Consider the following 288358-nt stretch of genomic DNA (forward strand, 5'->3'; position numbering starts at 1 on the left):
GCCCTTGTGAAAATTAAAAATTTGAGGCTAAAGTAGCAGTTTTGTGTTAAAAATGTGTTTTTTTATTTTCACACTTCAACATTATAAAATTCTGTGAAGCCCCTGGGGGTTCAAGGTGCTCACCACACATCTAGATAAGTTCCTTTAGGGGTCTAGTTTCCAAAATTGGGTCACTTGTTGGGGGTTTCCTCTGTTTAGACACCTCTGGGTCTCTCCAAATGCAACATGGCGTCCGCTATCCATTCCAGTCAAATTTCCATTCCAAAAGTCAAATGGCGCTCCTTACCTTCCAAGCCATGCCGTGCACCCAAACAGTGGCTTTGCACCACATATGGGATATCAGCGTGCTCAGGAGAAATTACACAACACATTTTGGGGTCCATTTTTTCTGGCTGCCCTTGTGAAAATTAAAAATTTGAGGTTAAAGTAGCAGTTTTGTGAAAAAAAGTTAAATGTTCATTGTTTTCTTCCACATTCCAAAAATTCCTGTGAAGCACCTGAAGGGTTAATAAACTTCTTGAATGTGGTTTTGAGCACGTTGAGGGGTGCAGTTTTTAGAATGGTATCACTTTTGGGTATTTTCTGTCATAAAGGCTCCTCAAAGTCACTTCAAATAAGATGTGGTCCCTAAAAAAAATGTTTTTGTAAATTTTGTTGTAAAAATGAGAAATCGCTGGTCAACTTTTAACCCTTATAACTTCCTAACAAAAAAAAATTTTGGTTCCAAAATTGTGCTGATGTGAAGTAGACATGTGGGCAATGTTATTTATTAACTATTTTGTGTGATATATCTCTCTGATTAAAGGGCATGAAAATTCAAAGTTTGAAAATTGCAAAATTTTCAAAATTTTCGCCAAATTTCCGATTTTTTCACAATCAAACGCAAGTGATATCAAAGAAATTTTACCACTATCATGAAGTACAATATGTCACAAAAAAACAATCTCAGAATCAGGGGAATCTGTTGAAGCGTTCCAGAGTAATTACCTCATAAACTGACAGTGGTCAGAATTGAAAAAATTGGCCCGGTCACGAAGGCAAAAACAGGCTCTGGCGCGAAGTGGTTAAGAGTGTTAGATTACATAAGTCTTTAAATGGTGGAATCAATTCTTGTGCTGCATGCATTTTTTTTTCTCAAAGATATTTTTTTTTTTTTTTTTTTCTCAAAGATATATATATATATTTTTTTAATGGGACTACATATACTAACTATATTTATACTCTAATGGTGTTTAAACAGTCATGCTCACCAGACATAAAGGATGCTTAGTGATTACTATGATCATTATTATGTATTTTACTGCTCCACGGCATAAAAGATCTTTTTGTTTTTGTTTCTGCATGTACAGTGCTGGCCAAAAGTATTGGCACCCCTGCAATTCTGTCAGATAATACTCAGTTTCTTCCTGAAAATGATTGCAATCACAAATTCTTTGGTATTATTCTCTTCATTTAATTTGTCTTCAATGAAAAAAACACAAAAAGAATTGTCCTAAAGCCAAATTGGATATAATTCCACACCAAACCTAAAAAAGGGGGTGGACAAAAGTATTGGCACCCTTTGAAAAATCATGTGATGCTTCTCTAATTCGTGTAATTAACAGCACCTGTAACTTACCTGTGGCACCTAACAGGTGTTGGCAATAACTAAATCACACTTGCAGCCAGTTAACATGGATTAAAGTTGACTCAACCTCAGTCCTGTGTCCTTGTGTGTACCACATTGAGCATGGAGAAAAGAAAGAAGACCAAAGAACTGTCTGAGGACTTGAGATACCAAATTGTGAGGAAGCATGAGCAATCTCAAGGCTACAAGTCCATCTCCAAAGACTGAATGTTCCTGTGTCTTCCGTGCGCAGTGTCATCAAGAAGTTTAAAGCCCATGGCACTGTGGCTAACCTCCCTAGATGTGGACGGAAAAGAAAAATTGACGAGAGATTTCAACGCAAGATTGTGCGGATGGTGGATAAAGAACCTTGACTAACATCCAAACAAGTTCAAGCTGCCCTGCAGTCCGAGTGAACAACAGTGTCAACCCGTACTATCCGTCGACGTCTGAATGAAAAGGGACTGTATGGTAGGATACCCAGGAAGACCCCACTTCTTACCCCGAGACATAAAAAAGCCAGGCTGGAGTTTGCCAAAACTTACCTGAGAAAGCCTAAAACGTTTTGGAAGAATGTTCTCTGGTCAGATGAGACAAAAGTAGAGCTTTTTGGGAAAAAGCATCAACATAGAGTGTACAGGAAAAAAAAGAGGCATTCAAAGAAAAGAACACGGTCCCTACAGTCAAACATGGCTGAGGTTCCCTGATGTTTTGGGGTTGCTTTGCTGCCTCTGGCACTGGACTGCTTGACCGTGTGCATGGCATTATGAAGCCTGAAGACTACCAACAAATTTTGCAGCATAATGTAGGGCCCAGTGTGAGAAAGCTGGGTCTCCCTCAGAGGTCATGGGTCTTCCAGCAGGACAATGACCCAAAACACACTTCCAAAAGCACTATAAAATGGTTTTAGAGAAAGCACAGGAAACTTTTAAGGTGGCCAGCAATGAGTCCACACCTAAATCCCATAGAACACCTGTGGAGAGATTTCAAAATGGCAGTTTGGAGAAGGCACCCTTCAAATATCAGGGACCTGGAGCATTTTGCCAAAGAAGAATGGTCTACAATTCCAGCAGAGCATTGTAAGAAACTCATTGATGGTTACCGGAAGCGGTTGTTCGCAGTTATTTTGGCTAAAGATTGTGCAACCAAGTATTAGGCTGAGGGTGCCAATACTTTTGTCCGGCCCTTTTTTGGAGTTTTGTGTGAAATGATCAATGATTTGATTTTTGCTTCATTCTCTTTTGTGTTTTTTCCTTGCAAGCAAATTAAATGAAGAGAATAAAACCAAAGAATTTGTGATTGCAATCATTTTCAGGAAGAAACTGAGTATTATCTGACAGAATTGCAGGGTGCCAATACTTTTGGCCAGCACTGTATCTCTCACTCATTTTGTATTTCCACTAATTTTGTATTCCATTCTATCTCATGTCCAATTTTATGTAGTTTTTGTGCTTTTTTGCTGTAGTTAATTTTAGCTGCCAATAATGGGTTAATTCTCCTCTGGGCTGTGGTCCAACACCTGAAGCAATCACCAAGAAGTGTTTTTTATTTAACTTCAGCTAGTAGGCTTAGTTCTCACATTATTCCATGAATAAGGTTTAGCCGAAACGCGTTGGAATGTGCTGTACCTAAGAGCCGCTATATTGCTCATTCTGTAACTCATCCTTGGCTTTTATAATTTGAAATTAAAAGTGAAGTTTTAACAAGATATATACAATCCTGGTCCTGCTGGAGACATCTTTGCTTGCTTTCTCATTACTTGAACTTTGGTAGCCCGTGACCTGGGCGTCTCCGCTGCAAGACTTCGTTGGGACTGGATGAGTCTGGCTATTACATGGTGAGCTGACATACGTTTTCCCTTTCCCTTTCCCCTTGTTTTTTCATTTATCCCTTTGTTGGGACCTGAAACCTAACATCATGCCTCTCGTAGGCTAAAAGTCTACAATTATGTTTCCAAGGGTTATCGTTTCTCCTTGCGGAGAGTAACATGTTAAGCATGTCAAGGTGAGGAGACTTTTAAGCCACAATGCTCCTCTGAGAAATATGCAAATTGTCTCTTCAGAGAGGAAGAGAACTAGAACAGCAAGGGCGTTAAAAGGAAGTAGCAATCCTAAAGTCAATATCAACTCATAAAGGAGCCTTATCACATGACTTAGGATAATAGTCAAACCAAAATCTCAATTTGCAAATTGAGATTTTGGTTTTTGGCTATTATTTTAAGTCATGTGATAAGGCTCCTTGAAGAGTTGATATTTACTTTTAGGATTGCTACTTCCTATAGGTGGCCCTAGAGTTCTACTTCTCTTCCACTCTGAAGAGACTATTTACAATTATATAGGCAGGTAGGATCAAGTTCTATTAAAAAATGCCTTAGGCTGATGGGAGGAGTGCTAAGTCAGAGGGTGTATACTACAAATATCAAAAATCTGACCAGCACTTTGAAACAAAAAAAGACAAGTGTGAATGTTAGACGTCGGGCGTTTTCAGGATTCAAAATGGGTCCAGAACCTTCTGTGGCCTCCCATTCTGGTCCAGTCAGGGCTGATGCTGCTCAGCATCGTCGTCATTCCCAACGACTAGCTGGTCCACGAGATGCACAGGCTGTCTCTTGGGTATCTGTGCCTAGCAACATGAAGCATGGGTTGCGGAGGGAGACAGGGCTGCTTAAGCCTAAGTCCAGGATTCTCTGTACTGAGCATTCCCGTGACATGGCGGACCGTGATTAGTGGTTTGGGAGTCAGCTGATCCGGTGACCTGGCACCGTCTGATTGGTCGCGGGTGACATCACCAATGGTGTGACCATGGGCAGGGCTTTATCTTTAAAAAGCCCGCCCACAAACATGGCGGCGCGCTCTGATCATTGAGCAGTGATGGTGTTGTGTGGACGCTTGGTCTCTTGGCTCCACGTGTGCTTTAGTTTCTGCAGGCAGGTTTAGTGGAAAAAGGCAGGCTAGATGTAATAGGCAGGTAGCTTCATCTGACAGCCTGGCTCTGACAAAGGGGTCACCTGACACCCCGAGCATTCTGCAGACACCCTATTCCCGGCACTTCTTGTAAGCCACGTGGAGAGATACTCCTCAGTCCGGTAGCACGCCGGCTGAGGGCACGTATTCGCCGGCGTGAGTCACACACGCATCCAAGCGTCTACAGTGTAGTCCCTGTGCCGCAACAGGACTTCAGATAAATTATTTATCGCACATCTCTCGTGAAGTTAACGGAGATAGCTCGAATCCCTATTCCTGTTCCGGTGTGCTGTAACACGGAGGGGATTGCGATTTAAGTTGGTTGTTTCCTTCTTACCTGGAAGGTGTTCGGCCGCAGTCCACCATGCTGCATCGCGGACCCCGGATTCGGTTGCGTTCCATTATAATAAAGTTGTTTGCAACCGTCCCCTTAACAGTGAACAGGTGCAAACTAAGAGAGCCACTCTATGTAAGAAAGAAATTAAAGCTGCAGTCTTAAACTCTATAATAGTCCTGCACTGTGATAGTCCTTTTTGATGTGATAGCTGCAAGGCATTATGGTGAAGCCTACGATGTTGCACCTGATGTCGATTCAGATTTTGGCGACTGTTGCAGTCTTCTGAAATGATGGAGGGCATTTTTTTTGTTGATTAGAATTACAAATTGTTCATGAAATTCAATTTGAATTTGATTTGAATCGATTTGATCATGTCTCGAATAGAGATGAGCAATGTTCGACTTGAACTGTTCGCCAATCTCAAATTCAAGCTGTTTTGGGCGGTGTTCGAGCCATTCGACGAACCCGAACGATTTGCAAAAAATTTGGCTGCTCGAGGTTATGTTCGATAACTGTTCGTGCACCAAAAACGTAACTGGATTTTTTCACAGTAATACTGTTAATCAATGTTAATAGACAGTTTCAGAGTAGAGTGGGCTGGGGAGGGGCATGGGATGGATCTCTGCAGAAATAATGCCGATCTCCATTTTGTTTTTCTTTCCCGCATTTACAGTGGGGCGGTGCAGTCTGTCAACCTATCAGCAGTGCACCAACGCAGCGAAGTGCTTTTTTTCACACAAGCAAGGGCATGTCTCATTGGCTGTGTATGTCACATGTCCTTGCCCTATAAGACCCAGCCATTTTCCCCGTCGCCACCATTTTCTCACTGCTACAGCTGAGTGTTAGACGGCACCGCTGCTGCTGTGGGTGCTATACAGTATAACTGTGTGAATTGCGAGCGAATTTGCAGCTAAATAGAGAGATAGGTTTAGGGAGTAGGGACTAGTTGTAATTGCAGCCCTTTTGAGGGCTAGGTTACAGCAGTTCATAGCACTTTTTGCCAGGCAGGTCTGTGCCAGTGCTGTGCAAGTTTTTTTCACAGCATTTGGCTAAATGTAGCTAAGCCAATCCTTTTGGGCCTGTAGCAGTGTCTGGTAGTCAGTGGAGTAGCCCATCTGAACCAAGCTACACCACCTGTGTATCAAATAACAATTTTTTACTGCATCTATCCCAGTAAATCCTTTTGGGCATAGTAGTGACTCGCCCAGGGGGATGGGGACGACTCGGTACCCGGGCCTTTGCCTGGCCTTTGGGGATGTCGCGGTGGTCGGCTCCCGGGCCCGTACCCTGGGGTCAGCTTTTAAAAGGGGATTATTTGTTAACTCTATGAACGTTCGTGACGCCACCTGTGATTTCTGGTGTGAATCACCAGCGCTGCAGCAGTCCATTGAGGCCGGTGATAAGGCAGCTCGATGGTATAGCTCCCCACAGGTGGAGCTAGGCCTCAGGGCAGCGTACGGAGAGGGGGATGCAGGACAGGCGAGACCCAGCCGGGTCATAACAAGAACAGGGATGGACAAGGTAGTCACTTCAGTACGTGTTACTGGTTGTATTTCAGTCACATCCCGGAGCACTGTAGGGTGAAGGGTGCATATCAGCATCCTCCCCAATGAGCGGGTGTAGGGCCTCCTGCTTCTTGCCTCTGCGTAGTAAGTTTCTGACCTGCCTGAAGCTAGGCCTAACTTTATCTCTGTCCTGCACCGGCTAATGTTGTGGTAGGGCCTTCTCTTGGAGTGCACGCTCCCAGCTTACGGGGCCTATGTGTCTCCTGGCTCTGTTACCTATCAGCTCTCTGGTGATCCTGGGACCTGTAGTTCTCCAGGGATTCCGGTTATGCCTTACTGGGTCATAGAGATCCCAGTAAGCTCGGACCCAGTGTCCGGTATATATTTCGGGGTGAGCTGGGTAAGCTCCGCTAGCCCCCACTGCTACTCACTTTCCACTCGCCTTCGGCCACGCTCGGGCCCTCACTAGGCTACTCTCACTAAAGGCAGCTTGCAACTCTTCACCGATCTTACAGGCGTCGGCACACCTTGGGCTCACTTACTTGAGCTCCTGAGTCTAAACTGGGCTTCAGGACCACAGGAGGCCTAGCTTTCCTACGCAGCAACCCTCGTGCTTCACCGCACACACAGCTTTTCACTCTCTGTGCACTCCAGACTAAATGGAGCTCGACTCTGTATTCAGGTCTGTACTTGCTGAACTCTCCAGAGGAACTCCTGACTAAACGAAACTGTCTAGCCCCACCTTCCCTATTTATATCCCTAACAGGCTCCCTCTGTTGGTCTGAGGTGGAAGGTGGAGATGTGTGAATGTTTATGGGGGCCTGATGTGGAGGATTCCAGTAATACACCCTTCTAGGATCTGTGGCTCCAAACACAGCTGGGCGCCACATTCCCCCCTAGCAAAGCTCAGCACTCCCGGGCTGAAGTACATTTTAAAACACCAATAGTAAACATTAACAATGCAATAAATCTTTCCTTTATGGGAGGCACATTTCTTAAACGTTGCATAATAACATAAACAGGTACAAAGCGTCCTCAGAATTCAAGTCTCTTATGGAGAGGTTCCCAGACAGGATGTCCATCTCACAGGGTGGAGTACTTGGTGGTTTGAGGGACCTGTCCCAAACCCTCAACGTAGGCCCTGGGGTGGCTGCAGGGCATGAAGATCCCGAGTTGGACCTCCAGTAGAGCCACTCCAGACAGGTTTTACTTCTGAGGTCACCTAAAAGGGGCACTCCAGGGAGAGCAATTATATACAATAAATAGTTTTTGGGCTGCACACAGTCCTCAGCCACGGAGTTCTTAGATAAATAAGGAAGTCATTAGGCAAAGTGTCCATATAACTTGAACTGTTCAGTAATAAAGCAAAGCACAAAATAATATACATATGCATGAAAACTCACAATATAATTCAATTTAATTCAATGCTATATAATACCCCAGGGGTAACTATCTACATTTGTCAAAGTTTAGCTATCTTACACAGTATATCTGACAGGGGGTTAACCTTTAGTACTACGCATGGACCTGCGAGGTACTGGAATGCGTGAGGCACTAATAGGTGCTCTACCTCCCAATGTGTCAGTAGTAGGTGTGGAGGAGCTACAAGGCTGCATTGACCTCTTTACAGGACTGACAAGTTCACCATTGGCTGGGCCTTCTTGCTCTTCTCCTACCGGGGTATCCTTCATCCAGGGATTCTTCTTGAGCTGGCTCCTCTTCAGCACTTACAGGCTCTTCTTGCTTTGGGTAGAAGGTGATTACAGGGATGACTACTGCTCCTCCTAGTTGGGGCCCATCTGCCGGGAAATCTCCTAAGTCAGTGTGTATTACTGCTTCTTTAGGCTCCTTCAGGAAAACGAGAGGCACTTCCTCTTGGGGTTTTAGCAGATCTGGACACAACTTTAGGTGATCCCTGGATACTGTTGCAGTCATCCTTCCTCAGTCTCTACTAATTATACAGGTCTTCTTATTATCAAATCTTGAATTCAACACAGTGTAGGGTTTCCTCTCCCACTGGTCATCAAGTTTGTGGTTTCTTCTTTTCCTTTTTAATACTTCTTCACCAGGTGTGAAGGGTTCTGCTTGGGCACCTCTGTTGTATTGAGCTTCCTGCTTGTCCCTCACCCGAGTGAGACTATCTTCAACACAGGCTTGTACTCTTCTGTACTGCTCCTGTCTGGTCGTGTCCCAGTCCTCAGTGGTCACATCCACTTCTGGTTCTACAACACCAAGCTCCAGGTCCATGGGCAGCTTTCCTGCCCTTGCTCGCATGAGATATGCCGGAGTACAGTTGGTGGAACTTACTGGTATGTGATTGTACAGATCTACTCGGTCAGGTAGTAGGTCTGGCCACTGATTTCTATCCTCAAGTGGAATGGTCTTTAGCAGGTCGATGATGATGTTATTCATCTTCTCACAGAGACCATTGGTTTGTGGGTGGTACGGTGTAGTTTTTATCTTCTTACACCCGTATAGATGGCAGAACTCCTTGAACAACTCAGCCTCAAAGGCCGGGCCTTGGTCCGTCAGCACCTGCTCAGGATAACCATGGGGTCTACAGAAATACACTTGGAATGTCTTTGCTGCTGTCTCTGCTGTCAGGTCTTTGACGGGGGCGACCACCAGGAAACGTGAGTAGTGATCGACCATGGTCAGAGCATAAGAGTACCCTGACCTGCTGGGGGACAGCTTGACATGGTCCAGGGCCACGATCTCCAGGAGTCGGGTCGTCTTGATGGGTTGCAGGGGTGCCTTCTGGCTGCTGTAGTCTTTCCTTCTGAGGCCACAGGGTCCACAGTCCGGGCACCACCACTCAATGGAGCCACGCTTTCCTACCCAGTAGAAACGACACTTCAGCAAGGTCTCTAGCTTTTTCCAGCCAAAGTGCCCCGCCTGATCGTGGTAGGCCTCCAACACCATTTGGATGTCTGTCTTGGGGACCACTATCTGCCTTACCATCTCATGGGTTTTTGGATTGACTTACCTCCGGCACAGCTTCTCACAGTAGATAAACAGCCGGCTTCTCTCGTTCCACAGCTGCTTTGCTTGCAGAGACGCTTCTTTTTCCAGGGAGGAACCTTCTTGGGTTATCAGCTCCGTAATGCAGCTGACAACCGGGTCACTGTCCTGGGTCTCTTTCCAGCTGTGGTGAGGCAGGGGGTTTAACGTCTTTCCATGCTGCCTCCTGGAGGCTCGTTGCTCGTGAATCATCCCATTCCGGTGAAAGGCAGGTAGCTCAATCTCTTCCAGGTCATCCACTTCTTCTTCTGTGTCTGACTGGTGAGGCATCCTGGACAGGGCATCGGCGTTGGCGTTCTTGCGGCACGCCCGGTATTTAATTGTGAATTGATAATTTGACAACCGAGCCATCCATCGTTGTTCCAGTGCTCCTAACTTAGCTGTTTCAAGATGGGTCAAGGGGTTGTTATCAGTGAAGGCAGTGAACTTACTGGAGGCTAGGTAGTGCTTGAACCTTTCAGTGATGGCCCAGACCAAAGCCAGGAACTCCAACTTAAAGCTGCTATAGTTCTCTGGGTTTCTCTCGGTCGGGCGGAGCTTCCTGCTTGCGTATGCGATCACTTTCTCTTGGCCATTCTGCTTCTGACTTAAGACAGCTCCCAGTTCTTTGTTGCTGGCATCAGTATACAGCAGGAATGGTTGGCTGTAGTCAGGGTAGGCTTTGATTTCATCGCCTGTTAGGATCTCCTTCATCTCCAGAAATGACTCGGCTTGCTCCTTACCCCAGTGGAATAGGGGACTTCTGCCTTTGGGGGACAGCCCTACCAGAAGGTCTTGCAGAGGAGCTGCTTTCTTAGTGTAGTCCTTTACAAACCACCGGTAGTACCCCACTAGTCCCAGAAACTGACGCACCTCTTTGAGGTTCTTCGGCTCCGGCAACTTCTGGATGGCAGTGACCTTCTCCGGGTCTGGTGCTACCACGTCTGGACTGACAATGTGCCCCAGGTACTGTACCTTTCTCTTGTGCAGGTGGCACTTTGAGGGCTTCAACTTCTTCCCGTACCGGGACAGTGACTCAAATACCTCTGCCAGGTGCTTCAAATGGTCCTCATACGTTTTGGAGTACACTATCACGTCATCCAGGTATAGTAACACAGTCTCGAAGTTGCGTTGTCCCAGGCAGCACTCCATCAATCTCTGGAACGTTCCAGGGGCATTGCACAGTCTAAACAGCATACTGTTGAACTCGCAGAGTCCCTTCGGGGTAGTGAAGGCCATCTTCTCCCGATCCTCCTCCGCCACAGGTACTTGCCAGTACCCACTAGTGAGGTCAAGGGTGGAAAAGTAATTTGCAGACTTTAAGGCAGCTAGGGACTCCTCTATGCGTGGTAAAGGGTATGCATCTTTATGTGTAATGTGATTTACTTGTCGGTAATCTACACACATTCTCATGCTCCCGTCCTTTTTCCTAACTAGCACTAGGGGAGCTGCCCAGGGACTACAACTATCCCTTACTACCCCTGCCTTTCTCATGTCATGCAACATTTCCTTAGCCTTTTGGTAGTGTGCTGGTGGTATAGGCCTGTAACGTTCTTTGATGGGTGGATGGTCACCTGTGGGGATATGATGTTGAACCCCTTAATCCTCCCGAAGTCAAGTGGATGTTTACTGAACATATGCGCGTATTCTTAAACCACCCGGTGTACACCCTGATTCTCATGGGCTGGAGTGGTATCTGTCCCAACATGGAGCTGTTGACACCAATCCTCCACCTGGGTTGCAGGGTCATCATCCTCCACTTCGTCTGGTGAGGTTAAGGACTCCGCCTTGTAAATGCAGTTGTTATTTACAGCATGTAATTTGGCAACAGTGGCATAACGTGGCAATCTGACCTCATATTCCCTACAGTTGAGAAGACGGAAGGGCACCCTCCCATTGCGTACATCTACCACTCCTCTGGCGGTTAAGAGCTTGGGTCTGTGTGCTCGGAGCAAAGGGGTTCTACTACCGCCTGGCAGCTCTGTCCTCTAAGACCTATGGTGGCTCTACACCAGATAAGCATTTCACTCATTGGGGGGATCACAATGGGTATGGGGTCTGTCACCCGCACATTACCAATTTCACCATCTGTAATCGCCATCAGGACTCGGATCTCCTTCTGCAGCGCCCTCCTCTGTCCTGGTCTGGCAGTGTCAGCTATCTGTTGGAGCTAGAACACAACTTCTCCCAAACAGTTACCAACAATGTTAGTGCCTAGTACCATATACGGATTGGTATCATCAGGATTAATTTCTACTACAATTAGTCCCTGGTCCTTCAGCTCCACTCTCCCCACCTTTACTGTCACATTCTTAACCCCGATTAGGTTAAGGGAGAGTCCATTTGAGGCATAAACAGAAAGATTTGAAGCAGGCGGACTTAGGTCGTCCATGGACCAGAATCTCTTGTAGAGGACATCAGGCATTATGGTTACCTGAGATCCTGTGTCCAGCAGAGCGTGCATCGGGATGCCGTTCAGGACAATGGACAGGAAATGTCTTCCTCCGACGAACCTGTTCTACCAGTCTGAGGGGCCTGGGGAATTTACTCCTTGGTGTCGGCCCTCGGCCCCAGGGTTTTCTCGTTTAAAGGGCAATTCTGGGCGGTGTGTCCGGTCTTGCGGCAGCGGTAGCAGGTAGGGTCCTTCTGTGGATGGCGCTGGTCACTGATCCTCATAGAGGGTGGGGTTGTCCTCCTCCTCCTTCGCATCCAGGGGACATCCTCAGGGCTTTCGGCTAACAGGATTTTCCCTCCTTCCTCCGGCTCCGTCCGCAGTTGCAGAGCACTCAGCACAGTGGTCAGGGTTTTATTCAACTGGCGCACTTCAGAGCGCAGACTGTCCAGCTCTCTAGGGGACGTTGCTGGTAGGTGGGTGTAGCAGGCACTGGGATAGTCCCACCCTGGTAACATTGGATGGCATTTGTTTCCAGGGGCTGCAGTCCTTTTATAGCCATGTCCTTAAGATTGTCAAAGGTGGCATCTGGATGATCCAAGGACCACCAACGTAAAGTCCTGCTCTCCTCTGGAGACCTCAGTCCCCGGACAAACTGTTCCTTTAGCATTTTGCTTTCATTTTCGATGCTGGTTGGTCTAACCAGTTTCAGAGGCAACAGGGCCCCTTGTAGACGCCAGGCATAGTCCCGAAAATTGTCCTCCGGCTGTTGGGAACAGTTGTAGAACCTCATCCGGAGGTCCGCCTCAGTATGATCCTCAAAAACAGTCTGTAGATTTTTAAAGATTGCGGACACTGACTCCTGGTCTGCGGCCGACCATGTTTCCACTTCCCGTTCGGCAGCACCAGTCAGTTGTCCTAATACAACAGCGGCCCTCTGCTTGCCTGTCATAGAATACATGTCCAAGATGCCGCATATCTTCCGTTTGAATCCAGACAGGGTATCTGGTATGCCGTTGTACTGGGGAAGCCACTTTGCTCCAGGAATGTACGGTAGAGTTATGGGGATGACAGGAGTTACAGGCGCTGCTGGTGGAGCGGCCGCCTCGGCCTGACCGGCGTCGGGCATGGGTTTAACATCAGGGCCGTTAACCTGTATTCCGGCGTCGTGCTGTTCCTCGGACAATCTGGCGCCCCCCTAGCGAACCGTGGCCTACCTTCTCTTTCTTTTCTTCCGGTAGGCCGCAGCTCCATAGGTGATGGTCTCTTCAGGACCTTGCGTCACTTGCGTCCTGCGTCAGAGCGTTCAGCGACACTCCTTCCAGGACCTGGCACTTCCTGGTTTGACGTCGTTGCGTGGGGCGTGTCCGGGGCTTTGCGCGCTTTTGCAGGTACGCCCCTCAGTTTCCCGCGGTTACGCCCTTCTTCTCGCTCGGCGGCAAAGCAATGGCGGAAATCTTCACTACTGCTTAAAGTACACAGTTTTTAATTCAAGGTGCCCAGTACCCGGTGGCAACGGGCATAACACTCCGTCATTGCAGCGGGCACGCGATCCTGTTCGTGACGCCAGGAAAGATGACTCGCCCAGGGGAATGGGGACGACTCGGTACCCGGGCCTTTGCCTGGCCTGTGGGGATGTCGCGGTGGTCGACTCCCGGGCCCGTACCCTGGGGTCAGCTTTTAAAAGGGGATTATTTGTTAACTCTATGAACGTTCGTGACGCCACCTGTGGTTTCTGGTGAGAATCACCAGTGATGCGGCAGTCCACTGAGGTCGGTGATAAGGCAGCTCGATAGTATAGCTCCACACAGGTGGAGCTAGGCCTCAGGGCAGCGTACGGAGAGGAGGATGCAGGACAGGCGAGACCCTGCCGGGTCAGAACAAGAATGGGGAAGGACACGGTAGTCACTTCAGTACCTTTTACTGGTGGTAGTTCAGGCACATCCCGGAGCACTGTAGGGTGAAGGGTGCATATCAGGATCCTCCCCAATGAGCGGGTGTAGGGCCTCCTGCTTCTTGCCTCTGCGTAGTAAGTTTCTGACCTGCCTGAACCTAGGCCTAACTTTATCTCTGTCCTGCACCAGCTGACGTTGTGGTAGGGCCTTCTCTTGGAGTGCACGCTCCCAGCTTACGGGGCCTATGTGTCTCCTGGCTCTGTTACGTATCAGCTCTCTGGTGAACCTGGGACCTGTAGTTCTCCAGGGAATCCGGTTATGCCTTACTGGGTCGTAGAGATCCCGGTAATCTCGGACCCGGTGTCCGGTATATGTTTCAGGATGAGCTGGGTAAGCTCCTCTGCCCCCACTGCAACTCACTTTCCACTCGCCTTCGGCCACGCTCGGGCCCTCACTAGGCTACTCTCACTAACGGCAGCTTGCCGCGCTTCACCGATCTTACAGGCGTCGGCAGACCTTGGGCTCACTAACTTGAGCTTCTGAGTCTAGACTGGGCTTCAGGACCACTGGAGGCCCAGCTTGCCTACGCAGCAACCCTCATGCTTCTCCGCACACACAGCTTTTCACTCTCTGTGCACTCCAGACTAAACTGAGCTCGACTCTGTATTCAGTAGAGATGAGCGTTGTTCTACTCGAACTGTTCGCCAATCTCAAATTCGAGCTGTTTTGGGCGGTGTTCGAGCCGGTCGGCGAACACGAACAATTTGAGAAAAATTCGGCTGTTCGAGGTTATGTTCGATAACTGTTCGTGCACCAAAATCATAACTGGATTTTTTCTCAGTAATGATGAAAATTAATGTTAATACGCAGTTTGAGTGTACAGCGGGGCGGGGGGAGGGGCAGGGGATGGATCTCTGCAGGAACAATGAAGATCTCCATTTTTTTTTCTCTTTCCCGCATTTGCAGTGGGGAGGTGCAATCTGTCAGCCTATCAGCAGCGCACACACGGAGCGAAGTGCTTTTTTTCACACAAGCAAGGGCATGTGTGATTGGCAGTGTATGTCACATGTCCTTGCCCTATAAGACCAAGCCATTTTCCCCGTCGCCACCATTTTCTCACTGCTGCAGCTGCGTGTTAGACGGCACCGCTGTTGCTGTGTGCGCTATACCTTGTTAATTTCAAGCCAATTTTCGCACAAATATACAGATAGCTTGGGAGTAGGGAATAGTTGTGATTGCAGTCCTTTTAAGGACTAGGTTACAGCATTTCCTACGACTTTTATCAGGCAGGTCTGTGCTCTTAAATAGATAGATTGTGGGAGTAAAGACTAATTGTAATTGGAGTCCTTTTCAGGACTAGGTTACATCAGTTCCTATCAGTTTTTGCCAGGCAGGTCTGTGCCAGTGCTGTGCAAGTTTTTTTCACAGCATTTGGCTGAATCTAGCAAAGCTAATCCTTTTTGGCCTATTGCAGAGTGTGTTAGTCAGTGGAGTAGCCTATCTGTGTTGCAAGATATACCACCTGTGTATAGAATACCAATTTTTTTACTGCACCTAGTGAAGTAAAATCTTTTGGGCATAGCATCATTCTATTAGTCCATCTATACTGACCTCCATCAGGTTGCAAACTGAATATAATTTTTTTCTGCATCTAGCTCTGAAAAAATATTTGGGCTTCTAGCAGTGTGTGGGACTTGGTCTATTAGTCCATCTATACTGACCTCCATCAGGTTGCAAATTAAAAATAATTTTTTTCTTCATTTAGCTCTGAAAAAATATTTGGGCTTCTAGCAGTGTGTGGGACTTGTTCTATTAGTCCTTCTATACTGACCTCCAGCAGGTTGCAAATTGAATATAATTTTTTTCTGCATCTAGCTCTGAAAAAATATTTGGGCTTCTAGCGGTGTGTGGGACTTGGTCTATTAGTCCATCTATACTGACCTCCATCAGGTTGCAAATTAAAAATAATTTTTTTCTGCATCTAGCTCTGAAAAAATATTTGGGCTTCTAGCGGTGTGTGGGACTTGGTCTATTAGTCCATCTCTACTGACCTCCATCAGGTTGCAAATTAAAAATAATTTTTTTCTGCATCTAGCTCTGAAAAAATATTTGGGCTTCTAGCGGTGTGTGGGACTTGGTCTATTAGTCCATCTATACTGACCTCCATCAGGTTGCAAATTGAATAAAAAAATTTTCTGCATCTAGCTCTGAAAAAATATTTGGGCTTCTAGCGGTGTGTGGGACTTGGTCTATTAGTCCATCTATACTGACCTCCATCAGGTTGCAAATTAAAAATAATTTTTTTCTGCATCAAACCCAGCCAATAGTTTTGGCCTAATACCACAGTTTGGCCACTCAGCTCTGCTCGGTTACCATCCATTGTTTTTTTGTGCAAACAACTCCAGAGTTGTGAATTAGTTAACCACCAAAATGAGTGGAAAAAGGCCTGCTGCTGGTGGAAAGGGGAATAGGCGTGTTGGGAAGGGGAAAAAAGGTTGTGTCCGTGGGGTAGGTGCAGAAGAAAGACCATCTTCCAGCCAAACTAAAATGTCTACTTCTTTTAGCGGACAATGTGATAAGATCCCTTTCTTACGGCCACGCCAATCGCTACAAATTCCAGATGAGGCACAAAAACAGCAGGTGCTTCAACGGATATCAAGTGCTCCTTTAAGTGGGCTCTCCTCCACATCAACTTCAACATCACAAATACTCCAGTCCTCAAAGGTGTCACCTAAATCGCACTTGCTTCCTCACAGCTCCCAAATCTCCAGCTGCCCGTCTGAGTATGAGGTAGAACAGATGGTTGAGTCTGCAGAGCTGTTTACTCATACTATAGCCTGGGAATCAGAGGTCGACTCCAGCGCTTCTGTGAATCCAGAGGAGGAAATGATCTGCACTGATGCCCAGAATCTTTATGAGTCGGATCCAGGACCAGACGCAGAAGGTTCTGACCATAATGTAGACCCTCATTCCCAAACTGTAACTCCTGTTGGTGGAGACAATGAGGAAGACGATGATAAGACTCAAATACCTGATTGGAGCGACAACTTTAGTTTTTTGTCAGGGCAGGAACAGGTTGGCTCTGAGGACGACGGGTGTGATAACGCACAGGGTGATGATGATGAGGTCGGAGATCCCACTTACTGTCAACCCACAGTCAGCCAAGAGATGAGGTCAGCAGAGGAGGTGGAGGAAGATGCTAGTGACGACGAGGTCAGGTTGCGCCTTCCTGGACAGAGACGTAGTACTGGAAGCACGTCAACAACTGCATCCTCAAACACAACTCTGCCTCTCACCACAAGTCGTGGTGGCTCTTCAGGTCGCATGGGTGCTAAGACTTGCATAGCCTGGGCATTTTTTCAGATCGATAAAGATGACCCAACTCGTGTTATCTGTAACATTTGTCAGCAAAAGCTAAGTAGAGGCCAAAAAATACATAGTTTGAGTACTTCATGCATGAACCGGCACATGGACATGAAGCATAAGTTGCAGTGGGAAGCTCAGTGTGCTACAATGCGGTCTAGCCGGCCGGGCCAACCACCGTCTGCCATATCTTGTGCATCCGCGGCCTCTTCATCCTCTGTGACTGGGGGGACAGCAGTCACACCTGTTTTGGGGCGCAGACCTGCCACCTCTTTACCCGCAACAGCCAGCGTGATTGGCAGGTCATCATTTTCTTTGGAGGTGGTAACACCAGCTGGTCTTGAGCGCTGTCCGACATCGATAGCACCACCTTTGGATCAAGGCAACCTAACATGTCCGCCTGCATCTTCCTCACAGACCGGCAGTTTGCCGGGGACACCCTTATCAACCCCGTCTAAGCACAATAGCCAGCCCTCGGTCCCTCAGATGTGGACAAGTAAAAGACCATTTCCTCCTAGCCATGAGAAAGCTAAGAGGTTGAATTTCACCATCTGCAAGCTCTTGGCTACAGAAATGCTGCCTTTCCGCCTGGTGGACACAGAGGATTTTCGAGACCTTATGTCCGTCGCAGTGCCCCAGTACCAGATGCCCAGTCGGCACTACTTCTCAAAGAAAGGTGTGCCTGCGCTCCACCAGCATGTCGCACACAACATCACCGCTTCTTTGAGAAACTCTGTGTGTGACAGGGTGCATTTCACCACAGACACTTGGACGAGTAGGCATGGACAGGGGCGTTACATGTCGCTGACTGGGCACTGGGTAACTATGGTGACAGCAGGACAAGGGGCTGCTGTCCAAGTCTTGCCGTCCCCACGAGTTGTGCGTCAATCCTCTTTATGTCATTTTTCCTCCACTGCTTCTGCCTCTTCAACCTCCTCTCGGTCTTCCACCTGCACCCAAAGCCTGTCTGGTCATGCCACAAGCTTTCTAACTGCGCAGAAGGGATCCTGCACACCTCCTTACTATGCTGGCAGTAGGGCTCAACGTCATCAGGCAGTTTTTACATTGAAATGTCTGGGAAATGTGAGTCACACAGCTGAGGAGTTGTGGTCAGCTCTGGAGAACCAATTTCATGAATGGTTGTCTCCACTGGACCTGAAACCAGGGAAGGCCGTGTGCGACAATGCTGCAAACCTGGGTGCGGCCCTTCGCCGGGGCAATGTCACACACGTGCCTTGTATGGCTCACGTGTTGAACCTGGTTGTCCAGCAATTTTTAGCCCACTATCCCAGACTAGATGGCCTTCTGCAGAGGGCACAGTCGCTGTGTGCTCACTTCCGCCGTTCGCATCCCGCAGCTCAGCGACTTACATCTCTACAGAAGTCGTTGGGCCTGCCACTTCACCGGCTAAAATGTGATGTGCCTACCCGGTGGAATTCAACTCTGCACATGTTGCAGCGACTGTGGCAGCACCGACAAGCCCTGGTGCAATACGTTCTGACGTATAGCCTGGGCCAACGAGATTCAGAGGTGGGGCAAATCACGCTGGAGGAGTGGTCTCAGATCAGGGACCTATGCACCCTTCTGCACAGTTTTGAAATGGCGACGAAGATGTTTAGTGCTGACGATGCCATTATCAGCATGACTATTCCAGTGATTTACATGCTGGAGCACATGTTAAACAGAATTCGGAGTCAGGTGGTGGCACAAGAGGAGGTGGAGGAAGTAGAGGAGGAGGAGTTGTATGCGGAAGGGCTAACATCTGCAAGGTCCAGACGGTCGGCAGCACCAGGGCGGCAGGCATGTGAGGGTGGGGGAGATGATTTTACCAGGGCGCATGGTAGCAGCCAAACTAGTGAGGAAGGTGCAGGAGCCCAGGAAGAAGTGGAGGACGAACTGATGGAAGACTCATCAGATGAGGGAGACCTTGATCACATTTCTGTTGTGCGAGGTTGGGGGGAGAGGACAGAGGAAGGAAGCATGATTGTTACCTCGCCACCAACACAACAGGGACTTGGTGCTCCTGGATGCGCAACACACATGAGTGCCTTCTTGCTGCACTACCTGCAACATGACCCTCGAATTGTGAGAATTAGAAATAATCCTGACTACTGGGTTGCCACACTGTTAGATCCCCGGTACAAAAGTAAATTTGCAGAAATTATTCCTGCCATAGAAAGGGATGCACGCATGCAGGAGTATCAGCAGAGACTGTTGCAGAATCTTACATGTGCTTTTCCACAAAATACCAGTGGTGCACGTAGTGAATCTCACAGTTCCAACTTGCCAACCGTGGGACCGTCAAGTGTTCAGCACTCAAACCGTAACAGAACCACAGTATCTGCTGGTAACATCAATTTTGCGGAATCATTTCACCACTTTTTTAGCCCATCCTTTGCAAGGCCACAGGAGACAAGAAGTCTGACACATAGTCAACGCCTAGAGACGATGGTACAGGAGTATCTCCAAGTAAACATTGAAGCCACGACTGTGTCACTGGACCCTTGCTCTTTTTGGGCTTCCAATCTGGATAAATGGCCGGAGCTAGCCACTTACGCCTTGGAGATCTTGTCATGCCCCGCAGCCAGCGTTCTGTCTGAACGTGTGTTCAGCGCTGCTGGTGGTGTGCTGACAGATAAGCGCACGCGGCTCTCCACTGATAATGTAGACAGACTCACGTTCATAAAGATGAACAAATCATGGATCCGAAACGACTTTTCTACCCCTGTGTCATCCTGGGGAGAGTAAAAGCTTGATGATTGGTTAAAATCACCCTACCAACCGTTTTAAGCTTTCAAATTACTAATCATGTTTATCTGTATCTTGACTGGAAAATAATTTGGGCTTTGTAGCAGTGTGCAGCACTGATCCTATTAGGCCATCTATAATAAGCTTCACTAGATTTAAAATTAAAAATAATTTTTAGCTGCATCTAGCCCGGAAAATAATTTTGGGGCTCCGAGATGCGCAAGACACATAAGTGCCTTCTTGCTGCACTACCTGCAGCATGACCCTCATATTGTCAGAATTCGAAGTAATCATGACTACTGGGTTGCCACACTCTTAGATCCCCCAAACTTTTCGATCAACCTTTTCATTTTAATAAAGACCAAAAAAATGGTCATTTTTGAAATTATAAGCATTAGCAGGTTGTTAGAAACTGAAATCAAACAGTTTTCAACTCAAAACTTTATTCTAGGTGATGTTACATTTTCACATAGGACCCCTTGTTCGAAAGGAGCTTCTGAACTCTCTCGTCCATTGAATTTGTCAGGTTTTGGATGGTTTCTGCTTCAATTGTTTTGCATGAGGACAGAATACCCTCCCAGAGCTGTTGCTTAGATGTGAACTGCCTCCCGCCATCATAGACACTCCTTTTAATGATGCTCCAAAGGTTCTGAATGGGGTAGAGGTCAGGGGAGCATGGGGGTCACACCATAAGTTTGTCCCCTTTTATGCCCATATCAGCCAGAGATGCAGATGTTTTATGTGCAGCATGAGATGGTGCATTATCATGCAGAAAAATGATCTTGCTGTGAAATACACGGTTCTTCTTCTTGAACCATGGCAGGAAGTGCTGTTTGAGAAAATCCACATACATTATGGAGTTCATCTTTAGCGCCTTCAGGGATCCTAAAGGGGCCGACAATCTCTCTCCCCATGATTCCAGCCCAAAACATTACTCCACCTCCTCCTTGTTGGCGCTGTAGCCGTGTTTGCGTGGGGTGTCCATCAACCAGCCATCCTCCACTCCATTCATCTGGACCATCGAGCGCTGCACGGCACTCATCCGTGAACAAAACAGTTTTAAAATCAGTCTTCATGTAATGTTTGGCCCACTGGAGCCGTTTCTGCTTGTGTGAAGTGGATAGAGGAGGTCGACAGGATGGCGTATGCACAGCTGCAAACCTCTGAAGCACCCTGCATCTTGTTGTTCGTGGGACGTTGGAGGCACAAGCAGCTTCAAAAACTTGTCTGCTGCTATGACAAGGCTTTTTTGCCGCTGCTCTTTCAACCTGACGTAATTGCCTGTAGGAAAGAGTCCTCAATTTGCCCTTATCAGCACGCACACGTGTGTACTGTGAATCAGCTACATACTTCTTGATTGCCAAGACACTTCATCCTGATCATCGCACAATGTTGATTGTAGTCATGCCTTGACCTAAACACTCCACAATTTGTTGCTTCTCAGCAGCCGACACATCCTTTTTCTTTCCCATTTTGGCAGAAAATGTAGGCTGCTTAATAATGTGAGAGAGCCTTCTTAAGCAGTCTTGCCTTTCATTGGACACACCTGCCAAACTAATTAGCACAGGTGTCTGCAATTGCTTACAGTGATATAAAGAGCCCTGACACACATCACCATCAATGAGTTTAACTGACAAACAAACAAATTCTTCCCTTATCACTCCTAAACACTTTTTGCATAATAATTTGGAACGCGGTGTACATGTGCTTTTCCACAAAACACCAGTGGTTCACGTAGTGAATCTTACAGTTCTAACTTGCCAACCGTGGTCTGTATGGAATTCTTCAATAAAGGGCCCAAAATTAAGATAACATAGATGGGAGAGGTCTCTATGAATAGGAATTCCTAAGTATTTGATACCCTGTGAGGGCCAGGCAAAGGGAAAGTTGGACTGGATGGAATCCTATATGGATTTAGGGAGGGAGACATCGAGGGCCTCAGACTTCGCTGCATTGATTTTAAAATTTTACCATGTAACAAAGTGATCTATTTCAGCCATAACAGCAGGGATGGATATATGTGATTGAGTGATATATACTAGGACATCATCAGCAAATAGAGAGCACTTGTACTCGGTGCCTCCCACCTCAATCCACCTAATATTGGGGTTATGGCGAATTGATGAGAGCAGGTGCTCCGTCACTAGGATGTATAAGAGAGGGTACAGAGGACATCCCTGCCTTGTCCCATTGGTGATTGTGAAAGGTGATGAAAATGTTCTGACGCACCCCCTGGGCCTTGGGACACCCGGAGCCGGACCCTTTTTGGTGGATGCTGGTGGTTGTAGTCTTCGTGGCGGCGATCCGGTTCCGTGGCTCAGGGCGGTCAAACCAGTGGCGGAACTATTTATGTGGTTTTGATGTTTAAATGTCCGACTACGCCACCCGTGGGTTGCGGTCAGAGTGAACCGCCGCTACAGGGCAGACCGCTAAGGCTGGTGTTGTGGGTGCAGCAGAGCGTAGCATAACTCCCCACGGGAGGAGTATAGCCTCAGGGCAGTGTATGCGGAGGATGGGGGTGATGGTGCAGGGCAGCAGCAGTAACGACACGGAGTCAGTGATGCAGTTCAGGGCCTTTACTCACAGTTCTTATTATCCAGACCACGTCTGCAGGTAACGGCTGCCCACGTCATACTGTGCTCACCAGGTGAGGGGCTCAGACAACTCCCAGATAACTTTGGAGCGCTTCACAGGACCCCCTTTGTGTGTCCTTTGTCTGGCCTTTCTTACCAACACTTCTGTCCGGCTGCCTCGGGCCTCCTCTTGGTAAACTTGGCGCCAGTTTCCCTGACCCTATGTGGTGCCTTCCTAGCGGGTGGAGCAAGGGGCTGCGCCACATAAAATGTCAGAGCCTCCGGTTTCTAGCTGAGGGTCGTTTCCTGCCTCCACTAGTTCGGGGACCGGTCTCCCCCTTTGGCCTGACCCCTCCACGCAGGTGGATTCGGGCGTGCGGTGGCGACTCGCCCGTCCGCACCCCTGGGATCCCTTCATTCCTCGTTCCTGGAGCCTTCTCCGCTCCTCTTCCTTCCTTCTCCCTCTTGCAGGCCTGGGCCTCTGTTACTAGGCCCGCCTCCGGAGCAGAGCTCATGCAGAGCCCCTGCTCCCTGCCACTTCTGCTCAGACTTCTCTGCACTGAACTAAGATGGTGCCCACCTTTTATACTCCCTTCTCAATGCACCCAGGAACTGCTTCCTCCCTGCTCCTGCACTGCAGGGTTCCCCTTCCTCAGTGTTCCCTCCCCCCACTCCAGCCAGGGACAGGGACTGTCGTGCCCATCTCAGGGGCATATTGGTCGCCCTGCCCCACGGCAATGTGGTGTAATGCATGCAGGTGTCGGGTCCTGATCCACACTCCATCCTTATCTGAGAGTGAGATATCACACCTCTGGGTGAGGTGCAATACGTCTGTAGCAACCGAGCCCTCGGTGCTACAGTTCCATTTATCTTCAGCCTAGGTGACGTATTGTGATACAGGGCCGTGATTTTGGCTATAAAAGGGTCCCCTAGACCCCTACCCCAAGCTTTTTAAGAGAATCATATATGGCGTGCCAGGAGACTCTATGGAATGCTTTCTCAGCATCCAACGAGAGTATCTACTTACAAATTTTTAACTGCATCTAGCCCAGGAAATACTTTGTGCCTAGTAGCAGTGTCTGCTAGTCAGCGGATTATCCCGGCTGTTAAGCAAGCTACACCACCTGTAGTTTGGACACTTAATTTTTTCAAAGGAAATGCTTCGGGACCACGGGATACTTAGTGAAGAGCATCAGGAGGCACCCCAAGGCATAGGGGCTGGGACTGGCACTAGGATGCCTTGCGGTGGACAGCCGAGCTCGATCCTTATAAAAGCTTTTTAACTGCAGCAGCTTTAGTGGACGCTACTGGAGCTGGAATTACGTGGCTGCTGGCATGAGACTTGCCCTCCAATAGATCCTTGTAAATGGATTTAAAGTGTATTCATTCAAATTAGAGGGACAATTTAAATTAAAAAGCTTAGAGCTGCCTCCACCACAGGGGGGCTCTCTCGACCCACCAGCGGACAGGCACCAGTATTGGGAGAGGGGGGCTGGCCGTCAGGGTTCACCGCGGCTCTGGCACAAACCCGGCGACACGTAGGTGGCACGGGCAGGAGCGGACTGGCCGTCTCGGCTTCTCACTTTTTGGATTTTAGAAGGGCATGACATGCCTATATCTGTGTCTCCCCCTCCTTTTACTCCTCCACCTCTTTTATTTTCGCATGACTATATGTACTTGTCACTTTTCCATGTGTTAGTTGTGTCTTCTGAGCAGTTTGTCAGCTTTTGGACACCTTTGAAGGTGTTTTCTATGTGTTTCTATGTGTTTTTGTTTGCCTGCCATTGGTTTTAACGGTGTTCGAAGGTGTTCGACGAACAGTTCGACGAACAGTTCGGCGAACACACGGGTGTTCGACGAACCGAACCGAACTCGAACACTACGTGGGTGGCTCAACACTAGTATTCAGGTCTGTACTTGCTGAACTCTCCAGAGGAACTCCAGACTAAAATAAACTGCCTAGCCCCACCTTTCCTATTTGTATCCCTAACGGGCTCCCTCTGCTGGTCTGAGGTGGAAGGTGGAGATGTGTGAATGTTTATGGGGGCCTCTTGTGGAGGATTCCAGTAATATACCCTTCTAGGATCTGTGGCTCCAAGCACAGCGGGGCGCCACTGTAGCAGTGTCTGGTAGTCAGTGGAGTAGCCCATCAGAACCAAGCTACACCACCTGTGTATCTAATAACATTTTTTTACTGCATCTAGCCCAGTAAATCCTTTTTGGCCTGTAGCAGTGTCTGGCAGTCAGTGGAGTAGCCCATCTGAACCAAGCTACACCACCTGTGTATCTAATAACAATTTTTTACTGCATCTAGCCCAGTAAATCCTTATTGGCCTGTAGCAGTGTCTGGTAGTCAGTGGAGTAGCCCATTTGAACCAAGCTACACCACCTGTGCATCTAATAACAATTTTTTACTGCATCTAGCCCAGTAAATCCTTTTTGGCCTGTAGCAGTGTCTGGTAGTCTGTGGAGTAGCCCATCTGAACCAAGCTATAACACCTGTGTATCTAATATCAATTTCTTACTGCATCTAGCCCAGTAAATTCTTTTGGGCCTGTAGCAGTGTCTGGTAGTCAGTGGAGTAGCCCATCTGAACCAAGCTACACCAGCTGTGTATCTAATAACAATTTTTTACTGCATCTAGCCCAATAAATCCATTTGGGCCGGTAGCAGTGTTTAGTAGTCAGCGGAGTAGACAATCTGAACCAAGCTACACCACCTGTGTATCTAATAACAATTTTTTACTGCATCTAGCCCAGTAAATCCTTTTGGGCCTGTAGCAGTGTCTGGTAGTCAGTGGAGTAGCCCATCTGAACCAAGCTACACCACCTGTGTATCTAATAACAATTTTTTACTGCATCTAGTCCAGTAAATCCTTTTGGGCCTGTAGCAGTGTCTGGTAGTCAGTGGAGTAGCCCATCTTAACCAAGCTATACCAAGCTATACCACCTGTGTGTCTAATAACAATTTTTAACTGCATCTAGCCCAGTAAATCATTTTGGGCATAGTAGCAGTGTCTGGTAGTCAGCGGAGTAGCCCACCTGTGAAGTCCATTTCTGTTGTGCGAGGTTGGGGGGAAAGGGCAGAGGAAGGAAGCATGATTCTTACCACGGCACCAACACAACAAGGACTTGGTCCTCCTGGATGCTCAAGACACGAGTGCCTTGAATTGCCTTCTTGCTGCACTACCTGCAACATGACCCTCGGAATGTCAAAATTCGAAGTAATCCCGAATACTGGGTTGCCACACTCTTAGATCCCCGGTACAAAAGTAAATTTGACAAAATAATTCCTGCCATAGAAAGGGATTCATGCATGCAGGAGTATCAGCAGAGGCTGTTACAAAATCTTACATGTGCTTTTCCACAAAACACCAGTGGTGCATGTAGTGAATCTCACAGTTCTAACTTGCCAACTGTGGGACTGTCGAGTCTTCATCACTCAAACCGTAAAAGTAACACCGTATCTGCTGGTAACAGCAATTTTGTGGAATCGTTTCACCAATTTTTTAGACAATTCTTTGAAAGGCCACAGGAGACAAGAAGTCTGACACATAGTCAATGCCTAGAGAGGATGGTACAGGAGTATCTCCAAGTGAACATCGAAGCCATGACTGTGTCACTGGACCCTTGCTCACTTTGGACTTCCAATCTGGAAAAATGGCCTGAGCTCGCCACTCACGCCTTGGAGATCTTGTCGTGCCCCGCAGCCAGCGTTCTCTCTGAACGTGTGTTCAGCACTGCTGGTGGTGTGCTGACAGATAAGCGCACGTGGCTGTCCACTGAGAATGTAAACTGACTCACGTTCATAAAGATGAACAAATTATGGATCCGCAAGGACTTTTCTACCCCTGTGTCATCCTGGGGAGACTAAAAGCTTGATGATTTTGTAAAATCACCTCACCAACCGTTTTAAGCAACTCTGGGGCAATTGATGCCACTTAAGTGGTGTCTGTGCCACAATTTTTGGAAAAAATGGAGACTCTTTTTGGAGTCCCCTTGCAGTGCTTTACGCGATGTTGGCATCGTCAATTCCAGGTGGGTTGGGTCGCTCCCCCCCCTTTTAACCGTAAGAAACTACATACACTATTGCTTGGGGTAACACAGATGGTTGAGTCTGAAGAGCTGTTTACTCAGAGGTCTGCTCCAAAGCTTCAGTGTCTGCTAGTCAGCGTAGTAGCCCTGCTCTGAAACAAGCTATACAACCTGTGTATCTAATAAGAATTTTTAACTGCATCTAGCCTAGGCAGACTGTGGGGACCCCCAACCAAACCCAGACGCTTAGCCCCCCTACCCCCCCCCCTTTCCTTGACAATACAATAATGTAACTCTTACAACTGGATGGGTGAGGATCCGTCACAGCTTAATTAACTCTTTATACTCATTCCATTAGAAAGGCATTTTATTTCTAAAATAATTCAGCTTGTTGCAGCATGCCCTGTGTCTCCACACCGGCAAGTTTGCCAACAAGTGTAACTCTCCAACATGTCCTTTCTATTTCCAGGCCACGAAGGATCCTGCGTACTCGTATGCAGGACTCTGACCCCCATCCATCACTCTTAACGCTTGTTCCACTCCGTCCTGGAGTCCTGACCGGAATATGTCCATTTTGGAAAATCACCTCACCAACCATTTTAAGCAACTCTGGGGCAATTGATGCCACTTAAGTGGTGTCTGTGCCACAATTTTTGGAAAAAATGGAGACTCTTTTTGGAGTCCCCTTGCTGTGTTTTACATGACGTTGGCATCGTCAATTCCAGGTGGGTCGGGTCTCCCCCCCCCTTCCTTTTAACCGTAAGAAACTAAATACACTATGGCTTGGGGTAACACAGATGGTTGAGTCTGAAGAGTTGTTTACTCATACTATAGCCTGGGAATCAGAGTTCTTCTCCAAAGCTTCAGTGTCTGCTAGTCAGCGTAGTAGCCCAGCTACCGTCTGTGTATCTAATAACAATTTTTTACTGCATCTAACCCAGCCAATCATTTTGGGCTAGTAGTAGTGTCACGTAGTCAGCGGAGTAGCCCATTTAAAGCAAGCTTCACCGCCTGTGTATCTAATAACAATTTTTTACTGCATCTAACCCAGCCTATCATTTTTGGCTAGTAGCAGTGTCTCATAGTCAGCGGAGTAGCCCATCTGAAGCAAGCTACACCAACTTTAATTTTTAACTGCATCTAGCCCAGGCAATACTTTGGGCCTAGTAACAGTGTCTGCTAGTCAGCGGAGTAGTCCAGCTGTTTTGCAAGCTACACCGCCTGTAGATCTAATTACAAATTTTTAACTGCATCTAGCCCAGGCAATACTTTTGGCCTAGTAGCAGTGTCTGCTAGTTAGCGGAGTAGCGCAGCTGTTTTGCAAGCTACACCGCCTGTAGATCTAATAACAAATTTTTAACTGCATCTAGCCCAGGCAATACTTTGGGCCAAGTAGCAGTGTCTGCTATTCAGTGGAGTAGCCTAGCTGTTAAGCAAGCTACACAACCTGTGGTTTGGACACTTAATTTTTTCAAAGGAAACGCTTCGGGCCCCCGGAACACTCAGTGAAGAGCATCGGGAAGGCGCCCCAAGGCAAAGGGACTGGGACTGGCGGAAGCACACCTTGTGGCGGACCGCGAAGCTCGATCCTAATAAAGGCTTTTTAACTGCAGCAGCTTTAGTGGACGCTACTGGAGCTGGAATTACCACTTCTGCTGGCACCAGACTTGCCCTCCAATAGATCCTTGTAAAAGGATTTAAAGTGTACTCATTGAAATTACAGAGCTTAGACTTTCCTCCACTGTGGGGGGTCTCGACCCACCAGCGGACAGGCACCAGTATTGGGAGAGGGGGGCTGGCCGTCTGGGTCCACCGCGGCTCTGGCACAAACCCGGCGATATGGAGGTCGCACGGGTCGTGTTGGCTTCGCACTCCAGCGTAGTCCCTCTGCCCGCTCGCTCCCGTAACCTCAGAGGGATGCGCAAGCGCCTTCTCTTCCCAGGGATGTTCTCCGCCCAGCAGGAACGTGGGGGAGCTCAGGTCGGCCTTCGACCGTACTCCCTTACCTCCCTCGCCCTCTTTCCTTCTTCCGTTCTCCATCTAACCCCTTGGCTCTGTGGTGTCCACTCTCCCTCCAGCTCTCTCCTTCTCCCAGATGGACTACCACATGTATTCACACTGTGGCAAATCTTTTGGGCCCAGGCATAAGGAGTCGTCGAGGTAATGGATAATATGTGCCCCCTTAGAAACGTTCATGACGACCCATTCGAGGAAGCAACTAAACGCCTCAAATAGTGAGCTGGATCTGGAGCACCCCATGGGCAAACAGCGATCTATATAGTATGCTCCTTCCCAGAAGCAGCCCAATAGGCGGACACTATTCGGAGGCACAGTTAGTAAGTAACCAGAATGCCCCCTCAATGTCTGTTTTGGCCATTAGGGTGCCCCTTCCCAACTTCTTGACCCGCCTGATTGCCTTGTCAAAGGATGCACAGTATATACTACTGTAGTTGGTTCCGCATCGATGTTGTCATTTACTGACCTACCCCTTGGATATGACAAATGGTGGAAAAGTCCGAATGTATTGGGTTCCGTTTTTGGCACGACTCCCAACGGGGATACCACTATGTCTTGTAAGGAAAGTGTTCTTAATGGAACCGCCATTCTACCTAAAGATATTTCTTTTTTTAATTTTCTTGTCAATACGTCTTGGTCTTGGTAGGCTGATTTTAAATTTTTACTCCAGCCTTTCTGGATTTTAGAAGGGCATGACATGCCTATATCTGTGTCTCCTCCTCCTTTTACTCCTCCACCTCTTTTCTTTTCGCATGACTATATGTACTTGTCACTTTTCCATGTGTTAGTTGTGTCTTCTGAGCAGTTTGTCAGCTTTTGGACACCTTTGAAGGTGTTTTCTATGTGTTTTCTATGTGTTTCTATGTGTTTTTGTTTGCCTGCCATTGGATTAACGGTGTTCGACGAACAGTTTGGCGAACATACCGGTGTTCGACGAACCGAACCCGAACACTATGGGGGTGGCTCAACACTAGTCTCTAAGTCGGAAAAATGATCCTGACAGTTTGCTATACACTTTCTGCATTGACATTCAGTCAGGAATATGATGTATTTTTTTTTAACAGCGTTATGCTACTTTTCAAAACTTTTGAGCTACCAGTAACGTGGAAATCAACCCCGCTATTTTCAATGGACAGTTTATTGAACTAGAAAAGGTTCTATTGTGGGATTAGTGGAAGATTTGCACTACTTTGGGCACCAAAACATTTTTTGATTGGTTTCAACCACTTCTCGACCTGTTGATTTACCAAATTTGCGCTTTTATTTTCCTCCATTTTATCCAATGGCCATTACTTTTTAATTTTTCCTTCTATATAAACAAATAAGGGCTTGTTGTTTGTGAGATGAGTTATAGCTTTGAAAGACACCATACATTTTACCATTTGCTGTACTGGAAAGCAGTTTCCATTTTTGGGTAAAAATGACTTGTGATTCTCTAGGTCAGTGCAATTACAGTGATACAAAACTTGTGTAGTTTTTTTTTTAGTGGTAAAAAAGAATTAAAATGTAATAAAAAAAATTGTTTTGTGTCATTATGTAGCATCGGCGTCTCTGCCCCGTACTAGGCAGAGACGCCGTCCCTCTCATATCCCCGCTCCTAGCGCGGCGTCCTCCGGCGCTTCTCTCCCCGCTGATTCCGGCACACACTCCTTCCCCGGCAGTGTGCTTAGGGCGCGCACGCGTTCCCCCTCTCTTAATGGGACCGCGCGCGCCATCCTAAGGAGTCCCCGACCAATTGCCGGAGGACCTCCCATATATAAGGCACCTCCTCCAAAACGGAGGTGCCCGAGCAATGTTGTAGCATAGTTCATCACTCTGCTTCAGCCCTCAGGTCCCGTTGCCAGTTACCTGCGAGTTTCCTGTCTGATACCTGCCTGACTCGTGTCTATCTTCTGTTATTCCTGCGGTCCGACAGTCTGCCTACCAGCCCTGCTGGTCTGTCTATGGATCCGTCTGCCCGCTCACCTGGGAGCGCTCACCTGCTACCTGCCTGCTAGCCTACCTGGAGGCTCTGCCGTCACGTGCTGTGACCACCTGCCCGTCCAGAGTATCTTACCCGCTCACCTGGGAGCGTCCACCTGTTACCTGTCTGTTAGCCTACCTGGAGGCTCTGCCGTCACTTGCTGTGACCACCCTCTTGTCCAGAGACTCTCGCCCGCTCACCTGGGAGCGTCCACCTGCTACCTGCCTGCTTGCCTACCTGGAGGCTCAGCCGTCACTTGCTGTGACCACCCGCTTGTCCAGAGACTCTCGCCCGCTCACCTGGGAGCGTCCACCTGCTATCTGCCTGCTAGCCTACCTGGAGGCTTAGCCATCACTTGCCGTGACCACCCGCCTGTCAAGAGACTGTCCCCGTCACTTGCCGTGACCTCCTGCCCTCTTACCCAGAGACTGTCCCCGTCACTAGCCGTGACTGCCTGCCCGCCTTCCCTGGGTGTCACCCGCTTCCTTACAAGGACTGCCCCTTTGTATAGTTGCTCTGTGGTTCCACCTCCCAGACCCGTTACACATTATTTTCCTAGACCTGTAACATTTTCATTTTTCACTCAATAGAGCTGTACAAGGGCTTGGGTTTTGAATGGTGAGCTTTTGTTTTCATTGATGCCATTTTGGCTTAGATAATACATTTTATTTGCTTACTATCTCATGTTTTCACAGATTTCAGGCAGCCAAAATATTTAATTCTGGTGTTTTGATTTTTTCCTCATTACACTGTTTACCAATCGGATTTAATAATTTTATAATTTGATAGATCAGACATTTACCACATATGTGTACTTTTTTTTTCTTTACATTTTAATGGGGGAGAACTGGGGGTGATTCAAACTTTAATATATATTTTTTAACATTTTAAGCAGATTTTCTTTTACTTTTTACTTTATGTATTTGACCCTCATGAAACTTTAACCTGCAATTATCTGATCACTTACCCTATACACTGCGATACTATAGTATTGCAGTATAAAGTGAAAATACCGGTTCTCTATAAATGTTTGAATGCTAGTCAAATAGTAATAGTATGTCATATGCCGAGAAGGGGCTACATTTATCCTGTGCTCTACTCTGAGCACTTATGTAAGAGTTAACTGTCTAAAACCTACTAAAGTCTGGTTGGGACAGATGTGCACGATAGGGCAAAACCACAAGAGAAATGAGAGAGGGTGAAAACAATGAAAGTGCTCACCTGAGGTGGTTATATATGGACACAACAACTATAAGAGCCTTAGAATCAGCAGCTGCAGCCCCATGGCTGGAGGAAAAATTCTAGCAATTCACTTTAGTGGAAAGTTCACAGTACCTGGATAACGTTTGCGAATATGAAGAATACTCGATGGTATAAAATCAAGGTTATTATTACATCAATGACTTTCGACGTCATTCTGGTGCCTTTTAAAAGTTAAAAATCCAAACTGGTTTTCATACACTGAAAAAGGCGCCAGTCTGTCTCGAAACACGTTAGCATAATAAAACCCTTCATCTTATAACATTGAGAATTCTTCATTTCCGTAAGCGCAGCCTAGGTCCGTGATCTCTCCACTAAAGTGAACCAACTAAAACCTAGAACAGAGGATTCAGAAGGAATTCATATTGGAACCATTCATAATAATGAATCAGATGGAGCCACTTTGGATTCCATATGGCCTCTGTTCCTGTGGTGTCCCATCATTTTTTTAACAAAATCACAAATCAAGGTCTATTACACTTTTGAGCATGTCTAAAAAGACAGATACAGACTGAAAAAGGGTCATATGTTGTCTAGGGTGACACTATTTACCTCATTATAGTGCATATTTCATTGAGGGTGCAGTTTGAAGCACGTATTTTGATGATTTAGATGGAAATCCTTATATAGGTGCTCATGATTAATGTGAACCGTGCCTTAATCCAATTTTAGGGAGAAAAAAGAATAAGTGCATAAATGGCATTTGAAGAATTTCTATTATTTTTTACACTATTCACAATGCGTTATAAGTAGAGATGAGCGGTGTTCGACTAGAACTGTTCGCCAATCTCAAATTCGAGCTGTTTTGGGCGGTGTTCGAGTTGTTCGACGAACCCGAACGATTTGCAAAAAATTTGGCTGTTCGAGGTTATGTTCGATAACTGTTCGTGCACCAAAAGCGGGTCCTGCATGTCTGGTGCTATTTAGAGCACCAATCATGCAGGGATTGTCTGCCACTCACTGTAATGCCACAGCCATGGTGGTTGTGGCATTACAGTGATTGCCCAAATCGATGGGAACAGTGCTCACAGTGAAACATGGAAAGCTGGCAATTCAGCAGCGGCATACACCTGTACCCAACAATTTAGAACAGAAACAATAGAGCTTCACACATAGATTAGATAGATAGAAACATGTCAGTCACATATATATGAAGTACAGTGACAGTGTTGGTTACTGTACTTGTCATTTAGTGTAAAGGATTTATTAAAAAAAATAATAGTGTTTTCATGCACCGTCTCTTTAAAAATCCCGGCCGGCATTTCAGCAGCGGTACCCGACAATTTAGAAAAGAAGGAATAGAGCATCACACATAGATTAGATAGATAGAAACAGGTCAGTCACATATATATGAAGTACAGTGACAGTGTTGATTACTGTACTTTTCATTTAGTGTTAAAATAAAGGATTTATTTAAAAAAAAATTGGTGTGGGGTTCCCCATAATTTTAATCTCTAGCAGAGGTTAAGCAGACGGCTGGGGCAGATGTTTGAAGCCAGGGAAGGGGGTAATACCCACAGAGCTTCCCAGGCTACTAATATCAGCCCCCAGATGAATACCTAGCCTTTACTAGCTACTAAAATGGGGGACCCCCCCAAAAAATGACGTGAAGTCCCCCCCTATTTTAATAGTTAGCAAAGGCTAGGCAGACAGCTGGGGGCTGATATTAACATCCCAGGAAGGGTGCCATGAATATTGGCCCCCTCCCAGGCTAGAAACACCAGCCTTCAGCCGCCTCAGAAATGGCGCATCCATAGCATGCGCCAATTCTGGCACTTAGCCTCGCTCTTCCCACTGCCCTGTAGCGGTGGCAGTGGGGTAATAGGCCTGGGGTTGATGTCAGCTTATAATGCCAGCTGACATCAAGCCCAGGTTAGTAATGGAGAGGCGTCTATAAGACACCCCCATTACTAACCCCATAGTCAAAGTTAAAAAACCCCACAAACACCAAGAATAAAGTCCTTTAATTGAAATAAAGACACAATTCTTTATTGTTCTAAATTAAACCATACTTACCATCACGCCCATTCCAGCTGAAGCCAACGATCTCCTGCAATAAAAGTAAAATAATAAAGCAACATCATCCTTACCTTTCCATGGTTCCCACGACGGCTTCAGCTCTGCTACATCGAGATGACAGGCTGGACCGCAGCAGAAAGCTGCCATCCAGCCTGTCATCCCGCAGACACTGAGAAGCACAGGCATGCTTGCGCTCCTCAGTGTTTCGCTGTGACGGCATCCAGATGAGCCGAGTTCATGTCCAATGAACTCTGCTCACCTCATGCACGTCACTGACAGCGTGGGAAAATTCTCCTGCACTCAGCGCTTCACCGTGAGAATTCTCCCACGCTGTCAGTGACGTGCATGAGGTGAACTGAGTTCATTGGACATGAGCTCACCTCATGCACGTCACTGACAGCCTGAGAAAATTCTCACGCTGAAGCGCTGAGTGCAGGAGAATTTTCCCACGCTGTCAGTGACGTGCATGAGGTGAGCTGAGTTCATTGGACATGACCTCGGCTCATCTGGATGACGTCACAGCCTGACACTGAGGAGTGAACCCGAACACTACGGGGGTGGCTCAACACTAGTTATAAGTTACTTAGTTATATAGTACTATAGGTAGAAAAAATACACACGTTCATCAAGTTAATCCTTTCTCCACCAAATATACATTTTCTATCACTAGATTATTTATAACCCAACTGCCATTTGTTATGAGAAAAGCATCCAGTCTATTTTTAAAATGCTGATATAGCATCTGCCATTAAGACTGGTGTTGAGCAAATTTGTTCGGCATTTCAAATTCAGATGTTATCTGTGTGACAGCGTGGCAAATCAGGGTTGTTCATGGGCGAAGCTGATTTTTTTGCGCGAACAAGCCGGAACCCTGAACCCGAATTTGAAATGCCAAACAAATTCGCTCAACACTAATTACTACAGCTTGCGTTCGGACATTCCACAGTCTACCTTCTCTGATTGGCTGCCATTCCTCCACCCATAATGAGTGCCCTCTGGTCCTTAGTATGGTCTTTGGAAGGAATAAGTCATGTGCCAGTAGTTTGTACTGACCACACGTATATTTATATATGTAAATGAGATTTCCTCTGAGGCGCCTTTTTATTTTTTTAAGATGAACAGGCCCACCCTTTTCAACCTCTCATCATAGGAGAGACCTTCCATTCCTTGTAATAATCTAGTTGTCCGCCTTTGAACTGACTCTAACTTATGAATATCCTTTTAAAAATGTGGAGCTTAAAACTGGATCCCATATTCTAGATGTGGCCTCACAAGTGATTTACGGAGGGGTAATCAAACATTGGGGGTCACAGAATGTTTTCTATCTTTTTATACACCCTAAAATCTTGTTTGCTTTTGCAGCTGCTTCCTGACATTAAGTACTGCTGCTCAGCTTACTTGTAACCAGAAGAACCAAGTCCTTCTCCTGTTCTGTAGTCCCAAGTATATATATCCATTTAAATCATATGGAAAAATGGTAGTTCCCTAAATGTATTGAGGGATGCTGCCTATACTTCTCTCTGCTTTCCGTCAAACACCTTGTAGAAGGTGTTTTTTTAAATCCTTTCACTTGGCGTAGAAGCTGTGTGGCAGCCTTTGTTACTGTTGTGCTGTGCTTGTGTGGTCATGAGACCTTGGGCCATGTTGGTTTTCCATGGCAGCATGAATGCTGTTGGGCAGCTGCGTCACTCCCCCTGCTAATACAATATCACTTTGGTGCTGTTCATCACATGCCGCTACTCCATTAGGGTCTAGGATGTTTGCCTTAATTTGGCAGTGGACTTCTTACAGTCTGATAAGAATGTTAAGTAAGAACCTTGTGCTCAATTCACAGGCTAAGCTTCAAAGGAGACTTAGATTTTCACTATATCCTGCAATAATGTGTTGTTCACTTATATAGTATAAGAGATCAGATGACCTCAGATTGAATTTTGCTAAGGGGACAAGACAATAAGGTAGAATAAAATATTTAAGAAGTATAAAATAATTTAATACATATATAAATTTAAATAACCTCCTTTTCTCCCATTAAAAATAAAAAAAACATAAAAATAAACACGTTTGTATCAAAGCATCCATAAACATCCAGTCTATGAAATTTAAAAAAAATTAACTCATATGATAAACACTATAAAGTTAAAAAATATCAAAAAGGCAGAATGACAGTTGTTCAGTCACCATTTCTGCCTAATAAAATGCAATAAAAAGTGATTAACATTTTGTATGTATCCCAAATTGGTATTAATAAAACTGTCAGTGTGTCTTGCAAAAAAAAATAAGTTATCACACATCTCAATTGATTTAAAAATAAAAATGTTACGGGTCTTGGAAAATAGCAGCAAAAAACGTAAAAAAAAAATTTCAAACTTCAGAATTTTTTTTCACAGCATAAATAAAAAAACATATGTATAAGTTTGGTATCGCCGTAATCATACTGACTTGGAAATTCATGATTCAGAGACATTTTTGCCACAAAATAGCTGCCATAAATGCAAAGCCAAAAACATGGGGGAATTTGCATTTTTTCACAATGTCCGCATACTTGGAATTTTTCTCCTGCTTTGTATGACACCGAATGTTCAAATGAATAGTGTCATTCAAGAGTACAGCTTACCATGCAAAAGAAACCAGCCTTCTTAAGACTATGTAGATGGAAAAATAAAAAAATGGCTCTTGGAAGATGGGAAGACAAAACCAAAAGCGCAAAAGTGAGAATAAGAAGCCCATTTCTAATGTATTTAACCGGTTCAGGACCGCCCACTGTACATAAACGTCGGCGCTGCCCGGGCTCTGTGCAGCGCCGATGTTTAAAAACGGTGGGTGGTCCCGCAGCGCTCAGGACCCCTAGGGTCCTGCTAGCGCTGCGGTAACGGTTCAGAGCGATAGCTCTGACATGTGGCATCATGGGGACCTGAATGGATCAGGTCCCCATGATGTTAACCTGTTCCTATCTTCTAGATGCCGCGATCCATAGCGATCGCGGCATTTAAAAGATAGTAACAGCTGGTGGTCGGCGATCGGGACCCCCCACATACCTCAGGAGCGGCGGGGATCCCGGTGCTGTGACCTCTGACATCATTGAGACCTGATTGGCTCAGGTCTCGATGATGTCAGCGTCACACCAGCCAATCAGAGAGATCACCAGGGAAGTTTGTTTTAGCAACAAACTTTCCCGGGCGATCTGCCTGATAAATACACTGTTTCTCCTCCGATCTCAGTGAGAGAGCAGAGGAGAAACAGTGTGACAAGAGCTGTGTCAGCCTTGCCACTGTGAAAGGAAAAAAAAAATAAATAAATAAAAAAGAAAGTAAGAGTTAGGGTTAGTGAGTCTGTCAGATCAGTCAGTCCTGTCAGATCCGTCCTGTCAGATCTGTCAGTCAGTCAGTCCTGTCAGATCTATCAGTCAGTCAGTCCTGTCAGATCAGTCAGTCAGTCCTGTCAGATCTGTCAGTCAGTCAGTCCTGTCAGATCTGTCAGTCAGTCAGTCCTGTCAGATCTGTCAGTCAGTCAGTCCTGTTAGATCTGTCAGTCAGTCAGATCTGTCAGTCAGTCAGTCCTGTCAGATCTGTCAGTCAGTCAGTCCTGTCAGATCTGTCAGTCCTGTCAGATCAGTCCAGTCAGTCAGTCCTGTCAGATCAGTCCAGTCAGTCAGTCCTGTCAGATCAGTCCAGTCAGTCAGTCCTGTCAGATCAGTCCAGTCAGTCAGTCCTGTCAGATCAGTCCAGTCAGTCAGTCCTGTCAGATCAGTCCAGTCAGTCAGTCCTGTCAGATCTGTCAGTCAGTCAGTCCTGTCAGATCAGTCAGTCAGTCCTGTCAGGTCAGTCAGTCCTGTCAGATCAGTTCCGTCCGTTCAGTCCGGTCCGTTCAGTCCAGTCAAAAAATCTAAAAATAAAATGGCCCGTCAGACTTATACCGCAGAGGAGGTGTATGCCCTGCTGTGTTCTGACACTGATGACAGCGCAATCTCAGATGGAGATGTGGATTTTGAGGGCTTTAGTAGCGGTGACACTGAGAGCTCAGAAATGAGCAGTGATTCTGGTCCATCCTCAAGCCCAAGGACCAGTACAACAATAGGGGCAAATAGCGCTACTGGAGAAACGTCTCCAAATCAGGGAACACTGCCCAGTACAAGCGCTGTCCCTGCTACTAGTGAATTGGCACACGCCAGTGTACAAGGGGCTTTGCCACATGATCTAGCATTTCCCAGATGGGAGGCTTCGGATTCGGCTGCTCCATTCAGCCCTGATTTCAACGCCACTCCTGGTATAAATGTGGAGGTGGAAGATTTTGGACCAATTAATTTTTTTAATTTGTTTTTTACAGACAGCTTGCTAGAGCATATTGTCGTGCAAACAAATTTATATGCATCCCAATTCATAAGCCAGAATCCCCGATCTTACTATGCTAGGGCAAATTTATGGACACCAACTAATGTCCCGGAAATAAAAAAATTTTTAGGACTTACATTTGCCATGGGGCTTGTTAAAAAAAACCGAGCATTCGATCCTACTGGTCCAACCACCCTGTTCAAGCCACCCCTATGTTTTCAGTCATTCTGCCTAGGACCCGTTATGAAATGCTCATGCGGTTTTGGCATTTTAACGACAATAGTCAATGCCTGCCCAGAAATGCCCCAGAACATGACAGGTTATATAAAATTAGACCCATCATTGAAAATTTGTCAGAAAAATTCTTAAGCCTCTACACCCCAACACAAAATATTTCTATAGATGAGTCCCTTGTAAAATTCAAAGGAAGACTGCACCTCAAGCAATTTATCCCATCTAAAAGGGCAAGGTTTGGAATAAAGATCTATAAAATGTGCGAAAGTTCAACCGGATACACATCCGCTTTCCGCATATATGAGGGGAAAGATAGCCAGCTAAACCCACCAGGATGTCCTACTTATCTGGGGACATCTGGAAAAATTGTTTGGGAGCTGATAAGTCCATTTTTTCAAAAAGGCTACAATCTATATGTGGACAATTATTACACCAGCATAACCCTATTTAAAAGTCTGGTTGAACACAACATCGGGGCTTGTGGGACCATCCGTAAAAACCGTCAGGGGTTTCCACAACCATTGGTCAACCAAAAGTTCCAAAAGGGGCAGTCAGGGGCTGTACGCAACGGAGAGCTGCTAGCCCTGAAATATAGGGATAAGAGGGATATTTTTGTCCTCAGCTCGATCCACACAGATGCCACAAGGGCCACTGTAGAACTAGGATCCACCACTCCGAAGCAAAAACCTGTGTCAGTCATTGACTACAACAAACACATGGGGGGTGTGGACCTTGCAGACCAGGTTCTACAGCCATACCAGGTATCAAAGTCCTATACCTGGTATAAAAAGTTGGTTATCTATTTGTTTCAGGTGGCCACATACAATTCTTTTGTGTTGTACAAAAAAGCAGGAAATTCAGATCCTTTTCTTGATTATCAAGAAAAGGTAATTGAAAATCTTGTCTTTCAAAGTGTTAGCCCCGCTCATCCATTAGAATCTGAGGATGTGAAAAGACTCACTGAGCGACATTTTATTGCACTTATTCCAGCAACGGAAACAAGAAGGAACCCCCAGAAAAGATGTCGTGTATGTACTAAGAGAGGAATGAGGCATGATACCCGCTACTATTGCCCACAATGCCCATCATTGCCAGCCTTATGCGTCACTGACTGCTTTAAAATCTACCACACAGAACCACGTTTTTAAACTGTAAAAATGTATCCCAATTTGTCATTCAAACATTTGGTTCATTTAGTGAATGACATATTCGAGTAGAGCTCACTTAATTTCCAGGGGTGGGTGGGGGGGTTCTCCAGAATCTAAACCTTCCATTGCGTGCTTGTTTCTGGAAATCATCCATCGAGTTAAAATGGTCACTAAACCCATAGATGAATTCCCAGAGGGGCGTCATTTCCAAAATGGGGTCACTTCAGGGGGGATTCTTTAGCTCTAGTACTCTGAAAAGTGCCAGAACAGCATAATCCCCCCTGAAGTGACCCCATTATGGAAATGACACCTCTGTGGGAATTCATCTATGGGTTTAGTGACCATTTACCTACTTATTTTCCCACCACTAGATTAATTTATACAGAGGAGTAGATTGTAAAATTCGGTCACTTGTTGTGGGTTTCCTCTGTTTAGGCACCTCAGGGGCTCTCCAAATGCAACATGGCGTCCGCTATCGATTCCAGTCAAATTTCCATTCCAAAAGTCAAATGGCGCTCCTTACCTTCCGAGCCATGCCGTGCGCCCAAACAGTGGCTTTAAACCACATATGGGGTATCAGCGTGCTCAGGAGAAATTGCACAACACATTTTGGGGTCCATTTTTTCTGGCTGCCCTTGTGAAAATTAAAAATTTGAGGCTAAAGTAGCAGTTTTGTGTTAAAAATGTGTTTTTTTATTTTCACCCTTCAACATTATAAAATTGTGTGAAGCCCCTGGGGGTTCAAGGTGCTCACCACACATCTAGATAAGTTCCTTGAGGGGTCTAGTTTCCAAAATGGGGTGACTTGTTGGGGGTTTCCTCTGTTTAGGCACCTCAGGGGCTCTCCAAATGCAACATGGCGTCCGCTATCGATTCCAGTCAAATTTCCATTCCAAAAGTCAAATGGCGCTCCTTACCTTCCGAGCCATGCCGTGCGCCCAAACAGTGGCTTTGCACCACATATGGGGTATCAGCGTGCTCAGGAGAAATTGCACAACACATTTTGGGGTCCATTTTTTCTGGCTGCCCTTGTGAAAATTAAAAATTTGAGGCTAAAGTAGCAGTTTTGTGATAAAAATGTGTTTTTTTATTTTCACCCTTCAACATTATAAAATTGTGTGAAGCCCCTGGGGGTTCAAGGTGCTCACCACACATCTAGATAAGTTCCTTGAGGGGTCTAGTTTCCAAAATGGGGTGATGTGTTGGGGGTTGTCTCTGTTTAGGCACCTCAGGGGCTCTCCAAATGCAACATGGCATCCGCTATCGATTCCAGTCAAATTTCCATTCCAAAAGTCAAATGGCGCTCCTTACCTTCCGAGCCATGCCGTGCGCCCAAACAGTGGCTTTGCACCACATATGGGGTATCAGCGTGCTCAGGAGAAATTGCACAACACATTTTGGGGTCCATTTTTTCTGGCTGCCCTTGTGAAAATTAAAAATTTGAGGCTAAAGTAGCAGTTTTGTGATAAAAATGTGTTTTTTTATTTTCACCCTTCAACATTATAAAATTGTGTGAAGCCCCTGGGGGTTCAAGGTGCTCACCACACATCTAGATAAGTTCCTTGAGGGGTCTAGTTTCCAAAATGGGGTGACTTGTTGGTGGTTTCCTCTGTTTAGGCATCTCAGGGGCTCTCCAAATGCAACATGGCGTCCGCTATCGATTCCAGTCAAATTTCCATTCCAAAAGTCAAATGGCGCTCCTTACCTTCCGAGCCATGCCGTGCGCCCAAACAGTGGCTTTGCACGACATATGGGGTATCAGCATGCTCAGGAGAAATTGCACAATACATTTTGGGGTCCATTTTTTCTGGCTGCCCTTGTGAAAATTAAAAATTTGAGGCTAAAGTAGCAGTTTTGTGAAAAAAAGTTAAATGTTCATTGTTTTCTTCCACATTCCAAAAATTCCTGTGAAGCACCTGAAGGGTTAATAAACTTCTTGAATGTGGTTTTGAGCACCTTGAGGGGTGCAGTTTTTAGAATGGTATCACTTTTGGGTATTTTCTGTCATAAAGGCTCCTCAAAGTCACTTCAAATAAGATGTGGTCCCTAAAAAAATGTTTTTGTAAATTTTGTTGTAAAAATGAGAAATCGCTGGTCAACTTTTAACCCTTATAGCTTCCTAACAGAAAAAAAATTTGATTCCAAAATTGTGCTGATGTGAAGTAGACATGTGGGAAATGTTATTCATTAACTATTTTGTGTGATATATCTCTCTGATTAAAGGGCATGAAAATTCAAAGTTTGAAAATTGCAAAATTTTCAAAATTTTTGCCAAATTTCCGATTTTTTCACAAATAAACGCAAGTGATATCGAAGAAATTTTACCACTATCATGAAGTACAATATGTCACAAAAAAACAATCTCAGAATCAGGGGGATCCGTTGAAGCATTCCAGAGTAATTACCTCATAAAGTGACAGTGGTCAGAATTGAATAAATTTTCCCGGTCACGAAGGCAAAAACAGGCTCTGGCGCGAAGTGGTTAATGACCACAGAAAAAAAAGGCGCTAAAGGGTTAAATCTTACATACTATGTTTCAAGGTTATCTTGACTGCAAAATCACATTTTACAAATGGATAGAATTCTGTACAATTTTCCTGTCCTTTGCTTGTCCTTACCACACATATCTAATAAATATAATTGTCTTATCCCGTCTGTCTGTCTGTTCTTCTGTCCAGGAAATCCCACGTCGCTGATAGGTCCGGCCGTGGCCAATCAGCGACGCGGGATTTCAGAAAAAAGATGGCAGCCGTTAGCGGCTCATCTGCCGCACGGAGGTCAGCGGCGATGCAGCCGCGAGATGACCAGTGCCAGCCGGTCATCTCCCGGGTGATAGCAGCAGAACTACCCCGACCGGCGGCGCCGCTGACCTCCATGCGGCTACCGCCGGGAGATCAGCGGCTAGGACCGCTGATTTTCCGACGGTAAGTGTGAAGGGAGGATCGGGGAGCGGCGCCGCCGGTCGGGATGCTTCTGCTGCGAGCAGCCGGTCATCTCCCAGCTGCTCACAGCGGAAGTACCCGCACAAGCAGCGCCGCTCCCGGGCCCACACTAATACGACGCTGATTGGTCGCAGCCGATGGTCGCGACCAATCAGCTATATCGGCGCCAAGTCTAAACACCGCTCTGCTGATTGGTCTTGGCCGCCGGCCGCGACCAATCAGCGATATTGGCGCCAAGTTTAAACACTGTTCTACTGAATGGTCACGGCCGCGACCAATCAGCTATATTGGCGCCAAATTTAAACACTGTTCTGCTGAATGGTCACGGCCGCGACCAATCAGCTATATTGGCGCCAAATTTAAACACCGTTGTGCTGATTGGTCAAGGCCGCCGGCCGCGACCAATCAGCGATATTGGCACCAACTTTAAACACCGCTCTTCACAGAGGTCAGCGGCGATGCAGCCGAAGTACCCCGATCAGCGGCGCCGCTGACCTCCATGCGGCTATCGTCGGGAGATCAGCAACTAGGGCCACTGATCTCCCGACAGCAAGTGTGAAGGGAGGACCGGGGAGCGGCGCCGCCGGTCGGGACACTTCTGCTGCGAGCAGCCGGTCATCTCCCGCAGCGCCGCTCCGCCGGCCGTGACCAATCAGCGATATTGTTGCCAAATTTAAACAGGCTCTCCGTCCCTCACTAACACCGCTCTGCTGATTGCACCCGGAGTACCGCATACATATTCTAGAATACCCGATGTGTTTGAATCGGGCCACCATCTAGCAATCTAAATATATACAGTACAGACCAAAAGTTTGGACACACTTTCTCATTTAAAGATTTTTCTGTATTTTCATGGCTATGAAAATTGTACATTCACACTGAAGGCATCAAAACTATGAATTAACACATGTGGAATTATATACTTAACAAAAATTTGTGAAACAGCTGAAAATATGTCTTATATTCTAGGTTCTTCAAAGTAGCCACCTTTTGCTTTGATGACTGCTTTGCACACTCTTGGCATTCTCTTGATGAGCTTCAAGAGGTAGTCACCGGAAATGGTTTTCACTTCACAGGTGTGCCCTGTCAGGTTTAATAAGTGGGATTTCTTGCCTCATAAATGGGGTTGGGATCATCAGTTGTGTTGTGCAGAAGTCTGGTGGATACACAGCTGATAGTCCTAATGAATAGACTGTTAGAATTTGTATTATGGCAAGAAAAAAGCAGCTAAGTAAAGAAACACGAGTGGCCATCATTAGTTTAAGAAATGAAGGTCAGTCAGTCCGAAAAATTGAGAAAACTTTGAAAGTGTCCCCAAATGCAGTTGCAAAAATGATCAAGCGCTACAAAGAAACTGGCTCACATGAGGGCGGCCCCAGGAAAGGAAGACCAAGAGTCACCTCTGCTTCTGAGGATAAGTTTATTCGAGTAACCAGCCGCAGAAATCACAGGTTAACAGCAGCTCAGATTAGAGACCAGGTCAATGCCACACAGAGTTCTAGCAGCAGACACATCTCTTCAACAACTGTTAAGAGGAGACTTTGTGCAGCAGGCCTTCATGGTAAAATAGCTGCTAGGAAACCACTGCTAAGGACAGGCAACAAGCAGAAGAGACTTGTTTGAGCTAAAGAACACAAGTAATGGACATTAGACCAGTGGAAATCTGTGCTTTGATCTGATGAGTCCAAATTTGAGATCTTTGGTTTCAACAACCGTGTCTTTGTCCGACGCAGAAAAGGTGAACGGATGGACTCTACATGCATGGTTCCCACCGTAAAGCAAGGCGGAGGAGGTGTGATGGTGTGGGGGTGTTTTGCTCGTAACACTATTGGGAATTTATTCAAAATTGAAGGCATACTGAACCAGCATGGCTACCACAGCATCTTGAAGTAGCATGCTATTCCATCCGGTTTGCGTTTAGTTGGACCATCATTTATTTTTCAACAGGACAATGACCACAAAAACACCTCCAAGCTGTGTAAGGGCTATTTGACCAAGAAGGAAAGAGATGGGGTGCTACGCCAGATGACCTGGCCTTCACAGTCACCAGACCTGAACCCAATCGAGATGGTTTGGGGTGAGCAGGACCGCAGAGTGAAGGCAAAAGGGCCAACAAACACTAAGCATCTCTGGAAACTCCTTCAAGATTGTTGGAAGACCATTTAAGGTGACTACCTCTTGAAGCTCATCAAGAGAATGCCAAGAGTACACAAAGTAGTCATCAAAGAAAAAGGTGGCTAATTTGAAGAACCTAGAATATAAGACATATTTTCAGTTATTTCACACTTTTTTGTTAAGTATATAATTCCACATGTGTTAATTCAGTTTTGATGCCTTCAGTGTGAATGTACAATTTTCATAGTCATGAAAATACCGAAAAATCTTTAAATGAGAAGGTGTGTCCAAACTTTTGGTCTGTGCAGTATATACAGTACAGACCAAAAGTTTGGACACACCTTCGCATATAAAGATTTTTCTGTATTTTCATGACTATGAAAATTGTACATTCACACTGAAGGCATCAAAACTATGAATTAACACATGGGGAATTATATACTTCATGTGGAATTATATACTAAACAAAAAACTGTGAAACAACTGAAAATATGTCTTATATTCTAGGTTCTTCAAAGTAGCCACCTTTTGCTTTGATGACTGCTTTGCACACTCTTGGCATTCTCTTGATTAGCTTCAATAGGTAGTCACCGGAAATGGTTTTCACTTCACAGGTGTGCCCTGTCATGTTTAATAAGTGGGATTTCTTGCCTTATAAATGGGGTTGGGACCATCAGTTGTGTTGTGCAGAAGTCTGGTGGATACACAGCTGATTGTCCTACTGAATAGACTGTTAGAATTTGTATTATGGCCAGAAAAAAGCAGCTAAGTAGTGGCCATCATTACTTTAAGAAATTAAGGTTAGTCAGTGCGAAAAATTTGGCAAACTTTGAAAGTGTCCCCAAGTGCAGTTGCAAAAACCATCAAGCGCTACAAAGAAACTGGCTCACATGAGGACGGCCCCAGGAAAGGAAGACCAAGAATCACCTCTGCTTCTGAGGATAAGTTTATTCGAGTAACCAGCCGCAGAAATCACAGGTTAACAGCAGCTCATATTAGAGACCAGGTCAATGCCACATAGAGTTCTAGCAGCAGACACATCTCTTCAACAACTGTTAAGAGGAGACTTTGTGCAGCAGGCCTTCATGGTAAAATAGCTGCTAGGAAACCACTGATAAGGACAGGCAACAAGCAGAAGAGACTTGTTTGGGCTAAAGAACACAAGGAATGGACATTAGACCAGTGGAAATCTGTGCTTTGGTCTGATGAGTCCAAACTTGAAATCTTTGGTTCCAACCACCGTGTCTTTGTGCGACGCAGAAAAGGTGAACGAATGGACTCTACATGCCTGGTTCAAATGTTGAAGCATGGAGGAAGAGTTGTGATGGTGTGGGGGTGCTTTGCTGGTGACACTGTTGGGGATTGTTTCAAATTGAAGGCATACTGAACCAGCATGGCTACCACAACATCTTGCAGCGGCATGCTATTCCATCCAGTTTGCGTTTAGTTGGACCATCATTTATTTTTCAATGGGACAATGACCCCAAACTCACCTACAGGCTGTGTAAGGGCTATTTGACCAAGAAGGAGAGTGATGGAGTGCTACGCCAGATGACCTGGCCTCCACAGTCACCAGACCTGAACCCAATCGAGATGGTTTGGGTTGAGCTGGAAAGCAGAGTGAAGGCAAAAGGGCCAACAAGTGCTAAGCATCTCTGGGAACTGCTTCAAGATTGATGGAAGACCATTTCCGGTGACTACCTCTTGAAGCTCATCAAGAGAATGTCAAGAGTGTGCAAAGCAGTCATCAAAGCAAAAGGTGGCTACTTTGAAGAACCTAGAATATGACACATTTTCAGTTGTTTCACACTTTTTTGTTAAGTATATAATTCCACATTTGTTAATTCATAGTTTTGATGCCTTCAGTGTGAATGTACAATTTTCATAGTCTTGAAAATACAGAAAAATCTTAAATGAGAAGGTGTGTGGGAGGAAACCAGAGAACCCCGAGGAAAGTCATTCAAAACATGGGGAGAACATACAAACTCCATACAGATGTTGTCCTTGGTGGAATTTGATACGATAGATAGATAGATAGATAGATAGATAGATAGATAGATAGATAGATAGATACAAATAGCAAAAGAAAGTACACAACTCTTTGGTTTGATCTTTCAACATTCTGGAAACAGGAAACAGTTAATGATTCTAGCAGCATCTAATAATTACAGAGATCATGTCAGTCCCAGAAATCAATTTTAGCTAATTAAAATTCTTAAAGGCATTTTCTTTGACGCTGAGAAATAACTGTAACTTTTCATGTAAATAGTCAATATTAATTAGCATCATCTCTGTTGTAAGCCATAAAGGATGGCTCTATATTCAGAAATGCTGATTGAATTCCCGCAAGTATTTTTGCCTTTTTGACTTATGTGGAATGAGGCCAATTTCCTGTTTGCCAAATATCTAACACTGATTCTCCTTAATAATATGGTTACTCTTACACATGAACAAGTTCTTTGTCATGCAGCTGATTCCAATCTGAAGAATTGTCATTGTTCCTGAAGATTAAATAAATGTAGGCAATAAATACTTATGCCTCTAAACTAGGACACGTTTGTTAACTCTGCTCAAATAAAAAAAAAAAAAAAAAAGCTGAAGACTACTTATTAACACAGAACTGTGGATTATGTTACCTGCAGGCCACAGATGGTCTAGAAAATGAGACATGGGTTATCAAATAATGCAATCATCATTGAGATGACATGTAGAGATTAAGCAAATCATAGCATATACCATAGTCAGTCAATTGTGGAATACCAGATGTTTCTTGAGTATGCTAGTTACTATAGTCCAACAAAAATCAGAATTTCTAAAAAAATAATATAGTGTGTATATATTAATATTTATATAATAGTAGCTAATTAAAGGGTTTTTTGGGGACTAATTTATTTATTTTTACTAAGGGACTAAGAACTAACAGGCAGGTAGTTGCAAACTACCAGCCTGGCGCCGGCTCAGAGCAGTCATGCACCGCTCCTGCCAACAATTCTGCTGCTTACATCAACAGAGCTGCTTTTCCTCTTCTAGGCTCCTCTAGGACATAACTTCCGGCATTATAGTGATTGACAGCTGGCTCCCCGCAGTTATGCAGGGGAGCATAACTGCAATAGAGGAGATATCGGATGTCACCCCTCATCAACAGAGCAGGCAAAAGAGAAGCAGCTGCCCTGTCGATGTGACATCATGGGAAGCTGCAGAATTGCTAGCAGGAGTGGTTTGTGACCGCTTTGACCGGCAGTGATCGGCGGCGGTTAGAGCAGGCAGGTAATTAGCAACTAACTGTCTGTAAGTTCTCAGGCCCATAGTAAAAAAATAAATTAGTCCCGAGAACCCTTTTAATAATATTTTAACTCTTTGATTAGGATGGAATACATATATTTGGTAAAATCAATAAGCAATGGGATCTACATATGCAGTGCTGATCCATCAAGACTTGCATTTCAACCAGAGACTGTTGGAGTAAGATATGCAAAATTGATTATAATACAACTGCCACTTAATTAATTTTTTACATTTTCAACTGCTATCTGCCAAAGATAGAAATGTAGTTATGGACTGGAGTACATTTCTGCGATAATTTATGCCACATTTATAATAAATAGAAAGAGAAACCAAACCAAGTTACTGTATAAAATCTCAGTAATTTATTTAAAAAATGCAGTAAACACTAAAAAGCTGTTCAAATTTAAAATGCTTCAAAATATAAATTTACACTGCTCAAAAAAATAAAGGGAACACTCCAATAACACATCCTAGAGCTGAATGAATGAAATATTCTCACTGAATACTTTGTTCTGTACAAAGTTGAATGTGCTGACAACAAAGTCACACAAAAATCATCAATGGAAATCAAATTTATTAACCAATGGAGGCCTGGATTTGGAGTCAACCCCAAAATTAAAGTGGAAAAACACACTACAGGCTGATCCAACTTTGATGTAATGTCCTTAAAACAAGTTAAAATGCGGCTCAGTATTGTGTGTGGCCTCCATGTTCCTGTATGACCTCCCTACAACACCTGGGCATGCTCCTGATGAGGTTGCGGATGGTCTTCTGTGGGATCTCCTCCTAGACCTGGAATAAAGCATCCGTCAACTCCTGGACAGTCTATGGTGCAAGCGATGGTGGATGGAGCGAGACATGATGTCCCAGATGTGCTCAATCGGATTCAGGTCTGGGGAACGGGCGGACCAGTCCATAGCTTCAATGCCTTCATCTTGCAGGAACTGCTGACACACTTCAGCCACATGAGGTCTGGCATTGTCCTGTATTAGGAGGAACCCAGGACCAACCGCACCATTACTGACCCACTGCTAAACCAGTCATGCTGAAGGATGTTGCAGGCAGCAGATTGCTCTCCACAGCGTCTCCAGACTCTGTCACATCTGTCACATGTGCTCAGTGTGAACCTGCTTTCATCTGTGAAGAGCACAGGGCGCCAGTGGAGACTTTGCTAATCCTGGTGTTCTGTGGCAAATGGCAAGCGTCCTGCATGGTGTTGGGCTGTGAGCACAACCCCCATCTGTGGACATCGGGCCCTCATACCACCCTCATGGAGTCGGTTTCTAACCATTTGTGCAGACACATGCACATTTGTGGCCTGCTGGAGGTAATTTTACAGGGTTCTGGCAGTGCTCCTCCTGTTCCTCCTTGCACAAAGGCGGAGGTAGCGGTCCTGCTGCTGGGTTGTTGACCTCCTACGGCCCCCTCTATGTTTCCTGGTGTACTGGCCTGTCTCCTGGTAGCGCCTCCAGCCTCTGGGCACTACGCTGACAGATACAGCAAACCTTCTTGCCACAGCACGCATTGATGTGTCATCCTGGATGAGCTGCACTACCTGTTAAGGGGACGGTTGCAAACAACTTTATTAAATAATGGAAAGCAACCGAACCCAGGGTCCGCGATGCAGCCTGGAGGACTGCGGCCGAACACCTTCCGGGTAAGAAGGTAATACAACCAACTTAAATAACAATCCCTTCCGTGTTACCGCACACCGGAACGGGAATAGGGATTCCAACTATCTCCGTTAATTGCACGAGAGATGTGCGATAAACAATGTATCTGTAGCCCTGTTTACAGCACAGGGACTACACAGCAGGTGCTAGGATGCGTGTGTGATACACGTCGGTGTATACGTCCTTCCAGCCAGCGGGATACCGGACTGAGGAATGTCTCTCCACGTGGCTTACAGGCGATGGCGGGAATAAGGCGTCTGCAGACTGCTCGGTGTGTATGGCGACCCCTTTGTTGGAGCCAGACTGTCAGACGAAGCTACCTGCCTCCCTCCATCTATGGCAGCCTATTCCCCGCTAAACCTGCCTAACAAAAGCTAAAGCACACGTGGAGCCCAAACGGCCAAGCGTCCACACAACAACACCATCATAGCTCAATGATCAGAGAACACTGCCATGTTTGTGGGCGGGCTTTTTAAAGATTAAGCCCTTCCCACCGTCGCACTATTGGTGACGTCACCCGTGACCAATCAGGCGGTGCCAGGTCACCGGATCAGCTGACTCCCAAACCATCAATCACGGTCCGCCATGTCACGGGCATGCTCAGTGCAGTGAATCCAGGACTTAGGCTGTAGCAGCCCTGTCTCCCTTCGCAACCTACGCTTCATGTTGCTAGGAACAAATACCCAAGAGACAACTTGTACATCTCATGCACCAGCTAGGCGTTGGGACTGATGACGATGCTGAGCAGCATCAGCCCCAGCTGGACTGGAATGGGAGACCACAGAATCTACTCATGGTTCTGAACCCATTTTGAATCCAGCAAACACCCGACGCCTAACATCATCCCCCTCCACTTGATGCTCATATTCCTCAACGAGCAGGGGAGCATGAATGTGGTCCACAGGTTCACAGTGATGATCCTCAGATCCATGGCCCCTCCAGTGTACTGGGTAACCTTTTTTTCCACAAACCATCTTAGACCCCATAATAGTCTGCACCTCGAGATTATCACCCCTGGTGTCTGTAGCAGTTTGGGGTTCAGCGAGTTTTGTCAGGTGAACGGGTTTAAGGAGCGACACATGAAAAGTGTCGTGACTCCTCAGTTGTCGTGGTAACTGTAAACGGTACATTACTGGGTTTATTTGGGCCAAAATTTTGAAAGGACCAATAAAGCGGGGGGGCAAACTTAGCAGATTCCCCGCTTACTTTAATATTGCGAGCCATGAGCCACACTCTGTCGCCCGGATAGAATACGGGAGCAGGATGACGAAGAGTGTCAGCCGACTCTCTCATTCGATTATTGGAGGCCAATATAGCATCCTGGGTATGGTCCCAAACCTCCCGCGCTTCCAGAGTGAAATCTCTGACCCCAGGTTCCATAGAGGGAACTGGCATAGGAACCGGAACGCGCGGATGTTGTCAATTATTCAGAAGAAGCAAAGTCAGATCTGTGGAATCCGCCTCGGGTAACGGGTGGAGAAGACCAGTCGGACTTTGACGGGATGATTTATCTCTCGTACAGGAGACACACACTAGAACATATTACTTAACGTCCTGGCGCCACCGGGGCCACCAATACACCTTTAAAGGAACTTTGTGGTACGTTTGACCCCAAAATGACCTCCGATCTTAGGGGCATGTGCCCAGGAGGGCACCTCATTTTGTAGATTAGGGGGAACGAACGTCCTGCCAGAAGGAAGAGTGAACCTGGACTCGTCATCGTCCTCAGCCGAATCCATGGACCGGGACAAAAGGTCTACCCGAGGATTCTTTTTTATATAATCTGACAAGACCTGGGTCTTGGGGACAGACAGAGGATCTGTGCCGGGGACCAAATCAATAGGACAGCCATACGGTCAGTGGCGAGGTAAAGTGTCTGCAGCCTTTTTGGGAAAGACATCCGCAAAGGTCTGATTTTGCACAGAGAGAGCGGCCAAGTCGGAAGAAGGCTCAGAGACTACCCTCCAGATGACTGTAACCATACACTGAGACACACAATTCTCACTCCAGGAAGAAATTCTCCCCGAATTCCAGTCAATGTGTGGAGTGTGACAACGTAACCACGGGAGACCCAATAGCACCTCATCTAACCCACCGGGAATAATAAGAAAGGAGATAACCTCCCGGTGACCCTGAGGAAATAACATGGTGAGGGGAATCGACTGGTGGGTGATTTGTGTGTCCATTATGGAACCGTTGACTACCCTAATGTTCATTGGTTTTGGCAGTAACTCCATAGGAATGGCATACTTCTGGGCAAACGTAGATGACAAAAAATTGCCATCGGCACCAGAATCCACCCACACCCTGGCAGTAACCGTGGTTGTTCCGAAGAACAATGTCACCTTATACAATAATTTGGGGGAAGGAGCCCCGGAATCTAACACACCTCCTCCACTGGTGGTTAGACACACTTGTTTTCCCGACTGCTTGGAACCCTTATTTATGGGGTACTCCAAGAGACGTGCAGGTCGGGAACGAGAGGGGCTAGACTCAGTCCGGGATATATCCATAGCCTCAGGCTCCGGGTCGGGAGTCGAGGGTTTGAAAATGGGTCTAGAGAATGATGGTGCCAACCGACACTGAGGTCTAGGGGCCTCCAGCTCTAACTTGTGTTCTGCATGACGCAAATCTATTTGGTTAGCAAGGGATATTAACTCCTCCGGGGAGGTTGGAATCTCTCTGGTAGATAGAGCATTTTTAATATGCCCAGCCAGACCCTTCCAAAACACCAGGATTAAAGACCGCTCAGACCAATCCAATTCAGCCGCTAAGGTTCTGAACTGGATGGCATAGTGGCTGGCGGTGACCGAACCCTGGACCAATGCATGAAGCTTAAAAGCCGTATCATGCGTGACCTGAGGACCCACTACCGGGTCACTCCGCACTCACAGGGGTGTAGCCAACTCCAAGGCCCTGTGAGAAAGTAGCGAAATGACAAAACCCACTTTGGCCTTTTCGGAGGGGAACCGTGCCTCCATCATCTTCAACTGAATGGAGCACAGATTAATAAAACCTCTGCAGGATTTGCTGTCACCAGAAAATTTTTCCGGGAGAGCAAAATGGGGTAATGGGGCGATTGCAGCTGCCGCAGCATTCACCGCAGCCGAGTTAGCCAGATTGGCTGCTTTAGAAGCTGCCTGGGTAGCTACTGCAGTGATATCAGCCACCGGGCAGCTTGTTCCAGAGTCCTAAGTCTGGCCTCAAGTTGCTGTATATAGCGCTGCAGTTGCTGGTTGTCAGCCATGTTCGGCAAGACCCTGGCGCTCTGATACTGTTAAGGGGACGGTTGCAAACAACTTTAATAAATAATGGAAAGCAACCGAACCCGGGGTCCGCAATGAAGCCAGAAGGACTGCAGCCGAACACTTTCCGGGTAAGAAGGTAAAACAACCAACTTAAATAACAATCAAGAGAATACCAAGAGTGTGCAAAGCAGTATTCAAAGCAGAAGGAGGCTACTTTGAAGAAACTAGAATATAAGACATATTTTCAGTTGTTTCACACTTTTTTGTTAAGTATATAATTCCACATGTGTTAATTCATAGTTTTGATGCCTTCAGTGTGAATGTACAATTTTCATAGTCATGAAAATACAGAAAAATCTTTAAATGAGAAGGTGTGTCCAAACTTTTGGTCTGTACTGTATATATATATATATATATATATATATATATATATATATGTGTGTTCAATTTAATTGTTATGCCACACCCCCTCTTACTAAGCTCTTTTAGCTTAAGACCCCGAAAAAATCATCACAAATCACAAAACTTTTCACAACCACAATTAACACAAACATTTCTCAACATTTGCAGCAATTTTATTCCAGTTCTCTGATGCAAACTGTTTAAAAAATCAAGTTCTATGTTTGGTAAGCATGCTTACGGGAAAAGTGAACATGTTTTCTTTCTCATTTTGAATTATTCTCACAACTAATATTGTCTTTTCTGTTTTCTAATTAAAGTTGTAATGGAAGTGGAAAGAAAAGAGAACAATTGAAGAATTGGAGAAAGCTTTATTAGTTAAGACCTTAAGTTTTATGCAGCTATTAGGGTACACCCACAAGGATCCAAAAATTTACATCAAATCTGCATATTCATTCACCACAGGGAAAATATATATTCTTGTACCGTGTTAGCCAGTAGATAGAAAAATATTTAGATTTGAGAGTCCTCAGGGGTTGATACCTTTTAATGACTAACTGAAAAGATGGTAACTAATTGCAAGCTTTTGAGACTACGCATATCTCTTCATCAGGCTAGTATACCACAAAATCTGAAGAGTCACATATTTATACACAATAAGACACACAAAAAATGCAATAGGTAAGATAGGTGATGAAAAGCAGAGTTATTATGGAAGCGATAAACAGTTCTGGCTATAAATATTTTAGCAGTTAATAGATAAGGAATGTGAAGGTTTTATTGTCCTGTGACTAGGTCCAGTGTTATTATGGCCTCACCAGTCTGAGGAGCACATTTCTTAGTTGATGTAGAATGACATAAATCCATGGGACACATTCATTCCTGCTCTGAAAGTGTTAAAGGTCACCATCAGTTTATATTCTGAGATTCTTCTTTCTCTTTGAGATTTGAAGTTACCTTTTAATACCAGTAATTTCATGTCTTTTATGCTGCGATCAGGGGAACAGAAATGCTTGGCTACAGGTAGGCCTATTCTTTTTTCTTTTATTGTGTGGCGATGGTGATTCATCCTTGTTCTAAGTTTTTGCCCTGTCTCCCCTACATAAAGACCCCCAGCTGGACATTTGGTACATATAATTAAGTACACTACATTAGATGTGATACAGCTGAACGTACCTGGGATCTTATAGTCCTGATGTGAATTGGGGATCTTTATCTTGTCTGTGGTCGTTATTAAAGGACAGGTTTTAAATTTTTTCTGGTTGCAGGGAAAGGTTCCTGTAGCTGATGGAGATGACAGGGAGCTTCTGACAATGATGCTTCTTAGATTTGGGGGCTGTCTCAAACACAGAAGGGGGGGTCTGGAAATATGGATTGTAATCGGGCATCTTTTTGTAGTAAGGGTTGTAGTTTCCATGCAGCTCTTCTTAGCGCCTCCAGATTTGGATTGTAGGTGACTACTAGAGGCACCCGGTTGTTTTCATGTTTGGTTTTGTAATGTAGGAGATGATTCCTTGATATTCTGGTGGCTCTTGTAATCTGGTTCTCAATTGTTCTTTGATGGTAGCACCATTTAAAAAAGGTCTTTCTGAGGCCACCAAGGTGTTTGTCTCTATCCATACGGTTGGAACATATCCGATTGTATCTGATGGCTTGGCTGTAAACAATAGAGTTTTTTATGTGTTTTGGATGGAAACTGTCCCATTTAAGGTATGTAGGATGGTCAATTGGTTTCCGGTACAAGGATGTCTCTATTTCATTGTTCTGTGCTTGATGATGGTGTCCAAAAAGTTAATTTTAGTAAAGGAGTAGTTGAGTGTTAGGTTGATGGTGGGATGAAATCGATTAAAGTGTTCATGGAGCGTCTTGAGCTGTTGCTCAGACCCCGTCCAGATGATTAAAATATCGTCAATGAAATGATAGTAGGCCAGAGGCCTGATGGGACATGAGGACAAAAATGTCACTTAAAAGCTTGGCCATGAAAACTTGTGAAGACTTGTGAGGCCATCATAACACTGGACCTAGTCACAGGACAATAAATCCTTCACACTCCTTATCTATTAACTGCTAAAATATTTATAGCCAGAACTGTTTATCACTTTCATAATAACTCTGCTTTTCATCACCTGTCTTACCTATTGCATTTTTTGTGTGTCTTATTGTGTATAAATATGTGACTCTTCAGATTTTGTGGTATACTAACCTGATGAAGAGACCTGCGTAGTCTCGAAAGCTTGCAATTTGTTACCATCTTTTCAGTTAGCCATTAAAAGGTATCAACCACTGAGGACTCTCAAATCTAAATATTTTTCAAATCATTCGCCACAAATCCATAGCAGACCTGCAGAAAAATCAACTTGTGTAAACTCTGTGTTCTGTGATATAGGACCTGGCACTGTTGTGTACTTACCTCCTTAAATCCCCCATAAACCTAAGGCAAAATTCAGCTAAGGGTATGTGCCCACAATGCAGATTTGAAGCACAAATTTCATGAGCATTTCTGCATCTCCTTGGCAGAAAAAACTCATGCAGGTTTTACATGCGTTTTTTCAATGTTTTTCAAGCGTTTTTACATGCGTTTTTTTTCAAGCGGTTTTCCAAGCGATTTTGAGCATCACTTGGAAAATGGCTTGACAAGTTGGTCACACAATATAAATCCATGCAACTGGCATGGATTTATATTGTGTGACCAACTTATGAGGAGATTTCTGCTTCAAATGGTGCATCTAGTGTAAATAAAAAGAATTAAAAAGTAAACAGAAAAAAAAACCTTATTCTCTCCTCTCCGGCAGCCCCCGGTCTCCTCCTGGTGTCGATTCTCTCTCCTCGGCCGGTGGTGTACTGGCAGGACCTGCGGTGATGTCATTTAGTCAGCTGATTGTTATGCGACCACTGACGTCAGCGGTCAGCTGATGGTCTCGTGACCATCAGCTGACTAAATGACGTCACCGCAGGTCCTGCCAGTACAACGCGAGCCGTGTTGTGGACACACAGCCTAAATCTTCTATTTTTTATGAGATAGGCTGACCATCTAATTTGTAAAGAGGCATCCTGACTGTACCATGAGAGATAATGTTAGGGAATTTAAGGACTGGGTGGTTGGAATTTAATCACCCATTCCTTTTGTTTGGGTTGGAGATAAAGCCATAGGTAGAGCGGAATGATTCTGTGTATGAGGGAGTTGGGAGAGATAACTGTCAGCAAAATGATAGTCAACTGGACCAAATTAATTACTCAGGAGTTTACCATGTAGTATAAGATAGAGGTGATCAGCAGCACCTACTTTATCTCAAATACACTAAAGTTCAGGAAGAAAAGAAATCATCTTATTGTCAAAAATCTGGGACAATGTCCTTACAAATAATTCAAAAAGAATACAAAAAAGGAAAAGGGACACTTTTATAAGCATCCTTAATGGGTCCTGTGTATTATATATATAATGTAGGAATAAAAGAGTAAGTAAAAGAAGAAAACTACTATAGCTAGTTTTAGCTGTAAGGGGCGTAATAAATAAAAGAATAAAGTTTTTAGAGAACTAAAGCAAATGGGTAGTGACAAGGTATTCAAAAATTAAAGAGAAAAATCAATTGTGTAAAAAACACAAAAAGAAATCAAGGCAGTAAACATTGAGATAGTCATGTTGGCTAAGAAAGTGAAAATAATCCAAAAAATATTCTAAAATTATATAAACATTTCAAAACTCAATAATGATAGTGTTGGCCCCTAAAAATAATCTGGGTGAAATGGTGGAAGAGGTTGAATGGAAGATCAGACTATTAAGTTCTTTTGCTCAGATATTTTTATCACCACATTAGCGGTTATTCTATGGACTGTCCAGGAATTTATGAATAGTTGGCAATCATGTCTGTCACTCTCATGACAGACTCATAACAATTTAAAGTTATATAATAGGTATAGGATTTATTTTTACCTTTGCACTAAAATAGTAATCTAAATGATTCATCACTTCTACTATTGCATCAAGTGTGCGAGAACTATTTTCAGTTATGAAATTCCAAGCTGTTTCCATAGCAACACTCTTGTTTTTCAATTATGAATAAAATAAAAAAAATCAAAGTTTAGGTGAGAAGCATCGAAGCTCTCCATATCACATTTCAGCTTTATTATCTTTTATTATTATTTTTGATTAATTTCATGTTTGGTTATTAACTGTTATGCATTTTGAGATAAAGATGAAATTTCATTACATCTCACTCTCAGGATAATATATTGCAAAATAAAGGCTGATTAATTCTGGCTCATGAGAGATCTGTGATAGATTTTCACTAAGCTTTTAATGAGAGCTCATGCACATGGCGATGCTGTGTGCACAGATCTTGTATGGAAGAACACAGAAGTTGTATGTTACAGATCCGTAGACACTTCACATGCTGCCATATGGTGCTTTTGCGGTTCAAAATACTCTCCCATGCAGTTAAGGGCAAATGCATTTATTCCATTTCATGGATATTATGAGAAAAAAATATATAACTCTGTGTCTTCCATGTAAAATTAGTCCAGTATACACTCATAGATGTCCATTGCCTGTGTGTAATGCACTGTAGGGCTCTATAAGTGATTGGTAAATGAAAATAACTGCAAACATTAAAAGGGTTCTTCAAATGACAAAAATAATCTGTCTAAAATCTCACTTTCTTGATGGATGGATGGATGGATGGATGGAGCTAAATACAGGGCAATCTTGGAAGAAAACCAGTTAAAGGTTTCAAAAGTTTTGAAACTGGGACGTAGGTTCCAGATCCAGCAGGACAACAACCCTAAACTTACTGCCAGAACTACAATAGGATGGCTTAGATCAAAGCATATTCATGGGTTTGAATGGCCCAGTCACAGTCCAGACCTAAATCCCAATGAGAATCTGCGGCAGGACTTGAAAATTGCTGTTCACAGATGCCTCCATCGAATCTCACTGAGCTGGAGCAAGTTTCCAAATAATAGGCAAAAATTTCAGCCTAGCTGACTTATGCAGTCTTAATTCAGAGAGACACTCATGTTATGTTCTGCTACCAAAGCTAAGGAAAGAGAGGAGATCTATCCCTACTATAGGACTCAGCTGAATCCCTACGATGTAACAGGGAACCTGATCCTGCGATCAGACCTGCTAAAGTCCTAATCTAGTCTGTACGGAGACCTATAGATGTGGGGAGGGAATCCCTACAAGTACTAAGGACTGGGAGGAATATGGGACACCTCCTAACAGAAATAGTAGCAGACAGACGAACAAACAAAATAGATAGAACATAGAGGTCCGTAGACCAAGCAAACTAACAGAGCTAGATACAGAGCACAGGCTAGCTAGAAAGTAGATATACAATGAAGTCCAGCAAAGCCAGAAGGGCGGAGCAGGATTAAATAGGCCAACAAGGTCATGTGACCAGCAAAGGAAAAAAAACCTAACAGCAAGGTTCTAACAACTCAAGCTTGTCTCTCTCCCAACTATAGCTCATATATTGGCTGATCACACACCAGCTACAACACACTGAACTCTGCTCAATATCTACCACCATATGAATCCATTTCCTAGTTGTTAGTCAAAGTTAGCCAGGTTCATCTAATTAAGACCTGCAGTGCTAGGATTTAACTCAGTCCTGCCTGGTTTTGCTAAAATATACAGTACAGACCAAAAGTTTGGACAGACCTTCTCATTTAAAGATTTTTCTGTATTTTCATGACTTTGAAAATTGTACATTCACACTGAAGACATCAAAACTATGAATTAACACATGTGGAATTATATACTTAACAAAAAAGTGTGAAACAACTGAAAATATGTCTTATATTCTAGGTTCTTCAAAGTAGCCACCTTTTGCTTTGTTGACTGCTTTGCACACTCTTGGCATTCTCTTGATGAGCTTCAAGAGGTAGTCACAGGAAATGGTCTTCCAACAATCTTGAAGGAGTTCCCAGAGATACTTAGCCACTTGTTGGCCCTTTTGCCTTCACTCTGAGGTCCAGCTCACCCCAAACCATCTCGATTGGGTTCAGGTCTGGTGACTGTGGAGGTCAGGTCATCTGGCGTAGCACCCCATCACTCTCCTGCTTGGTCAAATAGCCCTTACACAGCCTGGAGGTGTCTTTGGGGTCATTGTCCTGTTGAAAAATAAATGATGGTCCAACAAAACGCAAACCGGATGGAATAGCATGCCGCTGCAAGATGCTGTGGTAGCCATGCTGGTTCAGTATGCCTTCAATTTTGAATAAATCCCCAACAGTGTCACCAGCAAAGCACCCCCACACAATCACACCTCCTCCTCCATGCTTCACGGTGGGAACCAGGCATGAAGAGTCCATCCATTCACCTTTTCTGCGTCGCACAAAGACACGGTGGTTGGAACCAAAGATTTCAAATTTGGATTCATCAGACCAAAGCACAGACTTCCACTGGTCTAATGTCCATTCCTTGTGTTCTTTAGCCCAAACAAGTCTCTTCTGCTTGTTGCCTGTCCTTTGCAGTAGTTTCCTATGAGCTATTTTACCTTGAAGGCCTGCTGCACAAAGTCTCCTCTTAACAGTTGTTGTAGAGATGTGTCTGCTGCTAAAACTCTGTGTGGTATTGACCTGGTCTCTAATCTGAGCTGCTGTTAACCTGAAATTTCTGAGGCTGGTGACTCAGATAAACTTATCCTCAGAAGCAGAGGTGACTCTTGGTCTTCCATTCCTGGGGCGGTCCTCATGTGAGCCAGTTTCTTTTTAGCGCTTGATGGTTTTTGCAAATGCACCTGTGGACACTTTCAAAGTGTGCCCAATTTTTCGGACTGACTGACCTTCATTTCTTAAAGTAATGATGGCCATTCGTTTTTCTTGACTTAGCTGCTTTTTTCTTGCCAAAATACAAATTCTAGCTGTCTATTCAGTAGGACTATCAACTGTGTATCCACCTGACTTCTGCACAACACAACTGGTGGTCCCAACCCCATTTATAAGGCAAGAAATCCCACTTATTAAACCTGACAGGGCACACCTGTGAAGTGAAAACTATTTCCGGTGACTACCTCTTGAAGCTAATCAAGAGAATGCCAAGAGTATGCAAAGCAGTCATCAAAGCAAAAGGTGGCTACTTTGAAGAACCTAGAATATAAGACATATTTTCAGTTGTTTCACACTTTTTTTTTTAAGTATATAATTCCACATGTGTTAATTCATAGTTTTGATGCCTTCAGTGTGAATGTACAATTCTCAAAGTCAGGAAAATACAGAAAAATCTTTAAATGAGAAGTTGTGTCTAAACTTTTGATCTGTACTGTACACAGACAGCATAATACCATTTCTCTTTTCGTAAAATCTGCTTTATTCTCTATGTATGTCTAATGCACAGTGTCACTTCTCCTGTACTACATATTACTGTATTTATATATCATTAGGATCAGTATTATTCTGTTTATATGTACACTGCACAGTACCATTGCAGTGCACATGGTTTTTATTAAGTGGATTGGAAGATTTCTGGAAAAATTTTAGACCATCCATGAATTTTGGTCCAGTTGTTCACAAGAATTTGAAAAGTATGTTGGTAACCTACTGCTCTCCAGTTAAAAAAACACTCTCACTAAGTCTTTGTTCATTAAATGTGTGTATATATGCATGTAGTGTGAGTGCATTAATACACTCACCTACCGCTGCTCTCTATGGTGTCCAGCTTCTGAGTGATGTCATCACTCTGCAGACTGGTTGGGTAATGCTACGCTCTGGGTGACCCCGGAAGTGACGTTTGCAATGTAAGTCTTTGGAGCATCAAAACTAGGTTCAGAACCAAGCTCCATAGACTTACATTGTAATAGAGACTGCCGGCTCATACACAGAGCATAGAGTGAGTCAGCTAGTCGCATTTGTGGTGATGTCACTGAGAAGAGTTGGAGAACGGAGCTGGACACTGGAGAGAGCAGTGATAGATGAGTACATTAATAAACTCACGCTATATATTAGGTACATACACACATTTATTGGATAGAGGTGTGCTTCTTTAATGCTATTGTTGAGAGGTAACACACAATACATTTTTGTTGTTTTTTTGGTGGTTGGTATTAGACAACTTGTATAGTCAGAGAAGCTGATATCTATTTCGTGCTTAGCTGAGTGCTCTCGCACTAAGTTGAGTTTTGTGCCTAGTTACAAAACAACAAAGAAAAGAAAGATCTGGAGAAGCCCTGTTTTAACAAAGCTTTTGTGTCCCTGCCTCTGATTGCATTTGATTCATTTTGCTTAATGTTACATATCTAATATTCCACACATGGTACTATTTAGGCAGCACCATGCAGATTCTCATGTATTCCAGATTATTTTGGTGTGGTAGGGAAATTTGGAAATATAGCTTAAAGAGGTTGTCTGTAGGCATGAACGTACATTTCAATGTCCGGTTCGGAAAACTTTGCTGAACAAATTGATGTTTGCCGAATTTATTCGCCGAATGTTCATCGAACATTTCCGAATCCCATAGGAGTCAATGGGGGGACCAAAAAAATGCACAGACAACACCTAGAAATGGGACCAAAAGCTGCCAAAACACATCAGATTAGCTGTAGACACCAGGGAAGTGCCATCAATTGACCCATAGTAGATGTACTTTAATTTTTATTACTGTGACAGCGACATTAATTCAGTTGCGCTTTACATATCAAAAGTGATCACTGACTGGCACAACAGGAGAGCGGACCCTGCCTGGGAAGGCACACTGTCATGGATGTGGTTTGTGGAACCACTGTGCCACGGACCCCAGAGAGCCTGGAGGGGCGTGGCTAAGTGATCACCGGACTATTCACTAGAGCCTCTGATGGTGAAGTTAGACTTGGCTGCAGATGAATGCCAGGTGCCACTCCAGGACAGACCAACGGACGTGCAGCAGCTGGATAAAGTAGGACAGACTAGATGGTGCAGCAGACAGAGTCTGTATCAGAGTGCAGCAGGCAGAGTCTGTATCAGAGTGCAGCAGGCAGAGTCTGTATCAGAGTGCAGCAGGCAGAGTCTGTATCAGAGTGCAGCAGGCAGAGTCTGTATCAGGAGTGCAGCAGGCAGAGCCTGTATCAGAGTGCCGCAGGCAGAGCCTGTATCAGAGTGCAGCAGGCAGAGTCTGTATCAGGAGTGCAGCAGGCAGAATCTGTATCAGAGTGCAGCAGGCAGAGTCTGTATCAGAGTGCAGCAGGCAAAGTCTGTATCAGGAGTGCAGCAGGCAGAATCTGTATCAGAGTGCAGCAGGCAGAGTCTGTATCAGAGTGCAGCAGGCAAAGTCTGTATCAGAGTGCAGCAGGCAGAGTCTGTATCAGAGTGCAGCAGGCAGAGCCTGTATCAGAGTGGAGCAGGCAAAATCTGTATCAGGAGTGCAGCAGGCAGAATCTGTATCAGAGTGCAGCAGGCAGAGTCTGTTTCAGAGTGCAGCAGGCAAAGTCTGTATCAGGAGTGCAGCAGGTCGAGTCTGTATCAGGAGTGCAGCAAGGACTGGTACGCAACCTTACACAACTTAGACTGCAGAACAGGAAGGTTCCACTACAGCCAACCCAATAGAGGGAGACCCAATCAGGATTCCCCACATTTAAAAAAAATTGTGGCAGACACTAGAAATGTCTAATCAATTTCACTACAGTAGAAATAGTGTAAATAAGATCCACACTTCTTTCAGTACAGCCAACCCAGCAGATAGAGACCTAACCAGGAGTGTTCACATTGCCCTAAATGAGGGCCTAACACCACCGAAGTGGCATCAATGTCATCAGACTACAAGTAGTTTAACGCAGACCCATACCTGTCCCACTACAGCCAACCCAGGAGATGCAGACTCAAATGGAAGTGTATACATTTAAAAAAATAGGGCCTAAAACCACTATTTCCATGGCCAACAGATTGGAGATGGTGGAGTTCAACCTAATAGCTTTGTCATGTGTAGGATGAAACAACATTTTACATGACCACAACAGCGGGATTGAGGGCTGGCTGCAGTGGTGAGACAGGGCAGAGTACGTTGAAATGGACAAACTGATAGACCGTGAGTGAGATGCAGGCGGAGATGTTAAAGAGGATTGAGAAACATGTAGTGTGCTCAGAGAGACAAACACAGCAGGCATGTCCTCTTCACTTACAGCTGACGGCCTGTCACTCAGCCTAACTGCAGCGGGTATACAGCTGGTTCTGTCGGACACCTGCGTGACACAACTTGGCTTGGTAACAGAGGAGGAGGGAGAATCAGAAGAGGTGTTTGATGGGGCGGCTGATGGCTGTTTATTGAAAATCAATTTAGAGCTTATCACTTTTGCGTACCCATTTGGGGAGAACAATATCTGCACCAAATGATCAATTTCACTACAGTATAACTATAGAAATGCATGGAGACCAAAACCTCTTCCACTGCAGTCAACCCAATGGATGGAGACCCATTCAGAATTCCCCACATTTCCAAAAATTAGCGGCAGACGCCGGCAAAGTGTAATCAATTTCACTACAGTAGAATAGTGTAAATGAGATGCACATCTCTTCCAGTACAGACAACCCAAGAGATGGAGACTTAACCAGGAGTGCTAACATTGCTCTAAATGAGGGTCTAACACGACCAAAGTGGCATCAATTTCACTAGAGTATAAGTATTGCAAAGGAGGCCAAAACCAGTTCCTCTACAGCCAACCCAATAGATGAAGACCCAATCAGGGTTCTCCACATTTCAAAAAAATTAGTGGCAGACACTAGCAATGTCTAATAAATTTCACTATAGTATAAATAGTGTAAATAAGACCAACACCTATTCCAGTACAGCCAACCCAGGAGATGGAGACCTAACCAGGAGTGTTAACATTGCCCTAAATGAGGGCCTAACACCACTGAAGTGGCATCAATTTCACTAGAGTACAAGTATTGCAAAAGAGGCCAAAACCAGTTCCTCTACAGCAAACCCAATGGATGGAGACCCATTCAGGATTTTCCACATTTCAAAAAATTAGTTGCAGACACTAGCAATGTCTAATCAATGTCACTACAGTAGAAATAGTGTAAATAAAACCCACACCTTTTCCAGTACAGCTAACCCAGGAGATGGAGACCTAATCAAGAGTATTCACATTGCCCTAAATGAGGGCCTAACACCACCAAAGTGGCATCAATGTCATCAGACTACAAGTAGTTTAATGCAGACCCAAATCTGTCCCACTACAGCCAACCCTATGGATGGAGACACAATCAGAATTCTCCACATTTCCGAAAATTAGGGCCTAAAACCTGCAGCAGCAGCAGCAAGAACAGGCACAGAAGCCATATCACAGACTGCTATTTCAAGAGATCAATGCAGCACACTCAAAATGACAACATCGCTTACTCTGTATAGTCTGCAATTAGGGTGCAAAAGTCCTTGGAGATCCATAACTTGTTCAACTTGATGAAAGTTAGGCGGTCTACACTTTCAGGGGACAGCCAGGTACGCTTATCCATCAAGACACTACCAGCAGCGCTGAAGACACGTTCAGAGAGAACGCTGGCTGCCGAGCATTATAAAACCTTCAAGGCATCAAAGGCGAGCTCAGGCCTTTCATCCATTTTTGAAGACCAAAATGTAAAATTGTCAAAATCCTCCCTGATGGTATTCATACTAAGCTCTAGATACTCCTTCACCATCCTCTCCAGTCGTTCACCACGTGTCAGACTTGTATTCTGTTGTGCTGGTGCATGAGCTGGTGCAAAAAATGTGTGAAAGTACTCCCAGAAATTGCTTCTGCCACTTACTCTGCTGCTGCTGCTAATGTTTTGGCATTGACGAACTGATGTTCCGGAGGTTGAAAGACTACAGCTGTGATGCACACTGTGTGCCTCACTGTTATCTTGGGTAAAACCTCTATTAAGGTTGCTTAAAAGCTTGTTTCGATACTCCAAGATAAGCGGGTCCCTCTCCAGGGCGGGAAGCATCTGAAAAAATTGACTCTTATAACGTGGATCTAACAGAGTGGCAACCCAGTAGTCAGCATTAATTCGAATCCTAACTATATAAGGATCATGTGGCAGATAGTGCATCAAGAAGGCACTCATATGTTGGGCTGTTCCAGGAGGTCCAAAGCCAGGCTGTATTGTGGGCTGCATAACACTGATGCTTGTTTCCTCAGTCCCCTCCTGCCAACCCCGTTCAAATGAGAGGGGATGATTATCCTCTTCATCCTTTGACAGCTGCTCGCCCATCACCTCTTCCTCCTCCAATAGTTCCTCGGCTCTTGCAGCATCACTAACAGTTTGCCTGGTATCACCAAACCCCCTCGATCGCTGTAATCCACCATCACTTGGCATCCGCCTTTGTGACGACAGTCTGGAAATTTGAGACATTGGTATTCCTTCCTCATCCTCCTCTTCTTCTTGGGCCACCACCTCCTGCCGCAGGTTATTCAAAGTTTGCTCCAGCATGTATATGACCGGAATAGTGATGCTGATGACGGCATCGTCAGCGCTAACCAGTTTAGTAGCCATTTTAAAACCATGCAGAAGGGTGCAGAGGTCCTTAATCTGTTTCCACTCCACATACGTGATATGCCCCAAGTCCATACTGCATTGCCCCAAGCAATACATCATGACATACTGTGTCAGAGCTTGTTGCTGCTGGCACAGTCGCTGCAACATGTGCAGAGTGGAATTCCACTGCATCGGCACATCGCAGATCAACCTGTTAACTAGCAAAAGACCTCTGTATCGATGCAAGTTGATGACATGAGAGGTGCGAATGGTGGAAGTGAGCCCACAGCTTCTGTACTTTTCTGGGCCTTATCAAAAGGCATATCGCTGTGTGGCTGCCAAAGGAAGGGAGTGCAGTAGGCTGTCCGCTAACATAAGTTGTCAGTTGTCTTTGGAAAGGTATAACATGATGCCCATATGGTGTATCATAAGTAAAAAGATATAAATATCTACGATATAGCTGGACAGAATATCAGGCCCTATTAGGTCCAGCATAAGTAAGAATAATGAAGGTATTCAAGCTATGAAGTCCAAAAAGAGAACCCCACAGATACGCAAAAAAACAAGGTATATCTCACCAAATGCCCATATAGCAATATAGACGGTGATTATACCTATATCTGTGTATACCCATAGACAAAACCAGCCATTATTAAATGGTAAATAAGTATACAATCAAATAGAGCTATGAGGGGCCTTCTATTATCATCCAGGCACTCAATCCTCATAAAACATGGAAACATCTCACCCGGGGTCTTTTTATATATATCTGCTCCCCCTTTACATTCCAGGTGATGAGTTAATCCATGGAACATCCCAAGCCGAGGTATACCTCACCAAATACCCATATAGCAATATATACGGTGATCATACCTATATCTGCATATACCCATAGACATAACAAGCCATTATTAAATGGTAGGTATGTATACAGAAATAGAACTATGAGGAGCCTTCTATTACCATCCAGGCATTTAAATCCTCATAGAACATGGAAACATCTCACCCGGGGTCTTTTTATGTCTGATTAATATAGATATGATTAAGGAACCAATGCAGGAATGAGGAATGATATACCCTTAATGAAGAGGAACTATATACCCCTGATGAAGGATTGAAACGCGTCGGGATGTTCCGTGGACAAACTGATCACCTATAATGTAAAGGGGGAGCAGACATAAAAAGACCCCGGGTGAGATGTTTCCATGTTCTATGAGGATTTAAATGCCTGGATGGTAATAGAAGGCTCCTCATAGTTCTATTTCTGTATACATACCTACCATTTAATAATGGCTTGTTATGTCTATGGGTATATGCAGATATAGGTATGATCACCGTATATATTGCTATATGGGTATTTGGTGAGGTATACCTCGGCTTGGGATGTTCCATGGATTAACTCATCACCTGGAATGTAAAGGGGGAGCAGATATATATAAAAAGACCCCGGGTGAGATGTTTCCATGTTTTATGAGGATTGAGTGCCTGGATGATAATAGAAGGCCCCTCATAGCTCTATTTGATTGTATACTTATTTACCATTTAATAATGGCTGGTTTTGTCTATGGGTATACACAGATATAGGTATAATCACCGTCTATATTGCTATATGGGCATTTGGTGAGATATACCTTGTTTTTTTGCGTATCTGTGGGGTTCTCTTTTTGGACTTCATAGCTTGAATACCTTCATTATTCTTACTTATGCTGGACCTAATAGGGCCTGATATTCTGTCCAGCTATATCGTAGATATTTATATCTTTTTACTTATGATACACCATATGGGCATCATGTTATAAATTTCTTTTTAGACTTTTCATTAATAAAAGTTATATTTTATGTACTTATTTGCTATATCTAGTTGATATCTTCATAATAAGTCTTTTGGTCTCTGCTGGATTATATGTCTTTGGAAAGGACCTGTTTGTGTTGGTTCACTAGTGCTTTCACTAACATTACCACCTACCCCACGAACACCTTGAACACCAAGCCTATTCTTCCTTCCACCACGCCCTCTCTTTTTCCCACTCATGTTGGTCAAATACAGTGGTGGGAGCATGCAATTAACTAAAGAAAAATATGTTTTTTTCCTGTAAAATAGCTCAGCACACACATGAATTTCAGCGACACCGAATGACAAAGTAAGATATGGCCTGCCGTAAAACGTTACTAGCAGACAAAAAAAATTTGTTAGTGTGCATGAGGACGAAAAAACCTACAAGATATTCTCCAAACAATTTCAAACTGAGATGTCCCCTGCTGTATTACTTTAGGAACAGAAGCAATTTTTTTTTGAATGTGGATGAGGCCAGTATGACATAGAATATATGCTCCAAAATATTTCAAACTCAGATCTAGCCAGCTGTATCACTTTACTCAGAGCAAAAAATATTTTTGGGTTACTCTGCATAAGCAATGCGTCCTGCTGACTTTGACCGCCACTGACGTATTAGCTGGCTTATAGCACTGTATGACTTTTGGTACAGGAAAAAATATTTTTTGGACTGGGTCTAGTAAGAGAATTTTATTTTTTTACTGTGAAACCAGGTGAAGTTCAATGCCACTAAAATAGGATCTGTCTTTAAGCTGACTGGATCATCTTTGCCACAATAAAAAACCTTTGGTGGTCCCTGCCTGCCAACCAAAAGTATATATAGGTTTGACTGTGCGTACAAGCTGAATTTGACCGCCACTGACGTAGTAGCTGGCTTATAGCACTGTATGACTTTTGGCACAGGAAAAAATATTATTTGGACTGGGTGTGGCAAGAGAAAAAAATTATTTTTTTACTCTGAAACCACCTGAAGTTCAACTCCACTAAAATAGTATCTGACACTAAAAAAACATATTTTGTGCTCTGCAATAAGAAGTTCTGCAGACTGTGCAGAGCACAATTTCAACCCCACTAAATGAAAAGGTGCACTGTGCTTGCTTGATCACATTAGCAGGTGCAAAAAAAGATTCAAGGTATACTGAGACATGGAGCTCTATACGAGCGGAGCACAGCACTATTGTATGACAAGGGCCCTCTGTTTCTGTCAGAATCTCTGTACTTGCACAAGAACACCAAAAATGTGCTGCACCAGCGGTTGTGGAGGTACACAGGCCAGGAATTATCTACACTATCTGATTACCACACAAGCACCCATCTATCTAGCTAATATCTCTCATTACACAGGAGAACACTGAGCTGCGTCTGTCTCCAGCAGTGACATGGATATAATGGCGCTGCGGGAACATGGCCGCTTTTTATATTGAGAGGACGTGTGATTTTTGCAGCCAATAGCAGAAGCCCTTATGTCTGGACAGTGTAAATGCTTCCTGCGCTATGATTGGCTGGCCGCGCTTTCCTCAGTTAAAGTTACCGCCCACAGGAAAAAAAAAAAACAGTGCGCTGCTGATCTGACATGTTCTAAGCTCTCAACAGCCCCCACACTCACTGGGCACATGTCACTGCTCTTCATACACTTGCACTATGCTAACAAAACTGTTCAAAACGCCGCTGTTGCCCTGTATTCGTGGTTCCGCCCAAATTCTTCGAACTTTTCCGATTTTAAGAAAATTTGCTCGCCTTTGCGATCACGAATCCAAATGTGCCATATTCACGCCGAATTTGAAACTTTCGAATATTCGCCGAACAAATTCGCTCAACACTAGGTGTCTGGTCTTAATTTACAAGTCTGCAGTTACTCTGTTTGAATTCAGACTTGTGAATCCTCACATTGCATGCACTACGTTCTGTGAGGATTCTCCAGTTTCAGAATCGGGAACATCAATATGTATATTCCCAGCCATATTCTGACTAGACTGTTTCCAACCTTGCTCAATACACTGGCAATGATCAAAGCTGCGCCCATCTAGTCGGAATGTGGCCTTTATTAAACAAATTGCATAATTGCAGTCACATGACCACTGTTCCCACCACCGACACCGAAGAAATAATCAACAGCGTTCAGTATGCGTGATGTGGGGAGCTGGGCTGGCTGGAGCTGGAGCTGGGCTGGCAGTGACGTTGTAGTGATGAAGGATTGTAGTTCTAATGATGACTCATGTAGGAAAAAGAGACTTCCTGTTTCCACATAGAACTTAGAAGGATTCAGCTGGTTTGCATTTAATCATGCAATGTCATAGACCTAATGGATAAAAGAAGAATTAACTGGGTAGAAAGGCAAAATGGGCAATTGTAAGTACACAGTGCTATATAATATGATGACTGCAATACATTAAGAGGACGAAAACTTTGATGGGAGGAGGAGTGCTTCTTTAAATTTCTATTTTTTTAACCATCTAAAAATCCATAACCTTTCAGTACCATTGATGCTACTTTAAAGGCATATTAAAGTAGCAGTACTGCAGCATACGTGATGGGTGTATTTTTTAAGGTACAAACTTTCTTTCTTTTCTTTTTAATATTTTAAGCTTGAGAATTGTGATTATTAGTTACAAATCCTTCTGCCTTGTTTGCTATTTATCACAAGTAATTCTTTTTAATATTTCCCTCAAACCTCCTGCCTTTTATAGCATGTTTTACTTTGCATGATTTCTTCTTCACCGCTGTGTACTTAATGGCAGAAAACCCCTAGTCATAAATTACCAAGTAATAAACATTTGAATGATATTCCCATCCATGGTCACAGCACGGCAATATTGCTCAAATCAAAATTGGATAGAAATTTAACGCGCTCATCATTTGTATGTGTTTCAAGACATTGTTCAGCAGTCAATTCATTACATACTCATTGAGCAAAGCATAAAGTAACTAACTCAAAGAGACAAAAGCACTATGCCTTATTAAAACAGCATATGAAAAGAGACTTGGATGTGAAAAGCGGTAATTCACTATGTAATGCGATTTACAATTTAAAATAAATGTACAATAAAGTGTATCTTCTATTAAGGAGGTTTAAACCACTGTGACTTGTCGCTTCCCATGGTGCTCTACCATAAATTCTTGCTTCAGCTCAACAAAGTTATGTAAATGAAGAAAAGTATTTCTCCACTTTGCAAAGACATTTCCTTCCTGCACAGTACATTCTAGAATTTGTGTGGAAGTATATGAAAACAACACAATACACAATTACTTGTCTTCTCCAAGAAAGGTAACTGAAATACAGAACCCAACTGTGCTCTTGATTAGAATCAATAAAACTACATTTTTAAGTATCATTTTCTTTCCCAACGAAGCCATTTTCCTTTCACCGCTTGTACATTCCCCTCCTTTCCTTTCAGTTCTCCTTTTCACTTGAGGTAGGTGAAATTATAAATCAACAATAATATTTGATTCATTTGTACGACATTGTAAAAATGTAGATAAATGACGTGTTTGTCCTGTTATTTAAATCCTACAAGGCATGGATATGTATTCATTACTTTTCGAGATGGTATTTTATGTGACATTTCCCCGAGAATCATTTTTCTAGTTAATAGGAAACGTGGGAAATTATTATTAAAGGAACACTATGCTATGAATACAGTTTATCAATACACAATATTAAAACATGATTTAGTAAATTGATCTTATACAGAAAATCTCTTGCAAGGAAATAATGTTTCTCCGTAAGTCTCTCCTCATTTTAAAAGACAAAAATACTTGTCCATTTCTTGCCCCTTTGCTATGGACTGTCAGCAATCAGTTTCAGAGATCAGATGAGCTATTGCCATGAAATTAAAGGGAACCTGTTTGTTGATTCATATTGCCCAAACTACGGTTGTCATGAATCAGAGCCTTGCAGCACATTAGCAGCCAGGTATATTTTTCCTCTGAAACGATGCCGTGTTTGAGAGAAGATACAATTTTAAGAGCTTATAGTGAGCCAGACTATAGGAAGAAATGAGTCGAGGATGGTACTTCTCCTGGATGGCTTTAACCCACTCTACTCCAGGTGATTGACAGCTCTTTCCCTACTTAAACACACGGGACACACCTGTCAATCAAATATAGAAGTGCTGTATTTTCTCTGAAACACTGCAGCGCTTAAGAGAAAAATATACCTGGCTTCAATCATGCAGCCAGTCTCTGATTCCTGCTGCTGATGGTTTGAGCAGTGTGAATCTACTGACAGGTTCCCTTTAGGCAATGGCTACATGGTGACTTTGGCCATGATAGGTAATAGGAAAAACGATGATCCAGCTCCACAGACTCCAATAGTAAAAACAAATGTCTTTTATTTAGAATTTTTTAAAAATATCCAGATGGCGATAATGTAACTCCAGCTTGTAGAAGAACGATACTAGAAGGGAAACACAGGTAGCGCACCGCTCCTTGGTGCCCCTGTGTTTCCCTTCTAGTATCGTTCTTCTACCAGCTGGAGTTACATTATCGCCATCTGGATATTTTTAAAAAATTCTAAATAATAGACATTTGTTTTTACTATTGGAGTCTGTGGAGTTGGATCATAGTTTTTCCTATTACCTGTCTCCTGAGCTCAAGCAGCAGCGCTGATCATGGATCCTGGAGACACCCAGCTGGTTCATAGAGGTGAGCTGTTTTTTCTTTCCTATCCCTTTCCACTTTGGCCATGATACCTGTCTCACGAGCAAGGTTTTCTTAATGTTGCTACTAGCCACATTGCAACCCCGAGGGTACTGCGATGGCGGCAAGCAGGTCGCAAGTTGATCAACCTCGTGTGACCTCGGGGTCACAATGCAACTTTATTCACTTATATTGTGTTATCAGGTTGTGGTAAAGTACCACTAAAGAAAGCAGCACAGTGGCTAATTTTTGCTCACTGCTGCTTTGCTGCTCTGGGGTCCTGGGTTCAAATCCCACCAAAAACAATATTGGCCAGGAGTTTGTATGTTCTCCTCGTGTTTGTGTGGGTTTCCTCCGGGTTCTCCAGTTTCTTTCTACACTCCAAAGACATACTGATAGGGAATTTAGATTGTGAGCCCCAATGGAGACAGTGCTGATAATGTCTGTAAAGTGCTATGGAATATAATGGCACTATATAAATAATAATAATAATGAATTAGGAAGTTTATTTAGTGCATAAATCATTAGACATCAGTATATGACATTGAATATAGTGTCAGAAAATGTATATTGTTGTACACTCAATTACCTAGGAATAGACCTTCTATAAAATAAAATGTGTAATATTGTGTTTACTGTATTTAAAGGTTATCAGGCACAGTGATCATTGGAACTGTATACAGTCCATCAACTCAAGACAGTGTTCCAAGATCAGACCTTGAGCTACATTGGCCACGGCACTTAGCAGTGTCCAGAAACTCCTAGGTTTTCACCCTTAACCACTATACAGGGATTTGGCCTCTGTCCTTGTCTTGTGTCTATAAATTCAACAAACCAGATATGTACAAAAGAGATAGGATCAAGGAGAAATCAGATTCAAATAGTCAGAGGAAATACTAAGGGTATGTGCACACGATGCAGAAATGAAGCAGAAAATTTCTGCATCATTTCTGCATCTCCCTGGCAGAAAAAACGCATGCGGATTGTACATGCGTTTTTCCTGCGAACACATGCGGATTCACATGCGTTTCGGCATGCGGATTGACAAGCGCTTTCCAGGCGATTTTAGCATCACTTGGAAAGTGCTTGACAACTAGGTCACACTATATAAATCCATGCAACCGGCATGGATTTTTATAGTGTGACCGTATAAGAATGTTTAAAAATAAAAAAATAAAGCTATACTTACCCTCTGATGGCCCGGCGTGTGCTGCCGCGTTCATTCCTGGCTTGTTCCTGGCTGCAGGGATATCGCGAGACACTGCGCTGAAGGGCCTGCGGTCACATGACTGTGACGTCACCAAAGGTCCTTCAGTCTTGCACGCGAGCAGAGGGAAGGAGACCGGGGGCCATCATAAGGTGAATATATCTTTATTTTTTATTTTATTCTTGGGTGTGGAGGAGAGTCTCATCTTCTCCACACTCGGGTACCATCCGCACATTAGAACTCGCCAATAACGCAAGTACAAAGGCAGTCTTGCGGAATTGGCGCGTTCTAATGCAAGTCAATGGCGGCGAAAATGCCGCATTTACGCAAAATTAATTGACATGCTGCGGATTTTTGAGTGCAGCGTTTACGCTGCGGAAAAATCTGCATCATGGGCACAGCAAATGCGGATTTCAATTGGGGAACATTGCTGCCCTTCTACCATGCGTTTTTAATGCTTTTCCGCGGCGTTTATGCAGCTGCAAAAACGCCGCGGAAACACATTAAAAACGCATCGTGTGAACTCAGCCTAAAAAGTAATAGGCAGCGCAGGTGTCAGGCAGTCTTAGGGTCAAGTCAGGACATCTATGGATTAATTAAGAGAATTGTCAAGAACACAATTGAGTTGGAACACAGAACTTCATGGCAATTTTCAAAAAATACACTGCTCAAAAAAATAAAGGGAACACTTAAACAACAGAATATAACTCCAAGTAAATCAAACTTCTGTGAAATCAAACTGTCCACTTAGGAAGCAACACTGATTGACGATCAATTTCACATGCTGTTGTGCTAATGGAATAGACAATTTGCCACAGAACACCAGGATGGGCAAAGTCACCACTGGTGCCCTGTGCTCTTCACAGATGAAAGCAGGTTCACACTGAGCACATGTGACAGAAGACAGAGTCTGGAGACGCTGTTAAGAGCGATCTGCTGCTTGCAACATCCATCAGCATGACCAGTTTGGCAGTGGGTCAGTAAGGATGTGGGGTGGCATTTCTTTGGAGGGCTGCACAGCCCTCCATGTGCTCACCAGAGGTAGCCTGACTGCCATTAGGTACTGAGATGAGATCCTCAGACCCCTTGTGAGACCATATGCTGGTGCGGTTGGCCCTGGGTTCCTCCTAATGCAGGACAATGCCAGACCTCATGTGGCTGGAGTGTGTCAGCAGTTCCTGCAAGGTGAAGGCATTGAAGCTATGGACTGGTCCGCCCGTTCCCCAGACCTGAATCCGATTGAGCACATCTGGAGCATCATGTCTCTCTCTATCCACCAACGTCATGTTGCACCACAGACTGTTCAGGAGTTGGCGGATGCTTTAGTCCAGGTCTGGGAGGAGATCCCACAGGAGACCATCCGCAACCTCATCAGGAGCATGCCCAGGCATTGTAGGGACATCACACAGTCACGAGGAGGCCGCACACAATTCCTAAGCCTCATTTTTACTTGTTTTAAGGACATTACATCAATGTTGGATCAGCCTGTAGTGTGTTTTTCCACTTTAATTTTGGGGGTGACTCCAAATCCAGGCCTCCATTGGTTAATAAATTTGATTTCCATTGATGATTTTTGTGTGATTTGGTTGTCAGCATATTCAACTTTGTACAGAACAAAGTATTCAATGAGAATATTTCATTCATTCAGATCTAGGATGTGTTATTTGACTGTTCCCTTTATTTTTTGAGCAGTGTATATAATTGCTGACATAGGTGACCACCTAATTTTTCAAAACTCCTACCTGTCATGCTGCGTGTTGGCTGATAGAAAAGATCAATCCAAAAGCAGGGTTAAGAAAATGTATGACACAAATTTACTAATCTTCTGAATGAAGATGTACCATTACTTATTTCTTTCACTGTTTACTCAGTCATAATGCATGGCTTTTGGCTGTGTCTGGTACTGCAGCTTAATCTGATTTACTTAAATGTGAACTTTACTATCTATAAACTTTGCATAAACTCAATAATACAAGCGAATGTAATGAACTTTGTAATATATCTTAGTAGTGAATTCTACTTTTCTCCACTCATGAGACTTTTTCCCTACTCCTCCATAATTCCTGAACTTATAGTTTACTCTAAAAAAAATACTGATTTACATCCACCATTTCCACATGAATCCTTTATCTAGTTAATAGGAAATGTGGGAAATTATTATTAAAGGGACACTATGCTCTGAATACAGTTTATCAATACTATGACACCTGCACTCCATCTTGCTCACAAGACAGAAGGCAAGCACAGTGAGGTGTCAGTGGATATCTCCCATTATACAGTACTTTATGGAGGTATAACCTTAGTCTATATTTTACCTGACTCTATATTCTAATTTATGGAGAGGGGAGGGGGTAAGAGGAGTAAAGTGCAGAGTAAGAAAACAGGCAGAAGGAGACATAGAAAGATTCTTCTGAGCATTCTAACTAATCTCTTACCTAACCTAAATACAGAGCTGGATTTACATTTACACTACTGAGTACTGCTGTATAATTTCCTACATGCTACTCATGTATATTCTGTGTGCTAACTAAGCAATGAAGAGCAAAAATCCATCCCTGTGTGATGTACTGTGGATGGGAAACATCATAGCAGCTAGCCTCTTCCCACCAGCTCAAAGACAATTGCCAATTTCAAGATAAAGCCAACAAAGGGGTTAATTGCTGATAGATGCAGGATACAAAAACAGCTATTATCCATAAAGCACACATACAGGACATCTTATTCTGAAAAGTTACTTGAAAATTTAGTTACCCTTTAAAGGGACTCTGTCAGCAAAGGATGACTGTTCAAACTAAGTCCCACTTCTCAGTGCTTCATGGCAGGGCCAATAATTTAAATACGTCTTCACACCTGATTGTTTTCATTCAATCTCCACCTCACCTTCTTTGATTGACAGCTCTGGCTTCATAGAGCCAGAGAAGGATGAGTCAGCTGATTGGCAGGAGTAAAGTCCTTGAAAACCCCTTCAAGTTGTACTACGTAAACAATTGGAAATCTTACGGTTGCATGATGGGGCATAATATGGGTAAAGAAATAACAAAAGAACCTATTCTAACCTATGATATCCCCTGCCGATCCAGTCATTAAAACCAGTGATTGGCTGCAGTGGTCATCAGAAAGTGTATCATCGCTGCCTCCAAGTAAGCAAAGACTGGCAGAGAGTATAAGAACTGTGAGGAATTTAATGGGTAACTAAAGGGTGTTGCTCTGTCTGCTTTTACCAATTTTTTTAATGATTTCAGAATGAACCTTACAATATTACATATTTACGGCAAAATTAAAGTTGATTATAGGCTGGAAGGACAAAAGTGCGCAAGATAGGGTACTAACCAGAAAATAGACCTTTTTGTCTTTGGGTACCTGCTTATTTGGTAAAGTTGTGAGAAAACACAACTCTTGGAATAATTGAGAAACAAGGGTCCAGCTGTTGCTCCGCTGACTGTCAGATCCACCCTCTGCTGACGTCTCAGAGAATGAGAATGTCCAGAATGAGTTACTTTTGGTTCTCCTGATGAAGAAGTCAGTTGGACTTCGAAATATGTAGAGATCAAACTGCATTACTGTTTCTAAATCCCTTTCTGGACGTTTCCATAGATGGCAGTAGTAACCGCTTCTTCTCACCAATTAAATTTATAAAGTTGTCCTCTTTGCAATTGTTACATACAGAACAAGTGCTTCTCACAAAATTAGGATACCATCAAAAAGTTAAAGTTAAAAGTTTCAGTTCTTCAATTCAAAAAGTGAAACTTATATATTATATAGAGTCATTACAAACAGAGTGATCTATTTCAAGTGTTTATTTCTATTAATATTGAGGATTATGGCTTACAGCCAATTAAAACACGAAAGTCATTATCTCAGTAAATTGGAATAATTAACAAAAAACACCTGCAAAGGCTTCCGAAGCATTTAAAAAGGTCCCTTAGTCTGTTTCAGTAGGCTTCACAATCTTGGGGAAGACTGCTGACTTGACAGATGCCCAGAAGGCAGTCATTGACACACTCCACAAAGAGGGTAAGCCACAAAAGTTCATTGCGAAAGAAGCTGGCTGTTCACAGAGTGCTGTATCCAAGCATATTAATGGAAAGTTGAGTGGAAGGAAAAAATGTTGTAGAAAAAGGTGTAGAAGCAACCGGGATAATCGCAGCCTTGAAAGGATTGTTAAGAAGAGGTAATTCAAAAATTTTGGGGAAATTAACAAGGAGTGGACTGCTGCTGGAGTCATTGCTTCAAGAGCCACCACACACAGATATATCCAGGACATGGGCTTCAAGTGTCACATTCCTGTCAAGCCACTCATGACCAATAGACAACTCCAGAAGCGTCTTACCTGGGCCAAGGAGAAAAAGACCTGGACTGTTGCTCAGTGGTTCAAGGTGTTGTTTTCAGATGAAAGTAAGCTTTTCATTTCATCTGGAAATCAAGGTCCCGGAGTCTGGAGGAAGAGTGGAGAGGCCACAATCCAAGCTGCTGGAGGTCTAGTGTGAAGTTTCCAGAGTCAGTGATGGTTTAGGGAGCCATGTCACCTGCTGGTGTAGGTCCACTGTGTTTTGTCAAAATCAAATTCAGCACAGCCGTCTACCAGGAAATTTTAGAGCACTTCATGCTTCCCTCTGCCGACAAGCTTTTTGGAGATGGAAATTTCATTCTCCAGTAGGACTTGGCACCTGTCCACACTGCCAAAAGTACCAATACCTGGTTTAAAAACAGCAGTATCACTGTGCTTGATTGGCCAGCAACCTCGCCTGACCTTAATCCCATAGAGAATCCATAGGGTATTGTCAAGAGGAAGATGAGAGACACCAGACCCAACTATTCAGATGAGCTGAAGGCTGCTCTCAAAGCAACCTGGGCTTCCATAACACCTCAGCAGTGCCACAGGCTAATTGCCTCCATGCCACGCCGCATTGATGTAGTAATTGATGCAAAAGTTGCCTTGACCAAGTATTGAGTGCATTTACTGAACATACATTTCAGTAGGCCAACATTTCAGATATTAAAACTATTTTTAAAGCTGTTGTTATAAAGTATTCTAATTTACTGAGATAATGACTTTTATGTTTTCCTTTCCTGTAAGCCATAATCATAAACATTAACATGAATAAATACTTGAAATAGATCACTCTGTAATGACTCTATATAATATATGAGTTTCACTTTTTGGGTTGAAGAATTGAAATAAATTAACTTTTTAATGATATTCTAATTTTGTGAGAAGCACCTGTATACAGTATAGTAAAATTTTAATCTTATGCTTCCATTTTTATATTTCTATATCAACTTACTGTAAGTACTGTACTCTACTTCTACTGGTAACGTCACATGATAGTATTATAGGGTGAGTAAACTAAGAGGAAGCTCTTCTCCCCTTGTCTTCATGCTGTTGAGAGAAGGATAGGGACTAGTGATGAGCGAGTACCGTAAAATTCGTAATCACTACACTCGTAACGAGTACTTTGTAATAATCGCGTATTCGTTCCGAATAGTGAGTACAATGTAAGTCAATGGGAAATGTTCTGCTGAACCCTACAAAGCGTTCTTGGGGCCTGAGGGAAAGGCTGAAATGGATGGGAAAGTGATGAAACAGAATGGGAATAGCCTGGAGAATATGCCTGCATGCATTTCTGACTCACATATGGTTTCTGGGAATAAGTTTGACGCAGTATTATGCCACTTTTACAGACACACAAGAACAACTACCAAACCTAGCCTAAATTGCATTTAACGGGCCAAAAAGGTTAAGAAACAGTTTTTCCTGCACAATCACTTGTATATAAGGCTAAATAAACCAGAGAAACCAAAAAAATATCCCTTTAAGTGTTTGTTCACACATACTGTTGTGGCTTTTTTTCGCCTTTTACAATTGGGAGGGCCTTGACTTATATATTTTTTAGGTCCCTCTGTCATACATCATTTTAGTTCGCTATTCGCCAGCACTTTACAAGCACAGCTAGAATATACCAGTAGGTTTGTTGATCTTTGACCTGAGAGGCCTCAGGTTGCTCTGTAACATGCGTTTTGGAGGGACAGATGTTGCTTAGACATTTGGGCGGTCCCTCCATCATTGACACTCAGATAGTGGAATACATATTCAATAGAAGTTTAGAATGTGCCCATTGTAGCGTTGGGCTTGACCCTCCTCCACCACCATATGATACTGCGGCCATAAATTCAAATGTTCAGAGGCCCTGCAAGTAGGCAGGAAAGCTGAGTTTTGTGAGGGCCCTCATGTGGCCCTGTAACATACATTTTGAAGTGCCCTTCTCTAGAGATTTTGGAGGTCCCTCTTGTGTACAATACTTTTGAGAGGGTCCTCACTTATTCATATTATAGGACCCTCACTCTATTATTTAACTCATTTAAGGGTAGAGACTACAGAGAAAAAGGCCAAGAGACATGGAGAACTAGAAGGTAGCAGAGAGCGCAGCCTGCGATCCTCAGGTATGGCTGAACTCTGTGAACTAGAAAAATAAAGCTGCACTAATTAACTGGATGACAAGCTCAAATATATCACTTGTGCAAGTCAAAGGACAAAGGATATATGGTGCCCTCCTCCAAGATGGGTTGGAGAAGCTTCTCCAAATGGCTCAGAGATTTTGATTGTCAATATTCCCCAGATTATATAGGAAGAGAAGACTTCTTGATACTGTACTACTTGGTCCAGTGCTGAATGTGCATCGTATTTCCAAAAATGACTCCTGGGGGCTGTGTTATAGGTGCAGGGAGATTCCATGACAAGGGCCTCCCTTGTCAAACATTATCTATGATGGAGTACTGTAGTAGTTGTGGCCCTCAATTCAAGTTTTCAGAGGGCCATCAGTCGGTCATCAACAGTCAGTGTAAAATTCTATCGAATATGTATCCCCTATCTCAGTCACAATGTGGCACAACCTGTGACAAGGGCCTCCAATGACAAATGTTAGTTTGGTAGGACCACTGTACTTTCCAGATTTGTCCACTGCACAATGCGCATAGGGTTTGTAAAAATGAGCCCTATGGGCTAAGTCATGGTTGATGTAGGTAGCCACCATCCCAAGGGCCTCCAATCACAAATAGTAGTTAGGCTGGAGTAGGAATACTGTCCAGGTTTGTCCACTGCACAATGTGCATAGGGTTTGTAAAAATTTGCCCTATGGACTGAGTCATGGTTGACGAAGGAAGGAAACGGGTTTTTATGGAAAGCGGGTGACGTTAACAGCAGTAGCATGAATCTGCATTTTTGGTAAATTTAGGTTGGCTTGCTGTCATCTGGAGGGATTACAAACTGTGGATATATCCAGTCCTTGTTGAATTTAATCAGAGTAAGTCTGTCTGCATTTTCCGTGGAGAGGCGTGTGCGCCTATCAGTGATGATTGCCCCAGCAGAAATGAAAACACGCTCAGAAACCACACTAGCAGCCGGACAGGCCAGTACCTCCAAGGCATATAAGGAGTAGTGTTGAGCCACCCCCGTAGTGTTCGAGTTCGGTTCGGTTCGTCGAACACCCGTGTGTTCGCCGAACTGTTCGTCGAACTGTTCGTCGAACACCTTCGAACACCGTTAAAACCAATGGCAGGCAAACAAAAACACATAGAAACACATAGAAAACACCTTAAAAGGTGTCCAAAAGCTGACAAACTGCTCAGAAGACACAACTAACACATGGAAAAGTGACAAGTACATATAGTCATGCGAAAATAAAAGAGGTGGAGGAGTAAAAGGAGGGGGAGACACAGATATAGGCATGTCATGCCCTTCTAAAATCCAAAAAGTGAGAAGCCGACACGGCCAGTCCGCTCCTGCCCGTGCCACCTCCGTGTCGCCGGGTTTGTGCCAGAGCCGCGGTGAACCCTGATGGCCAGCCCCCCTCTCCCAATACTGGTGCCTGTCCGCTGGTGGGTCGAGCGAGCCCCCCTGTGGTGGAGGCAGCTCTAAGCTTTTTAATTTAAATTGTCTCTCTAATTTGAATGAATACACTTTAAATCCATTTACAAGGATCTATTGGAGGGCAAGTCTCATGCCAGCAGCCGCGTAATTCCAGCTCCAGTAGCGTCCACTAAAGCTGCTGCAGTTAAAAAGCTTTTATAAGGATCGAGCTCGGCTGTCCACCGCAAGGCATCCTACTGCCAGTCCCAGCCCCTATGCCTTGGGGTGCATCCTGATGCTCTTCACTGAGTATCCCATGGTCCCGAAGCATTTCCTTTGAAAAAATTAAGTGTCTAAACTACAGGTGGTGTAGCTTGCTTAACAGCCGGGATAATCCGCTGACTAGCAGACACTGCTACTAGCCACAAAGTATTTCCTGGGCTAGATGCAGTTAAAAATTTGTAATTAGATACTCTCGTTGGATGCTGAGAAAGCATTCCATAGAGTCTCCTGGCACGCCATATATGATTCTCTTAAAAAGCTTGGGGTAGGGGTCTAGGGGACCCTTTTATAGCCAAAATCACGGCCCTGTATCGCAATACGTCACCTAGGCTGAAGATAAATGGAACTGTAGCACCCTGAGGGCTCGGTTGCTACAGACGTATTGCACCTCACCCAGAGGTGTGATATCTCACTCTCAGGTAAGGATGGAGTGTGGATCAGGACCCGACACCTGCATGCATTACACCACATTGCCGTGGGGCAGGGCGAATAATATGCCCCTGAGATGGGCACGACAGTCCCTGTCCCTGGCTGGAGTGGGGGGAGGGAACACTGAGGAAGGGGAACCCTGTAGTGCAGGAGCAGGGAGGAAGCAGTTCATGGGTGCATTGAGAAGGGAGTATAAAAGGTGGGCACCATCTTAGTTCAGTGCAGAGAAGTCTGAGCAGAAGTGGCAGGGAGCAGGGGCTCTGCATGAGCTCTGCTCCGGAGGCGGGCCTAGGAACAGAGGCCCAGGCCTGGAAGAGGGAGAAGGAAGGAAAAGGAGCGGAGAAGACTCCAGGAACGAGGAATGAAGGGATCCCAGGGGTGCGGACGGGCGAGTCGCCACCGCACGGCCGAATCCACCTGCGTGGAGGGGTCAGGCCAAAGGGGGAGACCGGTCCCCGAAACTAGTGGAGGCAGGAAACGACCCTGAGCTAGAAACCGGAGGCTCTGACATTTTATGTGGCGCAGCCCCTCGCTACACCCGCTAGGAAGGCACCACATAGGGTCAGGGAAACTGGCGCCAAGTTTACCAAGAGGAGGCCCGAGGCAGCCGGACAGAAGTGTTGGTAAGAAAGGCCAGACAAAGGACACACAAAGGGGGTCCTGTGAAGTGCTCCAAAGTTATCTGGGAGTTGTCTGAGCCCCTCACCTGGTGAGCACAGTACGACGTGGGCAGCCGTTACCTGCAGACGTGGTCTGGATAATAAGAACTGTGAGTAAAGGCCCTGGACTGCATCACTGACTCCGTGTCGTTACTGCTGCTGCCCTGCACCATCACCCCCATCCTCCGCATACACTGCCCTGAGGCTATACTCCTCCCGTGGGGAGTTATGCTACGCTCTGCTGCACCCACAACACCAGCCTCAGCGGTCTGCCCTGTAGCGGCGGATCACTCTGACCGCAATCCACGGGTGGCGTAGTCGGACATTTAAACATCAAAACCACATAAATAGTTCCGCCACTGTTTTGACCGCCCTGAGCCACGGAACCGGGTCGCCGCCACGAAGACTACAACCACCAGCATCCACCAAAAAGGGTCCGGCTCCGGGTGTCCCAAGGCCCAGGGGGTGCGTCAGAACATTTTCATCACCTTTCACAATCACCAATGGGACAAGGCAGGGATGTCCTCTGTCCCCTCTCTTATACATCCTAGTGACGGAGCACCTGCTCTCATCAATTCGCCATAACCCCAATATTAGGTGGATTGAGGTGGGAGGCACCGAGTACAAGTGCTCTCTATTTGCTGATGATGTCCTAGTATATATCACTCAATCACATATATCCATCCATGCTGTTATGGCTGAAATAGATCACTTTGTTACATGGTAAAATTTTAAAATCAATGCAGCGAAGTCTGAGGCCCTCGATGTCTCCCTCCCCAAATCCATATAGGATTCCATCCAGTCCAACTTTCCCTTTGCCTGGCCCTCACAGGGTATGAAATACTTAGGAATTCCTATTCATAGAGACCTCTCCCATCTATGTTATCTTAATTTTGGGCCCTTTATTGAACAATTCCATACAGACCACGGTTGGCAAGTTAGAACTGTAAGATTCACTACGTGAACCGCTGGTGTTTTGTGGAAAAGCACATGTACACCGCGTTCCAAATTATTATGCAAAAAGTGTTTAGGAGTGATAAGGGAAGAATTTGTTTGTTTGTCAGTTAAACTCATTGATGGTGATGTGTGTCAGGGCTCTTTATATCACTGTAAGCAATTGCAGACACCTGTGCTAATTAGTTTGGCAGGTGTGTCCAATGAAAGGCAAGACTACTTAAGAAGGCTCTCTCACATTATTAAGCAGCCTACATTTTCTGCCAAAATGGGAAAGAAAAAGGATGTGTCGGCTGCTGAGAAGCAACAAATTGTGGAGTGTTTAGGTCAAGGCATGACTACAATCAACATTGTGCGATGATCAGGATGAAGTGTCTTGGCAATCAAGAAGTATGTAGCTGATTCACAGTACACACGTGTGCATGCTGATAAGGGCAAATTGAGGACTCTTTCCTACAGGCAATTACGTCAGGTTGAAAGAGCAGCGGCAAAAAAGCCTTGTCATAGCAGCAGACAAGTTTTTGAAGCTGCTTGTGCCTCCAACGTCCCCCGAACAACAAGATGCAGGGTCCTTCAGAGGTTTGCAGCTGTGCATACGCCATCCTGTCGACCTCCTCTATCCACTTCACACAAGCAGAAACGGCTCCAGTGGGCCAAACATTACATGAAGACTGATTTCAAAACTGTTTTGTTCACGGATGAGTGCCGTGCAGCGCTCGATGGTCCAGATGGATGGAGTGGAGGATGGCTGGTTGATGGACATCCCACGCAAACACGGCTACAGCGCCAACAAGGAGGAGGTGGAGTAATGTTTTGGGCTGGAATCATGGGGAGAGAGATTGTCGGCCCCTTTAGGATCCCTGAAGGCGCTAAAGATGAACTCCATAATGTATGTGGATTTTCTCAAACAGCACTTCCTGCCATGGTTCAAGAAGAAGAACCGTGTATTTCACAGCAAGATCATTTTTCTGCATGATAATGCACCATCTCATGCTGCACATAAAACATCTGCATCTCTGGCTGATATGGGCATGAAAGGGGACAAACTTATGGTGTGACCCCCATGCTCCCCTGACCTCTACCCCATTCAGAACCTTTGGAGCATCATTAAAAGGAGTGTCTATGATGGCGGGAGGCAGTTCACATCTAAGCAACAGCTCTGGGAGGGTATTCTGTCCTCATGCAAAACAATTGAAGCAGAAACCATCCAAAACCTGACAAATTCAATGGACGAGAGAGTTCAGAAGCTCCTTTCGAACAAGGGGTCCTATGTGAAAATGTAACATCACCTAGAATAAAGTTTTGAGTTGAAAACTGTTTGATTTCAGTTTCTAACAACCTGCTAATGCTTATAATTTCAAAAATGACCATTTTTTTGGTCTTTATTAAAATGAAAAGGTTGATCGAAAAGTTTGGGGGATCTAAGAGTGTGGCAACCCAGTAGTCATGATTACTTCGAATTCTGACAATATGAGGGTCATGCTGCAGGTAGTGCAGCAAGAAGGCACTTATGTGTCTTGCGCATCTCGGAGCCCCAAAATTATTTTCCGGGCTAGATGCAGCTAAAAATTATTTTTAATTTTAAATCTGGTGGAGCTTATTATAGATGGCCTAATAGGATCAGTGCTGCACACTGCTACAAAGCCCAAATTATTTTCCAGTCAAGATACAGATAAACATGATTAGTAATTTGAAAGCTTAAAACATTGGGTAGGGTGATTTTAACCAATCATCAAGCTTTTACTCTCCCCAGGATGACACAGGGGTAGAAAAGTCATTTTGGATCCATGATTTGTTCATCTTTATGAACGTGAGTCTGTCTACATTATCAGTGGAGAGCCGCGTGCGCTTATCTGTCAGCACACCACCAGCAGCGCTGAACACACGTTCAGACAGAACGCTGGCTGCGGGGCATGACAAGATCTCCAAGGCGTAAGTGGCTAGCTCCGGCCATTTATCCAGATTGGAAGCCCAAAAAGAGCAAGGGTCCAGTGACACAGTCGTGGTTTCAATGTTTACTTGGAGATACTCCTGTACCATCGTCTCTAGGCGTTGACTATGTGTCAGACTTCTTGTCTCCTGTGGCCTTGCAAAGGATGGGCTAAAAAAGTGGTGAAATGATTCCGCAATATTGATGTTACCAGCAGATACTGTGGTTCTGTTACGGTTTGAGTGCTGACCACTTGACGGTCCCACGGTTGGCAAGTTGGAACTGTGAGATTCACTACGTGCACCACTGGTATTTTGTGGAAAAGCACATGTAAGATTCTGCAACAGTCTCTGCTGATACTCCTGCATGCGTGCATCCCTTTCTATGGCAGGAATAATTTCTGCAAATTTACTTTTGTACCGGGGATCTAACAGTGTGGCAACCCAGTAGTCAGGATTATTTCTAATTCTCACAATTCGAGGGTCATGTTGCAGGTAGTGCAGCAAGAAGGCACTCATGTGTGTTGCGCATCCAGGAGCACCAAGTCCCTGTTGTGTTGGTGGCGAGGTAACAATCATGCTTCCTTCCTCTGTCCTCTCCCCCCAACCTCGCACAACAGAAATGTGATCAAGGTCTCCCTCATCTGATGAGTCTTCCATCAGCTCGTCCTCCACTTCTTCCTGGGCTCCTGCACCTTCCTCACTAGTTTGGCTGCTACCATGCGCCCTGGTAAAACCATCTCCCCCACAATCACATGCCTGCCGCCTTGGTGCTGCCGACCTTCTGGACCTTGCAGATGTTTGCCCTTCCGCATACAACTCCTCCTCCTCTACTTCCTCCACCTCCTCTTGTGCCACCACCTGACTCCGAATTCTGTTTAACATGTGCTCCAGCATGTAAATCACCGGAATAGTCATGCTGATAATGGCATCGTCAGCACTAAACATCTTCGTCGCCATTTCAAAACTGTGCAGAAGGGTGCATAGGTCCCTGATCTGAGACCACTCCTCCAGCGTGATTTGCCCCACCTCTGAATCTCGTTGGCCCAGGCTATACGTCAGAACGAATTGCACCAGGGCTTGTCTGTGCTGCCACAGTCGCTGCAACATGTGCAGAGTTGAATTCCACCGGGTAGGCACATCGCATTTTAGCCGGTGAAGTGGCAGGCCCAACGACTTCTGTAGAGATGTAAGTCGCTGAGCTGCGGGATGCGAACGGCGGAAGTGAGGACACAGCGACCGTGCCCTCTGCAGAAGGCCATCTAGTCTGGGATAGTGGGCTAAAAATTGCTGGACAACCAGGTTCAACACGTGATCCATACAAGGCACGTGTGTGACATTGCCCCGGCGAAGGGCCGCACCCAGGTTTGCAGCATTGTCGCACACGGCCTTCCCTGGTTTCAGGTCCAGTGGAGACAACCATTCATGAAATTGGTTCTCCAGAGCTGACCACAACTCCTCAGCTGTGTGACTCACATTTCCCAGACATTTCAATGTAAAAACCGCCTGATGACGTTGAGCCCTACTGCCAGCATAGTAAGGAGGTGTGCAGGATCCCTTCTGCGCAGTTAGAAAGCTTGTGGCATGACCAGACAGGCTTTGGGTGCAGGTGGAAGACCGAGAGGAGGTTGAGGAGGCAGAAGCAGTGGAGGAACTTTGACATAAAGAGGATTGACGCACAACTCGTGGGGACGGCAAGACTTGGACAGCAGCCCCTTGTCCTGCTGTCACCATAGTTACCCAGTGCCCAGTCAGCGACATGTAACGCCCCTGTCCATGCCTACTCGTCCAAGTGTCTGTGGTGAAATGCACCCTGTCACACACAGAGTTTCTCAAAGAAGCGGTGATGTTGTGTGCGACATGCTGGTGGAGCGCAGGCACACCTTTCTTTGAGAAGTAGTGCCGACTGGGCATCTGGTACTGGGGCACTGCGACGGACATAAGGTCTCGAAAATCCTCTGTGTCCACCAGGCGGAAAGGCAGCATTTCTGTAGCCAAGAGCTTGCAGATGGTGAAATTCAACCTCTTAGCTTTCTCATGGCTAGGAGGAAATGGTCTTTTACTTGTCCACATCTGAGGGACCGAGGGCTGGCTATTGTGCTTAGACGGGGTTGATAAGGGTGTCCCCGGCAAACTGCCGGTCTGTGAGGAAGATGCAGGCGGACATGTTAGGTTTCCTTGATCCAAAGGTGGTGCTATCGATGTCGGACAGCGCTCAACACCAGCTGGTGTTACCACCTCCAAAGAAAATGATGACCTGCCAATCACGCTGGCTGTTGCGGGTAAAGAGGTGGCAGGTCTGCGCCCCAAAACAGGTGTGACTGCTGTCCCCCCAGTCACAGAGGATGAAGAGGCCGCGGATGCACAAGATATGGCAGACGGTGGTTGGCCCAGCCGGCTAGGCCGCATTGTAGCACACTGAGCTTCCCACTGCAACTTATGCTTCATGTCCATGTGCCGGTTCATGCATGAAGTACTCAAACTATTTGTTTTTTGGCCTCTACTTAGCTTTTGCTGACAAATGTTACAGATAACACGAGTTGGGTCATCTTTATCGATCTGAAAAAATGCCCAGGCTATGCAAGGCTTAGCACCCATGCGACCTGAAGAGCCACCACGACTTGTGGTGAGAGGCAGAGTTGTGTTTGAGGATGCAGTTGTTGACGTGCTTCCAGTACTACGTCTCAGTCCAGGAAGGCGCAACCTGACCTCGTCGTCACTAGCATCTTCCTCCACCTCCTCTGCTGACCTCATCTCTTGGCTGACTGTGGGTTGACAGTAAGTGGGATCTCCAACCTCATCATCATCACCCTGTGTGTTATCACACCCGTCGTCCTCAGAGCCAACCTGTTCCTGCCCTGACAAAAAGCTAAAGTTGTCGCTCCAATCAGGTATTTGAGTCTTATCATCGTCTTCCTCATTGTCTCCACCAACAGGAGTTACAGTTTGGGAATGAGGGTCTACATTATGGTCAGAACCTTCTGCGTCTGGTCCTCGATCCGACTCATAAAGATTCTGGGCATCAGTGCAGAGCATTTCCTCATCTGGATTCACAGAAGCGCTGGAGTCGACCTCTGATTCCCAGGCTATAGTATGAGTAAACAGCTCTGCAGACTCAACCATCTGTTCTACCTCATACTCAGACGGGCAGCTGGAGATTTGGGAGCTGTGAGGAAGCAAGTGCGATTTGGGTGACACCTTTGAGGACTGGAGTATTTGTGATGTTGAAGTTGATGTGGAGGAGAGCCCACTTAAAGGAGCACTTGATATCCGTTGAAGCACCTGCTGTTTTTGTGCCTCATCTGGAATTTGTAGCGATAGGCGTGGCCGTAAGAAAGGGATCTTATCACATTGTCCGCTAAAAGAAGTAGACATTTTAGTTTGGCTGGAAGATGGTCTTTCTTCTGCAGATGTTACTGTTGCTTTAACACCTACCCCACGGACACAACCTTTTTTCCCCTTCCCAACACGCCTATTCCCCTTTCCACCAGCAGCAGGCCCTTTTCCACTCATTTTGGTGGTTAACTAATTCACAACTTTGGAGTTGTTTGCACAAAAAAACAATGGATGGTAACCGAGCAGAGCTGAGTGGCCAAACTGTGGTATTAGGCCAAAACTATTGGCTGGGTTAGATGCAGAAAAAAATTATATTCAATTTGCAACCTGATGGAGGTCAGTATAGATGGACTAATACAACAAGTCCCACACATAGCTAGAAGCCCAAATATTTTTTCAGAGGTACTGTAGATACAAATAAAAATTATTTTGAATTTGCAACCTGATGGAGGTCAGTATAGATGGACTAATAGAGAAAGTCCGACACACTGCTAGAAGGCCAAATATTTTTTCAGAGGTACTGTAGATGCAGATAAAAATTATTTTTAATTTGCAGCCTGATGGACGTCAGTATAGATGGACTAATAGAGAAAGTCCGACACACTGCTAGAAGGCCAAATATTTTTTCAGAGCTAGATGCAGAAAAAAATTATATTCAGTTTGCAACCTGATGGAGGTCAGTATAGATGGACTAATACAACAAGTCCCACACACAGCTAGAAGCCCAATATTTTTTCAGAGGTAGATGCAGAAAAAAATATATTCAGTTTGCAACCTGATGGAGGTCAGTATAGATGGACTAATACAACAAGTCCCACACACAGCTAGAAGCCCAATATTTTTTCAGAGGTAGATGCAGAAAAAAATATATTCAGTTTGCAACCTGACGGAGGTCAGTATAGATGGACTAATACAACAAGTGCCACACACAGCTAGAAGCCCAAATATTTTTTCAGAGGTACTGTAGATGCAGATAAAAATTATTTTGAGTTGGCAACCTGATGGAGGTCAGTATAGATGGACTAATAGAGAAAGTCCGACACACTGCTAGAAGACCAAATATTTTTTCAGAGCTAGATGCAGAAAAAAATTATATTCAGTTTGCAACCTGATAGAGGTCTGTATAGATGGATTAATAGAAGAAGACCCACACACAGCTAGAAGCCCAATATTTTTTCAGAGGTAGATGCAGAAAAAAATATATTCAGTTTGCAACCTGATGGAGGTCAGAATAGATGGACTAATACAACAAGTCCCACACACAGCTAGAAGCCCAAATATTTTTTCAGAGGTACTGTAGATGCAGATAAAAATTATTTTGAATTTGCAACCTGATGGAGGTCAGTATAGATGGACTAATAGAGAAAGTCCGACACACTGCTAGAAGGCCAAATATTTTTTCAGAGGTACTGTAGATGCAGATAAAAATTATGTTTAATTTGCAACCTGATGGAGGTCAGTATAGATGGACTAATAGAGAAAGTCCGACACACTACTAGAAGGCCAAATATTTTTTCAGAGCTAGATGCAGAAAAAAATTATATTCAGTTTGCAACCTGATGGAGGTCAGTATAGATGGACTAATACAACAAGTCCCACACACAGCTTGAAGCCCAATATTTTTTCAGAGGTAGATGCAGAAAAAAATATATTCAGTTTGCAACCTGATGGAGGTCAGTATAGATGGACTAATACAACAAGTCCCACACACAGCTAGAAGCCCAATATTTTTTCAGAGGTAGATGCAGAAAAAAATATATTCAGTTTGCAACCTGATGGAGGTCAGTATAGATGGACTAATACAACAAGTCCCACACACAGCTAGAAGCCCAATATTTTTTCAGAGGTAGATGCAGAAAAAAATATATTCAGTTTGCAACCTGATGGAGGTCAGTATAGATGGACTAATACAACAAGTCCCACACACAGCTAGAAGCCCAATATTTTTTCAGAGGTAGATGCAGAAAAAATTATATTCAGTTTGCAACCTGATGGAGGTCAGTATAGATGGACTAATACAACAAGTGCCACACACAGCTAGAAGCCCAAATATTTTTTCAGAGGTACTGTAGATGCAGATAAAAATTATTTTGAGTTGGCAACCTGATGGAGGTCAGTATAGATGGACTAATAGAGAAAGTCCGACACACTGCTAGAAGACCAAATATTTTTTCAGAGCTAGATGCAGAAAAAAATTATATTCAGTTTGCAACCTGATAGAGGTCTGTATAGATGGATTAATAGAAGAAGACCCACACACAGCTAGAAGCCCAATATTTTTTCAGAGGTAGATGCAGAAAAAAATATATTCAGTTTGCAACCTGATGGAGGTCAGAATAGATGGACTAATACAACAAGTCCCACACACAGCTAGAAGCCCAAATATTTTTTCAGAGGTATTGTAGATGCAGATAAAAATTATTTTGAATTTGCAACCTGATGGAGGTCAGTATAGATGGACTAATAGAGAAAGTCCGACACACTGCTAGAAGGCCAAATATTTTTTCAGAGGTACTGTAGATGCAGATAAAAATTATTTTTAATTTGCAACCTGATGGAGGTCAGTATAGATGGACTAATAGAGAAAGTCCGACACACTACTAGAAGGCCAAATATTTTTTCAGAGCTAGATGCAGAAAAAAATTATATTCAGTTTGCAACCTGATGGAGGTCAGTATAGATGGACTAATACAACAAGTCCCACACACAGCTTGAAGCCCAATATTTTTTCAGAGGTAGATGCAGAAAAAAATATATTCAGTTTGCAACCTGATGGAGGTCAGTATAGATGGACTAATACAACAAGTCCCACACACAGCTAGAAGCCCAATATTTTTTCAGAGGTAGATGCAGAAAAAAATATATTCAGTTTGCAACCTGATGGAGGTCAGTATAGATGGACTAATACAAGTCCCACACACAGCTAGAAGCCCAATATTTTTTCAGAGGTAGATGCAGAAAAAAATATATTCAGTTTGCAACCTGATGGAGGTCAGTATAGATGGACTAATACAACAAGTCCCACACACAGCTAGAAGCCCAAATATTTTTTCAGAGGTACTGTAGATGCAGATAAAAATTATTTTGAATTTGCAACCTGATGGAGGTCAGTATAGATGGACTAATAGAGAAAGTCCGACACACTGCTAGAAGGCCAAATATTTTTTCAGAGCTAGATGCAGAAAAAAATTAAATTCAGTTTGCAACCTGATGGAGGTCAGTATAGATGGACTAATAGAATGATGCTATGCCCAAAAGATTTTACTTCACTAGGTGCAGTAAAAAAACTGGTATTCTATACACAGGTGGTATATCTTGCAACACAGATAGGTTACTCCACTGACTAACACACTCTGCAATAGGCCAAAAAGGATTAGCTTTGCTAGATTCAGCCAAATGCTGTGAAAAAAACTTGCACAGCACTGGCACAGACCTGCCTGGCAAAAACTGATAGGAACTGATGTAACCTAGTCCTGAAAAGGTCTCCAATTACAATTAGTCTTTTCTCCCACAACCTATCTATTTAAGAGCACAGACCTGCCTGATAAAAGTTGTAGGAAATGCTGTAACTAAGTCCTTAAAAGGACTGCAAACACAACTATTCCCTACTCCCAAGCAATCTGTATATTTGTGTGAAAATTGGCTTGAAATTAACAAGGTATAGCGCACATTGCAACAGCGGTGCCATCTAACACGCAGCTGCAGCAGTGAGAAAATGGTGGCGACGGGGAAAATGGCTTGGTCTTATAGGGCAAGGACATGTGACATACACTGCCAATGACACATGCCCTTGCTTGTGTGAAAAAAAGCACTTCGCTCCGTGTGTGCGCTGCTGATAGGCTGACAGATTGCACCTCCCCACTGTAAATGCGGGAAAGAGAAAAAAAAATGGAGATCTTCATTGTTCCTGCAGAGATCCATCCCCTGCCCCTCCCCCCACCCCGCTGTACACTCAAACTGCGTATTAACATTAATTTTCATCATTACTGAGAAAAAATCCAGTTATGATTTTGGTGCACGAACAGTTATCGAACATAACCTCGAACAGCCGAATTTTTCTCAAATTGTTCGTGTTCGCCGAACGGCTCGAACACCGCCCAAAACAGCTCGAATTTGAGATTGGCGAACAGTTCGAGTAGAACAACGCTCATCTCTAGATACGAACCAACAGATCCTCGGAGTTGCCAAGCTTGGGCTCATATGTCTCCTGTGACTGATAATGGCGGGAGGAAGGAGAACCAGCTTCAGGATTGGATGGGCCAGCCTTCTGTGTATCCACAGAAGACTGTGTGGTCATGGAAGATTTGTTGCTGCTTGTCAAATGCGTAGAAGCCTTGACCGCCATCCAAGACAGAATCTGCTCTCGCTCTTCTGGCTTCCACACACGTTTATGTTCCAGACCGGGAAATTTATCCAGGAACATAGAGGATGTATCAAGCTTCTTCTGACCTGACAGACTGAGTGCCTTCTTGCGCACCACTGACAACAACACGTCCACATCCACGTCCCTTAATAACAGGCTTTTTTGGCATTTTGGGTTTTGTTGACAGATTTTCAGATGTTGATGGCACAAGCCAAGCTAGCTGTCACAGCCAAATTAGTGGTTAAAATGGGCTGGTGCATTTTTTGTAGCAGGCAATAGGAAGTGTTTGTACTACTGCTTTGTGCAGGGCACTCAATGATTTTTTAAGTGGACTTATATAGACAGAAGGCAGGCTGACACCCCAAAATAGTGGTTAAAATGGCCTGGTGCGTGCTTGGTAACAGGCAGTAGTAAATGTTTGGACTACTGCTTTGAGTAGGGCACCAAACGTCTTTTTAAGTGGATTAATGTAGACAGAAGCCAGGCTCTGACCCCTAAAACAGTGGGGAAAATAGACCGGTGCTAAGAAAAAAAAGGCAGCACAAAATGCTACTTCTGTGTGTGCTGGAAAAATATTGCTTTACCTCTGACAAGAGCTGTTTTAAGATGGACACTAGAAGAAAACTACCTAATACACTCCCTACCTAATATGCAATCTCTCCCTCCCTGTACTCTGACTTTGTTGTGTGTCTTCAGCTCTGAAAAGAGCTATTTTTTGGTGGTATTATGGAGCTAGTTAGCAGCTCCTTTAAAAACTGAACTAGTATACACTGCAGGTAGCCCATAAAAGAGCTTTTGTTTTATCAAGTGGCCTAAACACTCTCCCTAGAAGCTCAGTGATCTCTCCCTAGGCTACTACAACGCAGGCTCCAGTTGCAATGTGCACAAAATGGCGGTGGCAGGGCTTAAATAGACCCTATGACGATGGGTGGCCAGCAAATCATAGTAATGCCACAATCAAGATGTCTGCGGCATTATTGTGATTGGTTAAGAAGCACAGCATGTTTAGTGGCTGCAAAGAAGGCGCCAAAACTGCAGGACGGGACATCCGAATATAGCGAGGACAGTACACAAATACTCGCAGAATAACGAGTAACCCAAATACCGTATTATCCGTGCATATAGCGAATAGTAACGAATACACTCGTTCATCACTAATAAGGATATCAAGCACACTGACTGTAGTATTGATTATTTTTTGTTATCAATGGCAGCATTAAATCAAAATATTGTTTTAAATTATTATTAAACCATTATTTCTGTGTCAACATTACAGATTTTCCAAATTTTATATATATTTAGATTGGTTGAAATGTGTGTCACAAACAATGATATGAACACAGATAGGTTATATTGTTTTCTATGCAAGAATAATTCTTTCAATTATTCATTTATTGTGCATTTATCCCATAGGCTTCATGTTTAATTAGGAAGACATAACATATTTGATTGGTGATCCCATTGAGAAAGAGGGCCAATGCCCTAAAAGATGTTTGCTAAGAGATAATAATTATTCTCTGTATGTTTCCTCTTATCTCGCTTTTTCATACTGCTATAAACCATGGAACCCTTTATGAAAATGAAATTTATTTCTAAGCAAGAAATACAAAAGCACTAAAACTCATACAAGTCTTTAACTATAAGGAAGTTTCATTCTTCTCAATTATCATATTATTTTTATGAGAATGACTTTTATGAGTCAAGAGCATTAAGTGTTTTATTAGTCATTAAAAGCACCATGTGTCATGCAACCTAAGTCTTCTGTGCAAAAACCTTTAACTGGAAAGTAATGTTGTAAGTGAAGGATTTACTGGCAAGTGTATTATATAAACAGTCCTGTTATTTAACCCTGCTGTACTGTTCAGGTCTATTTGACCCGAAAAAAGTTTGTGAAGCAACAGATTATTTATTATGAGAATCTGCAAATTGCGGTTAGGTGAACTTGTTTATGGGTAGGAGTTGTTATTATGAGTGTTGTTTTTTGTTTTATTTTAACTTTTTTTGTATGAAATAATGATTGTTTCATATGTACTGTTTGGGTTAATGTGATAGTGTTTTATACAGATCTCCCACCACATTTTCAGTCAAATAAATGATTTATAGTATCATTGTGGTTTATCTATTGCATCTACTATTGTTTATCGATTTCTCCAGTTCCTCCCAGTCATTGCACCCGATACATTTGCATGCTACTGCAGATGGATGGGCTTTGAGTACAGGTCTGTACAGGTTTGTTTCGCTGTAGTATGTAAGCTCTTATCGTTGCTAAACTGGTTAGTATTTGCTGCTATTTTATTATTATTATTATTATTATTATTATTATTATTATTGTTATTTATTCATAGAGGGCTATTTTATTCCATAATGCTGATTTTACATCGTGAAAGCCATTGAGTGAAGCTGAATTGGAAAAGCTTGCCAATGCCTCTGATTCTGAAGAAGGTATCCAACTGGAGAAAATGTCCAAAGATGAGGATCACATAAGTGGCGGGGAAAGTGACTACGAGAATTCTGATTGTAAAGTTGAATCTGATAAGGTGCATGATACCCAGACAACTAGACTGATGCAATCAATTCAGTCTAAAATCAAAATGTAATTTGGAACTTCCATCCTTCTGCCCTCGCAAGAAAAATGTCCTCCGATGACATCAGCTAATTCTATAATTACTAGCCGCTATTAGAGAAGTTTGGGATAAATGGATAGAGATTCGTCCAAAATTATACAACACTGGAGAAAATGTCACTATGAATGACCAACTAGTGTTATTCTGAGGTAGGTGCCCGTTCACACAGTATATACTGAGAAAGCCAGCAAAGTACAGCATCAAGATATGGACACTTTGTGACAGCAGGAGCTCACACGCTCTAAATGCTCAGGTATATACAGGAAAAAATGTGGAGAAGCATCTGAAAAGAATCAGGGAATGCGAGTCATTTCAGATTTGACGTATGGACGATGAGGACAAAATGTGACATGTGACAACTTTTTTACATCGTACCAACTGGAGCAGCTGTGGATAAAATGAAAATGGTGCGCACTGTTAGAAAAAGCAATTCTGAACTGCCACAAGGTAAGGTACCAAGGTATCCTTGGTAAAAGAGATGTTCTTAGTTCAACGTTAAACTTTACTGAAGATAAGACAGTGGTTTTTTACATCCCCCCCCACCAAAAAAAGGTCATTCTGCTGAGCATGATGCACAATGACAATGCAGAAAGTTGTCGAGATGACAAAAAAACGCAGATGATATTAGATTATAATTCCACAAAAGGCGCAGTTGATATACTAGATCAACTAATAGCTACGTACACAAGCAAACGCAAAAACAATCTGTGGCCAATGGTTTTATTTTATAACATTCTTGATGTATCTGCCTACAATGCATTTGTTTTATGGCGCAAAACAAACTCCAATTGGAATGTCAATAAACTGCATAAACGAAGACTCTTTCTAGAAGAATTAGGAAAGTCACTTGTTATGCCATCTATCTTAGGAATGAAAGCAAAATCCTGAAGTGAAGGAGCAGCAGTTATAGTAAATCATATCCAGCAGGATACTCAACAACGCAAACCCTGAGTCTCCACAAGCACTGGAAAAAGCCTGAAAAGGAAAAGATGCAGCATTTGTCCATCTTTGTGTGACAAAACAAACATTACATGTTCTAGTTGCAGTAAATATTTATGTAAAGCACATGTTAGTTATTTCTGTGCCGAATGTAAGAATTCCTGAATGTAGCAATAAGTGAACCTATACAACTTTTTGCTAAAGAAAATAAAGCAAACCGAAGTTTTGATTTTCATTTTTAATTTGTTTTTGACCAACCATGCTCACATACAGTTAAATAATGCAACTGATATTCAAATAATACGCTTATAGTAGATAAATGCCAAAATTAACATACTTTAATAGGTCGGGTCATAATGACCCGAACAGTAAAAGTGTATAAGCCAATATGAGCAGAACAGTGGGGCTAAAGAGCTTCTTCAAAAAGATTCGTCACTACAGATGAGCAAATTCTTTCAAATTAACCAAATTTGCTATGAATTTCCCCCCAAAAAATCATGTTCGCCAAAATCCAATTTTTTTTAGGATTCAAATCCACCATTTTGCTGGAATATTTTTGAAGATGGGAATGGATATATATATATATATATATATATATATATATAGTCACCTCTCCGCTCAAATGTCTCATGTTAACAGCACTCAACCGAGCCATATTCCTCCTGCTCCTGTCTTCTTCTCTTCAGTATTCACTCTTCAGCTCCTCTTATTCTAGCAAAGCCTCATTCAATATCATAACACTGCAAGAAAACACATCATGTGAGATCTAGCGATATCAGGATGTCATAGACCAACACACATCTTGACGATGTGCGAGGCCTAGTCAGCACTGAAGAATGAAAACTGAAAAGAAGAGAGGTGGATGGTTCAGGTTGCAGTGCAAGACAGGTGAGTTTACGTTTTTTTATATTGCCAATCATAGCCATTTGATTTGCATTTTATAAATTTGATGTGCATTCTATTTCCCAGCTTAATTACTGCAAATCTGCCAAATTCAAATTTCAGCAGATTTACTCATCTTTATCAATCAATATATCTTTAAAATATCAATATATGATTACTAGGGGTCCAAGCACAGGGACCACAGAGCCGCCTTGTGAATGTAGTGAATATGCATAACCACCACTGTTCCATTCACTATCTGTGGGACTGACAGAAATAGAAACCCCTTCATTTTCCCTGGCAGTGCCATGCACAGTAAATTACATGGTGGTTGCACCACTCCACCATTCACACAGGGAATTCACTCATTCTTAATTAATTAGGTGATTATATCCAGCAGTGGGGTATATAAAGGAGAACCCAAAGCAAATACAAACCCCATTCAGGTCCTCCTTCACAACACCATATTGCTCTTCACCATTAACAATAAATTCTTTGTCTTGACTTTTGATTTTTTTGATAATGTTTTACTACATATAGAAAGCACAACCCAGCACAGATTTCCACCATCAATCATTGAAGTAAGGTTGAGACCAAACCCCAGTGGGCACTCTTACCTGAAACCTTATTAAAAGGAGCTTCACAGACAGGACAATGGGATACAGTGGCGTCGAGACAAGTGAGTAGTTACATGGGAATTTTTTTCACCACTTTCTTGGCCATCTTCAAATCAGCAAAATAAAGCAAATCACAAAAAATTCTGATCCCTGCTATGTATTCCATTGAGTGTGCAGTAACAACCATTTATAAAGCGTAAAAAAGATTCTGCTCACCTGGTTCTCACATGTTCCTCGTGCAGGGAAGCCTCGTAACGTGTGGTCTCACGTAAAAGAAGCAATGGAAGTGGAAGAAAAAAAAGGTTGAAAAATAGTTCAAAACAGTGCAGGTAATGGAGTAAGCGTCGATGGAAAGATCACATCATAATCCAGCTACGCGTTTCGAGCATGTTGTTTTGCTCTTTGTCAAAGTTGATAAACTGATGGTCAGAAAGAGTATATATACTGAACTGCCAATCAGGAAAGCAGGTTTGAAACATGTGAGCATTAAATCTAGTCACACATGAAAAATAATAAGCTAATTAAAAACACAAAAGGAAAAAGAAGGAAGAAAACTACCATACAAAATTATGTTTAAACATTACAAAAAGATAATATAAAGACATACCAAAATATCAAAACATACAAAAATATGAAATAAAAAAGAAATTCACTTAGATATAATGATACATAATTTCCCGACATGCATTAAGACCATTAGGATATCGCGAATCCAGAGAGTAAATCCAGAATGCTTCTCTGGTAAGAAGATGTCGTCTGCGATCTCCCCCTCTCTGCGTGTGCTTGAGCCGTTCAATACCAATCACTTGTAAAGCACAGGTGTTTCTCTGATGACATTCAATGAAATGTTTAGACATGTGAAACATTCCGATTGCTGCTACAGAGAGAAAAAATGTCAGTCAAGTGTTCAGAAATACGGTCTTTCAATCTCCTGATGGTACATCCCACATAGATCAATTTACACTCCTTACATAACATAATATAAACTACTCCTCTAGTACTACAATTGATGTATGTCTTAATAGGGAATGATTTGGTATTAGAGGAGTTAAAAAAGTCTTTTGCAGGAATCATGTGGCTGCACGTGCCGCATTTAGCCTGAATGCAACCATAAAATCCCTGAAAGTTGAGCCATGTGGTCCTTTTTTTGACTGAAGAAAAAAGAGATGGGGACAACACATTGCCAATGGTTTTCCCTCTACGTGCTACTACAGAACACCATGAATTTAATATCTTAGATAAGATAGGGTCTTCAAATAAAATGGGTAAATGCTTGTAAAAAATAGATTTAATCGCTGAAAATTCAGTACTGTATTGTAGGGATAGAACCAATTTGTTTTTCTGTACCCTGCTATTCCCATCATGACAGACAATATTGTGTCTGTCTGTACTCCACGATGTTCCATTCCTGTTGTTATAAATATCAATATCTGAGTTATTCCCACTAACAATGTGTTGGGCCCTATTCAAAATCCATTTTGGATAACACCGTCGAATGAAATTGGTTTTAGAGCGGGATAATTCGCCAGCTAATATTTGTGCATTATTACAATTTCTTGCTATACGTGTAAATTCACCCACTGGCACTGCTTTTATTGTGTGAAGTGGGTGACTACTACTAGCGTGCAAAATGGTATTACCAGAAAGAGGTTTGCAATAAGTATTTGTGGCAATGTTTTTATTGGAAATGCCACACAAATTTAAATTCCAAAAATGAAATATTATTTTTCTGATACTGACGTGTAAAGGTAATGTTGCAGTGACTTATATTCAAGTAATCTATAAATTCAGGTATGGGAGATACATCGCCAGACCATGTAATTAGTTGGTCATCGATGTATCTGCCATACCAGTAAATGTGTCCCAGAAACGGATTATTGTCACTATACAAATAGCTCTCCTCCCAATAAGCCATAACCAAATTTGCCACCGAAGGTGAATACTTTGCACCCATAGAAACACCCCTGATTTGGATGTAAAATTGGCCATCGAAGGAGAAGTAGTTACATGTCATTAAAAAATCAACAACCTGTATGACAAACTTGCAATGATCTGGTGAATATTTACTATATTTACCCAAATGAAAAGGTAGTGCCTCGAGAGCAATTTCAGGTGGAATAGATGTGTATAAAGCAAGAATATCACAGGAGATCCAACTAAAGTTCTCCTGCCACACTATATCAGGTAAATGCTCCAGAACATCACCTGTGTCCTGCAGAAAACCGGGCGTCCTCTGTGATAGAGGCTGCAACAAGGAGTCCACCCACTCGCCCAGTCTCTCAGAGACTGAGCCAGTACCCAAAATGATGGGTCGCATAGGTGGAGGAATAATCCCCTTGTGCGCCTTGGGCAAAGCGTGCATGATAGGGGTGACAGGAAAATCTACCTGCATATAATCACATTGGGTTTGAGTTAGAATGCACAGAGACAAGCCATCCCGCAGGATATTTTTAATTTTTGTGGCAATATTTTTAACTGGATCATGCTGCAATTTCTTATAAGTGGTAGAATCACTTAATAATTAGTGTTGAGCCACCCCCGTAGTGTTCGAGTTCGGTTCGGTTCGTCGAACACCCGTATGTTTGCCGAACTGTTCGTCGAACTGTTCGTCGAACACCATCGAACACCGTTAAAACCAATGGCAGGCTAACAAAAACACATAGAAACACATAGAAAACACCTTCAAAGGTGTCCAAAAGCTGACAAACTGCTCAGAAGACACAACTAACACATGGAAAAGTGACAAGTACATATATATGCGAAAAGAAAAGAGGTGGAGGAGTAAAAGGAGGGGGAGACACAGATATAGGCATGTCATGCCCTTCTTAAACCAAAAAAGTGCGAAGCCGACACGGCCAGTCCGCTCCTGCCCGTGCGACCTCCGTGTCGCCGGGTTTGTGCCAGAGCTGCGGTGGAACCTGACGGCCAGCCCCCCTCTCTCAATACTGGTGCCTGTCCGCTGGTGGGTCGAGCCCCCCCGCGGTGTGGGGGAGTAACATCTGCAGAAGAAAGACCATCTTCCAGCCAAACTAAGATGTCTACTTCTTTTCGTGGACAATGTGATACGATCCCTTTCTTACGGACACGCCCATCGCTACAAATTCCAGATGAGGCACAAAAACAGCAGGTGCTTCAATGTATATCAAGTGCTCCTTCAAGTGGGCTCTCCTCCACCTCAACTTCAACATCACAAATACTCCAGTCCTCAGAGGTGTCACCCCAATCGCACTTGCTTCCTCACAGCTCCCAAGTCTCCAGCTGCCCGTCCGAGTATGGGGTAACACAGATGGTTGAGTCTGCACAGCTGTTTACTCATACTATAGCCAGGGAAACGGAGGTCTGTTCCAGAGCTTCTGTTAATCCAGACGAGGAAATGATCTGCATTGATGCCCAGAATGTTTATGAGTCGGATCCAGGCCCAGATGAAGAAGGTTCTGAGCAGAATGTAGACCCTCATTCCCAAACTGTAACTCACAGGGTGATGATGACGAGGTTGGAGATCCCACTTACTGTCAACCCACAGTCACACAGTCAATGAGGTCAGCAGAGGAGGTGGAGGAGGATGTGACTAGCCCAGGGGATGGGGATGACTCGGTACCCGGGCCTTTGCCTGGCCTTTGGGATATCGCGGTGGTCGGCTCCCGGGCCCGTACCCTGGGGTCAGTCTTTAAAAGGGTGGATAATTGTTAATTTTATAAGAGTTTGTGATGCCACATGTGGTATCTGTTGAGAAGCACCAGCCCTGCAGTAGTCCACTGAGGCCAGTGATAAGGCAGCTCGATGGTATAGCTCCTCACAGGTGGAGCTATGCCTCAGAAAAGTGTATGCATGGGGAATGCAGGACAGGCGAGACCAAGCTGGGTCACAGCAAGAACGGGAACGGATAAGGTAGTCAATTCAGTACCTTTTACTGGTGGAAATTCAGGCACATCCCGGAGCACTGTAGGGTGAAGGGTGCATATCAGGATCCTCCCCAATGAGCGGGTGTAGGGCCTCCTGTTTCTTTCCTCTGCGTAGTAAGTTTCTGACCTGCCTGGAGCTAGGCCTAAATTTGTCTTTGTCCTGCGCTGACTGACCTTGTGGTAGGGCCTTCTCTTGGAGTTCATGCTCCCAGTATGCGGGGCCTAAGCGTCTCCTGGCTCTGTTACGTATCAGCACCTTAGGGATCCTGGGACTTGTAGTTCTTCAGCGATTCCTGTTATGCCTTAATGGGTCATAGAGATCCCGGTAAGCTCCAATCCGGTGTCCGGTAAATGCTTTGGTGTGAGCTGGTTAAGCTCCTCTGCCCCGTATGTACTAACTCTCCACTCGCCTTCGGCCTACTCGGGCCCTCACTAGGCTATACACACTAACGGCAACATTCCGCGCTTCACCGATCTTATGGCGCCGGCACACTTTAAGCTCTAACTGGGCTCCCTGAATCTAGCTAACAGGAGCCTCGTGCTCCACTGCTGAACTATTAACAGAGTTCTCTAGACTAGACTGAGCTCCACTGCAGACTGACCTCTCTTAGGCTTCTCTACTGCTGGAACTCTTCAGAGGAACTGAACTGCCTAGCTCCACCTTCCCTATTTATATCCCTAACAGGCTCCCTCTGCTGGTCTGAGGTGGAAGGTGGAGATGTGTGAATGTTTATGGGGGCCTCTTGTGGAGGTTTCCATCAATGCACTCTTCTAGGATCTGTGATACCAAGCGCAGCTGGGCGTCACAGATGCTATTGATGAGGTTAGGTTGCGGCTTCCTGGACAGAGACGGAGTACTGGAAGCAGGTCAACAACTGCATCCTCAACCACAACTCTGCCTCTGACAACAAGCCGTAGTGGCTCTTCAGGTCGCATGGGCTCTAAGCCTTGCATAGCCTGGGTAATTTTTCAGATCGATAAGGATGACCCAACTCGTGTTATCTGTAATATTTGTCACCAAAAGCTAAGTAGAGGAAAAAAAATCCATAGTTTGAGAACTTCATGCATGAACCGTCACATGGATATGAAGCATAAGTTGCAGTGGGAAGCTCACTGTGCTACAATGCGACCTAGCGGGCCGTGCCAACCACCGTCTGCCTCATCTTGTGCATCCGCGGCCTCTTCATCCTTTGTGACTGCGGGGACAGAAGTCACACATGTTTTTGGACGCAGACCTGCCACCTCTTTACCCCCAACAGCCAGTGTGATTGGCAGGTCATCATTTCATTTGGAAGTGGAAACACCAGCTGGTGTCGAGCGCTCTTCGACATCGAGAGCACCACCTTTGGATCAAGGCAACCTAACTTTTCCACCTGCCTCTTCCTCACAGACCGGCAAGCTTGCCGGGGACACACTACTCAACCCCGTCTAAGCACAACAGCCAGCCCTCAGTCCCTCAGATGTGGACAAGTAAAAGACCTTTTCCTCCAAGCCATGACAAAGCTAAGAGGTTGAATTTCACCTTCTGCAAGCTGTTGGCTACAGAAATGCTGCCTTTCTGCCTGGTGGACACAGAGGATTTTCGAGACCTTATGTCCGTCGCAGTGCCCCAGTACCAGATGCCCAGTCGGCACTACTTCTCAAAGAAAGGTGTGCCTGCGCTCCACCAGCATGTCGCACACAACATCACCGCTTCTTTGAGAAACTCTGTGTGTGACAGGGTGCATTTCACTACAGACACCTTAGTTTTTAATGAAGATTTGAGTTTTTTCACTAGTCACATTTTATTTTGGGGGAGATACATAGACGATGTATTGATTCTGTGGGAAGGAGACATCAAAATATTTGAAGATTTTGTAGCCATCCTGAACAAAAATAAGATTGGAATGCTTTTCACCTATGAGGTAGGGTTGAACAGGATCAATTTTTTGGATTTGACTATTTCTATAGACAGAGAAGGTAACCTCCTTACAGATATATATAGAAAGCCCACGGCCACCAATAATCTCCTTCATTGGAAAAGTTGGCATCCACCGTCCTTAAAGGCCGGTATTCCAGTTGGCGAATACCTGAGGGCTAGACGTAACTGCTCCAGTGACGAAGCATTCTTTAGGGAGAGCAGAAATCTTTTTGAGAAATTTACATCTAGAGGATACCCTAAAAAATTCTCTATAGAGCCTTCAATAGAGCCAAGAAGAGTGATAGAGACATGTTACTAATGTCCCCCCCAAAAAATTCCAGTCCTAAAATGATTAGGCTAATAGGAATGTATGATGAACATACCTCGGATATTTATAATATCATGTGGAAATTCTGGCCATTACTAAGAGCAGACCCAGATATTAGAGATGTGACTAGTAAACATCCAAGTATCACATATAAGTGAGGTAAAAACTTGGGAGAATTTCTCACTCATAGTCATTTCCAGAACAAAGAAGATCCCCTTAGGAATATCAACACTACAGGAGTCTCTAAGCCTTGTGGTACATACAGTTCTTGCAGATACTTACCAAATACTAGTGAGTTCAGTAATCCATCTGATCAGAGGATATATAAAATTAGGGATAATATAAATTGTAAGACCAAAGGGATCATATATATAGCATGTTGCCCTTGCCCTATGATACACGTAGGGAAAACAATACAAGAATTTAGGAGATGTATTTCTAAACATCTGAGCAGTATAAACACTAATCTGGATACCCCCCTCTCTCGCCATATGAGAATAGTTCACTCTGAGAATCCATTAAAATTACAATTTATTGGAATTAGACAGATGAAATTGGGGCTCAGAAAAGGCAATCTTGATAGAATTTTACAGCAAGAAGAAGCTAAATGGATTTTCAGACTGAACGCTCTTGGGGAGGGGGGTTTAAATGAGGGATTTACCTATACATCCTTCTTATAATTAATTGATGTGAAGCCTGCAAATATAATATAAAATAAAATGCTCTATTGAATATTGTTATTATGGTATAGTAATTTTAATGCACCCTGATTGAAACGCCCATATACCCAAAAATCTAGTTACCTTTTTTGCAGTCATATTTTACTCTTAATTGTGATCAATAATGAATAGGATATCATTACTATTATCACTATATAGGTTATACAATAATTATTTATAGGTTTATTAACCATAGTGGAATGGAATATTGATATAAATGAAAGTGTTTATCCCCTTATAGCTATCTGTGATATATTGACAATAAGAAATCTCTGTTGTATGCGCAGTGAAGTCTAATTACTCCAAGAAATTAAATTAGAGCGTAGATAAATCAAGTAAATAGACATGCACATTGTGTAAAAGGAATGATATAAAAGCGTTGCCTACGTGGTACCACGTGATTAGAACATGTAAAGGTCCTGATACGCATGATCTTTAATGATCCTAGCAACCTGTACAATTATAGAAAGAAATATGAAAAAGACCTTGGCTACGTAGTACCACGTGTTTAAAATATATAAAGGTCCTGACACGTAGGGTTTCTATTTGTTTTGGTTACCTTAGTAACCGCAGAAATGAATATGCTAAGGGAAATAACTTTGCCTAAGTGGCATAATCTGATTGGAGTAAGCAAAGGTCCTGCTATATATGCCTTCCATTGATTTGGACCAATGGTGCAGACTTAATAACTGATGTGCATAAAGAAAAGGACCTTGCCTATGTGGCATAATTTGATTGGAGCAAGTAAAGGTCCTGCTATACATGCCGTCTATGGATTTTGATAAATAGTGTAGATGCAGTAATTGATGTGCATAAAGAAAAGGACCTTGCCTATGTGGCCTAATCTGATTGGAGTAAGTAAAGGTCCTGTTATGCATCTCCTCTATTGATTTGGACAAATTGTGCAGACGTAGTATATGATACGTATCAAGAAAAGGACCTTGCTTATGTGGCGTGTTTCGATTGGAGCATGTGAGGGCCATGACATGAATCCCTCCTATTTTGAGTCAGCTGATCACGCAAGTGCAGCAATCGTTTAACACTACCTTCCACTTGTGGATTGGATATAGGTAAGTTAATGCAGATTGGTTCCTGAAACTGAGGCATTCAGGCTATTATGAGAATGCTGATATATCGCTTCAATCTCTACCAATATGGTTCCTTCTGGCATGAATGACAGCTTTATCCTCCAATCATTTAAATGGTAGGTAACATTATCATGATATGATCTTCATGATTGGAAATAAGGGAGTCTATTCCATTGGCACATGGCTACAACAATACACATTGGCTTAGAGCCCAAACAGAGATGATAAAATCTACCTGGTGGCGATTTTGGGTGTCATTTAGCCTCTATCCCCTGATGACGCCGGTTAGGCGAAACATGTCGGGGAGGCTATAATTTTAGGTTACAATAGGACAGGTAGGGAATAGTGAAATAAGTGGTCTGCGGCCACAAGCATAAGATAATGGAAATAGATAGGATAACTTTTGGATACACAGTTATGCCAATTGAATAATCCTGATAGTCCTCACTACCTGTGCCTATATTGGAATTTTAATAAAAATTACTACTATAATAAGGATTTAATTATTAAAACTTAAGTTTTATAGAGCTTTAGTTGGGGGTTCTATTTGCCAAAAGGCAATATGTTAATGAGTCCTGGATGCGCAAGACACATGAGTGCCTTCTTGCTGCAGTACCTGCAACATGACCCTCGGATTGTCATAATTCGAAGTAATCCCGACTACTGGGTTGCCACACTCTTAGATCCCCGGTACAAAAGTAAATTTGCCAAAATAATTCCTGCCATAGAAAGGGATTCACGCATGCAGGAGTATCTGCAGAGGCTGTTGCAGAATCTCGCATGTGCTTTTCCACAAAACACCAGTGGTGCACGTAGTGAATCTCACAGTTCAAAATTGCATACCATTGGACTGTCGAGTCTTCATCACTCAAACCGTAACAGTAACACAGTATCTGCTGGTAACAGCAATTTTGTGGAATCGTTTCACCACTTTTTTTGACCATCCTTTGCAAGGCCACAGGAGACAAGAAGTCTGACACTTAGTCAACGCCTAGAGAGGATGGTACAGGAGTATCTCCAAGTGAACATCGAAGCTATGACTGTGTCACTGGACCCTTGCTCATTTTGGGCATCCAATCTGGAAAAATGGCCGGAGCTCGCCACTCACGCCTTGGAGATCTTGTCATGCCCCGCTGCCAGCGTTCTCTCTGAACGTGTGTTCAGCGCTGCTGGTGGTGTGCTGACAGATAAGGGCACGCGGCTGTCCACTGAGAATGTAGACAGACACACGTTCATAAAGATGAACAAATCATGGATCCGCAAGGACTTTTGTACCCCTGTGTCATCCTGGGGAGAATAAAAGCTTGAGGATTTGGTAAAATCACCTCACCAACCGTTTTAAGCAACTCTGGGGCAATTGATGCCACTTAAGTGGTGTCTGTGCCACAATTTTTGGAAAAAATGGAGACTCTTTTTGGAGTCCCCTTGCTATGTTTTACGTGACGTTGGCATCGTTAATTCCAGGTGGGTTGGGTCGCCCCCCCCTTTTGACTGTAAGAAACTACATACACTATGGCTTGGGCTAACACAGATGGTTGAGTCTGAAGAGCTGTTTACTCAGAGGTCTGCTCCAAAGCTCCAGTGTCTGCTAGTCAGCGTAGAATTTTTAACTGCATCTAGCCTAGGCAATACTTTGGGCGTAGTAGCCCAGCTGCGAAGCAAGCTGCACCACCTGTGTATCTAATAAGAATTTTTAAATGCATCTAGCCTAGGCAGACTGTGGGGACCCCCAACCAAACCCAGACGCTCAGCCCCCCTACCGCCCCCTTTTCCTTGACAATACAATAATGTAACTCTTTCAACTGGATGGGTGAGGATCGGTCACAGCTTTAATAACTTTTTATACTCATTCCATTAGAAAGGCATTTTATTTCTAAAATAATTCAGCTTGTTGCAGCATGCCCTGGGTCTCCACACCGGCAAGTTGGCCAACAAGTGTAACTCTCCAACATGTCCTTTCTATTTCCAGGCCTCGGAGGATCCTGCGTACTCGTATGCAGGACTCTGACCCCCATCCATCACTCTTAACGCTTGTTCCACTCCGTCCTGGAGTCCTGACCGGAATATGTCCAGTCAAATATCCATTAAGTGAACACCGTTGGGCCGTATGAGGCCTGCTTTATCTCCTTCGAGTTGACGGTGTTGTATCACTACACCGCCTCTGTCTCTTCTAAATTTTGCTATCCGAATATTTATTACCCGCCTTGTCCGTTCGATGGCCGTGATGTCTCGCGCACCTTGCCATACCGCTATCGGCACAATCTCTGACCATACTAAAGTTTTGTGAAAAGTTCTCTGAAGCGCTCAGTGTCTAGTTTCATTATAGCCATTAGTTATGCGCTCTTCTGATGACCTAGTTCATTTCCTCGAGCCTGTATAACTAAGATGACCGGACCTCTTGCCTCTTTCCCTACCTTGATTACCTCCATTAGAACCTGTGGCCATAGCAGGCCTCTAATACCTCCAGTTGAAATATGTGTTATGAAACTCTAATTTACTCCTGCCTGGGCAGAATTTCGCCCTTTTTTCTGCCCAATATATATGCCAGTGGCCTATCACCCACACTGTTGGCTTAGTGTCACCTGTAAAAGAAACAAACCACGTTAGGATAACAAGTCTGGTCTTATGTATCTTGCCAAACACGTAGATCGCCTTCTCCCTATCCTCTGAACTTCCGTTTCTGACAGACCTGCTCTTGCTGCTTCCGTGGCCACGCCTATGCGGAATGAGTGTGTCCCGTAATCTTTGGGGTGGTTCCCTGCCGATGTTATGCATGTATTAAATATAGCTTGGAACTGGTATCTTGATAAAGGCGTTCCATCAATGTGTGATAGGAAGAAATTACTTTGTGATCTGATGGTTAGATATGTTTTTACTATTGTTACCCGACTCAGTGTACCGTTTGTGGGTTGTAGAAGTACCCAAGTGCCCCTGCCCGCTGGAACCGTTTTTGATTGGCGTATGCGTAGACATATTGCATTATTGCCTATGACTACGTCCTGGTGTAATAAGCCTCCACTGGTGGTAATTTTGGATTGAGGGACTAATTCGCTTATGCATAGCGCCCCGAAGAACGCGATCGCAAATGCAGTAGACAGTAGTGTTGCTTCAAATTGTGAGTGTCATGTTAATGGTGTTAGGGATATGATGTGAGAAATCAGTTTTAGTGACACGGGACGGGACGTCTACACTCCTGACTTGGCTGACCCCTTTTCCACCCTTTTATGGATTGTCTGATGATGAATCTCTTTGTCACATCTCCCCAATTCAGTAGTTGGAAGTGAAATGCTACTCCAGTCAGACACCGCTGCGCTGACGCCCCTGATATGCCCCTCATCATTAGCTGGTGGAGAAATTCTATGATGACTTGTAATCTGGCTGGTTCACATTGGTCAACCCGTCTGCCTGCTACTAGTCGTATCCACTCTTCCCATGCCTTACCGTATGTTTGCCACGTCGACGGGGCAACTGACGCTCTGATTAATGGCATCAACTATTTGCCACTGGATCCCATAGGGAGGGTGGGCAACTGTTGCCCGATGGGTCGGCGTTGGGGAGGAGCTCTGTGAAAATCTGCCAATTGAATTGTGATAAAGCGTTAGCAGCAGCTTTAGACACCTCAGCATCGTGGCTAGCGCGGACCGATGCATTGTGTTTTAGGCACAGGAATGCTAACCGGCATAGACAGGAGAGACGATGATGCCATCTTATTAATGCAGTGCGCTAGGCTGGTGTTTTATGTTATGAAGCGTATATTTTTGTTAGCCTGGAGCGCGCCCCATATTTCTATTGCTACCACTATTGGGAAGAAAACATTTTTTCCAGGCTAGATGCAGCTAAAAATTATTATTAATTTCAAAGCTGCTGGAGCTTGGTATAGAAGGCCTAATACAATGAGTACTACACACTGCTACTATGCCCAAAATTAGTTTACAGGCAAGATGCAGCTAAAAATTATTTTGAATTTGCAACCTGGTGGAGGTTAGTATAGATGGACTAATAGAACAAGTCCCACACACTGCTACAAGCCGAAGCCCAAATATTTTTTCAGAGCTAGATGCAGATAAAAATTATTTTGAATTTGCAACCTGGTGGAGTTTAGTATAGATGGACTAATAGAACAAGTCCCACACACTGCTACAAGCCGAAGCCGAAATATTTTTTCAGAGCTAGATGCAGATAAAAATTATTTTGAATTTGCAACCAGGTGGAGGTTAGTATAGATGGACGAATAGAACAAATCCCACACGCTGCTACAAGCCGAAGCCCAAATATTTTTTCAGAGCTAGATGCAGAAAAAAATTATTTTGAATTTCCAACCTGGTGGAGGTTAGTATAGATGGACTAATAGAACAAGTCCCACACACTGCTACAAGCCCATGCCCAAATATTTATTCAGACCTAGATGCAGATAAAAATTATTTTTAATTTGCAACCTGGTGGAGGTTAGTATAGATGGACTAATAGAACAAGTCCCACACACTGCTACAAGCCGAAGCCCAAATATTTTTTCAGAGCTAGATGCAGATAAAAATGATTTTGAATTTGCAACTAGTGTTGAGCCACCCCCGTAGTGTTCGAGTTCGGTTCGGTTCGTCGAACACCCGTGTGTTCGCCGAACTGTTCTTCGAACTGTTCGTCGAAGAACATCTTCGAACACCGTTAAAACCAAAGTCAGGCAAACAAAAACACATAGAAACACATAGAAAACACCTTCAAATGTGTCCAAAAGCAGACGAACTGCTCAGAAGACATAAGTAACACATGGAAAAGTGACAAGTACATATAGTCATGCGAAAAGAAAAGAGGTGGAGGAGTAAAAGGAGGGGGAGACACAGATATAGGCATGTCATGCCCTTCTAAAATCCAAAAAGTGAGAAGCCGACACGGCCAGTCCGTTCTGCCCGTGCCACCTCCGTGTCGCCGGGTTTGTGCCAGAGCCGCGGTGGACCCTGACGGCCAGCCCCCCTCTCCCAATACTGGTGCCTGTCCGCTGGTGGGTCGAGCGAGCCCCCCTGTGGTGGAGGCAGCTCTAAGCTTTTTAATTTAAATTGTCTCTCTAATTTGAATGAATACACTTTAAATCCTTTTACAAGGATCTATTGGAGGGCAAGTCTCATGCCAGTAGCCGCGTAATTCCAGCTCCAGTAGCATCCACTAAAGCTGCTGCAGTTAAAAAGCTTTTATAAGGATCGAGCTCGGCTGTCCACCGCAAGGCATCCTACCGCCAGTCCCAGCCCCTATGCCTTGGGGTGCCTCCTGATGCTCTTCACTGAGTATCCCATGGTCCCGAAGCATTTCCTTTGAAAAAATTAAGTGTCCAAACTACAGGTGGTGTAGCTTGCTTACCAGCCGTGATAATCCGCTGACTAGCAGACACTGCTACTAGGCAGAAAGTATTTCCTGGGCCAGATGCAGTTAAAAATTTGTAATTAGATACTCTCGTTGGATGCTGAGAAAGCATTCCATAGAGTCTCCTGGCACGCCATATATTATTCTCTTAAAAAGCTTGGGGTAGGGGTCTAGGGGACCCTTTTATAGCCAAAATCACGGCCCAGTATCGCAATGCGTCACCTAGGCTGAAGATAAATGGAACTGTAGCACCTCGAGGGCTCGGTTGCTGCAGAGGTATTGCACCTCACCCAGAGTTGTGATATCTCACTCTCAGGTAAGGATGGAGTGTGGATCAGGACCCCGACACCTGCATGCATTACACCACATTGCCGTGGGGCAGGGTGACCAATATGCCCCTGAGATGGGCACGACAGTCCCTGTCCTTGGCTGGAGTGGGGGAGGGAACACTGAGGAAGGGGAACCCTGTAGTGCAGGAGCAGGGAGGAAGCAGTTCCTGGGTGCATTGAGAAGGGAGTATAAATGGTGAGCACCATCTTAGTTCAGTGTAGAGAAGTCTGAGCAGAAGTGACAGGGAGCAGGGGCTCTGCATGAGCTCTGCTCCAGAGGCGGGCCTAGTAACAGAGGCCCAGGCCTGGAAGAGGGAGAAGGAAGGAAGAGGAGCGGAGAAGGCTCAAGGAAGGAAGAACGAAGGGATCACAGGGGTGTGGACGCGCGAGTCGCCACCGCACGCCCGAATCCACCTGCGTGGAGGGGTCAAGCCAAAGGGGGAGATCGGTCCCCGAAAAATAGTGGAGGCGGAAAACGACCCTCAGCTAGAACCCGGAGGCTGTGACATTTTATGTGGCGCAGCCCCTCGCTACACCCGCTAGGAGGGCAGCACATAGGGTCAGGGAAACTGGTGCCAAGTTTACCAAGAGGAGGCCCGAGGCAGCCGTACAGAAGGGTTGGTAAGAAAGGCCAGACAAAGGACACACAAAGGGGGTCCTGTGAAGCGCTCCAAAGTTATCTGGGAGTTGTCTGAGCCCCTCACCTGGTGAGCACAGTACGACGTGGGCAGCGGTTACCTGCAGAAGTGGTCTGGATAATAAGAACTGTGAATAAAGGCCCTGGACTGTATCACTGACTCCATGTCGTTACTGCTGCTGCCCTGCACCATCACCCCCATCCTCCACATACACTGCCCTGAGGCTATACTCCTCCCGTGGGGAGTTATGCTACGCTCTGCTGCATCCACAACACCAGCCTTAGCGGTCTGCCCTGCAGCGGCGGTTCACTCTGACCGCAATCCACGGGTGGCATAGTCGGACATTTAAACATCAAAACTACAAAAATAGTACCGCCACTGCTTTGACCGCCCTGAGCCACGGAACCGGGTCGCCGCCACGGAGACTACAACCACCAGCATCCACAAAAAAGGGTCCGGCTCCGGATGTCCCAAGGCCCAGGGGGCGTGTCAGAACATTTTCATCACCTTTCATAATCACCAATGGGTCAATGCAGGGATGTCCTCTGTCCCCTCTCTTATACATCCTAGTGACAGAGCACCTGCCCTCATCAATTCGCCATAGCCCCAATATTAGGTGGATTAAGGTGGGAGGCACCGAGTACAAGTGCTCTGCATTTGCTGATGATGTCAATCACATATATCCATCAGCAGGCTGTTATGGCTGAAATAGATCACTTTGTTACATGGTCAAATTTTAAAATCAATATAGCGAAGTCTGAGGCCCTCGATGTCTCCCTCCCCAAATCCATACAGGATTCCATCCAGCCATCTTTCCCTTTGCCTGGCCCTCACAGGGTATCAAATTCTTAGGAATTCCTATTCATAGAGACCTCTCCCATCTATGTTATCTTAATTTTGGGCCCTTTATTGAACAACTCCATACAGACTACGGTTGGCAAGTTAGAACTGTAAGATTCACTACGTGAACCACTGGTGTTTTGAGGAAAAGCACATGTACACTGTGTTCCAAATTATTATGCAAAAAGTGCTTAGGAGTGATAAGGGAAGAATTTGTTTGTTTGTCAGTTAAACTCATTGATGGTGATGTGTGTCAGGGCTCTTTATATCACTGTAAGCAATTGCAGACACCTGTGCTATTTAGTTTGGCAGGTGTGTCCAATGAACGGCAAGACTACTTAAGAAGGCTGTCCCACATTATTAAGCAGCCAACATTTTCTGCCAAAATGGCTAAGAAAAAGGATGTGTCGCTGCTGAGAAGCAACAAATTGTGGAGTGTTTAGGTCAAGGCATGACTACAATCAACATTGTGCGATGATCAGGATGAAGTGTCTTGGCAATCAAGAAGTATGTAGCTGATTCACAGTACACACGTGTGCGTGCTGATAAGGGCAAATTGAGGAATCTTTCCTACAGGCAATTACGTCAGGTTAAAAGAGCAGCGGCAAAAAAGCCTTGTCATAGCAGCAGACAAGTTTTTGAAGCTGCTGGTGCCTCCAACGTCCCCCAAACAACAAGATGCAGGGTCCTTCAGAGGTTTGCAGCTGTGCGTACGCCATCCTGTCGACCTCCTCTATCCACTGCACACAAGCAGAAATGGCTCCAGTGGGCCAAACATTACATGAAGACTGATTTCAAAACTGTTTTGTTCACGGATGAGTGCCGTGCAACACTTGATGGTCCAGATGGATGGAGTGGAGGATGGCTGGTTGATGGACACACCACGCAAACACGGCTACAGCGCCAACAAGGAGGAGGTGGAGTAAGGTTTTGGGCTGGAATCATGGGGAGAGAGATTGTCAGCCCCTTTAGGATCCCTGAAGGGGTAAAGATGAACTCCATAATGTATGTGGAGTTTCTCAAACAGCACTTCCTGCCATGGTTCAAGAAGAAGAACCGTGTATTCCACAGCAAGATCATTTTCATGCATGATAATGCACCGTCTCATGCTGCACATAACACATCTGCATCTCTGGCTAATATGGGCATAAAAGGGGACAAACTTATGGTGTGACCCCCATGCTCCCCTGACCTCTACCCCATTTAGAACCTCTGGAGCATCATCAAAAGGAGTGTCTATGATGGCGGGAGGCAGTTCATATCTAAGCAACAGCTCTGGGAGGGTATTCTGTCCTCATGCAAAACAATTGAAGCAGAAACCATCCAAAACCTGACAAATTCAATGGACGAGAGAGTTCAGAAGCTCCTTTCGAACAAGGGGTCCTATGTGCAAATGTAACATCACCTAGAATAAAGTTTTGAGTTGAAAACTGTTTGATTTCAGTTTCTAATAACCTGCTAATGCTTATAATTTCAAAAATGACCATTTTTTTGGTCTTTATTAAAATGAAAAGGTTGATTGAAGAGTGTGGGGGATCTAAGAGTGTGGCAACCCAGTAGTCAGGATTACTTCGAATTCTGACAATGTGAGGGTCATGTTGCAGGTAGAGCAGCAAGAAGGCACTTTTGTGTCTTGCGCATCTCGGAGCCCCAAAATTATTTTCCGGGCTAGATGCAGCTAAAAATTATTATTAATTTTAAATCTGGTGGAGCTTAGTATAGATGGCCTAATAGAATCAGTACTGCACACTGCTACAAAGCCCAAATTATTTTCCAGCCAAGATACAGATAAACATGATTAGTAATTTTAAATCTGGTGGAGCTTAGTATAGATGGTCTAATAGACCCATTACTGCACACTGTTACAAAGCCCAAATAATTTTCCAGCCAAGATGCAGATAAACATGATTAGTAATTTGAAAGCTTAAAACGGTTGGTGAGGTGATTTTAACCAATCATCAAGCTTTTACTCTCCCCAGGATGACACAGGGGTAGAAAAGTCGTTTCGGATCGATGATTTGTTCATCTTTATGAACGTGAGTCTGTCTACATTATCAGTGGAGAGCCGCGTGCGCTTATCTGTCAGCACACCACCAGCAGCGCTGAACACACGTTCAGACAGAACGCTGGCTGCGGGGCATGACAAAATCTCCAAGGCGTAAGTGGCGAGCTCCGGCCATTTATCCAGATTGGAAGCCCAAAAAGAGCAAGGGTCCAGTGATACAGTCATGGCTTCAATATTTACTTGGAGATACTCCTGTACCATCGTCTCTAGGCGATGACTATGTGTCAGGCTTCTTGTCTCCTGTGGCTTTGCAAAGGATGAGCTAAAAAAGTGGTGAAATGATTCCGCAAAATTGATGTTACCAGCAGATACTGTGTTTCTGTTACGGTTTGAGTGCTGAACACTCGACCGTCCCACGGTTGGCAAGTTGGAACTGTGAGATTCACTACGTGCACCACTGGTGTTTTGTGGAAAAGCACATGTAAGATTCTGCAACAGTCTCTGCTGATACTCCTGCATGCGTGCATCCCTTTCTATGGCAGGAATTATTTCTGCAAATTTACTTTTGTACCGGGGATCTAACAGTGTGGCAACCCAGTAGTCAGGATTATTTCTAATTCTACCAATTCGAGGGTCATGTTGCAGGTAGTGCAGCAAGAAGGCATTCATGTGTCTTGAGCATCCAGGAGCACCAAGTCCCTGTTGTGTTGTTGGCGAGGTAACAATCATGCTTCCTTCCTCTGTCCTCTCCCCCCAACCTCGCACAACAGAAATGTGATCAAGGTCTCCCTCATCTGATGAGTCTTCCATCAGTTCATCCTCCACTTCTTCCTGGGCTCCTGCACCTTCCTCACTAGTTTGGCTGCTACCATGGGCCCTGGTAAAACCATCTCCCCCACCCTCACATGCCTGCCGCCTTGGTGCTGCCGACCGTCTGGACCTTGCAGATGTTAGCCCTTCCGCATACAACTCCTCCTCCTCTACTTCCTCCACCTCCTCTTGTGCCACCACCTGACTCCGAATTCTGTTTAACATGTGCTCCAGCATGTAAATCACCGTAATTGTCATGCTGATAATGGCATCGTCAGCACTAAACATCTTCGTCGCCATTTCAAAACTGTGCAGAAGGGTGCATAGGTCCCTGATCTGAGACCACTCCTCCAGCGTGATTTGCCCAACCTCTGGATCCCGTTGGCCCAGGCTATGCTTCAGAACGTATTGCACCAGGGCTTGTCGGTGCTGCCACAGTCGTTGCAACATGTGCAGAGTTGAATTCCACCGGGTAGGCCCATCGCATTTTAGCCGGTGAAGTGGCAGGCCCAACGACTTCTGTAGAGATGTAAGTCGCTGAGCTGCGGGATGCGAATGGCGGAAGTGAGCACACAGCGACCGTGCCCTCTGCAGAAGGCTTCTGCAGAAGGCCCCTGTCCATGCCTTCTCGTCCAAGTGTCTGTGGTGAAATGCACCCTGTCACACACAGAGTTTCTCAAAGAAGCGGTGTTGTTGTTTCGACATGCTGGTGGCACGCAGGCACACCTTTCTTTGAGAAGTAGTGCCGACTGGGCATCTGGTACTGGGGCACTGCGACGGACATAAGGTCTCGAAAATCCTCTGTGTCCACCAGGCGGAAAGGCAGCATTTCTGTAGCCAAGAGCTTGCAGATGGTGAAATTCAACCTCTTAGCTTTCTCATGGCTAGGAGGAAATGGTCTTTTACTTGTCCACATCTGAGGGACTGAGTGCTGGCTGTTGTGCTTAGAACGGGTTGATAAGGGTGTCCCCGGCAAACTGCCGGTCTGTGAGGAAGATGCAGGCAGACATGTTAGGTTGCCTTGATCCAAAGGTGGTGCTATCAATGTCGGACAGCGCTCAACACCAGCTGGTGTTACCACCTCCAAAGAAAATGATGACCTGCCAATCACGCTGGCTGTTGCGGGTAAAGAGGTGGCAGGTCTGCGTCCCAAAACAGGTGTGACTGTTGTCCCCCCAGTCACAGAGGATGAAGAGGCCACAGATGCACAAGATGGGGCAGACGGTGGTTGGACCGGCCAGCTAGGCCGCATTGTAGCACAGTGAGCTTCCCACTGCAACTTATGCTTCATGTCCATGTGCCAGTTCATGCATGAAGTACTCAAACTATGTATTTTTTGGCCTCTACGTAGCTTTTGATGACAAATGTTACACTCATCATCGTCTTCCTCATTTTCTCCACCAACAGGAGTTACAGTTTGGGAATGAGAGTCTACATTATGGTCAGAACCTTCTGCGTCTGGTCCTGGATCCGACTCATAAAGATTCTGGGCAACAGTGCAGATCATTTCCTCGTCTGGATTCACAGAAGCGCTGGAGCCGACCTCTGATTCCCAGGCTATAGTATGAGTAAACAGCTCTGCAGACTCAACCATCTGTTCTACCTCATACTCAGACGGGCAGCTGGAGATTTGGGAGCTGTGAGGAAGCAAGTGCGATTGGGGTGACACCTCTGATGACTGGAGTATTTGTGATGTTGAAGTTGATGTGGAGGAGAGCCCACTTAAAGGAGCACTTGATATCCATTGAAGCACCTGCTGTTTTTGTGCCTCATCTGGAAATTGTAGCGATTGGCGTGGCCGTAAGAAAGGGATCTTATCACATTGTCCGCTAAAAGAAGTATTTTAGTTTTGCTGGAAGATGGTCTTTCTTCTGCAGATGTTACTGTTGCTTTAACACCTACTCCACAGACACAACCTTTTCTCCCCTTCCCAACACGCCTATTCCCCTTTCCACCAGCAGCAAGCCATTTTCCCCTCATTTTGGTGGTTAACTAATTCACAACTCTGGAGTTGTTTGCACAAAATAACAATGGATGGGAACCGAACACAGCTGAGTGGCCAAACTGTGGTATTAGGCCAAAACTATTGGCTGGGTTAGATGTAGAAAAAAATTATATTCAATTTGCAACCTGATGGAGGCCAGTATAGATGGACTAATAGAAAAAGTCACACACACTGCTAGAAGCCCAAATATTTTTTCAGAGCTAGATGCAGAAAAAAATTATATTCAATTTTCAACCTGATGGACGTCAATGTAGATGGACTAATAGAACAAGTCCCACACACTGCTAGAAGCCCAAATATTTTTCCAGAGCTAGATGCAGAAAAAAATTATATTGAATTTGCAACCTGATGGAAGTCAGTATAGATGGACTAATAGACCAAGTCCCACACACTGCTAGAAGCCCAAATATTTTTTCAGAGCTAGATGCTGATAAAAATTATTTTTAATTTGCAACCTGATGGAGGTCAGTATAGATGGACTAATAGAACAAGTCCCACACACTGCTAGAAGCCCAAATATTTTTTCAGAGCTAGATGCAGAAAAAAATTATATTCAATTTGCAACCTGATGGAAGTCAGTATTAGTGTTGAGCCACCCCCGTAGTGTTCGAGTTCGGTTCGGTTCGTCGAACACCCGTGTGTTCGCCGAACTGTTCGTCGAACACCTTCGAACACCGTTAAAACCAATGGCAGGCAAACAAAAACACATAGAAACACATAGAAAACACCTTCAAAGGTGTCCAAAAGCTGACAAACTGCTCAGAAGACACAACTAACACATGGAAAAGTGACAAGTACATATAGTCATGCGAAAAGAAAAGAGGTGGAGGAGTAAAAGAAGGGGGAGACACAGATATAGGCATGTCATGCCTTTCTAAAATCCAAAAAGTGAGAAGCCGAGACGGCCAGTCCGCTCCTGCCCGTGCCACCTCCGTGTCGCCGGGTTTGTGCCAGAGCCGCGGTGAACCCTGACGGCCAGCCCCCCTCTCCCAATACTGGTGCCTGTCCGCTGGTGGGTCGAGAGAGCCCCCCTGTGGTGGAGGCAGCTCTAAGCTTTTTAATTTAAATTGTCCCTCTAATTTGAATGAATACACTTTAAATCCATTTACAAGGATCTATTGGAGGGCAAGTCTCATGCCAGCAGCCGCGTAATTCCAGCTCCAGTAGCGTCCACTAAAGCTGCTGCAGTTAAAAAGCTTTTATAAGGATCGAGCTCGGCTGTCCACCGCAAGGCATCCTAGTGCCAGTCCCAGCCCCTATGCCTTGGGGTGCCTCCTGATGCTCTTCACTAAGTATCCCGTGGTCCCGAAGCATTTCCTTTGAAAAAATTAAGTGTCCAAACTACAGGTGGTGTAGCTTGCTTAACAGCCGGGATAATCCGCTGACTAGCAGACACTGCTACTAGGCACAAAGTATTTCCTGGGCTAGATGCAGTTAAAAATTTGTAAGTAGATACTCTCGTTGGATGCTGAGAAAGCATTCCATAGAGTCTCCTGGCACGCCATATATGATTCTCTTAAAAAGCTTGGGGTAGGGGTCTAGGGGACCCTTTTATAGCCAAAATCACGGCCCTGTATCACAATACGTCACCTAGGCTGAAGATAAATGGAACTGTAGCACCGAGGGCTCGGTTGCTACAGACGTATTGCACCTCACCTAGAGGTGTGATATCTCACTCTCAGATGAGGATGGAGTGTGGATCAGGACCCGACACCTGCATGCATTACACCACATTGCCGTGGGGCAGGGCGACCAATATGCCCCTGAGATGGGCACGACAGTCCCTGTCCCTGGCTGGAGTGGGGGGAGGGAACACTGAGGAAGGGGAACCCTGCAGTGCAGGAGCAGGGAGGAAGCAGTTCCTGGGTGCATTGAGAAGGGAGTATAAAAGGTGGGCACCATCTTAGTTCAGTGCAGAGAAGTCTGAGCAGAAGTGGCAGGGAGCAGGGGCTCTGCATGAGCTCTGCTCCGGAGGCGGGCCTAGTAACAGAGGCCCAGGCCTGCAAGAGGGAGAAGGAAGGAAGAGGAGCGGAGAAGGCTCCAGGAACGAGGAATGAAGGGATCCCAGGGGTGCGGACGGGCGAGTCGCCACCGCACGCCCGAATCCACCTGCGTGGAGGGGTCAGGCCAAAGGGGGAGACCGGTCCCCGAACTAGTGGAGGCAGGAAACGACCCTCAGCTAGAAACCGGAGGCTCTGACATTTTATGTGGCGCAGCCCCTTGCTCCACCCGCTAGGAAGGCACCACATAGGGTCAGGGAAACTGGCGCCAAGTTTACCAAGAGGAGGCCCGAGGCAGCCGGACAGAAGTGTTGGTAAGAAAGGCCAGACAAAGGACACACAAAGGGGGTCCTGTGAAGCGCTCCAAAGTTATCTGGGAGTTGTCTGAGCCCCTCACCTGGTGAGCACAGTACGACGTGGGCAGCCGTTACCTGCAGACGTGGTCTGGATAATAAGAACTGTGAGTAAAGGCCCTGAACTGCATCACTGACTCCGTGTCGTTACTGCTGCTGCCCTGCACCATCACCCCCATCCTCCGCATACACTGCCCTGAGGCTATACTCCTCCCGTGGGGAGTTATGCTACGCTCTGCTGCACCCACAACACCAGCCTTAGCGGTCTGCCCTGTAGCGGCGGTTCACTCTGACCGCAATCCACGGGTGGCGTAGTCGGAAATTTAAACATCAAAACCACATAAATAGTTCCGCCACTGGTTTGACCGCCCTGAGCCACGGAACCGGATCGCCGCCACGAAGACTACAACCACCAGCATCCACCAAAAAGGGTCCGGCTCCGGGTGTCCCAAGGCCCAGGGGGTGCGTCAGAACATTTTCATCACCTTTCACAATCACCAATGGGACAAGGCAGGGATGTCCTCTGTCCCCTCTCTTATACATCCTAGTGACGGAGCACCTGCTCTCATCAATTCGCCATAACCCCAATATTAGGTGGATTGAGGTGGGAGGCACCGAGTACAAGTGCTCTCTATTTGCTGATGATGTCCTAGTATATATCACTCAATCACATATATCCATCCCTGCTGTTATGGCTGAAATAGATCACTTTGTTACATGGTAAAATTTTAAAATCAATGCAGCGAAGTCTGAGGCCCTCGATGTCTCCCTCCCTAAATCCATATAGGATTCCATCCAGTCCAACTTTCCCTTTGCCTGGCCCTCACAGGGTATCAAATACTTAGGAATTCCTATTCATAGAGACCTCTCCCATCTATGTTATCTTAATTTTGGGCCCTTTATTGAACAATTCCATACAGACCACGGTTGGCAAGTTAGAACTGTAAGATTCACTACGTGAACCACTGGTGTTTTGTGGAAAAGCACATGTACACCGCGTTCCAAATTATTATGCAAAAAGTGTTTAGGAGTGATAAGGGAAGAATTTGTTTGTTTGTCAGTTAAACTCATTGATGGTGATGTGTGTCAGGGCTCTTTATATCACTGTAAGCAATTGCAGACACCTGTGCTAATTAGTTTGGCAGGTGTGTCCAATGAAAGGCAAGACTACTTAAGAAGGCTCTCTCACATTATTAAGCAGCCTACATTTTCTGCCAAAATGGGAAAGAAAAAGGATGTGTTGGCTGCTGAGAAGCAACAAATTGTGGAGTGTTTAGGTCAAGGCATGACTACAATCAACATTGTGCGATGATCAGGATGAAGTGTCTTGGCAATCAAGAAGTATGTAGCTGATTCACAGTACACACGTGTGCGTGCTGATAAGGGCAAATTGAGGACTCTTTCCTACAGGCAATTACGTCAGGTTGAAAGAGCAGCGGCAAAAAAGCCTTGTCATAGCAGCAGACAAGTTTTTGAAGCTGCTTGTGCCTCCAACGTCCCCCGAACAACAAGATGCAGGGTCCTTCAGAGGTTTGCAGCTGTGCATACGCCATCCTGTCGACCTCCTCTATCCACTTCACACAAGCAGAAACGGCTCCAGTGGGCCAAACATTACATGAAGACTGATTTCAAAACTGTTTTGTTCACGGATGAGTGCCGTGCAGCGCTCGATGGTCCAGATGAATGGAGTGGAGGATGGCTGGTTGATGGACACCCCACGCAAACACGGCTACAGCGCCAACAAGGAGGAGGTGGAGTAATGTTTTGGGCTGGAATCATGGGGAGAGAGATTGTCGGCCCCTTTAGGATCCCTGAAGGCGCTAAAGATGAACTCCATAATGTATGTGGATTTTCTCAAACAGCACTTCCTGCCATGGTTCAAGAAGAAGAACCGTGTATTTCACAGCAAGATCATTTTTCTGCATGATAATGCACCATCTCATGCTGCACATAAAACATCTGCATCTCTGGCTGATATGGACATAAAAGGGGACAAACTTATGGTGTGACCCCCATGTTCCCCTGACCTCTACCCCATTCAGAACCTTTGGAGCATCATTAAAAGGAGTGTCTATGATGGCAGGAGGCAGTTCACATCTAAGCAACAGCTCTGGGAGGGTATTCTGTCCTCATGCAAAACAATTGAAGCAGAAACCATCCAAAACCTGACAAATTCAATGGACGAGAGAGTTCAGAAGCTCCTTTCGAACAAGGGGTCCTATGTGAAAATGTAACATCACCTAGAATAAAGTTTTGAGTTGAAAACTGTTTGATTTCAGTTTCTAACAACCTGCTAATGCTTATAATTTCAGAAATGACCATTTTTTTGGTCTTTATTAAAATGAAAAGGTTGATCGAAAAGTTTGGGGGATCTAAGAGTGTGGCAACCCAGTAGTCATGATTACTTCGAATTCTGACAATATGAGGGTCATGCTGCAGGTAGTGCAGCAAGAAGGCACTTATGTGTCTTGCGCATCTCGGAGCCCCAAAATTATTTTCCGGGCTAGATGCAGCTAAAAAATATTTTTAATTTTAAATCTGGTGAAGCTTATTATAGATGGCCTAATAGGATCAGTGCTGCACACTGCTACAAAGCCCAAATTATTTTCCAGTCAAGATACAGATAAACATGATTAGTAATTTGAAAGCTTAAAACGGTTGGTAGGGTGATTTTAACCAATCATCAAGCTTTTACTCTCCCCAGGATGACACAGGGGTAGAAAAGTCGTTTCGGATCCATGATTTGTTCATCTTTATGAACGTGAGTCTGTCTACATTATCAGTGGAGAGCCGCGTGCGCTTATCTGTCAGCACACCACCAGCAGCGCTGAACACACGTTCAGACAGAACGCTGGCTGCGGGGCATGACAAGATCTCCAAGGCGTAAGTGGCTAGCTCCGGCCATTTATCCAGATTGGAAGCCCAAAAAGAGCAAGGGTCCAGTGACACAGTCGTGGCTTCAATGTTTACTTGGAGATACTCCTGTACCATCGTCTCTAGGCTTTGACTATGTGTCAGACTTCTTGTCTCCTGTGGCCTTGCAAAGGATGGGCTAAAAAAGTGGTGAAATGATTCCGCAAAATTGATGTTACCAGCAGATACTGTGGTTCTGTTACGGTTTGAGTGCTGAACACTTGACGGTCCCACGGTTGGCAAGTTGGAACTGTGAGATTCACTACGTGCACCACTGGTATTTTGTGGAAAAGCACATGTAAGATTCTGCAACAGTCTCTGCTGATACTCCTGCATGCGTGCATCCCTTTCTATGGCAGGAATAATTTCTGCAAATTTACTTTTGTACCGGGGATCTAACAGTGTGGCAACCCAGTAGTCAGGATTATTTCTAATTCTCACAATTCGAGGGTCATGTTGCAGGTAGTGCAGCAAGAAGGCACTCATGTGTGTTGCGCATCCAGGAGCACCAAGTCCCTGTTGTGTTGGTGGCGAGGTAACAATCATGCTTCCTTCCTCTGTCCTCTCCCCCCAACCTCGCACAACAGAAATGTGATCAAGGTCTCCCTCATCTGATGAGTCTTCCATCAGTTCGTCCTCCACTTCTTCCTGGGCTCCTGCACCTTCCTCACTAGTTTGGCTGCTACCATGCGCCCTGGTAAAATCATCTCCCCCACCCTCACATGCCTGCCGCCCTGGTGCTGCCGACCATCTGGACCTTGCAGATGTTAGCCCTTCCGCATACAACTCCTCCTCCTCTACTTCCTCCACCTCCTCTTGTGCCACCACCTGACTCCAAATTCTGTTTAACATGTGCTCCACCATGTAAATCACCGGAATAGTCATGCTGATAATGGCATCGTCAGCACTAAACATCTTCGTCGCCATTTCAAAACTGTGCAGAAGGGTGCATAGGTCCCTGATCTGAGACCACTCCTCCAGCGTGATTTGCCCCACCTCTGAATCTCGTTGGCCCAGGCTATACGTCAGAACGTATTGCACCAGGGCTTGTCGGTGCTGCCACAGTCGCTGCAACATGTGCAGAGTTGAATTCCACCGGGTAGGCACATCTCATTTTAGCCGGTGAAGTGGCAGGCCCAACGACTTCTGTAGAGATGTAAGTCGCTGAGCTGCGGGATGCGAACGGCGGAAGTGAGCACACAGCGACCGTGCCCTCTGCAGAAGGCCATCTAGTCTGGGATAGTGGGCTAAAAATTGCTGGACAACCAGGTTCAACACGTGAGCCATACAAGGCACGTGTGTGACATTGCCCCGGCGAAGGGCCGCACCCAGGTTTGCAGCATTGTCGCACACGGCCTTCCCTGGTTTCAGGTCCAGTGGAGACAACCATTCATGAAATTGGTTCTCCAGAGCTGACCACAACTCCTCAGCTGTGTGACTCACATTTCCCAGACATTTCAATGTAAAAACCGCCTGATGACGTTGAGCCCTACTGCCAGCATAGTAAGGAGGTGTGCAGGATCCCTTCTGCGCAGTTAGAAAGCTTGTGGCATGACCAGACAGCCTTTGGGTGCAGGTGGAAGACCGAGAGGAGGTTGAGGAGGCAGAAGCAGTGGAGGAAAAATGACATAAAGAGGATTGACGCACAACTCGTGGGGACGGCAAGACTTGGACAGCAGCCCCTTGTCCTGCTGTCACCATAGTTACCCAGTGCCCAGTCAGCGACATGTAACGCCCCTGTCCATGCCTACTCGTCCAAGTGTTTGTGGTGAAATGCACCCTGTCACACACAGAGTTTCTCAAAGAAGCGGTGATGTTGTGTGCGACATGCTGGTGGAGCGCAGGCACACCTTTCTTTGAGAAGTAGTGCCGACTGGGCATCTGGTACTGGGGCACTGCGACGGACATAAGGTCTCGAAAATCCTCTGTGTCCACCAGGCGGAAAGGCAGCATTTCTGTAGCCAAGAGCTTGCAGATGGTGAAATTCAACCTCTTAGCTTTCTCATGGCTAGGAGGAAATGGTCTTTTACTTGTCCACATCTGAGGGACCGAGGGCTGGCTATTGTGCTTAGACGGGGTTGATAAGGGTGTCGCCGGCAAACTGCCTGTCTGTGAGGAAGATGCAGGCAGACATGTTAGGTTGCCTTGATCCAAAGGTGGTGCTATCGATGTCGGACAGCGCTCAAGACCAGCTGGTGTTACCACCTCCAAAGAAAATGATGACCTGCCAATCACGCTGGCTGTTGCGGGTAAAGAGGTGGCAGGTCTGCGCCCCAAAACAGGTGTGACTGCTGTCCCCCCAGTCACAGAGGATGAAGAGGCCGCGGATGCACAAGATATGGCAGACGGTGGTTGGCCCAGCCGGCTAGACCGCATTGTAGCACACTGAGCTTCCCACTGCAACTTATGCTTCATGTCCATGTGCCGGTTCATGCATGAAGTACTCAAACTATGTATTTTTTGGCCTCTACTTAGCTTTTGCTGACAAATGTTACAGATAACACGAGTTGGGTCATCTTTATCGATCTGAAAAAATGCCCAGGCTATGCAAGGCTTAGCACCCATGCGACCTGAAGAGCCACCACGACTTGTGGTGAGAGGCAGAGGTGTGTTTGAGGATGCAGTTGTTGACGTGCTTCCAGTACTACGTCTCTGTCCAGGAAGGCGCAACCTGACCTCGTCGTCACTAGCATCTTCCTCCACCTCCTCTGCTGACCTCATCTCTTGGCTGACTGTGGGTTGACAGTAAGTGGGATCTCCGACCTCATCATCATCACCCTGTGCGTTATCACACCCGTCGTCCTCAGAGCCAACCTGTTCCTGCCCTGACAAAAAACTAAAGTTGTCGCTCCAATCAGGTATTTGAGTCTTATCATCGTCTTCCTCATTGTCTCCACCAACAGGAGTTACAGTTTGGGAATGAGGGTCTACATTATGGTCAGAACCTTCTGCGTCTGGTCTTGGATCCGACTCATAAAGATTCTGGGCATCAGTGCAGATCATTTCCTCGTCTGGATTCACAGAAGCGCTGGAGTCGACCTCTGATTCCCAGGCTATAGTATGAGTAAACAGCTCTGCAGACTCAACCATCTGTTCTACCTCATACTCAGACGGGCAGCTGGAGATTTGGGATCTGTGAGGAAGCAAGTGCGATTTGGGTGACACCTTTGAGGACTGGAGTATTTGTGATGTTGAAGTTGATGTGGAGGAGAGCCCACTTAAAGGAGCACTTGATATCCGTTGAAGCACCTGCTGTTTTTGTGCCTCATCTGGAATTTGTAGCGATTGGCGTGGCCGTAAGAAAGGGATCTTATCACATTGTCCGCTAAAAGAAGTAGACATTTTAGTTTGGCTGGAAGATGGTCTTTCTTCTGCACCTACCCCACGGACACAACCTTTTTTCCCCTTCCCAACACGCCTATTCCCCTTTCCACCAGCAGCAGGCCTTTTTCCACTCATTTTGGTGGTTAAATAATTCACAACTCTGGAGTTGTTTGCACAAAAAAACAATGGATGGTAACCGAGCAGAGCTGAGTGGCCAAACTGTGGTATTAGGCCAAAACTATTGGCTGGGTTAGATGCAGAAAAAAATTATTTTTAATTTGCAACCTGATGGAGGTCAGTATAGATGGACTAATAGACCAAGTCCCACACACCGCTAGAAGCCCAAATATTTTTTCAGAGCTAGATGCAGAAAATTTTTTTATTCAATTTGCAACCTGATGGAGGTCAGTATAGATGGACTAATAGACCAAGTCCCACACACTGCGAGAAGCCCAAATATTTTTTCAGAGCTAGATGCAGAAAAAAATTATTTTTAATTTGCAACCTGATGGAGGTCAGTATAGATGGACTAATAGACCAAGTCCCACACACCGCTAGAAGCCCAAATATTTTTTCAGAGCTAGATGCAGAAAATTTTTTTATTCAATTTGCAACCTGATGGAGGTCAGTATAGATGGACTAATAGACCAAGTCCCACACACTGCGAGAAGCCCAAATATTTTTTCAGAGCTAGATGCAGAAAAAAATTATTTTTAATTTGCAACCTGATGGAGGTCAGTATAGATGGACTAATAGACCAAGTCCCACAAACCGCTAGAAGCCCAAATATTTTTTCAGAGCTAGATGCAGAAAACAATTATATTCAATTTGCAACCTGCTGGAGGTCAGTACAGAAGGACTAATAGACCAAGTCCCACACACTGCTAGAAGCCCAAATATTTTTTCAGAGCTAGATGCAGAAAAAAATTATTTTTAATTTGCAACCTGTTGGAGGTCAGTATAGATGGACTAATAGAACAAGTCCCACACGCTGCTAGAAGCCCAAATATTTTTTCAGAGATAAATGAAGAAAAAAATTATTTTTAATTTGCAACCTGATGGAGGTCAGTATAGATGGACTAATAGACCAAGTCCCACACACTGCTAGAAGCCCAAATATTTTTTCAGAGCTAGATGCAGAAAAAAATTATTTTTAATTTGCAACCTGATGGAGGTCAGTATAGATGGACTAATAGACCAAGTCCCACACACCGCTAGAAGCCCAAATATTTTTTCAGAGCTAGATGCAGAAAAAAATTATATTCAATTTGCAACCTTCTGGAGGTCAGTATAGAAGGACTAATAGAACAAGTCCCACACACTGCTAGAAGCCCAAATATTTTTTCAGAGCTAAATGAAGAAAAAAATTATTTTTAATTTGCAACCTGATGGAGGTCAGTATAGATGGACTAATAGACCAAGTCCCACACACTGCTAGAAGCCCAAATATTTTTTCAGAGCTAGATGCAGAAAAAAATTATATTCAGTTTGCAACCTGATGGAGGTCAGTATAGATGGACTAATAGAATGATGCTATGCCCAAAAGATTTTACTTCACTAGGTGCAGTAAAAAAATTGGTATTCTATACACAGGTGGTATATCTTGCAACACAGATAGGCTACTCCACTGACTAACACACTCTGCAATAGGCCAAAAAGGATTAGCTTTGCTAGATTCAGCCAAATGCTGTGAAAAAAACTTGCACAGCACTGGCACAGACCTGCCTGGCAAAAACTGATAGGAACTGATGTAACCTAGTCCTGAAAAGGACTCCAATTACAATTAGTCTTTACTCCCACAATCTATCTATTTAAGAGCACAGACCTGCCTGATAAAAGTCGTAGGAAATGCTGTAACCTAGTCCTTAAAAGGACTGCAATCACAACTATTCCCTACTCCCAAGCTATTGTATATTTGTGCGAAAATTGGCTTGAAATTAACAAGGTATAGCGCACACAGCAACAGCGGTGCCGTCTAACACGCAGCTGCAGCAGTGAGAAAATGGTGGCGACGGGGAAAATGGCTTGGTCTTATAGGGCAAGGACATGTGACATACACTGCCAATCACACATGCCCTTGCTTGTGTGAAAAAAAGCACTTCGCTCCGTGTGTGCGCTGCTGATAGGCTGACAGATTGCACCTCCCCACTGCAAATGCGGGAAAGAGAAAAAAAAATGGAGATCTTCATTGTTCCTGCAGAGATCCATCCCCTGCCCCTCCCCCCGCCCCGCTGTACACTCAAACTGCGTATTAACATTAATTTTCATCATTACTGAGAAAAAAATCCAGTTATGATTTTGGTGCACGAACAGTTATCGAACATAACCTCGAACAGCCGAATTTTTCTCAAATTGTTCGTGTTCGCCGACCGGCTCGAACACCGCCCAAAACAGCTCGAATTTGAGATTGGCGAACAGTTCGAGTAGAACAACGCTCATCTCTAGTCAGTATAGATGGACTAATAGAATGATGCTATGCCCAAAAGATTTTACTTCACTAGGTGCAGTAAAAAAATTGGTATTCTATACACAGGTGGTGTAGCTTGCAACACAGATAGGCTACTCCACTGACTAACACACTCTGCAATAGGCCAAAAAGGATTAGCTTTGCTGGATTTAGCCAAATGCTGTGAAAAAAACTTGCACAGCACTGGCACAGACCTGCCTGGCAAAAACTGATAGGAACTGATGTAACTTAGTGCTGAAAAGGACTGCAATTACAATTAGTCTTTGCTCCCAACCTATCTATTTAAGAGCACAGTTATGGTTTTGATGCACGAACAGTTATCGAACATAACCTCGAACAGCCGAATTTTTTTCAAATCGTTCGTGTTCGCCGAACGGCTTGAACACCGCCCAAAACAGCTCGAATTTGAGATTGGCAAACAGTTCGAGTCGAACAACGCTCATCTCTATTTGCAACCTGGTGGAGGTTAGTATAGATGGACTAATAGAACAAGTCCCACACACTGCTACAAGCCGAAGCCCAAATATTTTTTCAGAGCTAGATGCTGATAAAAAGTATTTTGAATTTGCAACCTGGTGGAGGTTAGCATAGATAGACTAATAGAACAAGTCCCACATACTACTACAAGCCGAAGCCCAAATATTTTTTCAGAGCTAGATGCAGATAAAAATTATTTTGAATTTGCAGCCTGGTGGAGGTTAGTATAGATGGACTAATAGATCAAGTCCCACACACTGCTACAAGCCCAAGCCCAAATATTTATTCATAGCTAGATGCAGATAAAAATTATTTCGAATTTGCAACCTGGTGGAGGTTAGTATAGATGGACTAATAGAACAAGTCCCACAAACGGCTACAAGCCGAAGCCCAAATATTTTTTCAGAGCTAGATGCAGATAAAAATTATTTTGAATTTGCAACCTGGTGGAGGTTAGTATAGATGGACTAATAGATCAAGTCCCACACACTGCTACAAGCCCAAGCCCAAATATTTATTCATAGCTAGATGCAGATAAAAATTATTTCGAATTTGCAACCTGGTGGAGGTTAGTATAGATGGACTAATAGAACAAGTCCCACACACGGCTACAAGCCGAAGCCCAAATATTTTTTCAGAGCTAGATGCAGATAAAAATTATTTTGAATTTGCAACCTGGTGGAGGTTAGTATAGATGAACTAATAGAACAAGTCCCACACACTGCTACAAGCCGAAGCCCAAATATTTTTTCAGAGCTAGATACAGATAAAAATTATTTTGAATTTGCAACCTGGTGGAGGTTAGTATAGATGGACTAATAGAATAAGTCCCACACACTGCTACAAGCCGAAGCCCAAATATTTTTTCAGAACTAGATGCAGATAAAAATTATTTTGAATTTGCAACCTGGTGGAGGTAAGTATAGATGGACTAATAGAACAAGTCCCACACACTGCTACAAGCGCAAGCCCAAATATTTATTCACAGCTAGATGCAGATAAAAATTATTTTGAATTTGCAACCTGGTGGAGGTTAGTATAGATGGACTAATAGAACAAGTCCCACACATGGCTACAAGCCGAAGCCCAAATATTTTTTCAGAGCTAGATGCAGATAAAAATTATTTTGAATTTGCAACCTGGTGGAGGTTAGTATAGATGGACTAATAGAACAAGTCCCACACACTGCTACAAGCCGAAGCCCAAATATTTTTTCAGAGCTAGATGCAGATAAAAATTATTTTGAATTTGCAACTTGGTGGAGGTTAGTATAGATGGACTAATAGAACAAGTTCCACCCACTGCTTCAAGCCGAAGCCCAAATATTTTTTCAAAGCTAGATGCCGATAAAAATAATTTTGAATTTGCAACCTGGTGGAGGTTAGTATAGATGGACTAATAGAACAAGTCCCACACACTGCTACAAGCGGAAGCCCAAATAATTTTTCAGAGCTAGATGCAGATAAAAATTATTTTGAATTTGCAACCTGGTGGCGGTTAGTATAGATGGACTAAGAGAACAAGTCCCACACACTGCTACAAGCCCAAGCGCAAATATTTTTTCAGAGCTAGATGCAGATAAAAATTATTTTGAATTTGCAACCTGGTGGAGGTTAGTATAGATGGACTAATAGAACAAGTCCCTCACACTGCTACAAGCCGAAATATTTTTTCAGAGCTAGATGCAGATAAAAATTATTTTGAATTTGCAACCTGGTGGAGGTTAGTATAGATGGACTAATAGAATAATGCTATGCCCAAAAGGTTTTACTTCACTAGGTGCAGTAAAAAATTGGTATTCTTTACACAGGTGGTGTTGCTTGCAACACAGATAGGCTACTCCACTGACTAACACACTGCAAGAGATTTGCTTTGCTAGATTTATCCAAATGCTGTGAAAAAAACTTGCACAGCACTGGCACAGACCTGCCTGGCAAAAAAGTGATAGGAACTGATGAAACCTAGCCCTCAAAATGACTGCAATTACAATTAGTCTTTACTCCCAACCTATCTATTTAAGAGCACAGACCTGCCTGATAAAAGTCATAGGAAATGATGTAACCTAGTCCTTAAAAGGACTGCAATAACAACGATTCCCTACTCCAAAGCTATCTGAAGATTTGTGCGAAAATTGCCATGAAGTTAACAAAGTATAGCGCACACAGCAACAGCGGTGCCGTCTAACACGCAGCTGCAGCAGTGAGAAAATGGTGGCGACAGGGAAAATGGCAGGGTCTTATAGGGCAAGGACATGTGACATACACTGCCAATGACACATGCCCTTGCTTGTGTGAAAAAAGCAGTTCGCTCGGTGTGTGCGCTGCTGATAGGCTGACAGATTGCACCTCCCCACTGTAAATGCGGGAAAGAGAAAAAAAAATGGAGATCTTCATTATTTATGCAGATAGCCATCCCCTGCCCCTCCCCCCACCCCGCTGTACACTCAAACTGCGTATTAACATTAATTTTCAGCATTATTGAGAAAAAATCCATTTATGATTTTGGTGCAAGAACTGTTATCGAACCTAACCTCGAACAGCTGAATTTTTTTCAAAATGTTCGTGTTCGCCGAACGACTCGAACACCGCCCAAAACAGTTTGAATTTGAGATTGGCGAACAGTTCGAGTCGAACACCGCTCATCTCTATTAATAGTGTTAAAATTTGGAATCTGTAAACATCTGAGTCTAAAACAACCACAAATTCCACCTGCATATAATCACATTGGGTTTGAGTTAGAATGCCCAGAGTCAAGCCATCCTGCAGGATATTGTTAATTTTTGTGGCAATATTTTTAACTGGATCATGCTGCAATTTCTTATAGGTGGTAGAATCACTTAATAATGTTAAAATTTGGGATCTGTAAACAACTGAGTCTAAAACAACCACCAGGCTGCCTTTGTCGGCCATACGTGTCACAATATGGTCCATATTTCGCAATTCTTGCAAAGATTTTGTTGATTTTTAGACAGATTGTGTTTTTTGTGATATGTGTGATCACTATATGCCAGAATCTTAAGCTCTCGTTCCATGGTTTCCTGAAAACGGTCAACACGAGCTTGAAGAGGATAAAAAAATTGGTTCTTAGTTACAAAGGACGTCGCCTGCGATATTGATTCAGCAGGTGATGATGATTGATCTTGTAAATCCAGCAATTGTAACAGAGTCTTTTTTTCTTCAAATTTTAGAAGTCTATATTCATTCTTCATTGGCGGAGTGGACACGTCCATTTGTAGTTCAGATTCGGAAAAAAAATGTTTTTTTATAGTCACATTGCGTATAAATTTATTGAGGTCAATAAGAGTAGAAAAAAAGGTCAAAATGTCTGTCTGGTACAAAAGAAAAACCCAGTGATAGGACTTCATCCTGATCTTTAGTTAATATCTGTTTCGACAATTTAAGAACATTTGGGGTGTATTCATTTATGGTCGTTGTTTGCGAAAAATTGTCATACCCGCAGGATTTAATATGTTTGCGGCCAACTCTCCTTTTTTGCGTTTTTTGCATATTTAGAAGCATTAGCTTTGCGATAATATGATGGATTATTCCCATTTTCCATGTCAGTATTAATATCATCCATTGATTCTTGATCTAAAGAACTAAATGAAACATGTAAATATAATGGCGTGGAGTTGTAGTTATTTCTTCTTTTTAAGATTGATTTAGGTGAAGGGGAGGTACGAGACCATCTACCCCATTCATACACTTGATGTGAGGCATAATCATTACTGTCCCTGAGGAATTTATCTTTTTTCCTCCTCATAATAGTAGATTCCATTTTCTCCACCATGGAATCGATACGTTTATTAAAATCATGATAATCATGTTTATCTTTATGTTGTTCCAAGGAGGCATGGATATTAGATATTTCAGTTCGTAAGTAGAGATGAGCGTTGTTCGACTCGAACTGTTCGCCAATCTCAAATTCGAGCTGTTTTGGGCGATGTTCGAGCCGTTCGGCGAACACGAACGATTTGAGAAAAATTCGGCTGTTCGAGGTTATGTTCGATAACTGTTCGTGCACCAAAATCATAACTGGATTTTTTCTCAGTAATGATGAAAATGAATGTTAATACGCAGTTTCAGTGTACAGCGGGGTGGGGGGAGGGGCAGGGGATGGATCTCTGCAGGAATAATGAAGATCTCCATTTTTTTTTCTCTTTCCCGCATTTACAGTGGGGAGGTGCAATCTGTCAGCCTATCAGCAGCGCACACACGGAGCGAAGTGCTTTTTTTCACACAAGCAAGGGCATGTGTGATTGGCAGTGTATGTCACATGTCCTTGCCCTATAAGACCAAGCCATTTTCCCCGTCGCCACCATTTTCTCACTGCTGCAGCTGCGTGTTAGATGGCACCGCTGTTGCTGTGTGCGCTATACCTTGTTAATTTCAAGCCAATTTTCGCACAAATCTACAGATAGCTTGGGAGTAGGGAATAGTTGTGATTGCAGTCATTTTAAGGACTAGGTTACAGCATTTCCTACGACTTTTATCAGGCAGGTCTGTGCTCTTAAATAGATAGATTGTGGGAGTAAAGATTAATTGTAATTGCAGTCCTTTTCAGGACTAGGTTACATCAGTTCCTATCAGTTTTTGCCAGGCAGGTCTGTGCCAGTGCTGTGCAAGTTTTTTTCACAGCATTTGGCTGAATCTAGCAAAGCTAATCCTTTTTGGCCTATTGCAGAGTGTGTTAGTCAGTGGAGTAGCCTATATGTGTTGCAAGATATACCACCTGTGTATAGAATACCAATTTTTTTACTGCACCTAGTGAAGTAAAATCTTTTGGGCATAGCATCATTCTATTAGTCCATCTATACTGACCTCCATCAGGTTACAAATTGAATATAATTTTTTTCTGCATCTAGCTCTGAAAAAATATTTGGGCTTCTAGCAGTGTGTGGGACTTGTTCTATTAGTACATCTATACTGACCTCCATCAAGTTGCAAGCTGAATATAATTTTTTTCTGCATCTAGCTCTGAAAAAATATTTGGCCTTCTAGCAGTGTGTGGGACTTGTTCTATTAGTCCATCTATACTGACCTCCATCACGCTGCAAATTCAAAATAATTTTTTGTCTGCATCTAGCTCTGAAAAAATATTTGGCCTTCTAGCAGTGTGTGGGACTTTCTCTATTAGTCCATCTATACTGACCTCCATCAGGTTGCAAATTAAAAATAATTTTTATCTGCATCTACCTCTGAAAAAATATTTGGGCTTCTAGCTGTGTGTGGGACTTGTTCTATTAGTCCATCTATACTGACCTCCATCAGGTTGCAAACTGAATATATTTTTTCTCTGCATCTACCTCTGAAAAAATATTGGGCTTCTAGCTGTGTGTGGAACTTGTTCTATTAATCCATCTATACAGACCTCCATCAGGTTGCAAACTGAATATAATTTTTTTCTGCATCTACCTCTGAAAAAATATTTGGGCTTCTAGCTGTGTGTGGGACTTGTTCTATTAATCCATCTATACAGACCTCCATCAGGTTGCAAACTGAATATAATTATTTTCTGCATCTACCTCTGAAAAAATATTTGGGCTTCTAGCTGTGTGTGGGACTTGTTCTATTAGTCCATCTATACTGACCTCCATCAGGTTGCAAACTGAATATAATTTTTTTCTGCATCTAGCTCTGAAAAAATATTTGGCCTTCTAGCAGTGTGTGGGACTTTCTCTATTAGTCCATCTATACTGACCTCCATCAGGTTGCAAATTAAAAATAATTTTTATCTGCATCTAGCTCTGAAAAAATATTTGGCCTTCTAGCAGTGTGTGGGACTTGTTCTATTAGTCCATCTATACTGACCTCCATCACGCTGCAAATTCAAAATAATTTTTTGTCTGCATCTAGCTCTGAAAAAATATTTGGCCTTCTAGCAGTGTGTGGGACTTTCTCTATTAGTCCATCTATACTGACCTCCATCAGGTTGCAAATTAAAAATAATTTTTATCTGCATCTACCTCTGAAAAAATATTTGGGCTTCTAGCTGTGTGTGGGACTTGTTCTATTAGTCCATCTATACTGACCTCCATCAGGTTGCAAACTGAATATAATTTTTTTCTGCATCTAGCTCTGAAAAAATATTTGGCCTTCTAGCAGTGTGTGGGACTTTCTCTATTAGTCCATCTATACTGACCTCCATCAGGTTGCAAACTGAATATATTTTTTCTCTGCATCTACCTCTGAAAAAATATTGGGCTTCTAGCTGTGTGTGGAACTTGTTCTATTAATCCATCTATACAGACCTCCATCAGGTTGCAAACTGAATATAATTTTTTTCTGCATCTACCTCTGAAAAAATATTTGGGCTTCTAGCTGTGTGTGGGACTTGTTCTATTAATCCATCTATACAGACCTCCATCAGGTTGCAAACTGAATATAATTATTTTCTGCATCTACCTCTGAAAAAATATTTGGGCTTCTAGCTGTGTGTGGGACTTGTTCTATTAGTCCATCTATACTGACCTCCATCAGGTTGCAAACTGAATATAATTTTTTTCTGCATCTAGCTCTGAAAAAATATTTGGCCTTCTAGCAGTGTGTGGGACTTTCTCTATTAGTCCATCTATACTGACCTCCATCAGGTTGCAAATTAAAAATAATTTTTATCTGCATCTAGCTCTGAAAAAATATTTGGCCTTCTAGCAGTGTGTGGGACTTTCTCTATTAGTCCATCTATACTGACCTCCATCAGGTTGAAAATTGAATATAATTTTTTTCTGCATCTAACCCAGCCAATAGTTTTGGCCTAATACCACAGTTTGGCCACTCAGCTCTGCTCGGTTCCCATCCATTGTTTTTTTGTGCAAACAACTCCAGAGTTGTGAATTAGTTAACCACCAAAATGAGTGGAAAAAGGCCTGCTGCTGGTGGAAAGGGGAATAGGCGTGTTGGGAAGGGGAAAAAAGGTTGTGTCCGTGGGGTAGGTGTTAAAGCAACAGTAACATCTGCAGAAGAATGACCATGTTCCAGCCAAACTAAAATGTCTACTTCTTTTAGCGGACAATGTGATAAGATCCCTTTCTTACGGCCATGCCAATCGCTACAAATTCCAGATGAGGCACAAACACAGCAGGTGCTTCAACGGATATCAAGTGCTCCTTTAAGTGGGCTCTCCTCCACATCAACTTCAACATCACAAATACTCCAGTCCTCAAAGGTGTCACCCCAATCGCACTTGCTTCCTCACAGCTCCCAAATCTCCAGCTGCCCGTCTGAGTATGAGGTAGAACAGATGGTTGAGTCTGCAGAGCTGTTTACTCATACTATAGCCTGGGAATCAGAGGTCGACTCCAGTGCTTCTGTGAATCCAGACGAGGAAATGATCTGCACTGATGAGCAGAATCTTTATGAGTCGGATCCAGGACCAGACGCAGAAGGTTCTGACCATAATGTAGACCCTCATTCCCAAACTGTAACTCCTGTTGGTGGAGACAATGAGGAAGACGATGATGAGACTCAAATACCTGATTGGAGCGACAACTTTAGTTTTTTGTCAGGGCAGGAACAGGTTGGCTCTGAGGACGACAGGTGTGATAACGCACAGGGTGATGATGATGAGGTTGGAGATCCCACTTACTGTCAACCCACAGTCAGCGAAGAGATGAGGTCAGCAGAGGAGGTGGAGGAAGATGCTAGTGACGACGAGGTCAGGTTGCTCCTTCCTGGACAGAGACATAGTACTGGAAGCACGTCAACAACTGCATCCTCAAACACAACTCTGCCTCTCACCACAAGTCGTGGTGGCTCTTCAGGTCGCATGGGTGCTAAGCCTTGCATAGCCTGGGCATTTTTTCAGATCGATAAAGATGACCCAACTCGTGTTATCTGTAACATTTGTCAGCAAAAGCTAAGTAGAGGCCAAAAAATACATAGTTTGAGTACTTCATGCATGAACCGGCACTTGGACATGAAGCATAAGTTGCAGTGGGAAGCTCAGTGTAGCATCGACGTCTCTGCCCCGTTCTAGGCAGAGACGCCGTCCCTCTCACCTCCCCGCTCCTGGCGCGGAGTCCTCCAGCGCTGCTCTCCCCGCTGCTTCCGGCGCGCGCTCCTTCCCCGGCAGTGTGCTTAGGGCACGCGCGCGCGCGCTCCCCCTCTCTTAAAGGGACCGCGCGCGCCGTCCTAAGGAGTCCCCGGCCAATTGCCGGAGGACCTCCCATATAAAGGGCACCTCCTCCAAAATGGAGGTGCCCGAGCAATGTTGTTTGCACCTGTGTCTCACCTGTGCTTCAGCCCTCAGGTCCAGTTGCCAGTTACCTGCCAGATTCCTGCCAGCTTGCTGCCTTTGTCCTGCCTGATATCCAGTCACCTGCCTGCTAGCCTGAGGTCCGACGTTCTGCCTTCCAACTCCTGTCAGTCTGTCTATGGACCAGCTTGTCCGCTCACCTGGGAGCGCACACCTGTTACCTGCCTGCTAGCCTACCTGGAGGCTCCGCCGTCACGTGCTGTGACCATCTGCCTTTCCAGAGACTCCTGCCCGCTCACCTGGGAGCGCACACCTGTTACCTGCCTGCTAGCCTACCTGGAGGCTCCGCCGTCACGTGCTGTGACCATCTGCCTTTCCAGAGACTCCTGCCCGCTCACCTGGGAGCGCCCACCTGTTACCTGCCTGCTAGCCTACCTGGAGGCTTCGCCGTCACGTGCTGTGACCACCTACCATTCCAGAGACTCTCGCTTGCTCACCTGGGAGCACACATCTACCATCTGCCTGCTAGCCTACCCGGAGGCTCTGCCATCACAGGTCGTACCTACCCTTTACCCAGAGACTGCCCCGGTCACTTGCCGTAACTCCCTGCCCGTTCATCCAGAGACTGCCCCGGTCACTTGCCGTAACTCCCTGCCCGTTTATCCAGAGACTGCCCCGGTCACTTTCCGTGACCTCCAGCCCGTCCACTCAGAGACTGTCCCGGTCACCTGCTGTGACTGCCTGCCCGTCATCCCTGATTGCCACCCGCTCCCTTACAAGGACCGCCCCCTTGTATAGTAGCTCAGAGGTTCCGCCTCCCAGACCCGTCACAGTTTGCTCGGGCCATGGAACCCGGTGGCACCCAAGCTCCCTCGCTCTCGGACCTGTGTCATGAACTGTCCCGCCAGAGGTCCCAACAGGAGTCCATCCTGGGTCACCTGCGGAATGTCAATTCTCGCCTGGACACTCTGACTGCTCCGCCAGCAACCTCCGCCAGCGCCATGATTCGCAATCCGACAGCTCCGCTGTCCACCAACACTATGGTATCCTACCCCGGACCCCGGCTTTCTGCACCTCCTCGCTTCGGAGGCGACTCCGCTCAGGCTCGGGGCTTCATAAATCAGTGCACCCTGCACTTTGAACTCCTGTCCCACCAGTTTAACTCCGACCGGGCCAAAATTGCCTTCATCATGTCCCATCTCACCGGAGAGGCTCTGGCCTGGCTAAATTCTCAATGGGAGAGAGGAGACCCCCTGGTGTCCAACTTGCCTGCCTTTCTCACGGCCTTCCGGAAAGTCTTCGACGAACCCGGACGGAAGACCTCATCCGCATCGTCACTGCTACGCCTCCGTCAGGGAAGCCTCACCGTGGGCCAATATGCCATACGGTTCCGTACCCTTGCCTCGGAGCTGGCCTGGGATAATGACGCTCTGGTTTCAGTCTTCTGGGAGGGTCTGTCCGGCCGTATTAAAGATGAACTTGCCGGTCGGGACATTCCTACCACCCTCGATGACCTGATAGCTCTTGCCACCCGGATTGACCTGCGGTTCCAGGAGCGTGCCAAAGAGGTCACCCGTGAGAGGAGGTTTCCACGCCTAGCTCCTACTTTTCAGCAACCCGTCACTCCCTCCGTCTCTCCTGAGCCTATTCAGGTCGACCAGACCAAGATGGTCGGTTCTCGCCAAGAATCTCGCCGAGCCGAGGGAAGCTGTTTCTATTGTGGCAGTAAGAAGCACTTCATCCGTTCCTGCCCGGAAAAGCCGGGAAACGCCAGTGTCTAGGACCACTCGGAGAGGTCGTCCTAGACAAAAGTAAGTCCTCTCCGTCTCTGACCTTACCGGTCTCTATTGCTTGGGGAGAAAACCGTCTCTTCGAACTCGCCCATCTGGATTCTGGAGCTGCTGGAAACCTCATCGCCCAGTCTCTGGTAGAGAGATACCATATTCCCACCAAGTCCCTGGCGGAGCCATTGTCAGTTGCTTCCGTGGATGGAAGACTTCTCTCGGAGACCATCCTGCTCGTCACCGAACCTATAACCCTACAGGTGGGAATGCTGCACTCTGAGGAGATCTCATTCCATGTGCTGTCCGGACTTTCTCACTCCTTGTTGCTAGGTCTACCTTGGCTCCAGACACATGAACCCGTATTGAACTGGCGGTCCGGTGAAGTACTCCGATGGGGTCCTGACTGCCATAGGACCTGCCTGGTTCCGGTCCGTCCACTTCGCCCTCAGCCTACTCCAGCTAACTTACCTGGTCTCCCGGCTCCCTACTGGCCCTATGCGGACGTCTTCGGTAAGAAGGAAGCTGAGACGTTGCCGCCCCATAGGCCATACGATTGCCCGATCGACCTGGTACCTGGCACCACTCCTCCCCGTGGGCGTATCTACCCGTTATCTGCAGCCGAGACCCGAGCCATGTCTGAGTACATTGAAGAGAATCTGGCTAGGGGATTTATCCGAAAATCTACCTCCCCGGCTGGAGCCGGATTCTTCTTTGTCAAAAAGAAAGACGGCTCGCTACGTCCCTGTATTGACTACAGAGGACTCAATCTCATTACGGTAAAAAACAAATATCCCCTGCCACTCATCTCCGAATTGTTTGACCGGCTCAAGGGCGCCAGGATCTTCTCCAAGCTGGATCTTCGAGGAGCGTATAATCTGGTCCGTATCCGTCAAGGAGACAAGTGGAAGACGGCATTCAATACCCGGGACGGTCACTACGAGTACCTTGTGATGCCCTTCGGTCTCTGTAATGCTCCCGCGGTCTTTCAGGAACTAGTCAATGACATCTTCCGTGACCTCCTGTACTCCTGCGTAGTGGTATACCTGGACGATATCTTGGTCTTCTCTCCGGATCTCCCCACACACCGGAGGGATGTTCGTCAGGTCCTGCTTAGGCTTCGGCAGAACCACCTTTACGCCAAATACGAGAAGTGCCTCTTCGATCAGACCTCCCTTCAGTTCTTGGGCTATGTCATCTCCCAAACAGGTCTGCAAATGGATCCCTAGAAGCTCTCTTCCGTTCTAAAATGGCCTCGTCCTGAAGGTTTGAAGGCGATACAGCGATTCCTGGGCTTCGCTAATTATTATCGTCTTTTCATCCCACACTTCTCGTCTCGGACTGCTCCCATATCTGCACTTACCCGTAAGGGGGCTAACCCCAGGATATGGTCGCCTGAAGCCGAGGAGGCCTTCCTTTCCCTAAAGAAAGCCTTCGCCTCTGCTCCCGTCCTGCACCGTCCGGACTGTAATAAACAATTCTACCTGGAAGTTGATGCTTCCTCCTCCGGAGCTGGAGCGGTGCTCACCCAGAAGTCTTCTACCGGGAGAATGATAACGTGCGGCTTCTTCTCCAAAATCTTCTCCTCGTCGGAGCGCAACTACTCCATTGGAGACCGGGAATTGCTAGCCATCAAATTGGCACTAGGAGAGTGGCGCTATCTGCTTGAAGGGGCTCTCTACCCGGTAATTATCTACACGGATCACAAAAACCTGGCATATCTCCAAAATGCCCAGAGGCTCAATCCTCGCCAGGCCCGGTGGTCGTTGTTTTTTGCCCGCTTCGACTTCACTCTTCATTTCCGTCCGGCGGACAAGAACGTCAAAGCTGATGCCTTGTCTCGGTCTTTCCTGTCCTCCGATCAAGAGGAGGAACCTACGCACATCATCGACTCCTCCAAGGTGATGAATGTGGCTCCCTTGGATCTAACTCGTCTTCCACCCGGTAAGACGTTCATAGCTGTGCCAGATCGGGAGAGGGTTCTTCGCTGGGGACATTCTTCTAAACTAGCTGGCCATGCTGGCCAAAAAAAGACCTTTCAACTTATTGCCCGGCATTACTGGTGGCCTACCCTACGTAAGGACGTGGTAGACTTCGTCGCGGCCTGTTCATCCTGTGCTCGTAACAAAGTTCCCCGACATCTACCTGCCGGCCATCTCCTGCCCCATCCCGTACCTGCTGCTCCTTGGCAACACATCGCTATGGACTTTATCACCGACCTTCCAGTTTCTGCCGGTTGTACCGTCATTTGGGTTGTCGCTGACCGTTTTTCTAAGATGGCCCACTTCATTCCCCTGCCTGGTCTTCCGTCTGCACCCGAGTTGGCTAAAGACTTTATCCGCCACATCTTCCGTCTCCATGGTCTGCCCCTCCACATCATGTCGGATCGTGGGGTTCAGTTCACCTCTCGTTTCTGGAGAGCCACTTTTAAGCTGCTGGACATTACCCTGGATTTCTCCTCCGCTTACCACCCTCAGTCCAATGGTCAAGTGGAGCGGATCAATCAGATCTTGTCCAGCTACCTCCGGCACTTCGTGGATGCTCACCACTCGGACTGGGTGGATCTTCTACCGTGGGCCGAGTTCTCTTATAACAACCATGAGAGCGAGTCCTCTTCCAAATCCCCGTTCTTTATAGTTGGTGGCCAACATCCCCGGATTCCACTTCCTGTCTCCGTTTCTGTGGACAACCCTGCTGCGGAGTCTCTTGTCAGCGAATTTTCTACTATTTGGGAGAGCACCAGGTCCGCTCTTCTTCTCTCCTCTGAGCGGATGAAGAGATATGCTGATAAGAGACGTCTGGATCCGCCCCAATTCCGTCCGGGAGACAAGGTTTGGCTCTCTTCCAAACATGTGCGGCTCAAAATACCCTCCTACAAGTTGGGTCCTCGATTCATCGGCCCCTTCGAAGTCCTCAGGCAAATTAACCCTGTGGCCTACAAATTAAAACTCCCGGCCACCCTACGGATCCCCAACTCCTTCCACGTATCTCTCCTCAAACCCGTTGTCTTTAACTCTTTTTCCAAAAATCCAGGTGCCCCTCCTGCTCCGGTTTCCGCTGATGACATCTTTGAGGTAGAGAGTATTCTGGCCTCCAAGAGGGTAAGAGGAAAAACCCTTTTTCTGGTAGATTGGAAGGGGTTTGGTCCTGAGGAGAGAACTTGGGAACCCAGGGAGAACATCAACGCCCCGCTTCTCCTTGAAAAATTTCTTTCTGGCCTAAAAAAGAGGGGGCCTAAAGGGGGGGGTACTGTAGCATCGACGTCTCTGCCCCGTTCTAGGCAGAGACGCCGTCCCTCTCACCTCCCCGCTCCTGGCGCGGCGTCCTCCAGCGCTGCTCTCCCCGCTGCTTCCGGCGCGCTCCTTCCCCGGCAGTGTGCTTAGGGCACGCGCGCGCGCGCTCCCCCTCTCTTAAAGGGACCGCGCGCGCCGTCCTAAGGAGTCCCCGGCCAATTGCCGGAGGACCTCCCATATAAAGGGTACCTCCTCCAAAATGGAGGTGCCCGAGCAATGTTGTTTGCACCTGTGTCTCACCTGTGCTTCAGCCCTCAGGTCCCGTTGCCAGTTACCTGCCAGTTACCTGCCAGATTCCTGCCAGCTTGCTGCCTTTGTCCTGCCTGATATCCAGTCACCTGCCTGCTAGCCTGAGGTCCGACGGTCTGCCTTCCAACTCCTGTCAGTCTGTCTATGGACCAGCTTGCCCACTCACCTGGGAGCGCACACCTGTTACCTGCCTGCTAGCCTACCTGGAGGCTCTGCCGTCACGTGCTGTGACCATCTGCCTTTCCAGAGACTCCTGCCCGCTCACCTGGGAGCGCACACCTGTTACCTGCCTGCTAGCCTACCTGGAGGCTCCGCCGTCACGTGCTGTGACCATCTGCCTTTCCAGAGACTCCTGCCCGCTCACCTGGGAGCGCCCACCTGTTACCTGCCTGCTAGCCTACCTGGAGGCTTCGCCGTCACGTGCTGTGACCACCTACCATTCCAGAGACTCTCGCTTGCTCACCTGGGAGCACACATCTACCATCTGCCTGCTAGCCTACCCGGAGGCTCTGCCATCACAGGTCGTACCTACCCTTTACCCAGAGACTGCCCCAGTCACTTGCCGTAACTCCCTGCCCGTTCTTCCAGAGACTGCCCTGGTCACTTGCCGTAACTCCCTGCCCGTTTATCCAGAGACTGCCCTGGTCACTTTCCGTGACCTCCAGCCCGTCCACTCAGAGACTGTCCCGGTCACCTGCTGTGACTGCATGCCCGTCATCCCTGATTGCCACCCGCTCCCTTACAAGGACCGCCCCCTTGTATAGTAGCTCAGAGGTTCCGCCTCCCAGACCCATTACACTCAGTGTGCTACAATGCGGCCTAGCCGGCCGGGCCAACCACCGTCTGCCACATCTTGTGCATCCGCGGCCTCTTCATCCTCTGTGACTGGGGGGACAGCAGTCACACCTGTTTTGGGGCGCAGACCTGCCACCTCTTTACCCGCAACAGCCAGCGTGATTGGCAGGTCATCATTTTCTTTGGAGGTGGTAACACCAGCTGGTGTTGAGCGCTGTCCGACATAGATAGCACCACCTTTGGATCAAGGCAACCTAACATGTCCGCCTGCATCTTCCTCACAGACCGGCAGTTTGCCGGGGACACCCTTATCAACCCCGTCTAAGCACAATAGCCAGCCCTCGGTCCCTCAGATGTGGACAAGTAAAAGACCATTTCCTCCTAGCCATGAGAAAGCTAAGAGGTTGAATTTCACCATCTGCAAGCTCTTGGCTACAGAAATGCTGCCTTTCTGCCTGGAGGACACAGGATTTTCGAGACCTTATGTCCGTCGCAGTGCCCCAGTACCAGATGCCCAGTCGGCACTACTTCTCAAAGAAAGGTGTGCCTGCGCTCCACCAGCATGTCACACACAACATCACCGCTTCTTTGAGAAACTCTGTGTGTGACAGGGTGCATTTCACCACAGATGCTTGGACGAGTAGGCATGGACAGGGGCGTTACATGTCGCTGACTGGGCACTGGGTAACTATGGTGACAGCAGGACAAGGGGCTGCTGTCCAAGTCTTGCCGTCCATACGAGTTGTGCGTCAATCCTCTTTATGTCAAAGTTCCTCCACTGCTTCTGCCTCCTCAACCTCCTCTCGGTCTTCCACCTGCACCCAAAGCCTGTCTGGTCATGCCACAAGCTTTCTAACTGCGCAGAATGGATCCTGCACAACTCCTTACAATGCTGGCAGTAGGGCTCAACGTCATCAGGCGGTTTTTACTTTGAAATGTCTGGGAAATGTGAGTCACACAGCTGAGGAGTTGTGGTCAGCTCTGGAGAACCAATTTCATGAATGGTTGTCTCCACTGGACCTGAAACCAGGGAAGGCCGTGTGCGACAATGCTGCAAACCTGGGTGCGTCACTTCGCCGGGGCAATGTCACACACGTGCCTTGTATGGCTCACGTGTTGAACCAGGTTGTCCAGCAATTTTTAGCCCACTATCCCAGACTAGATGGCCTTCTGCAGAGGGCACATTCGCTGTGTGCTCACTTCTGCCGTTCGCATCCCGCAGCTCAGCGACTTACATCTCTACAGAAGTCGTTGGGCCTGCCACTTCACCGGCTAAAATGCGATGTGCCTACCCGGTGGAATTCAACTCTGCACATGTTGCAGCGACTGTGGCAGCACCGATAAGCCCTGGTGCAATACGTTCTGACGTATAGCCTGGGCCAACGAGATCCAGAGGTGGAGCAAATCACGCTGGAGGAGTGGTCTCAGATCAGGGACCCATGCACCCTTCTGCACAGTTTTGAAATGGCGACGAAGATGTTTACTGCTGACGATGCCATTATCAGCATGACTATTACGGTGATTTACATGCTGGAGCACATGTTAAACAGAATTCGGAGTCAGGTGGTGGCACAAGAGGAGGTGGAGGAAGTAGAGGAGGAGGAGTTGTATGCGGAAGGACTAACATCTGCAAGGTCCAGACGGTCGGCAGCACCAAGGCGGCAGTCATGTGAGGGTGGGGGAGATGGTTTTACCAGGGCGCATGGTAGCAGCCAAACTAGTGAGGAAGGTGCTGGAGCCCAGGAAGAAGTGGAGGACGAACTGATGGAAGACTCATCAGATGAGGGAGACCTTGATCACATTTCTGTTGTGCGAGGTTGGGGCGAGAGGACAGAGGAAGGAAGCATGATTGTTACCTCGCCACCAACACAACAGGGACTTGGTGCTCCTGGATGCGCAACACACATGAGTGCCTTCTTGCTGCACTACCTGCAACATGACCCTCGAATTGTGAGAATTAGAAATAATCCTGACTACTGGGTTGCCACACTGTTAGATCCCCGGTACAAAAGTAAATTTGCAGAAATTATTCCTGCCATAGAAAGGGATGCACGCATGCAGGAGTATCAGCAGAGACTGTTGCAGAATCTTACATGTGCTTTTCCACAAAACACCAGTGGTGCACGTAGTGAATCTCACAGTTCCAACTTGCCAAAAGTGGGACCGTCAAGTGTTCAGCACTCAAACCGCAAAAGAACCACAGTATCTGCTGGTAACATTAATTTTGCGGAATAATTTCACCACTTTTTTAGCCCATCCTTTGCAAGGCCACAGGAGACAAGAAGTCTGACACATAGTCAACGCCTAGAGACGATGGTACAGGAGTATCTCCAAGTAAACATTGAAGCCATGACTGTGTGAATGGACCCTTGCTCTTTTTGGGCTTCCAATCTGGATAAATGGCCGGAGCTAGCCACTTACGCCTTGGAGATCTTGTCATGCCCCGCAGCCAGCGTTCTGTCTGAACGTGTGTTCAGCGCTGCTGGTGGTGTGCTGACAGATAAGCGCACGCTGCTCTCCTCTGATAATGTAGACAGACTCACGTTCATAAAGATGAACAAATCATGGATCCGAAACGACTTTTCTACCCCTGTGTCATCCTGGGGAGAGTAAAAGCTTGATGATTGGTTAAAATCACCCTACCAACCGTTTTAAGCTTTCAAATTACTAATCATGTTTATCTGTTTCTTGGCTGGAAAATAATTTGGGCTTTGTAGCAGTGTGCAGCACTGATTCTATTAGGCCATCTATAATAAGCTCCACCAGATATAAAATTACTAATCATGTTTATCTGTATCTTGACTGGAAAATAATTTGGGCTTTGTAGCAGTGTGCAGCACTGATCCTATTAGGCCATCTATACTAAGCTCCACCAGATTTAAAATTAATAATAATTTTTAGCTGCATCTAGCCCGGAAAATAATTTTGGGGCTCCGAGATGCGCAAGACACATAAGTGCCTTCTTGCTGCACTACCTGCAACATCACCCTCATATTGTCAGAATTCAAAGTAATCATGACTACTGGGTTGCCACACTCTTAGATCCCCCAAACTTTTCGATCAACCTTTTCATTTTAATAAAGACCAAAAAAATGGTCATTTTTGAAATTATAAGCATTGGCAGGTTATTAGAAACTGAAATCAAACAGTTTTCAACTCAAAACTTTATTCTAGGTGATGTTACATTTTCACATAGGACCCCTTGTTCGAAAGGAGCTTCTGAACTCTCTCGTCCATTGAATTTGTCGGGTTTTGGATGGTTTCTGCTTCAATTGTTTTGCATGAGGACAGAATACCCTCCCAGAGCTGTTGCTTAGATGTGAACTGCCTCCCGCCATCATAGACACTCCTTTTGATGATGCTCCAGAGGTTCTGAATGGGGTAGAGGTCAGGGGAGCATGGGGGTCACACCATAAGTTTGTCCCCTTTCATGCCCATATCAGCCAGAGATGCAGATGTTTTATGTGCAGCATGAGATGGTGCATTATCATGCAAAAAAATGATCTTGCTGTGAAATACACGGTTCTTCTTCTTGAACCATGGCAGGAAGTGCTGTTTGAGAAAATCCACATACATTATGGAGTTCATCTTTAGCGCCTTCAGGGATCCTAAAGGGGCCGACAATCTCTCTCCCCATGATTCCAGCCCAAAACATTACTCCGCCTCCTCCTTGTTGGCGCTGTAGCCGTGTTTGCGTGGTGTGTCCATCAACCAGCCATCCTCCACTCCATCCATCTGGACCATCGAGCGCTGCATGGCACTCATACGTGAACAAAACAGTTTTGAAATCAGTCTTCATGTAATGTTTGGCCCACTGGAGCCGTTTCTGCTTGTGTGAAGTGAATAGAGGAGGTCGACAAGATGGCGTATGCACAGCTGCAAACCTCTGAAGGACCCTGCATCTTGTTGTTCGGGGGACGTTGGAGGCACCAGCAGCTTCAAAAACTTGTCTGCTGCTATGACAAGGCTTTTTTGCCGCTGCTCTTTTAACCTGACGTAATTGCCTGAAGGAAAGAGTCCTCAATTTGCCCTTATCAGCACGCACACGTGTGTACTGTGAATCAGCTACATACTTCTTGATTGCCAAGACACTTCATCCTGATCATCGCACAATGTTGATTGTAGTCATGCCTTGACCTAAACACTCCACAATTTGTTGCTTCTCAGCAGCCGACACATCCTTTTTCTTTCCCATTTTGGCAGAAAATGTAGGCTGCTTAATAATGTGAGACAGCCTTCTTAAGTAGTCTTGCCTTTCATTGGACACACCTGCCAAACTAATTAGCACAGGTGTCTGCAATTGCTTACAGTGATATAAAGTGCCCTGACACACATCACCATCAATGAGTTTAACTGACAAACAAACAAATTCTTCCCTTATCAGTCCTAAACACTTTTTGCATAATAATTTGGAACACAGTGTACATGTGCTTTTCCACAAAACAACAGTGGTTCACGTAGTGAATCTTACAGTTCTAACTTGCCAACCGTGGTCTGTATGGAGTTGTTCAATAAAGGGCCCAAAATTAAGATAACATAGATGGGAGAGGTCTCTATGAATAGGAATTCCTAAGTATTTGATACCCTGTGAGGGCCAGGCAAAGGGAAAGTTGGACTGGATGGAATCCTATATGGATTTGGGGAGGGAGACATCGAGGGCCTCAGACTTCGCTGCATTGATTTTAAAATTTGACCATGTAACAAAGTGATCTATTTCAGCCATAACAGCATGAATGGATATATATGATTGAGTGATATATACTAGGACATCATCAGCAAATAGAGAGCACTTGTACTCGGTGCCTCCCACCTCAATCCACCTAATATTGGGGTTATGGCGAATTGATGAGAGCAGGTGCTCCGTCACTAGGATGTATAAGAGAGGGGACAGAGGACATCCCTGCCTTGTCCCATTGGTGATTGTGAAAGGTGATGAAAATGTTCTGATGCACCCCCTGGGCCTTGGGACACCCGGAGCCGGACCCTTTTTGGTGGATGCTGGTGGTTGTAGTCTTCGTGGCGGCGACCCGGTTCCGTGGCTCAGGGTGGTCAAACCAGTGGCGGAACTATTTATGTGGTTTTGATGTTTAAATGTCCGACTACGCCACCCGTGGATTGCGGTCAGAGTGAACCGCCGCTGCAGGGCAGACCGCTGAGGCTGGTGTTGTGGGTGCAGCAGAGCGTAGCATAACTCCCCACGGGAGGAGTATAGCCTCAGGGCAGTGTATGCGGAGGATGGGGGTGATGGTGCAGGGCAGCAGCAGTAATGACACGGAGTCAGTGATGCAGTCCAGGGGCTTTACTCACAGTTCTTATTATCCAGACCACGTCTGCAGGTAACGGCTGCCCACGTCGTACTGTGCTCACCAGGTGAGGGGCTCAGACAACTCCCAGATAACTTTGGAGTGCTTCACAGGACCCCCTTTGTGTGTCCTTTGTCTGGCCTTTCTTACCAACCCTTCTGTCCGGCTGCCTCGGGCCTCCTCTTGGTAAACTTGGCGCCAGGTTCCCTGACCCTATGTGGAGCCTTCCTAGCGGGTGTAGCGAGGGGTTGCGCCACATAAAATGTCACAGCCTCCGGTTTCTAGCTGAGGGTCGTTTCCTGCCTCCACTAGTTTCGGGGACCGGTCTCCCCCTTTGGCCTGACCCCTCCACGCAGGTGGATTCGGGCGTGCGGTGGCAACTCTCCCATCCGCACCCCTGGGATCCCTTCATTCCTCGTTCCTGGAGCCTTCTCCGCTCCTCTTACTTCCTTCTCCCTCTTCCAGGCCTGGGCCTCTGTTACTAGGCCCGTCTTCGGAGCAGAGCTCATGCAGAGCCCCTGCTCCCTGCCACTTCTGCTCAGACTTCACTGCACTGAACTAAGATGGTGCCCACCTTTTATACTCCCTTCTCAATGCACCAAGGAACTGCTTCCTCCCTGCTTCTGCACTACAGGGTTCCCCTTCCTCAGTGTTTCCTCCCCCCACTCCAGCCAGGGACAGGGACTGTCGTGCCCATCTCAGAGGCATATTGGTCGCCCTGCCCCACGGCAATGTGGTGTAATGCATGCAGGTGTAGGGTCCTGATCCACACTCCATCCTTACCTGAGAGTGAGATAACACACCTCTGGGTGAGGTGCAATACCTCTGTAGCAACCGAGCCCTCAGGGTGCTACAGTTCCATTTATCTTCAGCCTAGGTGACGTATTGTGATACAGGGCCGTGATTTTGGCTATAAAAGGGTCCCTTAGACCCCTACCCCAAGCTTTTTAAGAGAATCATATATGGCGTGCCAGGAGACTCTATGGAATGCTTTCTCAGCATCCAACGAGAGTATCTAATTACAAATTTTTAACTGCATCTAGCCCAGGAAATACTTTGTGCCTAGTAGCAGTGTCTGCTAGTAAGCGGATTATCCCGGCTGTTAAGCAAGCTACACCACCTGTAGTTTGGACACTTAATTTTTTCAAAGGAAATGCTTCGGGACCACGGGATACTCAGTGAAGAGCATCAGGAGGCACCCCAAGGCATAGGGGCTGGGACTGGCAGTAGGATGCCTTGCGGTGGACAGCCGAGCTCGATCCTTATAAAAGCTTTTTAACTGCAGCAGCTTTAGTGGACGCTACTGGAGCTGGAATTACGCGGCTGCTGGCATGAGACTTGCCCTCCAATAGATCCTTGTAAATGGATTTAAAGTGTATTCATTCAAATTAGAGAGACAATTTAAATTAAAAAGCTTAGAGCTGCCTCCACCACAGGGGGGCTCGCTCGACCCACCAGCGGACAGGCACCAGTATTGGGAGAGGGGGGCTGGCCGTCAGGGTTCACCGCGGCTCTGGCACAAACCCGGCGACACGGAGGTGGCACGGGCAGGAGCGGACTGAACGTGTCGGCTTCTCACTTTTTGGATTTTAGAAGGGCATGACATGCCTATATCTGTGTCTCCCCCTCCTTTTACTCCTCCACCTCTTTTCTTTTCGCATGACTATATGTACTTGTCACTTTTCCATGTGTTAGTTGTGTCTTCTGAGCAGTTTGTCAGCTTTTGGACACCTTTGAAGGTGTTTTCTATGTGTTTCTATGTGTTTTTGTTTGCCTGCCATTGGTTTTAACGGTGTTCGAAGGTGTTCGACGAACAGTTCGACGAACACTTCGGCGAACACACGGGTGTTCGACGAACCGAACCGAACTCGAACACTACGGGGGTGGCTCAACACTATTCGTAAGCTGTTTAGCTTCAAATCTTCTTGTTTGACAATCAGTCTCATCAAATTCATTGAACAATCCGTCAGTATTTGATTCCAGTCCGTAACAAAATTTTCTGAATAAATGGTAGTCGGAATCTTTTTTATCCTGAGGCCTCTTGGAATCATATTTTTTTGCTAATAGTTTTTAAGAGTAGTTTGATCCCACCACAACTTTTTTTCCGAATCTGAACTACAAATGGACGTTTCCACTCTGCTAATGAAGAATGAATATAGACTTTTAAAATTTGAAGAAGAAAAGGCTCTGTTACAATTGCAGGATTTACAAGATCAATCACCATCACCTGCTGAATCAATATCGCAGGCGACGTCCTTTGTAACTAAGAACCAATTTTTTTAATCCTCTTCAAGCTCGTGTTGATTGTATGGACTGTTTTCAGGAAACCATGCAACGAGAGCCTAAGATTCTGGCATATATTGATCGCACAAATCACAAAAAACACAATCTGTCTAAAAATCAACAAAAAGCTTTGCAAGAAATGCGAGATATGGACCATATTGTGAAACGTATGGCCGACAAAGGCGGCCTGGTGGTTTTTTTAGACTCAGATGTTTACAGATCCCAAATTTTAACATTATTAAGTGATTCTACCACCTATAAGAAATTGCAGCATGATCCAGTTAAAAATATTGCCACAAAAATTAACAACATTCTGCAGGATGGCTTGACTCTGGGCATTCTAACTCAAACCCAATGTGATTATATGCAGGTGGAATTTCCTGTCACCCCCATCATGCATGCTTTGCCCAAGGTGCACAAGGGGATTATTCCCCCACCTATGCGACCCATCATTTTGGGTACTGGCTCAGTCTCTGAGTGACTGGGCGAGTGGGTGGACTCCTTGTTGCAGCCTCTATCACAGAGGACGCCCGGTTTTCTGCAGGACACAGGTGATGTTCTGGAGTAGTTATCTGATATAGTGTGGCAGGAGAACTTTAGTTGGATCTCCTGTGATATTGCTGCTTTTTACACATCTATTCCACCTGAAATTGCTCTTGAGGCGCTATCTTTTCATTTGGGTAAATATAGTAAATATTTACCTGATCTTTGCAATTTTGTCATACAGGTTGTTGATTTTTTAATGACATGTAACTACTTCTCCTTTGATGGCCAATTTTACATCCAAATCAGGGGTGTTTCTATGGGTGCAAAGTATTCACCTTCATTGGCAAATTTGGTTAAGGCTTATTGGGAGGAGAGCTATTTGTATTGTGACAATAATCCATGTTTGGGACACATTTACTGGCATGGCAGATACAGTTATATGAAAAAGTTTGGGCACCCCTATTAATCTTAAGCTTAATGTTTTTTAAAAATTGGTGTTTTTGCAACAGCTATTTCAGTTTGATATATGTAATAACTGTTGGACACAGTAATGTTTCTGCCTTGAAATGAGGTTTATTGTACTAACAGAAAATGTGCAATCTGCATTCAAACAAAATTTGACGGGTGCATAAGTATGGGCACCCTTATCGTTTTCTTGTTTTAAATACTCCTACCTACTTTTTACTGAAGTACAAAAGCACTTTTTTTGGTTTTGTAAACTCATTGAGCTTTCAACTTCATAGCCAGGTGTATGCATTCATGAGAAAAGCTACTTAAAGTGGCCACTTGCAAGTTGTTCTCCTGTTTGAATCTCCTCTGAAGAGTGGCATCTTGGGCTCCTCAAAACAACTGTCAAATGATCTGAAAACAAAGATTATTCAACATAGTTGTTCAGAGGAAGGATACAAAATGCTGTCTCAGAGATTTAACTTGTCAGTTTCCACTGTGAGGAACATTGTAAGGAAATGGAAGAACACAGGGACAGTTCTTGTTAAGGCCAGAAGTTGCAGGCCAAGAAAAACATCAGAAAGGCAGAGAAGAAGAATGGTGAGATCAGTCAAGAACAATCCTCAGACCACCTCCAGAGAGCTGCAGCATCAACTTGCTGCAGATGGTGTCACTGTGCATCGGTCAACTATGCAACGCACTTTGCACAAGGAGAAGCTGTATGGGAGAGAGATGCGAAAGAAGCCGTTTCTGCAAGCACGCCACAAACAGAGTCGGCTGAGGTATGCAAAAGCACATTTGGAGAAGCCAATTTCTTTTTGGAAGAAGGTCCTGTGGACTGATGAAACCAAGATTGAGTTGTTTGGTCATACAAAAAGGTGTTATGCATGGCGGCAAAAAAACACAGCATTCCAAGAAAAACACTTGCTACCCACAGTAAAATTTGGTGGAGGTTCCATCATGCTTTGGGGCTGTGTGGCCAATGCCGGCACCGGGAATCTTGTTAAAGTTGAGGGACGCATGGATTCCTCTCAGTATCAGCAGATTCTTGACATTAATGTTCAAGAATCAGTGACAAAGTTGAAGTTACGCAGGGGATGGATCTTTCAGCAAGACAATGATCCAAAACACCGCTCCAAAATCTACTCAGGCATTCATGCAGAGGAACAATTACAATGTTGTGGATTGGCCATCCCAGTCCCCCGACCTGAATATCATTGAACATCTGTGGGATCATTTGAAGAGGGCTGTCCATGCTCGGCGACCATCAAACTTAACTGAACTGGAATTGTTTTGTAAAGAGGAATTGTCAAAAATACCTTCATCCAGGATCCAGGAACTCATTAAAAGTTTCAGGAAGTGACTAGAGGCTGTTATTTTTGCAAAAGGAGGATCTACTAAATATTAATGTCACTTTTCTGGTGAGGTGCCCATACTTTTGCTCCTGTCAAATTTTGTTCGAATGCCGATTGCACATTTTCTGTAAGTACAATAAACCTCATTTCAAGGCAGAAACATTACTGTGTCCAACAGTTATTACATATATCAAACTGAAATAGACACCAATTTTTAAAAATCATTAAGCTTAAGATTAATAGGGGTGCCCAAACTTTTTCATATAACTGTACATCGATGAGCAACTTATTATATGGTCTGGCGATGTATCTCCCATACCTGAATTTATAGACTATTTGAAAATCAATCACCTCAACCTTACCTTTACGCATCAGTATCAGAAAAATAATATTTCATTTTTGGATTTAAATTTGTGTGGCATTTCCAATAAAAACATTGCCACAAATACTTATTGCAAACCTCTTTCTGGTAATACCAATTTGCACGCTAGTAGTAGTCACCCACTTTACACAATAAAAGCAGTGCCAGTGGGTGAATTTACATGTATAGCAAGAAATTGTTTTAATGCACAAATATTAGCAGGCAAATTATCCCGCTCTAAAACCAATTTCATTCGACGGGGTTATCCAAAATGGATTTTGAATAGGGCCCAACACATTGTTAGTGGGAATAACTCAGATATTGATATTTATAACAACAGGAACGGAACATCGTGGAGTACAGACAGACACAATATTGTCTGTCATGATGGGAATAGCAGGGTACAGAAAAACAAATTGGTTCTATCCCTACAATACAGTACTGAATTTTCAGCGATTAAATCTATTTTTTACAAGCATTTACCCATTTTATTTGAAGACCCTATCTTATCTAAGATATTAAATTCAGGGTGTTCTGTTGTAGCTCGTATAGGGAAAACCATTGGCAATGTGTTGTCCCCATCTCTTTTTTCTTCAGTCAAAAAAAGGACCACATGGCTTAACTTTCAGGGATTTTATGGTTGCAGTCAGGCTAAATGCCGCACGTGCAGCCACATGATTCCTGCAAAAGAGTTTTTTAACTCCTCTCATACCAAATCATTCCCTATTAAGACATACATCAATTGTAATACTAGAGGAGTAGTTTATATTATATTATGTAAGGAGTGTAAATTGATTTATGTGGGATGTACCATCAGGAGATTGAAAGACCGTATTTCTGAACACTTGACTGACATTTTTTCTCTCTGTAGCAGCAATCGGAATGTTTCACATGTCTAAACATTTCATTGAATGTCATCAGAGAAACACCTGTGCTTTACAAGTGATTGGTATTGAACGGCTCAAGCACACGCAGAGAGGGGGAGATCGCAGACGACATCTTCTTACCAGACATGCATTCTGGATTTACTCTCTGGATTCGCGATTTCCTAATGGTCTTAATGCATGTCGGGAAATTATGTATCATTATATCTAAGTGAATTTCTTTTTTATTTCATACTTTTGTATGTTTTATTTTTTGATATGTCATTATATTATCTTTTTGGAATGTTTAAACATAATTTTGTATGGTAGTTTTTTTTCTTCTTTTTCATTTTGTGTTTTTAATTTATTATTTTTCATGTGTGACTAGATCTAATGCTCACATGTTTCAAACCTGCTTTCCTGATTGGCAGTTCAGTATATATACTCTTTCTGACCATCAGTTTATCAGCTTTGACAAAGAGCATAGCAACATGCTCGAAATGCGTAGCTGGATTATGATATGATCTTTCCATCGACTCTTACTCCATTACCTGCAGTGATTTGAACTATTTTTCTATGAATAAAAAATCTTTTTGGAAATTTCTATATTCCTGGAAGCCGTTTTTTTCTTCCACTCACATAACAACCATTTATCACACTACTGAAGCTTCAAAAAGCAGAAAAATATATTTTTAGTAGCCACACAGGCTTCCCCATAATGCCCTGCAGCTATGACATCAAGCGGATATCTTACCTTGTACAGTGATGGTCATTACCTGGGCCATCACAGATCAGCGGTTCCTAGTAAAAGCACAGTTTGTACGTCAGAGTTATTTTCCATCTCCAGAGTCACTGGGTAAGTCTCTCTCTCTTAGGGAGTGTAAACTTTTATGAAAAGTGGCATCCTCTCTCTCTCTTCTATAGAGTGTAAGCTTTTATGGTCAACATGGTTCTCTTTCCTATAGGAAGCAAAACAGTTATGGTCAGCGAGGTTCTCTCTCCCTATCTCTCTCATCTCCCCCATGTGTGTTTTCCAAGCATTTGCAAGCTTTCCAGTATTGAGATTCGTGCAAATTTATTCACTGCAAATTTAATTTTTAGGAAAAATTTGGCAAAGATAATGAATTTTAACTTCAAAAGATCTGGGCTTTGGGTCATCCAATCTCATAGACTGAGTAGTTGGGCCCAAGGGATTATACATTTATCACCTATCATTTTGTACAGGTCATATTGTTATGACAATATAAGGTGCCCGGGGCGGTAGCCATGGGTGAGCTGCTGATTCTCCACACCCTGGCACCCCACAAGCAAACAATGTCCCAGTCCATTAGTGTTGTGCTGTGTATAGTGCATTGCACTTACTCGCAGGCCGGAGGCCTCTGCTATATCCACATCCTTAGGTCCATGATTAGTTGCACACACATCAGGGGACACCCAGATTGTTATAACAAGTTCAACTGTACTGGACAGTTCAAGTACCTCAGTCCTTAACACGCAGTATCGGGCACAGAAGCCTCCAGTTCCAGCTTCATTAACACAGTACATTTCAAGCTCTTGCTCACTATTGTTGAGCCACCCCCGTAGTGTTCGAATTTGGTTAGTCAAACACCGGCATGTTCACCGAATGGTTCGTCGAATGGTTTGTCGAACACCGTCAAACACCGTTAAAACCAATGGCAAGCAAACAAAAACACATAGAAACACATAGAAAACACATAGAAAACACCTTCAAAGATGTCCAAAAGCTGACAAACTGCTCAGAAGACACAACTAACACATGGAAAAGTGACAAGAATATAGTATATATAGTCATGTGAAAAGAAAAGAGGTGGAGGAGTAAAAGGAGGAGGAGACACAGATATAGGCATGTCATACCCTTCTAAAATCAAGAAAGACTGGAGTAAAAATCTAAAATGAGCCTACCAACACCCAGACGTCCTGACAAGAAAATTAAAAAAAGAAATATCTTTAGTTAGAATGGCGGTTCCATTCAGAACAGTTTCCTTACAAGACGTAGTGGTATCCCCGTTTGGAGTCGTGTCAAAAACGGAACCCAATAAATTCGGACTAATCCACCATTTGTCATATCCAAGGGGCTGGTCAGTATATGACAACATTGACGCGGAACCAAGTACAGTAGTATATACTATACCTCCTTAGAGAAGGCAATCTGGCAGGTAAAGAAGTTGGGAAGGGGCACCCTAATGGCCAAAACAGACATTGAGGGGGCGTTCCGGTTACTTACTACCTGTGCCTCCGAATAGTGTCTGCCTATTGGGCTGCTTCTGGGAAAGAGCATACTATATAGATAGCTGTTTGCCCATGGGGTGCTCCATATCCTGCTCACTATTTGAGGCGTTTAGTTGCTTCTTCGAATGGGTCGTCATGGACGTTTCTAAGGGGGCACATATTATCCATTACCTTGACGACTTCTTATGCCTGGGCCCAAAAGACTCACCACAGTGTGAATACACGCAGTAGTCCATCTGTCAGAAGGAGAGAGCTGGAGGGAGAGCGGACACCTCAGAGTCGAGGGGTTAGTTGGAGAACGGAAGAAGGAAAGAGGGTGAGGGAGGTAAGGGAGTACTGTGGAAGGCCAACCTGAGCTCCCCCACATTCCTGCTGTGCGGGGAACAGCCCTGGGAAGAAAAGCCGCTTGCGCATCAATTTGAGGTTATGGGCGCGAGTGGGCAGAGGGACTACGCTGGAGTGCAAAGCAGACACAGCCAGGCCGTTACTGCCCGTGCGGCCTTCGTGTCACCGGGTTTGTGCCAGAGCCGCGGTGGACCATGAAGGCCAGCCCCCCTCTACCAATACTGGTGTTATGATCTGCAACATGTACTAAGGAAAAATTGGGGAAAGCTGTTCCTACAGTAAGACTAAGCTGAATCCCTACGATGTAGCGGGCTGCCTGTTCTTAGTGAACAGACCCGCCTTAGTCCTCGGCTAGTCTGAACGAAGACCTATAGAATTAAGGGAGGGGTCCCTAAAAGAACTAAGGACTTGGACAAAAATGGGACACCTCCTAAACAGAAGTTGTTGCAGAACACAAAAAGACAAACTGACAAAAATGTACTAAAGGTCCCAGAGGACCAAGCAAACTTGACAGAGAAAGGCACCGTAGCACCAGGCTTGAGAAACAGTCAAACACTGAAGTCCAGAACAGCCACAAGGGCTGAGCTGGAATATAAAGGCAGATGGTCACTAGAGATGAGCGTTGTTCGACTCGAACTGTTCGCCAATCTCAAATTCGAGCTGTTTTGGGCGGTGTTCGAGCCGTTCGGCGAACACGAACGATTTGAGAAAAATTCGGCTGTTCGAGGTTATGTTCGATAACTGTTCGTGCACCAAAATCATAACTGGATTTTTTCTCAGTAATGATGAAAATTAATGTTAATACGCAGTTTGAGTGTACAGCGGGGTGGGGGGAGGGGCAGGGGATGGATCTCTGCAGGAATAATGAAGATCTCCATTTTTTTTTCTCTTTCCCGCATTTACAGTGGGGAGGTGCAATCTGTCAGCCTATCAGCAGTGCACACACGGAGCGAAGTGCTTTTTTTCACACAAGCAAGGGCATGTGTCATTGGCAGTGTATGTCACATGTCCTTGCCCTATAAGACCAAGCCATTTTCCCCGTCGCCACCATTTTCTCACTGCTGCAGCTCCGTGTTAGACGGCACCGCTGTTGCTGTGTGCGCTATACCTTGTTAATTTCAAGCCAATTTTCGCACAAATCTACAGATAGCTTGGGAGTAGGGAATAGTTGTGATTGCAGTCATTTTAAGGACTAGGTTACAGCATTTCCTACGACTTTTATCAGGCAGGTCTGTGCTCTTAAATAGATAGATTGTGGGAGTAAAGACTAATTGTAATTGCAGTCCTTTTCAGGACTAGGTTACATCAGTTCCTATCATTTTTTGCCAGGCAGGTCTGTGCCAGTGCTATGCAAGTTTTTTTCACAGCATTTGGCTGAATCTAGCAAAGCTAATCCTTTTTGGCCTATTGCAGAGTGTGTTAGTCAGTGGAGTAGCCTATCTGTGTTGCAAGATATACCACCTGTGTATAGAATATCAATTTTTTTACTGCACCTAGTGAAGTAAAATCTTTTGGGCATAGCATCATTCTATTAGTCCATCTATACTGACCTCCATCAGGTTGGAAATTGAATATAATTTTTTTCTGCATCTAGCTCTGAAAAAATATTTGGGCTTCTAGCAGTGTGTGAGACTTGTTCTATTAGTCCATCTATACTGACCTCTATCAGGTTGCAAACTGAATATAATTTTTTTCTGCATCTAGCTCTGAAAAAATATTTGGCCTTCTAGCAGTGTGTGGGACTTTCTCTATTAGTCCATCTATACTGACCTCCATCAGGTTGCAAATTAAAAATAATTTTTATCTGCATCTAGCTCTGAAAAAATATTTGGCCTTCTAGCAGTGTGTGGGACTTTCTCTATTAGTCCATCTATACTGACCTCCATCAGGTTGCAAATTAAAAATAATTTTTATCTGCATCTACCTCTGAAAAAATATTTGAGCTTCTAGCTGTGTGTGGGACTTGTTCTATTAGTCCATCTATACTGACCTCCATCAGGTTGCAAACTGAATATAATTTTTTTCTGCATCTAGCTCTGAAAAAATATTTGGCATTCTAGCAGTGTGTGGGACTTTCTCTATTAGTCTATCTATACTGACCTCCATCAGGTTGCAAATTAAAAATATTTTTTATCTGCATCTAGCTCTTAAAAAATATTTGGCCTTCTAGCAGTGTGTGGGACTTTCTCTATTAGTCCATCTATACTGACCTCCATCAGGTTGCAAATTAAAAATAATTTTTTGTCTGCATCTAGCTCTGAAAAAATATTTGGCCTTCTAGCAGTGTGTGGGACTTTCTCTATTAGTCCATCTATACTGACCTCCATCAGGTTGCAAATTAAAAATAATTTTTTGTCTGCATCTAGCTCTGAAAAAATATTTGGCCTTCTAGCAGTGTGTGGGACTTTCTCTATTAGTCCATCTATACTGACCTCCATCAGTTTGCAAATTCAAAATAATTTTTTGTCTGCATCTAGCTCTGAAAAAAATATTTGGCCTTCTAGCAGTGTGTGGGACTTCTCTATTAGTCCAACTATACTGACCTCCATCAGCTTGCAAATTCAAAATAATTTATATCTGCATCTAGCTCTGAAAAAATATTTGGCCTTCTAGCAGTGTGTGGGACTTTCTCTATTAGTCCATCTATACTGACCGCCATCAGGTTGCAAACTGAATATATTTTTTTTCTGCATCTAGTTCTGAAAAAATATTTGGCCTTCTAGCAGTGTGTGGGAATTTCTCTATTATTCCATCTATACTGACCTCCATCAGGTTGCAAATTAAAAATAATTTTTTGTCTGCATCTAGCTCTGAAAAAATATTTGGCCTTCTAGCAGTGTGTGGGACTTTCTCTATTAGTCCATCTATACTGACCTCCATCAGGTTGCAAATTCAAAATAATTTTTTGTCTGCATCTAGCTCTGAAAAAATATTTGGCCTTCTAGCAGTGTGTGGGACTTTCTCTATTAGTCCATCTATACTGACCTCCATCAGGTTGCAAATTAAAAATAATTTATATCTGCATCCAGCTCTGAAAAAATATTTGGCCTTCTAGCAGTGTGTGGGACTTTCTCTATTAGTCCATCTATACTGACCTCCATCAGGTTGCAAATTAAAAATAATTTTTTGTCTGCATCTAGCTCTGAAAAAATATTTGGCCTTCTAGCAGTGTGTGGGACTTTCTCTATTAGTTCATCTATACTGACCTCCATCAGGTTGCAAACTGAATATAATTTTTTTCTGCATCTACCTCTGAAAAAATATTTGGGCTTCTAGCTGTGTGTGGGACTTGTTCAATTAGTCCATCTATACAGACCTCCATCAGGTTGCAAACTGAATATAATTTTTTTCTGCATCCAGCTCTGAAAAAATATTTGGCCTTCTAGCATTGTGTGGGACTTTCTCTATTAGTCCATCTATACTGACCTCCATCAGGTTGCAAATTAAAAATAATTTTTTGTCTGCATCTAGCTCTGAAAAAATATTTGGCCTTCTAGCAGTGTGTGGGACTTTCTCTATTAGTCCATCTATACTGACCTCCATCAGGTTGCAAATTAAAAATAGTTTTTTGTCTGCATCTAGCTCTGAAAAAATATTTGGCCTTCTAGCAGTGTGTGGGACTTTCTCTATTAGTCCATCTATACTGACCTCCATCAGGTTGCAAATTCAAAATAATTTTTTGTCTGCATCTAGCTCTGAAAAAATATTTGGCCTTCTAGCAGTGTGTGGGACTTTCTCTATTAGTCCATCCATACTGACCTCCATCAGGTTGCAAATTAAAAATAATTTATTTCTGCATCTAGCTCTGAAAAAATATTTGGCCTTCTAGCAGTGTGTGGGACTTTCTCTATTAGTCCATCTATACTGACCTCCATCAGGTTGCAAGCTGAATATATTTTTTTTCTGCATCTACCTCTGAAAAAATATTGGGCTTCTAGCTGTGTGTGGGACTTGTTCTATTAGTCCATCTATACTGACCTCCATCAGGTTGCAAACTGAATATAATTTTTTTCTGCATCTAGCTCTGAAAAAATATTTGGCCTTCTAGCAGTGTGTGGGACTTTCTCTATTAGTCCATCTATACTGACCTCCATCAGGTTGCAAATTAAAAATAATTTTTATCTGCATCTAGCTCTGAAAAAATATTTGGCCTTCTAGCAGTGTGTGGGACTTTCCCTATTAGTCCATCTATACTGACCTCCATCAGGTTGCAAATTAAAAATAATTTTTTGTCTGCATCTAGCTCTGAAAAAATATTTGGCCTTCTAGCAGTGTGTGGGACTTTCTCTATTAGTCCATCTATACTGACCGCCATCAGGTTGCAAACTGAATATATATTTTTTCTGCATCTAGCTCTGAAAAAATATTTGGTCTTCTAGCAGTGTGTGGGACTTTCTCTATTAGTCCATCTATACTGACCTCCATCAGGTTGCAAATTAAAAATAATTTTTTGTCTGCATCTAGCTCTGAAAAAATATTTGGCCTTCTAGCAGTGTGTGGGACTTTCTCTATTAGTCCATCTATACTGACCTCCATCAGGTTGCAAATTCAAAATAATTTTTTGTCTGCATCTAGCACTGAAAAAATATTTGGCCTTCTAGCAGTGTGTGGGACTTTCTCTACTAGTCCATCTATACTGACCTCCATCAGGTTGCAAATTAAAAATAATTTATATCTGCATCTAGCTCTGAAAAAATATTTGGCCTTCTAGCAGTGTGTGGGACTTTCTCTATTAGTCCATCTATACTGACCTCCATCAGGTTGCAAATTAAAAATAATTTTTTGTCTGCATCTAGCTCTGAAAAAATATTTGGCCTTCTAGCAGTGTGTGGGACTTTCTCTATTAGTCCATCAATACTGACCTCCATCAGGTTGCAAATTAAAAATAATTTTTTGTCTGCATCTAGCTCTGAAAAAATATTTGGCCTTCTAGCAGTGTGTGGGACTTTCTCTATTAGTCCATCTATACTGACCTCCATCAGGTTGCAAATTCAAAATAATTTTTTGTCTGCATCTAGCTCTGAAAAAATATTTGGCCTTCTAGCAGTGTGTGGGACTTTCTCTATTAGTCCATCTATACTGACCGCCATCAGGTTGCAAACTGAATATATTTTTTTTCTGCTCTAGCTCTGAAAAAATATTCGGCCTTCTAGCAGTGTGTGGGACTTTCTATATTAGTCCATCTATACTGACCTCCATCAGGTTGCAAATTAAAAATAATTTTTTGTCTGCATCTTGCTCTGAAAAAATATTTGGCCTTCTAGCAGTGTGTGGGACTTTCTCTATTAGTCCATCTATACTGACCTCCATCAGTTTGCAAATTCAAAATAATTTTTTGTCTGCATCTAGCTCTGAAAAAATATTTGGCCTTCTAGCAGTGTGTGGGACTTCTCTATTAGTCCATCTATACTGACCTCCATCAGGTTGCAAATTCAAAATAATTTATATCTGCATCTAGCTCTGAAAAAATATTTGGCCTTCTAGCAGTGTGTGGGACTTTCTCTATTAGTCCATCTATACTGACCGCCATCAGGTTGCAAACTGAATATATTTTTTTTCTGCATCTAGCTCTGAAAAAATATTTGGCCTTCTAGCAGTGTGTGGGACTTTCTCTATTAGTCCATCTATACTGACCTCCATCAGGTTGCAAATTCAAGTTAATTTTTTGTCTGCATCTAGCTCTGAAAAAATATTTGGCCTTCTAGCAGTGTGTGGGACTTTCTCTATTAGTCCATCTATACTGACCTCCATCAGGTTGCAAATTCAAAATAATTTTTTGTCTGCATCTAGCTCTGAAAAAATATTTGGCCTTCTAGCAGTCTGTGGGACTTTCTCTATTAGTCCATCTATACTGACCTCCATCAGTTTGCAAATTAAAAATGATTTTTTGTCTGCATCTAGCTCTGAAAAAATATTTGGCCTTCTAGCAGTGTGTGGGAATTTCTCTATTAGTCCATCTATACTGACCTCCATAAGGTTGCAAACTGAATATAATTTTTTTCTGCATCTACCTCTGAAAAAATATTTGGGCTTCTAGCTGTGTGTGGGACTTGTTCTATTAGTCCATCTATGCTGACCTCCATCAGGTTGCAAACTGAATATAATTTTTTTCTGCATCCAGCTCTGAAAAAATATTTGGCCTTCTAGCAGTGTGTGGGACTTTCTCTATTAGTCCATCTATACTGACCTCCATCAGGTTGCAAATTAAAAATATTTTTTTGTCTGCATCTAGCTCTGAAAAAATATTTGGCCTTCTAGCAGTGTGTGGGACTTTCTCTATTAGTCCATCTATACTGACCTCCATCAGGTTGCAAATTAAAAATAATTTTTTGTCTGCATCTAGCTCTGAAAAAATATTTTGCCTTCTAGCAGTGTGTGGGACTTTCTCTATTAGTCCATCTATACTGACCTCCATCAGGTTGCAAATTAAAAATATTTTTTTGTCTGCATCTAGCTCTGAAAAAATATTTGGCCTTCTAGCAGTGTGTGGGACTTTCTCTATTAGTCCATCTATACTGACCTCCATCAGGTTGCAAATTCAAAATAATTTTTTGTCTGCATCTAGCTCTGAAAAAATATTTGGCCTTCTAGCAGTGTGTGGGACTTTCTCTATTAGTCCATCTATACTGACCTCCATCAGGTTGCAAATTAAAAATAATTTATATCTGCATCTAGCTCTGAAAAAATATTTGGCCTTCTAGCAGTGTGTGGGACTTTCTCTATTAGTCCATCTATACTGACCTCCATCAGGTTGCAAGCTGAATATATTTTTTTTCTGCATCTACCTCTGAAAAAATATTGGGCTTCTAGCTGTGTGTGGGACTTGTTCTATTAGTCCATCTATACTGACCTCCATCAGGTTGCAAACTGAATATAATTTTTTTCTGCATCTAGCTCTGAAAAAATATTTGGCCTTCTAGCAGTGTGTGGGACTTTCTCTATTAGTCCATCTATACTGACCTCCATCAGGTTGCAAATTAAAAATAATTTTTATCTGCATCTAGCTCTGAAAAAATATTTGGCCTTCTAGCAGTGTGTGGGACTTTCTCTATTAGTCCATCTATACTGACCTCCATCAGGTTGCAAATTAAAAATAATTTTTTGTCTGCATCTAGCTCTGAAAAAATATTTGGCCTTCTAGCAGTGTGTGGGACTTTCTCTATTAGTCCATCTATACTGACCGCCATCAGGTTGCAAACTGAATATATTTTTTTTCTGCATCTAGCTCTGAAAAAATATTTGGCCTTCTAGCAGTGTGTGGGACTTTCTCTATTAGTCCATCTATACTGACCTCCATCAGGTTGCAAATTAAAAATAATTTTTTGTCTGCATCTAGCTCTGAAAAAATATTTGGCCTTCTAGCAGTGTGTGGGACTTTCTCTTTTAGTCCATCTATACTGACCTCCATCAGGTTGCAAATTAAAAATATTTTTTTGTCTGCATCTAGCTCTGAAAAAATATTTGGCCTTCTAGCAGTGTGTGGGACTTTCTCTATTAGTCCATCTATACTGACCTCCATCAGGTTGCAAATTAAAAATAATTTATATCTGCATCTAGCTCTGAAAAAATATTTGGCCTTCTAGCAGTGTGTGGGACTTTCTCTATTAGTCCATCTATACTGACCTCCATCAGGTTGCAAGCTGAATATATTTTTTTTCTGCATCTACCTCTGAAAAAATATTGGGCTTCTAGCTGTGTGTGGGACTTGTTCTATTAGTCCATCTATACTGACCTCCATCAGGTTGCAAACTGAATATAATTTTTTTCTGCATCTAGCTCTGAAAAAATATTTGGCCTTCTAGCAGTGTGTGGGACTTTCTCTATTAGTCCATCTATACTGACCTCCATCAGGTTGCAAATTAAAAATAATTTTTATCTGCATCTAGCTCTGAAAAAATATTTGGCCTTCTAGCAGTCTGTGGGACTTTCTCTATTAGTCCATCTATACTGACCTCCATCAGGTTGCAAATTAAAAATAATTTTTTGTCTGCATCTAGCTCTGAAAAAATATTTGGCCTTCTAGCAGTGTGTGGGACTTTCTCTATTTGTCCATCTATACTGACCGCCATCAGGTTGCAAACTGAATATATTTTTTTTCTGCATCTATCTCTGAAAAAATATTTGGCCTTCTAGCAGTGTGTGGGACTTTCTCTATTAGTCCATCTATACTGACCTCCATCAGGTTGCAAATTAAAAATAATTTTTGTCTGCATCTAGCTCTGAAAAAATATTTGGCCTTCTAGCAGTGTGTGGGACTTTCTCTATTAGTCCATCTATACTGACCTCCATCAGGTTGCAAATTAAAAATAATTTTTTGTCTGCATCTAGCTCTGAAAAAATATTTGGCCTTCTAGCAGTGTGTGGGACTTTCTCTATTAGTCCATCTATACTGACCTCCATCAGGTGGCAAATTCAAAATAATTTTTTGTCTGCATCTAGCTCTGAAAAAATATTTGGCCTTCTAGCAGTGTGTGGGACTTTCTCTATTAGTCCATCTATACTGACCTCCATCAGGTTGCAAATTAAAAATAATTTTTATCTGCATCTAGCTCTGAAAAAATATTTGGCCTTCTAGCAGTGTGTGGGACTTTCTCTATTAGTCCATCTATACTGACCTCTATCAGGTTGCAAATTAAAAATAATTTTTTGTCTGCATCTAGCTCTTAAAAAATATTTGGCCTTCTAGCAGTGTGTGGGACTTTCTCTATTAGTCCATCTATACTGACCGCCATCAGGTTGCAAATTAAAAATAATTTTTATCTGCATCTAGCTCTGAAAAAATATTTGGCCTTCTAGCAGTGTGTGGGACTTTCTCTATTAGTCCATCTATACTGACCTCTATCAGGTTGCAAATTAAAAATAATTTTTTGTCTGCATCTAGCTCTGAAAAAATATTTGGCCTTCTAGCAGTGTGTGGGACTTTCTCTAGTAGTCCATCTATACTGACCTCCATCAGGTTGCAAATTAAAAATAATTTTTATCTGCATCTAGCTCTGAAAAAATATTTGGCCTTCTAGCAGTGTGTGGGACTTTCTCTATTAGTCCATCTATACTGACCTCCATCAGGTTGCAAATTAAAAATAATTTTTTTCTGCATCTAGCTCTGAAAAAATATTTGGCCTTCTAGCAGTGTGTGGGACTTTCTCTATTAGTCCATCTATACTGACCTCCATCAGGTTGCAAATTAAAAATAATTTTTTGTCTGCATCTAGCTCTGAAAAAATATTTGGCCTTCTAGCAGTGTGTGGGACTTTCTCTATTAGTCCATCTATACTGACCTCCATCAGGTTGCAAATTAAAAATAATTTTTATCTGCATCTAGCTCTGAAAAAATATTTGGCCTTCTAGCAGTGTGTGGGACTTTCTCTATTAGTCCATCTATACTGACCTCCATCAGGTTGCAAATTAAAAATAATTTTTTGTCTGCATCTAGCTCTGAAAAAATATTTGGCCTTCTAGCAGTGTGTGGGACTTTCTCTATTAGTCCATCTATACTGACCTCCATCAGGTGGCAAATTCAAAATAATTTTTTGTCTGCATCTAGCTCTGAAAAAATATTTGGCCTTCTAGCAGTGTGTGGGACTTTCTCTATTAGTCCATCTATACTGACCTCCATCAGGTTGCAAATTAAAAATAATTTATATTTGCATCTAGCTCTGAAAAAATATTTGGCCTTCTAGCAGTGTGTGGGACTTTCTCTATTAGTCCATCTATACTGACCTCCATCAGGTTTCAAATTAAAAATAATTTTTTGTCTGCATCTAGCTCTGAAAAAATATTTGGCCTTCTAGCAGTGTGTGGGACTTTCTCTATTAGTCCATCTATACTGACCTCCATCAGGTTGCAAACTGAATATATTTTTTTTCTGCATCTACCTCTGAAAAAATATTGGGCTTCTAGCTGTGTGTGGGACTTGTTCTGTTAATCCATCTATACAGACCTCCATCAGGTTGCAAACTGAATATAATTTTTTTCTTCATCTACCTCTGAAAAAATATTTGGGCTTCTAGCTGTGTGTGGGACTTGTTCTATTAATCCATCTATACAGACCTCCATCAGGTTGCAAATTGAATATAATTTTTTTCTGCATCTACCTCTGAAAAAATATTTGGGCTTCTAGCTGTGTGTGGGACTTGTTCTATTAGTCCATCTATACTGACCTCCATCAGGTTGCAAACTGAATATAATTTTTTTCTGCATCTAGCTCTGAAAAAATATTTGGCCTTCTAGCAGTGTGTGGGACTTTCTCTATTAGTCCATCTATACTGACCTACATCAGGTTGCAAATTAAAATAATTTTTATCTGCATCAAGCTCTGAAAAATTATTTGGCCTTCTAGCAGTGTGTGGGACTTTCTCTATTAGTCCATCTATACTGACCTCCATCAGGTTGCAAACTGAATATATTTTTTTTCTGCATCTACCTCTGAAAAAATATTTGGGCTTCTAGCTGTGTGTAGGACTTGTTCTATTAGTCCATCTATACTGACCTCCATCAGGTTGCAAATTGAATATAATTTTTTTCTGCATCTAACCCAGGCAATAGTTTTGTCCTAATACCACAGTTTGGCCACTCAGCTCTGCTCGGTTCCCATCCATTGTTTTTTTGTGCAAACAACTCCAGAGTTGTGAATTAGTTAACCACCAAAATGAGTGGAAAAAGGCCTGCTGCTAGTGGAAAGGGGAATAGGCGTGTTGGGAAGGGGAAAAAAGGTTGTGTCCGTGGGGTAGGTGTTAAAGCAACAGTTACATCTGCAGAAGAAAGACCATCTTCCAGCCAAACTAAAATGTCTACTTCTTTTAGCGGACAATGTGATAAGATCCCTTCCTTACGGCCACGCCAATCGCTACAAATTCCAGATGAGGCACAAAAACAGCAGGTGCTTCAACGGATATCAAGTGCTCCTTTAAGTGGGCTCTCCTGAACATCAACTTCAACATCACAAATACTCCAGTCCTCAAAGGTGTCACCCCAATCGCACTTGCTTCCTCACAGCTCCCAAATCTCCAGCTGCCCGTCTGAGTATGAGGTAGAACAGATGGTTGAGTATGCAGAGCTGTTTACTCATACTATAGCCTGGGAATCAGAGGTCGACTCCAGCGCTTCTGTGAATCCAGACGAGGAAATGCTCTGCACTGATGCCAGAATCTTTATGAGTCGGATCCAAGACCAGACTCAGAAGGTTCTGACCATAATCTATACCCTCATTCCCAAACTGTAACTCCTGTTGGTGGAGACAATGAGGAAGACGATGATGAGACTCAAATACCTGATTGGAGCGACAACTTTAGATTTTTGTCAGGGCAGGAACAGGTTGGCTCTGAGGACGACGGGTGTGATAACGCACAGGGTGATGATGATGAGGTTGGAGATCCCACTTACTGTCAACCCACAGTCAGCCAAGAGATGAGGTCAGCAGAGGAGGTGGAGGAAGATGCTAGTGACAACGAGGTCAGGTTGCGCCTTCCTGGACAGAGACGTAGTACTGGAAGCACGTCAACAACTGCATCCTCAAACACAACTCTGCCTCTCACCACAAGTCGTGGTGGCTCTTCAGGTCGCATGGGCTCTAAACCTTGCATAGCCTGGGCATTTTTTCAGATCGATAAAGATGACCCAACTCGTGTTATCTGTAACATTTGTCAGCAAAAGCTAAGTAGAGGCCAAAAAATACATAGTTTGAGTACTTCATGCATGAACCGGCACATGGACATGAAGCATAAGTTGCAGTGGGAAGCTCAGTGTGCTACAATGCGGCCTAGCCGGCCGGGCCAACCACCATGTGACATATCTTGTGCATCCGTGGCCTCTTCATCCTCTGTGACTGGGGGGACAGCAGTCACACCTGTTTTGGGGCGCAGACCTGCCACCTCTTTACCCGCAACAGCCAGCGTGATTGGCAGGTCATCATTTTCTTTGGAGGTGGTAACACCAGATGGTGTTGAGCACTGTCCGACATCGATAGCACCACCTTTGGATCAAGGCAACCTAACATGTCCGCCTGCATCTTCCTCACAGACCAGCAGCTTGCCGGGGACACCCTTATCAACCCCGTCTAAGCACAATAGCCAGCACTCGGTCCGTCAGATGTGGACAAGTAAAAGACCATTTCCTCCTAGTCATGAGAAAGCTAAGAGGCTGAATTTCACCATCTGCAAGCTCTTGGCTACAGAAATGCTGCCTTTCTGCCTGGTGGACACAGAGGATTTTCGAGACCTTATGTCCGTCGCAGTGCCCCAGTACCAGATGCCAAGTCGGCACTACTTCTCAAAGAAAGGTGTGCCTGCGCTCCACCAGCATGTCGCACACAATATCACCGCTTCTTTGAGAAACTCTGTGTGTGACAGGGTGCATTTCACCACAGACACTTGGACGAGTAGGCATGGACAGGGGCGTTACATGTCGCTGACTGGGCACTGGGTAACTATGGTGACAGCAGGACAAGGGGCTGCTGTCCAAGTCTTGCCGTCCCCACGAGTTGTGCGTCAATCCTCTTTATGTCAAAGTTCCTCCACTGCTTCTGCCTCCTCAACCTCCTCTTGGTCTTCCACCTGCACCCATAGCCTGTCTGGTCATGCCACAAGCTTTCTAACTGCGCAGAAGGGATCCTGCACACCTCCTTACTATGCTGGCAGTAGGGCTCAACGTCATCAGGCGGTTTTTACTTTGAAATACCTGGGAAATGTGAGTCACACAGCTGAGGAGTTGTGGTCAGCTCTGGAGAACCAATTTCATGAATGGTTGTCTCCACTGGACCTGAAACCAGGGAAGGCCGTGTGCGGCAATGCTGCAAACCTGGGTGCGGCCCTTCGCCGGGGCAATGTCACACACGTGCCTTGTATGGCTCACGTGTTGAACTTGGTTGTCCAGCAATATTTAGCTCACTATCCCAGACTAGATGGCCTTCTGCAGAGGGCACGGTCGCTGTGTGCTCACTTGCGCCGTTCGCATCCCGCAACTCAGCGACTTACATCTCTACAGAAGTCGTTGGGCCTGCCAATTCACCGGCTAAAATGCGATGTGCCTACCCGGTGGAATTCAACTCTGCACATGTTGCAGCGACTGTGGCAGCACCGACAAGCCCTGGTGCAATACGTTCTGACGTATAGCCTGGGCCAACGAGATCCAGAGGTGGGGCAAATCACGCTGGAGGAGTGGTCTCAGATCAGGGACCTATGCACCCTTCTGCACAGTTTTGAAATGGCGACGAAGATGTTTAGTGCTGACGATGCCATTATCAGCATGACTATTCCGGTGATTTACATGGTGGAGCACATGTTAAACAGAATTCGGAGTCAGGTGGTGGCACAAGAGGAGGTGGAGGAAGTAGAGGAGGAGGAGTTGTATGCGGAAGGGCTAACATCTGCAAGGTCCAGACGGTCGGCAGCACCAAGGCGGCAGGCATGTGAGGGTAGGGGAGATGGTTTTACCAGGGCGCATGGTAGCAGCCAAACTAGTGAGGAAGGTGCAGGAGCCCAGGAAGAAGTGGAGGACGAACTGATGGAAGACTCATCAGATGAGGGAGACCTTGATCACATTTCTGTTGTGCGAGGTTGGGGGGAGAGGACAGAGGAAGGAAGCATGATTGTTACCTCGCCACCAACACAACAGGGACTTTCCTGCTCCTGGATGCGCAACACACATGAGTGCCTTCTTGCTGCACTACCTGCAACATGACCCTCGAATTGTGAGAATTAGAAATAATCCTGACTACTGGGTTGCCACACTGTTAGATCCCCGGTACAAAAGTAAATTTGCAGAAATTATTCCTGCCATAGAAAGGGATGCACGCATGCAGGAGTATCAGCAGAGACTGTTGCAGAATCTTACATGTGCTTTTCCACAAAACACCAGTGGTGTACGTACTGAATCTCACAGTTCCAACTTGCCAACCGTGGGACCGTCAAGTGTTCAGCACTCAAACCGTAACAGAACCACAGTATCTGCTGGTAACATCAATATTGCGGAATCATTTCACCACTTTTTTAGCCCATCCTTTGCAAGGCCAGAGGAGACAAGAAGTCTGACACATAGTCAACGCCTAGAGACGATGTTACAGGAGTATCTCCAAGTAAACATTGAAGCCATGACTGTGTCACTGGACCCTTGCTCTTTTTGGGCTTCCAATCTGGATAAATGGCCGGAGCTAGCCACTTACGCCTAGGAGATCTTGTCATGCCCCGCAGCCAGTGTTCTGTCTGAACGTGTGTTCAGCGCTGCTGGTGGTGTGCTGACAGATAAGCGCACGCGGCTCTCCACTGATAATGTAGACCGACTCACATTCATAAAGATGAACAAATTATGGATCCGAAACGACTTTTCTACCCCTGTGTCATCCTGGGGAGAGTAAAAGCTTGATGATTGGTTAAAATCACCCTACCAACCGTTTTAAGCTTTCAAATTACTAATCATGTTTATCTGTATCTTGGCTGGAAAATAATTTGGGCTTTGTAGCAGTGTGCAGCACTGATTCAATTAGGCCATCTATAATAAGCTCCACCAGATTTAAAATTACTAATCATGTTTATCTGTATCTTGACTGGAAAATAATTTGGGCTTTGTAGCAGTGTGCAGCACTGATCCTATTAGGCCATCTATACTGAGCTCCACCAGATTTAAAATTAATAAAAATTTTTAGCTGCATCTAGCCCGGAAAATAATTTTGGGGCTCCGAGATGCGCAAGACACATAAGTGCCTTCTTGCTGCACTACCTGCAACATGACCCTCATATTGTCAGAATTCGAAGTAATCATGACTACTGGGTTGCCACACTCTTAGATCCCCCAAACTTTTCGATCAACCTTTTCATTTTAATAAAGACCAAAAAAATGGTCATTTTTGAAATTATAAGCATTGGCAGGTTATTAGAAACTGAAATCAAAAAGTTTTCAACTCAAAACTTTATTCTAGGTGATGTTACATTTTCACATAGGACCCCTTGTTCGAAAGGAGCTTGTGAACTCTCTCATCCATTGAATTTGTCAGGTTTTGGATGGTTTCTGCTTCAATTGTTTTGCATGAGGACAGAATACCCTCCCAGAGCTGTTGCTTAGATGTGAACTGCCTCCCGCCATCATAGACACTCCTTTTGATGATGCTCCAGAGGTTCTGAATGGGGTAGAGGTCAGGGGAGCATGGGGGTCACACCATAAGTTTGTCCCCTTTTATGCCCATATCAGCCAGAGATGCAGATGTTTTATGTGCAGCATGAGATGGTGCATTATCATGCAAAAAAATGATCTTGCTGTGAAATACACGTTTCTTCTTCTTGAACCATGGCAGGAAGTGCTGTTTGAGAAAATCCACATACATTATGGAATTCATCTTTAGCGCCTTCAGGGATCCTAAAGGGGCCAACAATCTCTCTCCCCATGATTCCAGCCCAAAACATTACTCCACCTCCTCCTTGTTGGCGCTGTAGCTGTGTTTGCGTGGGGTGTCCATCAACCAGCCATCCTCCACTCCATCCATCTGGACCATCGAGCGCTGCACGGCACTCATCCGTGAACAAAACAGTTTTGAAATCAGTCTTCATGTAATGTTTGGCCCACTGGAGCCGTTTCTGCTTGCGTGAAGTGGATAGAGGAGGTCGACAGGATGGCGTATGCACAGCTGCAAACCTCTGAAGGACCCTGCATCTTGTTGTTCGGGGGACGTTGGAGGCATCAGCAGCTTCAAAAACTTGTCTGCTGCTATGACAAGGCTTTTTTGCCGCTGCTCTTTTAACCTGACGTAATTGCCTGTAGGAAAGAGTCCTCAATTTGCCCTTATCAGCACGCACACGTGTGTACTGTGAATCAGCTACATACTTCTTGATTGCCAAGACACTTCATCCTGATCATCGCACAATGTTGATTGTAGTCATGCCTTGACCTAAACACTCCACAATTTGTTGCTTCTCAGCAGCCGACACATCCTTTTTCTTTCCCATTTTGGCAGAAAATGTAGGCTGCTTAATAATGTGAGACAGCCTTCTTAAGTAGTCTTGCCTTTCATTGGACACACCTGCCAAACTAATTAGCACAGGTGTCTGCAATTGCTTACAGTGATATAAAGAGCCCTGACACACATCACCATCAATGAGTTTAACTGACAAACAAACAAATTCTTCCATTATCACTCCTAAACACTTTTTGCATAATAATTTGGAACACAGTGTACATGTGCTTTTCCACAAAACACCAGTGGTTCACGTAGTGAATCTTACAGTTCTAACTTGCCAACCGTGGTCTGTATGGAGTTGTTTAATAAAGGGCCCAAAATTAAGATAACATAGATGGGAGAGGTCTCTATGAATAGGAATTCCTAAGTATTTGATATCCTGTGAGGGCCAGGCAAAGGGAAAGTTGGACTGGATGGAATCCTATATGGATTTGGGGAGGGAGACATCGAGGGCCTCAGACTTCGCTGCATTGATTTTAAAATTTGACCATGTAACAAAGTGATCTATTTCAGCCATAACAGCATGGATGGATATATGTGATTGAGTGATATATACTAGGACATCATCAGCAAATAGAGAGCACTTGTACTCGGTGCCTCCCACCTCAATCCACCTAATATTGGGGTTATGGCGAATTGATGAGAGCAGGTGCTCCGTCACTAGGATGTATAAGAGAGGGGACAGAGGACATCCCTGCCTTGTCCCATTGGTGATTGTGAAAGGTGATGAAAATGTTCTGATGCACCCCCTGGGCCTTGGGACATCCGGAGCCGGACCCTTTTTAGTGGATGCTGGTGGTTGTAGTCTTCGTGGCGGCGACCCGGTTCAGTGGCTCAGGGTGGTCAAACCAGTGGCGGAACTATTTATGTGGTTTTCATGTTTAAATGTCCGACTACGCCACCCGTGGATTGCGGTCAGAGTGAACCGCCGCTGCAGGGCAGACCGCTGAGGCTGGTGTTGTGGGTGCAGCAGAGCGTAGCATAACTCCCCACGGGAGGAGTATAGTCTCAGGGCAGTGTATGCGGAGGATGGGGGTGATGGTGCAGGGCAGCAGCAGTAACGACACGGAGTCAGTGATGCAGTCCAGGGCCTTTACTCACAGTTCTTATTATCCAGACCACGTCTGCAGGTAACGGCTGCCCACGTCGTACTGTGCTCTCCAGGTGAGGAGCTCAGACAACTCCCAGATAACTTTGGAGCGCTTCACAGGACTCCCTTTGTGTGTCCTTTGTCTGGCCTTTCTTACCAACCCTTCTGTCCGGCTGCCTCGGGCCTCCTCTTGGTAAACTTGGCGACAGTTTCCCTGACTCTATGTGGTGCCTTCCTAGCAGGCGTAGCGAGGGGCTACGCCACATAAAATGTCACAGCCTCCGGTTTCTAGCTGAGGGTCGTTTCCTGCCTCCACTAGTTTCGGGGACCGGTCTCCCCCTTTGGCCTGACCCCTCCACGCAGGTGGATTCGGGCGTGCGGTGGCGACTCGCCCGTCCGCACCCCTGGGATCCCTTCATTCCTCGTTCCTGGAGCCTTCTCCGCTCCTCTTCCTTCCTTCTCCCTCTTCCAGGCCTGGGCCTCTGTTACTAGGCCCGCCTCCGGAGCAGAGCTCATGCAGAGCCCCTGCTCCCTGCCACTTCTGCTCAGACTTCTCTGCACTGAACTAAGATGGTGCCCACCTTTTATACTCCCTTCTCAATGCACCCAGGAACTGCTTCCTCCCTGCTCCTGCACTACAGGGTTCCCCTTCCTCAGTGTTCCCTCCCCCCACTCCAGCCAGGGACAGGGACTGTCGTGCCCATCTCAGAGGCATATTGGTCGCCCTGCCCCACGGCAATGTGGTGTAATGCATGCAGGTGTCGGGTCCTGATCCACACTCCATCCTTACCTGAGAGTGAGATATCACACCTCTGGGTGAGGTGCAATACGTCTGTAGCAACTGAGCCCTCAGGGTGCTACAGTTCCATTTATCTTCAGCCTAGGTGACGTATTGTGATACAGGGCCATGATTTTGGCTATAAAAGGGTCCCCTAGACCCCTACCCCAAGCTTTTTAAGAGAATCATATATGGCGTGCCAGGAGACTCTATGGAATGCTTTCTCAGCATCCAACGAGAGTATCTAATTACAAATTTTTAACTGCATCTAGCCCAGGAAATACTTTTTGCCTAGTAGCAGTGTCTGCTAGTCAGCGGATTATCCCGGCTGTTAAGCAAGCTACACCACCTGTAGTTTGGACACTTAATTTTTTCAAAGGAAATGCTTCGGGACCACGGGATACTCAGTGAAGAGCATCAGGAGGCACCCCAAGGCATAGGGGCTGGGACTGGCACTAGGATGCCTTGCGGTGGACAGCCGAGCTCGATCCTTATAAAAGCTTTTTAACTGCAGCAGCTTTAGTGGACGCTACTGGAGCTGGAATTACGCGGCTGCTGGCATGAGACTTGCCCTCCAATAGATCCTTGTAAATGGATTTAAAGTGTATTCATTCAAATTAGAGAGACAATTTAAATTAAAAAGCTTAGAGCTGCCTCCACCACAGGGGGGCTCGCTCGACCCACCAGCGGACAGGCACCAATATTGGGAGAGGGGGGCTGGCCGTCAGGGTTCACCGCGGCTCTGGCACAAACCCGGCGACACGGAGGTGGCACGGGCAGGAGCGGACTGAACGTGTCGGCTTCTCACTTTTTGGATTTTAGAAGGGCATGACATGCCTATATCTGTGTCTCTCCCTCCTTTTACTCCTCCACCTCTTTTCTTTTCGCATGACTATATGTACTTGTCACTTTTCCATGTGTTAGTTGTGTCTTCTGAGCAGTTTGTCAGCTTTTGGACACCTTTGCAGGTGTTTTCTATGTGTTTCTATGTGTTTTTGTTTGCCTGCCATTGGTTTTAACGGTGTTCGAAGGTGTTCGACGAACAGTTCGACGAACAGTTCGGCGAACACACGGGTGTTCGACGAACCGAACCGAACTCGAACACTACGGGGGTGGCTCAACACTAATGGTCACATGACCGCAAAACACAAGATGGAAAAAACAAACAGGAGGGTTCTAACAACTGGTGCCTGTCCACTGGTGGGTCTGCAGACTCAACCATCTGTGTTACCCCAAGTCATAGTGTATGTAGTTTCTTACAGTTAAATAGGGGGGGGGGGCGACCCAACCCACCTGGAATTGACGATGCCAACATCATGTAAAACACAGTAAGGGGACTCCAAAAAGAGTCTCCACTTTTTCCAAAAATTGTGGCACAGACACAACTTAAGTTGCATCAATTGCCCCAGAGTTGCTTAAAATGGTTGGAGAGGTGATTTTCCAAAATCCTCAAGCTTTCAGTCTCCCCAGGATGACACAGGGGTAGAAGAGTCCTTGCGGATCCATGATTTGTTCATCTTTATGAACGTGAGTCTGTCTACATTCTCAGTGGACAGCCGCGTGTGGTTATCTGTCAGCACACCACCAGCAGCGCTGAACACACGTTCAGAGACAATGCTGGCTGCGGGGCATGACAAGATCTCCAAGGCGTGAGTGACAAGCTCAGGCTATTTTTCCAGATTTTAAGCCCAAAATAAGCAAGAGTCCAGTGACACAGTCATGGCTTCGGTGTTCACTTGGAGATACTCCTGTACCATCTTCTCTAGGCGTTGACTATGTGTCAGACTTCTTGTCTCCTGTGGCCCTGCAAAGGATGGTCTAAAGAATTGGTGAAACAAATCCACAAAATTGCTGTTACCAGCAGATACAGTGTTACTGTTACAGTTTGAGTGATGAAGACTCGACAGTCCCATGGTTGGCAAGTTAGAAGTGTGAGATTCACTACATGCACCACTGGAGTTTTGTGAAAAAGCAGATGTAAGATTCTGTAACAGCCTCTGCTGATACTCCTGCATGCGTGAATCCCTTTCTATGGCAGGAATTATTTTGGCAAATTTACTTTTGTAAAATGGATCTAAGAGTGTGGCAACCCAGTAGTTGGGATTACTTCGAATTCTGACAATCCGAGAGTCATGTTGCAGGTAGTGCAGCAAGAAGGCACTCATGTGTCTTGTGGATCCAGGAGGACCAAGTCCTTGCTGTGTTGGTGGTGAGGTAAGAGTCATGCTTCCTTCCACTGCCCTCTCCCCCCAACCTTGCACAACAGAAATGTGATCAAGGTCTCCCTCATCTGATGAGTCTTCCATGCCCATCGCCAGTTCGTGCTCCACTCCTTCCTCAGCTCCTGCAACTTCCTCAACAGTTTGGCTGCTACCATGCTCCCTCATTAATCCCTCTCCCCCACCCTCCCATGCCTGCCGCCTTGGTGCTGCCGACCGTCTGGACCTTGGAGATGTTATCCCTTCCACATACAACTCCTCCTGTACTTCCTCCCCCTCCTCTTGTCCCACTGCCTGACTCCGAATACTGTTTAAAGTGCGCTCCAGCATGTAAATGACCGGAATAGTCATGCTGATAATGGCATCGTCAGCACTAAACATCTTTGTCGCCATTTCAAAACTGTGCAGAAGGGTGCATAGGTCCCTGATCTGAGACCACTTCTGCAGCGTGATTGCCCCACCTCTGGATCTCGTTGGCCCTGGCTATATGTCATAACATATTGCACCAGGGATTGTCGGTGCTGCCACAGTCACTGCAACATGTGCAGAGTTGAATTCCACTGTGTCGGTACATCGCATTTCAGCCGGAGAACTGGCAGGCCCAACGACTTCTATAGAGATGTAAGTCATTGAGCTGCTGGATGCGAACGACGGAAGTGAGCATACAGCGACTGTGCCCTCTGCAGAAGGCCATCTAGTCCGGGATAGTGGGCTAAAAATTGCTGGACAACCAGGTTCAACACGTGAGCCATACAGGGCACGTGTGTGACATTGCCCTGGCGAAGGGCCGCACCCAGGTTTGCAACATTGTCGCACACGGCCTTCCCTGGCTGCTGGTTCAGTCGAGACAACAATTCATGAAACTCGGTCTCCAGAGCTGACCACAACTCCTCAGCTGTTCACAAACATTTTAAAGTAAACACCGCCTGATGCCATTGAGCCCTGCTGCCAGCATAGTAAGGAGGTGTGCAGAAATCCTTCTGCGCAGTTAGAACACGGGTGGCATTACCAGACAGGCTTTGGGTGTAGGTGGAGGACCGAGAGGAGGTTATAGAGACAGAAGCAGTGGAGGAACTTCTAGATAAAGAGGATTGACGCATTACTCGTGGGGACGGCAAGACTTGGACAGCAGCCCCTTGTCCTGCTGTCACCATAGTTACCCAGTGCCCAGCCAGTGACATGTAACGCCCCTGTCCATGCCTACTCGTCCAAGTGTCTGTGGTGAATTGCACCCTGTCACACACAGAGTTTCTCAAGCAAGCGGTGATGATGTGTGCAACATGCTGGTGTAGCGCAGGCACAGCTTTCTTTGAGAAGTAGTGGCGACTGGGCATCTGGTACTGGGGCACTGCGATGGACATAAGGTCTCGAAAATCCTCTGTGTCCACAAGGCGGAAAGGCAGCATTTCTGTAGCCAACAGCTTGAAGATGGTGAAATTCAACCTCTTAGCTTTCTCATGGCTAGGAGGAAATGGTCTTTTACTTGTCCACATCTGAGGGACCGACGGCTGACTGTTGTGCTTGGATGGGGTTGAGTAGCGTGTCCCCAGCAAACTGCCGGTCTGTGAGGAAGATGCAGGCGGACATGTTATGTTGCCTTGATCCAAAGGTGGTGGTCTCGATGTTGGAGAGCGCTCAACACCAGCTGGTGTTTCTACTTCCAAATGAACTGACGACCTGCCAATCACAATGGCTGTTGCGGTTAAAGAGGTGGCTGGTCTGCGTCCAAAAACATGTTTGACTGCTGTCCCCCCTGTCACAGAGGATGAAGAGGCCGCGGATACACAAGATGGGGTAGATGGTGGTTGGCCCGGCCCGTTAGGCCGCATTGTAGCACAGTGAGCTTCCCACTGCAACTTATGCTTCATATCCATGTGATGGTTCATGCATGAAGTACTCAAACTATGGATTTTTTGGCCTCTACTTAGCTTTTGGTGACAAATGTTACAGACAACATGAGTTGAATCATCCTTTGCGATCTCAAAAAATGCCCAGGCTATACAAGGCTTAGAGCCCATGCGATCTGAAGAGCCACCACGACTTGTGGTCAGAGGCAGAGTTGTGGTTGAGGATGCAGTTGTTGACGTGTTTCCAGTACTCCGTCTCTTTCCTGGAAGGCGCAACTTAACCTCGTCGTCACTAGCATCCTCCTCCACCTCCTCTGCTGACCTCATCGACTGGCTGACTGTGGGTTGACAGTAAGTGGGATCTCCAACCTCGTCGTCATAAACCTGTGTGTTCTCACACCCGTCGTCCTCAGAGCCAACCTCTTCCTGCCCTGACCGAAAAGTCAACTTGTCGCTCCAATCAGGAATCTGAGTCTCATCATCATCTTCCTCATTGTCTCCACCAACAGGAGTTACAGTTTGGGAATGAGGGTCTACATTCTGCTCAGAACCTTCTTCATCTGGGCCTGGATCCGACTCATAAACATTCTGGGCATCAGTGCAGATCATTTCCTCATCTGGATTCACAAAAGCTCTGGAGCAGACCACTGATTCCCAGGCTATAGTATGAGTTAACAGCTCTGCAGACTCAACCATCTGTGTTACCCCATACTCAGATGGGCAGTTGGAGACTTGGCAGCTGTGAGGAAGCAAGAGCGATTGGGGTGACCCCTCTGAGGACTGGAGTATTTGTGATGTTGAAGTTGAGGTGAAGGAGAGCAAACTTGAAGGAGCACTTGATATCCATTGAAGCACCTGCTGTTTTTGTGCCTCATCTGGAATTTGTAGCGATGGGCGTGTCCGTAAGAAAGGGATCGTATCACATTATCCACGAAAAGAAGTAGACATCTTAGTTTGGCTGGAAGATGGTCTTTCTTCTGCAGATGTTACTGTTGCTTTACCACATACGCCACGGACAACACTTTCCAACACGCCTATTCCACTTTCCACCAGCAGCAGGCCTTTTGCCACCCAATTTGGTGGTTAACTAATTGGCAACTCTGTAGTTGTTTGCACAAAAAATGATGGATGGAAACCGAGCAGAGCTGAGTGGCCAAATTGTGGTACTAGCCCAAAAGGATTGGCTGGGTTAGAAGCAGCAAAACAATATTATTAAATACACAGGCGGTGTAGCTTGCTTCACAGCTGGGCTACTCCAATGACTACGAGACACTGCTACTATGCCCAAAAGGATTTCCTGGGTTATATGCAGTAAACAATTAGAATTAGATACACAGGCAGCGTAGCTTCCTTCACAGGTGGGCTACTCCGCTGACTACCAGACACTGCTACTAGGCCCAAAAAGATTTCCTGGGTTACATGCAGTAAAAAATTAGAATTAGATACACAGGTGGTGTAGCTTCCTTCACAGGTGGGCTACTCCGCTGACTACCAGACACTGCTACTAGGTCCAAAAAGATTTCCTGGGTTAGATGCAGTAAAAAATTAGAATTAGATACACAGGCAGTGTAGCTTCCTTCACAGGTGGGCTACTCAGCTGACTACGAGACACTGCAACAATGCCCCAAAAGGATTTCCTGGGTTAGATGCAGTAAAAAATTGTTATTAGATACACAGGTGGTGTAGCTTGCTTCAGATGGGCTACTCCACTGATTACCAGACACTGCTACTAGGCCCAAAAGGATTTCCTGGGTTAGATGCAGTAAAAGATTATAATTAGATACACAGGCGGTGTAGCTTCCTTCACAGGTGGGTAACTCCGCTGACTACCAGACACTGTTACTAGACCCGAAAAGATTTCCTGGGTTAGATGCAGTAAAAAATTAGAATTAGATACAAAGGCGGTGTAGCTTCCTTCACAGGTGGGCTACTCCGCTGACTACCAGACACTGCTACTAGGTCCAAAAAGATTTCCTGGGTTAGATGCAGTAAAAAATTAGAATTAGATACACAGGCAGGGTAGCTTCCTTCACAGGTGGGCTACTCAGCTGACTACGAGACACTGATACTATGCCCCAAAAGGATTTCCTGGGTTAGATGCTGTAAAAAATTGTTATTAGATTCACAGGTGGTGTAGCTTGCTTCAGATGGGCTACTCCACTGACTACGAGAGACACTACTACTAGGCCCAAAAGGATTTCCTGGGTTAGATGCAGTAAAAAATTAGAATTAGATACACAGGCGGTGTAGCTTCCATCACAGGTGGGTTACTCCGCTGTCTACCAGACACTGCTACTAGACCCAAAAAGATTTCCTGGGTTAGATGCAGTAAAAAATTAGAATTAGATACAAAGGCGGTGTAGTTTCCTTCACAGGTGGGCTACTCCGCTGACTTTGAGACACTGCTACTAGGCCCAAAAAGATTTCCTGGGTTAGATGCAGTAAAAAATTATAAATAGATACACTGGCCGTGTAGCTTCCTTCACAGGTGGGCTACTCCGCTGATTACGAGACACTGCTACTAGGCCCAAAAAGATTTCCTGGGTTAGATGCAGTAAAAAATTAGAATTAGATACACAGGCCGTGTAGATTCCTTCACAGGTGGGCTACTCCGCTGACTACCAGACACTGCTACAGGCTCAAAAGTATTGGTTGAGCTACATTTCGCCAAAAGCTGTGAAAAACACTTGCACAGCACTGGCACAGACCTGCCTGGCAAAAAGTGCTATGAACTGCTGTAACCTAGCCCTCAAAGGGCTGCAATTAGAACTAGTCCCTACTCCCTAAACCTATCTCTCTATGTAACTAGAAATTCGCTCGCAATTCACACAGTTATACTGTATAGCAGCGGTGCCATCTAACACCCAGCTGCAGCAGTGAGAAAATTGTGGCGACGGGGAAAATGGCTGGGTCTTATAGGGCAAGTACATGTGACATACACAGCCAATGACACATGCCCTTGCTTGTGTGAAAAAAAAGCACTTCGCTGTGTGTGTGCGCTGCTGATAGGCTGACAAACTGCACGGCCCCACTGTAAATGTGGGAAAGAAAAAAAAATGGAGATCTTCATTATTTCTGCAGAGATCTATCCCCTACCCCTACCCCCACCCACTCTACACTGAAGCTGTCTATTAACATTGATTAACAGTATTACTGTGAAAAAATCCAGTTTCGCTTTTGGTGCACGAACAGTTATCGAACATAACCTCGAACAGCCGAATTTTTTGTACACCGCCCAAAACAGCTCGAATTTGAAATTGGCGAACAGTTCGAGTCAAACACTGCTCATCTCTACTGCTCACGTTCTGCTCTGACTATCGCTACGCTTGATCCTCCTGTCTACCCCAGGCATTTCCCATATGGCACAACAGCACTTCTGAAATTCATTACATTTCCCTCACACATTTTACCATCCAGCTTGCTCTGTATGGAAAGGAATAAGGCACACTTCCCAGTGCCTATTTCGGGCCATAGGCCCCGGATGTTATAGGAATGTTCGCAGGAAATTGGGTACGACCTCATGCTGCCAGAATGCTATGTGCTCCATGTTCCTCTAGCTGACTGATACTTGAACACGAACTTGACACAAACCTCACAAGCTAACTCAGACTTACTAAGCCAGGAAGTGATACCCCTTTTTTCTTGACCCTGCCATGTTGGGCAGGTCCCAAACATTTAACTGTATCCTATTCTGTTCCTATAATGTACACTAATAAGGCCCACCACTGCCTACCTCCTCTAATGTTCCTATCTATCACTAAGTAAACACTAAACTATGTTCTATACTGTCCCTACCTGTCATGCACAGTGTGGGAAAGACTAAGTGCAACACGAAGGTATGAGGGGAAGGAAGTCCAGACACTAGGGAAAGGGGGAGTGGAGACCCCTAGGCAGATCTAATAACACCCTGCCTACCCTACCATCCCTATATTGGTTCCACACCAATCTCTGAGCAGGAAACCTAAGCCCTGTATATCCCTAGAGCTAGACCCTCATGGAAAGGTATATGGCAGTCCCTGTCACACCCTTACAACACAATCCCTCTAAAGAGGATCTGACAGCTGATACCTGCTGCCCGATCTACGTCAGCATGTAACAGACACTGGCTGCATGATTTCAGCCTTGTATGTCTGATTCTGAATGCTGCTGCCTTTCAGAGAAAATCATATTTTAAAAGCAGCCAGATATCAAGCTGCAAGGGAGACTAGTCAGAAAGGTGGGTCCCCAATGCCTGTTTCCTGCCCGCTCCCCTTAAATGACAGGTCTCTTCCTGCATGCATGTATAGGGAGAGAGTTATCAGTGACTGGCTATGGGGGGGGGCAATGCTGGGCATCTGCATTTCCTACTAGTCTCCCGGGCAGCTCAGTCCCTGGGGCTTTTAAAGTATGTTCTTCTCTGAAATGCTGCAGCATTTCAAAGTCAGACATAAATGGCTGAAATCATACAGCCAATGCCTGATATATGCTGCCCGTGGATCAAGTAGCATGTATCAGCTATCAGGTTCCCTTTAAATAAAATGTATTAAAGCAACAAAAGGATAATAAAGAAGAACATTAATAATTTCACTTAATAGTCCCCCCAAAAATTATTATAACTCATAAGATAAAGGAAAGAACTCTTCAATGGAATTTTCCCATTTGAGATTTTGACAGCATATCAACCTGAAAAACAATAACTCAGGAGCCAACTGCTGGGATTTCCATGAACAGGGGTGCTTATTCCTCTTCCCCCTATTTAAATAAAATTACATAAAACATCCATAAACAAAAGCAAAATAATATATTCTATTGCTGTTGTCTATGGCAAAGCTTCTCAAACTTTGAGGTGAAGCACGGCATGGAAAGCAGTTTCGATAGAAGTGATCATATTGTATAAAGCTCTCTCCAGCTGTCCGGACCATTCTCTGGCCGCAGTGATTTCTGATTAGCAACATAATTGACTCCTGTCGTGGTTAATTTAATGTTATACTGGGCCTTGAGGAAAAATTAGCATTTTCCTTTTTTTGGCATGGACTATGACTACTAATAAGACTCAGACATCACCATGGTTTGGCTAATGAGAAGCCCTGATCTACAGAACATACATTCATGAAAATATAAAAACATAATGAAGAATGTATTTTACAGCCACAAAAATTCCATAAAAAATCCTTGATAATTCAGGCTTCAGCTATTTACTCTTTCCCAACTATGCAATTTTCCTTATTTGGTTCTTTGTTTTTTTCCCTCGCCTTCTTTTGACAGCCAACATTTTATTTTACTTTTCCATCAATAAAGCCATATGAGGGCTTGTTTCCTGCAGGACATACTTTAGTTTTGAATGACACTATTCATTTTACAATTCAATATGCTGGAAAATAGGAAAAAAATCCAAGTGAGGTTAAATGGGAGAATTTTTTTTCATAATTTTTTATTTTTTTTTTATTTCTATTCTAATATTTAGTCTCATTTGAGGACTTGAACTTGATTGCTTGTTCTATACACTGCAAAACAATAGTAGTGCAGTACAAACACAAAATGACAATGAAGCTCACCACCATTGCATTGCAAGGGTAGTCGATGTACGCATGCAAGGACGATCACACTATTTAAATTGTCAGTCAAGTGTCAGTGGTCAGCATTTAAATAGTTAAATAGCAGAAATTGGAGAGCGCCCTTGTAGCTGCTGTTACAGGAATATGTTGGCTGGGTATCACAGATAGCATCAGCTGATTATGTTGTGGGATCAGCTCCTGAGCCTGCTCAATATACAGGAACCTGACATATCACGCACAAGTACATCATATGTCGGGACGGGGTTAAAGCCATCCATTTTAAGACATATTAGACAATGAGCAACAGAAAATTATTTTTATTTAAAAACATACCAAAGTAAAATATAATATAAAATCAAGTACATTTAAAAAAGCTCCATTTAACATAGTGAATTAAAATTAGTTCATTTATCTTAAAGCTAGAATATGCTATTTTTTTAGATGCCCTCTGTCACATTGAGTCTTTGTCACATTTTCTTCGCATTGGATAATAGTGATTTCAATAGAATTTAAGTTCTGAGTGCTGAAAATTAAAATCAATATGTACAAGGTTTGTTTTTCAGTTAAAATGAATACAGGAATGCAGATGAGTATATTAAATTGAAATAGTTAGGACAATACATGTGAAAACATACTTACATTAATGTATGGTGCATGTTATAATGGCATCGCTTACAAGCCAAGTATAAGCATATTATGGGGTAGTGCACATGGAGTCTTTTCGAGTTCTCGCAGCTAAAAACTGGGGAGAAACTCAAAGTTCTAAGGAGTTTTGAGATTTGGTGGTGGATTTGGAAAGCTTCTGCTAAGTTTCAGTTGAGTTTCTGCTCCAAAACGTCTCAAAAAAATCAGTATGCCCTTAGTCTTTGGCTATGTGAGCATGCCGTCTTTTAGATGTCAGCACAGTCCCAGTTTTCACAGGCAAAGTCATTTCAGGAAAATGTCAGCATTAATTTTCCTGAGGCATCTTTGCTGCTGACGCCTTTCACCCTATACACAGAATGGGAAGCTTCCGCTAGGAAGAGTGAGCATGTCACTTCTTTTAACTGCCTCAGAGTTTTCGAACCCTGAAGTTGTTAAAGGAAGTGACATACTGTAAGGAATATGTTCACAACATTGTTGTTTTGAGACTGCTGCACAGTATGTTTATTTTATGGGGTCCTTTTGCAGAACTTTTTCAGATGAATTCTGGGTGAAATCCACCTGAAAAATGCAATGTGCACATAGCCTTTAATTCCTCCAAAAACTCCCCCAAAACAGAAGGGCTTCTGAAGCTGTTTGTGGCTATAAAATCCATGTTTTTTCAATTTATTAAAAACTTAGTATGAACATATTAATAACTAGATGGTGGCCCGATTCTAATGCATCGGGTATTCTAGAATAGGTATGCGGCCGACCGGGTGCAATCAGCAGAACTGTGTTTAAATTTGGCGCCAAAATCGCTGATTGGTCGCGTTCGGCAACCGCGACCAATCAGCAAAGCAGTGTTTAAATTTGGCGGCAATATCGATGATTGGTCGGCTCCGAAGACCGCGACCAATCATCGAATCATCTTGGTGAGGACCGGGGAGCGGCGCTGCCTGTGCGGCTACTTACGCTGCGAGAACCCGGGACATAGCGGGCGCTCGCAGCAGAAGTATCCCGACCCGCAGTGGTCCTTCCGCTGATACCGGCCGGGAGACGAGCGCCTCGCGCCGCTCATCTCCCGGCTGCATCTCCGTCCCGCAGATGGGTCCGGCGGTCGGGTTCCTTCTGCAGTTGCCTCGCGGCGCTCATCTCCCCGCTGCATCGCCGCTCAGCTCCGTCCCGCAGTTGAGCCGCTAACGGCCGCCATCTTTATTTAGAAATCCCCTGGCGCTGATTGGCCGCTGGCGGACCAATGAGCGACGTGGGATTTCCTGGACAGACAGACACACAGACACACAGACAGACAGACAGACGGGATAAGACGATTATATATATAGATAATAATTAGTGATGAGCGAGTGTGCTCGCTACTGCTCGCTACACGCCCAAGCATCTCACTGCTTGACATGCTCGGCGAGTATCTCCGGGATGTTCAGGCAGGAGCTCGGGACCCCGCCCTGCATGTTTGGCGCTCTTTAGAGAGCCAATAAACATGCACAGATTGCTAGCCACACACTGTAATGCCATAGCCATGTTGATTGAGGCATTATGTAATGCACACGCCCGGGCTGAGCGGCGTGTGCGTGTGATTGTAGTGATTCCACTGGACCGTGCCGGAGAGTGAATGCCTGGAGGGGCGTAACTAGGTATTCACCCGATCCGACCAGGGTCGCACGACGGCATACGACGCCAGTGCACCAAGGAGGAACCGAGCAGAGGGACCAGGTGCTACTCCAGGACAGACCCCGGACACGGCTGTTGACCCACACAGGGGAATACAGGAACAGACTGGTAGGCTGGCACACAGACTGGTGGGTATAGGCAGGCACGACTGGTATGCAGGCAGGCGGGTATGCAGGCAGGGGGGTACAGGCAAGCACAGCTAGAGTGCAGACAAGGAGGCACTAGCAGGTAGGGACACTGGCAGGATAGGACCCAGTACACACTGGGACTCAGGAACAGAACCACAGATGTGGCGGACAAACACAGCAGAGTGAGGCCGCCCAGAGAGGTGAGCAAGAGTAGAGCAGGACAAGGCCGCCAGGAGCGGTGAGCAAAGGGTCAGAGCTGAGCAAGACTGCCGGAGCAGTGAGCAAGAGTAAAGCAGGACGAGACCGCCTGGAGCGGTGAGCAAGAGCGGAGCAAGACTGCCGGAGCAGTGAGCAAAAGGATAAGAGCGGAGCGAGACTGCCGGAGCAGTGAGCAAAAGGATAAGAGCGGAGCAAGGCTGCCGGAGCAGTGAGCAAAGGAGTCAGAGCAGGCTAGAACCGCTGCAGCGGTAAGCAAAGGAGTCAGAGCAGGCTAGAACCGCCGGAGCGGTGAGCAAAGGAGACAGAGCAGGCTAGAACCGCCGGAGCGGTGAGCAAAGGAGTCAGAGCAGGCATTGCTGAGCAGGGGGGACAGGGCTCTGTTCACACGGAACAGACAGGAAGGGAAAGGCAGAGCCAGATACCCACAGGGTACTTGCAGTGAAGTAGCGAGTGGACCACAAACTCACAAACGGGAGTACAGAGACAACAAGCAGGAGTTAGGTACGAGTTCAGACTCTGCAGAAAAAGGAAGGGAACGGACATAGAGGCAAAACAGGTAAAGGATAGGAGAGAGTTCAGACTGGAACTGAGTGTACGGAGGAGACCGACACTGCAGCGGAATTCAGGAGCGGGTCTGGGAATACGGCCCCCAGAGAGGCAGGATGAACAGGCAAGGAGCGTGTTCAGACAGGACAGACAAGATACAGGAGCGGGTCTAGGTAATCGGCCCCTAGAAGGCGGGAGGAACAGGCTAGGAGCGTGTTCAGACAGGACAGACAAGATACAGGAACGGATCTAGGTAATCGGGCCCCTAGAAGGCGGAAGGAACATGCTAGGAGCGTGTTCAGACAGGCCTGGAAATACAGCCTCCAGGATAGGCAGACAAGAGAACACAGACAGGACTCAGTTCAGACACGGGAACTGATACCGCAAGGCAGGAGACATAGACAGGACTCAGTTCAGACACGGGAACTGAAACCGCAAGGCAGGAGACATAGACAGGACTCAGCTCAGACACGGGAACTGATACCGCAAGGCAGGAGACATAGACAGGACTCAGTTCAGACACGGGAACTGATACCGCAAAGCAGGAGACAAAGAACGGGACCTGGCACCTTCAGAGTGCAAGCACACACTGAATGAAACACAATGCTCAGGCAGGGATAGATGGGAGCAGCTGAGCTATATACCAGGTGACAGACAGCAATAGGCTGAGGACGCACAAGGGGTGTGACCCACAGCAGGTACAAAAAGCAGGAAGTGATCGGGCGCCGCCCTTAAGCAGCAGAAACAGACACAAACAGACAGCGTGGAGGGAAGCCAGAGAGACATTCTGGACTGGAGATCAAGTGCGCGCTCTTGCACAGTGGGAGATGGACCACCATGCAAGGACGCCGCCAGGTATGTTACAGTACCCCCCCCTTACGCCCCCTCTTCTTCAGGCCTGCCAGAATCTTCCGCAGGGAATTCGAGGACCAGTCGTTCACTTCAAGGAGATCACTTCCACTGTCCACAGGAAAAACTGATCTCATCTGGTTAGCTAGGATGCTACCTCCTATCCAGCCATCCTCAGCAACAGACGAAACGGGTGGAGTACCAGGAACAGCACACAAGGAAGTCTCTCTCCACATATTTTCAGGTGGCACCCCAGAGGGTACAGGAGACAACTGGAAGTCCTTCACCGGGTTGGAGGGGGACAGAGACTTGGGGGTAATCTCTGCTTCGAGGTACATCTTGTCAAGCTCACAGGAAGAAATAGACGGGTTATCAGGTACATAATGAGGAAAAGTCACTGTCTCTTTGTTATCTGGTGGTACCCCGGAGGATTCAGGAAACAACTGGAGGTCCTCCGCCGGGTCAAAAGAGTGCAGAGGCTCAGAGAAAACATCTGCTTCAGAGTACACTAGGTCGGACTCGCTGGACGAAGCAGGCGAGGTATCTGGTACCGAGTATAGGAAAGTCTCTGTCCATTCACCACCAGGTGGCACCCCGAAGGGTTCTGGAGACAACTGGTGGTCCTCCGCCTGGTCAGAGGGGTGTAGAGACTCACGGGTAACCTCTGCTTCAGAGTACACTAGGTCGGACTCACTGGACGAAGCAAGCGAGGTATCAGATCCAGGATATAGGAAAGTCTCTGTCCATTCACCACCAGGTGGCACCCAGAAGGGTTCTGGAGACAACTGGAGGTCCTCCGCCTGGTCGGAGGGGTGTAGAGACTTGGGAGTAACCACTGCTTCGGAGTACACTAGGTTGGACTCAGTGGACGAAGCGAGCGAGGTATCAGGTACAGAGTATAGGAGAGTCTCTGTCCTTTCGCTACCAGGTAGCACCCCGAAGGGTTCTGGAGACAACTGGAGGTCCTCCGCCTGGTCGGAGGGGTGTAGAGACTCGGGGGTAACTACCACTTTGGGGTACCCATTGTCAGGCTCACAGGACGAAGCGGACAAAGTATCGAGTACCGGGTGTAGAGAAGTCTCTCTCCATTTGTCATCGAGTGGTATCCCGGAGGATTCAGGAGGCAACAGGGGGTCCTCCACCAGGTAGTAGAGGTGCACAGACTCTGAGGTAACCACAGCTTTGGAGCATCCTTGGACATGCACACCGGTTAAAGTGGGTGAAGCATCTGATGCCGGGTGCAGGAAGTTCTCCTGTGTGGAGTCTGGATGGGCAGAAGTCTCTTCGGGCAGGAGAACTGGTGCACTACCCACGCACATTACCCGTTGGGGCTTCTCCGGGATACAGGGAGATGAAGCTTCAGTAGGGACTTCAAGGTTGGGGTCAGGAGGTCTCAGGGAGGACAGACCCTGGCGTGACGGCTTGCCTCTACGTCTAGCACGTCTGGACTGCCTCTTGAGGTTGGGAGAAGTATTCCGGAAAGCGTAGTCACCCTGTGAGGATTCTGGGTGGGCAGTAGTCTCATTGGGCTGGAGGACTATTGCGCTACCCACACACATTACCCGTCGGGGCTGCTCCGGGATATTGGGAAGTGAAGCTTCAGCAGGGGCTTCAGGGTTAGGGTCCTCGAAGACCATACGAAAGGCCACCAGGAAGGCCTGCAGGTCAAGGACGACAGGATCCCATGCTTCCCATAGGAGGGTGACCCATTTCAAGGCATCACGCGCTAGGTAGTCAATCATAAAGGCCACTTTAGCCCAATCGGAAGGAAAATAGAGAGGGTAGGCCTTAAAGTGTAGCATGCATTGCTCCACAAATGCACGACACTGTCTTGGATCCCCATAGTAACGTGGCGGATCCGCAGGAACGAGAGCTGATAGATCCATCTGGACGGTGCGTAATTCGCCTGGAACTCAGCTAAGGAAAAAAAAATTTATTTATTTATTTTAATGCATGTATTCGCTGGAAAACTTCTCAGAGAGCGAAGGCCGTGGGGCTCAACGGGAACCATGGCCTGAGCATGCTGTAATGCACACGCCCGGGCTGAGCGGCGTGTGCGTGTGATTGTAGTGATTCCACTGGACCGTGCCGGAGAGTGAATGCCTGGAGGGGCGTAACTAGGTATTCACCCGATCCGACCAGTGTCGCACGACGGCATACGACGCCAGTGCACCAAGGAGGAACCGAGCAGAGGGACCAGGTGCTACTCCAGGACAGACCCCGGACACGGCTGTTGACCCACACAGGGGAATACAGGAACAGACTGGTAGGCTGGCACACAGACTGGTGGGTATAGGCAGGCACGACTGGTATGCAGGCAGGCGGGTATGCAGGCAGGGGGGTACAGGCAAGCACAGCTAGAGTGCAGACAAGGAGGCACTAGCAGGTAGGGACACTGGCAGGATAGGACCCAGTACACACTGGGACTCAGGAACAGAACCACAGATGTGGCGGACAAACACAGCAGAGTGAGGCCGCCCAGAGAGGTGAGCAAGAGTAGAGCAGGACAAGGCCGCCAGGAGCGGTGAGCAAAGGGTCAGAGCTGAGCAAGATTGCCGGAGCAGTGAGCAAGAGTAAAGCAGGACGAGACCGCCTGGAGCGGTGAGCAAGAGCAGAGCAAGACTGCCGGAGCAGTGAGCAAAAGGATAAGAGCGGAGCGAGACTGCCGGAGCAGTGAGCAAAAGGATAAAAGCGGAGCAAGGCTGCCGGAGCAGTGAGCAAAGGAGTCAGAGCAGGCTAGAACCGCCGGAGCGGTAAGCAAAGGAGTCAGAGCAGGCTAGAACCGCCGGAGCGGTGAGCAAAGGAGACAGAGCAGGCTAGAACCGCCGGAGCGGTGAGCAAAGGAGTCAGAGCAGGCATTGCTGAGCAGGGGGGACAGGGCTCTGTTCACACGGAACAGACAGGAAGGGAAAGGCAGAGCCAGATACCCACAGGGTACTTGCAGTGAAGTAGCGAGTGGACCACAAACTCACAAACGGGAGTACAGAGACAACAAGCAGGAGTTAGGTACGAGTTCAGACTCTGCAGAAAAAGGAAGGGAACGGACATAGAGGCAAAACAGGTAAAGGATAGGAGAGAGTTCAGACTGGAACTGAGTGTACGGAGGAGACCGACACTGCAGCGGAATACAGGAGCGGGTCTGGGAATACGGCCCCCAGAGAGGCAGGATGAACAGGCAAGGAGCGTGTTCAGACAGGACAGACAAGACACAGGAGCGGGTCTAGGTAATCGGCCCCTAGAAGGCGGGAGGAACAGGCTAGGAGCGTGTTCAGACAGGACAGACAAGATACCGGAGCGGGTCTAGATAATCGGCCCCTAGAAGGCGGGAGGAACAGGCTAGGAGCGTGTTCAGACAGGACAGACAAGATACAGGAACGGATCTAGGTAATCGGGCCCCTAGAAGGCCGAAGGAACAGGCTAGGAGCGTGTTCAGACAGGCCTGGAAATACAGCCTCCAGGATAGGCAGACAAGAGAACACAGACAGGACTCAGTTCAGACACGGGAACTGATACCGCAAGGCAGGAGACATAGACAGGACTCAGTTCAGACACGGGAACTAATACCGCAAGGCAGGAGACATAGACAGGACTCAGCTCAGACACGGGAACTGATACCGCAAGGCAGGAGACATAGACAGGACTCAGTTCAGACACGGGAACTGATACCGCAAAGCAGGAGACATAGAACGGGACCTGGCACCTTCAGAGTGCAAGCACACACTGAATGAAACACAATGCTCAGGCAGGGATAAATGGAGCAGCTGAGCTATATACCAGGTGACAGACAGCAATAGGCTGAGGACACACAAGGGGTGTGACCCACAGCAGGTACAAAAAGCAGGAAGTGATCGGGCGCCGCCCTTAAGCAGCAGAAACAGACACAAACAGACAGCATGGAGGGAAGCCAGAGAGACATTCTGGACTGGAGATCAAGTGCGCGCTCTTGCACAGTGGGAGATGGACCACCATGCAAGGACTCCGCCAGGTATGTTACACATTACAGTGATTGGCTGGCTGCACAGAGTCATCAGGTCTATATAAGACCTAGTGATGCTAGGCTCGACACAGTCTTACCTTCAGACAGGCAGAGTAGGGAGAAGTGCTGCTGTGTGAAGGACAGAATTGGCGGTGTAATAATTAGATATAGGTACTCCAGGAGTATATATACTGTATATATATCTCTAAAGGAAATGTCATTATAAGTACATTTTTAATTATTTTAATTAGCAAATCATAAATGTTTGATTTAAAGAGGTAGTCACTATAGAATTGAAATATCTGAGGCCTGTACTAGAATGTAAATAGGAAGAAGGCTTTTATGCAGGTGCTTTAGGAAGCAGCACCCCCACCCTTCATGTGTAGAAATATATGCTCACAGTGGATATTTTCTGGAGGTCGTCGATCATTACCACGAAAACAAGGCCAGGAGCTGACTGTGGAACTGATCATGATCTTTTGACAGCAAAGAATAGAGTCAAGCTGTGTAAACAGACTAGACAACAGGTCATGTCGTTTCCAACTTCGATTTGACCAATATACCTGAAGTATTTCGGAACAGCCTGCACAATCGATTTATTGCACTGGACATGGATGAAAGAAATCTGGAGAAATTATGGACACATATAATGGCTATTATTACTGAAGAAGCCAGAAAGACAAGATAATAAACAAAAGGCTGAAGAGACCCCCAAAGCAATGGTTAACAGAAGAGACCCTAAAGATAATCAAATATATATTTATAAATATATATAAATATATATTTATAAATATATATAAATATATATTTATAGTTATATTCTGTTGTTTAAGTGTTCCCTTTATTTTTTTGAACAGTGTATAAAGCTGCATGATCCGGTCTTCAGCCAATATGTTTAAGTGCAATACTCAAGTATCGAGAGCAGTTATCATGTGCATGGAGGGTGTGGAGACAGAAGAATAGTAGGGAGCAGATTCTAAATAATATTTAGAAGGAGGGGACAGGGGAAAGTTAGTTTAATGAGTAGTTGAGGTGGTAGGTTTATTTAAAGAGATGGATTTTTAAAGCGTGCTTGAAGACGTGGGAGCTAGGCATCAGTCTGATCGCCTGGGGTAGTGCATTCCAGAGAACTGACGCAGCACGAGAGAAGTCTTGGATATGGAGGTGCGAGGTCTGGATTATGGGGGATGTTAGTCTTAGGTCATTTGTAGAATGGAGCGCACGTGTAAGGCGATAGACAGAGAGGAGAGAGGAGATATAAGGTGGTGCAGAACTGTGGAGAGCATTGTGGGTGAGAGCAATGAGTTTATATTGGACCCTGTAGCGAATGGGCAATCAGTGTAATGACTGGCACAAGATGGAGGCATCGGTGAAACGGCTGGACGCATTCAGGATGGATTGGAGAGGAGAAAGTTTGATAAGAGGGAGACCGATCAGAATAGAGTTGCAGTAGTCCAGAAGAGAGTGAATAAGAGCAACAGTAAGAGTTTTAGCAGTTTCAAAGGTGAGAAAAGGTCGGATTTTAGAGATGTTTTTAAGATGCAGGTGACAGGAGCGAGTGAGTGATCCGATATAGGGAGTAAAGGGTAGTGTCGAATATGACCCCAAGGCAGCGGGCGTGCTGCTTGGGAGTTATGGTTGAACCCTGCAAGGTAATTTCGATGTTAGGTAGAGTTGGGTCAGTAGAGGGGAGAAACACAAGAAGTTCAGTTTTAGAGAAATTCAGTTTAAGATAGAGGGAGACATGATGTTAGAGACAGCAGACAGACAATCCTTGATATTTTGTATTAGGCTAGGGGTGATGTCAGGGGAAGAAGTGTATAATTGGGTGTCGTCAGCATAGAGATGATACTGGAACCCAAATTTTGTAGGTTTTGCTTCTTTTTGCTAGTGTGAACCTGCTCCTATTTCTTGCATGTGTACCATCTTAGACCTCAGTTCACATTGCTTGGTTTTTTGTCTTGTTTGCATTCTGTGCAAATTAAGGGTGTGGCATCCCCTTTGTTGAGCTGATTAGTATATATGTAGCTTACCACGGGCCTAGGTGGTCAGAAGTTGGGACCCGGTCCTATTTGTCTACCCTTTTATATGCATTACTTCAACTTTGATAGACAGTAAGGTTTTTAATATAGACAGTGTAGGTACCGTCCCAATTTAGGGTCACCTTGTCGCTGGTTGGACGGGTTGTATACTTTTTTTGATCAAAAATAGTTCACTAAGTACCCTATATTTAATATGCAACTTTGCTTTACATTTATATATAATGACGGTAGGGTATGAGATATAGCTTTTGTCGGTTCTGCTTCTTTTTGCTAGTGTGAACATGCTCCTATTTCTTGCATGTGTACCATCTTAGACCTCAGTTCACATTGCTTGGTTTTTTGTCTTGTTTGCATTCTGTGCAAATTAAGGGTGTGGCATCCACTTTGTTGAGCTGATTTGTATATATGTAGCTTACCACGGGCCTAGGTGGTCTGAAGTTGGGACCCGGTCCTATTTGTCTACCATTTTATTTGCATTACTTCAACTTTGATATACAGTAAGGTTTTTAATATAGACAGTGTAGGTACCGTCCCAATTTAGGGTCACCTTGTCGCTGGTGGGATGGCTTGTATACTTTTTTTGATCAAAAATAGTTCACTAAGTACCCTATATTTAATATGCAACTTTGCTTTACATTTATATATAATGATGGTAGGGTATGAGATATAGTTTTTGTCTTTTGTAGGTTTTGCTTCTTTTTGCTAGTGTGAACATGCTCCTATATCTTGCATGTGTACCATCTTAGACCTCATTTCACATTGCTTGGTTTTTTGTCTTGTTTGCATTCTGTGCAAATTAAGGGTGTGGCATCCCCTTTGTTGAGCTGATTAGTATATATGCAGCTTACCACGGGCCTAGGTGGTCTGAAGTTGGGACCCGGTCCTATTTGTCTACCCTTTTATTTGCATTACTTCAACTTTGATATACAGTAAGGTTTTTAATATAGACAGTGTAGGTACCGTCCCAATTTAGGGTCACCTTGTCGCTGGTGGGATGGCTTGTATACTTTTTTTGATCAAAAATAGTTCACTAAGTACCCTATATTTAATATGCAACTTTGCTTTACATTTATATATAATGATGGTAGGGTATGAGATATAGTTTTTGTCTTTTGTAGGTTTTGCTTCTTTTTGCTAGTGTGAACATGCTCCTATATCTTGCATGTGTACCATCTTAGACCTCAGTTCACATTGCTTGTTTTTTTGTCTTGTTTGCATTCTGTGCAAATTAAGGGTGTGGCATCCCCTTTGTTGAGTTGATTAGTATATATGTAGCTTACCACGGGCCTAGGTGGTCTGAAGTTGGGACCCGGTCCTATTTGTCTACCCTTTTATATGCATTACTTCAACTTTGACATACAGTAAGGTTTTTAATATAGACAGTGTAGGTACCGTCCCAATTTAGGGTCACCTTGTCGCTGGTGGGAAGGCTTGTATACTTTTTTTGATCAAAAATAGTTCACTAAGTACCCTATATTTAATGTGCAACTTTGCTTTACATTTATATATAATGGTGGTAGGGTATGAGACATATTTTTTGTCTTTTGTAGGTTTTGGAACCCAAATTTGCTTATTGTTTGTCCAATAGGGGCGGTATATAGAAAGAAGAGGAAGTGGCCTTGGACTGAGCCCTGCGGAACCCCGATAGTAAGGGGGCGAGGAGAGGAAGAGGAGCCAGCAAAAGATACAGTGAAGGAGTGGTCAGAGAGGTAGGAGGAGAACCAGGAGAGAAAGGTTTCCTTGCAGCCTATAGAGCGGAGCATAGTGAGGAGGAGCTGGTGATCCACAGTGTCAAATGCGGCAGAGAAATCCAGGAGAATCAGCAGGGAGCAGTGACCTTTGGATTTAGCTGTTAGTAGATCATTAGAGACTTTAGTGAGGGCAGTTTCAGTGCAGTGTAAGGAGCGGAAACCAGATTGTAGAGGGTCGAGGAGAGAGTTATCTGAAAGACAGTGGATTAGACGGAAGTGGACCAAGGGTTACAGGAGTTTAGAGATGAAAGGAAGGTTAGAGACAGGTCTGTAGTTAGTAGTGCTGTTCTGGTCCAGGGATGGCTTTTTAAGGAAAGGGGTTATGATGGCATGTTTAATGAGGAGGGAAAGATACCTTAAGAAAGAGAGAGGTTAAATTGTTTAGTCAGGTGAGTGGTGACCACCGGTGAGAGAGACTGCAGGAGATGTGAAGGAATGGGGTCACTCTTGCAGGTTGTAGTTCGAGAAGAAATGAGGAGCTGGGTAACTTGTTCTTCTGTTACAGGCTCAAAGATAGCTAGTGAGCTTAAAGTGCTGCTGGGAAGGGGATCCAGGCACTGAGGAGATTGGGCTGAGATGTCCTGATGGATGTGGTTAATTTTTTCTAGGAAATAAGTGGCCAGATCCTCACCGCTGAGGTTGGTGATGGGGGCCTGTGCTTTAGGTTTCAGGAGGGAGTTTAAGGTTTCAAAAAGTCATTTTGGATTGTTAGACAGTGAAGTGATGAGGGTGGTGAAGTAGGATTGTTTGGTTAGATGAAGGGCAGAGTTATAGGTTTTGAGCATGAATTTATAGTGGATGAAGTCCTCTGCTAAAAGAGATTTTCTCCACTGACAACTTCAGCACACCTTGAGCAACCCTGAAGAAAACATGTTTGCATTGTGTGTCAGGGCCGCCATTGTCTGTGTCGGGTCTTTCTGCGTGTAGAAGGTGCTGCTTCAGCTAGGGCACTCTTCAGTGTATTGGTGTAGTGTGGAGATTGTCCATAAGCTGCTGGGTATTACTGGTATGTGTATTCCTATAAGTGTGGTAAGTGGGAGTGTCCCGGGTGAGGAGACAGTTCTTGACAGAAAAAGAAAGAAAGTTCTGGTCCGAGAGCGGGAGAGGGGAGTTAGTAAAGTTATGCAGTGAGCAGAGACGGGAGAAAACCAGGTCCAGAGTATTCCCATCTTCCCGTATTCCCATCTATTCCCGTAGGAGAATTAGTAAACTGTGAGAGGCCAAATGAGGAGGTTAGAGAAAGTAAATAAGAGGCAGATTGGGAGAGGGGATCATTGATGGGGATGTTAAAGTCTCCCATGATGATGGTGGGGATGTCACAGGATAGAAAGTGAGGAAACCAGATGGCAAAGTGATCCAAAAACTGGTGGGAGGAGCCTGGAGGGCGATACACAACCGCCACTCGCAGGGAGTAGGGTTTGAAGAATGGTGTGGACTTGAAAGGAAGTAAACATAAGTGATGGAACTGGGGGGATGACCTGGAAAGCACATTGTGATGAAAGGAGCAAACCAACACCTCCACCATGTCTATTCTCAGATCTGGTGGTATGTGAAAATTTTAGCCCACCAAATGAAAGAGCAGCAGCTGCAGTGATGTCTGAATGCTGGATCCAGGTTTCTGTAATAGCCAGAAGGATAAGGGAAATAAAGAGGAAAAAATTGTGTAAGTTAGTTTGTTACACACAGATCGTGCGTTCCAGGGAACACAGTGGAAAGCAATTGGAGAGAGCATGCACTGAATTTTAATAAGATTAGCAGCATTTCTATATGCAGCTGGAGGAGAGTAGTGTATGCTAGTCGAGGGAGGCCCAGGGTTGGGGGAGATGTCGCCATCAACCAGGGGAAGGAGAAAAAAACAGAAAGAGCAGGTGGTGCAATGATTTGTATGAATGTTTTGAGTGCTGTATGGAGGTAGTGTATGGTTTGGAGTGGGTGAGAAATGGCAGTAGAGCCTCAGAGTTATACATCGGAGAGGGGAGAAGGGAGGAGTGGATATGGAGAGAGTGCACGGAATGTGTTAAAGGGCAGGCGAGATGTGAGAAAGCAGAAGTTAAAACAAGTAAGAAGCAGAATGCTATGACTAATGAATAATGCAATACAACTGACCAAGAAGCAGCATGATTGTATGAATATCTTATGCATCTTACCGGTCTCCTGCCCTGTCCAACTGCCATGGTATAAATGCTTATTAAAAGCACTTAAAGCTATTGCACTTAAAGTCTGTTTCACGCGTGACCCAGCACGCATGCTATCCTGAGCCAGAGCTGAATATATATGCCAGGCTTGTGCTAAATCCACTTGTAATAGCAGTCAAAGTAGTCCAATAAACGTTCATATCTGTTATCATCTGACTGGTAGTGCTGCATATATACTTTTTCTATTTTTTCTACTTCAAAACATCTGTGGGTATTCAGGTCAGTCTCCCCACTTAAGAGCTCAGGAGTAGGCATGAATGTCAGACATCTGTGACAACCACCAAAACTTTGAGGACTCTACAAGATGATGAGCGGCGATGACGCCATAACGAGCGTCACCATCCCGCTTCTCTGTCTTCTGAAACGATTGCTGCTCACAATTAAAGAGGAGGCATTGCAGGCGTAGCATGATGAGATGGAGCAAGGAACCATACAGAGTGATTCCACACAGTCCAGCCTCATCTCATCCCAACGTGGATTGGTTGAAAATGAGGAAGAGGAGGAGGAGGAGGAAGAACATTAGCTATTTTCCTGCCCCATAGACGGTACTACCCACACAACTGTCATACCGTCTGTTCAGCGTGGACAGCTTGAGGAGAGGGAGGAGGAGGATGAGGATTAGAGCATGGTCAGTTGTCATCTTGGTGAGGACACGGAAGCCTTGCCTGTTAGCAGTCTGTCACACATGGCTGAGTTTATGTTGCGCTGTCTTTCCCGTGACCTTCGCTTTGTCCAAATTTTGGGTGACAGTCATTACTGGTTAGTAATAGTAATGAGCGAGCACTAAAATGCTCGGGTACTCGTTGCTCGGGTCGAGCAAATTGGAATACTCGGGTGCTCGACCCGAGCAACAAGCCCAATGTAAGTCTATGGGAAACTCAAGCAATTTTCAGGCTTATCCCCCCGGCGGTCTGCAGAGGGCCTAAAAATTGCCCAAATCGATGGGAACAGTGCTCAAATGACATGGGAACAGCACGGGGAAGAACCCTGGAAGCATTTCTGACTCCCAGGTCACTGCTGTTAACAACGTTGTCAGAGGTGTTACGCCACTTTTACGGACTCACAATAAAACATACAAAAATGAAACCAAAATGGATTTTCCTGGGAAATATGTTAAGAAACATCCTTTCCAGGGTAATGACTTGTATATAAGGCAAAATAAATAACCGAAACCAAAAATACTCCTCCACACCTTGGGCTATGTTCACACGTTGCGTTTTTGATGTGTTTTTGCACTTTTGCATTGCTTTCAACCAAGACAAATGCATTCAACAGGAAATGTAATTTTAACATTTTACAACCTTATCGGGCCATGTGGTGTGTGACACATCATCAGACACATGCATACAGTGCTGAAAAGACATGGGAACAGCATGGGGAAGACCTCTGGAAGCATCTCTGACTTTCAGGTCACTGCCTAAAAGTGATCCTTGACGCATGCGAAGATGCCTCCCGCCATGCACCTGTCATTGCAGAATTGCAACAATCACATCACCGTCCACGGCCTTGTCCCACTGCAGCGTTCAGTTGTAGCTACCCCATTCCTTGGAATGCAAGCGCAAGTATGCAGGCAGGCAGCCACCCACCCACCCACAGGCTGCAATTCTATACTGCCAAATTTTTGACAGCTGCTTGCACTTGAAATGTGGCCTATTAAGCTCGTGGAGGCTGAAGTTTTCACAACCTCATACCGGCGGTGGTCGGGTGTCCGTACTCGGTCCCCAGCCGCCACTTTATTTCCCGGTATCACCTCGGTCTTCCACAAGCACGGGTCCCACAACATTGCCCGTGCCCTCCCCAGTGCACTTACTGGGAAGGACCGCCTAACCACAAACACGTGGACAGGTGAATGTGGCCAGGGACGGTATGGAGCCAGTCCACAACTTTTTTTTGCTGACAGTTGTATTTAGCTCGGTGAAAGGACTGGCATAGAGGGAAACCCTATCTACCCTGCATGTCATTTCTCCCAGGAAGTCCTGTAATGCAACTTGTTGCAGAAGCAATGGCAGCCCATGCAACATAAACTCGCCCTTGTCGGTGGTGCTTTGACACACACACATCTTTCTTTGTGCATTTAATTTCTTGAATACAGAGTTGGACAATGGCCTAATGGCCTGATATGTAATGCGGTTTGAGAAATAACATGCATAAGCATGGCCGATCCACATTAAAAAAGCAGCCATAGAGTGTCCGGGAACCTTTCCACACACTTTTCTTAGCCAGGACTGCTTCTCGGCAGGGTTGGACGGTCCCACCAGAGAATCCTCTGTTTTTTCCTTGGCTTCTACCTCAGGAAAGTTCATGATAGTGCTAACTTTGCAACTGCTTTGGGGCTCTTGAGTGGGGGAGAAAGGTTAGCCCTCAGAATCAAATCCTCTGGTGGGAATAATGTTTTTCAATCTGAAACAGCTTCTCAGTGGGAGTTGTATTTCACCACAGCCATATTCTTTAGCTCAGTTAAAGGACTGGCATAGAGGGAAACCGTATCTACCCTGGCTGTCATTTCTCCGTCACCAGGTTCTGCCCATTGTCACACACGACCATGCCTGGCTGTATGTTCAGCGGTGAGAGCCACAGATCAGGCTGCTGTGTTACAGCTTTCAACAACTCTGCAGCGCTGGGCGGTGTGTCAATTAAGCAATAAGCATGTTATCTTCAGGACAGCCTGTTGCCGCTTGGCGAAGGCAGTGCTGCAGTGCTGTCAGCTTGTGACTGATGTGGTCACTTCGGAGGTGGAGGAGGAGGTGCATGAGCTGAACAATATGATTACATTGTTGTTAAATTGATGACGCTGTTTTTTATACTAAAGAAAGATCCTATTGTTTTGTTTTTTTTAAGTTTTTTTTTAAGACAAATGCGTTCACCGGGAAATGTCATTTTAACATTTTACAACCTTAGCTGGCAATGTGGTGTGTGACACATCATTAAACACTTCCTGTTTTATTTATGATGAAGTGACTCTGAAAGTCATAAAGCCTATTTTTATAGGGACATCAGACAGCCCTTACTATTCTTAAAAGGCCAGCAGTTGGCCCTTTTGTTAGAGAGCCATCAGCCGGCTATGCTTTCTTGTTTCCATTATTAACAAGTGGGTCTCCTATACTGTTATTGCGTATCCAGTGACTGCAAGGGCTGTCAAAAATTTGGACGCAACCCAATACTCCTTTGAAGAGACATAGAGGAGGGTCTCAGTAAAAAAAATGTTCCCATTAAAAAGGAGTGGGTCTCCTATAATGGTAATGCCCATGCTGTGACTGCAAGGGCTGCCAAAATTTGGGAAAAACCCCACTAAGAATTTAAAGACACATAGAGCAGGGCCACAGTAACAAGGTACGACATGTTCCCATTAGAAAGGAGAGAGTCTGCTATACAGTTATAGGGTATGCAGTGAGTCCAACGGCTGACAATTTTAGGAAAAACCCCACTAAGAATTTAAAGACACACAGAGCAGGGCCACAGTAACAAGGTACGATATGTTCCCATTAGAAAGGAAAGAGTCTCCCATAGTGTTGGCCTATGCAGTGAATGCAAGGGCTGCCAAAAATTTGGAGGCACTTCAATACCCCTTGGAAGAGACGTGGATCAGAGCCTCATAAAAAAATGTTCCCATTAAAAAGGAGCGGGTCTCCTATAATGGTAATGCCCATGCTGTGACTGCAAGGGCTGCCAAAATTTGGGAAAAACCCCACTAAGAATTTAAAGACACATAGAGCAGGGCCACAGTAACAAGGTACGACATGTTCCCATTAGAAAGGAGAGAGTCTGCTATACAGTTATAGGGTATGCAGTGAGTCCAACGGCTGACAATTTTAGGAAAAACCCCACTAAGAATTTAAAGACACACAGAGAAGGGCCACAGTAACAAGGTACGACATGTTCCCATTAGAAAGGAAAGAGTCTCCCATAGTGTTGGCCTATGCAGTGAATGCAAGGGCTGCCAAAAATTTGGAGGCACTTCAATACCCCTTGGAAGAGACGTGGATGAGAGCCTCATAAAAAAATGTTCCCATTAGAAATGAGCGGGCCTCCTGTACTTGTAATGCCCATGCACTAAGTGTATGGGCTGTCAAACATTTAACCCTGGGGGGTATACATGAACATCTTGTATCAAAAAAATAAATTTATGGGCATCATAAACACTCTTTAAAAAAATTAGGTGGTTGTTGCATCACGGACCACGGTCACCCTGGTGATATGGTGGTGGAGGAAGAGAAGGAGGAGGACAAGACCAAATAGCCATAATCAGGAAGCGTATACCCATGTATAGGTGTGAAAAGGTGAATGGGAATACACCTCTCAAGAAAAGGCACTGGATTGGAGTTTATGTTACGCTGCTATCATTCAGTGGTGTTGAGAAGTCTGGCCCAATCCAGCCCTTGTTCATTTTTATAAGAGTCAGCCTGTCAGCATTTTCAGTTGACAGACGGATGAACTTATCAGTTATAATTCCACCAGTGGCACTAAAAACCCGCTATGATAAAACGCTGGCGGCAGGGCAAGCTAGGACCTCCCAGGCAAAGAGAGCCAGTTCATTCCACGTATCCAGCTTGGATACCCAATAATTATAAGGCACAGCGGAATCACGGAGGATGTTGGTACGGTTGGCAAGGTACTCCTTCAGCATCTTCCCCAACTTTGTACTCCTTGTGAGAGTACCCCACGCCTCAGGGCCTGTCCGATGGGAGGGTCTGAGAAAACTCTCCCAGAACTTTGACAGTGTTCCCCTGCCACTGCTGGATTGAAGTTGTGTCTCTCTCGCTTTTACTGCTTGGTTGTTCAGCGAAGTATGCCCTCTGTCGCCAGCGTTTTCAGATGGGAATTTTTTAATAGTTCCGCAACAAGGGCCTCCTGGTACAGACCCATTTTTCTAGACCTGTCCGCCACAGGAAAAAGAGATATAAAGTTCTCCTTGGAGCGTGGGTCTAAAAGTGTCACCAACCAGTAATGGCTGTCACCCAAAATTTTGAGAAGGCGAGGGTCATGGGAAAGGCAGGGTAAAGTAAACTCAGCCATGCATGCCAGACTACTAACAGGCAAGACTTCCGTGTCCTCACCAAGAGGATGACTGACCATGCACTCTTCCTCCTCTCTGTCCTTTTGCTATCCACGCTGAACAGACGGTATGACAGCTGTGCAGGTAGTACCATCTATAGTGCATGAAACTAGCTCCTGTCAATCCTACTCCTCCTCCTCCTCTTCCTCTTTGTCAACCAATCCACGTTGGGATGAGATGAGGCTTAGCTGTGTGTAATCACCCTGTATGGTTCCTTGCTCCATCTCATCGTACTCCGCCTGCAATGCATCCTTTTTGATTGTGAGCAGAGAGCGTTTCAGAAGACAGAGAAGCGGGATAGTGACGTTAATTATGGCGTCATCGCCGCTCACCATCTTGGTGGAGTCCTCAAAGTTTTGGAGGATGGTACATATGTCTGACATCCATGTCCACTCCTGAGGTCTTATGTGTGGAGTCTGAACTGAATACCGACGGCCTTGTTGATGCTGGTACTCAACAACTGCCCTCTTCTGCTCACAAATCCTTCCCAGCATCAGCAGTGTAGAGTTCCAACGCATGGGGACATCACACACCAGTCTGTGAGCCGGAAGCTGCAAACGCTGCTGAAACACTGCAAGGGTGGCGGAAGCTGTAGCTGACTTTCTAAAATGGGCACACAGGCGGCATACTTTAACAAGCAGATCCGGCAGCTCCAGGTAGGATTTGAGAAACCGCTGAACCACGAGGTTAAGCACATGGGCCAGGCATGGTACGTGTGTAAGCGCGCCTCGCTTCAGAGCCGCCACCAGGTTCTGGCCATTGTCACACACAAGAATGACTGGCTGTAGGTTCAGCAGTGTGTGCCACAGATCTGTCTGCTCTTTCAGAGCTGTCCACAACTCTTCAGCATTGTGCGGTTTTTCACCTAAGCATATTAGCTTCAGCACAGCCTGTTGCCGCTTGGCGGAGGCAGTGCTGCAGTGCTTCCAGCTTGTGACTGATGTGGTCATTTCGGAGATGGAGGCTGAAGAGGAGGACGAGGCTGAGGAGGATGAGGTGCAGGAGCTGTAGACCATGGGGGCAAGCCTGATTGACCTAGGGCCCACAATCCTTGGTGTCGGGAGGACGTGTTCGGTCCCAAGGTCCGACTTGGTCCCGGCTTTCACTATGTTAACCCATTGTGCCATCAGCGAGATGTACCATCACTGCCCACAAGCAATTGTCCACTTGTCCGTGATTAGGTGGACTTTACCGGTAACTGCGTTGTTGAGAGCATGGCTAATGTTTTGGGACACGTGCTTGTGTAATGCGGGGATGGCACACAGGGAGAAATACTGGCGACTGGGGACCGAGTACCGAGGGACGGCAACCGCCATCAGGTTGCGGAATGCTTCTGTCTCCACGAGCCTAAAAGGCAACATTTCGAGTGCAAGCAGTCGTGAAATGTGAGAATTTAGTAGTGTGGCTTGTGGGGCGTTGGCTGCATATTTGCGCTTGCGTTCCAAGAACTGGGGTATGGACAATTGAAAGCTGCGCTGGGACAAGGACATGGACGTGCTTCCTGATGCTGCTGCTTGAGAGTGTGCATTGACAGGTGCAGGGCAGGAGGCATCTTCACATGCACCATGGACAGGGGATTTGCTTGGATCCACAACAGCGGAAGAAGCAATGGTGCCACCCGCAGACACTGTTCCTGGACCCTGGGGTTCAGCCCACAAAGTCGGGTGCTTTGCTGCCATGTGCCTGATCATGCTGGTGGTGGTCAGGCTGGTCGTTTTGCCACCCCTGCTGATGCTGGCCTGGCAGGTGTTGCAAATGACCTTTTTGGGGTTATCGGCAGAGTCTTTAAAAAACAACCAGACTCGGGAAGACCTAACAGTTGTACTGGCAACTTCCTTCATGTTGGTGTTACGGGGAACAGTTGCCTGCCTTCTGTCTGTGGCCACCATACTGCTTCTTCCTGCCTGTTGGGGTGCTCTGCCTCCCTCCCCCTGTGTGCTGCTGTCCTCGCTCTGCATGTCCTCCTGCCTGGTTGGGTCAGTTACTATATCGTCCGCCACCTCGTCTTCCACTTCCACACCCTGGTCCTCCTCCTGACTTTCTGGCAATTGTGTTTCATCATCGTCCACCTCTTGTGACACTTTACCACCGTCGCGTTCATGTGACCGTGGCTGCTCAAATATTTGGGCACCGCTACACGCGATCTCCTCTTGCCCCGCTTCAAGTGGACCGGGCGAGAGGCCCGAATCTATAAATGAAAAAGTGAACAGCTCTTCAGAGTGTCCAAGTGTAGGATCAGTTGTCTCTGAGTACTCGGCATGGTGGGAGGAAGGAGGATCAGGGTGAGGAATATGCGGTCCAGACTCACGCCTACTGAGACTTGACCGTGTGGAAGACAGGGTGGTGGCTAAGTGACTGGAAGCATTATCCGCTATCCAACCAACAACCTTGTGACACTGCTCTGGTTTCAATAGTGGTGTGCTGCGGTCCCCTAGAAATTGGAATAGGAAGGTCAGGCGAGAAGATGTGGGTGTTTGTTGTGGCACATTTTCGACTTGCCAACGGCCTTGTCCTTGGCCTCTGCATGCACCATTACCATCACGTCCAGTTCCCCGTCCCTTGCCACGTGCCTTTCCCATTTTAAATGGAGGACAGTATCTTCCACGCTCACTACAAATGACTGAGTTTGGAGCTAACTTATATGAGCTGTTTGACGGAGAAAACACAGTTTTAAATATCTGGCCTGTAGGTAAGTAGTTTGAACAGCAAACTGCTGTGAATTGCTTCACTGACACACTGAAATTTTTTTTAATGGAGGCCAGAAATGGCAGTATTTTCTGACAACGTATATGTGATCCGTGTGACTTAGAAAACAGAGTTTTAAATACCTGACCTGTAGGAAAGTAGTTTGAACAGCAAATTGCTGTGAATTGCTTCACTGACACACTGAAAACATTTTTTAATGGAGGCCAGAAATGGCAGTATTTTCTGAAAACGTATATGTAATTCATGTGACTCAGAAAACACAGTTTTAAATACCTGACCTGTAGGTAACTGTTTTGAACAGCAAACCAGTGTCTAAAACTTTGCTTACACACTGAAAAAAAAATTTAATGGAGGCCAGAAATGTCAGTATTTTCTGAACAAGTATATGTGATCCGTGTGACGGAGAAAACACAGTTTTAAATAGCTGGATTTTTAGCGCTGTAATATGGAAAGGACCTTGCTGTATTCTGCAGTGCCAACAAGCAAATGGCACAGAAAAACCGTGTTCTCTGGATTGCTTTTTAAGCAAATTATGAGGATTAAGATGAAAAAAAATTATTCCTGGCCCCTGAGACTTGGGCCTATTTCTAGAAATATAACAGCAGCAGAAGGCAGAACTGGAATGGAGCCTCTTGTCCTATGTGCACTGCAGTCTGTTATATACCCTGCCTGCCTGCCTATATACACTGCCTGCCTGATATCTCTGCAGATGGATTAGTTAGTCCTCAGAAGGACTGTTTGTTAAGATGGATATGTTTAATGTACGGTTTTTCTCCCTACACTACCTAATATACAATTAAATCTTTCCCTGACACAGCAGCAGCACCTCTCCCTACACTGTCTGATCTGGAGTGACTGTGACGAGCATGGCGGCGCCAGGTCTTATATAGACCTGATGACACTGTGCGGCCAGCCAATCACTGTAATGCCCACAATCAACATGGCTACGGCATTACAGTGCATGGCAGGCAATCCCTGCATGTTCATTGACTCTCTAAAGAGCGCCAAACATACAGGGAGGGGACCCAAGTTCCCGCCCAAGCAACCCGGAAATACTCGCCGAGCATCTTGAGCACCTTAATGCTCGGGCGAGTACCGAGTAATGGCGAGCGCGTTCGCTCATCACTAGTTAGTAACACTTCTATACTCACGCTACACGGAGAACTTTCTATCTCTCATTCCGATGGCATAAGGGTCTTGTAAAATGGTGCAGTACCAGAAGGCCTTGTTGCAGAATTATTAAAAAAATTCCCATCTGAAAATGTTGGCTGCAGAGGTCACAGTTCGTTGGACAACCAAGGAGTACAAGCGAGAGAGACACAAATACGATCCTGCAGAGACAGGGGAACACTGTCAAAGGTTTGTGAGAGTTTTCTCAGACTCTTCCATCGCACAAGCCCTGATGCGTGGGGTACTCCCACAAGGAGGGATAATTTTCCGAAGATGCTGAAGGAGTACATTGCCGACTGTACCAATGTCCTCTGTGCTTCCTCGGTGCCTTAAAATTATTGGGTATCCAAGCTGGACACGTGAAATGAACTGGCTCTCTATGCCTTGAAAGCCCTGGCCTGCCCTTCCGCTAGCGTTTTGTCAGAGCGGGTTTTAAGTGCCGCCGGGGAAATTATAATTGATAAGCGCATCCGCCTGTCAACTGAAAATGCTGACAGGCTGACTCTTATAAAAACGAACAAGGGCTGGATTGGGCCAGACATCTCAACACCACTGAATGATAGCAGCGTAACATAAACTCAAATCCAGTGGGGTTTTTTGGGAGGTCTATTCCCATGCACCCCTTCACACATACACATGGGTATAACCTTCCTGATTTTGTCTCTTTTCTGTTGTCCTCCTCCTTCTTTGCATCCTCATTCTCGACCACTACTGTATATCACTAGGGTGACCATGATGCAACACCCACATAATTTTTTTTTAGGGTGTTTATGATTAGAGATGAGCGTTGTTCTACTCGAACTGTTCGCCAATCTCAAATTCGAGCTGTTTTGGGCGGTGTTCGAGCCGGTCGGCGAACACGAACAATTTGAGAAAAATTCGGCTGTTCGAGATTATGTTCGATAACTGTTCGTGCACCAAAATCATAACTGGATTTTTTCTCAGTAATGATGAAAATTAATGTTAATACGCAGTTTGAGTGTACAGCGGGGCGGGGGGAGGGGCAGGGGATGGATCTCTGCAGGAACAATGAAGATCTCCATTTTTTTTTCTCTTTCCCGCATTTGCAGTGGGGAGGTGCAATCTGTCAGCCTATCAGCAGCGCACACACGGAGCGAAGTGCTTTTTTTCACACAAGCAAGGGCATGTGTGATTGGCAGTGTATGTCACATGTCCTTGCCCTATAAGACCAAGCCATTTTCCCCGTCGCCACCATTTTCTCACTGCTGCAGCTGCGTGTTAGACGGCACCGCTGTTGCTGTGTGCGCTATACCTTGTTAATTTCAAGCCAATTTTCGCACAAATATACAGATAGCTTGGGAGTAGGGAATAGTTGTGATTGCAGTCCTTTTAAGGACTAGGTTACAGCATTTCCTACGACTTTTATCAGGCAGGTCTGTGCTCTTAAATAGATAGATTGTGGGAGTAAAGACTAATTGTAATTGGAGTCCTTTTCAGGACTAGGTTACATCAGTTCCTATCAGTTTTTGCCAGGCAGGTCTGTGCCAGTGCTGTGCAAGTTTTTTTCACAGCATTTGGCTGAATCTAGCAAAGCTAATCCTTTTTGGCCTATTGCAGAGTGTGTTAGTCAGTGGAGTAGCCTATCTGTGTTGCAAGATATACCACCTGTGTATAGAATACCAATTTTTTTACTGCACCTAGTGAAGTAAAATCTTTTGGGCATAGCATCATTCTATTAGTCCATCTATACTGACCTCCATCAGGTTGCAAACTGAATATAATTTTTTTCTGCATCTAGCTCTGAAAAAATATTTGGGCTTCTAGCAGTGTGTGGGACTTGGTCTATTAGTCCATCTATACTGACCTCCATCAGGTTGCAAATTAAAAATAATTTTTTTCTGCATCTAGCTCTGAAAAAATATTTGGGCTTCTAGCAGTGTGTGGGACTTGGTCTATTAGTCCATCTATACTGACCTCCATCAGGTTGCAAATTAAAAATAATTTTTTTCTTCATTTATCTCTGAAAAAATATTTGGGCTTCTAGCAGCGTGTGGGACTTGTTCTATTAGTCCATCTATACTGACCTCCATCAGGTTGCAAATTAAAAATAATTTTTTTCTGCATCTAGCTCTGAAAAAATATTTGGGCTTCTAGCAGTGTGTGGGACTTGGTCTATTAGTCCATCTATACTGACCTCCATCAGGTTGCAAATTGAATAAAAAAATTTTCTGCATCTAGCTCTGAAAAAATATTTGGGCTTCTAGCGGTGTGTGGGACTTGGTCTATTAGTCCATCTATACTGACCTCCATCAGGTTGCAAATTAAAAATAATTTTTTTCTGCATCTAGCTCTGAAAAAATATTTGGGCTTCTAGCAGTGTGTGGGACTTGGTCTATTAGTCCATCTATACTGACCTCCATCAGGTTGCAAATTAAAAATAATTTTTTTCTGCATCTAGCTCTGAAAAAATATTTGGGCTTCTAGCAGTGTGTGGGACTTGGTATATTAGTCCATCTATACTGACCTCCATCAGGTTGCAAATTGAATAAAAAAATTTTCTGCATCTAGCTCTGAAAAAATATTTGGGCTTCTAGCGGTGTGTGGGACTTGGTCTATTAGTCCATCTATACTGACCTCCATCAGGTTGCAAATTAAAAATAATTTTTTTCTGCATCTAGCTCTGAAAAAATATTTGGGCTTCTAGCAGTGTGTGGGACTTGGTCTATTAGTCCATCTATACTGACCTCCATCAGGTTGCAAATTAAAAATATTTTTTTTCTGCATCTAGCTCTGAAAAAATATTTGGGCTTCTAGCAGTGTGTGGGACTTGTTCTATTAGTCCATCTATACTGACCTCCATCAGGTTGCAAATTGAATAAAAAAATTTTCTGCATCTAGCTCTGAAAAAATATTTGGGCTTCTAGCGGTGTGTGGGACTTGGTCTATTATTCCATCTATACTGACCTCCATCAGGTTGCAAATTAAAAATAATTTTTTTCTGCATCTAGCTCTGAAAAAATATTTGGGCTTCTAGCAGTGTGTGGGACTTGGTCTATTAGTCCATCTATACTGACCTCCATCAGGTTGCAAATTAAAAATAATTTTTTTCTTCATTTAGCTCTGAAAAAAATATTTGGGCTTCTAGCAGTGTGTGGGACTTGTTCTATTAGTCCTTCTATACTGACGTCCAGCAGGTTGCAAATTGAATATAATTTTTTTCTGCATCTAGCTCTGAAAAAATATTTGGGCTTCTAGCGGTGTGTGGGACTTGGTCTATTAGTCCATCTATACTGACCTCCATCAGGTTGCAAATTAAAAATAATTTTTTTCTGCATCTAGCTCTGAAAAAATATTTGGGCTTCTAGCAGTGTGTGGGACTTGGTCTATTAGTCCATCTATACTGACCTCCATCAGGTTGCAAATTAAAAATAATTTTTTTCTTCATTTAGCTCTGAAAAAATATTTGGGCTTCTAGCAGTGTGTGGGACTTGTTCTATTAGTCCTTCTATACTGACGTCCAGCAGGTTGCAAATTGAATATAATTTTTTTCTGCATCTAGCTCTGAAAAAATATTTGGGCTTCTAGCGGTGTGTGGGACTTGGTCTATTAGTCCATCTATACTGACCTCCATCAGGTTGCAAATTAAAAATAATTTTTTTCTGCATCTAGCTCTGAAAAAATATTTGGGCTTCTAGCAGTGTGTGGGACTTGGTCTATTAGTCCATCTATACTGACCTCCATCAGGTTGCAAATTAAAAATAATTTTTTTCTGCATCTAGCTCTGAAAAAATATTTGGGCTTCTAGCGGTGTGTGGGACTTGGTCTATTAGTCCATCTATACTGACCTCCATCAGGTTGCAAATTAAAAATATTTTTTTTCTGCATCTAGCTCTGAAAAAATATTTGGGCTTCTAGCGGTGTGTGGGACTTGGTCTATTAGTCCATCTATACTGACCTCCATCAGGTTGCAAATTAAAAATAATTTTTTTCTGCATCTAGCTCTGAAAAAATATTTGGGCTTCTAGCAGTGTGTGGGACTTGGTCTATTAGTCCATCTATACTGACCTCCATCAGGTTGCAAATTGAATAAAAAAAATTTCTGCATCTAGCTCTGAAAAAATATTTGGGCTTCTAGCGGTGTGTGGGACTTGGTCTATTAGTCCATCTATACTGACCTCCATCAGGTTGCAAATTAAAAATAATTTTTTTCTGCATCTAACCCAGCCAATAGTTTTGGCCTAATACCACAGTTTGGCCACTCAGCTCTGCTCGGTTACCATCCATTGTTTTTTTGTGCAAACAACTCCAGAGTTGTGAATTAGTTAACCACCAAAGTGAGTGGAAAAAGGCCTGCTGCTGGTGGAAAGGGGAATAGGCGTGTTGGGAAGGGGAAAAAAGGTTGTGTCCGTGGGGTAGGTGCAGAAGAAAGACCATCTTCCAGCCAAACTAAAATGTCTACTTCTTTTAGCGGACAATGTGATAAGATCCCTTTCTTACGGCCACGCCAATCGCTACAAATTCCAGATGAGGCACAAAAACAGCAGGTGCTTCAACGGATATCAAGTGCTCCTTTAAGTGGGCTCTCCTCCACATCAACTTCAACATCACAAATACTCCAGTCCTCAAAGGTGTCACCCAAATCGCACTTGCTTCCTCACAGCTCCCAAATCTCCAGCTGCCCGTCTGAGTATGAGGTAGAACAGATGGTTGAGTCTGCAGAGCTGTTTACTCATACTATAGCCTGGGAATCAGAGGTCGACTCCAGCGCTTCTGTGAATCCAGACGAGGAAATGATCTGCACTGATGCCCAGAATCTTTATGAGTCGGATCCAGGACCAGACGCAGAAGGTTCTGACCATAATGTAGACCCTCATTCCCAAACTGTAACTCCTGTTGGTGGAGACAATGAGGAAGACGATGATAAGACTCAAATACCTGATTGGAGCGACAACTTTAGTTTTTTGTCAGGGCAGGAACAGGTTGGCTCTGAGGACGACGGGTGTGATAACGCACAGGGTGATGATGATGAGGTCGGAGATCCCACTTACTGTCAACCCACAGTCAGCCAAGAGATGAGGTCAGCAGAGGAGGTGGAGGAAGATGCTAGTGACGACGAGGTCAGGTTGCGCCTTCCTGGACAGAGACGTAGTACTGGAAGCACGTCAACAACTGCATCCTCAAACACAACTCTGCCTCTCACCACAAGTCGTGGTGGCTCTTCAGGTCGCATGGGTGCTAAGCCTTGCATAGCCTGGGCATTTTTTCAGATCGATAAAGATGACCCAACTCGTGTTATCTGTAACATTTGTCAGCAAAAGCTAAGTAGAGGCCAAAAAATACATAGTTTGAGTACTTCATGCATGAACCGGCACATGGACATGAAGCATAAGTTGCAGTGGGAAGCTCAGTGTACTACAATGCGGCCTAGCCGGCCGGGCCAACCACCGTCTGCCATATCTTGTGCATCCGCGGCCTCTTCATCCTCTGTGACTGGGGGGACAGCAGTCACACCTGTTTTGGGGCGCAGACCTGCCACCTCTTTACCCGCAACAGCCAGCGTGATTGGCAGGTCATCATTTTCTTTGGAGGTGGTAACACCAGCTGGTGTTGAGCGCTGTCCGACATCGATAGCACCACCTTTGGATGAAGGCAACCTAACATGTCCGCCTGCATCTTCCTCACAGACCGGCAGTTTGCCGGGGACACCCTTATCAACCCCGTCTAAGCACAATAGCCAGCCCTCGGTCCCTCAGATGTGGACAAGTAAAAGACCATTTCCTCCTAGCCATGAGAAAGCTAAGAGGTTGAATTTCACCATCTGCAAGCTCTTTGCTACAGAAATGCTGCCTTTCCGCCTGGTGGACAAAGAGGATTTTCGAGACCTTATGTCCGTCGCAGTGCCCCAGTACCAGATGCCCAGTCGGCACTACTTCTCAAAGAAAGGTGTGCCTGCGCTCCACCAGCATGTCGCACACAACATCACCGCTTCTTTGAGAAACTCTGTGTGTGACAGGGTGCATTTCACCACAGACACTTGGACGAGTAGGCATGGACAGGGGCGTTACATGTCGCTGACTGGGCACTGGGTAACTATGGTGACAGCAGGACAAGGGGCTGCTGTCCAAGTCTTGCCGTCCCCACGAGTTGTGCGTCAATCCTCTTTATGTCATTTTTCCTCCACTGCTTCTCCCTCCTCAACCTCCTCTCGGTCTTCCACCTGCACCCAAAGCCTGTCTGGTCATGCCACAAGCTTTCTAACTGCGCAGAAGGGATCCTGCACACCTCCTTACTATGCTGGCAGTAGGGCTCAACGTCATCAGGCGGTTTTTACATTGAAATGTCTGGGAAATGTGAGTCACACAGCTGAGGAGTTGTGGTCAGCTCTGGAGAACCAATTTCATGAATGGTTGTCTCCACTGGACCTGAAACCAGGGAAGGCCGTGTGCGACAATGCTGCAAACCTGGGTGCGGCCCTTCGCCGGGGCAATGTCACACACATGCCTTGTATGGCTCACGTGTTGAACCTGGTTGTCCAGCAATTTTTAGCCCACTATCCCAGACTAGATGGCCTTCTGCAGAGGGCACGGTCGCTGTGTGCTCACTTCCGCCGTTCGCATCCCGCAGCTCAGCGACTTACATCTCTACAGAAGTCGTTGGGCCTGCCACTTCACCGGCTAAAATGCGATGTGCCTACCCGGTGGAATTCAACTCTGCACATGTTGCAGCGACTGTGGCAGCACCGACAAGCCCTGGTGCAATACGTTCTGACGTATAGCCTGGGCCAACGAGATTCAGAGGTGGGGCAAATCACGCTGGAGGAGTGGTCTCAGATCAGGGACCTATGCACCCTTCTGCACAGTTTTGAAATGGCGACGAAGATGTTTAGTGCTGACGATGCCATTATCAGCATGACTATTCCGGTGATTTACATGCTGGAGCACATGTTAAACAGAATTCGGAGTCAGGTGGTGGCACAAGAGGAGGTGGAGGAAGTAGAGGAGGAGGAGTTGTATGCGGAAGGGCTAACATCTGCAAGGTCCAGACGGTCGGCAGCACCAAGGCGGCAGGCATGTGAGGGTGGGGGAGATGGTTTTACCAGGGCGCATGGTAGCAGCCAAACTAGTGAGGAAGGTGCAGGAGCCCAGGAAGAAGTGGAGGACGAACTGATGGAAGACTCATCAGATGAGGGAGACCTTGATCACATTTCTGTTGTGCGAGGTTGGGGGGAGAGGACAGAGGAAGGAAGCATGATTGTTACCTCGCCACCAACACAACAGGGACTTGGTGCTCCTGGATGCGCAACACACATGAGTGCCTTCTTGCTGCACTACCTGCAACATGACCCTCGAATTGTGAGAATTAGAAATAATCCTGACTACTGGGTTGCCACACTGTTAGATCCCCGGTACAAAAGTAAATTTGCAGAAATTATTCCTGCCATAGAAAGGGATGCACGCATGCAGGAGTATCAGCAGAGACTGTTGCAGAATCTTACATGTGCTTTTCCACAAAATACCAGTGGTGCACGTAGTGAGTCTCATAGTTCCAACTTGCCAACCGTGGGACCGTCAAGTGTTCAGCACTCAAACCGTAACAGAACCACAGTATCTGGTGGTAACATCAATTTTGCGGAATCATTTCACCACTTTTTTAGCCCATCCTTTGCAAGCCCACAGGAGACAAGAAGTCTGACACATAGTCAACGCCTAGAGACGATGGTACAGGAGTATCTCCAAGTAAACATTGAAGCCACGACTGTGTCACTGGACCCTTGCTCTTTTTGGGCTTCCAATCTGGATAAATGGCCGGAGCTAGCCACTTACGCCTTGGAGATCTTGTCATGCCCCACAGCCAGTGTTCTGTCTGAACGTGTGTTCAGCGCTGCTGGTGGTGTGCTGACAGATAAGCGCACGCGGCTCTCCACTGATAATGTAGACAGACTCACGTTCATAAAGATGAACAAATCATGGATCCGAAACGACTTTTCTACCCCTGTGTCATCCTGGGGAGAGTAAAAGCTTGATGATTGTTTAAAATCACCCTACCAACCGTTTTAAGCTTTCAAATTACTAATCATGTTTATCTGTATCTTGACTGGAAAATAATTTGGGCTTTGTAGCAGTGTGCAGCACTGATCCTATTAGGCCATCTATAATAAGCTCCACCAGATTTAAAATTAAAAATAATTTTTAGCTGCATCTAGCCCGGAAAATAATTTTGGGGCTCCGAGATGCGCAAGACACATAAGTGCCTTCTTGCTGCACTACCTGCAGCATGACCCTCATATTGTCAGAATTCGAAGTAATCATGACTACTGGGTTGCCACACTCTTAGATCCCCCAAACTTTTCGATCAACCTTTTCATTTTAATAAAGACCAAAAAAATGGTCATTTTTGAAATTATAAGCATTAGCAGGTTGTTAGAAACTGAAATCAAACAGTTTTCAACTCAAAACTTTATTCTAGGTGATGTTACATTTTCACATAGGACCCCTTGTTCGAAAGGAGCTTCTGAACTCTCTCGTCCATTGAATTTGTCAGGTTTTGGATGGTTTCTGCTTCAGTTGTTTTGCATGAGGACAGAATACCCTCCCAGAGCTGTTGCTTAGATGTGAACTGCCTCCCGCCATCATAGACACTCCTTTTAATGATGCTCCAAAGGTTCTGAATGGGGTAGAGGTCAGTGGAGCATGGGGGTCACACCATAAGTTTGTCCCCTTTTATGCCCATATCAGCCAGAGATGCAGATGTTTTATGTGCAGCATGAGATGGTGCATTATCATGCAGAAAAATGATCTTGCTGTGAAATACACGGTTCTTCTTCTTGAACCATGGCAGGAAGTGCTGTTTGAGAAAATCCACATACATTATGGAGTTCATCTTTAGCGCCTTCAGGGATCCTAAAGGGGCCGACAATCTCTCTCCCCATGATTCCAGCCCAAAACATTACTCCACCTCCTCCTTGTTGGCGCTGTAGCCGTGTTTGCGTGGGGTGTCCATCAACCAGCCATCCTCCACTCCATCCATCTGGACCATCGAGCGCTGCACGGCACTCATCCGTGAACAAAACAGTTTTGAAATCAGTCTTCATGTAATGTTTGGCCCACTGGTGCCGTTTCTGCTTGTGTGAAGTGGATAGAGGAGGTCGACAGGATGGCGTATGCACAGCTGCAAACCTCTGAAGGACCCTGCATCTTGTTGTTCGGGGGACGTTGGAGGCACAAGCAGCTTCAAAAACTTGTCTGCTGCTATGACAAGGCTTTTTTGCCGCTGCTCTTTCAACCTGACGTAATTGCCTGTAGGAAAGAGTCCTCAATTTGCCCTTATCAGCACGCACACGTGTGTACTGTGAATCAGCTACATACTTCTTGATTGCCAAGACACTTCATCCTGATCATCGCACAATGTTGATTGTAGTCATGCCTTGACCTAAACACTCCACAATTTGTTGCTTCTCAGCAGCCGACACATCCTTTTTCTTTCCCATTTTGGCAGAAAATGTAGGCTGCTGAATAATGTGAGAGAGCCTTCTTAAGTAGTCTTGCCTTTCATTGGACACACCTGACAAACTAATTAGCACTGGTGTCTGCAATTGCTTACAGTGATATAAAGAGCCCTGACACACATCACCATCAATGAGTTTAACTGACAAACAAACAAATTCTTCCCTTATCACTCCTAAACACTTTTTGCATAATAATTTGGAACACAGTGTACATGTGCTTTTCCACAAAACACCAGTGGTTCACGTAGTGAATCTTACAGTTCTAACTTGCCAACCGTGGTCTGTATGGAGTTGTTCAATAAAGGGCCCAAAATTAAGATAACATAGATGGGAGAGCTCTCTATGAATAGGAATTCCTAAGTATTTGATACCCTGTGAGGGCCAGGCAAAGGGAAAGTTGGACTGGATGGAATCCTATATGGATTTGGGGAGGGAGACATCGAGGGCCTCAGACTTCGCTGCATTGATTTTAAAATTTGACCATGTAACAAAGTGATCTATTTCAGCCATAACAGCATGGATGGATACATGTGAATGAGTGATATATACTAGGACATCATCAGCAAATAGAGAGCACTTGTACTCGGTGCCTCCCACCTCAATCCACCTAATATTGGGGTTATGGCGAATTGATGAGAGCAGGTGCTCCGTCACTAGGATGTATAAGAGAGGGGACAGAGAACATCCCTGCCTTGTCCCATTGGTGATTGTGAAAGGTGATGAAAATGTTCTGACGCGCCCCCTGGGCCTTGGGACACCCGGAGCCGGACCCTTTTTGGTGGATGCTGGTGGTTGTAGTCTTCGTGGCGGCGATCCGGTTCCGTGGCTCAGGGCGGTCAAACCAGTGGCGGAACTATTTATGTGGTTTTGATGTTTAAATGTCCGACTACGCCACCCGTGGATTGCGGTCAGAGTGAACCGCCGCTACAGGGCAGACCGCTAAGGCTGGTGTTGTGGGTGCAGCAGAGCGTAGCATAACTCCCCACGGGAGGAGTATAGCCTCAGGGCAGTGTATGCGGAGGATGGGGGTGATGGTGCAGGGCAGCAGCAGTAACGACACGGAGTCAGTGATGCAGTTCAGGGCCTTTACTCACAGTTCTTATTATCCAGACCACGTCTGCAGGTAACGGCTGCCCACGTCGTACTGTGCTCACCAGGTGAGGGGCTCAGACAACTCCCAGATAACTTTGGAGCGCTTCACAGGACCCCCTTTGTGTGTCCTTTGTCTGGCCTTTCTTACCAACACTTCTGTCCGGCTGCCTCGGGCCTCCTCTTGGTAAACTTGGCGCCAGTTTCCCTGACCCTATGTGGTGCCTTCCTAGCGGGTGGAGCAAGGGGCTGCGCCACATAAAATGTCAGAGCCTCCGGTTTCTAGCTGATGGTCGTTTCCTGCCTCCACTAGTTCGGGGACCGGTCTCCCCCTTTGGCCTGACCCCTCCACGCAGGTGGATTCGGGCGTGCGGTGGCGACTCGCCCGTCCGCACCCCTGGGATCCCTTTATTCCTCGTTCCTGGAGCCTTCTCCGCTCCTCTTCCTTCCTTCTCCCTCTTGCAGGCCTGGGCCTCTGTTACTAGGCCCGCCTCCGGAGCAGAGCTCATGCAGAGCCCCTGCTCCCTGCCCCTTCTGCTCAGACTTCTCTGCACTGAACTAAGATGGTGCCCACCTTTTATACTCCCTTCTCAATGCACCCAGGAACTGCTTCCTCCCTGCTCCTGCACTGCAGGGTTCCCCTTCCTCAGTGTTCCCTCCCCCCACTCCAGCCAGGGACAGGGACTGTCGTGCCCATCTCAGGGGCATATTGGTCGCCCTGCCCCACGGCAATGTGGTGTAATGCATGCAGGTGTCGGGTCCTGATCCACACTCCATCCTTATCTGAGAGTGAGATATCACACCTCTGGGTGAGGTGCAATACGTCTGTAGCAACCGAGCCCTCGGTGCTACAGTTCCATTTATCTTCAGCCTAGGTGACGTATTGTGATACAGGGCCGTGATTTTGGCTATAAAAGGGTCCCCTAGACCCCTACCCCAAGCTTTTTAAGAGAATCATATATGGCGTGCCAGGAGACTCTATGGAATGCTTTCTCAGCATCCAACGAGAGTATCTACTTACAAATTTTTAACTGCATCTAGCCCAGGAAATACTTGGTGCCTAGTAGCAGTGTCTGCTAGTCAGCAGATTATCCCGGCTGTTAAGCAAGCTACACCACCTGTAGTTTGGACACTTAATTTTTTCAAAGGAAATGCTTCGGGACCACGGGATACTTAGTGAAGAGCATCAGGAGGCACCCCAAGGCATAGGGGCTGGGACTGGCACTAGGATGCCTTGCGGTGGACAGCCGAGCTCGATCCTTATAAAAGCTTTTTAACTGCAGCAGCTTTAGTGGACGCTACTGGAGCTGGAATTACGCGGCTGCTGGCATGAGACTTGCCCTCCAATAGATCCTTGTAAATGGATTTAAAGTGTATTCATTCAAATTAGAGGGACAATTTAAATTAAAAAGCTTAGAGCTGCCTCCACCACAGGGGGGCTCTCTCGACCCACCAGCGGACAGGCACCAGTATTGGGAGAGGTGGGCTGGCCGTCAGGGTTCACCGCGGCTCTGGCACAAACCCGGCGACACGGAGGTGGCACGGGCAGGAGCGGACTGGCCGTCTCGGCTTCTCACTTTTTGGATTTTAGAAGGGCATGACATGCCTATATCTGTGTCTCCCCCTCCTTTTACTCCTCCACCTCTTTTCTTTTCGCATGACTATATGTACTTGTCACTTTTCCATGTGTTAGTTGTGTCTTCTGAGCAGTTTGTCAGCTTTTGGACACCTTTGAAGGTGTTTTCTATGTGTTTCTATGTGTTTTTGTTTGCCTGCCATTGGTTTTAACGGTGTTCGAAGGTGTTCGACGAACAGTTCGACGAACAGTTCGGCGAACACACGGGTGTTCGACGAGTCGAACCGAACTCGAACACTACGGGGGTGGCTCAACACTATTTATGTTTGTAATAGAGTATGTTCATATATACCACTAGGGGTAAATGTTTTTCAACCCATGCACTTAGTGCATGGACATTACAATTACAGGGACCCGCTCCTTTATAATAGGAACATTTTTTTCATGAGGCCTCCTCTACGTCTCTACCAAGGGGTATTGGGATGCGTCCAAATTTTTGGCAGCCCTTGCATTCACTGCATAGGCAGTAACAGTAAGGGAGACCCCATTATTAATAATGCGAACATTTTTTTAATTAGAACCTCCTCTACATCTCTTCCATGGGGCATTGGAGTGCCTCCAAATTTTTGACAGTCGTTGCAGTCACTGCATACACAATAATTGTATAGCAGAATCACTCCTTTCTAATGGGAACATGTCGCTACTGAGGCCCACTTGTATGTGTCTTCAAATTGGTATTGGGGTATTTCACAAATTGAGGCAGCCCTTGCAGTCACTTGCAGTCACTACTATAGGAGACCCACTCCTTTATAATGTTATAATGTGAGCATTTTTTTACTGAGGCCCTCCTCTGTGTCTCTTCAAAGGGGTTTTGGGGTGCGTCCAAATTTTTGGCAACCTTTGCAGTCACTGCATACGCAATAACAGTATAGGAGATCCACTCTTTAATAATGGGAACAACATTCCGGCTGGCTGATGACCCTCTAACAATACTGAGGGCCGACTGCTGGCCCTTTAAAAGTAGTAAGGGCCACCTGAAGGCCCTATAAAAATAGGCCTTGTGACTTTCAGTGTCCCTCCTTCATTTATGAAGCAGGATATGTCTGATCATGTCCCATACACCACATGGCAAGATAAGGTAGTGTAAGGCAGCACAAGTCATCACAATGGGGAATACTCGCTGCACTGGGTAAATCAAAGCACACCAGCAATGTCCTTCCGGTATTTATTAATGCTGCAGTTTATTACACTTCATAAACCACAGTTCACACAGTCCATCTTAGTCCGCCACCGGCCTGTTTACACACTTAACATCCGGGAGTCTCTCAAGTAGCAGACAGGCCCAAGTGGCCCAAGTAACAGCCTTCAGCAGGGTAATAAAATAGCAATGTCCATATTAATGTCCATATAACACAGGGTATTACCTTTGCCGGGTTTAGCTGTCTCAGTCCATTACTCCGCCACCACTGTGGCTTTGCGGCTTCCCAGGTAGGCGTCTCCAGCCGTCGTTCGCTCAAAGGCCACTGACATCCACACAGGATCCAGGCTCTGTCTTTCAGGACTCTTCATCAATAATCCGCCACCACTGTGGCTTTGCGGCTTCCCAGGTAGGGGTCTCTAGCCGTCGTTCCCTCAAAGGCCACTGACATCCACACAGGATCAAGGCTCTGCCTTTCAGGACTCTTCCTCAAACCTCTGCCTTCCAAATCCACTAGCATCCACACAGGATCCAGTCTCGACCTTTCAGGCACCAGGCTTCACTCGGCCTCACTAGGCCTCACACGGTCGGTGTCCCACACACACGGGAACAGGCCTTACGCCTGTCTCACAGAACACACCTGTCTCCCATCAAGCAGGGTTTATATATGCATCCCGTGCACACACACACACATACTGACAGGACCTTGCTGATGTCACAGTCATGTGATCAGACAGACATTCTGTGCGTGCAGGACCTGTGCTATGTCACAGTCATGTGACCAGTCACCTGAGGGGTAAGGTACATGGTCAGGTAAAACACATCCTGGACCATTACCGTAATGCCAGCAAGTCGCTGCATTACATATCCCCCCGCTCTGTTCAAACTTGTGGGGTTGAACACATAATATACACAATGACATTATAACTAGTGTTGAGCGAGCACTAAAATGCTCGGATGCTCGAAGCTCGGGCCGAGCTCGCCGTGATACTCGGGTGCTCGGCCCGAGCAACGAGCCCAATGTTAGTCTATGGGAGACTCGAGCATTTTTGCGGTGGCACCCCCAGCAGTCTTTTAAAAGCCTAACAAGTGCCCAAAACGATAGTGACAGTGCTCAAATGACATGGGGACAGCATGGGGATTGCCCCAGGAAGCATTTCTGACCCCCAGGTCACTGCTGTCAACAACGTGGTCAGAGGTATTAAGCCACTTTTACAGGCTCACAATAAAACGAAAGTGAAACTTTTTTCCTGTGAAATATGTTAAGGAACATCCTTTCCAGGGAAAAGACTTGTGTATAAGTTAAAATAAATAACCAAAAACAAAAATACTCCTCCACACCTTCGGCTATGTTCACAAGTAGCATTTTTTATGCGTTTTTGCACTTTTGTATTGCTTTCAACTATGACAAATGCATTCACCGGGAAATGTCATTTTAACATTTTACAACCTTATCTGGCCATGTGCTGTGTGACACATGCATAAAGTGCTGAAAAGACATGGGAACAGCATAGGGAAGACCTCTGGAAGCATCTCTGACTCCCAGGTCACTGTCTAAAAGTGTGCCCATCATAAGTGATCCTTGCCGCATCAGAAGATGCAGACTTGCAACTATCCCCATGCAAGTTCTAGTCCCAGGGCAGTGTTCAATTGTACTTCCCCCATTCCTTGCAATACAAGCGCAAGTATGCAGCCTGCCACCCACCCACCCCCAGGCTGCAATACCATACTGCTTGCTAGCTTGAACTTGAAATTGGGCCTTTTAGGCATGTGGAGGCGGAATCTGGCCACCACATCATGGCTGTGTTGGCGGCCTGGAATCCATACTCAGTCCCCAGCCGCCCGGCGGCCGGGTGTCCATACTCAGTCCCCAGCCGCCCCGCGGCCGAGTGTCCACACGGTCCCCAGCCGCCTGGGGGAAGTTGGGTGTCCATAAACGGTCACCAGCCGCCCCCATTTCTCCTTGGAACATCCCCCCACACACTTTTCTTAGCCCGGCCTGCTTTAGGCAGCATTGGACGAGCCCACCAGAGAACCCGACTCCTCCTGTGGGCCCTGACTTCTCCATTGGTGGAGTTGAGAGTGCCAAGGTGAGGAGCATGATGATGATGACAGAAGTTAGCATCTGCTATGTTTTCTTTTAATGCAAGTGTAAGTGTGCAGCCTGCCACCCACCCACCCCAGACTGCAATTCATACTGCTAGCTTGCACTTGAAATGGGGCCTTTTAGTTTAGAGGAGGCCGAAGCTGGCCACTACCTCATGGCTGCTTCGGCAGCGAGGTATCCATACTCAGTCCCCAGCCACCCCTATTTGTCCTGGTGTGCCTTATACATAAGATTAAGCGCGTATACCAAAACATTATCTGTGCCTTCCCCAGTACATTTAGTGGGAAGGAGAGCCTATTCCGCTGTAGTGTGTGCATGCCAAATCCCTGTTCATGGTACATGTGAAGATGCCTCCCACCTTGCACCTGTCGTTGCAGACTTGCAACTATCCCCATTCAAGTCCTTGTCCCAGGGCAGTGTTCAATTGTACCTCTCCCATTCCTTGCAATGCAAGCGCAAGTATGCAGCCTGCCACCCACCCACCCCCAGGCTGCAAACCATACTGCTTGCTTGCTTGCACTTTAAATTGGGCCTTTAGGCATGTGGAGGCAGAATCTGGCCACCACGCCATGGCTGTGTCGGCGGTCTGGTATCCATACTCAGTCCCCAGCCGCCTGGTGGCCGGGTGTCCATACTCGGTCCCCAGCCACCCCTATTTGTACTGGTAACCTTTCCCACACTTTTCTTAGCCTGGCCTGCTTTAGGGCAGCATTGGCCGAGCCCACCGGACTATCAGACTCCTCCGGTGGGCCCTGGCTTCTCCATCAGGGGAGTTGAGAGTGCCAAGGTGAGGAGCATGATGAGGATGATAGAAGTTAGCATCTGCTTTGTTTTGTTGTAATGCAAGCGCATGTATGTAGTAGCGGCTAGGCCTGAGGAGGTCAGCGTTTTGGCGCATATCCTACCTCCTCCGAGGATTGCTGGATGTTTTCCTGCTTCTATCCAAGTTCTATGACTCCCGTTAAAACAAAGCTTCAGGTGATAAATGATGGATGAGGTAGTGGCAAATGAGAAACAGCAGGAGGAACAGGGACCATTCACATCAATATCAGGCCAGTCAACCAGATTTGTCTTGTAGGATATGTTTCTGTAACAAAAGGAGCGGTTCGGCTACACAGTTATAGGGCATACAGTGAGTGCAATGCCTACCAAAAATTTTGAGGCACTCCAATGCCCCTTGGAAATGACATGGAGGTCAGAGGGCGTTAACTAAACCTTTTTTTCCATTTATAGCAACTGGGTCTCCTGTGCACTGTTGGCCTAAGCAGTGAATGGAATGCTTTCCAAAAATTATGAGGTACTGCAATGCCCCTTACAAGAGCCATGTGTGGCACCCCAGGGGTCTGGTCACCACAGTAATAGAGATTACGTCGGAGAGCAAGTGGGAGGTTTCCTGGTCAGGATCCCTTAAACATGCAACATCCTCCTGCCCCAGTCCTGGGAGGGGAGAATTCTGCCCTTATAAACTGGATCTGGGGTGGGGTTGAGTGAGTCAGAGAACAGAGAACAGTCAGAGTCAGAGTGAGAGCAAGGGAAAGTAACAGCAAGGAGCTCTGTAGGAGCTAGGAGCTAAAGACGAGGGGCTGGAACCTGAGCAGAGCTCGCCCTGGCAGAAGACAATAGGAACCGGACACAGGAGTCCGAAGCTGTGAGGACTTATATATCCAGCAGCAGAAACCAGCCGGCAGGGGATTTCAGGTTCTCTGGCCATAGAAGCCCGGAGGCTCAGTCACAAGCAAGGGACCACCACCGCCGTCGTGGAGAGGAGGCTAACAGAAGGCCCCAAGTAACCAGCCATACGGGTGAGCACTACACGGTACACTCAGGGACGTGGGCTACTTCTACCCACTTACAGAAAGGTAGCCAGGAAGAGTGCAGATTGACGGGGAGGCCTACAACTCCACATGGCCAGGGGAACTCCTGCTTGCTCACAGACTGACCAGGCCTCTTATGCTAGCCAGTACTCCCGGGAGGGTATACCTTATAATCATCAGTAAAGACTCTGAACTGCACTGCAAAGACTCTGAGTCATTCCTGCTGCGCTCGTGCACCATCACCCCCATCATCCACACTCACTGCCCTGAGGCTACACTCCTCCCGAGGGGAGTTATCCCATTTTGTGCTGCGCACACAACACCAGCCTCAGTGGTCTGCCTCGCAGCGGTGGTACTCCCTGACCGCAATCCACGGGTGGCGCAGTCGAACAATTAACCTCAAAACCTAAGAAACATTGCCACTGGTTTGACCAGCCTGAGCAACGGGACCGGGTCACCGCCACGGAGACTACAGACCCCAGAGACCCGGCACCGGGTATCCCACACACGTGTACACACGGCCCAGGGGGCGCGTCACATGCAGTACAGCATATTACAAACATAAGTCCCATTATTGAGGAGTGGGTGTGCCATAGTATTTGCTTATGCCTTGCAAGCAAAAGCTGCCAAAAATTAGGACGGAGCAACTTGCAATGCCCCTTACAAGAGCCATGCTGTACAGCATATTACAAACATAAGTCCCATTATTGGGGAGTGGGTCTCCCATAGTATTTGCTTATGCTTTCCCAGGAAAAGCTGACAAATATTAGGACGGAGCAACTTGCAATGCCCCTTACAAGAGCCATGCAGTACAGCATATTACAAACATAAGTCCCATTATTGGGGAGTGGGTCTCCCATAGTATTTGCATATGCTTTCCCAGCAAAAGCTGCCAAAAATTAGGATGGAGCAACTTGCAATGCCCCTTACAAGAGCCATGCAGTACAGCATATTACAAACATAAGTCCCATTATTGGGGAGTGGGTCTCCCATAGTATTTGCTTATGCTTTCCCAGCAAAAGCTGCCAAAAATTAGGACGGAGCAACTTGCAATGCCCCTTACAAGAGCCATGCAGTACAGCATATTACAAACATAAGTCCCATTATTTGGGAGTGGGTCTCCCATAGTATTTGCATATGCTTTCCCAGCAAAAGCTGCCAAAAATTAGGATGGAGCAACTTGCAATGCCCCTTACAAGAGCCATGCAGTACAGCATATTACAAACATAAGTCCCATTATTGGGGAGTGGGTCTCCCATAGTATTTGCATATGCTTTCCCAGCAAAAGCTGCCAAAAATTAGGACGGAGCAACTTGCAATGCCCTTACATGAGCCATGCAGTACAGCATATTACAAACATAAGTCCCATTATTGGGGTGTGGGTGTCCCATGGTATTTGCTTATGCTTTCCCAGCAAAAGCTGCCAAAAATTAGGATGGAGGAACTTGCAATGCTGGCACCCTGGTGGTATAGTGGTGGTGGAGGCTGAGGATAAGGAGAAGAAGATTAAACAGCCGAAACGAGGAAGCGTACACCCATGTGTGGGTGTGAAGCGGTGCATGTGAATACACCTCCCGAAATAACACAGTGGATTTGACTTTATGTTACTCTGCTGTCATTTGGTGGTGATGAGAAGTCTGGCCCAATCCAGCCCTTGTTCATTTTGATAAGGGTCAGCTTGTCAGCATTGTCAGTTGACAGGCGAGTGCGCTTATCAGTTATAATTCCCCCAGCGGCACTAAAAACACGCTCCGATAACACGCTAGCGGCAGGGCAGGCCAGGACCTCCAAGGCGTACAGAGCGAGTTCATTCCAAGTGTCCAGCTTGGATACCCAATAGTTAAAAGGCACAGAGAAATCACGGAGGATGCTGGTATGATCGGCAAGGTACTCCCTCACCATCTTTTGAAACTTTCCACTCCTTGTGAGAGTACCCCGCGTTTCAGGGCCTGTAAGCTGGGCGGGTGTCAGAAAACTGTCCCAGAACGTTGACAGTGTTCCCCTGCCTCTGCTGGATTGGAGTTGCATCTCTCTCGCCTGTACGCCTTGGTTGGGCAACGAACTGTGACCTCTGCCGCTCGCGTGTTCAGATGGGAATTTTTTTAAGAGTTCTGCAGCAAGGGCCTTCTGGTATTGTCCCCATTTTTGTAGACCTCTACACCTCAGGAATAAGAGAGTGAAAGTTCTCCTTGTAGCGGGGGTCTACAAATGTCACCAACCAGTAATGACTGTCACCCAACATTTTGACAACGCGAGGGTCACGGTTCAGGCAGCGTAACATAAAGTCAGCCATGCGTGCCAGACTGGTAACGGGCAAGATTTCCGTGTCCTCACCAAGATGACGACTGACCATGCTCTCCTCCTCCTCCTCCTCCACCTCTTCCTCCTCCCCCCTGTCCTCAGGCCAGCCACGCTGAACCGACGGTATGACACTTGTACAGGTACTACCGTCTACAACGCATGATAGCAGCTCCTGTTCTTCCTCCTCCTCCTCCTCCTCTCCCTCATTGTCCCCCAATGCACGTTGGGATGAGATGAGGCTGGGCTGTGTGTAATCGCCCGCTACGGCTTCTGGATCCATCTCATCATACTCTGGCTGCAATGCCTCCTCTTTAATTCTCTGCAGAGAGCGTTGCAAAAGACAGACAAGTGGGATGCTGACACTAATGATGGCGTCATCGCCACTCACCATCTTGGTGGCTTCCTCAAAGTTTGTCAGGATGGTACATATGTCAGACATCCAGGTCCACTCCTGAGGTCTTATGCGTGGAGTCTGACCTGAATATCGACGGCCTTGTTGCAGCTGGTACTACACAACTGCTCTCTTCTGCTCACAAATCCTTTGCAACATGTGGAGGGTAGAGTTCCAACGTGTGGGGACATCACACACCAGTCGGTGTGCCGGAAGCTGCAAACGCTGCTGCAATACAGCAAGGTCGGCGGAAGCTGTAGCCGACTTGCGAAAATGAGCTGACAGGCGGCGTACTTTCACGAGCAGATCTGGCAACTCGAGGTACGATTTAAGAAACCGCTGAACCACGAGGTTAAGCACATGAGCCAGGCATGGTACGTGTGTGATCTCACCTCACGTCAGAGCCGCCACCAGGTTACGGCCATTGTCACACATGACCATGCCGGGATGTAGGTTCAGCGGTCTCAGCCACAGATCTGCCTGCTCTTTCACAGCTGTCCACAACTCAAAATCAGTGTGAGGTTTATCACCTAAGCTTATGAGTTTCAGCACAGCCTGTTGCCGCTTGGCGGAGGCAGTACTGCAATGCTTCCAGCTTGTAACTGATGTGGTGATATCTGAGATGGAGGCTGAACATGAGGAGGAGGAGGAGGAGGAGGATGCGCAGGAGCTATACACTGTGGGGGCAACTCTGACTGACATAGGGCCCGCCATCCTCGGTGTGGGGAGGATGTGTTCCGTCCCAAGGTCCGACTGGGTCCCGGCATCCACTATGTTTACCCAGTGTGCTGTCAGAGAGATGTACCATCCCTGGCCACAAGCACTTGTCCACCTGTCCGTTGTCAGGTGGACTCTCCCAGTAACTGCATTGTTGAGGGCACGGCAGATGCTTTGGGACTCGTGCTTGTGTAGTGCGGGGATGGCACAGCGGGCAAAATAGTGTCGGCTGGGGACCGAGTACCGAGGGACGGCTACCACGATAAGATTGCGGAAGGATTCCGTCTCCACCAGCCTAAAAGGCAGCATTTCCAATGCAAGCAGTCATGAAATGTGCGAATTTAGGACTGTGGCCTGTGGGGCGTTAGCTGCGAATTTCCGCTTTCAATCAAAGGTCTGGGATATGGACAATTGAACGCTGCCGTTGGACGTGGACGTTGATGCTGTTTCTTGAGAAACTGCCATAACAAGTGAAGACTGAGAGGAGGGGGCATCTTTACATGCAGTATGGACAGGGGATTGCCTTGCACACACAACAGGGGGTTCTATTGCACGCACAACAGTGGAAGAAGCAGTGGTGACACCCGCTGACACTGGTCGTGGACCCTGGGTTTCGCCCCACAAAGTCGGGTGCTTTGCTGCCATGTGCCTGATCATGCTGGTGGTGGTCAGGCTGGTAGTTTTGTCACCCCTGCTGATGCTGGCATGGCAGGTGGAACATATGGCCTTTTTGGGGTTATCAGCAGAGTCTTTAAAAAAATTCCAGACTCTGGAAGACCTACCGCTTGTACTGGCAACGTCCCTCGTGTTGGTGTTACGGGGAACGGTTGCCTGCCTTATGTCTGCGGCCACCACACTGCTTCTTCCTGCCTGTTGGGGTACTCTGCCTCCCTCCCCCTGTGTGCTGCTGGCCTCACTCTGCATGTCCTCCTTCCACGTTGGGTCAGTTACTAGATCATCCACCACCTCCTCCTCTTCCACTTGCACACCACGATCCTCCTCCTCACTTCCTGGCAATTGTGTCTCGTCATCGTCCACCTCTTGTGACAGATTGCCAACGTCGACTTCCTGTGGCCGTGTGCTGTTCAAATATTTGGGCATCGCAACATGGGACCTCCTCTTCCACCACTTCAAGCGTATCAGGCGAGGGGCCCAAATATGGAAATGGACCAGTGAACAGCTCTTCAGAGTGTCCAAGTGTGGGATCACTTGCTGTCTGACGACACTCGGCATGGTGGGAGGAAGGAGCATCAGGGTGAGGAGGAGTATGTGGTCGAAACTCACGGCTACTAAGAGTTGACCGTGTGGAAGACAGACCGGAGGTGGTGGTGCCCAGGTAACTGGAAGTATTGTCTGCTATCTAATTAATAACCTGTTCACACTGATAAGTTCTCAATACTGGTGTTGCTCTGTGCTTCCCTAGTAATTCGGTCAAGAAGTGGGAGCGAGAAGATGTGGCTGTTGGTTGTGGCACATTTTCACCTTGGCCACGGCCCCGTCCTCTGCACGAACCATCACCAGAACGTCCACTTCCACGTCCCTTGCCACGCGCCTTGCCCATTGTAAATGAAGTAAAATAGCTTACACTTGCACTATCAATGAAAAAAGGGTAATAAAGAGTAGATTAGAACCGTGGAAGAGGAAAACCACAGTTATTGTTTACTGGGGTATACCACACTTTTTTAAGTAGCGATATTTGCGGCTGAACAGTGAGCGACACACTCAAACTGCTTTTTCTTTAGATACCAAAGGCCCAAAACTGGATAGTACAGCGATTTGACCCGTAGAACTGCGAAACCACACTGGGATGTCGGGCCTACACAAGACTATTTTCAACAGATATATTTTTGTGTCACAACAGTCAGGAGACACTACTGTTTTTCTTTACGGAAAAAACTACCAAAACCTGAATAATAGAGATTTTTTACCGTGGAACAGCAAAACCACAGTTATAATTTACTGGTGTATACCAGGCTTTTTAAAATATATATGACGCGCCCCCTGGGCCATGTTTGGGGAATACCCGGAGCCGGATCTGTTGGGGGTGGTAGTCCTCGTGGCGGTGACCCGGTCCGTGCCCAGGGTGTCAAACTAAGTGGCAATGTTTATACTGTTCGACTACGCCACCCGTGGACTGCGGTCAGTGGGGACCGCCGCTGCACTGCAGACCGCTGAGGCTGATGTTGTTTGTGCAGCGCAGTATGGGATGACTCCCCACGGGAGGAGTATTGCCTCAGGGCAGCTAGTGTGGATGATGGTGGTAGTGATGGTGCAAGTGTGACAAGGACTCAGTGAGACGTGCAGCTGCAGTTTTCAATGCTTTACTCACAGTTCTTTATCAGGTCCCTTATGCGCAGTCAAGACCGCCCGAGTCGTGCTGCGTCCACCAGGTCAGGAACTCGGCCAACTCCCAGGCAATTCCAGAGCGTGGTCCAGAGCTCCCCTCTCTTCCTTCCTACTGGCCGTCCCCACCAGGGACCCACCTTTGTCCGGCTCCCTCGGGCCTTCTCGTGGCGAAACCCTTCCCGGTTTCCCTGACCCTATACGGTATGCCTTCCTGGGGGATATGGTGAGGGGTCGCGCCAAGGCTTGACCACGACCTCCGGTTCCTGGCTAAGGATAATTGGCCTCCACCAGTTTGGGATCCGGTACCCTGTTCTGCCAACCCTTCACCCGTTATTCCGTGGGATCTTAGGGTTCCCTCTTTTCTTGCGTCCCTGGGCCTTTCCTGGTGTTTCTCTTCCTTCTTCCTCTTACTTCTCTCTCTCTCTGCTTCATGCCTGGCTCTGGAGCTGGGCCCGGACTGAGCCACAGCTCCCTGTCAGTCCTCTCTGGCTGAACTCTCTCAGACTGCACTCCTCTGCACCTCTTCTCCCTTGTTCTATCATGGTGCCCACCTTATATACTCCCTTCTGACACCCAAGCCCAGGTGACCAGCACCCAATGGGCTCCTACCTATGCCCAGAGTCCCTCCCCTGTCTGCTCCTACACCACTGGGATATTCCCCCCCCCCCCACTCCAGCCAGGGACAGACGCTGTCGTACCTGCACATCTATCTGGTGGGAGTACCGTTGATCTGTCCCCCGGAAATGGGGTGAGTGCAGTGTATGCAGCTAACTGAGCCCTGTTCCACACTCCATCCTTACCCGGGAGTGGAATACCACACCTCTGGTTCGAGGTGCAATACCCCTGTAGCAGCCGAGTCCTCGGGGTGCTACATTCCCCCCTGGTAAACCACAGCACGTCCTCAGGCTGGAATAGAATAAAAACATTTTAAACATACAAACATTTTTAAAGTGCACTCGCATATAAGACACTAACTATGAACTCATCCCTTTATGGGAGGTACTCTTTTCTTCTTAACGTTACTGGTATAAAACATTTTTATAAAACATTCTACTAGTGCCACCGGAACTCTTTTGTAAAACACTATATAAAAACTTTTTGGCATTATTATTTTAGCAGCATATTAAACTTCCATTATAAAACATTTTCACACAAACATTGTCAAAACATATTCTTGATCTTCTGGCCACGGTGCAACTTGCGACCAAGTAAAGTGCAACAGTCACTACTTCCAAGGTAGAAAGGCAGTTCTTATAAAACCAATAGGGGGCGCTTTAAGAAGCGCAACTATTTACAAGGGTATGGCCGCTCTCAGTCCTCGGCCAGTGGGAATAGGGGAATGGCTGCTCACAGTCCTCAGCCTGGTTAGGGATTAGGGGCACACAGGTAACAGTTCTTTAACAGTTCCATACTAGTCCCAACGGGGACCACACTTCAATTAGCAAGAGTTCTTGTACCCCGACAGGCAACTATATACAGTTCCACTTTACCATTCTCTAATAATGGTGTCCTCCTTGTTCTTCCGGGTAGTCTTCAGACCCTTCCGGGTCCTCTTGGATTTCCCCGTACTGCAGCTCCTCCTCAGTTAGCCGGTGTATGTGGAGGGCGTACGGTCCCTTAGCACCCTTGTGCCGGGTGAAGGTGACCACATCACCCAGGTAGAGATCACGTCCGCGGTGTCCCTCCGGCAGGTGGCTCTCGACATCCCTGCGGGTGACAAAGACATCGCCGGGGGTTCGATGGTCTCGGATAAAGCCCCAGCCATGCTCCAGCTGGAACTTTATTATGGTCCCGTGGACTCGGGGACCGCGGGCGGCTCGGGGATCTTGTCGGGTCCTGCGCTTCTGCTCCGCGCTCCGGGCCTGCAGCTGTTCCTCACGGATCCGCCTCTCTCGCCGTTCTCTTCCAAAGACCTCCAGCTGTTGACGGCAGCACTCCTCACGCCGGGCTGCATCCGCCCGGGTCTCCTGGGTGAACCCCATGAGGTTCTCACCGGTCGGATCCCATTCAAATTGGGCGTCCTCTAACGGGATCGGAGCTATTTTGGCGGGCACCGGAGCCGGGATCAGAGGCTCACACAGGGGCCGTTCCTTCCGGAGTCGGAGGTTGACGTATTCCGGTGGCCACACGAAGGGCAGCCCGTCCGGGCTGGTATGTTGTGCAAAAAGATCTTCGCCCAGGGGTGGCACTGTGGAGGTTGAGGGCGCCGTAGGGACGGCAGCGCCCGGGGTTACTCGGCCTTGCGACCAGGCCGGGGGAATTCTATTCTGTACTGGGGATGGCACCGTTGAGGAGGAGGGCGCTGTAGGGGCAGCGGCCCCCGGGTTCATTAGGCCTTGCGACCAGGCCGGTGGCACTTCCTGTTTCGCCGCGCTCAGGGTCAAGGGGCATGGCGCGGAAGAGGGCGTGACCGCGGCTCCTGCCGCTTGAGGCCTAGTTGGGAGCAATGGCGGCGCGGCAACGGGCGCGGTGAGTAGGACTTAGGGCTCTGCGACGGGGAGCTGGGGCAGGCTTGCGGCTACTGGGCTCGGGGTAATGACGTCCCCATTACCTGCTTCCATCCTTGCAGCTCCCTCCTCGGCGTCGTCTCCGGCCTTCGTCCTTCCTGCACCATCCTCAGAGGCGGACATGCTCCTTGTTGCGGGTGGCGCCTCCTGCTGGCGGATCCCAGCCTGCTGGGCCATCTCCCTTCTCCACTCGGCCAGCGCATCCTGCTGTGCCCGGGCCATCCTCCGGTCCAAGTCCTCCAGCGCAGCCTGTGCACGCTCCGGATCTCTGGGGAGCTGTGCCAGGATCTCCACTAGGCTGCCTGGCGTTGCGGCCTGCAGCAGGCTCCGGACCGAGGTGCCAGCATCACTGGGCGCTTCCTCCATTCCCGGGTGCGATCTGTCCAGACTCCTCCAGGCCGCACCCATCCTCTCCGTTTTGTTCCCTATCCGCCCCCATTGGGAGTGGTCCCGGGGCAACTTAGTGACAGTCAGTTTCAGGGCAGACCCCCCACTTTGATGGACATCTCCATGATTGTAGTCTCGGCTGGTGGGGGCGGTCCTCTCCCTTGGCGCCACTCTGGGGCCATGCCCACGATGGGAGGTGGCCCCTTGCCACCCTCTGGCACGCCCACAATGGCGTCCGCTCTGCCAGGGCGGGAAACTGTCCAAGATGGTGGGAATCGTCCCCTGATGGCGGGAAACTCTGCAGATGGCGGGCAAAGGCTGCAGATGGCGGGCAAACGGCGGGAAACGACCCCAGATGGGGTCCGATGGCGGGAATCCTCCGGAATTGGCGGGAGACTTCTTTTTGAGGTACATGTGAACTTTCCTTCAGGCACGCAGTACCCGGTGGTTGCGGGCACGAGATCCTGCCGACTACGCCAAAGTTGACGCGCCCCCTGGGCCATGTTTGGGGAATACCCGGACCCGGATCTGTTGGGGGTGGTAGTCCTCGTGGCGGTGACCCGGTCCGTGCCCAGGGTGTCAAACTAAGTGGCAATGTTTATACTGTTCGACTACGCCACCCGTGGACTGCAGTCAGTGGGGACCGCCGCTGCACTGCAGACCGCTGAGGCTGATGTTGTTTGTGCAGCGCAGTATGGGATGACTCCCCACGGGAGGAGTATTGCCTCAGGGCAGCTAGTGTGGATGATGGTGGTAGTGATGGTGCAAGTGTGACAAGGACTCAGTGAGACGTGCAGCTGCAGTTTTCAATGCTTTACTCACAGTTCTTTATCAGGTCCCTTATGCGCAGTCAAGACCGCCCGAGTCGTGCTGCGTCCACCAGGTCAGGAACTCGGCCAACTCCCAGGCAATTCCAGAGCATGGTCCAGAGCTCCCCTCTCTTCCTTCCTACTGGCCGTCCCCACCAGGGACCCACCTTTGTCCGGCTCCCTCGGGCCTTCTGGTGGCGAAACCTTTCCCGGTTTCCCTGACCCTATACGGTATGCCTTCCTGGGGGATATGGTGAGGGGTCGCGCCAAGGCTTGACCACGACCTCCGGTTCCTGGCTAAGGATAATTGGCCTCCACCAGTTTGGGATCCGGTACCCTGTTCTGCCAACCCTTCACCCGTTATTCCGTGGGATCTTAGGGTTCCCTCTTTTCTTGCGTCCCTGGGCCTTTCCTGGTGTTTCTCTTCCTTCTTCCTCTTACTTCTCTCTCTCTCTCTGCTTCATGCCTGGCTCTGGAGCTGGGCCCGGACTGAGCCACAGCTCCCTGTCAGTCCTCTCTGGCTGAACTCTCTCAGACTGCACTCCTCTGCACCTCTTCTCCCTTGTTCTATCATGGTGCCCACCTTATATACTCCCTTCTGACACCCAAGCCCAGGTGACCAGCACCCAATGGGCTCCTACCTATGCCCAGAGTCCCTCCCCTGTCTGCTCCTACACCACTGGGATATTCCTCCCCCCCCCCACTCCAGCCAGGGACAGACGCTGTCGTACCTGCACATCTATCTGGTGGGAGTACCGTTGATCTGTCCCCCGGAAATGGGGTGAGTGCAGTGTATGCAGCTAACTGAGCCCTGTTCCACACTCCATCCTTACCCGGGAGTGGAATACCACACCTCTGGTTCGAGGTGCAATACCCCTGTAGCAGCCGAGTCCTCGGGGTGCTACATATATATATTTGCGGCTGAACAGTGAGCGACACACTCAAACTGTTTTTTCTAGATACAAATGGCCCAAAAGTGGATAATACAGAGGTTTGTACCGTGGAACTGCAAAACCACACTTGTATTTCTCGGGCCTACACCAGACTATTTTCAACAGATATATTTGTGTCTGAAAAATCAGGGAGACACTATTTTTTTTTTTTTTTTACAGCAACAAATGCAAAAAGCAGGATAATAGAGATTTTTTACCGTGGAACAGCAAAAGCACACTTCTGTCTCTCTGGCCTACACCAGACTATTTTCAACAGATATATTTGTGTCTGAAAAATCAGGGAGACACTATTATTATTTTTATACAGCAAAAAATGCCAAAAACAGGATAATAGAGATGTTTTACCGTGGAACATCAAAACCACAGTAATAATTTACTGGTGTATACCAGGCTTTTTAAAATATATATATATTTGCGGCTGAACAGTGAGCGACACACTCAAACTGTTTTTTTTAGATACAAATGGCCCAAAAGTGGATAATACAGAGGTTTGTACCATGGAACTGCAAAACCACACTTGTATTTCTCGGGCCTTCACCAGACTATTTTCAACAGATATATTTGTGTCTGAAAAATCAGAGGCACACTTTTTTGGGGGGGGGGGGGCACCAAAAGGTTAATAAGATGGGTATTTGTACATTTTGAAGTAGGAAAAAAAAAAGAGGATTTAGATAAAAAAAAAGGATTTTTCCTGGCCCCCGGGACCTTGAGCTAAGTCCAGCAATTTCAGCAACAGGAGCAGCACACAGGACTGTAATGCAGCGTTTGCTGGTATAACCACTGTGTCTCCTATACAGCCTGCCTGCCTGCCTGCCTGATATACCTGGGATGGATATTAGTCCTGAGAAGGACTGTTTGTTTGATCTGGCAGCCTTTACAGACCCTACACTAACTATTTTGCAGGATTTATCTCTCCCTAAATCAGCAGCGCTGTCCCTACACTGTCTGATCCGGAGCGACTGTGTCCAAGATGGCGGCGCCCGGTTTTAAATACTCGAGGTGACGCTGTGCGGCCAGCCAATCACTGTAATGCCCACAAACAACATGGCTGCGGCATTACAGTGACTGGCTGGCAATCCCTGCATGTTCATTGGCTCTGTAAAGAGCGCCAAACATGCAGGGCGGAGACCCGAGCTCCCGCCTGAGTAACCCGGAAATGCTCGGTGCTCGCCGAACATCCCGAGTAGCGTGATGCTCGGGTGAGTACCGAGCAGTGTCGAGCATGTTCGCTCACCACTAATTATAACCCCCAGTTCACATAGAGACCATGTACTTTACAATTGTGCTACTCAGCCCCTGGAACATTAGTCAACGACATTTGCCCATTCCTTAGGGACCTACCATTTGTCACTGTCACTGACTTCGTCAGGTCACCTTTCCGGGTCGTAACCTTGTCAGAGCTCCCCCGCTCCCAGCGGTCAGTTGTAACCTTGTCAGGTCTCCCCCGCTCCCAGTGGTCAGACGTAACCTTGTCAGGTCTCCCCCGCTCCCAGCGGTCAGTCATAACCTTGTCAGGTCTCCCCTGCTCCCAGCGGTCAGTCATACAGCGGTGTGATTCACATGCCCTGGTATCTAAGGTCCGGTTTGACTCCGTACTGTTCCGTCCTCTATTGGGTCATTTGTATGGGCTGCTCAAACCTGAGTTACTGGAGGCCTCACTACCTCTAAACGCATGCCCACTACTCTCAGGACATCTTGAAAGGTCCCTAACTCCAGCTATATCTGTTCTGTTATTTAAGGGTCCCTTTCTCTGTCTGGTCTCATAATTTCTAGACGGCTGCCCTCTTCTGCTACTCAGATGATGCTGTCTATCCACTCGCAGTCTAGCGAGATTCAACTGTTCTGCCTCTCGCAGGTAGGTCACTCGGTACTCCAACAGCATGCGCATATATCCCAGGCTTTCTTCAGTTCCTACAGCGGAGAATGATACCATGCCGTCTTTGTCGGGTATCCAGTCATGACGATAACGTGGACTGCTTACTTTCACCACCCCAGACTTCTTGACCATCATCTGCATGGCTCGACCATTTCTCCCAACGAGTTTCCTCACCAGAACATGAGGCACCCGGATGACCTCTTCACGCATACTGTGAGCTTTCCTCAACAACTCCAGTTGTCTAACGGCTTGTTCCGTCTTCAACCGGAGAAACTGCTTCGTGCGAATACATCGCCAGTGCATGTCACTTAGGATAGCCACCCTCTTCACTGTGACTTCGGTCATGGACAGGACCACCAGCTGTTTAGCTTCTGAGGTCAAGTACACCTTACAGGCTCCCACGGCCTTCTTAAACTCCTCATGCACGGACTCACTGGTGCATTCTTCCCTCAAATCCTCGGGTACATCTACAAGGCACTTGTACCGAGATGTTTCGGTCTCACCAGTGGTTTCCATATGATCAACCAGCTCAGGGTTCAGGGACAACTGACTTTCAGCCTCTTCCCCCTTTACGCTTCCCCTGAGCTGACTCACAGCTACAAATTCACCAATTTTCATCTTGACCACTTCCATCTCATATTTATCTGTGGTTAACACTCTCTTAGCTCTCCTCAGGTCCACCTTCTCATGGTATAAGGGAGTGAGTGCAATGTGTTCGCACTTTTCCTTCTCCAAGAAGGCCTCGTTCACTGAGTGATACTTTGTCAGGCGACTTTTGAGCCCGGAAACTTCTTCCTCTAGCTCCGCCACTCGCCTCTCAGCGGCCCGTCTCTGAAGCTCTTCCTGCTTCAACTGCTCTTCCAGCAGCAGAGTTCTCTCAGACCTCTCCATCTCCAATGCGCCCACTCAGCTCTCCATAGCCAGTCTCTCACGCTTCTCTTGCATCCACTGGGTTTATAGCAACTCCTTGAGCTGCTTGATCTCGGCTCCGACATCCACCGAACCCTCTGAGCCCACATCACTCGAGTAGGTATCTGCTTCATACCTCCCATCACCAGCGGTCAACTCCTGGCCCTGGTCTGTGGCTTTTCCGATGAACTCCTCCATCCTCTCTCTCCCAGCTTCCATCTTGCTGACTGTTTCCTTAAGGTACATCTCCGCCTTCTGGAGAGTATCACAGGACATCTGTAGCTCCTTCACCTGTGCTTCCAGATCTAGGGTCTTTTCCCGGAGATCATCATTCTCCTCACAGGTGTCTTGCAGAGGGGTCTCAACCACTTGGCGCACTTGCTCTGCACCCGCCTTATCCTCCTCTAGTTTTTCCTTCACCTTGAGGAGATCCTCATAATCTCTCTTACTCTATTGCAGTTCCCTACTGCGTTCACCACACTCCTTCTTGGAGTCACACAGCTCCTGGCTGAGCTGTTTGCGCAGTCATTCTAGGATTTGTTCGCGTCCAGAAACACCATCCTGCCACGCCTCCTTCTCAAGCTTCAACTGCAAAACCTCTTCCTTGATTTTGCGGTGGTCCTCCTTAATTGCGTAGAACATTTCCTTCCACTGGTTAATTTCCGCGTGGCTTTGCTCTACGTCTCGTTGCCAGTTCCTTATAAGCTGGTGTATTTTCTGCTGTTCTGACTCCAGGATCAACTGGTCTGAGGACACGTTCCCCAGGTTTTCACATAATTGCTGCACATCACTCTGACCCTGCTGACCGATAGGCTCCAGCTCTTGGTCACGACTGGCCGCCTCCTCTTTCAGGGCTGTCAGATCCTTCTGACTCGGTACCGTACCGGAGGTTGCTACTGGCAACGTCACCTCCTCTTCTACCTCTAATGGAGGATCCACACTTAAAGCAAAGGCACACAGTACTACATTCTTTTTATTTTCATTTTCAGCCAAGTCTACAGGAGCAACCTTTTTGTGGCCCTTGCGCCATCGACGACGAGAGGGGGACTCTCTCCCCTCGTCTAGCCCCTCCAAACTGACCTCTCCTTCTACTTTCGTAGTGTTACCGTCAGCTACGGGGTCTGTGTCACTCCCCATGGTGTTGTGGACTAACAGGTCACCTCCCACTTTGACGTCACCCCCTTCTACTGGAGCTACCCCATTATCAACGGTCACATTGTCATTTTTAGGAGGTACCAACCCACCACCAGTAATTTTTTTTGATATTCTATCCTCCACGCTGTTTTGAACAACCGCCCCCTTTTTAACAACCACACTGGCAGGGAAATTTTTACAAGAAAAATCAATAACAGTCTTAGGACTCAGTTCACAACAGCTCTTACCACCTCCCCGGGCACTCTGGGACAACACTGGCGCCCCCAGAGAGTTCATAGAATGGTCCCCAGCCGCCATTCCATATGGTGCCCACAGCTCCTGTGGTTCCTGCACCATGTCCAGTTTCATGTCCAGTAGACGTTTCTCAAATACCTGCTCCGGTTTTAACAGGCACTTTAATCGCTCTAATCGCTCAATAGCTTCAGACTCAGTTGCTGCTCCTTTCACAGCCATTTTTATCTGCTCCTGCATTTCCTCAGGACACTATTCACACACCGCTCTAACCGGAAAAATTTTGTGAACCCGCCGAGTCACAGCAAAACCGGATTTGAGTGCGATGACAACCTTCGCAACCCCGCCGAGTTGCAGCCAGATGCTTTAAACTTCGTGAGCCCCGCCAAGCCACAGCAAACCAGGTTTGAGTGCGACGCCAATCTTCGCAACCCCACGGAGTTGCAGCCAGATGCTTTAATCTACACTCGTCCTGTGCCGTTGCCCCTAGCAACCGGGCTGTCGTTGCCGCTAGCAACCAGGTTGTCGTTGCCGCTAGCAACCGGGCTGCAGTTGCCTGCATTCTCGAACCATATGTAAGGCAGCACTAGTCATCACAATGGGGAATACTTGCTGCACCGGGTAAATCAAAGCACACCAGCAATGTCCTTCCGGTATTTCTTAATGCTGCAGTTTATTACACTTCATAAACCACAGTTCACACAGTCCATCTTAGTCCGCCACCGGCATGTTTACACATTTAGCATCCGGGAGTCTCTCAAGTAGCAGACAGGCCCAAGTGGCCCAAGTAACAGCCTTCAGCAGGGTAATAAAATAGCAATGTCCATATTAATGTCCATATAACACAGGGTATTACCTTTGCCAGGCTTAGCTGTCTCAGTCCATTACTCCGCCACCACTGTGGCTTTGCGGCTTCCCAGGTAGGGGTCTCCAGCCGTCGTTCCCTCAAAGGCCACTGACATCCACACAGGATCCAGGCTCTGCCTTTCAGGACTCTTCATCAATAATCCGCCACCACTGTGGCTTTGCGGCTTCCCTTGCTGATGTCACAGTCAGGTGATCAGACAGACATTCTGTGCGTGCAGGACCTGTGCTAAGTCACAGTCATGTGACCAGTCACCTGAGGGGGAAGGTACATGGTCAGGTAAAACACATCCTGGACCATTACCGTAATGCCAGCAAGTCGCTGCTTTACAGTAGTAAAATGTTAAAATGACATTTACTGGTAAATTTATTTTTCACCATTGAAAGCAATGCAAAAGTGCAAAAACGCATCAAAAATGCTATGTGTGAACATAGCCCAAGGTGTGGAGGGTCATTTTTGCGTTTGGTTATTTATTTTGTCTTATATACAAGTCATTACCCTGGAAAGGATGTTTCTTAACATTTTTCCCAGGAAAATCCATTTTGGTTTCATTTTTGTATATTTAATTGTGAACCAGTAAAACTGGCGTAATACTCTGACAACATTGTTCATAACAGTGACCTGGGAGTCAGAGAAGCTTCCAGGGGTCTTCCCTGTCATTGTCATGCTGTTCCCATGTCATTTCAGCACTGTTCCAATCGATTTTGGCAATTTTTAGGCCCCCTGCAGACCTCCGGGGAGGCATCTGGAAAAATGCTTGCGTTTCCCATAGACTTACTGTATATTGGGCTCGTTGCTCGGGTCAAGCATTCTAATTTGCTCAATTTGAGCAACGAGTACCTGAGCATTTTAGTGCTTGCTCATCACTGATAATAATAATTTTAATAATAATAATTATAATAATAACAACGGCCTTCAGCTCAATCTTGAGCCATGGCGATTTGATAGATGAACGCTCTGTAGGATAATCGATCTAATGAAAGCCTAGATAGACTCTTCTCTGCCATTATCTTGATTGTATCAAGCCATCGGGTTGCTGATCGTCCTCTTCGCCTTGTTCCTTCTATTCTTCCAATGTCCTTCTCCAGTGATTGCTCTTTTCGTATGATGTGTCCCAAGTAGGCAAGTCATATCTTGGTGATTCTTACTTCGAGTGACATGTCTGGCTAGATTTTTTCCAAAGTTGATTTATTTGCTCCTCTTTCCATCCATGGCATTGATATAATTCTTCTACAGCACCCCATTTCAAAGGTGTTCATTCTTCTTATGTCATGTTTCTTTATCGTCCAGGTTTCGCATCCATGTTACTACAGAAAACATCAGACTATGTACAAGCCATGTCTTTGTTGCTAGTGAAATGTCCCTCTATTTGAAAATCTTATACAGTGACTTCATTGTTTATTTGTCCATAGCTAATCTCCTATTGACTTCCAGTGTCGTCGCTGCATCTTGAGTGATCATTGATCCAAGTAAGTTGAAGTCCATTACAGCTTCCAGTTCATTGCCGTCCATCTCAAATATGTCCCGGTCGTACCTGGCAGTAGTCAATATCTTTATTTTCCTTTTATTGAGTAGGAGGCCCAGTAAGAGGAGTAGGAGGAAGAGGAGGAGGTTACATTGCAGCCTCCCGCACAGGCACGGAGTGATCCAACCATGACAAGCACTGCATCGTCAGCCACAACTCAGGCTGTGGCCAGCAGCGGTCACGGGTCTGCAGCTCGCAGGGACGGCAAGGGTTGCATAGCCTGGGCCTTTTTTGAGACCACAAAGGAAGAGCCAACTCACGTTATCTGCCAACTTTGTAAAAAACTACTCAGCAAAGGCAAAAATTGCAATAATTTAACTACTACATGCATAAACTGTCACATAAGAGATCGACATGTGTTAGTCGGGGAATCTCACTGTGATAAAATGCAGACTATTGGGCCTTAGAAACAAAAGCCACCCCATCAACTGCATCTGCTTCTTATTCCTCCTCCGTCATCATGGTAAGTGTTCTCACACAGGGCTGCAGAACCTCCCCTTTCTTCACCCGCTACAGTCGGGATGAGTGAGAGCCCGTCAGCTGTTAAGGAAGTGGACATGCCTGCTGTTTTTGTTTCACACCACATCTTTCTCAATCCACCATAACATCTCTGCCTGCACCTCACTCACAGTCCAGCAGTTTGTCGTGTTCTCCCTACCTCTCAGCACAGCAGCCAATGCTCGGTTCTGCAGTTGTGGCCAAGTAAAAGATTGTTTATACCTACTCATGCTAAAGCTAACAGCTCGAAGTCCACCATCTCCAATCTGTTGGCCACGGAAATGCTGCCTTTCTGTCTGGTGGACACAAATGGTTTTTGAAAGCCGATCGCTGTCACAGTACCCTAGTACCAGTTGCCTAGTCGCCATTATTTCTCTAAGAAAGTTGAGCCTCCGCTACACTAGCATGTCGCAAACAACATCACCCATTCCTTGAAAAAAAATTATATCCGCCAGGGTGCTTTTCACCACAGACACCTGGACAATTAAGCATAGCCAGGGGCATTACATCTCGCTGACTGGGCACTGGGTGACTTTTGTTGCTGTGGGGGCAGGCGAGGAAGGGGCTTCTCCACAAGTCTTGAAATATCCAAGACAAACTTCTGTATCTATCACTTCTTTCACTTCTTCTGCCTCCTCCCCCTCCTCTAGGGCCTCCACCTGCACCCTGAACCTGTGCCTTAATGAGACACGCGTTTCAACAGTGCAGAGAGAATCCCCCCACCTCCGTACTGCGCAGCCAGGGCTCACCGAAATCAGGCAGTGTTAAAGTTATTAGAAGTAGAAGTTCCAGCGGATGTGGTATAATTAAAAGTCCATTTATTAGCAAAAGTTAAATGGCACGGGAGCAGTACAAACCAGCAGGTATGATAAACAAACACGTTTTGACCTATCCGGTCTTACTCATGGTTGTCTGCTAATGTTAAAAGAGCAACTATTTAAATGAAAAAGCACACAAATCACATGTTGACGTGGGCCAATAAAAATTGAATGTTAATTATATAGGTGGAGTGCACCTGTTGTATGCAAACGAAGTAACCTGTTGAGGTGCAGCATTCTTAAATAGCAAACAGACGTACATATATTATAATAGTTTAAATACATGCATTATATGCAGAGAATAGACAAAAATCCACAAAATGCACTGCTTGTGCTAACTATTTGCAGAAGGCAGATATTTACTAGTTGAAATTAATGTGCCTTTGGAGATCGCTGTAACTCAGCTCAAGAGTTATTGACAGCTGTCCAGGCCGAGTATAAGCAATGGCTATCTTCACTGAACCTGGAACTAGGGAAGGCTGTGTGTGATAACATTGCGAACCTGGTGGCGGTTCTATGCCAGGGCAACCTCATACACGTGCCTTGCATGGCTCACGTCCTCAACCTGGTGGTTCAACAAGTTCTCGGCCACTATCCTAGCCTGGATGCACTACTGCAGAAAGCACGGTCGCTGTGTGCTCATTTCTGCCGTTCGCACCCCGTGGGTCATCAACTTGCATTGCTACAGAGTTCTTTGGCCCTACCAGTTAACCGGTTCATATGCAATTTGCCAACATGGTGGAATTCCACTCTGCACATGTTGCAGCGACTGTGGCAGCAGCTATGAGCCTTGATGCAGTATCTCAATTTGCATAGCCTGGGCCAACGCAGTACTGACGTGGTGCAAATCACGTTTGCAGAGAGGGCACAGATTAAGGACCTCTGTACCTTTCTTTCCAGTTTTGAAATGGCTACTAAGATGGTTAGTGCTGAAAATGCCATCATCAGCATCACTATTCTGGTCATCAACATGCTTGAGCATGCTTTGAATAGTCTCCGGGAGGAGGTGGTGGTCCCAGAGGATGAGGAGGAAGCAGAGGAGCAATAAGAATATCCCTAGGTTTCAGACTGTCGTCGTACAGGCAGGTGCCAAGAGACAGTGGATTACAGGGATTAAGAGGGGCTCATGGTAAAAGACAAAAAGTTAGAGAAGATGCAGGAGCCAAGGAGCAAATGGAGGAGTGCGAAGAGGAAGAGGATGGCGCTCAACAGTAAGGAGAGGAAGAGGATAATGATCCCCTCTCTATTTTCCGTGGTTGGCAGGAGGGGATGGAGGAAGGAAGTTTGATTGTTACCCACGATCACACCATGGACTTGGACCTCATGGAATAGCCCGACATATGATCAAGTAATTAATTCCCCCACTGTATATAGAGACTACAAACAGGCAATTAGGAACTTTGCAACACAAGGAAGATGCTGTGGTTTCCTGATAAGATTTAATAAAAAATGACATGTACAGGTGTGCAATACTGATTAATTATAAGAAAAAAAAACAATAGGCATGCTTTAAAACATCACAAATAATATTTATATGCATGTCACACCTGTCCTGGCTCTTGGCTTTGCTTCCCTCACCTTGGTTCACTAAACTCTGTTGTGCTCCATGTCAGGCTTTGCAGTTGGCCCGGTGTGATCCCATGTCCTCTTCTGCCTAGGCCTTTAAAAGGCTCACCAAGACACACACCTGTATCTTGGTATTAAGACTTTCAGTTTGTCTGTGCACAACTACATGTTTGCCAGCAGCTTCACTACCTCAGCTACGAGTCCGTCTGTGGCTTCCAATGCCCCAGCTACCTGTCTGCCTGTGGCTTCTAATGCCCCAGCGATCTGTCTGCCTGTGGCTTCCAATGCCCCAGCTACCTGTCTGCCTGTGGCTTCCAGTACCTCTGCTATTTGTCTGTTAACTGTGTGCCTCTCACATCTGCTGCACTGATGCCCGTGGCCAATGTGTCCACCTGGACTTTGAGCTCAGGGGATCCACATTGCAAGGTAAGCTTTACAATGTGATTTATTTGGGCTATGCATGTACAGAATTACTATTTTTAAAGAACTACCATTTACAGCACAATAGCTCTTACGCAAATTGCTCTTTTAGAGATGCTTTAACCTTTTGAAATTCAAATTTAGCTAATTGCCCCTCAAAATTAAATTTACTGCAAATTCATTTTTTGCAGGTAGATTAATTCTGCTGAAATTATGTGGCTAACAATGTGAGATTTTAGGGTAATGTCTAGTCCCTTTAGACGCTATGGCTATATTTTTTTCCATATATCTACATACCAGCCCAGTGGGGAGCAGACACATTAGTGTGACACAGGTACTTTAGATGCAGTGACACAGAAACACAGAGCAGCCAGTACAGGGTTAATAAACAGGGGGGATGCATTGTAACAGGGTCAATCTCCACGCAGGCAGTAACAGGGGAAATATGGGGACCACAAGGGAAGTAGGAGGTAACATGCTACGACAATCCGACAATCCACAGTTTGGCTAGATGTAGCAGAGTCAACACGGTTGTATTCGCCAGTTTTACACTTAGCCGACACTTGTTCCTCACAAAGCAGTTGACGGCTGATGCCGGTGTTGTTTTCTTCCAGCTTCACCGCCTAAACAACGCTCCGTCTTCTGGCGGCAGCAGGCGGTCTCTGGTTTGACCCGCTGGGCCCCTAGTCCATAACACTGCCCCTCACTTGCTTGGCTCCACGGACCCTGCGTTTCTTCTCCCTCTAGTCGGTCTTGACTCCCACTGTCCACTTCTGCTTTTCCCATGCAAAACTCCTTTTTACCCTCTTCCTAGACAAGACACCAGCTTCCCAGTCACCTGACTCCTCAGCTCTCCCCCTGGACACGCCCCCAGCTTCCCGGTCACCTGACTCCTGTGCTTGCAGACTGTCTTCCCCCCGCAACAAATGGCATGGCCTCGGCAGTTCCGGATCCCTTGTTCTGAAAGTACTCACACCCCAGTCTTTCCCCTTACATTAGCACTTGTAATAACATTTTTGCAAAATTATGTGTCATATTACGCTTGTGCCAAAAAGAACAACATTTTGTGTTGTACAATAGAATGCAATATGTAAGAAATAGCTTTGCATAAATTGTCTAAAATTTATAATTAAGTATTTATTCTTCTCTGTATGTAAATTTTGGCAGAATAAATTATAACACGAGCACAATATACCCCTGCCAAGAAAAGATTTCAAAATATCAGAGAATTTTTTTTTTGTAAATCAGCCAAGAATGAATGTGTAAAAACAAGTTGGTGACATGAAGTGGCACTCCGCGCTTGTCTGCATGATCATGTTTTGTTCTAAAAGATAAGACAGTATTTTGATTGAAATCTTTAAAAAAGTAGCCAAAAAGTCAGGAGTTAGAGCAATACACATGTGAAAAGTAAAAGTTGAGAGTTTATATTTACAGTCTAAAACATTTTTTTCTATAGGCAAGAAGCAATTATTCCAATTTTCCTTTATTATTCAGTTCTCATTTTATGAATTTTATGCTTATGTTAAATGAATTTGCAATTTGCATTTAGAAATAAACCATTTGAATATATACTCTTCTTGATTTATACGGTGTGCCCCAATCCAGTCAGGTTTCAGCACTCTTCCTGCCCCTTCTACATTATTGCATGAAGTCTTATAGGCAAAAGAGAAAGTCTGCAGTCCCACCTTTTGCCTCCATGTTGGCTTTGCTAAATGGGTGCCTAAACATTGCTTTTTTAATGTCATGCTGCATGACCGCAGAAAGATCAGAGAGCACGTACTAATATATGCTTGTCGACTGAAAAGAAAGTAAATGGATCAGACTTTTTTTTATACCCGGCACACCAAATGCACAATCTGGAGAATTTTGAAGCCAACTCAACACCTTGAGTGATAGAGTGGCTGAGTGCATGGTTCTGAATAAAGAGAGTAGAGATGACTCCAAAATGCATCTTTAGTCCAGCCACATGAATAAAGCATAAAATCTTCTTTACTGAATGTTGAATTAAAACATGTAACAGAGTAACATCATAAAATGAGGTACAGAGCAGGGCCGGACTGGCCATCTGGCATTTCTGGCAAATGCCAGAAGGGCCAGTGCCTGTAGTGGGCCGCTCTATCTCCCCCATTTCCTCTTCAGCTCGCGTTGCACGCTCAATCACACTGCACAGCTGAAATCAGCAGGACCAGGGGGCGGCGCAATGTGCTGTTGTGTGCCACCACTTGACCCTGCTGAGTTCAGATGTGCAGCACACACCCCATTGCCGGACCGGCCATCCCAGTATTGCAGACACACCCACACTGCACAAGGGTGGGCGTGTCTGCTGATTTTACGTCACCTGCCCGCCGGCCGGGTTGATTCCATGGAGACTGAGGAGCTTCTAAGATGAGGTCAGCAGAGCTGGGGGCTTGGCAGGGGGTCTCTGACCGCGTCAGCTCTTGTCTTGTTGAAGTGTCTGCAGTCTCTCTGAGGCAGGGTGAGATGACATTGCCCAGCCTGAACCCTGAAACAGATCGGGTCGCGCTGTCAGCGGGGTCATAGGCTCCAGCGTTACCCGATCTGTGTGTAAGTTCAAGCTGCAGCAATAACTGACAGTCCCAGAGAGACCGCAGACAGCTGTACACAGAATCATAGGCTGACTGCTCCAGGGCCTGGCTTCAGGACATCATTCACTGCATACATATATAGTGTCATATATTATATTATGTATGTCCTGTAGCCAGGTCCAGGTATGATCAGTCAGTGCATATATCATTGTATATACAGTGTACATAGTACATACATACAGAAGAATATGTCACTGACATATCCTATACTATGTGCACAGACATCTGATATTATATACAGGATAATATGTGATGATATAAAATCTGATGTCTGTATACATAGTGTAATATAAACCATCATATATTACCCTGTATATAACATTCAATGCCTGTACATATAGTAAAGGATATTGCAGGGATATAATATACTGTGTGCACAGACATCTGATATTATATACAGGATAATATGTGATGATATAAAATCTGATGTCTGTATACATAGTGTAATATAAACCATCATATATTACCCTGTATATAACATTCAATGCCTGTACATATAGTAAAGGATATTGCAGGGATATAATATACTGTGTGCACAGACATCGGATGTTATATACAGGGTAATATGTGACTGGTGTAATATCTGATGTCTGTGATCACAGTTTACCATACCGTAACTACTGGGAGGCAGGATGGTCGGTTTCCCCAGGACCCACCCTCAGGGGGGTCCACCCAGAGCTGCTCTTAATTAATTAGCATGTATAGTACCTCGATACAGTTAAGCCCTGTGGTAGAGCAGAGAGACATGATCTTCCTACACTACCGCTGTTTGTTCTCTAAACCACAGATCACTGTGTGCCTGCTGTCTACAGAACGACTGAGGCACAGACACATGCACAGGCCTTCATAGTCCTGCCACGTTGATGTTTGGTGCGTACGTCGGCACACTGGCAGCGCATTTCCTTGCCGCTGGACTCATTTGGATTAGGTGAGTATATGATTTTTTTTTTAATTAAAACTTGTGGTGCGATGTGGGGGTGACCCTTATATATTGTGTAGGGGACCCTGAAACAGTGTGGGGGGCCCTCATACATTTTCGGGACAATTCAGTAGCCATTATAGAGTTTGAGGACAATTGTGGGGGCCATTATACAGTTTGGGTACTAATGCAGGGGTCATTATACAGTTTGGGGACCAATGCAGGGGCCATTATACATCTTTTGGACTAATGCAGGGGCCATTATACATCTTTTGGACTAATGCAGGGGTCATTACACAGTTTGGGGACTAATGCATGGATCATTATACAGTTTGAGGACTAATGCAGGTGCCATTATACAGTTTGGGGACTAATGCAGGGATCATTATACAGTTTCGGGACTAATGCAGGGGCCATTATACATCTTCTGGTTAATGCAGGGATCATTATACAGTTTGGGGACTAATGTAGGGGTCATTATACAGCTTGTGGACTAATGCAGGGATTATTGTACAGTTTGGGGACTAATGAAGGGGTCATTATACAGTCTGAGGGCTACTGTGGGTTTCATTATACTGTATTTTCGGGGGGCAAAGGGGATCTCATGCTATGTGTAGGGAAGCTTTGGGCTCATCGTACTGTGTGTAGTGGAGCTGGGGGACCACCTAACTATAGTGGAGCTGTGGGACCATCATACTGTGTATAGAGGAGCTGTGGATGCATTATACTGTGTATAGGGAGCTGGAGGCCCCTCATAATATATATAGAGGAGTTGTAGATTGGGTGACTCGGGGGACATTATTAGATGTTAAGTGCGCACTTAAGAAAGATAATTGTTATGAGGCACTCAGTGTACTGTAGCCGTCAAATGTGCACATTTATACATTGAGCATTATTACTTTCTAGGGTCAAAATGTGGACACTGTTTTCTAGGGCATTTGCACAGGGCATTCATATTTTCTAGGGGGCAATTTTAACATCTAGAGGGCTCAAAGGAAGTGTTATTACAATGTAAGGGGCAGAGTGGTGGGCATTACTATGTGGGGCAGAAAGAGGAAACATTATAACACCACACAGTAGAGGCAGTAATAGGGACACATATGGCAGCAGCGGCTCAGTATTATAATATCAGCAGGATGAGGAGATTGTGCTGTTTGGGATAGATGGGGACGGTGCTGGAAATGTGAGAAGTCAGAGGTGTCTTTGTTGTAATCTCTGCAGACAAGTCCTGGCTGGAGAAGTCGTCATGTCGGTCTGGGAAAAATGGAAAAGACAGGAAAAGTGAACAACTCCATCAGAAAAAACATCATCTGTAAGTAACTAAATAACTTTACTGTAATATGTCCTACAGGACTGAAATCTTTCTACCACTATATGGTCAACATATGGCGGTAATGTAGATCTTGGTCTTTGTAGAGATTATTAGTGGCTCAGTGATTAGCACTGGAGTTCTGGGTTCAAATCCCATCAAGAACAACATCAGCAAGGAGTCTGTATTTTCTCCCCCTGTTTCATGGGCTTCCTCTGGGTTCTCCAGTTTCCTCCCACACTCCATAGACATACTGATAGGGAATGTAGATTGTGAGCCCTAATGGGGGCAGCGCCGATAATGTCTGTAAAGAACTGCAGAATTAATGGTGCTATATAAGTGAATAAAATAACTAAATATTAGTTCCGTGGGTATTTGACTCTTTGCATCACGGCCACCAGCTATATGAAGAGGCCATAGAAGCACTATGGAGAGCGCAGCATCCTCTTCATTATCTACGAGACCCAGCTCTGTATGTAAAAATATAAAATTAGTGTTTCTTATACCTGTTAGCAGCTGTTCAGGAATAAGCACACTAAGCCCTTAGTACTTTTCTGCCTATCTTTATCAGTCTACCGAGATGAAGAAGGCAGGGAGTAAGGCTCGTGGGCGTGGGCATGGAGTTTCTGCAAGGAGAAGACGTGGGGATTCTGTCCCTGCTGCAGGCACCAGTGACTCAGCATCCCCCAGTTTTACCAGGCAACAGTCCTTTATGCGCAGCTTTGTAGGAGGTCACTCTACCCCACTGCTGCGGGAGGACCAAATTTAAGACGTTGTTGGATGGATGGCAGCTAACGCATCGACTTCAATTAGCTCCAGATCCTCTCAAGTCCTGAGCACTGAAGAGCACCCATCTGTCTCTTCACCACCTGCAAATTGCCCAGGCAGTCAGAGAGCCCTGAGCAGGAGCCATCTCTACTTCTGTTCTCTGAATCTCTTGGCTTGGAAACAGGGGGCCAGCAAAGCAGAATTCTAGAATTAGAAGAAGAGGTAGTATGCAGTGATGAGCAACCGCTTTGTCTCTCTGAATCTGAAGAGACGGGTGGGCCAGTGCCTATGGTCAGCACACCTCAGTACGCATCTGATGATGAGACTCAGGTGCCACTTTCGGGTGCGTACTGTGCTATCGAGACTACCCAGGAGAAGCAGTTGTTTGAAGATGGTGGTGTAGATGATGAGGTCCTTGACCCATCAAGGCGTGAGGGACAGGAAGGTGGAGGGAGCAGCTCTGAGGAAAAGATTCCCTGAACGGCCCAAAAAGGAGGGAGAGGGAGGGGGCAGACTTGGTTGCCTGTAGCCTTCACTTCGGCGCCCATTAGGAGCATGCCTCTTCCAAAATCCAAAACGGGCGCTCCCAAGACTTGCAGTGCCTGGTCCTTTATTGACACAGTTGCAGACGACATTAGCTTTGTCAAATGCAAGCTTTGTAATCAGAAGGTGAAAAGAGGGAAAAGTGTCAGCAACCTCAATACCACAAATATGTGGAAACATGTGTGGACCAAGCACGTGGTGGAGTTACAAAGACACACTGAAGACCTAGGCCAACCTACAGCGCCACCTACCACCTCTTCAGCTCGTGTTGTAGCCGCTTCCTCACAGGATCGCCATGGAAGAACCTCTGGCAGTGTTGTACAGAGACACAGTGTAATTCCACCCGCAGCACCACGTTCCCTGTCATCCTCACACTCCCAGGCCAGTCTACAGCCATCGTTAGCACAGGCATGGGAGAAAAGGCACCCATACTCGGCAAACCACCCCTGAGCACAGGCTGTGAATGCTGGCATTGCAAAACTGTCCCTTGAAATGCTATCATTCAGGCTGGTGGAGACCGACACCTTCCGTAACTTGATGGCATTGGCAGTCCCACAATACAACATGCCCAGCCGCTTTTATTTCAGCAGGCAAGCCGTCCCTGCCCTGCAACAGCATGTGGAGGGAAAAATTAAACATGCGCTACAAAACACCGTCAGTAGCAAGGTCCACCACCGATGCGTGGACCAGTAAGCATGGACAGGGACGATACCTTTCCCTCACTGCCCATTGGGTAAATTTGTGGAGCCGGGTACAGATCTTGAGAGTGGCACTGTACGTGTTCTGCCAACTCCAAGAATTTTAGGAATCCAGTCTGTACACATTGACTCCTCCTCATACTCCAGTTCCTCTGAATCAGCGCTGCAGGAGCCGTCACGGTCTACCTCCACATCGACCCGTGAACGGTTACCTGTTACGACCGATATGAGCACAGCCGTGGCCAAACGTCAACAGGCCATATTGAAATTAATTTCTTTGGAGAATCGAAGCCACACAGTGCAGGAGCTCCTGAATGCCATCAAGCAGCAGAGCGACGTGTGGTTTGTGCCAGTGAATCTCCAGCCAGGCAAGATAGTGTGTGACAATGGCCGAATTCAGGTGGCAGCTCTGGGTCTAGGCAACCTTACTCACATCCCATGTCTGGCACATGTGCTTAACTTGGTCGTGCAGAGTTTTTTGAGGGACTATCTGGATCTTGATGCACTGCTGGACAAGGTCCGCATAGAGTGTGCTCACTTGCGGCGTTCCAGCAACGCAAGATCTGCAGCGCCGATTACGCCTTCCGGAACATCGCATCATATGTGACCAACCCACCAGGTGGAATTCAACGTTACATATGTTGGAGAGGTTGTGTGAGCAGCAGGCAGGAATAATGGAGTACCAGTTGCAGCAGGCGCATACAAGTCGCAGTGCGCGCCGTTCACACTTCACCACCACTGAGTGGGCCTTTATGAAGGACATTTGCCACGTTTTGCGTGTCTTCGATTATTCCATGCGAATGGTGAGTGCAGATGAAGCCATAGTCAGCATGACTATCCCCCTTATCTGCCTGCTTGAAAAAACACTGCAAGCACTAAGGGAGGAGGTTTTGGAAAAGGTGGAGGATGAGGAGTCACAAAAGCCATCTGCTTCTGTACAGTCTGCGCAACGTGGTTCCTCACAAAGGCCTAGGCAGGGGACACTTTGTAAGGAGGATGAGGAGGAGTCAATGGAGGAGGAAGACATCTGTCCAGAGGAGGGAGGTACACAATGCTCTAGTAGTCAGTATCTAGAGTGAGGGTGGGGTGATGCAGAGCAGGCAGAGATCACGCCTCAAGCAGGGGACAGCATTTCTTGGCCAGTTGGCAGTCTGCAGCACATGGTTGATTTCATTCTGCAGTGCCTGAGAAATGACCGCCGCATCGCCCACATTCTCAACATGGCTGTCGCTACCAGGACAACTTACAAAGCCTCAAAACACCGTTGAACCGGGAGCATAAAATGCGGGAGTACCAAGACACACTGGTGCATTCCATCATGTTCTCCATTCCAACCGAGAGCAGTCCTGCTAGTGCTTTACAAAGCAGCTCAGTGAGTCGAGGCAGTGGAGGAAGCTCTGCACAAAGAGGGAGCAGAAGCAGTGCCTCAGCACAAGGCAAGACCAGTATGGCACAAATGTGGCAAAATTTTGTGTCCCCGCCACCGCAAATGTCTACACCATCACAGACGGCTCCAGTCAGCAGGAGGCAACGTTTCCGTCAGATGGTGACAGACTACATGTCTTGCCCTCTCAGTGTACTCCCAGACGGCACTTATCCCTTCAAGGTTTGGGTCTCTAAGCTGGATACATGGCCAGAGCTTAGCCGGTATGCATTGGAGGTGCAGGTTTGCCCTGCTGCTAGTGTATTATCGGAACGCGTCTTTAGTGCCGCAGGTAGTGTACTAACAGACCGTCGCATGCGCCTATCCTCCGATAACGTTGACCGGCTTACTTTTCTGAAAATGAACAAGGCCTGGATCTCGCATGATTTTGCCAGTCCTCTTCCAGAATAAATAATTGGCTGGCAACAGTAACCAGGTCTCCTGTTGTGTTCATGTTTCTACCACCTGAACTGTAATCCCTGAGCTCCAACACCGCCAGTTGCTGCTCAGAAGTGCCGTGTGCACAGTCAACGCTTGGTCCAGTGTTATTGGGGTTCAGTAGCGTCAGCTGATCCCCTGCTGTGTGTCCGGCAAATTCTCCTGCTCTGTTCACATCCACACTACTACAGATTTTAAACTTACTCCAATTAGGCCTCTGGCTCCTCTGTTTTCAGTATTATCCCTGAGCTCCAACACCGCCAGTTGCTGCTCCGAAGTGCCATCTGCACAGTCAACGCTTGGTCCAGTGTTCTTGGGGTTCAGTAACGTCATCTGATCCCCTACTGTGTGTCCGGCAAATTCTCCTGCTCTGTCCACATCCACTCTACTACTAATTTAAAACTTGCTCCAATTACACCTCTGGCTCCTCTGTTTTCAGTATTATCCCTGAGCTCCAACACTGCCAGTTGCTGCTCAGAAGTGCCGTCTGCACAGTCAACACTTGGTCCAGTGTTTTTGGGGTTCAGTAACGTCAGCTGATCCCCTGCTGTGTGTCCGGCAAATTCTCCTGCTCTGTCCACATCCACACGACGACAGATTTTAAACTTGCTCCAATTAGGCCTCTGGCTCCTCTGTTTTCAGTATTTACCCTGGGCTCCAACACCGCCAGTTTCTGCTCAGAAGTGCTGTCTGCACAGTCAACACTTGGTCCAGTGTTCTTGGGGTTCAGTAACGTCAGCTGATCCCCTGCTGTGTACTGCAAATTCTCCTGCTCTGTCCACATCGACTCTACTACTAATTTAAAACTTGCTCCAATTACACATCTGGCTCCTCTGTTTTCAGTATTACCCCTGAGCTCCAACACTGCCAGTTTCTGCTCAGAAGTGCCATCTGCACAGTCAACACTTCGTCCAGTGTTCTTGGGGTTCAGTAACGTCACCTGATCCCCTGCTGTGTGTCTGCCAAATTCTCCTGCTCTGTCCACATCCACACTACTACAGACTTTAAACTTGCTCCAATTAGGCCTCTGGCTCCTCTATTTTCAGTATTTACCCTCGGCTCCAACACCACCAGTTGCTGCTCAGAAGTGCCGTCTGCACAGTCAATGCTTGGTCCAGTGTTATTGGGGTTCAAAAAGCCCTTTTATCTATTTATTATGAAAGATAATCTTTAATATTCATATTTGACAAATATAACATACAAAAAGTACCCGTAAAGTGCCCATAAAAAGTGACCTAGTGCAGGCAGAAATTTACATTCATCATGATTAATTTTTCCTATTTTCACACCTTCTTACTGAAGACGATAATCTTTCACTACTTGATATATAATATATAGGTGTGAACTTGAACAAAAAACAGCCTATACATAATAGGTCACTAATCTTAAAAACAGCAGGAGAAGGTTATTGTAGGTGGGACTTATGGATACATATCTATTATTTCCCAAACTGCATCAATATACCACATACATGTCAAGGGCTCAACCCTATATATGAAGTCCTTAATCAGATGCTTTACACATATTACAGTATGATATTCACAAGGTTAAAAGTGCTAATCCCCCTCACAGTTTGAGTTTATATGATAAGCTGATACTCCATTCCAAAATACTTTTTCAAGACAATAACATGATCAAAAATAGGACTTATCTGAAATATGTATTTAGGTTGCCCCCATCATTCCTCCAAACTCCTCGATTCGTTTCCCCATTGTTTAGTGGTTCATCAGGAGAAGATCATCCTGCAGAGAGCTACATTGTGCCACACTATCCCCTTCCTTATATGTGTTCACCATGTGAAATCTGATTGAATCCACTTCCACAATCCAGAGACAGAGCCTCATTCACAATCATTATACTCCTCTGTCTCCTCTCTCTACTACACATGCTCTAATGGTGATTCAGACACAAGAGGTTCCCAATGTCTACTGCGCATGCCTGAAAGTCCCGTTTGTAGCCAATTTGTATCCTTAATCTGTCTCCAATGTGCATGTGCTAGTCGCGATTCAGACACTAGAGGTCTCTGTTCCTACTGCGCATGACCTCCCTTCCCTCCGGAGCCCTGAAGTCCTCACCTCCCATCTAATCTGATGCTGACGTCATCTCCCTGTCAGGAAGTGTTTCTGCCGCTGCGTTGTTCATGCTGCCATGATTTAACCCATACATGACAGGTAATGCAGCTCTTTCAGAGTCCAGGCATTAAGGATGTGTGTGTCAAATCGCTCCTGAAGCTTCACATATAAAGCATGTTATGTTTCATTTTGCTTATGTGATCCATATACATTGTGGTTGTCTATAGGGTCATTTAACAATGAAAATGCTTCCCCTAATGAATAATCTACGTGGCAAGTTGTCCTTCAATACATAGGTTTTCCTATACCCCTTACCGGGGATTAGGTTATACCCTCAGTTATTTTTCCTAGGGGAAATATCATATCTGTCATATATATATATTAGATAATTTAATTTTTGATATTAGATAAATATAATTTAATAATCAGGCCATTAAGCAGGTTGATAAACCATGGGTTTTAGAATCAAATAAAACAGCAGAAATTCTGCTGTTCATTGAGTCCCACCGGAGTGAGGGTGTTCAATCTGTATATTCATTGGCACTCCTTCTGTAGGAGTTGCCTATCCCAATTTCCCCCTAGTGGGTTCTTTCTTTTACTTCTATTACACAGAAAGATAGAGATTTGGGGTCATTTTGATGGCACTCTCTTATATGGCGCGCTATGGGGGTATCTCTCTTTTGTTTTATGTCCCCCAGGTGTTCCCCAATACGTCTTCCCAGTTCTCTCTTTGTTTTACCAATGTAGCTGCGGGGGCATGAGCAAGTATCATCCCCTCCTATTTACAGCTGGCAAAATCTCTCATATTAAAAATCTTTTTACTCATGGATCCCACGAATTGTTTACTGGGTACAACCCATGGGCTAAACTTGCAACTTCCACATCTATAGGTCCCACAGACTTTTCGATCTAGCCATGTTCCCTGATGTGCTGGTTGTTTATACAAGGAGTGGACCAATCTGTCTGTAATCGATCGTCCCTTCCTATATGTAATCTTTGGATATGGGGGCACACATCCCTTAAGGTCTGGATCAGCCATTAGGATCCCCCAATGTCTTTTAAGGATATTATACACCTCATTGGATTTAGTGTCAAAAGTGCCTATGACTCTCATCGGTCCCCTCTCATCCTCCCCACACCTAGGGTTTAGTAAAGTGTGTCTATTCTGTTTTTTTGCAAATGTAAAGGCACTATCCAGTACCCTTTCTGGGTAACCCCTTTCCATAAAGCGGGATTTTAACTCCTGCGATTGCATCATGATGTCTCTGTCGTCTGTCGTCTGAGCAATTGCGTCTAATGCGCAAAAATTGTCCTTTGGGGATGCCCCTTCTTAGGGGGGTGGGTGATAGCTTTCCCATTTGAGGAGGCTATTGGCCGCAGTGGGTTTCCTGTGGGTCCGAGTTGTGATGGATCCTTCCTTATTTTTACTGATGACTATATCCAGAAAAGTAATCTCGTGTCTTCTAATTTCTGATGTGAATTTCATCCCTATTTCATTCACATTTAGACAATTCATAAAGTCACCAAATTCTTTCATAGACCCAGACCAAAAAATCAAAACGTCGTCAATAAAACGTGTCCATATCACTATATGTGGAAACCACCAGCTGTCCTCCTGCAGTACAATAGTCTCCTCCCACCAGCCCAGGAAGAGGTTTGCATACGAAGGGGTACAGGGATTCCCCATCGCTGTCCCCCTGAGCTGGTGGTAGGTCCTCCCATTGAACCCAAAATAGTTGTGACTAAGGATGAAAGACAAAAGATCCAGAACAAACTCATTGTGTGGTTTCATCTGGGTGGATCTTGTACTTAAGAAGTGTTGTACACCTTTTATTCCAGCCCAATGGGGGATGTTGCTGTAAAGCGATTCAACATCTATAGACGCCAAGAGAGTGCCATCATCAATGTTAATACCCTCAAGTTTTTTCAGAAGGTCAGAGGTGTCCTCTATATGTGAGGGGAGAGAGGTTACGAAGGGATTCAGGATTTTATCGACATAAATCCTTAAGTTTTGTCCTATAGACCCCACCCCTGATACTATTGGTCGCCCCTTTAAGGGGGTCAGACCCTTATGTACCTTGGGTAGGGCATAGAAGGTGGATACTACAGGGTAATTCGGCAGTAAAAATTCAAATTCATTCTTAGAAATCATCCTTTTTTCAAGATTAACTATCAGAAGGGATTTCAGTGTTTCCAAATATTGCGTAGTTGGGTCAAATTTCAATATCTCATATGTTTCAGTATCTTTCAAAATTGATTCACACATAGCCAGATAAAGGGGGTTGTCAAGAATGACCAAATTCCCCCCCTTATCTGATGGTTTTATAATCAGATGTTTATTAATTTCCAAATTATTAAGGGCTTCTAGTTCAAATTCTGTTAGGTTTGCTTTATAATTCATGGGATAGGGATTTTTCAAGTTGGATAATTCCTCCTCTATAAGTTTCAAGAAAATATCCACACTATCCAGTTCCCCTTTTGGGGGTGTTCTGGTGCTCTTGTTTTTGAGCTCAGCAAATGGCCCTAGGCCCGGTGTTTGCTCATTTTCTTCCAACAAACCTGCCAGTGTTTCTACTGCCCCTAATTCATTCTCTGAGATCCCCAATCTATAACACTGTTCTCTTTTTTCCTTTACAAAATGTTTGTGTCATTTTAATTTACGTCCAAAGAGTTGCATGTCTTTTACCCATGTGAAGGGATTAAAGGGGGTTGTAGGGACAAAGTTGAGGCCCTTCTGTAAAACATTAATTTCCTCATTAGACAGATTATAAGTGGTCAGATTAATAATCTGGCCCTTATTCAGTTGGTCCGGTTTCTCAATTGATAACCTCCCGGGGCTCTTTGTTCCAAAAAAGACCCCGATGAGGAAGAGGATGATGGTACCGGATCTGGATTTGCTGTGACATCCAATGTTGGAATAGCCTGCCTTAATGTTGCCAATGGTGTCACACTCATCTGTCACCCCATATCTCTGTATTGACCCTGTCGCATATTTCCTCCCCCTCGTCCTCGCCATTTATTTTTTGAGGATCTACCTCTCTCTCCACCTCTAAACCTCCACCTATTCCTGAGGCCCGAACCTTCTTGATCTGAACTTTCTGCTTCAGATGATGATATATCAGTATTATTTATTGGTGAAATGGACACAAAATTATATGCCCTATTATCTTTAAATTCATTAAAGTCTCTAAGGAACTGATTATGCTTCCTTTCCTTTATTATGGTCTGGAACCGCTCTACCGATGACTGGAGTAGTGCTTCCCTTTTACCAAAATCAGGATCTCCTTTCAATTTCAAAGTTCTCTCTATAAGTCCATTCAAGTGGGCTTTTGTACGCTCAAAGTTCTTTCTCTCCTCTTGGAGTAGGATGTGCATAAATCTCAATGAGGAAGCTATAGAATCCTTTTTGCCAGGCCTCAAGTACGTGGGTATTCGCGAGGCGTGGTGATGGAGAAATATTAATTCTCAGTCCATTCGGTACTATTTCATTCTTGATATAGTTCTCCAGGGCTTTAATTTCCCACCATGATTTCAAATTCTCCTTATATCCAGTATATAGATCCTTGAAGAGGGTTTTAATGGATACCCGACTGTTGTCCCCCACCGGTATTGGCTGTGTGGAAAATGCCTGATTAGCAACCTCCATCCATGATTCAGTGTTTATAGGACCCGAAAGAAAACCTGCCATGGCATAAACATTTACATAAGATCACAAAGTCTTGATTCCATATATAAAGGGAATATCTTTTACCAACTAACACAAAAAGCCCTTTTATCTATTTATTATGAAAGATAATCTTTAATAGTCATATTTGACAAATATAACATACAAAAAGTGCCCGTAAAGTGCCCATAAAAAGTGACCTAGTGCAGACAGAAATATACATTCATCATGATTAATTTTTCCAATTTTCACACCTTCTTACTGAAGACGATAATCTTTCACTACTTGATATATAATATATAGGTGTGAACTTGAACAAAAAACAGCCTATACATCATAGGTCACTAATCTTAAAAACAGCAGGAGAAGGTTATTGTAGGTGGGACTTATGGATACATATCTATTATTTCCCAAACTGCATCAATATACCACATACATGTCAAGGGCTCAACCCTATATATGAATCCTTAATCAGATGCTTTACACATATTACAGTATGATATTCACAAGGTTAACAGTGCTAATCCCCCTCACAGTTTGAGTTTATATGATAAGCTGATACTCCATTCCAAAATACTTTTTCAAGACAATAACATGATCAAAAACAGGACTTATCTGAAATATGTATTTAGGTTGCCCCCATCATTCCTCCAAACTCCTCGACGCGTTTCCCCATTGTTTAGTGGTTCATCAGGAGAAGATCATCCTCCAGAGAGCTACATTGTGCCACTCTATCCCCTTCCTTATATGTGTTCACCACGTGAAATCTGATTGAATCCACTTCCACAATCCAGAGACAGAGCCTCATTCACAATCATTATACTCCTCTGTCTCCTCTCTCTACTACACATGCTCTAATGGTGATTCAGACACTAGAGGTTCCCAATCACTAGTATCTGAATCACCATTAGAGCATGTGTAGTAGAGAGAGGAGACAGAGGAGTATAATGATTGTGAATGAGGCTCTGTCTCTGGATTGTGGAAGAGGATTCAATCAGATTTCACGTGGTGAACACATATAAGGAAGGGGATAGAGTGGCACAATGTAGCTCTCTGGAGGATGATCTTCTCCTGATGAACCACTAAACAACGGGGAAACGCGTCGAGGAGTTTGGAGGAATGATGGGGGCAACCTAAATACATATTTCAGATAAGTCCTATTTTTGATCATGTTATTGTCTTGAAAAAGTATTTTGGAATGGAGTATCAGCTTATCATATAAACTCAAACTGTGAGGGGGATTAGCACTGTTAACTTTGTGAATATCATACTGTAATATGTGTAAAGCATCTGATTAAGGACTCCATATATAGGGTTGAGCCCTTGACATGTATGTGGTATATTGATGCAGTTTGGGAAATAATAGATATGTATCCATAAGTCCCACCTACAATAACCTTCTCCTGCTGTTTTTAAGTGTAGTGACCTATGATGTGTAGGCTGTTTTTTGTTCAAGTTCACACCTATATATTATATATCAAGTTGTGAAAGATTATCGTCTTCAGTAAGAAGGTATGAAAATAGGAAAAATTAATCATGATGAATGTATATTTCTGCCTGCACTAGGTCACTTTTTATGGGCACTTTACGGGCACTTTTGTATGTTATATTTGTCAAATATGACTATTAAAGATTATCTTTCATAATAAATAGATAAAAGGGCTTTTTGTTTTAGTTGGTAAAAGATATTCCCTTTATATATGGAATCAAGACTTTGTGATCTTATGTAAATGTTTATGCCATGGCAGGTTTTCTTTCGGGTCCTATAAACACTGAATCATGGATGGAGGATGCTAATCAGGCATTTTCCACAGAGCCAATACCGGTGGGGGACTACAGTCGGGTATCCATTAAAACCCTCTTCAAGGATCTATATACTGGATATAAGGAGAATTTTAAATCATGGAGGGAAATTAAAGCCCTGTAGAACTATATCAAGAATGAAATAGTACCGAATGGACTGAGAATTAATATTTCTCCATCACCACGCCTCGCGAATACCCACGTACTTGAGGCCTGGCAACATGAATCTATAGCTTCCTCATTGAGGTTTATGCACATCCTTCTCCAGAAGGAGAGAAAGGACTTTGAGCGTATGAAAGCCCACTTGAATGGACTTATAGAGAGAACTTTGAAATTGAAAGGAGATCCTGATTTTGGTTAAAGGGAAGCACTACTCCAGTCATCGGTAGAGCGGTTCCAGACCATAATAAAGGAAAGGAAGCATAATCAGTTCCTTAGAGACTTTAATGAATTTAAAGATAATAGGGCATATAATTTTGTGTACATTTCACCAATAAATAATACTGATATATCATCATCTGAAGCAGAAAGTTCAGATCAAGAAGGTTTGGGCCTCAGGAATAGGTGGAGGTTTAGAGGTGGAGAGAGAGGTAGATCCTCAAAAAATAAATGGCGAGGACGAGGGGGAGGAAATATGCGACAGGGTCAATACAGAGATATGGGGAGACAGATGAGTGTGACACCATTGGCAACATTAAGGCAGGCTATTCCAACATTGGATGTCACAGCAAATCCAGATTCGGTACCATCATCCTCTTCCTCATCGGGGTCTTTTTTGGAACAAAGAGCCCCGGGAGGTTATCAATTGAGAAACCGGACCAACTGAATAGGGGCCAGATTATTAATCTGACCATTTATAATCTGTCTAATGAGGAAATTAATGTTTTACAGAAGGGCCTCACCTTTGTCCCCACAACCCCCTTTAATCCCTTCACATGGGTAAAAGACATGCAACTCTTTGGACGTAAATTAAAATGGCACAAACATTTTGTAAAGGAAAAAAGAGAACAGTGTTATAGATTGGGGATCTCAGAGAATGAATTAGGGGCAGTAGAAACACTGGCAGGTTTGTTGGAAGAAAATGAGCAAACACCGGGCCTAGGGCCATTTGCTGAGCTCAAAAACAAGAGCACCAGAACACCCCCAAAAGGGGAACTGGATAGTGTGGATATTTTCTTGAAACTTATAGAGGAGGAATTATCCAACTTGAAAAATCCCTATCCCATGAATTATAAAGCAAACCTAACAGAATTTGAACTAGAAGCCCTTAATAATTTGGAAATGAATAAACATCTGATTATAAAACCATCAGATAAGGGGGGGAATTTGGTCATTCTTGACAACCCCCTTTATCTGGCTATGTGTGAATCAATTTTGAAAGATACTGAAACATATGAGATATTGAAATTTGACCCAACTACGCAATATTTGGAAACACTGAAATCCCTTCTGATAGTTAATCTTGAAAAAAGGATGATTTCTAAGAATGAATTTGAATTTTTACTGCCGAATTACCCTGTAGTATCCACCTTCTATGCCCTATCCAAGGTACATAAGGGTCTGACCCCCTTAAAGGGGCGACCAATAGTATCAGGAGTGGGGTCTATAGGACAAAACTTAGGGATTTATGTCGATAAAATCCTGAATCCCTTCGTAACCTCTCTCCTCTCACATATAAAGGACACCTCCGACCTTCTGAAAAAACTTGAGGGTATTAACATTGATGATGGCACTCTCTTGGCGTCTATAGATGTTGAATCGCTTTACAGCAACATCCCCCATTGGGCTGGAATAAAAGGTGTACAACACTTCTTAAGTACAAGATCCACCCAGATGAAACCACACAACGAGTTTGTTCTGGATCTTTTGTCTTTCATCCTTAGTCACAACTATTTTGGGTTCAATGGGAGGACCTACCACCAGCTCAGGGGGACAGCGATGGGGAATCCTTGTGCCCCTTCGTATGCAAACCTCTTCCTGGGCTGGTGGGAGGAGACTATTGTACTGCAGGAGGACAACTGGTGGTTTCCACATATAGTGATGTGGACACGTTTTATTGACGACGTTTTGATCTTTTGGTCTGGGTCTATGAAAGAATTTGGTGACTTTATGAATTGTCTAAATGTGAATGAAATAGGGATGAAATTCACATCAGAAATTAGAAGACACGAGATTACTTTTCTGGATATAGTCATCAGTAAAAATAAGGAAGGATCCATCACAACTCGGACCCACAGGAAACCCACTGCGGCCAATAGCCTCCTCAAATGGGAAAGCTATCACCCACCCCCCCTAAGAAGGGTCATCCCCAAAGGGCAATTTTTGCGCATTAGATGCAATTGCTCAGACGACAGAGACTTCCTGATGCAATTGCAGGAGTTAAAATCCCGCTTTATGGAAAGGGGTTACCCAGAAAGGGTACTGGATAGTGCCTTTACATTTGCAAAAAACCAGAATAGACACACTTTACTAAACCCTAGGGGTGGGGAGGATGAGAGGGGACCGATGAGAGTCATAATCACTTTTGACACTAGATCCAATGAGGTGTATAATATCCTTAAAAGACATTGGGGGATCCTAATGGCTGATCCAGACCTTAAGGGATGTGTGCCCCCATATCCAAAGATTACATATAGGAAGGGACCATCGATTAGAGACAGATTGGTCCACTCCTTGTATAAACAACCAGCACATCAGGGAACATGGCTAGATCGAAAAGTCTGTGGGACCTATAGATGTGGAAGTTGCAATTTTTGCCCATGGGTTGTACCCAGTAAACAATTCGTGGGATCCATGAGTAAAAAGATTTTTTATATGAGAGATTTTGCCAGCTGTAAATCGGAGGGGGTGATATATATGGCTACTTGCTCATGCCCCTGCAGCTACATTGGTAAAACAAAGAGAGAACTGCGAAGACGTATTGGGGAACACCTGGGGGACATAAAACACAAGAGAGATACCCCCATAGGGCGCCATATAAGAGAGTGCCATCAAAATGACCCCAAATCTCTATCTTTCTGTGTAATAGAAGTAATAAGAAAGAACCCACGAGGGGGAAATTGGGATAGGCAACTCCTACAGAAGGAGTGCCAATGAATATACAGATTGAACACCCTCACTCCGGTGGGACTCAATGAACAGCAGAATTTCTGCTGTTTTATTTGATTCTAAAACCCATGGTTTATCAACCTGCTTAATGGCCTGATTATTAAATTATATTTATCTAATATCAAAAATTAAATTATCTAATATATATATGACAGATATGATATTTCCCCTAGGAAAAATAACTGAGGGTATAACCTAATTCCCGGTAAGGGGTATAGGATAACCTATGTATTGAAGGACAACTTGCCACGTAGATTATTCATTAGGGGAAGCATTTTCATTGTTAAAAGACCCTATAGACAACCACAATGTATATGGATCACATAAGCAAAATGAAACATAACATGCTTTATATGTGAAGCTTCAGGAGCGATTTGACACACACATCCTTAATGCCTGGACTCTGAAAGAGCTGCATTACCTGTCATGTATGGGTTAAATCATGGCAGCATGAACAACGCAGCGGCAGAAACACTTCCTGACAGGGAGATGACGTCAGCATCAGATTAGATGGGAGGTGAGGACTTCAGGGCTCCGGAGGGAAGGGAGGTCATGCGCAGTAGGAACAGAGACCTCTAGTGTCTGAATCGCGACTAACACATGCACAGTGGAGATAGATTAAGGATACAAATTGGCTACAAACGGGACTTTCAGGCATGCGCAGTAGACATTGGGAACCTCTAGTGTCTGAATCACCATTAGAGCATGTGTAGTAGAGAGAGGAGACAGAGGAGTATAATGATTGTGAATGAGGCTCTGTCTCTGGATTGTGGAAGTGGATTCAATCAGATTTCACGTGGTGAACACATATAAGGAAGGGGATAGAGTGGCACAATGTAGCTCTCTGCAGGATGATCTTCTCCTGATGAACCACTAAACAATGGGGAAACGCGTCGAGGAGTTTGGAGGAATGATGGGGGCAACCTAAATACAAAAAGTGCCCGTAAAGTGCCCATAAAAAGTGACCTAGTGCAGGCAGAAATATACATTCATCATGATTAATTTTTCCTATTTTCACACCTTCTTACTGAAGACGATAATCTTTCACAACTTGATATATAATATATAGGTGTGAACTTGAACAAAAAACAGCCTACACATCATAGGTCACTAATCTTAAAAACAGCAGGAGAAGGTTATTGTAGGTGGGACTTATGGATACATATCTATTATTTCCCAAACTGCATCAATATACCACATACATGTCAAGGGCTCAACCCTATATATGGAGTCCTTAATCAGATGCTTTACACATATTACAGTATGATATTCACAAGGTTAACAGTGCTAATCCCCCCCACAGTTTGAGTTTATATGATAAGCTGATACTCCATTCCAAAATACTTTTTCAAGACAATAACATGATCAAAAATAGGACTTATCTGAAATATGTATTTAGGTTGCCCCCATCATTCCTCCAAACTCCTCGACGCGTTTCCCCGTTGTTTAGTGGTTCATCAGGAGAAGATCATCCTCCAGAGAGCTACATTGTGCCACTCTATCACCTTCCTTATATGTGTTCACCATGTGAAATCTGATTGAATCCACTTCCACAATCCAGAGACAGAGCCTCATTCACAATCATTATACTCCTCTGTCTCCTCTCTCTACTACACATGCTCTAATGGTGATTCAGACACTAGTGATTGGGAACCTCTAGTGTCTGAATCACCATTAGAGCATGTGTTTTTTGTTCAAGTTCACACCTATATATTATATATCAAGTAGTGAAAGATTATCGTCTTCAGTAAAAAGGTGTGAAAATAGGAAAAATTAATCACGATGAATGTATATTTCTGCCTGCACTAGATCACTTTTTATGGGCACTTTACGGGCACTTTTTGTATGTTATATTTGTCAAATAAGACTATTAAAGATTATCTTTCATAATAAATAGATAAAAGGGCTTTTTGTGTTAGTTGGTAAAAGATATTCCCTTTATATATGGAATCAAGACTTTGTGATCTTATTGGGGTTCAGTAACGTCAGCTGATCCCCTGATGTGTGTTCTGCAAATTCTCCTGCTCTGTCCACTTCCACACTACTACAGATTTTAAACTTACTCCAATTAGGCCTCTGGCTCCTCTGTTTTCAGTATTCTCCCTGAGCTTCAACACTGCCAGTTGCTGCTCCAAAATGCCGTCTGCACAGTCAGTGCTTGGTCCAGTGTTCTTGGGGTTCAGTAACGTCAGCTGATCCCCTGCTGTGTGTCTGGCAAATTCTCCTGCTCTGTCCACATCCACTCTACTACTAATTTAAAACTTGCTCCAATTACACCTCTGGCTCCTCTGTTTTCAGTATTTTCCCTGGGTTCCAGCACCGCCAGCTGTTTCCTAGAAGTGTCTTTGGCACGGGTACTCCCTCCTGCCCAGCCTGGTTCCAGCACGCCAGCTGTTTCCAGGTAGTGTCAACGTCACTTTGCCTCCATTACGTTGTCTTGTTGTGTTGCGGTCGACTCTATGGTGCCTTCAATTTAGGTGACTCCTATGTGGGCTGCGAGATCTCGCAATGAAGGCTGGTTCCATAGTGCCAATAGGACAAGCACCCCCTGTAGGACTGTGGGTTTCGGTAACTCCGGCCGGCTCGCGGCCTTGCAACTTTTTTTTTTTAATGTGTACCTTCTGCTACCCATCTGAGTTCCAGTACCTTCAGCTGGTTGTCGGCATTTCCTTTGGCTTAGCTGCCTCCTTCTCGGTATCCGAGTACCACCAATGTCTGCTGGTCCTTGGTATTGCTTTATGGCACAGGTACCTCCTGCTTAGTAGCCGAATTCCAGTACCGTCAGCTGGTCCTTGGTAGTTCCATTGGCTCTTGCACCTTCAGCTACACATCCAGGTTCCAGTACCGTCAGCTGGTTCTCAGCAGTGTCTTTGGCACGGGTACTCCCTCCTGCCCTGCCTGGTTCCAGCACGCCATCTGTTTCCAGGTAGTGTCAACGTCACTTTGCCTCCAATACGTTGTCCTGTCGTGTTGCGGTCGGGTTAGCCGACTCTATGGTGCCTGCAGTTTAGGTGACTCCTATGTGGGCTGTGGGATATCGCAATGAAGGCTGGTTCCATAGTGCCAATAGGACAAGCACCCCTTGTAGGACCGTGGGTTTCGGTATCTCCGGCCGGCTCGCGGCCTTGCAACTTTTTTTCATGGTTACCTTCTGCTACCCATCCGAGTTCCAGTACCGTCAGCTGGTTCTCGGCAGTGCCTTTGGCTTAGGTGCCTCCTTCTCGGTATCCGAGTTCCACCAACATCTGCTGGTCCTTGGTAGTGCTTTATGGCACAGGTACCTCCTGCTTAGTAACCGGGTTCCAGTACCGTCAGCTGGTCCTCGGTAGTTCCATTGGCTCTTGTACCTTCTGCTACCCATCCGGGTTCCAATACTGTCAGCTGGTTCTCGGCAGTGTCTTTGGCACGGGTACTCCCTCCTGCCCAGCCTGGTTCCAGCACGCCATCTGTTTCCAGGTAGTGTCAACGTCACTTTGCCTCCAATACGTTGTCCTGTCGTGTTGCGGTCGGGTTAGCCGACTCCTATGTGGGCTGTGGGATCTCGCAATGAAGGCTGGTTCCATAGTGCCAATAGGACAAGCACCCCCTGTAGGACTGTGGGTTTCAGTAACTCCGGCCGGCTCGCGGCCTTGCAACTTTTTTTTTCATGGGTACCTTCTGCTACCCGTCCGAGTTCCAGTACCGTCAGCTGGTTGTCGGCAGTGCCTTTGGCTTAGGTGCCTCCTTCTCGGTATCCGAGTTCCACCAACGTCTGCTGGTCCTTTGTATTGCTTTATGGCACAGGTACCTCCTGCTTAGTAACCGGGTTTCAGTACCATCAGCTGGTCCTCGGTAGTTCCATTGGCTCTTGTACCTTCAGCTACCCATCCGGGTTCCAGTACCGTCAGCTGGTTCTCGGCAGTTCCTCAGCCTTCTTGTACCTTCTGCTACATTTCCAAGTGCAAGCTTTTTGAAATGGTTTTTGGTAATCACTCTTGATCTCCCTGATGATGACCCTGAAGACGACGACCCTGATAACCACCCCGAAGAAGACAAGGACCCCGAAGACGACGACCCTGTAGATGACGACCCTGAAGACTATCCCGAAGAAGACAACGACCCCGAAGACGACGACCCTGAAGACGACCGCGAAGAAGGCGAAGACCCGGAAGACGACGACCCTGAAGACCACCCCGAAGAAGACAACGACCCTGAAGACGACGACCATGAAGACGACGACCCTGAAGACCACCCCGAAGAAGACGAGGACCCAGAAGAAGATGACCCTGAAGACGACGACCCTGAAGACCACCCCAAAGAAGACCAAGAAGATGACCCTGAAGAAGATGACCAAGAGGACATAGAACAAGAAGACAACCACCAAGATGCTGAAGAAGAAGAGACATAAGACCAAGAAGCAGAAGAACAAGAAGCTGCAGAACAAAAAGCAGAACATTAAGCATAAGACAAAAAATCAGAGCAAAAGATATTATGTAAATTATAAGCAGAAGAAGACTAAGCAGTGTATGAGAGTGAGACCGTTCCTCCTCGTGGTGCCCCTGGAAAAGACCTGCTGCTGCAAGCCAAACTGAACGCGGTCAAATCCTGTTGTATATCTTTTGTGACAGGCAGAACGGAAGGTGTAATCTTCAAACTTTTATAGATAACAACTACAGCAATGCCTGTCACAAATAAGAATATGATGAAGAAGATGAAGAAAATGAAGAAGTACAATATGAAGAAGAATAATAGTTGAATAAGAAGAATATGAAGAATGTAAAAAGAAAGACTAATAGGAAGAAGGTGAAGAAGAAGATGAATAAGGTGAAGAAGAAGTTGATGAAAAAGATGCTGCTGCTGAGGATGATGAAGGAGAAAGTGTGGGAGAAGTAAAAAAGAAGGTGAAGAGCATGGAAGTAGTGAAACATAAATATCTGACCAAATATAAAAAAGCTTAACATAGTCAATATCTTTGTAACTCCGAACGTCTTAAAAAAAATATTAATTCCTGCTATTCCATTTGATTAGGCTAAACCTCTATGCCTTTAATGTCTCCTCCACCTCCCCCAATACATTCTACATTATTCTTAGTTGTTTTCCTTCATGTAGAATCAACCTACAAGGAAAGAAAGGGTTTATTTTCATTCCGATATTTGTGTCCCATTGACTTGCATTGGTTTCCGGTATCGGAATCGGCGATATCCGATATTTTTTGGGTATCGGTCCGATCTAATCCGATCCGATATTTCCCGATATCGGTAGGTATCGCTCAACACTAATCCTGGTACAAAATTGTTCCTCAGTTCTGTCATAAATATACACTCAGCCATCATAGTTGCTCAGATAGTTGCATTTTTTTCATTAATTTCCTTCTTACAACACTTCAACGTAAAGAAAACTGTTCACTTGCTACCTAATATATCCACCCATTGACAGTTGTCTTTGTGACGAGATAATCATTGTAATACACTTTACCTGTCAGCAATTTCAATGCTATGGCTGATCCATGGTGCAAGAATGTTTGTGAACCTTTCAGAATTTTCATTATTTCTGCATAAAATTAACCTAAAACAAATCAGATTTTCATACATGTTGTAAAGAAAACTAAATAAAACAAATAAGTAAAAAATATTAACATTTGTAATTTTTTTATTGCGGAAAATGATCCAATATCACACGTATGTTAGTGGTAAAAATCTGTGAACCTTTAGAATTAGCAGATAATTTGAAGGTGAAATTAAAGTCTGATATTTTCAGTCCATGGACAAACATTGGTATTTGACTGTGGAAATACCACTTTCAATGGTTTGTGGTGGAAATGACCAAATAGAATTTAGGCCAAAAGAATTTGTGTCATATATTATGTAAAATTTAGACCATGGGGACTTCCTGGCTAATATTTTGCTGGATTTTAGAAGGTCTGAAGGGATCTCCTGACCTTCCTCATACTTATCCCATTGCTGTAATTTTCAATCTTCTTTTCTATCTTTCTTCTAGGCACTATTGTAACATACCTGGCGGCGTCCTTGCATAGTGGTCCATCTCCCACTGTGCAAGAGCGCGCACTTGATCTCCAATCCAGAATGTCTCTCTGGCTTCCCTCCATGCTGTCTGTTTGCTTCTGTTTCTGCTGCTTAAGGGCGGCGCCCGATCACTTCCTGCTTTTTGTACCTGCTGCAGGCACACCCCTTGTGCGTCCTCAGCCTATTGCTGTCTGTCACCTGGTATTTAAACCAGCTGCTCCAATTAACCCATGCCTGAGCATTGTGTTTCATTCAGTGTGCTCTTTCACTCTGAATGTGCCAGGTCCCCTTCTGTGTTTGCTTGCCTGCCCTTCCTGGAGGCTGTATTTCCAGGCCTGTGTGAACACGCTCCTTGCCTGTTCGTTCCACCTTCTAGGGGCTGGATACCTAGACCCGCTCCGGTATCTTGTCTGTCCTGTCTGAACACGCTCCTAGCCTGTTCGTTCCGCCTTCTAGGGGCTGCATACCTAGACCCGCTCCTGTATATTGCTACTGTGTCTGTTCTTGTCTGTATACCCTTCTAGCCTGTTTCCTGTGTTTCTCTATGTCCGTACCTTTCCTTTTTCTGCAGAGTCTGAACTCGTACCTAACTCCTGCTCGTTGTCACTGTACTTCCGTTTGTGAGTTTGTGGTCCACTCGCTACTTCACTGCAAGTACCCTGTGGGTATCTGGTTCTGCCTTTCCTTTCCTGTCTGTTCCGTGTGTACAGAGCCCTGTCCCCCCTGCTCTGCCTTGCTCACCGCTCCGGTGGTTCTAGCCTGCTCTGCCTTGCTCACCGCTCCGGCGGTTCTAGCCTGCTCTGCCTTGCTCACCGCTCTGGCGGTTCTAGCCTGCTCTGCCTTTGCTCACCGCTCCGGCGGTTCTAGCCTGCTCTGCCTTTGCTCACTGCTCTGGCAGTCTCGCTCCGCTCTGACCCTTTGCTCACTGCTCCGGCTGTCTCGCTCCGCTCTGACCCTTTGCTCACTGCTCCAGCAGTCTCGCTCCGTTCTGACCCTTTGCTCACTGCTCCGGCAGTCTTGCTCCGCTCTGACCCTTTGCTCACTGCTCCGGCAGTCTGCTCAGCTCTGACCCTTTGCTCACTGCTCCGGCAGTCTCGCTCCGCTCTGACCCTTTGCTCACTGCTCCGGCAGTCTTGCTCCACTCTGACCCTTTGCTCACTGTTCCGGCAGTCTCGCTCCGCTCTGACCCTTTTCTCACTGCTCCGGCAGTCTTGCTCCGCTCTGACCCTTTGCTCACTGCTCCGGCAGTCTCGCTCCGCTCTGACCCTTTGCTCACTGCTCCGGCAGTCTCGCTCCGCTCTGACCCTTTGCTCACTGCTCCGGCAGTCTCGCTCAGCTCTGAACCTTTGCTCACTGCTCTGGCAGTCTCGCTCCGCTCTGACCCTTTGCTCACCGCTCCGGCAGTCTCGCTCTGCTCTGACTACTCTTGCTCACTGCTCCAGGCAGCCTCGTCCTGCTCTACTCTTGCTCACTGCTCCAGTCGGCCTCGTCCTGCTCTACTCTTGCTCACCACTCCAGTCGGCCTCGTCCTGCTCTACTCTTGCTCACCGCTCCAGGTGGCCTCGTCCTGCTCTACTCTTGCTAACCGCTCCAGGCGGCCTCGTCCTGCTCTACTCTTGCTCACCGCTCCAGGCGGCATCGTCCTGCTCTACTCTCGCTCACCGCTCCAGGCGGCCTTGTCCTGCTTTACTCTCGCTCACTGCTCTAGACGGTCTCGTCTTGCCCTGCTCACACCACTCTGGGCGGCCTTACTCTGCTGTGCTTGTCCGCCACATCTGTAGTTCTGTTCCTGAGTCCCAGTGTGTACTGGGTCCTATCCCGACTGTATTCCTACCTGCTAGTGCCTCCCTGTCTGCACTCTAGCCGTGCTTGCCTGTACCCCCCTGCCTGCATACATACCAGTCGTGCCTGCCTATACCCACCAGTCTGTGTGCCAGCCTAACCTGTCTGTTCCTGTATTCCCCTGTGTGGGTCAACAACCGTGTCCGGGGTTTGTCCTGGAGTAGCACCTGGTCCCTCTGCTCGGTTCCTCCTTGGTGCACTGGCGTCGTATGTCGTCGTGTGACCCTGGTCGGATCGGGTGAATACCTAGTTACGCCCCTCCAGGCATTCACTCTCTGGCATGGTCCAGTGGAATCACACGCACATGCCGCTCAGCCCGGGCGTGTGCATTACAGCATGCTCAGGACATGGTTCCCGTTGAGCCCCACGGCCTTCGCTCTCTGAGATGTTTTCCAGCGAATACGTGCATTAAAAATAAATAAAAAAATATAAATATATATATTTTTTTCTTTAGCTGAGTTCCAGGCGAATTACGCACCCGTCCAGATGGATCTTTCTGCACTCGTTCCTGCGGATCCGCCACGGTACTATGGGGATCCAAGACAGAGTCGTGCATTTGTGGAGCAATGCATGCTACACTTCAAGTTCTACCCTCTTTGTTTTCCCACCGATCGGGCTAAGGGGGGATTCATGATGTCTTACCTAGCGGGTGATGCCTTGAAATGGATCACCCCCCTATGGGACGCACAGGATCCTATCGTCCTGGACATAATGGCCTTCCTGGTGGCCTTTCTAATGGTCTTCGATGATCCTAACCCTGAGGCTCCTGCTGAAGCTTCACTTCCCAATATCCCGGAGCAGCCCCGATGGGAATGTGTGTTGGTAGCGCACTAGTCCTCCTGCCCGAAGAGACTACTGCCCATCCAGAATCCACACCGGAGGACCCCCTGTTGCCTCCTGAAACCCCCGGGATACCACTTGATGACAATTGGAGAGAGACTTCCCTATACTCTGCACCTGATACCTCGCCCGCTTCGTCCAGTGAGTCCGACCTAGTGTTCTCTGAAGCAGAGGTTACCCCCGAGTCTCTACACCCCTCCAATCAGGCGGAGGATCTCCAGTTGTCTCCTGAACCCTTCGGGGTGCTACCTGGTAGCGAATGGACAGAGACTTTCCTATACTCGGTACCTGATACCTCGGCTGCTTCATCCAGTGAGTCCGACCTAGTGTACTCCGAAGCTGAGGTTAATCCCGAGTCTCCACACCCCTCCGACCAGGTGGAGGACCTCCAGTTGTCTCCAGAACCCTTCGGGGTGCTACTTGATAGCGAATGGACAGAGACTCTCCTATACTCGGTACCTGATGCCTCGCCTGCATCATCTAGTGAGTCTGAACTAGTGTACTCTGAAGCGGAGGTTACCCCCGAGTCTCTGCCCCCCTCCAACCCGGCGGAGGACTTCCAGTTGTCTTCTGTACCCTTTGGGATGCCACCTGAAAATATGTGGAGAGAGACTTCCTTGTGTGCGGTTACTGGTACTCCAACTGTTTCGTCTGTTGCTGAGGATGGCTGGATAGGAGGTAGCATCCTAGCTAACCAGATGAGACGAGTTTTTCCTGTGGACAGTGGAAGTGATCTCCTTGAAGTGAAGAATTGGCCCTCGAATTCCCTGCGGAAGATTCTGGCAGGCCTGAAGAAGAGGGGGCGTAAGAGGGGGGGTACTATAACATACCTGGCGGCGTCCTTGCATAGTGGTCCATCTCCCACTGTGCAAGAGCGCGCACTTGATCTCCAATCCAGAATGTCTCTCTGGCTTCCCTCCATGCTGTCTGTTTGCTTCTGTTTCTGCTGCTTAAGGGCGGCGCCCGATCACTTCCTGCTTTTTGTACCTGCTGCAGGCACACCCCTTGTGCGTCCTCAGCCTATTGCTGTCTGTCATCTGGTATTTAAACCAGCTGCTCCAATTAACCCATGCCTGAGCATTGTGTTTCATTCAGTGTGCTCTTTCACTCTGAATGTGCCAGGTCCCCTTCTGTGTTTGCTTGCCTGCCCTTCCTGGAGGCTGTATTTCCAGGCCTGTGTGAACACGCTCCTTGCCTGTTCGTTCCGCCTTCTAGGGGCCAAATACCTAGACCCGCTCCGGTATCTTGTCTGTCCTGTCTCAACACGCTCCTTGCCTGTTCGTTCCGCCTTCTAGGGGCTGCATACCTAGACCCGCTCCTGTATCTTGCTACTGTGTCTGTTCTTGTCTGTATACTCTTCTTGCCTGTTTCCTGTGTTTCTCTATGTCCGTACCTTTCCTTTTTCTGCAGAGTCTGAACTCGTACCTAACTCCTGCTCGTTGTCACTGTACTTCCGTTTGTGAGTTTGCGGTCCACTCGCTACTTCACTGCAAGTTCCCTGTGGGTATCTGGTTCTGCCTTTCCCTTCCTGTCTGTTCCGTGTGTACAGAGCCCTGTCCCCCCTGCTCTGCCTTTGCTCACCGCTCCGGTGGTTCTAGCTTGCTCTGCCTTGCTCACCGCTCCGGCGGTTCTAGCCTGCTCTGCCTTGCTCACCACTCCGGCGGTTCTAGCCTGCTCTGCGTTGCTCACCGCTCCGGCGGTTCTAGCCTGCTCTGCCTTGCTCACCGCTCCGGCGGTTCTAGCCTGCTCTGCCTTTGCTCACCGCTCTGGCGGTTCTAGCCTGCTCTGCCTTTGCTCACCGCTCCGGTGGTTCTAGCCTGCTCTGTCTTTGCTCACCACTCCGGCGGTTCTAGCCTGCTCTGCCTTTGCTCACCGCTCCGGCGGTTCTAGCCTGCTCTGCCTTTGCTCACCGCTCCGGCGGTTCTATCCTGCTCTGCATTTGCTCACTGCTCCGGCAGTCTCGCTCCGCTCTGACCCTTTGCTCACGGCTCCGGCAGTCTTGCTCCGCTCTGACTCTTTGCTCACTGCTCCGGCAGTCTTGCTCCGCTCTGACCCTTTGCTCACTGCTCCGGCAGTCTCGCTCCGCTCTGACCCTTTGCTCACTGCTACGGCAGTCTCACTCCACTCTGACCCTTTGCTCACTGCTCCAGCAGTCTCGCTCCGCTCTGACCCTTTGCTCACTGCTCCGGCAGTCTCGCTCCGCTCTGACCCTTTGCTCACCGCTCCGGCAGTCTCGCTCCGCTCTGACCCTTTGCTCGCCGCTCCGGCAGTCTCGCTCTGCTCTGACTACTCTTGCTCACTGCTCCAGGCGGCCTCGTCCTGCTCTACTCTTGCTCACCGCTCCAGGCAGCCTCGTCCTGCTCTACTCTTGCTCACCGCTCCAGGCGGCCTCGTCCTGCTCTTCTCTCGCTCACCGCTCCAGGCGGCCTCGTCCTGCTCTACTCTCGCTCACCGCTCTAGGCGGTCTCGTCTTGCCCTGCTCTCGCTCACCACTCTGGGCGGCCTTACTCTGCTGTGTTTGTCCGCCACATCTGTGGTTCTGTTCCTGAGTCCCAGTGTGTACTGGGTCCTATCCCGCCTGTGTTCCTACCTGCTAGTGCCTCCCTGTCTGCACTCTAGCCGTGCTTGCCTGTACCCCCCTGCCTGCATTCCCGCCTGCCTGCATACCAGTCATGCCTGCCTATACCCACCAGTCTGTGTGCCAGCCTAACCTGTCTGTTCCTGTATTCCCCTGTGTGGGTCAACAACCGTGTCCGGGGTCTGTCCTGGAGTAGCACCTTGTCCCTCTGCTCGGTTCCTCCTTGGTGCACTGGCGTCGTATGCCGTCGTGCGACCCTAGTCGGATCGGGTGAATACCTAGTTACGCCCCTCCAGGCATTCACTCTTCGGCACGGTCCAGTGGAATCACACGCACACGCCGCTCAGCCCGGGCGTGTGCATTACAACTATCTTCCTTCCGGCAGAATCTTCCATTCACTAGACCTCACACTTCATGCACATGATGTCATATTAATTGTGCCCTCTATGATGACATTGGGCCTAGTGAACAGAAGACCAGGCCTGAAGGAAAATAGAAATAAAACAGATGGAGGACAAAATAAATGAGATACATAAACACTATAGGGAAACAGAGCACCAGACCATGGGGTAATACCTTTACAAAAAGATAAAATAGATCCTGGTAATGTGCTCACCTTCCAGTGAAAGTTTAATAATGTTTGCTGCTGCCCCGTGTCTGGGGGATGAACTCCATCAGGATGCTTGATTTCTTTTCTGGTTACATTTTTCTCGGTATCGACCCCTTTTACTATCTTTCCTTTTTTCATTTTTAAACAATTTCATTTTCTCACCACTCTACTCACCTCGTTTCCATAAAGCTACACTTTTTCCCCTATATGCTTTTCTCTGTCCTTCTACATTGAATGTGACTACTCCAGAGCTCACGCACCTGTTCCTTCCTTCACAATATACGTCGGATAAAATTCTTTACCACTTTTCCTTACTCTTCACCTCCCCACCCTTTCTCAGCTTTCTTCCTTATCTAGCTGAAATTCACCTAAATATCCTGTTGCTGTACCAGATTATTCCTAGTTTTTTTTCCAGTCTTTCTTCTCCTTCATTTCTACAACAGTGTGCTAGCCCCTCTTCCATCTTTTTTTCTCTTTTCTTCCCTGATTTAACCACTCATTTATCATTTTATATAATTAAATTTTTCTATACTCGCCTTTTTACTTTTTCACTACACCTCTCACCACAGCTATACTTATTATTCATGACCTTTATACTTCCCTTTGACCCTACCTTCCCCTCCCACATTTTAAATCCTCTGTGGGTGTTTCTTCAGCCTTTATTTTTTGGTAGCCATTCCAGGCTATTTAAACCTCTCTTGCTCCTATGTGCACTGTACACTTGGTTCTTACACTTGAGAAAGATGCCAGTCCGGCGTGGAAACTCATTGTGGAATAAAAACTGTGTCTTTAAATTATTGGATCAAAGATCTCTATATTCATTCGTTAGCGCAGACCAAACTGTGAATAGTCTTTACCTTCAAAATAAATGAGATGTAACATAGAAGTGTCAAATGGAGGGGCAGCAGCAGCAAGACAGGTATGTCATGGACTTCTTTGTAGTCAACTATCAATTAACTAGTAAAACATATATAAAAACAAAATGTGTATTTTTTATTGGGAGCTAAAGTACCTACCAAAGAGTATTTAGCTCAGGTGATTAAAAAGGTACTTCTGGTAGAAACATATCTAAAGAGGACTTAAAGGGAGCCTGACACATTGTACATACACTCCGATCTATGGACTGCATAGTATAGAGAAGGAGAAGGTGAGCAGAATGATAGATAGGTTTGTTGGAAAAGATTCATTAGTACTTGTATTTTATTTATTTTCATCCCTGGCTTTTATATTCATGAGTCCTGTTGGGGGTCCTACTCAGTGATTGATAGCTATCTCTGTATTCAGTCATGCAGAGAAGAACTTGCAACCACTGAATGTGAACAGAAGGAAAAAAGGAAATCAGCTCACATTCCAGGGAGGACAATTCAGTGTGAAATCCACTTGTAATCACATAGGAACCCTGGTAGACCTTGTTTAGTCAGGTTGTAGTGCAAGGAGTGTAGGAACACACCAAGCTAGCATCCAGGTCATAAATAGAAGAAGGGTCCATGAGGAATGAGCTCCAACGCCAATGGGAAAATATTAAAACATAACTTTTACTGTGCTATTAAAAACATGGAGTGAAAAAGCAAAAAGATGAAAACGATTATGATAAGTATACGTAAGTTTCTGCATTTCCGGTTAGCAACCCTTATTCATAGCTGCTTATGGATGCTTACTCTTTTTTGTCTTTTTGCTTTGTCTCACCATGTTTTTAAGTATACAGTAAAAGTTATGTTTTAACATTTTCCCTATGGTGCTGGAGCCAAGTCCTCACGGACCCTTCTTCCACTGAATATGACAGCCCACTGGACTCCTGCATAGAAACAATCGGGAATTTCAATGAATAAAATGGAAGGTTTACTTTAAAAAAATGTATTTCAATGGAACAATCTCCTCCTGCTCTTTAACATTCTGCCTGTAGATTAGATAACACTTTCAACAGACATGTTCCCTTTAAAATTGGTATTCAGAAGTTGATATGGTCAGGAATCTATTCTATGACATATAGTCAATAAAATATAACGGCTTGCTATCATAGAAATCAGCCTGCTGGTGAACATATACCAATATATTTAGTTCTCCGAAAATAGCATATTTAGTAGGATGGACAGCATGTACATTATAGATGGAAATATAGTTTATGGCACATAATATGTCATATTAATTATGCAAGAAAAAAACAGTTGGAAATTTTCATATTTTATAAACCACTATAAAAAGATGATCTTAAATGCAAATATATGCATTACAAATAAGACATAAAAATATGTTTTCTGCAGAGTTTTATGTTTTCTTAATAAGTCTTCCTAGTGCACCAGCTGAGATTTTAATAGATAATGCTAAATACAATTACTTTTTTTTTATTGCAGTACGTTGGACAGATGTCAGATATGGCATCAATAAAAAGTGAAATTGGTTTTACAGTCCTCATTAAGTACCCAGTCAATACTATAATGAAAATGTGATTAGAGTCCCACAATAAGCAGAGCTGTGCAGTTGTCCATTCGTGTTTTGCTAGCATTTGTGCAAATTGGTTATGGCATTTGCAAGTTGACAACCAGTTTAAAAAGATCAAAGCAGATAAATTAAAAAATAATTAATAATGTTAACTATACAACATGCAAATATCAGTCAGAACGGAATCCTGAGTGCTTTTGGCAAGATTTCAATGTACAAAGCCATATTAAATCAAATAGACCATATTATTTGTAATTTACTGGCTTTTTCTCCAGTGATGCCCTATCTATGTTTTAATATTATAATAGCTTTAAAAAATATATATTTTTATTGTTTTTTGCTTTTTCAAGATAATATTCTGAATAACCGATTGCTAAAAGTAATTGTATCATGAAGGACCATGTCTACTCAGACAAACAAAATCAATTTAAATACATCAACACAACTGATATAACAAGTGGTTTCGCCAAATTCAACATAAAGGTTTCGTATGCTAGTCAATGAGTGGAACACAGGAATGAGATATGCTGAATTCATTAAGATGTACCTGCCATTAAAAGACATCTCGCGAACAAAGTACAATTTAATTAATGGATCTTAAACAAAAATAAGTTCCACAGTTGGATGTGTTAAAAAATGTTCCTGTGCTGAGATAATCTTATAAATGTGCCCCTGCTGTGTACTGTGTAACGGCTGTGTCTGACCATACAGGAACATGGTCTGATCATACCACAGCTCCTGGGCAGGGAGGAAGCAAAAGAGTATATACACAGGAAAGCATAAAATAGTAGCTGATTCGTTCTGGGAAGTAAAACATGTTTTTAAACAGGCAGTGAAATATTTTACTTCACAGAAATCAGCAGCTGCGATATAATGCTGTCCTGTCTGTATACTCAATTTTGCTTCCTCCTTTGGACAGCAGCTGTAGTAAGAACCAACCATGCATGGTTAGACAGCCATTACACAGTACACAGAAAGGGCACATTTATAAATTTTTCTCACCACAGGAAAATTTTTTTAACATGTCCAATTGTGAAATTTTTCATTATTTTAAGTTCGATTGATTAAAATGTACTCTGTTCATGGGAAAACCCCTTTAATGAATTCACAGCATCTTTTCCTCACTTGAAGTAATATTTCTGGTGTAAGAAACACCACCAATATTGATGAATTTGATCTGTGGGTGTAGCCATGCCTTATCCTGTCCCGGATCCTCCCCAGCTGCTGCTGTTTTGGCAAAGCTGCTTGAAACTGGCATAGAACACCACATTTCATAAAATGTTTGCGCAACTATATATTGCACAAAGATTTTGCAACTTTTCAAAGTAAATTTTCAGGCTAAAATGCTTTGATGAATAAGGGACAAATTGACACTTAACTACTTCAGTCTCAGAATTAATCACCACTTCATAACAAGTGACTTTAGTACTTAGTAGATTTTTCTTCGGCTGTTATGACCTGCTGCAAAACATAATTCCTAGCCAGATACAAGCTTCCTGATAAATCTTAGCCAATTCCTGCAGTGTAATGGCCTCCAGTTATTATTCTTGGTTTAATATACTGCAACTACCTTCTTCAAATTCCACCTAAGATTTTCTATGCGGTTCAAGTGAGGTGACTCTAACATGCACTGCAAAATCATCAGGTATAATTTTGAAACCAAGTGTTTGTTGATTTTAAAATATGCTTAAGATCATAGTCTTGTTGGAATGTCCAAGGAGGCCCAAGCTTCAGCTTCCTTACAGAAGCATGATGTTTTTCGCTTCAGATTTCCTGATGGTTGATTTAATCTTTATTGAATTCCACAGACTGCACATTTATAGTTCCAGAACATCCATAGCCACCACCATGCTTCACTGAACACACGGGGTGCTAATTTCATATTACATTTCATTCTTTCTCCTGCCAACTTATCGCTGATAAATAGACTTGAAAAGTTCCAGTTCTGTTCCACTGCGCCAATGAAAAATCCACAGCTTGAAATTGCTGTGCAGGAAAACTTCATAACTAACGGTTGCTGTGCAGCCTCCAGCTACAATTTTAGAGCTATCAAATGCAGTTCAGGAAAACCACACAACTTGAATTGTGGAGTAGAAAAAATGCACGTCTGTGAAAAACAGCTCAAAAACAAACAATTGCCATGTAGGTAAACTGAATAGTCAGTAGTTGCAATGCAATGGGAAAAAAAAAACAAAAAGAAAAAACCTCCACAACCAGCAACTACTCTGCAGAAAATTGGAGAAGCTAGCAGTTGTTGCACAAATAAATAACACAGGAAGTATAAACCTCAGATTCTTCAATGATCTCTGGGAAAGCATGTATATTTTGGCCTTTCTGCACTGGAGTTATTTTTTTATTCACATTAAAAATCAAATTATAGCCTTGCAGATATGAAGAAGTGTCAAGTATCTACAAAGCACAGCTCTTCTTTACAGGATCTCTGGCACCTCACACCTTCAAGTAAGATAGTGTCTACAAAACTAAGAAATATTGTGCAGATAGGCAACAATGTCAAGCACCTGCAATTTTGAGTTCTTTTCTTCAGTGTCTATTTAGCTCCTCACACTTTTACTAAATGAGTTTGTCTACTATAATAAGACCTGATGTGCAAATAAGAAGCACCTGCAACTTTCAGCTCTTCTTTCATGCATCTCTGTGTTCTTTCTCCTGTAATAAAGGCGGTGTTCCCTATCATGCTTTTGTAACACATGGGATACCTACTATATTTATGCCTCAATGACTGGCTAATTGAAGCCTTTTCTGAAGACATTTTGATGCGCCATTTTCAGACAATTGTCCAGGTACTCCAACATCATTGTATAATGATTGGGAAAGTTTGACATTGTTAGGTTTAAGAAATAATTCTTTCTTAGGCTTTGTCATAGATTACCGGGAGACATTCTCTCCATTAGGCCTCGCTGATATGAGTGTATAACACAGCCCAGTGCTATGCGATGTTTTATCCGATAGCACTCGGTCCAATGTTATATTGTGGGACAGTGCAGATCTGCTATTTTTTTCTCGTGCCTTTCAGTGGTTCCAGAATATGGATCAAGTGCATCCATACAAGATTATGGTTGCATATGAAACATCGGACTGCACTCAGGAGACATCCGCATCCTCGGACAATGGAGAAGATGGAGAGTATTAAGTTCTCCATCTTCTCTACACCTGTCATACGATTATCGCATGCGAGAGAATCAGATCACACTAAGATAACACTCTGCTCAAACTCTAATTAGAGTTTGAGCTGAATGTCGTTAGCCTAATCGGCCCAATTTTCACGCATGAGAGAATCATCGCTCGTGTGATCCCAGTTTTACTCATGTACTATGGTAAAGGACCTTGACCGAAATTGGTCTGTGGCCATTTGTTAGCCACTACAGATGCAGTTCCTTTCACCTTATTACACTTGTGACTCCTACAAAAAGAGATCCTGAACTGATAATCTTGTAATCTGGAAGAGTTAAATAAAAGCTGTAATTTTCAAAACCCTTAACCCTAAATGTTCTCTTAGTAGATGGGGTGCAAAATTACGCCTATTTTTGTGTTACTGTTTGGACTGATGGAAAACAGATTAACAATAGAAATATACACTTATTTTCTGCTTGACAACCCATTTAAAGATTTATGCGTTGCAATCAAGCCAGTGTTCACCAAATAAAGAAGTGGCCACAAATTTTCAAACTTTCTTTCTTTCAAATTTTTAGGAGATACAGCATAATTGACTGTTACATTAATTCCAATAGATGCCAGTAAACAAAGAGGCCAATACCACTTTTGCGCTTGGGTACCTCCTCTATGCAGCAGTTTTCCCTTGCACATACTATTCATTTATGACATTTATCCTGTGTTTATGCCTTAAATGTCCAAACTACGGAGACCTCTCTAAAAAACAACCAAATAGATAGAAAATTATCATTTTGATTACAGAATTTTTAAAGGGGATATCTGGGACTTAAAAAAAATAAATGTGTCCAAGCACTAACAAGCAGGTAGTTGCAACCTACATGCCTGTTGTGGCTGGCGCCGTTCTCTGCTGTCACGTCAACAGAGCGGCAGTTTGTCTTCTTGTCTCCTTGTTGACAGGACGGAACTACTGGTGTCATGCTGATTGACAGCTGGCTCTCCGCTGCCTAATTGAGGGAAGCCAGCTTGCAATCAGCATGATGACAGTAGTCTTGCCCTGTCAACAGGAAGAGAAACTGCTGCTCTGTTGACAGGGAGCAGCTGAATCTCTGGCAGGAGCGGTCAATGACCGTCACTGTATACAACAGATAGGTAGTTGCCTCTGTTAGCAACTACATGCCTTTATTTTAAGTACCGGATATCCCTTTAACTATGTCAGATAATATTTATTTGCTTTATTGAGAACTAATTGTACATTTTGGAATGAAGTCAGATATTCGAAATCGTGCAAATATTAAAATATATTTGCTACATCTGAAATGTAAAATGATTTTTTTGTAGTGTACTTTATTAGTTAACACAGATTTTCTAATTCCCTGCTACTACATTTTTACATTCTGTTTGGCAGATGAATTATGAACACATGTCAATCCCTGGCCATCAGAAAATGTTAGTGTTGCAAAGGGGTAACAATTAACCAAGTCATTATTTCAGTAATTAAGAAAAGAACATTTCAATTATGCAACTGTTCCTGAGTATGTATATGTAACAAAAAACATGGGGTTGATCTGCCAAGCAGATGGCTCTTTTCGAAACAGCTAGTAGGATTTTCCTCAGACAAATTTGTTTTTCATTTTAAAGACTTTCTTAATTCATTCATCAACTTTTACTCAAACAATCCCAATTTAATCTGATTTTGACAATTCTTGAAGACTAGAGTAAGTCTAATATGATATTAGAAATATTTAAAAAGAACCTGTCACCAGGGTTATATGCATTACACTAAAGGCATTGCCATAATGGCGCTGGTAGGCTGATTTAATATATTTCAGAGAGGAAATCCGCAGCCTGGTTGTATTAAAATCATCATTAGAAGTTTTGGTCACTGTGCACTGGGGTGAGACTGTTGGGCGGGTCTGTGGGTAGGGTTTTCGGCTCTGCCATGGCCCTTATGCTCTCTATCTTTTTCATTATTTAAATTACATGCCAGCACCATCCTAGCAGTGGGCGGCGCTTGTGCAGATTGATTTCTCGATGGGTTTCAATAAAATGGCGCTGGTAATAGCACAGGAACAGATTGATCTTGTGGCAGTCTTCAGGAAAATGGCGCCATGCCAGTGCATGCGCAGATTAAGATCTCAGCTCAATAATGAGTCCACATCTCAAACTGTGCATACTTCGCACTGGCACCATTTTACTGAAGACCACTGGAAGTCAATCTACGCACGTGCCACCCACAGCTAGGATGGGGCAGGCTCAAAATTTAAATGAGGAAGAGGATAAAAACACCAAAGGCAGCAGAAGGGTCATGGAAGAGGCGAAGGCCCTGTCCATAGTCCTGCCCTACAGGTGTGCCGAAATGCATGAACCAGGCTGCGGATTTCTTCACTTAATTTATGCATTGAATCAGTATAACAGTGCCGTTATGGCCATACCTTTATTTTAATATGTATAATCCTGATGACGTGTTTTCTTTAAGAAACTCAAAATTCTTGCTTCTTAAACACTTTCACTAAGGTTCTCAAATCAAGAAGGGACTAAATTTTGATATTATTTTTTTCATAGAGTGAAATAACTAATAAATTTAAAACAATTTCATAAAATTCGAGCAAAATTCACAACAGGTTGCAACACACATTATAGGCAGTCTTTAGCTGGTCAAGCATTGACACATATGGCATATAAATCTCCTTACAGAGTATCACAATATCATGCTTAGTTTTCACGCTGGTCATCTTGTTCAACTCGTCTTGCGATCCATCAAGTCAAGAGGGGAGGTAAAGAAGGATACATCTATGAAAAAGTAACTAGATGCCTGGGAAGATGGGGGAACAACTGCATATTTTCCACATCATTGTGATTGTAGGAATACCTGTTGTGAAAATGAAAAGTGGGACCTATAAATTAGTGTTCATCCATAATTACCTTAGGAAGCTCTTTTTCTGAGCATGAAACCTATGGTAACTGTTCCAACGTTTAAAAAAATAATAGAATAAAACAAATTCAGCATCTGGATCCTCTATAATAGATATTTATTAAGCATATAAAAAAGCCACATAATCCAACACTAACAACAATGAAATCAGCTGATGCATTTCAGACAAAATCGCTAATCATTGCATGTGTTCTAACATAAACAGTAGCATATTTTAGCTTGAGATTGTATTTTATTTATTTGTCCTTAAAATTTTGTAAAAAGTATTGAGATACAGTGGGTACGGAAAGTATTCAGACCCCTTTAAATTTTTCACTCTTTGTTTCATTGCAGCCATTTGGTAAATTCTAAAAAGTTCATTTTTTTTTAGATTAAAGTATACTCTGCACCCCATCTTGACTGAAAAAAAAAACAGAAATGTAGAAATTTTTGCAAATTTATTAAAAAAGAAAAACTGAAATATGACATGGTAAAAAGTATTCAGACACTTTGCTCAGACACTCATATTTAAGTCACATGCTGTTCATTTCTTTGTGATCCTTCTTGTGATGGTTCTACTCCTTCATTGGAGTCCAGCTGTGTTTAATTAAACTGATAGGACTTGATTTGGAAAGGCACACACCTGTCTATATTAGACCTCACAGCTCACAGTGCATGTCAGACCAAATGAGATTCATGACCTCAAAGGAACTGCCCAAGGAGCTCAGAGACAGGATTGTGGCAAGGCACAGATGTGGCCAAGGTTACAAAAGAATTTCTGCATTACTTAAGGTTCCTAAGAGCACAGTGGCCTTCATAATCCTTAAAAGGAAGAAGTTTTGGGACCACTGGGAGTCTTCCTAGACCTGGCCATCCAGCCAAACTGAGCAATCGTGGGAGAAGAGCCTTGGTGAGAGAGGTAAAGAAGAACCCCAAGATCACTGTGGCTGAGCTTAAGAGATGCAGTAGGGAGGTGAGAGAAAGTTTCACAAAGTCAACTGCAGCCCTCCACCAGTCGGGCCTTTATGGCAGAGTGGCCCAACGGAAGCCTCTTCTTAGTGCAAGAGGTATGAAAACCTGCAGAGAGTTTGCTCAAAAACACATGAAGGACTCCCAGGCTATGAGAAGTAAGATTCTCTGGTCTTATGAGACAAAAAACTTTTTGGTGATAATTCTAAGCAGTATGTGTGGATAAAACCAGGCACTGCTCATCACCTGCCCAATACAATCCCAACAGTGAAACATGGTGGTGGCAGCATCATGCTATGGGGGTGATTTTCAGCTGCAGGGACAGGACGACTGGTTGCAATTGAAGGAAACATGAATGTGGCCAAGTACAGAAATATCCTGGATGAAAACCTCTTCCAGAGTGCTCAGACTTGGCCGAAGGTTCACTTTCCAACAAGACAATGCCTCTAAGCACACAGCTAAAATAACAAAAGAGTGGTTTCAGAACAACTCTGTGACCATTCTTGACTGGACCAACCAGAGCCCTGACCTAAACCCAATTGAGCATCTCTGGAGAGACCTGAAAAAGGCTGTCCACCAACATTCACCATCCAACCTGTCAGAACCGGAGAGGATCTGCAAGGAAGAATGGCAGAGGATCCCCAAATCCAGGTGTGAAAAACTTGTTGCATCATTCCCAAGAAGACTCATGGCTGTACTAGCTCAAAAGGGTGCTTCTACTCAATACTGAGCAAAGGATCTTAATACTTATTACCATGTGATATTTCAGTTTTTCTTTTTTAATAAATTTGCAAAAATTTCTACATTTCTGATTTTTTCAGTCAAGATGGGGTGCAGAGTGTACTTTAATGAGAAAAAAAAATAATTTTTTAGAATTTACCAAATGGCTGCAATGAAACAAAGAGTGAAAAACTTAAAGGGGTCTGAATACTTTCCGTACCCACTGTATACATGTATTAAAATAAAAAATGAATTTGGATAAAATCCCTTGTGGAATCACTCAAAAACAGAGCAAGATTTAAGATCTATTTTTTTTCTCTCTTTTCATGGCTATGTGTATACGTGTCCACTCAGCAAATGTGGAAAGGAAATTAAAATTTTCAGAAATAAGCAGATGCTTGTAAAATTATCACTCTTAAATGCAATTAAATAAGTAGCTATGAATAAGGAATATTAAAAAAATCACTGGAAAACTGATAATTAAATAAGCTGGGAGCATATTCATTGTGCAGGTAACATGGTCTCCTATCAGTAATTCAAATATGGATGTAAATAGAAGAAACTCCTATTCAATGCAAAATTAGATAACTAAAAAACTGGAGTGCTGACTTCAAATATATGTAATCAAATAGCATAACTTTATTAATTGCAAAAACTTTTTACACAGTAAATACATGCAATAAAAAAGAGGTGAACATAAAGAAGATACATAATCACCCTGGGAATAAACAATCACGGATAAAAAAAACTGTTATAATGCACCAGTCAAGGTTTTTAGATAAGTTATCAGAAGAGAGAGAAATAGTTCACAGTGCTAGTAGCCTAACTCTCCTATCATATAATCCCCAAATAGTCATAAGTTAGCAGCAGAAAATATACCAGCAAAGTGCATGTGCATATAGCTAGCAGCTAAAGAAGTGGTATACCCCTGTGAGAAAGCGAACGTGAAGCTGTCCCCTGGGATCCTGCACTTGCCCTTTATTATGGGTAAGCTTTTTTAGCTGTTATCTATATGCACATGCACTTTGCTGGCATATTTGTTGCTAAGTTATGAATATATGGGGATTATATGAATGGAGAGTTAGGTTACTAGGCCCTTTGAACTACTATTTTTCTCTCACCCTGTAACTTATCTAAAAACCTTGACTGGTGAATTATACCTGATTTTTTTTAGCCGTGATTGTTTATTCCCAGGGTCATTCTGTATCTTCTTTGTGTTCACCTTTTTATTGCATGTAATTACTGTGTAAAAAGTCTTTGTGATTAAGAAAGTTATGCTATTTGAGCACATATATTTGAAGTCAGCACTCCAGTTTTTCAGTTATCTAATTTAGCTATGGATAAGGGCTGACAACACAAAAAGCGTAAACTTATGAATCTTAATTTTTTTTCTTCTGTTTTTGCTATTTCTCACCATGTTTTTAATTGCACAGTAAAAGTTATGTCTTAAAATTTTTTGATGCTGGATCTCAGTTCTCATGGACCCTTCTTCCATTTTTGACCTGGATACCAGCCTGATGAGTTCCTACATTCTTTGCACCAGACCCTGACGAAACAAGGTCTACCCGGGTTCCTATGTGAATACAAGTGGTTTTCACACTGAATTATCCTCTCTGGAA

Source organism: Phyllobates terribilis, unplaced genomic scaffold (genome assembly GCF_046119375.1).
Source record: "Phyllobates terribilis strain yellow unplaced genomic scaffold, ASM4611937v1 Scaffold_7__3_contigs__length_470593459, whole genome shotgun sequence".
Classification (NCBI taxonomy): Eukaryota; Metazoa; Chordata; class Amphibia; order Anura; family Dendrobatidae; genus Phyllobates; species Phyllobates terribilis.